The sequence below is a fragment of the Tachypleus tridentatus genome, chromosome 13 (genome assembly GCF_004210375.1).
Source record: "Tachypleus tridentatus isolate NWPU-2018 chromosome 13, ASM421037v1, whole genome shotgun sequence".
NCBI classification, from domain to species: Eukaryota; Metazoa; Arthropoda; class Merostomata; order Xiphosura; family Limulidae; genus Tachypleus; species Tachypleus tridentatus.
Genome location: NC_134837.1, coordinates 246,308,504 through 246,596,861, shown reverse-complemented (window position 1 = coordinate 246,596,861; position 288,358 = coordinate 246,308,504). Strand labels below are relative to the sequence as shown.

Here is a 288,358-nt window from a genome sequence, read left to right as displayed (position 1 = left end):
GATGGAAGGCAGCTAATTAACATCACCATTGCCAACATTTTGGCTACTCTTTACTACTGAATAGTTGAATTGACTAATACACTATAACGCTTTCACCGGTGATAGGTCAATAATATTCTGTGACGGGGTTTAGTCGCGTATCATATATACTGTGAGTCAAGCGTCCTTACCAGTAGGCCCTACTATGTCCCCAGTTAGTTACATATTGTACTTTGTTATATCCATCACGGATATCTAAACTTTATTTTTAGTGTTATAAGCCTTCAGACTTACTGCTGAGCCAATGGGGGAAATAAAATAAAATACCCATCAAATTACAATTTCGAGTTTTATGATATTTAACTATTATCTATGAATAATAGTCAGTTAATGCCGTATTTTTATTACTGAGTGGGTACGTACAGAAGAGTAAACAGTATGAGTATCAAAATTAAATATAATTTCAGTGAGATATAGTGAATGCTTAAAATAACCTATACATTAAAAATATAATAACCTGATGAAGAGTAAACTAAAAAAATTATAACATTTGTTTGTTTTTTTTAATTTCGCGCAAAGCTACTCAAGGGCTATCTGCGTTAGCATCCCTAATTTTGCAGTGTAAGACTAGAGGGAAGGCAGTTAGTCATCACCACCCACCGCCTCTTGGGGTACTCTTTTGCCAGCAAATAGTGGGATTGACTGTAACATTATAACGCTCTCACGGCTGGAAGGGTAAAAATGTTTGAATAGAAGGGGATTCGAACACGCTACCCTCAGATTACGAGTCGGGTGTCTTAACCATCTGGCCATGCCGAGCCCAAATTATAACGTACATATTAAATTTAACAGATTTATTTTCTAACAGTATCACAAACTAACCATTTAAACGACATAATGCTGTATTTTATGTGTGTGTGTGTTTTATAGCAAAGCCACATCAAGTTATCTGCTCTGTTCACTGAAGGAAATTGAGTCCCTGATTTTAGCGTTGTAAATCCTTAGAATTACCGCTGTACTAGTGGGAGACATTTCTATATTATCATAATAGATTTGCTACTACACCTGAAACTGAGCAATATATTGATTGTGTTTGTTAATTTTCGTGCAAAGCTACCAGAGAACTATCTGCACTAGATATCCATAATTTACAAGTGATATATTACAGAAAAAGAAGCGAGTCAACAATACTCATCCCCAACTCTTGGACTATTCCTTAACAACAAGAAATTGGGTTGAATGTCACATTATAACGACTCCTTGTCAGAAAGAGTGAGCTTATTTTGTGACAAAATTCATATCCATGAATCGCAAGTCGTAAGGCGAACCAGCAGTTTCATGTTATGCCAGCAAGCTAATGTACTCTCTTGTAAAACATGTTTTGAATATAAGATGCAGAAAAACCTGCACAGAGAACCCTAAAAAGCCAACAATAATTTCTCAAACCAAATGTTTATGCAGCTTTTACTTTCTACGTTTTATTCCTCTGAAAATGTACAATAATTTTTAGCTTTATAATACTTTTTAGACAAATCGCTGTGATGTGAATGTAATTTAAATCTGATATTAATTTATAGTGCATATCATGCTACTTATTGCCACTGATATGATATTTAGATTTTCCGACATGTTTGATCATAGATACTTGTATAAAAACAGCAAGCACTCAGCTCACGTTCTGAGATTACCTGTTGAAAGATGGAACATGATAGGAGTTTGTCTTATTATAGCTTGTTCTCTGCACGAATAAATACACCATAGTTATTGTTTGTTTGTCAAATGACTTGTCGATTCCAATATTCAAAATTAATTTAGTTTAATTAATCTATTCATCTTTCTTCAGCTTAAGCAAGACTGATGGTTTTATTACAGGAAATTATCTCTATCTAGTATTGCTTCTTCAATGTAACACAAGTACTAATGGTGCCTTGTCTTCTTGTGGTGGCTGAGAGTTGGTTTCAGGCTATCTTTTTAAGCATCTGTTGATATTACTAGCATCTATGGAATGAGTATCTTCTGCCAAAAACTTCACTTGTTGAATGTGTTGTACTATTTGATTTATGACAAACATTTGTTTCATCCATAACTTTTAAGGCAATGAAAGATGGTTGCCATAATAATTTTTGGTACTTTCTGGGCATTGATATTTTGTTGTTTTTTTTTGTTGCTGGTTAAATGTCAGCTATACTAAAATTATGAACTATCACCATAGATCTAAATTGTTTGCATTAAGTCCATTGTTTTCATCTACTCTGGAAATAAAAGCGGCCCACTGGTTTAGCACGATGAACTGAGAAACTGATGTTCTGTGGTTCATGGTATGTTACCGTAAAAAAATAAAAATAAAAAATAAAATGAAATAGCAGTAGTTGCTGTCGACTAACTGTCTTCACTTTAGTTGAAAACTTCAAAATTAGGGATTGCTAGCAAATGTGGCCCATGTTTAAGACTTATTGCTGAGCACGTTGTAGGAAAATAAACAAAGACATCAATTTATAAAGAACGAAAAGAAGACATAATTATGTCGTATGTTTTAACAACAGGGTAAATAACCAACTTTTGAGAGGTTGCTGCTGTTTGAAGGAAGTGAAAGGTTTCTAAATAAAACTTTTAAATGTAAAATAAAATGATTAGTTTTTCTGGCATATTTCCAAACCTTTCGTGGGAAAGTTTTGCTCGTTAAGAGGTGTTCGTAAATCATAATAATTTCAATAACTCATGCGAGCATAATGATATTGCAATAAATCACAATACATTTAAAATTTTACTAAGATTATTAGTGGTATAACTTCACAATTAAATTTTCAAAATTCTCACTGTTTATTGCAAGATATTGTTGTGTTTTAATTAAGGACAAAGCTACACAATGGGTTATCTGTGTTCTCCCAATCACAGATATTGAACCCGGGTTTTAGCTTTCGAACTCTGCAAACATATCGTTGTGCCACCTGGGGAAGCTGGAATATGACATTTCACAAATACCTCGTAAGCAATACTCATATCACGTTAATGTAGCTTTCTGTAATTTAATATCATTTTAAATCTTAATTAACGGGCCTCATATGCAAGATATAAAATATATCATAATCTTACATGATTTTCTGGACGATTATAATTTCAGTTTCAATATATTTATTAATTTCAAAATCATAGGAATCGATACCAAAGGTTCAGTATTTACTTTAAAAGAAGTGGAAATACAATGGCTGAAGAAATCGACACCCATTTTTATGAACGTCATGAAATTTGTTTCCTCGATATTTCCCTCAAAATATTTAATTTTTGTTTTTTAAAAAATATTAATCTCAGACAAATAGGAACTGATGCCAAACATCAAACGATATATGAAAGAATTGTATCCATATCATCTATTGAGTGTTCATCAATTACTTTTTTGCTTTTATCTCATTGTTTATATTAAATATTATGTTCAGCTTAAATGTCATGCTTCTATCACGTATTGTATAAATCTTTTTGAAATCTCAAGTTTGTCCACCGGACTAAAAAAGATGTCTAACACAGAGACAGCCTGATACAGCAGAAAACCTTATTAACACGTACTTTTAACAAAATAACTCCTATTGAATTATTCATATAAAAATCAGAAAATAAAGAACATTAATTCTTTCGTTCATTATCCCCAAATTTATATCCATCAACATTACGTAAACACAGGTAAATTAATCATGGAATTGTTTACATTACACTATAAACATTCTAGTATTTACATTTAATAACAGATAAATTAAACATTCTTGCAGTGTATAAATGATATGATATTAAAAAACGCCAACATTCGCGGGTGAATTCAACATGGTTTCATCGTGCAATCCCAACCTGGCCAGTTTTGACACACACATAAAAAAATCAAACACTATCTACATCTCTGTTTGTGACCTACAAGAAGCCATCTTTGTACGAACTCCCATTTAAGTTGGTTGACATGCACATAAATAATTTACGAAAACCCCAAATTTTGCTTTCTTCGCTGAGAAAACTAGCAAAAGAGGTCCAACAAAGAGTATTTTACACTAAATATCATGTAAATTGATCAAAATAAGGATACATAATTGAGCAAAATCTCCAAAATTATGAGTTTATTTAACAGTTTAACTTCTAAAAGGACCAAAAATTGATATATGCCATATTTTTATACTTATATTTACGAAATCTGTGAAAAAGTATCTTTGTATCAAATCTCAAGTAAATGGGCCAAAATATGGTACTTGTCAAAAAAATCCGTAAAATTATGCTTTTCTTAGCATCTTATTCTTATACAATTACAAGTTTGTAAATCTATCTTAAGCCTGATTTCGAACGATTACAATTACTCAAAGTTGGAAGGCCACCATTTTTGTTTCTTGATGTACGGGTCTGTTCCGTGTACAGAGATATCACTATACACTAAAGTACTGAATACTTCTTCATCCACCAGTGACCCAGCAGTAAGTGTAATGGCTTATAATGCTAATTTCTAAATTTCCATATTCGTGATAGGAACAATATGGATTTGTGTAGTTTAATGTTCAATAACAAACAAAATGAGTATTCGCATTTCATTCTCTCTTTTTTTTTGCAAAACGTTGAACTACAAGGAATGTTTTCTTTCATATAACATTGTTTATGTTTCATGTACTTTGAGATTAAAAAGTATCATCAGTATAGTTTTGCCTTTAAAATAAATAAAAAATAAATTTTTTGATAAAATGTCGTTTATATTTACAGCAAAAGAAATAGTATTTTTTCAAAACATAATTAAATTTAAATAAGATTATAACATAAATTTATTGAGTGAGTGTTTTCTTATATCAATTATACCAAAACCATATCAGCTACCTGCTGAATCCACTGAGGGAAACCGAACCCTGTATTTTAGCCTTGTAAATCCTTACACTAACCGCTGTTGTATCGGGCGAAAATTTGGCGAATAGTAATTATCATTAATCTAGTGTTTCTAACGGAACAACTGACAAAATGTTGACTATTATTTAGATGAAAATTGTTAGTGTACAGCAGGGTCGTCAACCTACGATCCGCCAGGCGAAATCATTCGGCCATCAGTCCCCAAAAGAAATATCACATTTATCCGATCACGATGGTTCTAAAAAAGAATTCAAGTTTGTAAATCTATCTCAAGCCTGATTTCGAACGATTACAATTACTCGAAGTTGGAAGGCTAACTTTTGTTTGTTGATGTACGGGTCTTGTAAAAAAACTATCTTTGTATAAATCTAGAGTACATTGGTCAAAATATGGCCGAGTAATTGACCAGACGCCTCTAAACTGTACTTTTTGTGAGTTGTAACCTCCCTACAAAAATACTCAAAACGGGCAAATACAAATTATTTTAACTCAATGTATTTGGAGCATGAAAACCTATATTTGTGTTAATTTTTCTCTTGATTGATGTAAATATGACCTCAGAGTAGCCGCCCAAAATATACGTTTTCTTATTGTTTGATTTTTCACTTCATAAAATCCTTAAGATATAAATCAGATAAATAGAAAAGGCGTAAGGGAAAATTGAAGTCAATAGCGGTCATTTGAAAGGTGTTTGGAAAAAGTAAATTAAATAAAGAAGAAAAATGCAAAACAGTTGCCTCTCTGTGAAGAATAATAATTATATATAATTTTCATTTTTAACTTTTAATTTATTTAAGTATTTTTTTCAATTCCTTATTAACCTATAAGAATTTTAAAACATAAATTACTGGAATATTTTACATACTGAGGTCGGACTTCGAAGCCATTCAAACATCTGGTATGTCAAATTAGGATGCTGTTGGTTTTTAACAAAGCCATTTTCACGAAGATCAGATATGTTGCAACGTCTTATTACAGATACTGCATATGGAGCAAATGTTGATACAGAGTTGCAACATGGTAGGGTTACATCGAAAATCTGGCTCCTGATTTTCCTAACTACTCCCTATTTTCCTAAGTGAAGAACCTGAAAATATGATCATCGTAATCTCACCTTAGGTGACGAGAGACTCATTATTTCCTAAGACATCCGTCTTATGATAATTATGAGTAGTACTTTCAGAGACATTATTTGCTTGCTTTATTGCTACATCCCAATACAACCAAGGCTCTGTTAGTATGGTTACATGCAGTGTTTCATCTGATAACTTAAAAGACATTTTATACCATCCAATAGGTTTTCACAACTAACTCTTATAACACCTAGATTATATTTCATTTTGTTGTCTGTGATGTTAATCCACTAAACCTGAAACTTAGGCTTAGAACAATTTTCTTGCAAATACATAGTTTGTGCTGGCAAATCGTATCGTTTCACCTATTCATATGATTTAAATGTACAATGTTTGCTCTCTCAATTTCTGTCATTTTTGTACTTTTGCCATGGTATACCTTGAACCAGTTTGAACTCTAGAGGGCGGTCATTCTCATCATGATTGTAGCCAAACCTCGTGTCTGGTTCTTTCTTACCTGAATCTGCGCAAAATCGATATTTATGAGTTAGTTTCCTCGTCCACGTTGTTTTCTAATGTTTCCAAAACAATCATATCAATTTGATTTGTGATAACTATCACTAGGTTAATTTGTGTTACTTCTATCAACAAATTAATTTTGGTTACTGTTTAAGATAGAAATTAGATATATGTCCCCTACCAATAAAACCACCATTTACTTTATTATTTTCTGCAATATTTTCCAGAGGCAGAAGACATGACTCCATTTCCTTCGTTAATTACTTAAGCTGAACCCTAAGCTTTGTTCTTGTTATCATATCTGATCTTTCTATGTATGTAATTTTTTCATTTCATACTTTTCTTTAAATCCCCTTTATTATTGTGATTTATTTTTGTGACTTCAACAAATATTTGATTTTGTAAACGATGATTTTTTGTTTGCTTCACAATGAATCTATAGTGTTCGATGTTAAAAGAGTGAAATGCGTCTTAATTTATAACATTCTAGGAGAGTGCGTTGACATCATACTGGTTATGTCTGAAACACTGGGGTTATTCCATACATATAGTGCTGGGTCTTTATCAAATTATGTGTTTCTGTTGTAGTAAATACTAAAATAAAATTATGTAACTGAGTTAAGGTCATATAGTTGTTGTTGTTTTGAATTAAGCACAAAGCTACACAATGGGCTATTTATGCCTGCCCACCACGAGTATCGAAACCCGGTTTTTGGCGTGGTAAGTCCGCAGACATACCGCTGAGCCACTGAGGGGCGGGTCATATAGATACAAATTTATTGATCCACCTTCAGTCAAAGCTTAGCCATTTGGTTATTATAGTGACAAATGTATGTTAGGATAGCCATCGCTATAATATTGGTATTTGTATCCTTTTCTTTTTTCCAGTTCATTTAAATATAATTTTTCTGAACTCAAAGATCAGTAAAAATACGTTCTGTAGAACGACCGTAGATTTATCGGTAAGCATTAGCTAAGATTTCACTTTTGACCTGGGTACATAATCTATCTGTGCAAGGTATAAACTTACTGAAACGAAATAAAAAGTTTGTATTTGGTTTATTTTGCTCTCTTTGTTCCTTATGTGAACCGTAATACTTTTTGTGACACTGGAAATGAATATCTTGAAAGGTAGTAATAACAATTGATTTTAAAAGCTCTTGATGTTATCAACAGAACATTCTACATTGTTCTCACTTTCCTAATCATTTTTTTTTCTGTTGCCTGCTCATTTTCGAATCTTACTATTATCTTTCATTGTTTTCTTTTACTCTGTATCATGCATATGATCAACCAGTTATGACGCTATATTATCGGAAAGTCACAAAGTAAACAATACAATTTTAGGGATTTTTATATTGTTAAGACTATCCTACCAGAGTAGCAATAATGGATTTGATTATTTTAAACTAAAAGATTTTCTTGCTTTTGCAAAACTTAGTCCTTAGGTAATAAAGTCTGTTGTACTTAATGTTAATCCTAATGTCACTTCTGCCTTTATTATATCAAACATATAAGAACTTGACATTATTCTTGTGTTAACATTTCTTTACTACTCTAAATAAGACAATAAATTATTCATATATTAAAAATACTTGCCTGTATATTCAAAATAAACAAGGCTTTATATCAGCGTAGCGTAACTAACAGGTTCAGACACAAATGAAAAGGAGATTCATGAAAACAGATGCCATTGTATAATATCTTCGGATAAATTGATGATGTGATGTAAACGTTATTTTGACAGCAGACTAATTTTTAATATCTCAATGTTTAGTTCATTTATGATTACTTCATTGTGTCCAACTGTACCGTATGAAAAACTGAGCTAATTTCATATCATGCACATTTATAAAACTTAATTTTTTTCTACCTTCTTTTGAATATAAAAAAATCACCTATTCAGATTTGCTTTAGAGTGTGTTTGTGTGTGCAAAAGGTCTTTATTTTGAATTAAAACATTTACTCTCATAAATAAGCCGTTTTTCTTATTGAAATCTCTCATCAATCACAGAAATGGTGTTGAGATGTTACACAAGCCTAATGTTTGTATTCATGCTGCCACTTCCAGAACGAATCTATGTGCAAGCAGCAGTTTTTGAGACATTCATTTGTTTTTGAAAAGCAATATAACAGTGTTGACTTAATCACAAATCACTTGTGAAAATCAGTCACGCTTGAGATTTCTGTAATGTATTTTTTTCACATTCAACAAATCTTCTATTTTGTTTTATGTCTTGTAGTCTGAGGCAGTTTTCTCTGGTCAAATATTTTTATTATATATATATGTAAATAGCTGATAAAGCTGTGCACCTTAACAAACCATGCTTTTGCACTAATACAAGGGTACAATAAAGCATTAAGTGATGGTTCATTGTATTAGAATCATTTTGAGGCTTTATTTAATTTTCTTTCTTAAAAATAAAGGATTTTATAGTATTTTAAAAAACTGTTGATTTATGCTAGAAGTCGCTACTTTAATAGAACTTAATCGATCAATACTTCTATTGATCAATCGATTGCAAAGTGAAATTCTACCAAAAATAATCCTCACTAATAACCCTATGAATCTGGCAGGATTGGAGAAAATTTCGATTTATGAATCGGCCCCTGAACAAAGTGTGTTGCTCAAAGAAATTGTTTTTTGTAAGTTGAAACATGAATTCAAGATATATTTACCTTGATTCCTTAGGAAATAATTATAGTGTATGAATAGCTCCTCTGTTTTGTCTCATATACAAAAAAGATCAATCTAAGAAATAGATTTTTCTCTTGTTTCAAAAACATTTTACTGGACTTCTTTGATACAACTGTCTTCTCTTAACAAAACATTAGCTTAAGAAAGGAAATTCCTTAAATGGTGGTTAAACTGAAACATTAACTTCTTTGACTCCGATGTTGGTTCATGAAATATGCAAGAAATATTTTTATAATGTTTTAGACCATAGGAGATGACGAGCTAAATAGAACAGAGAATATAAGTAAGCCATATAAATTGAATCTCGCTTATTTCTGAGTTATCTAGTCCTACAGAAGTTTACCACCCTTCAGTCAGTATTAACAACCAATCAATAAAGTATATATTTAACTAAACGTAAGTTATTTCATAGATTATAGATTCTGTAGCAACGTTTACAACACAATAAAATACTGTAAAAAGTACTTAATTGCTAATATAACTAATCTACTTGCGTATTCAATTTCCATCAACTACTAAATAATAGATATATAAATTATCGTTCTTGATTAGATAATGGTTACGACAATTCTTAATTTTAAACTATTATTTAATATTTTTAACACCCAATAACAAAACAGCTATAAGTTCAGACTATTGAACCAGCATTTGTACACTTTGTCCTTTACACACATCTCTTTTCTAAACTTCACATTTCGTTTCCTTTTAAATATGTTTTGTTTTACTTTAGATAAATCAATTTTTATTTGTTTAATTTTCCTTCTATAAAAGATCTTCAATCTTCCCCTTTCTGTTTTGTTTTCAAACAATATTCCTGATATTCGTTGTATTATGTGCTCCTTCTGAACTTTGTTCTTAATACATTCAGTGTCGTCATTCATCTGTTGAACAAATTTTGATATTTTTAACGCCCCCGGCTCATGCCCCTAACATTGCCAAAGTCAATTTGAAGTTACAAAATCATTAAATTTTTTCGTTCTCAGTCAGTCTGTGTGTGTGTTTTTCTGATAGCACAGCCAAAACGGGCTATCTGTTGTGTCCACCGGAGGGATTCAAACCCATGATTTTAGCATTGTAAACCCGAAGACTTACCGCTCTCCCAGTGGGGGACCTCAAACAGTCAACTCATGCACCTAAACTAACTGCATGGGAATAAACAACTTACTAAAAGGTTTGATTAACTGTATTACTTTGACAGATCGTATCAAGTGTATGTTTTCTTGCAGCAAAGCCACATCGGACTCTCTGCTGAGTCCACCGATGGGAGATAGTGTCATTAACAAACACATCTAACGCAGAAATTGAATAACTTTAGAAGTAGAAACAATATATGTTGACGACTAATTGGAAATGGCAATATGGATTAGTGTAATACAAACCCATTTGAATAATTTAAAAGACTGTTACATTTTAGTATTGTACGTTTATTAGTCATTATCCTAATTTCCTTCTAGTCTGTGCTTAATTAAAAGAAAAGCTAATTATGTATCCTGCTATAAAGTACCAATTATAATTTCAAATATGAAACTTCTAATGTTAAAAGTTGGACTAATGGGTTGCATTAAGAGCAATCCACCTTGTGATGCTCATTTTTACTAATCTACACTGTATTTACACAACAATATAATCATAATTCTGAGTGAAACTTTGAAACAATAGTGATAAATAATAGTAATGATATTATTGTCTAATAATCTGTGTCATCATAAATTTACTCTAATTTTAAAACATTACTCTTAAATATTGCTATCAAGAAAATTCTTCTACACTCGAGATAATAAAACTTAGCTCAGCCCATTGTTTAGTAACAAAATAACTCATTCATTTTTGCCAATAACTAAGGTATTACCAGCACAAGAAAAAATACCCTTCATATTCCTATATACCAGTAAACTCTACTCCATATTCAACGACATACCTTCGTGCTCTGTTCTTTTCTTTATATTCTCGTAACTTATCTTGCCTCGTTCTCCATTCCCAAGAATAATATCACTTTATAATCATAAAATATTTTGCCGTTAAGCTAAGAATGCCAGCTCTTAACAGCATTTCCATTATATATTCAGTTGCGAAAATCTAAAGAAAAATAAACAAGATAGATTTTGCTCGTTTTATACAAAGTTCCAACGATGCAAAACATTGATAAAGAGACATACTTAGCAAGTAGTGATGTGGAAATTGTTTATTTTATTTTATTATTCTTATATATTTCAAATGTGTTTCCATCATATGATTTCTGGAAGTGAATATTCAAGGTCGCTGAACAATAATTTTCTTTTGTTCCTTGTTCCTTCTCGTAATCTCGTGGGCTTTAATATTTGAAACTGTTTTAATATACTGTTTATAAACCAGGATGACCAAACTGACATAAACATTTAGTTACCAGGGATGGTTTCCTGACTGAATTTTATTATTATTTACTGCACCTTGGGTTAGAAATAAAAGACATTTGGGATTAGATGAAAGTGGATCAGTAAATCGAGGAGTCTGAGAATCACGAAGTTCTATATGAACCCTCAACGAAACGTTGGTATGTTAGTATATATAATGTTGTTTTGGGAAAATGCGCCATCACTCTTTAAGTAGGGATGACAGGAGCGTCAGTATGTAAGCAATACAAAAATCACTGAGAATATCTTCACAAGAGGTTACTAGAAATTGAATATATTATGTGACTTAGTACAGTCGCTATTTCTCCAGTGTATATGTAGTTTTTACCTAGTCAGAACATCCGGAATTTGAAAAAAGGCAAATATTCAAAACGGAAATTTGTTCTTGTGTTGATCACCATCTTACTTCAACGAACCTGGCACCTACCTAGTTCTAGCAGTAACAGTATATCATTTTATACAATAAAACACTCTTCTATGCAATATTTATAGAAATTTTGAATACACTTTAAAACCTAATAACCTCTTAATAATCTATCTTGTAAAAAGTAAACAAACACCTATTAAGAAAACAAAAGTATCGCTAAATAAAATAAAGCCATGTCAAACTGACTATTGAACTTAAGGAACCAAAGAAGGTAGGAATAGAAGAGGACATATAACTTGATCGGCTAATGTCACATTGTAGACCAAGCCGTATTGACTTTACATGGAGAATAAACTTTTTATATTAATGGCTTTCTCACTGGTAACACAAATAGAAACAGAATTTCCATTCGTGAAATATTACTCTGCTGTAAAGTAGTCATAAAAGTAGTATTCTAAAGTTAACTAAAAGAAAAAAATATTGATAAAAATGGAGATTCAATTCAATCACCAAGCTTTCAACAGACGAAGTGGGGAAGTCAGTAATGTAATGGACAGCTTTTATAGACATCATGGTTACTATTATTTATAATATGCAATCTTTATAATAAGGCTGGCATTTCAAACTTTTTTTAATACTAATACACTATAGCTTCAAATATTAATTTTTACCAGTCAGTTTGAGTCTTATCCAATATATTAGGCCAAGAAAAGCTGGCTCGAAGAAACTGAGCTCGTCTCAGTTAACCCAATTTATACTTGAATAATTAAGATTAACCCCCCTCCCCCATTCCCACCTGCAAAGCGGTGTGTCTATGGACATACAACCATGTTTCGATACTCGTGGTGGAAAAAGCATATATAGCCCATTGTGTAGTTTGTGCTTAACTACAAATAAACAGTAATATTGATTTCATCAGAAGGTGTAGGATTAAAGATGTAAAACTAAATTTGTTGTTTCTGTTTTTTTTTAATATTTCTACTTGTGACTTCAAGAATAAAATAATTTGAATTATATTGAATGACTCCTAATTTTAGGTACAACTTATTTACTGTTGTAATCACAACCGCGTCCAAGTAATAAAATATGGGATTTGGGAACGTTTGGATCTCAGCACCAAAACCTTAGCCTTACTTGTTATATAAAAATTAAAAAATTATTATTCTTCAGGCGTTTTTGCTTACACCATTCCTCACAGATTGGATATTTCTAATGCATTTGAGAGCTATTATTGCAAACACTTTTTTTTTAAATAATAAAACTAAATAATAAAATTTAAAAAAAATATTTAAAAATTTAAATAATAAATATTTCGTACTTTATTACCGAAATGTATATTATTTCATTGTTTTAGATTTTCTTTGTTGTTTGCATAGCCGTTTTTATAAGCATAAACTTTAATAATGTACGTACACAAGGTCTCTTTAACGAGATATAATTGAATTTGAAAAAATACACTTTTTCAAAACCATTACCTCTTGTTGAGGTTCATTTACCGTTTTAATATTTCCCTAATTAAAATGTTTTATTACCTGAAAGTCTCTGTTTTCGCTGTTTTTGTCACCACTCTCCATATAATAATTTTAATCAGTCTATTTTTTTAAATATTCAGTTAAATCCTTTTGTTAAAAGCAGCTTTATATTTTTCTTTTTGTTCTTTTCCAATTATGAATTTTATTTACTTGGAATGTTGCTCATTCACTGATATAATTATTCCCAAGTAAGAAAAAAAACTGTTGCACTTAATCTATAGTTGTTGCTCGTCTACATAAATGTTCATCATTCCACTTTCATTTCTTGAAATATTTTTTTACTTTTGTATATCATTCAATTTCTTAATCACAGTTTGCAGTCCTTCTTCTGAAAAACTACAATGTTATCAGAAAACATGACTGTCTTGAGTTTCTTTCACCAATCTATACAGCATCTTTATCTTTTCCTATGTTTTCTACACTGTTGCCTTAGAATATATATATGTATAAAAGCAACAGTAATAAAGAGCAATCCTGTTCGACTTCTTTCCCTACTCTTCCTTTGAGTTTAACACTCGTACTCTGACTACAGTTGTCTGTTCCGTGTATAGAGATATCACTATACACTAAAGTACTGAATACTTCTCCATCCACCAGTGACCCAGCAGTAAGTGTAATGGCTTATAATGCTAATTTCTAGGTTTCCATATTCGTGGTAGGAACAACATGGATTGTGTAATTTAATGTTCAATAACAAACAAAATGAGTATTTGCATTTCGTTTGTATTTTTTTGCAAACGTTGAACTACAAGGAATGTTTTCTTTCATATAACATTATTTATGTTTCATGTACTTTGAGATTAAAAAGTATCATCAGTATGGTTTTGCCTTTAAAATAAATAAAAAATAAATTTTTTTATAAAATGTCGTTTATATTTACAGCAAAAGAAATAGTATTTTTTCAAAACATAATTAAATTTAAATAAGATTATAACATAAATTTATTGAGTGAGTGTTTTCTTATATCAATTATACCAAAACCATATCAGCTACCTGCTGAATCCACTGAGGGGAACCGAACCCTGTATTTTAGCCTTGTAAATCCTTACACTAACCGCTGTTGTATCGGGCGAAAATTTGGCGAATAGTAATTATCATTAATCTAGTGTTTCTAACGGAACAACTGACAAAATGTTGACTATTATTTAGATGAAAATTGTTAATTAGTGTACAGCAGGGTCGTCAACCTACGATCCGCCAGGCGAAATCATCCGGCCATCAGTCCCCAAAAGAAATATCACATTTATCCGATCACGATGGTTCTAAAAAATAATTCAAATAAATTCAAATTCAAAATAAATAAATTAAACATTATTCATAGTTCATTGTGTTTTATTATTATTGCCTTCATTTATTAGCTATAGAAATAAATGTGGCCCTTCATCCGCTCACAGACATGGCGTCTGGCACCTGTGCGAAAACTGGTTGCTGACCCCTGGTGTACAAATTAACTTGTACTATCGATACTCACATAGATGAATTACTTGCAGAGATTTAACAACCTTTAATATATTTTCAAATAAGAATTGTTCTATTACAAACAACGGTGCAATAAATTATTAGTTTCAACCTAGAAGTATGCGCATACTAGTAGAAGTAATTTCATCATATTAATAGGAATATTTTACTTCGTGTTGGAGACCACTGGGCTTTAGAGGTTTTATAGATGAATAGGTCACACTGGTTTTCAAAAAGGAAATTTGACAGCCCCCTTGTTTCCCATCCCCTATGAAAGAAATGATTAATGAGGACGTTTTTTCAAGCAGTGTTGTTCTGAACACTTGCAATAAACTCTGTGTGTGAAGCCATAACTGTATTTGGGTCACAAAATAACATGAATAGCTTTCACTTACTTAAAAATTTTGAACAATCTTTTTTAAAATCTTATATCTTAAAATGCTACCAACTGAATTTTTTTATTTTTTAAAACATTATTACAATACACATCATTTTAAATTTATATTCATTAATTAAGATAATACTTGACTTTCATTTTATTTTTTCAGCTACCATATATGGTAATGGTGTTTCTATGATGTGTTTTATTCATCTAAAATGGCCCGGCATGAACAGGTGGATAGGGCGCTCGACTCGTAATCAGAGGGTCGAGGGTTCGAATCAGAGTCTCGACGAACATGCTTGTCCTTTCAGCCGTGTGGGCCTTATAATGTGACGGTCAATCTCACTATTCATTGGTAAAAGAGTAGCCTGAAAGTTGGCAGTGGGTAGTGATGACTAGCTATCTCCCCTCTAGTCTTACACTGCTAGAGTAGGGACGGCTAGCGCAGATAACCCTTGAGTATATCTGCGCGAAATTCAAAACAAACAAACACATTGCAAAGAAACTTGTTATTTGACTGTCTCATTCGTGTTTCTTTGTTAGGTTAGTTTCTTATTTATTTAAGTGGCATTTTCACAAGAACCTGCCTTTCCAATGACACAGCGGTATGTCTGCGCACTTACAATACTATAAACCATATACTATATGGTTGGCATAGCACAGATAGTACAATGTGAATCTTTTTGTTTAACTTCAAACAAACAAACCAAAATCATAAAAACTAACCAATAACAAACATAAACTGATTCTTCGCAATTCTAATAATGTAAAATACATCTTTGTTTGTTAAACTTGAGGGTTAACTAGTAGAAACAGTAAGAATGAAGTTACTTTTATCGTTACGTGGTGTAAACTGCAAAGTATTTGCACCAAATTACTTAAAATAACTCGCCCAACGAAAACGCGACGATAAACATTACAATCGCACAAATAATGAAATATTATAAAAACTAATTGTTACCTACACATTTTTGAGTAATTTTGAAATGGTAAACTGGAGTGAAGACAGTTAGTCAACACTGCCCATCATCAACTCTTGAATTCCTCTTGAAAGACTAGTGAGATTTTGCTGTCTCATTTTTTATTCTAGCCGCAAGACATGTATATAGTATTAGAAGAACATTTCGACGTTTTTTAATACATGAAATAAAAGGTTTTATATCTTACTTTTGTATATGGTAAAAATACAATACGTGCAGAATATCACTGATGTGTGTTTCCACACCCCAGCAAGCATGCTGCATGAATTGGTAAAATATTTAGAATTGTTTATTATTATTTCAGAAGAATACATTGAATTTAAGATATTTCATTACAGTTTCCACTTAGATATTCTACGCAAATCAAACATGTCTGTTCATTTAATAATACATGGATAACTGAATGTTCTCATTGCGCTATGCTGTAATTTCGTTGCTTTAATTTAGATGTTAGCAACAGTCCGCTTAACATTAAGATTGAAAGGTTTATAAAAATAAGCGTTGAGATACTAAAAACATTCTAAACTTGAAGTCAAGGATTTAGTAACTTAAACAAATATTTAGAAGTGAGAAATTCTATATAAATACGAATAGACCAGTCAATTTGCACATCAGTTTTCAGTCAGTTCAATAGAGTGAACTATTTAATTATTTCGATTAGCGTTAGTTACTGATTCTTTGCCCGTGAAACTGTACAGGTGAGTTTATTTTTACGATAATCCTTACCATTAGCGAAATATTTTCGACTGAACATCTTAAGCCTACAATTTACGATAGCATTCAAACTAGTAGGTGTTGTTATTGTTTGTTATTAAGCACAAAGCCACACAAAGGGCTATCTGTTTTCTGCACACCATGGATATCGAAACCCTGTTTCTAGCACTATATATCCGCAGACATACCGCGGTGCCACTGGAGAAGCATAAACTAAAACAACGTTATAAAAAAAATAAACTCTTTGTTATTCATAAGTACACTAGACTACAAATTATTTTCACCAGATAACGTAAAAGAACCCGCCCAACGAAAAGAAAAGATAAATATAATCGCATAAATGATGAAATATGATGAAAATTATTTCTTACAATTGCATTAAGTTACTCTTTCAGTCCCTCGCTGAGAAAGAGGTAAGTCTTTGGATTTACAACATTAAAATCAGTGAAACAGCAACAGCCCGATGTGGCTTTGCCGTGAGAAAAAAAAAAAAAAAACACAGACATACTCTTTCACTAAATACCCACATCAGAACAAAGTATTTAAAAAATAAAATATCTTTATATTAAAAAATAATTCTTGGCTAATACTTCCAACTGCTGATGATATTTTTTATTATTATTATGTATTCACTAAACAAATCTTTTGTCGTAGTATATTTTCTATTCAAATATTTAAACTTCCCCAATGAAAATTCTCTAGAAGGTAAAGAAAAGGTGCATTCTATTTTTTACATGTTTATAATTATTTGGTTACCTTATTTTCACAGTTCACATTTTCAAATACAATATTCTGTATTTCATTTGTTGTTTCAATTCTTTATAAGAGAAATAGCATTTTTAAGATCGTCAATACAACTTAGTAATGGTTCGATCAGTAAAGCAGATCACAGGTGAAACAAGAACTGTAAAGCATGAACGGAACTAAAGGTCGTATTAGCTCTATTTCGCCCCGCGCTAGTACAGCGGTATGTCACCGGCTTTACAACGCTAAAATAAGGGGTTCGATTCCCCGCGGGCGGCTGAGCAGATAGCCCTTTGTGGCTTTGCTATACGAAAAACACACACACATTTTCTGTATTTAATATTCTTTTATGTGAGACATGTCATATGAAGTTATTCTACTAAATTTGGAATTCTTTAAAGTTAAGTTTGAAATATTGATCAACAGAGGATGGCATAAATATGCAGTGTAACTACAACTTCCTACATATTTTGATTCTTGTTAATCCATTGACATTAATATTACGTGAATAATATAATACGCAAAGAACAGATAAGATATGCTACACAATATCGTATAGAACACCATTATCGGTAATATGTTTCGTTCTTGCTGGAAGGAACAAAAAATATTTACACATATTTATTTCATGAAATTTTTTAAAGTAGCTGTTTAATTTATTAAGTTAATTAGTGTTAGTGTTTGGTTCTTGTAATCACCAGCCTTAGGTCATCATTTTATATATATATAATGGTTACCTCTCAATTTCATTCACAATATCAGTGCTTGGCAATGAATATTTAAGTGTATAGGAAACTTATTGATGTAATAATGAGTTAAAGAGGCCAACATTCACAGGCAAATGCAACGTCTCCGCCATGCAATCTCAAAATTGCCAATTTTATCACCAGAAAAATCATTAAAAACACAGAAAAATCGACAACTTTCTCTATCACTGCATGTAACATACAAGATATATTCGTACCCAATTCAATGTTCGTTGGCTGATATAGACATGAATAATTCACGAAACCGCAATATGTACTCTCCTCTCTGAAAATTGCGCAAAAGACAAAAATTCCAAATTGTTAATCTCTCAGTTTGGGATCAACAAATAGTATCTTTGTACCAAATGCCATGTAAGTTGTTCAATACAAATTATATTGCTCTAGCAATATGTTTTTCCAACATATTTTTGAAATGTTTTCATTTCAAGTTTAGCATTCTGTTGTACAAATTTCTCTAAAATATAAACGTTATGTTTACTCTAGGTAAGTAGATTAAGTTCAGTATTAATTGCATTGTTTTTGCTAGTTATTTTTTCTAAAATGTTAAAATTAACTAAAATTGCTAAGAATTCAAGATAAATACTTAACTATTTCGTTAACAAATTAAAATATAATCCTCTTCGACCAATTTTAATGTGTGTGGAGTATTTGCAAACAAAATACACAAGACGGACCAAGCTGTATTTAGTATTAATCTTGTTTAAAGAGCACCAGTAATTGTACTTTTTTTAATATTTTAAGATTAATAACTAAAATTACAAAAAAATCAACTCAGCCATTTAATGTATATTTGTCAACGGGATCTGAGCCCTCGATTTGCAGATTGCGAGTCAAATTCAGAAATAAATACTGACTTTGTAGTTTACATACGGAATCGACACATCTGCTTCTTGTTTTTCAGGCAACATTCCAAAACCTCCCATTACAGTTAAGTTTGAATCTATTTGGAGTTATAGTATAATTGAACTAAATTCTGGACGTTACTCACATAAACATTTACTCTAAACTGTGTGTATTATTATGCCGAAAGTGACAACACTTCTTCATAGAACTTCATCGAAGAAGACATTGTAGTTATCATATCGTTATTCATTTACTAGACATGCTTCCTCAGGGTCTCCTAAAATATTGTATATCAAAAGTAAGTCAAACCAAAGTTAGGTGTAACAAATATTTTATTTCGTGCCAATGAAGCTCATATGTCATGTTGTATTGTAGCTTCCAGAGTGCATAATCTTTCTCGTAATTCATGGCATGCCTCGTTTTACTGACGTCACGACAGAACAAACTGCCATGTTAAGCAGTTATGCGATGTCGTTTCACTGTATGCTGATTGATTGACAGACAACACAATACTGTATAGTGGTGAGAATGTTTGAAACATGTGACAGGTTCTTCATGGCTCTTACAGTAATACTATTCTAACATCATACTACTACCCTCAACATATTTCACGACTGGGCAATCCATACGTTTCAACGTTTCTCTCAAACGTAAGCTCATTCGCGTGAAGCAGGCAATGAGTAACTGTACATTTTTATTTCACAGAATTATTTTCAAACATTTTTTAATACTTAAAACAAAACGAAGATCTTGTATTAGTCTCTGGTAAATATTTAATGGAATGAAGCTCCTTGCACCTAGTAAAAGCTCTGAACTTCAATCTTAAGTTCTCATGAAAAACCATAGTTGATGGATTTAAGCACGCAGTATCATATCAAAACAATTATGTAAGTTCACATGAACCGACGAATGATTAACTATCAAAGTCCGTGCGAGTGATTTATGTTATCACGCAAAGTGCTTTTCTTTTTCTTCTGTGTATTAGGTAGATTAAATATTTCAACAACTTGTGTCTTAAAATTTTCAATAAATTAAAAATAATTATAGTGACGACAGTAATACCCATTGCATTACCCACAACAATATTTGTCCCCCGCTGATACAGCAGTAAATCTTCAGGTTTACCATATTAAATTCACGGGTGCGATTCCCCTTAGTGGACTCAGCAGATAGCCCTATGTGGCTTTTCTATAAGAAAACACACACACACATACAATAGCATTTTATGCTATCTTAACATTCCTGCATAAGAAAAAAGAACTATCCTTTTATACATTTTAAAATGTTGTTCAAATAGCCATAATTGTTGACTATATAATATATTTTAAAACACGTTATAGCTTAATGATTTTAATATTACAATTAAGCGCTCTCTATTAATTTTAGTAGTCATGGAGAACGTAATATTTTATAAAAGGAACAAACATTAACTTTGCCTTTTTTAGTGCTTGCTTATTAAAATACTAAAGTCATTGCAATAATAGTTGTAGTAATTTTATAAACTAATCACTTTCATGTTTTCAATTTTGTATTTATAAAAAGACCGATTCGTCAAAAAATTCAAAATCATTTTCCAGCGTCTTTAAAAGTGGAGCATGTATTAGGATGTAAGTTATTTTGAAAAATTAGTTCTGTTTTGCATTATAGAACTTAGAATCTGGTATGTAAAGGAAATCCGCTCAGTGACTGCAATCGTTAAAAAGAAACTGAAGACACCAGTAGAGTGAGCAAACTAAAGACGTCCGACAAATGTTTTTCCATAACATCAGAGCAAACATTCTCTCATTCCCTGATCATCACCCTCTCCTTAAATCCTTTCCCCACAAATGGTTTGGACATGAACCTTTCTTGCATCTGTACCACCAAATCAAGTAAGACAGCATTTCTTTTTTTCTCAACATCAAACTTGGCTTCTGAACACATCCATTAATACAGAATGTTTTATACACGTCTTTTTTTTTTTGTTTGTGTGGAAAAAAAACACTTTTTTCATGTAAGCAGAGTTCAGAACGGCTGTGGCCAAATTAACTCGGTGAAGTGTGAGTTTTCTTTCGTCTTTTGATAACGTCTAGGCTTTCTTCGTTCACAGTTGGTAAGTTGAAATATAAGTAATTTACTTGTCAAATGATCTATAAACGCGTATAACAAGATTCATTGTTACATTATAAGATTCAAATGTGGTACAACAATTAAACTCAACCATAACAACCTTAAAAGAGCAGAATATTTCGGGAACGGCGCTTTTAGATGTAGAGTTCTCAAACGAGCCTGAAGCTGTTTTAAAACTTATTTTCACTTTTTGTTGTTATGTGTTTTGTTTATTGAACTCATGCACAACTACCTTGGTTTACCGTATTTGTATTACATTACATTAAATTGTAAACCAAAAGATATTTTTGTTCAAGATTCGGGATATTTGTCATATTTTTTACCAAAGATACTGCCAAAGCACAGAAGGAAAATTTAGTTTAGACCAGATTTTATGTGTAAATAAACAAACAAAAAGAATCATCAACGTGTTTTGGCTTATAGTTTTAAATAATATTCAATCTTTTATTCTTACTGTAGTAGTAATAAAAATAATTTAGAATCGAATAGATGATACCCTTAGAAATGTTTTACGACATATTTGCATGCCAAAACGATTATAAATATACCTGTAGCTTCGTGATATATTTTTACAATAGTTCGGGATATCAGTCATTCAACAGTAGAATGCTATCGGACGATCACCAAACTTGTAATCATATTGATAACACTGTCTTTTACAAAGATAAGAAATCTTAAAAAAAATCATTTTCTACTGTGACGAGATGTTTGTGAGACATATATTCGTCCACTTTTGTTTGTTTTGGTTTTTGTGAATAAAAGGTATTGGTGTGGTAATTACGAAGCTCGCAACTATTCTTTCCATATAAGCCTTGTATAGCTTGGTGGTTAAGGTACTCAATTCGCAATCTGCGGGTCGAGGCTTCACATCTCCGTCATCAAACACGCTTGACCCCTCAGCCATGGGAGCGTTATAACGTGACAGTCAATTCACTATTCGTTGGTAAAAGAGATAGCAGTGGGTGGTGTTAATTAGTTTCTTTCCCTTTATTCTGTTACTGCTAAATAAGAGAAGAGACGGCTAGCATATCTGGCCATCGTATAGCTTTGCGCGCGATAAAAAACAAACAGATACTTCTATATGTTAATTCTGTGTCATTTTCCCAATTTCAGTTTTACACCAAGATTGACTCTTTCAAATTCTGCTTTCACTAGAGAGGTTGTAAAAGTGAGTGAATGCACTAAAATTGAAGAACTTCTATGGACTTTATTTATGTCAAGTAGTGGACTTTTAAACTACACAACTCTTGCTCGCACCGTTCAACTATAACTTTGTTACTCTGACGTCATAAACAATAAGTCTTTCAATGTTCGAACTTAAACAAGTGAAAATCACGAGCCTATGGTTCTTGAAAATGAAGAAAAATGTCTTACTTGATATGGAGAGAGGAGAGATTCCAGTTGAAGATTTTATCATTATTTTCAACAAAACTCTACTGTTACTTTTAGTTGGTTTTCTCTATATTAATTCTTAATCCTTCCCTAAATTTCGTAACAGAAATAAACCATTTAATTCCAGAATTTCTTGCATTTTTCACATACATTTTTGGTATTGTAACATTAAAATCGTATATTTCCACACTAAAGTCATAACTGCAATTCTTCCTTATTTCGCTGTTTTCTCTGATAGAAAGAAATACTTTCAAATATATTTTGTATTCGTATATTTTTTAACTGAATAATTCGTATCATGATCCGTGCCTCCTCTAGATTTAGAGCAGAATGTCTACGTACTAATACCGCTAGAAACCGGGTTTCGATAGCATTAGTGGGAAGAACCCAGATATCCCTTTGTGAAGGTTTGTGCTTAATAAATAAAAACAAATCATGATCTGCAGTCTCTTACATTATTCAATGCAGCAATTAAACTTTCCTTGGAAACGAGTGTTGATATTACGTATTGACTTTAGATCTCTTCTGTAATGTTTTATATTTTGTTTGTTTTGGAATTTCGCACAAAGCTACTCGAGGGTTATCTGTGCTAGCCGTCCCTAATTTAGCAGTGTAAGACCAGAGGGAAGGCAGCTAGTCAGCACCACCCACCGCCAACTCTTGGGCTACTCTTTTACCAACGAATAGTGGGATTGACCGTCACATTATAACGCCCCCACGGCTGGGAGGGCGAGCATGTTTAGCGCGACTCGGGCGCGAACCCGCGACCCTCAGATTACGAAGTGCACGCCTTAACGCGATAGGCCATGCCAGGCCTAATATTTTATATATATACACGTTTGTTAAAATACAAATGTACGCTATCATAATTAGATATAAGTTATCGCATTGGTCATATTGCTCCTTAAAAAAAATATTTGAAAAAAAACAATCAAAAGTCCTAATATTACATATAATACTATAGAATAATATTATTGATTTACGTCAGCAGGTATAAGCGTATGAAATGTTCAGAGTAGTGCTGTCACCTATTTCAATATCCAAGATAAATAATTTTGGAATATCAAGAGGTCATTTTTTTGTATATTCTTTATTCTATTTTAATACTTGAGCTAGTCGTATACTGATCCAGAAGGAGCACACACATTACCAAGTAGAGTATATTGTTCGAGTACATTTAGCAATATCATATGAATTTTAATACGTTCGGAACACCTAGTGAGAGATTGTGAAGTCTCCAAAATACTTCTAAATATAACCAAAGACAATGCTGTAATGCTAGGTAATGTATGAGTAAAAATCAAATGATACGATAAATTTGTAAAATAATAACAAATGTAAACGTTTGAAGGTTAAAAACCTAATATATCTTGCATCATTTTATTATCCAAATCTCAAATACAAAGTCAGTAAGCTATCGCCGAACTTTTTGTCGAACACTAAACTTTGACTCGTGAGACACTTATTTAACGTATGATAAAGAATAAATAGACACATCCAAATAAAAACGTTTTATTCAAACGTGTTTGAAAATTTGTTTATTATGTTTACAAGGTTGAGAACAAGAAGATACTCTAATAATATTTCTATGACACGTAGTAACATTTTATTGATATTATGTTTTCAATGTGAAGTGTATTCATCAAACCATTATTAGTGTTATTAGTGTTACTTCTGTTCATTATGATTGACATAATTTATGTTTTTTAAAATTAACTCTGTGGTTGCGGGTTCGAATCTCCATCATACCAAACTAGCTCGCCCTCTCAGCCGTGGGGGCGTTATTTAGTAACAATCAATCCCACTATTCGTTGGTAAAAGAGTCGCCCAAGAGTCGGCGATTGGTAGTGATGACTAGCTGTCTTTCCTCTAGTCCTACACTGCTAAATCGACCAGCGCAGATAGTTCTCGTCTAGCTTTACGCAAAATTCAAAAACAAACAAACTCAGTGGTCAGTAAGTGTAAGAAGATTTCGAGAGATTAAAGCGTTGACCACAGTAATGCACTTAAAATAAATACAAATTTCAACATATCAATCAATTCAATCTTTCTTATACCAATTTCGGAGGATTTTTCTCCTCACCAAACACAAATACCGTTTGTTTCGGGGGGTGGAGTAGGTATGTATGTAACTGTAGGGGTTAATTCCACCGAACATAAAAGAAACAAAATTACCCTTTTTATATTCGTGAAATGTGTGTTACACGTAGAATGTTTTAATTGCCTTTTAATCACTACAGAGTACCTATATTTTATTATTAAGAATTTAAAGTGTAAGCAGCATTGATTATAATAATCTATTACCTTGAAGTATCCGGCAGATACACTGTTTAAGATAATAAGTGGTGGTGATCTAAGTGATAAATTTGGCTCCATATTTATTTTTACTATCTTAAACAGCTGGATCAGAAGAATACGTTTGTAGCAGCAGCGCCATAGATAACTGAAATTGTGAATAGCGTCATATTAGATAAAGTGTTTTCATTTTATGTTGATAATAATATTATGGCCCATCAATGGAATACATTTCTGTTTCTAAAGTTTGGTTTAACCGGTAAACGATACCAGAATAAAACAGACTTGTATCCATTTGGTTATGATATGAAAGTCATTGGATCAATCTATAGAATGTGTCCCAAAACGCAACGCACGTGATTTCATTATACCACGTGTATAGTTTGGAGCTCTTGGATTCTCTCACTGGCTCCAGGATATAGTTGGTGGGAAACTCAGAATCACTAGCGAATTTAATTTAGTTCTTCGGTACTATTCATTAGAGAGTGAGTGATAACAGCCAATAGTGGAATAGCTTCGAGCTGAAGACAGATTGAATGAATGCATTAGACTTTAAATTTGTATTTCGTTGGGTATTGATAATCAATACCCTGGAAACCATGTATGTCAAGAACATATTTTCCGCGTCGTAATTTTGGGTTAATAATCTTGTGTAAGCTAATTAACTTTCTGAGCTGGCACTGATATTTTATTTATATATATTTGTTTGTTTATTTGTTTTGAATTTTCGCACAAAGCTACACGAGGGCTATCTGTGCTAGCTGATTTAGCAGTGTAAGACTAGAGGGAAGGCAACTAGTCGTCGCCACCCACCGCCAATACTTGGGCTACTCTTTTACCAAAGAATAATGGGATTGACCGTCATATTATAACGCCCTCACGGCTGAGTGTGTTTTTATTACAGCAAAGCCACATGGGGCTATCTGCTGAGCCCACCGCCCCCACGGCTGAAAGAGAGAGCATGTTTACTATTACGTGGATTCTAACCCTCTTACCTCGGATTACCAGTTGAGTGCCTGGCTTAACCACCTGACTATGGCGGGCCCATTTATATATTATTTTAATAACTACTCAAATATTATGCATAGAAAGTTAATTGCACTCTATAAAGTTATGTGTCACCACAATGAATAATGACACGTTTAGCATTTTTATATTAGGTTCAAAATGAGTTCCTCACAATTTGATAGATAAATGTTTCTACGAACAGACGTACACCGTGTTGCTGGATTAATATATCATATCCCTTTCCAAGGAAGATTGTTGTTTACCAAGACTGTTAAGCGATTTATAGATAAAATTTTGTTGGTTTGTTTTGAATTTGACGCAAAGCTACAAGAGCCGCGTCTAGTTTATCAGTGAAAGACTAGAGGAAAGATAGCTAAAACTAGGCATATCTTCTGATATAGCTAAGAAACAACAAGCAGATATTTCAATCTCACCATTCAGCAAACCTCACAAACTGCAATTCATACTTTAAAATTAAAGTGACAAAAATAATCTAGAACCATAAAGGTTTTTTTTCCACAACAGACCTATGCCTATCAAGGTCTCGATGAAGCTTCAATAGTATTTTGCATATTTGGGTTGCTTAAACGTTGTCCTTGAATTCGAAATTCGTATACGATGATATCTCAGTAGATGATTTATTAACATTTATAGAATAACAACGATCCTGACGTCCATCATATGATCTCGTTGTAATGGAAATTTCAGTAGAAAAATAATATTGTATTACAATGAACAAAATTAAGCATAATTTACAATGTAAGAAGTAGTGAACCACCTCGGATATGTTTATAAAGTGTGCTTAAACACAAACAAGAGTTTTTTTTTATGTTAGCACTCAAAAGGAATATTTTTTTACCATGAAGAATTCTCTTCCTTTAGTCATATATTTCTCGTAAATTATCGAAAACTAAAAAAACCCTATAATCACTTCATGATGATCAAAAGAAATATTTAGCTTACTACAGAAACTAAGTCCCTAAATAGAAGTATATTTACATGCACTGGCATTGTGAAAACTGTTTTATATGGCAAATGCTAAGGTTATTAAATTGGATATTTCAATTGTTTGCCTGCTTGCTTAAAATTAAGCACGAAGCTACACAATAAGCTATCTGTACTCTGACACCACGGGTCTTGAAACCCAGTTTTTAGTGGTGTGAGTCCGCAGACATATTGCTGTGACACTGGGGGAATAGTAGCAGGTATTTAGAAATGACTAATTTCCAACATCAAGTTATTTATTATAAATTTTCATCTTCTCATTTTTCCTTATCAACCAGTTTTCTATCACATAATTACATAAATGTAATTTTTACTGACCTTACAAAGAGTGAAGTGATATATATAAGTACAAATGTAACTCGAAATTAATAAACTTAACATCAGATCAAGTGTTAAATTTTGCTAAGGTTGCGCACTTGAAATCACTTTGAAACGGTTTTATCCCAGTTTATCTTCCAAAATGTACTTGTTTTCATGTGTCTCTTTTATCGGTGGTTATTTAGTTATTCCCATGCTTAACATACGCTATTTTTCATATTTTTATATTGTAGCTATACGCATCCATGTTAATTACATCAACATTTTTACTACAACATGTGTCATCAGAAATATATCTACGTTCATTTTCTTTAATATTGTGCTTGAAAGTATCGAAGAAGATGTTATGTTCCAAAGTGGTAGTAAAATACTCAATGTCTCTGAATATGGTGAACCATTGATATAATTATTGATATAAAACATTAAGCAAAAATTCATAAAAATATTTAACTGTCTTTAGAATTATCTACTCACTTTATGAGTCTCGCAATAAAAGAGTTTCACGTTACCAAGTGGTAAAACAAGATATCGTAATTTTCTCATCTCAGATAAACTTATACATATTTTTGATCTTTTCAACTGAGTGGTTCACTTAATATCTTTCTTGTCACAACAACATCGACTGCTTTCTTACATTTTAAAATAAATCAATATTTTGAAAAAAATATTTTTTTTGTAATTTGTACTATTTGTTTATGAATAAAGAGACATTATGAGTTCGCTTTATGTACATCAAAAGAATTATTATTTTATCAGTTTTCATAAACTTAATCTTTAATTCTACACAACTTGAGAAGTGAACGTAATTTTTTATTTATAGTTATGCAGTTGTTAAGCTCTAGAGAATTACCAACAGCTCTTTGTTTATATAATTAATTATTTCAAAATTACTATTAGTTATTGACAGCATGACCAGGTGGTTAACGTAGCCCAAGAGTAGGCAGTGAGTGATACTGACTAGCTGCCTTTCACTACTAAATTAGGAACAGCTAGTGCAGATAACCCTCATGTAGTTTTCCGCGAAATGCAAAACAAACCATTAGTGATAGAAGTTGAATGCTTATTTGAAGTTTGTCCTGAAGTGCTTGCGAAATGTTGACATTTCCGAGGGCTGATTTTTATATATATGTAAACAGCCACCTAGTGGTAGAGTCCATGAATTCCTTTCCATAAGCACTACAAGTAAATTTGTAGATGCCGAACATTTGTTATTCCAAAATATCAAATTTTTAACATAAAACAGATGCATATATATATATATATATATGTATATCACAATAGACTTGAATACACATCTAACCTGCTTTTGTATATTTTACCCAAGGTTAAAAATAGTACCTTCTTTCTACTGATTGTGCCTGACGTCATCATTATTATTGGCTTCATAGATGCATCATACTCTTGGGATTTGACGTAATTAGCACTTTACTTGCATTACTATCGATGAAATAAATTTCTTATTCATTACAATTAAAAATAATTTATTGTGATATATTTAATAATATGTAGCTGAAAATCTATTATTAAATCAATTCAGTAAATACTGCTCACAAACACTTTGACTAAATCACGTAAAATACTTTATCAACTATCCAAACGACCATAAAGTATTGAGAAAGTATAATCATTACACGAATTAAGGTAAAACTACCTTCTGTTGACTATGTGCTAAAATTTCTAACTGGATTTTTATTCAGATTGTGTAAACTATGTTATGAAAGTGTAGCACGTTCCTAACTAATGATGATTTTGTGATAGTTAGTCGAGCTAAAGATAATGAGTTTGCGAGCCTTACAGACCGAAAACATAGGTTAATACTAAATCAGCAGAATTTTGCAACTCTGTTTTTTCTAAAGATCTTTGTATGTATTTATTAAATAGTTACATTTACGCATTCACACTTAGTTTTTTCGAGCTAGTTGTTTGGCTTCATTTATATTTTCTGTAAAAACATTATGATATTGCATCTTGAAATGAAAGTATGGCTATAAATAAATATATTTCCCTTCATTACTTGTATTGTTGATTTTACCTTATCTTACTAATATACTTATTTTCTTGTTGTGTTTAATAAATAAACCTAATGAAACACTTATATTATAATTGAGTAAAATTCAAAAATTAAATAACAACAATCAAAGTACTTCACTGATATAAAATGTCAAATCGATGTCTATTGTCTTCAAGATTCATTAGCAGTTCACATCAGAGTTTGTTTAAATCAAAATAATGAAATAAAATACAAACATAGTATTTCCTGAAACTTCAGGTGGAATTTGTTATGTTTTCCACTGAGTTTGTGTGATTTTTTTTATTTGGCTGTTAGTTTATTGTATATCATGTCTGAACGTTTTTGCTTTTTCTGAAAATCGTCTCAGCTTTTTTGAATAAAATGTGAGAGGGAAATTTGATACAATCGACCCGCATGGTTAGATGGTTAAGGCACTCGACTCGTAATCTGAGGGTCGCGGGTTACGAATCCCAGTCACACCAAATATGCTCGTCCTTTCAGCCGTGGAGGCGTTATAATGTGAGGATCAATCCCACTATTCGTTGGTAAAAGAGTAGCCCAAGAGTTGGCGGTGGTTGGTAATGACTAGCCACCTTCCCTCTACTCTTACACTGGTAAATTAGGGATGGCTAGCGCAGATCGCCCTCGGGTAGCTTTGCGTGAAATTCAAATCAAACCAAACTAATTTATTGTCCGATCTTGATGATCAAATAATTCAACGCATTTAACTCATTTCCAACATTATCCGCTTTATATGATCCATATTTTTATTAGATTTCAGAGATGGAAAATTGTTTTAATTTTCTAGTGTTTTATCATTTGCATTGTTTAGTTAATATGTTTAAAATGTTTCACTTTAAAACACAGTGATCAACACATTTATAATAAGTATAGTTATATGGTTTCATTTGGATTCGTTTATATTTATATAATATATCAATAAATTACGCCAATTAAGATTCTCCAGTTATTTTGGTACTTCAATTAGAATACTTAAATAAATAAGTTAGCTTATGAACTAACATTCTAAGGAAAATGTAACATAAGGCAAGAAAAGTAACTTTAAATATTAAGATGTAAAACATCACTTTCCTTGTTTACAGTAATACTCATTTACTCAGTAATTTTATATTCATGGATATTCGAAATAAAGTCAATGATTTATTTTACTTTCTCAGGTGTGTTTGAAATAGTTTTCTGCAGTTTGCTAAATTTTTCTGAACAAACCAAGCCTATTTTTTTCTAATATATTAGAATAAGCTGACATTCCATTCGTTCAAATAGTTCTCGATAACTGGACTGAAAGCTATTTTACTTAATGCGACGTTCACTTTCACTGTTTCTACAGTATAGTAGTTATACTTAGGAGACCAATATTTAGATGTAGTAAATATTACATGTTATTATTTGAAAGAAAAGTCTACTACCAACAATTGAAATCATGAGTATTTCATTATTTATAAGATTGATGAATTTATTGTGCATTGTACTCTGTGAAACTTGTTAATCTGAAGAAATATCCTTAAAGTGTATGCAATATGAAACTCAGAGCTTTATAAACTTTACGTCCCTTTAAGTCTAAATTATTAAAATTTTCGTTTTCGCTAATTTACTTATAAGTAAAAGTTAAAGATATAATTTTATAGTAGATATTGTAAAAGATTTACTGTTGTACATTTATTTTAGTGCCTACGTTTGATTTAGTGTCGTTTCCTTTTTCCATGTGTCGAATATTCTTGACTATGTATTGCGCAACTCCTGCGTGTTCTCGAAATTTGTTGAAGAATTTTGAGCGTAAGAATCATTAATGTAATAAACGTATATATAATGCTAGTGATTGACAGTATTGTTGCCGAGAAAACATTGGTGAACGTTCTAGAATCTCGCGTGATTCATATAAAAAGCAGCCAGAGAGAAACACAATATTATTATAATTGGTCAACTACAGTCAGTACTCTATAGTCCTCGGAAGCTATAATTTTGATTAACGCTTATTAATCGAAAAACTACAAAATTGGACTACGAACGTTTTTAGATTTCGAACAATACAAACAGTTTAACTGCATTAATATAGCATCATACATACTATTTCTACGAGGATATCAGATATTGTCGTCGGCGAAAGCTTACTGACGCTTCAAACTTAGCCAGCCGTCAAAAGAAGTGTATAGGCGTATCAACAAAGAATTTCTTCCCTCTACGTGAACACTGATAACAGCCAATTGCAGACCAGGTATGATTCAGTACAGTGTGTAAGTTTGTAAAATTCTTGTATATAAGCCACCATTTGTAAGAACTGTTAGTAAAAACCGTCATTATAAATTGTATTGTATTTAAAAAATACTTGTGTTAAAAAACGAAAACTCTGTGTATCAATCTTGCTGGCAAATATCATAAATTTAATACATATTAACATTTAATTAACCACTAAATAAAAATTAAAATTTCCTGTTATTTGAAATAGTAATACGTGACATAATAAATTGGAATCTCATCCGAAATAAATAGTAAAACGTAGCAATACGTAGGTGAATTGAAATTTATGTTTCATTAATACTGTTTAAAATTAGAATTCCTGTATTTCGATACCAATGTAACGTATATGATATGAAATCATAAATCTCAAATTATGTGTCAAACTTTATACCATGACACCTACATAAAATAAATTTATCGTTCGTAGAGTTCGCACTAACAAGTTAAAAAACATATTTGGCCTACAATCTCAATATTTTTTGTTATATAAAACAATACATTTTGAATAATGTTCACCCTAATATCTATAATACCTGAATAGAATGTAAAAACAAAAATATTATTTAAAAACGATTATAAAATAAATATAATAATTCGTGCATTTTTCGAAAGTACACAATTCACTATGGCATAACACTAATAGCATCAAAATACAAAAGGACGAAATAAAACTTTTATTAGTGTGTATTAAAAAGGTGTTCTTGCACTGATCGATAACATATTTGATATATTTTATCAGCCATTAAACGTTTAATAAAGTAACCTGTTTACAGCAAAATAACTGAATTTAATTTCACGCACATGTGTACAAGTGCATAAACAAATTATGTATACCTATACCTACATATATAACACCAGCTGCCAAATACAGTTACGCATGTGTATCAGAAACAAAATTTTCAACTGCAATTTGAATGTTGGATAATAGCGTTCTGTATAGGAAACAAAAATGTAAATTCTGCTCCATCTATACCACTCCGCTGCTGGGACAGCGGTAAGTCTATGGTTTTACAACGCTAAAATCAGCTGTGCTATTGCCTTCAGTGAAGTCAACAGACAGCTCGATGTGGCTTTGCTATAAGAAAACACCCACGCATAAATTCATAACCACTTAAATTTAACATAGAAACTAAGAAACTGTAAAAAGCGTCCATTTTTAAATGCTTTCAAAGAAAACATAGCGAATAAGTCCGTGTATTAAATTAAATAAAAAAAAGAAGCATTTGTGTGGAAATATGTCAAACAATAAACCTTAAATTTTAGATTATATTAATAATTAAAAATGTATTTTCTCCAATAATCCTAAAGCATAATTAGTATGTTATTTGATGGTTTTATTAGAATGGTAATATATTATCAATAGAAAAATATCATGACAACAGAATAAGACTTTTGTGCATAAGATCTTAGTTTGAAGGTTATCCATAGTGAGTCGTATGGCGAAGTTATCAAATTAATTATATATTCTTTTTATCAGTGACATACATTTAACCAGTGATACCATATATATATAGATATATATATAGCAGTAGTCAATTTCATCCAAGAGCTATGTAAACTCACATACTTAAACGATTCACTTATAAAATATAAACAAGCCAGCAAACCACACCTGTTCTAAAGTCCAATGTTTAAGAATTGTATAATTTCCTATTAGTCGTCACTTAAATTGCCGCCATTATTACTATTCTTTGAATATGAATTTTAAACTATCAGATGTTTGTTTCGCACTTGAGGAAGCTTTAAAATCTCCAACTAAATTATAAATGATTATAACGTTTCATGATGATCATGTTTTGTTCCACGACAGAACTAGAGACAAGAGATACAATTTTTCATTTATTTGATTTTCTATTGACATACAGACAGTCATGAAAAGAAATTAGTACAAGAAATATGTCAATGTCCTTTTTTTGTAAACAGCCCCTGCTTTAAGAATACGCCTTAAACAAATGAATGTTAAACAATAATTATTTAGTTTTCAACAGAACTAAAAACATAACACAATTTATTATATTTTGTAAAACTTAGTGTTAAATAACATCCTCTGAGACGTCTCTACTTTACCACACTGACTGTTGTTCCTTTTGTTCCTTCTAAAAATAATTACTTTCTGACGACAACAATATTTTAACAAATAGTTCCATATTTAAATGTAATATTCTTGTAATTCTGAATACTTTGACATTTGTTTTCAATATAACTATATACACAAGATATTAAGTGACATACCTGCAATTGTAACATGAATATAGCTTCAACAGACACTTTATCTCTGTTCTAATACCTAGGAAACATTCTCCGAAAGAAATCTTAACAGGATATATGTTAATCCAACTATAGATTCTGAGCAACGTGTAGTAAGTAAGTAATTATTATTATTACATTAATCGTATAAGAACTTTTCAAACGTCATACAATAGAATGATAACTCATTAATATTTTAATACTAAACAGTTAAAAACAGCAAAGCTCTTCATGGCAAGAACTGAATTTTGGTAATTTTCAAAACACTAAACTTTTAAGTACTATAGTTGATCGTACTACAAATAACTCAGAACATCTCTTCTTCTTTTTTTTTTTTGTTACTCTTTCCCAAGTCTATTTAGGAGTTTTCACATTCTAAAGAACTCGGCACAATTTCTTTCCTTTATACCTTAGGTTGTGTTAAAACCTGAAATTACCCATGGGGTGCATATGGATTTCATCGGGTTTGTTTTTTGAACTAGGCTTTTCTAAGCTATTTACAAACCACGCCTCTTGTAAGCCCATGACATTTTGAGATACGGGATCCCTAATTGCACACAAACCACACTAAAATATATTCAAACTAAATAGGATTAATATTTCAGTTAATACCATTATAAATACAGATGGGATCTTTTACGTATTTTACATAAAAAAGCTGCTTACATATGTTAAACATTTCTTTAAAATAAGTACTGTAATAGACAAAAACGTAAACCTATCCAATTTGTGCTATACGTGGACCCAACTATTAGGGTGTAAAAGGGGGTCAGTAATTCGAGGATTAAGTTACATACTTTCCAAAGCGGTAACATCACGAAAAATTCATATAATCTAATCATCTACATAAAATATGTTGAATATAATTACAAACTGTCAAAGACAGTAAAGCACAAGCAAAGCGATATTTAGTAAGCATGCGAAAATCAACCTCAAGTTAGTGATTATTTATGATTAAATCGCTAACTATACAAACGATTATGAATTCTGTAAAATATTTATTTATATCCAATCAAACGATTTATGTGGCGAATCTATCAAGATAACTCCACTAATTCGTCAAATACACTAGAGTCCCTCTTTTATGCGGCCTGCTGCAGCATGGAAATCGATATAAAGGAAGGTTATTTTTGACCACAAAATGTTCATTTAAATGTATTATTTCAGAAGAATTCCAGTCTTTTTCGCGATAAATACTCTACAAATATCAAATTAACGCCAATAAAATTTATTACCAAATAAATATATAAATAACCTTTAATTACTGTAAATGATTGTTCTCACCTTGTTACTGGTATGATGTTTGTTTATTTGTGAATTAGTCCATTATATTCTCTTAATCTGATTCCACGTTGCGAAAGCGGTAAGTCTATGGATTTACGACGCTAAACTCAAGGGTACAATTCCCCTCGGTGGATACAAGAGATAGCCCGATGTGACTTTACTATAAGAAATCACAAAAAAAAACACACTTTATCTGTAATTCTGCATTGTAACGTAGTCTTGCGATATTAATCTCGGGGACCACGTTACAGTTGGAGCCCCAGTGTACTCATAAGTTACATGTTTGCTGTTAGTTTCTATACACTAGACTAGTTTGTAAGTTACGGTACTGAATGAAATACTTCATTGACTTGCAGAGGGCAAAGGATACACGTGATTTTTTTTGACAGACATTTGGTTTGATATCTCCAATTGATTTAACTAAAAGGAGTGTAAAGGACAAAAATCAGCGATCAAACGTAATTCTATTTACTTTTTATTAGGATTAAAGAAGGTGCTTGCTTCACCATCCTAGACACTTTATGTCATTGCAATACCAGAAGAGCTAATTTTTTAATTTATTTTTAAACCGTCCACCCGAAGAATGTACAACAATTATTTTCTGACATCATAATGTTGTTTTGCTAAATCTCTTGATTAAAAGCAATTATAGTAATTAGTAATTACTCATTTATTATTATGGATTTTTCTTTATTTTTTATAATTTTTTATCACGAAGCGAGAAAAGATATTGTATGAAAATATTTTGCAAAGTAGATTCTAAAATATGGAGATATTGGTCGATGACTTTAATAACACGATGTAAATAATTTTCTGGACCAGTTCTTATTTTGGTTGTGTCGTTTGAATGAATTTCATTTCTTCCTGTTCAAGATGAAACTGTACAACGATAAATCTATAGTTTTTAATAGAACAACGATACAATATTTTAACAGCTTATTTAAATATCTGAAATGTTATATTGTCATTATCTTCACAATCCTAAAATATAAAACTACTACTTTCTCATAAAGTGAATAAATCGAAAACAAAATATCAAATTTATTTTAATTCGCTATTTTTATATGTAACAAGGATAAAATTTAATCATATACTATTACCAATATCTTGCTTAGAATATTACAGACTTTTATCTGATTCAGGTTTACAAGCAGTATGAGTTGAAAGCATTTTGTTGTCAATTTACTAAATGAAAATTTATCTTTCCAAGTAGCTTTGATTAAAGATATGATACGTTTATTCATTAAAATAAATTGCGTTTTCCAGCACTTTAAATAAATATATATCGTTTGAATAGCTAATAATAGTTGACAATAATTTTTTCGGTATCGAATAAATGGTCAGAGAATAATCGTTAATTCTTGTTATCAGACACTATACCAAGTATCTCCTATAACCATAATTCAACGGATTTTGTGTAGTATTTAGTTATTTTGTATTTTCTTTATAGCAAACTTACAGCAGTGTTTATCTTAAGTGAACAACGAAAAATGTTGTTGCAGCATAATGTAAAGTATTTATAACGATATGAATAAATCTACTGATTTTTTTTCCATGATATAATTGTCCTAACAGTTTATAAAGTACTTTAAAATGATACTTTTTTGTCAAACTAATTATAAAAAAGAACAAATTTTATAACTTAATTTAGCAGCTTAGATCGTAATTTATACATGATGGAAGAAAGCTTAATTTGCTTGAGTATATACAATTAAGTTTCTTATGTACACCGTTGTTTTGTGAGGTTTATAACACCAAAACATGGAATACTATTATATATCTGTGTATGTTGTTAATGCTGTTTGTATCAGCTTCGTAAACTAAATATATCCATTTCGTTCTCTGTTTAAGTATACAATGAAAATAGTTATAGCTGACATTTAGAAACCTTCCTTAGCAAAATAAATAAAACAATACTTGAGAAATGTTGCTGTTATTTTGAATTATGCACAAAGCTGCACAATGCGCTAGTTGTACTCTGCTCACCACAGGTATTGACACCCGGTTTTCAGTGTTATACGTTCATAGACACACTCGTGTGCCACTGGGGGAAAGAAATGTTTTTATATTTATTTTATATATTTGAAATTAACCACAGAATACTCAATTTACTTTCCAAAACTTGTAAAGCGTATATTATATGTAAATCAAAATGAGAAATAACATGTATTTATTGAATTAATAGATTACAAAATTACGTATATTTAAAACTAATCGCAAATCCCAGAGAAAGTGTATCATATAAAGGAACAAAACTGGGCGCAAGTTATTTAGGCTGTCACAAACACGTACAAACCTTGTTTTTCACGATTGTTACTGCAAGAATGCTAGAAAAACACATCATTACAATTATTTTAGTATCCTGTATTCTATTAATATATTTAGTGTAAATATCCACAATAGGTTATTAGTACTACTCTACTGCAAGGAATCGAACTCTAGATTTAAACATTAAAAATCCGTAAATATTTTAATATTAAAATATAAATCTGCTCTCTTATTGTAATAGCACAACATACAACTATAAACTGCATACTAAAGGCATAATGACCTGGTGAGACGACCATTCTGATAATTAGTCTCAGCTTCATTCATGGGTGTTAATTTTATTTCTTAAAGAGAGAGCGCATCTTGATGAAATAAGAGTATACTGACGCATTAGACAACTAACTAGCCAAAATGCTCTAAACTGAATATCTCTCGAGTTTCATGCGTTCTGTCTAACAAATAAATCTCACTACTGTTCAAAAACTATATAGAACCGACTAGATTAGACCCATGAGCTGTGGACAACATTAAACATGCTGAGCAGAAAACATTAATGTCGCTAAAAATACAAGTGGTGTTTTCTGTAGCTACCTTTCAGTGTTTGTTTTGTCAAAAGCTAAATCGATAAAAACAATTAAATGTTTTGCATCTAGAAAGGATGACTTACCTGCTGAAAGAGTGATTTGTCTATTCGCTGTCACTATGTTTAGCTGGTCACTTTCCATCTAAAATAGACGTTAGTACGGTAATAAGGGTATAAAGATGCAAATCAGTTCGGTAAGAAGCGTTGTTGTTTCCACACAACATCGAAAGACAAACGCTTATAGGATCAGATGGATGATTTAATGGTACAAGAACTATGGGTCATCACATTGATTGAGATGACATAACCTGATAAAACAACCATAGTATATGCTTTCTTGAAGAATGAGGATGTTACCTTAACTAAAATCGATAAGATGTTGAAGTAAGAAATAATACAGAAATAGTATAGTCATCTTTTGTCGTTATTGCCAGAAATAACTATGGAAAACTAAGACTCGTTGTGGACCTTAGGTGGGTAACCATGGTAACATTCATTTATGTCATTCCTTTGCCACGTAAAAAAAAAAACAATTTTCTTGGTGTACTGGAGGATCTATATCAATTACTTTTCTACATCTCTCTGCTTGTCAATGGCAAGGGGATCTGCAGATTGAAAGTAGACCTAAGACTGTCTTCAGCATTTTAGAATGACTGTAGAAATTCTATTTCATTGCAATTATTTTTTGTTTTAAAAGTTTTACACAAGATCAGTCACCACACAGCTGATAAACATAATGGACCCATTATTTTATTGATATTGGTGATACAAAACACTTGGCATATTAGTGTATTTTGCAAATTATACATTGCAAGCCAAATTATAAATATACGGTCTCGAGAAATAAAAAAAACATAATATATCTATTTTCCCGAAGTACTTAAGATAAAGAAATATCTGGCCCGGCATGGCCAAGCGTGTTAAGGCGTGCGACTCGTAATCTGAGGGTCGCGAGTTCGCATCCCCGTCGCGCTAAACATGCTCGCCCTTTCAGCCGTGGGGGCGTTATAATGTTTCGGTCAATCCCACTATTCGTTGGTAAAAGAGTAGCCCAATAGTTGGCGGTGGGTGGTGATGACTAGCTGTCTTCTCTCTAGTCTTACACTGCTAAATTAGGGACGGCTAGCACAGATAGCTCTCGAGTAGCTTTGTGCGAAATTCAAAAAACAAACAAACAAACAAACAAACAAAAGAAATATCTGTAATTTATACTATCAAATTGAGTTTTAGGTTTTGGTTATTAATTAATGTTTGATCTGAAATTTATTTCTGAAGAAGGTAATTACTTGCTACATGTGTTAACTATGTTTATATACTGTGTGACAACATGATTTCTAATATAAGGGTGAATTTGTTTGCGAAATCATGTATGCCATATTTAGCTAGTGAAGTGCTGTAAATGGACAAGTTACGTAACGTTTAGGGTTAAAAGTTGTTTGTAAAGTAGTTTGTGTAATACTAATTGCTTCAAGTAACGGTTGGTTTTCAACTTGCCTCTAGGTGCTCTAGGTTAGTAACAATGTTGAGATAACTCACAAATATGTGATGTAATCTTACTCAGTGTCTTGTAAACCAGGAAGCAGTATAGTCATGAATTTTTCTAGAGTAGCCTTATATGCATTACCCCCTAGATACTGTGCAACTTAAACATTTACTGGTGCTTGGAATAATTTCATTATTGTAGTACATTTATATGTGCAATACGCAAGCTGAATAGAAATGTAGCATTAAAGAGCTGTAATATATATGTGAGTCGACGTGAAAAGAGTAACATTACAGATTCTACATGTCTGAATATTGTCTGAGCCAGTGAGTAAAAGTAATTTTGACACATCATACATTTATAAAACGAATAAATTTATGAACAATCGCCATGTTGTATTAAGACAATCTTTATGTCATTGCAGAGCCAAATATTTGAATTCTCACTTATACATAAACAGTCTATTATCTTATATTTGTAGAAAAGACATTTCCATTACATTTATTCCCTGCATTCAGCGAACGTAATTTTATCCAATATTACAAATAGAATCCCAGACATGTCCTGAAGTTTAATCGTAAGTCACAGTTTATGAGACTTCGATCATTTTTTCGCGCGCCTTACTTGCCAGTGTTAAAAGAGAAAATGGTTAGTTTTAGCCTTTATTTCTCAGTGTAGCTGTTATTAATAAGATACTCTTTACCTCTGGAATTTTGAAATCAAGGTATAGAATACGTTTATTTTAATAAATCTTCTAGTACACCTCAATTTAAAAATAGGTGCTTAATTTATGAATTGACGTATTGAAAACATTAAAATTTCAAGTCGCGGTTCCTGTAGTAGAACCAGTTAGCTAAAACTGGCTTCATCACTGAAAACTAATATTGTTATCTTATAAGGCTGTTGAAAGAGTCGTAGTGTCCTTTGTTATGATGTCGTCAGTATTTTAAGAACTCAATCATTATTCATGCATTCACCCCACGCGTATACACATCTCTGTGTTACATTATGGAGTGAAAATTATTATAAATAGTCAAATATATGATCTTTTACATGAATATTGATTACCTTTAAAGGATTTTGGTTTGTTGATAATGTATAAAGAGTAATTGAAATCGTTATTAATATTGAAATATTTTTACCTTTTTTTCCGTTTCTCTTGTTTTTCTGTGAACAATTGAAATGTAAGAAATATAGTTTACTGATGTTTTAAGTGTTAATTTGTTTTTGGTTGCATGTTTGTTTAAGCTACACTGTACATTACCTATGATGTATCTTCCTCAGAGGTCCAACCAATATTTGTAGCATTGTAAGTCTTGAAGATTACCACTGTTTAACTGGGGAATATGAACCTTTCAATGCAATAATTAACATAAATAATATAATGAAAACTTTATTGACCTTCAAGTGAAGTTGAAAGAGTAAAATTCGGAATTAGTTTCTCGTTACCTTTATAAGCAATCTTTGTTTTTCACCTTTATATAACAATACTATAATTTACAAACTCATGATTAATTTAATAACGTGTATAATAATCTACAGGAAAGTGGTATTTTGGTGGTTTAAGATAAAATTTAGGTGTATCTATTATTTAGAATAGTTTTGATATGATTGAAGTAATAATACGTTTCTCTATTATCATGTGGATGAAATGATGTGATATGATGTATATGTTATTTATAATGTAATTTATGTAACAGCACATTGAAAGATCAAACTGATTTAAATAATGCTTTCTTTAGTAACAGCGATAATAACTACGAAAGTCCTTTTCTTTGGGCCTGGCATGGCCAGATTGGTTAAGGCGTTCGACTAGTCATCTGAGGGTCGCAAGGTCGAATCCCAGCTCAACCAGACATGCTGCCCCTTTCAGCCGTGGGGGTGTTATAATGTGACTGTCAATCTTACTATTCATTAGTTAAAGAGTAGCCCAAGAGTTGACAGTGAGTGGTGATAACTAGTTGCCTTCTCTCTAGTCTTAAACAGTTAAATTAGGGACAGCTAGCGCAGATAACCCTCTTGTAGCTTTGCGAGAACTTCATAAACAAACAAACCTTTCCTTTGATTTATTTCACCCATACTTTGATATTTTTAGTCTTTTACCAGACTAGGGACGGACCACATGGCGACCGTATTTCCTACATTAGATTAATAGCATTATTTTTATAAAATATGAATGCTCTTTAAAATATTATTTAACATAAAAGAGAGATACTGTATTTTAACTATATTTTTCTGTTAATCAAAACTTGTAGATTATAGGTTAGGTTCATATGCTCATCTTAAAATTTATAATAGATATTATATTTATAATACAAGTCTACTGAGTTGTAATAGCCAATAAATATGATCTTTCAAGAGTGTCATTATTTATAAAAACTGAAAATTCATATTCACGCATTTCAAGAATAAGATACTATAAATCTTCTTGAACAATACAACACTTTAATATCTTACTCTACAGTGTCATTCGTCAATTAATTATTCGAAGCCAAATGTGTAATTTCATAAACAATGATCAAATTTTGAAATAAAACAGAAAGTGTAAACGTACAAAGTAATCAGAATAAACATATTCATTGCTATAAAAACAAATTAGTTGATATTTTTAAGTTATAATGGACGTGTTTATATCTTATAATATCAAATAAAATATGGTACTTGGAAGTTCGGTAGAAACCGAGGTTGATACATTTTTACTATAAATATATTATCATCTTTATAACTTTTTTATGAAGGGTAGAGGCTTAGAGTTTTGCTTTATATAATTTTTAAGGGGCAGGATTAATTTTACATTAAATTTATTTCAAAATATTAAAGTAACTGTCTTCCCATAGCTGGCTCCAAACAATAAAAGACAAATGGAATTGAGATATTGTGGATTCAACACTCAACTTCAAGCTCTTAACTGATTGTCCTCAGGTGCTGGCGAGGCTTACATTGGAGTTTGTAATTTGCTTGATAGATAGAATATCTCCAAAGCATTTGAGTGCTACAACAGGAGGCGTTACCCACGACAGCATTTTCAAAATATTTTAGATTTGGAATTCATTTGTATAGCCTAAGCTAATTAAAGCTTAAATATCCTAAAACCTATAAAATTACACACACTTTCAGGATAGATAGTTCGCAGTAAAAGGGCAAATAAAATCGGTTTTCAAATAGCAGGTGAAAAACTGGAAAGCAAAGATCAAATAGCTATTCCTATGATTTTACCATTTTTAAATAAATATACAAAATCCTACTTAGAAGAAATATTTGTGACAGATTTATATGTAGTATTGTTCATAGCTTACTAAAATGTTAATTCCTACACTCGATGTAACTGAAAAGAAAAGAGAAAAATCAAGTTTATTTACGACAACATTGCACAACATTATGCAACCAAAGCACATTAACTAATAAATAGAATAAACATAAACCATGCGAATTAAAATTTTTACATTTTATTTATTTCATATAATATTGACCTGTCTTTGTTAAATTTTTACTCGTTTATGATACACAAGCAAGTCACAATGTTAAAATTATGGACTAAATTCAAGCAAATAATGCCACTATGCTAACACGGTTTTTAAACTTTCATCTTGAGTTTAATTCATTACTATTAACAACATAAATCTCATATATTAATAAAATCAGTATCATCAAAAATGTTACTTTGTTTATTGTAACCAAAGCAATTTATAAACACATCGGTGCATTTGTATTTTCCAATATACTTTTTTCACCAATAAGTTTTGTCTATTTGTTGAATTTCGCGTAAAGCTACTCGAGAGCTGTCCTCGTTAATCGTCTCTAATTTTGGGCCGATAGACTGGAAAGAAGGCAGCTAGTCAAATTCAACCACTGTCTTGTCATGATATGCTCTTTTCTAATAAATTGCGAGACATAGTGTCACATCATAACACCCACATGACTGAGAGGGCGTGCATTTTCATTGACAGGAATCGATCCAACGACTCGTAGATTGTACGTTGTATATTCAAACAATTAGACCAAGTCAGACAAGACCCATTTCTCACAAACTAAATATTATTCTCTTTTCACTTTATACTACAATGTTCTCTTACACATACACGTAATTATGTTCACATTTATTTCATATTATTTCTTATTTGATGTTATAAATGAAATTAACCCAACATATCTTTGTGAAAAAATTACTAGTTAATAGCAAACCCTAATAAGATTACCATGTTTTACCTCCTAGACAAGTGATTTTCTCAGTGCTCATAAATTGTTAAGGAAATATTCAAACAAAGAGAGAAGAACGCAATAAGAATAAAAGTCTTTGGATATTCTGTTAAACGCCTCTGGAGATTTAAAGGCTTTTAGTATTTTAGTATGCTTTCTGGAACATTTAATTTGGTGAGCGAATAACGTACACTGCTTGGTGCAATGCGTGCTATTCTAGAATAAGAACCATTCTTCCTAGAAAAATATTATCAAGATCAATAATCTTAAGTTCAACGTAGAAATTTCTTGTATGATTCTTTGAAATCTACGTCTGTAAAACAGATTGAAATTCTTCGTATAGTGGTGCTTGTAACAGTGCTTAGATATAATACTTCAATTTATTAACAATGTAACAGCAAACTGTAAAGTGGTATTTTTGTTCATTATTGTTAATTTCGTGTATACGTGAATATATATATGTGTGTGTGTGTGTGTAAGTACATTCTAAAATCCACATACAAACAGAGAAAACTATAATTACAAAAAATTAAAAAATCGTACAGCGTTTATTTATACGATAAAACATATATTCTCTAAAATTTAATACGATAATATTAAAGTAGCTGTATTTCTTAATGTCAAAACTAAGCCTATAAGTAACAATAGATCAATATATGTCCGATGTGAAAGGATTTAAAAACTATAGCCAATAACTGAAAGTTAAAACGATTTATAAACTGACAAATTGCTGAATGTGAGAGTTTACTGGTGAAAGTTTTATTGCTTCTGACTTGAAATTACATTTATTTATTTTTGTATTAATGTCTTCATGTTGAACAAATATCTGAAAGAAACTGGTCGAGCTAGTATTTTCTTTGTTCCCAAAAATTATGTTTAAATAAACATGTATTACGTTTTTTACCTGTTTATTCATGAAACATTTAATTTTGTAAATAATACTGATAGCGAATATTATAGTTTGTTTTTGCATCTGTAAATAAATTTACTTTTATAATGACATTGACACACGTGAAACCACAGCTCTTTCAATGTGTCTGGGCCCGGCATGGACAGGTGGTTAAGGCACACAACCAGTAACCAGATGGTCGCGGGTTCGAATCCCCGTTACACCAAACATGCTTGCTCTTTCAGCCGTGAGAGCGTTATAATGTTACGTTCAATCCAAGTATTTGTTGGTGAAAGAGTAGTCCAAGAGTTGTGGATGGGTGATGATGACTAGCTGCCTTTCCTCTATCTAATCTTACACTGCTAAATTAGGAATTATTAGTTAAAGACAACTCTCGTGTTGCTTTGCGAGAAATTCAAAACAAACCAAACCAATCAGTGTGTCTGAACAACCAGTAATGTATAATAGAGAAGCGTAAAATAATTATCATGTGTTCAACATTATAACAATTTGTATTCCTTAACGTGTGACATCTGAAACATTTACCGGGCATAAAACAAGATTTCAAATGTTAGGTTATTTCTAAACTACAAATTGTTTTTATACTGATTTTTATATTTTATAAGACTTTTTTTTAACCATGCATAAAATTAGTTTATTTTATTCCTCATGTCAATGAGTCTCAGGTATGACTTTTCTACAATTATAAATTAAGAAAGGTACATTTCAATGGCCGAAAAACTAAAGTGTTATTAAATCAAAATTTAGTAAGTCTTCGGATTTTCAACGCTAGAATCAGGTTTCAATTCTCGTCGGTGGACTCAGCAGATAGCCCAATGTGGCTTTACAATAAGAAAACGTACATATATCAAAGCGGTATTCTATTCTTTGTATTCTTAGTGTCCTATTCTCAAACTTAAACGTCTCTTGTCAAGGAAAGTTTAAATTCTTGATTTTTTTTCCAAAATAAACTCCGTTTCTGAATCGAGGCAACACCTGAATATCTTCCACAAACAGTAATGATATAAATATTCGAAATGTGAAATATTTAAACATTCCAAGATTATTTTACAAACAACTTCAATATTTAGATTCCTGGTGTACTAGAACAAAACAACCTAACTGTATTTTCTCAAAATTATTTTCTAGTGATACCTTGATCTTATTTTATTGAAGCTTGAAATTATTCAGAATAATTAATTATACTGGAAAAAATTTAAAAAGTTTTAGGTAGCGAAATTTTTATTTATTGCTGACTAAAATAGATGAAATTGTTGCAATTATTAGTTTCAATGAAGATAAATTACCTTACAATATTTATTATTATGCTGAATCTACGTTTCTGGTTTTCAGTTATGCCACAGTAGCTTTGTACTCAATTTGAGAGCTTATACAATAAAGATGAGCAGATTGATGGGCAGATAGCCCCTTGTGTAGTTTTACGATTATACATCAATAAAAACGCACTTTCAGACTAAAGTCAGTCAAAAGAAGCTTAATATATTATATTTACAATAAAAACAATTTATAAATATCTTGAAACTTAAGAACTAATGATATTAGAATACAATTATTTATCTCTGTTGACATATTTCATAATTTTATATTAAAGACACGCTATTTTATGTTTATATTATTTTTAAAGTTCCTATACGCAAATATGCAAACATGTTACACTGAAAAAAAATTGTCGCGTGCCTTTTTTTAAACAATAGTACCCGAAGATAAGTATATGAATATTCGATACAATATTGTATTTTTATTATTCATGCTTAGAGTGAAAGTTTTGTCTTTATAAATCAAGAAACAAATAACTTTTTCGCTATTTTAATATTTATCCCTAGTAGCACAACGGTATGTATGCGGAACTTGCAGTCCTACAAACTAAGTTTTGATACCCTTGGATGGCAGAGCACTGATAGCCCAGAGGCATTCGACTCATAATCTGAGGGTAGCGAGTTCGAATCCCTGTCGCACCAAACATGCTAGCTATTTCAGCCGTGGGGCAATATAATGTGACGGTCAATCCCACTATTCGTTGGTAAAAGATTAACCCAAGAGTTGGGGTGGGTGGTGATAACTAGCTGCCTTCCATCTATTCTTACACTGCTAAATTAGATAGGACTAGCGCAGATAGCCCTCGTGAAACTTTGCAAAATTCCAAAACAAACAGAAAAATTGATAGCCCATAGTGTAGTTTTGTTTTACTATTATATTGACAGAAATAAAAATAAAATCTAAAATCATATGATATGAGATTTATACTTCTGTAAAACTAACAGTGGTGAATTTTAACACTGATACACTTATTTCGAATATAACAAGCTTGTTAAAGAGAAACGTCACATTCCGCGTAAAGTTATATTACACTATAGAATAATAAATATGTACATTCACCTGAAGTCATGGAAACCAGAATATTTGCTTTTGGTAAAGTTGTTATACAATGATCTTTTAAACGTTTTCTTGTAGACCAATTTAATTTGATTTTTACACATATTGGATTTCATTACGTTGCTAAATTTAAAACTTAATATAATATAAACGTTAACTTCAAAAAAAACACATATTGGATTTCATTACGTTGCTAAATTTAAAACTTAATATAATATAAACTTTAACTTCAAAAAAAAATCTACATCAATTTTTCAAAGCATCTTTATTGATGAAAAGTAATATGCGAAATCAAATTTTGTTTACATAAATACTTTTTAAGTCAATTGCTCAAAACATAAAATCTTTCTATATATTTATAATTAATGAAATCAAAGTTGTTTTTTATTTCTGTCCTTGAAACGAATGTGTTGATTACTATTTACCTGAAATTCTCGTTCTTTCAAAACACTGTTGATTCTTGGTATAAATGTCAATGTGAATTTTTTTAACAGTACAAAAAGTTAGTTTTATTTAATAGAAATATCACATTTATATTTGGTGTTAAGTGCTCAGATTACTCAAATTGTTACATGAGAGAAACAGACAATAAACCTCGCGTATGTTCATCTGAGCTTAACTGTCAACCTTCTCATATTATTCAGAAGAACTAAAATACTGGTTACAATATTTTAACTCGTTAGTTATCTGAAAAATAATACCAGGAAAAGATTAGATTAAAGAACATTTCCTAATAAGATGTAGACTCTACACGTTGTTGTTTAAATATATTTATTTCCGTAATACGCATACTCATATCTTCCACACATGTTTTTACTTATTTCTGGTTAGTGGTGCAGTTTACTTGTACTCCGGGATGGCAAATTAACTTGGAATTTTTTTACTTGTTTATACCTTTTCTCATTATTTTCAGTTTTATTTGCTTAATATTTACATATAATTTGCTTTTATTTGAGCACAACTGTCAATAAAAATTCACAATAGTAAAGGGCAAATAAAGTAAAAGCAAATGACATGCTGTTCACATCAGAACTTTGGATAAGTTTTGTGTGAAAGAGAGATCGAAAACTCTTTTACCGATTTCAAGGAATTAGTTTTAGTCTAAACAGAGTGTCACTATTGTTTTAGCTCAGCTCATAGCTACACAATAGGTTATCTGCGCTCTTTCCATCACATGGAATCTTACCCAGAATTTTCTTTAAGTGTTAAACTACTAGAAAACGCGAAATGAAAAAAAAACCTGTCAATATCTAATTATTAATAACGTTTCTACTTGTAATGACGAATGTCAATCAAATTAAAATAAGAAATCCTTTCAAATATTTCAATTTTCTGAACAAACGAAAATTTAGACTAAGTGGACTTTAACTCCATTTCTTCGAGTCTCAGTTTTTATCTCACCAGAAATAAAAGCCTACGTAGTTTAATCATTGTTTTGTATTAGCATCACTAAATAGCATATGTTTTTTTTTTGAGAGGATATTTATTTATTTAAACACAAGTATATACTACAATATTGATTACAAGTTCCAATATTCATTACATTGTTCTAAAAAGAAAAGAAAAAACAAATCGTATATTTTGCGCGTCCTACTAGATCTATTATATCCACTACAATTACATTTGTATTTTATATGAAACATTATGAAGTAAAAGTCTTCAAGCTTAAACAATAATATTTTTACTACTGAATAAAACAATTAAAAACCTAAAAAAAAACAATTTTTGATCCACTAGAAATTACAGTATTACAATATTACAGTATTGAAAACTAAAACAGTGCAACTATTTCTATACTAAAGTTGGAACCTTCAATGTTTACAAAAAATTGTGATTATTAAAATACTACGATTATTTATTTTAAACTTATGAAAATAAGACAGTTTCTATTCTCAAAAGTACAATAAAATATCAATAATTCAGCATGCAAGATTAAATTTGGTAAAAAAAACTGATGAGACTGGAAAACAATATTATACATTATACAAGGTTCAACGTTTATCAATGTGCCATACTCAAAAGTGTAATGCTTAGCAAGATTTAACCACTACTTATACAATTACCAAGAGACCAGTGTGCATTGTAGTGATGAAATTCATGCAGGGACTGTCTTTCCTTGATAAAAGACATGTAGTTGTCCAGGCAAAACCTATATAAAAGTGGCACCTACTCAAGGATTCCTGAAAAGGAATGCAGAATTAAAAGAGGAATGTTACGAATGACAGAGACTGAGTCAGCCTTAAAGAGATAGAAGAGGAAAAATCAGCACTCCCAAATTTTGATGGCTACAAAGGATGAGAAGTGAGTAATCAACTGAGTGTCTCAAGTGTAGGGTTGTCGGTTTCTTCGCCTGTTAACATCTCAGTTTGTTCGATATAAATGAAAATAGAACAAAACATCAGTATATCTATCTATCTTTTATTCTAACAAAATACGAGCTTTAATTAAAATAAGGTTATGCGTAGGTCTAAATTTTTATTGCTTTGCTAATCCCACTACAACAGACTAGGCTTCATCAATGGTACTTGGAAAAGCGAAGCAAGTAAATAAAAGTCCTCATACAATGTTGGAATGAAAACATTTTTTTTTTATTTAGACTTATTTAGTAACAAGAATAATATCGATTACATAAAGAAAACAGGAGTTTAGAAAAGCTCCTAAGTTCATACCATAAAGTAATTTTTTTGCAGTTAACATGACGATACGTACGAGTTGACATACGTTTTAAAAATTGTCTCTCATTTCATTAATGTGAAGTACATTGATGTTCCAAGCTATTTGTAGCTTGTTTATCAAGATATCTTCTTCCTGATAGACGTTGACTTTCTCTTTTCGTAACAAAAATTATTTTATAAAGTCATTCCTTTAATTTTTAAATAATTTCGTAATAAATTCGGCGTCATGGTCCTTATTGCAAAATCTTAATATATTTGAACCTGTAATATATTATGTTGAATATTTATTACTAGTATTAAAGACTTTTGTTTTTTTATAAAAAAGAGATTTTCTTGTAAATTTAAAAAATAACAATTTCCAGTTTTTTCACGCCTTCCAGTGACACCGCGATATGTCTGCGAACTCATACCACTAGAAACCGAGTTTCGATACCCGTAGTGGGTTTAGCACAAATAGCCCATTGTGTAGCCTTGTGCTTAATTCTAAACAAATCAATTTTTCATTCCATTCTGAAACCTTCGTTGTATTTCTACAAATAATATAAAAAGACGATTTGCCACATTAGGTGCCAATAATGTTACACTTATTATACATAAAAAATTATTCATTTGTTGTTAAGTACAAAGCTACATCATGGGCTATCTTTGATGTGCCCATCATGAATATAAAAAAAGAAAATAAGACTTATTGCGTGAGCCACAGGAAGGAAGGAAGAGGTTTACAAAAGACTGATATAAGTAGCATTCCAGCAGAAATTAGTTTCAATACACAAAGTTACAACAATTTCAAATTAATATATTTATACATTAAACACATTTCCCACTTAGAATATTAATTATTTCTAAATTTTATGAAATGTGACAACGTTTTAACCTACCCGTTAAACTTTATTTGAGTTTTTAATAAAAGTTAATATCTATATATAAGTTAATTAAAAATATCAGATATTGAATAGTTGCTCACACAAGCATGTATGTATAACTTTCATAAAAATACAGTTGTTATTCTTTCAAAACATGAACTTTTGTTAAGAATTGTGGAATAATCAATTATTTTAATTTTTGTTCACAGTTTCTCTTACTTTATATAGTGAAAAAGAAAACAAACATATCAAAGGAGCATGTGAATTGTTTTTGTTCCATAAAAAAATGTTATATTATAATGAAAATAGTAAAACAGCAAAAACTTTGATACAAAACCTCACGAATATAAAATTTAATCAACACGTATTACAAAAGCATCTATATTTCATAGGAAAGAGTGGTTTTGAGATATAAAGATTTTTCACCACAGTTTATTTCTCAAAAAATAAAAATTATAACTTTATCAATATGAAGAACAAGAAAAAGCCATTAAATACGCTATAGAACTTCAAAGCCATCGCGTACTTTACGTAAACACATTTCTAAAATCAACTTACTTAAATTTTGAGTGATTTTTATTTTTATCAAAACATTAAGCATTAATGTATGGTAAGAAATATTTAAATAAAACCGAGTAAAAATATCCAGAAGAATCTTCTTGGATCCTAATCCATTTGAAGTTTTCACTAACGACATCATTCATCAATTTTTTAAATCTTATTTATTTTAACTTTTTTGTTTGAATCAGAAAAAAATTAAAACTGTAAAATTTATGAGAATGTCATTACCACTTTTCTGGTGTTTAAATTGATTCACTCAGTCAGCATAGAATATTCCACAACATACAGGCCACACATCTATAAGTATTAATGCAGAATCCCACGTAAACTGTTTCACACCTTGAAATAATTGTCCTGCAATACATGTAATATTAATTAGTGACCATCGTTCTTATCATTATTAACAGTAACCTTTAAGGAAAAATAGGCAAGTGGTATATAGAAATCTAGCTTTTAACTTAAAATTCCTCCTTAGTGACACAGCAGTGTGTTTACGAAGTTACAACGCTAGAAACTGGGTTTCGATACCTATAATGAACAGAGCCCAAATAGCCCGTTGTGCTACTTTGAGCTTAGTTAAAGCAATCAAAAGCAAAACAAAAGTTGTTATATTAAAATTACGATAACTTGTAACTATCTCCTTTCTAGATATGTATATTTTCTTCGAGATATTGTTAACTTTAACAGCATTTATATGAATTGCTATATTAACTAATATAATGAAGGTCTTAGAGTTGTATAAAGTGATCGGCTTCCTAAATTATTTTTACATTATAATACGTTTCTACATTATATGTATGGGTAATTCATTAATTCTGCTCAGCCTTATTCTCATATAGCAAATGGGATAACATTTACGATAATATTTAAGCAGATGTGAAAATTCTCCAATTACAATTAAGATTAATTTAATTTTATCTACAAAATATATTTGTATTGCTATGAGTAGCATTAAACAGTGAAGAACATGAAATCAAAAAAATAATTCAGAGATAAATTTATATATAAATATTCATTTTAATAACTACACATTTTTAATACTTGCTCTTACATATGTATAACAAAGTAACATGTGTCTTCAACTTTTATTTCATCATGTCATAAGTAATGTAAATTTTTACCCTTGTTTGAAAGTTAGGTTTGGTTTGATATGTTTCGAAATTCGCGCAAAACTACTCAAGAGATATCTGCACTAGCAGCCCATACTTTAGCAGTGTAGGACTAAAGGGAAGGCAGCTAGTCATAGTCACCCACTATCAACTCTTGGGTTACTCTTTTACCAACAAATAATGGGATGGACCGTCACAATATAACGCCCCCACGACTGAAATGACGAGCATTTTTGGTGTTACGGTGATTTGAACCCGCGACCCTCAGTTTACGAATTGAGTACCTTAACCACCTGACCATAACGAGAAATTGAAAATTACGAAACAATGCATTGTTGCAACTTTAGTTAACAAATTAAACACACATACACTGCTGACCAAAATCTTAAGGCCAATGAACATAAAGAAAAAATATGCATTTTACGTTGTTAGACTCAATCACATATTTGAGTAGAGTTTTGAAAGATGAAAATAAGAAAATGGAAAATAAAAATAAAAAAACTTTTTTAGCATTTAATAGGGAAAAGGTGAACATTCTTCATATCCAATATCTTTTTCAATCTGCGATTCCATAATTATTGTAAAAAAAGCAAAAGCTGACCATAAAATAATGTTGTTCTTGTCTTTCTTTGGTTCTTATTCATTAAAAGTTTCCTTTTCGTTCTATTTAAATATCAACAGTTTTGTTATGATGCTTTTAATATTAAATTGGAAAAACAAAACACTTGTAATACTCGTAAATTGCGACGATAAAGTGATTCTATTTCATTTTCATATTTGAATAAACGTTCAGAAGTTATTTCCGTACGTTTCGCATGTTTCTTTATTTCCACGACATTTCATATAAATAAAACTTCTATTTATAGTTTGCATCCCTTAATAAATATGTTGTTGTTTTTAGCTATGGTGTACTGTGTCATGGTGCTTTATAAATATATAAACTTTCTTTCCACTTGACATTTAGTTCGTCTCACCTCTCTTGGTTCACAGTGGTGAATATTTCATATACTTAGGTAGTTAGTTAAATAATTTATTGAGTGTTTAAAGAACTATAAAATAACAAAGTGTTTAATTATCATTTTCAATTGAAATAAAGTAATTCATTATTGTACCCCTCTATGTAATTATGCTTTATTTTTATCATAATCAGCCGTCGTCTTTGTGTCTAATGATGATATATTTATTTCTGCTAGCTAGACTATTTAGAGACTGATAACTAAACATTCAGTTGAATGTTTGCTTTACTTAGAGTCTTAGACTGTAGAGAATTATAAGGAAACGTTTATCTATTTTAGCTATGGCGATTTGTTCTAAAGTTCTAAAGGTTTCTTTGAAGGAAACAATCTCAGTTGTGCATCATTAATTGATTGAAACTCATTTTATTCCTATACTTGTAATGTATTTAATTTTTAATAGTCATATTTCATTCATTTTGATGAAGTCGTCAGTGAGAGGACATGAGAATATTGAGTCAAGAGACTGAAATCTTCAAAAAATGTACAAGAACTTGACTGTAAAAGGAGTTGTGGACAGATGAGTACAAGCTTGAAATATTTGGTACAGTGGAAGAATAGTGAAAAATACCACAATGCATAGCACCTACCACGAAGTATGGAGAAGGTAGTGTGATGGTTTGGGATTGTATTTTTCCGGCGTAAGGAGATATTTCCAAACAGATGAAAAAATGGGCGAGAGCAAGTGCCATCAGATACTGATCCGTTCATATACTTAAGAAAATAGTTAAATAATGGTTTATGTATTATTGTTAAAGGATCTTACTATCAAGAAGATAATGACCCCAAATACTCCTTCAATCTATAGAAAATTACTTAGCAAAGATTAGTTTGCTTGTTATCAATTTCGCACAAAGCTACACGAGGGTTATCTACGCTAACTGTCTCTTAATTAGCAAAGACTAGAGAAAAGGCAGCGAGTTCTCATCATCCATTGCAAACTCTTGAGCTACTCTTTAACCAACGAATTGTGGGATTGACTATAATATTATAACGCCCACACTTACGAAAGAGCGAGCATATTTAGTGAGACAGCGATTCGAACCCGCAACCCTTAAACTGCAAGTCAAACATCTTAACCACATAGCCAAGCCACGAAGCTAACAAAAAACAACTGCTGGAGTCATTCAAATAAAGCAATGGCTCTACAGAGTCCCGATCTCAATCCAGTTGAACAGATCTGGGAAATGATAAATCAAAGCTACTTCCAAAGAAACTTTATGAGCGTGTAGTAGATACATTTGGAATAAAATCCCCAAAAGCACTTTCATTAAGAATGTTGCAACAATGTATGAAAAACTGTCTTAAGTTATGACTGGAAAATAATGCTCATAAAATAATAACTATTTACTGAACTCAAGCACGTCCACTGACTTTCTGTTGTATTAAACATGAAGATGAATTAAAATACTGATGTGTCACATGTGATTTACCTTCCATTATTCCAGGTAGCCTGGAATCTAATGCAGACAATGCTCAAACACTTTTACACATTAATACAACAAATTTAAATGTCTAACTACTGTCTTCAAGTATTGATAATACTTTCCTTTGTCTCTTGTTTTCACTAGAAATCTGCATACCTTTCGCACCACACTCTCAAAATAATGAAAGAAAATTTAAGTTCAATAGCTAAGAATAATAAAAACATGTTGCTGCACTGTAGTCTAACGAACCTTTTCAAATGGTTATACAAACATCAGATTTCAATCATTTCACTCCAATCACCCGTAAATTCTATTTGCACTTTTGTTTTGAAGTTAACTAAGTGCTCAAATTTATACTATTCTAAATCACGTAGATTTAGATTCATTTAAGCTCTCTACACTACACCAGTACTGAAAGTTTGAAAAGAATTACGCATTTATCTGATGTTTCCAGAATTTTTCATAAAATGTTTGTAAAAATTTCAAGTAATCCCGAAAGTAATAACTAGTATGATATAGGTGTTGTAGTTCGTCAAGTTCTTTGTTAGCTAAGTGGCCCGCCATAGTCGATTGGCGAGGGTGCTCAACTCGTAATCTGAGTGTCGCGGGTTCTAATCCCCGTTACACCAAACACGCTCATCCTTTCAGCCGTGGGGGCGTTATAAAATAGCAGTTAATCCCACTATTCGTTGATAAAAGAGTAGCTCAAGAGTTGGCGGTGGGTAGTGATGACTAGCTGCATTCCCTCTGCTCTTACACTTCTAAATTAGTGACTGCTAGCACAGATAACCCTCGTGAAGCTTTGCGCGAAATTCCAAACAAACATACTGTTAATAATTTAAGTTTGTAAAAGTCAAGTAGTTTAAGTGGATTCGAAAGGTTAAAAATTCTTATGCTACGTTCTCAGCGTGGAAACGAAATAATATTTGAGAAAATCGTAAATACAAAAATGCGTTGATGTAAGCAAACTAGAGGTTTGTTTTATTTCATTCTTATCTCCAAATCACTTTTTAATTTTATGTATTTGTCATAAAATCAAACCATATCAAACCATAGAAGCAGAATGTCATTGTTTTCAAAAATGTCATTATTGTGCGAAACGTTTGTGTTGTAACAAAACGTCAAATGTTTGTTTTTGTAGACGTCTTAGCTACTATTCTATGTAATGTTTCTTATTACCATAATAATTTCGGTTGATTACACAAAATAAAGCAGAAAACTGCATTTAAGCTCATCCGTAGTATGCAGATATTATTCTCACCTCATCTTTGCTCATTGATCCATGCATCGGAGTATAATCGATGACCTGAGCACCATTGTGAAAAGAAGGTGGACTTGTGAGATCGTGATCTATATGCTATTCTGGAGCTATATTACTGATGCTTTGTGTGAACAACACTTCACCAGTCTTGCTTCTGGATTACACAAGCAATACCACTCTCGTAACGATGGTTCATCCTCACTATCATATTAAGTCCACAGAGAGATAGAGAGAGACTACACTTTATAAGAAATATATCAGAACTGAACTTTACAGGGAAAACAAGAAGGAATCCTCAATAGCAGCACAAGAAACTCGTTTAAACAAGATCAGAGTAATCTATGAGAACCTTTTTTCTTTCTTTTTTTCCTTTTATATTTGCTATATTTTTGTGCATCGGCAATACCGATGGCAGGCCTACCGAAAACCCTAATCGATTTTATTATTCATTAAGTTATCTATCAGCCTACCCTCAAATTGAAATTATATCAGGCAGGACTAGAGCAAAATATATATCGTCTGAAATGTTTGACCTAATGAGGCCAAAACTGTAACTATATCTCAAATCAGTCAAGAAATAACAAGGATATGAGCGAAAATATTCTACTTGTAAAAAAAGAAACAAGAAAAACTTAAAACATTTAATTAATTATTGATTCATATATCATACAGTCCAAATAGATGTTGTGAAGGTAGTGTGATGGTTTAGAGGTGTTATTCTGCTGAGATGACAAACGACATTTGCAAAATATATGGAATAATGGACCAGCGCAAGTACTATCAGATAACGATCCGTCATTTTATACCTAGTGGTTTGCGTATTATTGATAAAGAAATCTACTACCAAGATGATAATGACCTCAGACACCAAAACAAAAACTTATATAGAAACTACTTACCTAAAAAAGAATCTGTTCTAGACATTAAAATGATGCAATGACCCTCAAAAGGCCCAATCTAAAACCAGTTGAGCAGATTTGGGATTTAGTAAACAAAAGTTACTTGCAAAGAATCTATATAGGAGTGTATTAGAGACATATGGAATATAATCCCAAAGGACAATTTGATTAAATATGTTACAGTAATGCCGAAATACCGTCTGTTATTATTAAAGAAAGAGGAGGAAAAAAAACAAAATATTAACTTTTTACTGAAAAAATACACTTCTACTGAGTTTCTGTTGTACCAAATGTGAAGATTAATAACATTTTCGTGTTTCCCTGTGATTTGCCTTCCACTGTTTCTAAACTAGCCTAAAATATAATTTTTGACTTTGTCCTAACACTTTTACACAGTATTGTACACGCTTGCAGAAAACAAGAATAGTAAAGAGAATTTTTTTCATTATACAAACACTTTTGGAGTTTACACATAAAAGCCAGTATATTATGGCCATTGCCAAAGTATAAACAGAATTTTGTTCTATATAACAGTTATGAAATTTAAAGATAAAAGCTCTATATGTATATTTTACACGTGTGTCATAAAATTGAGACTTGAATAGCCCTGTTATATTAAAGTGTTGACGATCATTAACATGTCAAACCTATAAAAGTTTACTCTACCTGAAATTACTGCTGCTCAATATGGTAAATATCGTTTGGCACAAGCTGTGTGGAAAAAAATGCCTGTTCAGTCACTTTCGCTGTGCCAGTTGTCAGGTAGTATAACAATACAATGCATGGAATATACTTTAGTTCGTTCCTAAAATAATACCATTCTCACCATTAGCGTTATCATCTAAAGAAAACGTTAGTTTTTAGCATTCGAACTATGAAAAACAACATTTGCACCCAGTGACTTTTCATATTCACTTGGAAGTTTAGATATAACACATTTAAATAAGAGCAATATGATGGAACATATTACAAACTCTTCAGCATACACATACACTGCCGGCCAAAATCTTAAGGCCAAAGAACATAAAGAAAAAATACGCATTTTGCATTGTTAGACTCAACCACATATTTGAGTAGAGCTTCGAAAGATGAAAATAAGAAAAGGAAAAATAAAAATAAAAAAGTTTTTAGCATTTAATAGGCAAAATGTGAACACTATGAAATTAGCCTAAATACTAGCTGGTCAAAAGTTTAAGACTATACTAAAACGAAGAGTTAATCGGTAACAGGTAACGAAATTTAGTCATTTGTGTTCAAGCATTAGCGTTCTGAACATCTCCCACTGATATCTCGTGTGTTATATTGGGTAAAACATGGCAAAGACTAAAATGTTGACAGAGTTTAAACGTGTCAGAATTGTCGAACTGCAAAAGCAAGGTCTCACTCAACGTGCCATCGCTGATGAGATTGGGCGTAGTATATCTCCTGTTGCAAATTTCGTAAAAGACCCTGTGGGAAACAGAACAAGAATTTCGAGTGGTCGACCCAAGGAAATTTCGCCAGCGTTGAGCAGAATGATTCGACGGGTTGTCTGGCAAGACATCAGCCGATTGTCGAACCAGATTAAGGCCCTTACGGACGCAGAATGCAGCTCAAGAACAATAAGACAGCATCTACAAGAGAAAGGCTTTAAAAACTGTAAAGGTCTTCAAAGGCCACGCATCCTTCCACATCACGAAACAGTTCGGATAAACATTGCTGAGAAGCACCAAACATGGGATGTAGAAAAGTGGACGAAGGTTTTGTTCCCTGATGAGAAACAATTTAACCTGGATGGTTCACATGGCTTCCAACGTTACTGGCATGATAAGAATATCCCACTTGAAACATTTTCACACAACACAGTGGAGGAGGTTTCATCATCATCTGAGGTGCTTTCTCCTTCTGTAAAACGATGGAGCTTCAGGTTATACAGGGACGTCAAACAGTAGCTGGCTATATTGACATGTTGGAGAGAGCATCCTTACTGACTGAAGGCCCTCGCTTGTGTAAAAATGACTGGATCTTTAAGTAGTACAATGCTGCAATACATAATGCCAGAAAGACAAAGGACTTTTTCATGGCGAATGACGTGATTCTTTTGGATCATCCAGCGTGTTCACCCGAACTGATCCCCATTGAAAATGTTTGGGGTGGATGGCTAGGGAAGTCTATAGAAATGGACGTCAATTCCAAATAGTGCATGATCTGGGTGAAGCCATCTTCACCACTTGGAATAACATTCCAGCCAGCCTTCTGCAAACACTTATATCGACCATGACAAAGCAAATGTTTGAAGTTATTCGCAATGACGGCCGTGCAACTGACTACTGAGACCTCTTGTTGGGAATTTCTTACCCTGTTTAGGACTTCTTTTTGTATGGTCTTAAACTTTTGACCAGCTAGTATTTAGGCTAATTTCGTAATGTCCACATTTTTCCTATTAAATGCTAAAAGAAGATTTTGATTTTGATTTTTATTTTCCCTTTTCTTATTTTCATCTTTTGAAGCTCTACTCAAATAAGTGATTGAGTCTAAAAACGCAAAATGCATATTTTTTTCTTTATGTTGTTTGGCCTTAAGATTTTGGCCGGAAGTGTATTTAATAAATAAGACTGTTAAGAGAAACTATTGCCGAGAAAGGCATTGTGTATGGCCCTAGTTCCCCAAGTTGAGCCACATTTCTTTGTTTCATTAACTACAAATACAAATGTTATCCTCCTTCTTGGAATTTTTAAATCTCCGATATGAGCACGTTTTTCATAATCTGACTGCTGTAATATTTTGCGTTGGAAATAAGTGTTACATACTTTTCTCAAAAGCGATAAATATTATACTGCATCGCAATATCTATTTCGAGTGTCATGATTATTCTAATAACGGAGGCCTGCGATGATTTACACATTCTACAATAATTGTTGTACGTGGAATTATAAAATTATATCCATTTTTTTCTCCATTACGTACAATTATTTTACAAAACGTTATATCTACCTTTACATAAGTGAAGTATTTTCATTGAAATCGGATCACATGTTATTATTCTTAAAATACTGACATCTGGTTATAGATTTCTCCATACCAATCGCGACCGGAGAGCCTTATCGATCGTTCTATAATTTAAATGTAATAATAAAAAAACATTCATTGTGGTAAACAAAATAATAATTGGTTTTTGAAAAATCGTTACGTGATAACAAATTGAAATATGCGTTACTGAATTATAGAAAATTCGTAATTAAAATCAAACAACTTTTAAGGGTAACCGGTTCCGGTTTGCTTTCACATTGCCATCTATAATTTTTTTTTCCTGACAAGTAATCGAAACTTTGTTTCTTATTTTATTTTTTACGTATTTTTATTTATACCGTCAAACTGATCACGAGTGGAATTGCGATTGGAAGAAATTTTAGGATATTAAATGTTTTACAGAACACAAAAAAAACATAAACAGATAATGTACAAGGACATACTTCCTGTCTGATTCTTAATATAAGAATCAAGGCCATAATACCAATATCCCTCAGTTTGAGTAATTTTCATGCATTTTGTTCTGAATTTTTTTAATTTTGCCCAAAGCTACACAAGGGCTATCTTCGCTAGCTCTCCCTAATTTAGCAGTGTAAGACTAGAGGGAAGGCAGCTAGTCATCACCACCCACCGTCAACTCTTGAGCTATTCTTTTACCAACGAATAGTGAGATTGACCGTCACATTATAACGCCCACACGGCTGAAGTGGCGAGCATATTTGATGCGACGGGGATTCGAACCCGCGACTCTCAGATTACGAGTCAAACGCTTTATCCCACCTGGCCATGCCGGGTCCCGAAAACATATTTAAAAATAATATAAATAAACTAGCCTTTCTTTGTAAAAGATATGGATAAAAATAGCACAAAATTAAATTTATTTTACTTAGAAAATTATAAAAAAAATTAGTTTATATTTTGAATTCGTGCAAATCTACACGGAGTTATCTGTTTTAGACGTCGCTAATTTAACAGTGTAAGACTTGACGGAAGTCAGCTATTCATCACCACCCACCACTAACTTTTCAGCTACTCTTTTGCTAATGGACCCGGCATGGCCAAACGTGTTAAAGCGTGCGACTCGTAATCTGAGGGTCGCGAGTTCGCATCCTCATCGCGCCAAACATGCTCGCCCTTTCAGCCGTGGGGGCGTTATAATGTGACGGTCAATCCCACTATTCGTCGGTAAAAGAGTAGCCCAAGAGTTGGCTGTGAATGGTGATGACTAGCTGCCTTATCTCTAGTCTTACACTGCTAAAATAGGGACGGCTAGCACAGATAGCCATCGAGTAGCTTTGTGCGAAATTCAAAAGACAAACAAACCAACAGACTTTTGCTAATGAGTAAGACTGTAATTCATACCCTCGACCCTCTGATCACTAGTCGAGCACCCTATTCACATGACCATCCGGGGTCCTTTTGGACAGAAAATCAGTGATGTCGAGAAAACCCACTTGTAGAGAAATATATATGTAAAAACTGCTCGTTTTTATTTATATATTTTTTTAAACAGATAAATTACATCATGAAAACACTATTGCCATATATGGTAGCTGAGAAAAAAGAATAAATTTCAAGTATTATGATCATTAATTAATACAAATTTAAAATCATGAGTCCGAGATGAGGAGTAAACTCACTTGTAGAGAAAAAATGTTTTTTACATATACAATTTTAAAATCATGAGTATTGTAATAATGTTTTAGAAATTAAAACTTTTGGTTGGTACGATTTTAAGATAGAAGATTTTAAAAATAATGTTGAAAACTTTTGTTTAAGTAAAACGGAAGTCGCTTCAAGTGAAAACTATTTATGCTATTTTGCAACCCAAATACAGTTGTGGCTTCACACACAGTTTATTAGAAGTATTCAGAACAATGCTGCTTGAACGAATATCTTCATTAATCATTTCTTTCATAGATGTATGGGACACAAGGCGAATGTCAAATTTCCTTTTTGAAAACCAGTGTGACCTATTCATCTATAAAACCTCTAAATCCTAGTGTTCTCTAACACCAAGTAAAGTATTCCTATTAATATGATGAAATTACTTCTACTACTATGGGCATACTTATGGGATGAAACTTATAATTTATTGCAGTGTTGTTTGTAATGGAAGAAATCTTATTTGAAAATGTTTTCAGGGTTGTTAAATGCCTATATACAATTCATGGATGAAAGGATCGATAGTACAAGTTGACATGTACACTAATTAACAACTTTTATCAAAACAATAATCAACGTTCTTTCAGTTGTTCCACTAGAAGCAAAGATTAAGGATAATTACCGCTCAATTAATTTTGCTTTAAACAAAATTGTAGCATAAATTATTGAATAATAATTATACTTAATCTATTGTTTCTAAGGTTTTGTCCTGAAATAAAAAAATAGATTGATGATACTTTGAAATCTCAGAATACATGAAACATAAACAATTTTGTGTGAAAGAAACTTTCCCTGTAGTTCATCGTTTTGCCAAAAAAAAAAGAATAAAATACAAGTACTCATTTTGTTTGTTATTGAACACAAAACTACACAATCTATCTTGTGCCCACCACAAGTGTGGAAACCAAGAATTTAGCATTATAAACTGTCAGACTTACTGCTGGGTCACTGGTGGATGGAGAAGTATTCAGTACCTTAGTGTATAGTGATATTTCTGTATACGGAACAGACAGTTATAATCAGAATACCTGTGTTACACTCAAAGGAAGAGTAGAGAAAGAAGTCGAACAGGATTGCTCTTTATTACTGTTGCTTTTATACATATATATATTCTAAGGCAACAGTGTAGAAAATATAGGAAAAGATAAAGATGCTGTAAAGATTGGTGAAAGAAACTCAAGACAGTCATGTTTTCTGATAACATTGTAGTTTTTCAGAAGAAGGACTGCAAACTGTGATTAAGAAATTGAATGATATACAAAAGTAAAAAAATATTTCAAGAAATGAAAGTGGAATGATGAACATTTATGTAGACGAGCAACAACTATAGATTAAGTGCAACAGTTTTTTTTCTTACTTGGACATAATTATATCAGTGAATGAGCCACATTCCAAGAATATAAAATTCATAATTGGAAAAGAACAAAAAGACAAATATAAAGCTGCTTTTAACAAATGGATTTAACTGAATATTTAAAAAAATAGACTGATTAAAATTATTATATGGAGAGTAGTGACACAAACAGCGAAAACAGGCTTTAAGGTAATAAAATATTTTAATTAGGGAAATATTAAAACAGTAAATGAACCTCAACAAGAGGTAATGGTTTTCACAAGCTGTTTTTTTTTTTTTCATTTCAAGTTCAGTTATATCTCATTAAAGATACTTCGTGTACGTGCCTGAAGAAACAAGATATTTTTGATATACCAAATAAGGCTAAGGTTTTGGTGCTGAGATCCAAACGTTCCCAAATCCCATATCTCATCGCTTGGACTCGGTTGTGATCACAACAGTAAATTAGTTATACCTAAAATTAGCTGTCATTCCATATAATTCAAATTATTTTATTCATAAAGTCACAAGTAGAAATATTTAAAAGCAAATAACAAATTTAGTTTTACATCTTTAAATCACAAAACTACACAATGGGCTACATATGCTTTTATCCACCACGAGTATCGAAACATGGTTGTAAGTCCATAGACACACCGCTTTGCCAGTGGGAATGGGGAAGGGGGATTAATCTTGATTATTCAAGTATAAATTTGGTTAACTGAGACGAGCTCAGTTTCTTCAAGCCAGCTTTTATTGGTCTAATATAGTAGATAAGACTCAAATTGACTAGTAAAAATTAATATTTGAAGCTATAATGCATTAGTATTCAAACAAGTTTAAAATGCTAGCCTTATTATAAAGATTGCATATTATAAATAATAGTAACCATGATGTCTATAAAAGCTGTCCACTACGTTACTGACTTCCCCACTTCGTCTGTTGAAAGCTTGGTGATTGAATTGAATCTCCATTTTTATCAATATTTTTTCCTTTAGTTAACTTTAGAATACTACTTTTATGACTACTTTACAGTAGATTAATATTTCACGAATGGAAATTCTGATGCTATTTGTGTTACTAGTGAGAAAGCCATTAATATAAAAAGTTTATTCTCCATGTAAAATCAATACGGCTTGGTCTACAATGTGACATTAGCCGATCAAGTTATATGTCCTCTTCTATTCCTTGCCTTCTTTGGTTCCTTAAGTTCAATAGTCAGTTTGACATGGCTTCATTTTATTTAGCGATACTTTTGTTTTCTTAATAGGTGTTTGTTTATTTTTTACAAGATGGGTTATTCATTGGTTTTAAAGTGTATTCTAAATTTCTATAAATATTGCATAGAAGACTGTTTTACTGTATAAAATTATGGTAATATTACAGTTACAGCTAGGACTAGGTAGGTGTCAGGTTCGTTGAGGTAAGATGGTGATGAACACAAATACGAAATTTCGGTTTTGGCTATTTGCCTTTTATCAGCTTCCACGGCTGAAATGGTGAGTCTGTTTGGTGTGACGTGGATTCGATACTGCGACTCTCAGATTACGAGTCGAAAGCCTTCGCCAATTAGCCATGCCAGGCCTGCAAAAAAAAATATTATTATAAGAAATTTATAATAACAACATATAGAGATTTACTGAGATCACTTTCTGTATAATTAAGTTATTAATACTGAATCACTAGAAACCTTCGGAAAAACAAAGAAAATGTTTTTCGTTGCGCAAGTGTTAAATGTATTTAATAGAATCTCTATACTTTCTTTCATCATCAATCTTAAAACATTAAAACATATATTGCTCCTCATTTTTATGTATAAAAATATATCTGGAGCTCTTTATGATCATAACTGATAAGCTGACCAAGCATGGGTTGATGGGTAAAGTGTTTGACTCGCAGTCTGTATGTGGTGGGTTCGAATGTCGTCTACGTTATGCTCACCATTTCAGAGGTACATAAAAGCGGTAGAACGTATAGCTCTATCCCACTGTTCATTGGCAAAGGATAACCCAGCAATTCATGATGGATGATATTGACTATATGCCTTCCCTCTCTCCTATCATCACATCAACATTAGAGGCGACAAGACCTCAAGCAGGTTTACGCGAAATTCAACAAAACAGGCAAAAACAAAACATTAACATGTATAACGTATTAACTGCTAATTACTAGTGCTCTGTTTATTTTAAGGATATATGTAGTGTGAAATTTCAGCGCTATAAGCTCTCAAATTTACCATTGAACCATAGGGGAAGTGGAGGGAATACTATATATGCAAAAGTTCTGTATGTAAGTCAGTGGTGACCGTTAAAAACATATTACTATTTTAAAATATAGTTAATTACTAGCTTATCAGTAAAACTAATTTTAGTATTAGCCTTGCGCTACGCCTTTAACAAAGCCTAACCATCTTCCAGCTGTAATTATTCGTAATCAAAATGACACTTAATGGTCTTTCCTAAACGTTATCATTGATTTTGTCAATCTAAAGATAAAATGTCATTATACATATAGCGGCATAATTACTTATATTTTATTGTGAATGACAACTAGAACGATCAGAAATGTCACTAATAGCGAGGATATCCAAAGTAATGATGAACATATTTTTAGCTATACTCTAAGAAATGTTCATGAAAACAGTCATTTTTGAAATAACTGAAAAATACTGCACGTGACATATTTCGTAATGCAAGTATTATTAAGTAAACTCATACGAACTATGTGATATAGTAAAGTATTGATTTAAACAATACTAATCAGCATTAAATATTGTGACCTTTATGTTCTTAAACCTGCTTTCATTTTTTTCTTTTTGATAAAATGAAAAAAGGAATAAAGTAGCTCAAATAAATGTGTTAATAGGCGTTCTATGTTTATGTTCGCTAGAATTTCTATTTTAAACCTTAATCTATGTAAATTTTTTATTATACATCATTTTGTAAATAGTTACATTAAGTGTTTTTTTTATAAAACTATCCTATGATAAGCTAAACATTTTAATAGTGTGCTTTAGGTTTTTGGTGTAATGTTCAGCTGTTTAGTTTTAGAAAAGAAAACAGAGCCATTCACATTTTAAAAAATCTGTCCTTTTGTATTTTTATAATTATAATTTTACAAAATAACGTGTAAGCTCATTATAAAGTAAATAGCAGAAAATTACCTAACATTCAGAATAATTTATAGCCTAAGTATGTTTTCTTCATTTGTGCTATGATTTGTTGAGGCAGTCACTAACAGTTTCAGATAGGCTGAAATGAATCACCAAACAAGTCGGTAACAACACACTCGATTTATCGTATTGCACTATTTTCAAAAAGGCTATCAGCATTAGTAGTGTTAGAAAGAAAAAGTAAAATTGGCAAGCGACAAAACTTCTTGACCGATAAAGCTTAAGAGGTGATATATCATATGACGCTTGACAGCCAAACAATCTCGAAGTCAATAACATCTCTGGCACTGTATATATATATTCGGAAAGAATTCCACTAAACAACAAAAATATATTTCCCTTTTTATCAGAACAAACATGAAATTAAGTGTAACTTGACGAATGCATTCCTCAAGATGTTTTTCCATATTTTATATTTTCACATCTTGTCAGTAAAAGTAGTAAAGACAGCTTCTTATAAAACATATTTTAATAATAAAAACATGTTACTGAAAATTCTAATTACTGTGACTTAAAACGACAAAAATATTGTCATCACTTGTGATTAATTTAAAACTAGTAACAAACTGCATTTTTGTGACATGTAGTGTATACAAACATTGCACTTTTGTTTATGCAAAAATGTTGCAAAACTTCTGTATAAATAATAATTTAGATTTGTCTGGGTTTTATTAATTTATTTGACATCCCAGTAGCCCAGTAGCATGTCTGCGGACTTATAACGCTAGAAACCGAATTTCGACACAATCAATTTAATTAATGATAGATGAAAAATAATTTATTCTGATAATTGCAAACGCTTCAAATATATTATTTTCATATATCTATTAAAGTAATTCAAGATAGTTTTAAATTTTCAAACTATTTGATATCGTACAATAATTTCAAGTTAAAGTTCATTTTAAATGATAAATTGAAAACGTGAATGCATTTTAATGTTTAACAGTTAAATGTTCGATATCTCAGCAAAATATTGTTTGCATTAAGTCCTATGACTGTTGTTCAACATTAACGTCATTTATAAAATACACAAAATTCGTTTAATATTGCAGTTAAAAAAAGCTAAGATTCTTATGTCTCGCAGAAAACATACTGTTTTCGGTTGTATTTGGTACAAAGATACTTTCTTTTAAATTCGAAGCAATAATATAGAGAGATTCTAGAGTCACAATTGGCTATGGTTGGATTGCAAGGCGGAGATATGTTGCATTGACACACGAATATCGGCCTCTTTAATTTGTATTATTCTTGAATTTTCTTTCATTATATATTTACATCTTTTCTAACTATTACATCACTATTTCCTATTTTTGTTAATTTAAGTATCAGACAGGAAAGCTAAACGTTTGATGATACATTTAAGCATCAGTAATTCCATATTATTTTGTTCTTTGCACTGTTTACTGTTACTCGCTATTCTTGAGAATGATATTTGCATTCTAACTTTCCTTGGAACTATAAACTATTGGCATTTATACTCATTCTGAAGAAAATGATTATGCCTGATATTTCACTTACTGTTACAATTATCTTTTGCTCAGTTCGACGAAAACACTCCTTGATCAATATCTTGTGAAGTTTTCACTTGTGAAACATTGTCAAGTTCTATTAATTATTATTATATTCTTAGTCGTTCCAGGAGATATGCTAAGTATCATTTGAATGTAAGTTTTTTCTTACTGAGGGTTTTTTGTAACCATAGCCTTCACTTTTCAGATTAGGATATTGCTGGTATTGGTTTTTCGATGTGCTTCCGAAACTTTTACCAGATAACTTTGAAGGCTATATTTTTTTGAAATGTATAGTTCCTTGGCTTCACGTCGTTTACAAATACTGATAAACAAATATCATTCTTCAGAAAGATATCTATAAATAATTATCTAGACTGTTGAATGGTTAGCAACTCATTGTGAAACAGATGTAAAGCTGTTAAGCATGCTATCTGTAGAACTACGACTCACACAGTCATGTGAAAAATATAACTAAACAATAAAAACTGAAGAAAAGACTTTTCAAGATCTTCTGTAAATGTAATTCGACAAAAATGCATATTCTAACTGAGTTAAAAGTTAGGACACCCCATATTTATTTCCACTTAAAATGGCTCAACTCACACATAGGTGTATCACACCAGGTGCACATGATTAGAAGATCGTTACTCAGCATTTTGAATAAAGCTTGCTCTATTTACACCTCAGATATTTAGTTTGGTGTGCTCCTGACTGTGGAAGTGAGAGTGAGAACCATGGTGAGAGCAAAAGAGCTGTCTGAGGCCCTCAGAAAGAAAATTGTAGCAGCTTATAAGTCTGGTAAGAGATTTAAAAAGATTCCAAAAGATTTTGAAATCAGTCATTTCACTATCCGAAAAATAGTGAACAAGTGGAAGGCTTTCAGAACAACTGCCAACATGCCCAGGTTTGGTCGTCCAAGCAAGTGCACCCCGAGAGCAGACCGCAAGATGCTAAAAGAGGTCTCCAAACACCCTAACATGTCATCATGGGACCTACAGCAGGCTCTGGCTACTGTTGATGTGAAAGTGCATGCCTCTACAATTAGAAAGAGACTGTACAAGTTTAACTTGCATGGGAGGTGTGCAAGAAGGAAACCTTTGCTCTCTAAGAGAAACATCAAGGCCAGACTCAAGTTTGCCAGAGAGAATGTAGACAAAGACCAGGACTTCTGGAATAATGTTCTTTGTACAGATGAGTCCAAAATTGAATTATTTGAACACCAGAACAGAGGACATGTTTGGCGTAAACCAAATACAGCGTTAACCTAATTTCCTCTTCCTAGATGAATTTAAAATTTAATTGAGGTTACAACGAGCATAGGATTTTCTTAATTGCTTGTTTTTAATTTTGCGCAAAGCTACACGATGGCTATCTGCGCTTGCCGTCCCTAATTTTGTAACATAAGGCTAAAGCGAAGGCAGTTGGTTATTACCATCTACTGCCAACTTTTAGGATACTCTTTTACCAACGAATAGTGAGATTGGCCCTCACATTATTACGCCTACGGCTGAAAAGGCAAACGTGTTTGATGTGACTAGGATTCGAATCCGCGACCCTCTGATTACGAGTCGAGTGCCTTAACCACCTGGACATGCCATATTTATATTTTTAATGGACTTCTCCATTATGTAATTTGTGCTCCACTTTTATAAGCATTCTAACAAAGATTAATTTGTAAGATGGACGACACTATATATTTCACTACTGGGAAGTGGGAATAATAAGCAGCTGAGCTTCTCTAACTCTGTCTTCCCTTTGTCTTCTTTAAACTTGCTTCTTATTTTTTCCACTTTTCAGTTTGCTATCTAGTTGTAAAGAATGTTACATACACTATGTAACGAAATGTTTACTTTTTCTTGTTCCTGGGCAGAAAGTGTTATTTCCCAATTGCTTATACCTAACGTAAATGGAAAAGACCTATTTTTCTCTTCAAACTTTGCTTTGGTGACCTGAGAGCTTATAACGAAAACATGATGAGAGACTATATTTGGGGGCTCATACGTGAAAGTGATTTACATTACAGTCACAAATCTCGAACAACTACTAACTTCTAAACATTTTTGTATAACTTTAGTATAAATACATGTAAATCTTGATCCATATGTTGTTTTATTCAGACCTTATATAAATGAAAGTGTGCAAATTTGCCCGTTTTTACATAGAAAATAGGTTAATTTCTAAATTTCATTATCCAGGTCACTAAAACTAAGTTTAAAGGGAATAATGGTTATTTCCTGTACTTTTCAACATAAGCAATTAAGAAATAACACATGTTAACCAGGAACAAAAATTTTTTGTATATAGTGATATGTTATGTATTACGATGTCAAATAGGATGAACATGTATTAAACCGTAATTTAAATTTAGAAATTAATTAAATGTCCGTATGTATCAAATTTATTATGTTTGCCAAGAAAATTGATATACATGCAGTTTTCTTTCTTAATACAAATAACTTTATTTAATATTTTATCACACAGACAGTAATACAATTTATAATAACAGTTATCACAAATAATGATTTATATACACGAATTTTACAAACTTACAAACGATATTGAATCTTCTATCCGATCCGCAATTTCCTTTATTTTGTCAAGGGTTCACGATGAGCGAAGTAATTTTGAGTTGGTATCGGCACACTTTACTTAACAGGGAGCTTAATAGCTCTTTGCTGATCACACGTGAGTTTTCACAACTGAAGTTAAATGGCTTGTAATTTTCGAAAACTATAAATGTTCCTGGTCAAATATATGTTACCCGAATAATAAGAGTTAATCACACTTATAGCTTCCGAAGTTTATGACATACCAACAGCAACAAAACTACACTCTTGTGCAAATTAATTGAAACAAGACGGAAAATTACGAGTTTTTCAATTTTTTGCGTTTTATTTCTGAGAATCCAAAAATTACTCACAAATTAATACATGATATGACCACCTTTATTTTTCAGAAGATCATTAATCCGCTTTGGAATCGAGTACACGAGTTGACTGCAATCTTTACTAATTTTTGGATCGAGGTACCACACCTCAATTATGGCCTCAATTAGCTTATCTTTCGTTGTGCAGTTTTTCTCCGAAGTCTTTCTTTACAAATCGCCTGGTCTGGCATGGCCAAGCGCGTAAGGCGTGCGACTCGTAATCTGAGGGTCGCGGGTTCGCGCCCGCATCGCGCTAAACATGATCGCCCTCCCAGCCGTGGGGGTTTATAATGTTACGGTCAATCCCACTATTCGTTGGTAAAAGAGTAGCCCAAGAGTTTGCGGTGGGTGGTGATGACTAGCTGCCTTCCCTCTAGTCTTACACTTCTAAATTAGGGACGGCTAGCACAGATAGCCCTCGAGTAGCTTTGTGCGAAATTCCAAAATAAACAAAAAAAATACAAATCGCCAAAGATTTTCAATAGGATTAAAGTCCTGAGAGTTTCCAGGCCATTCCAGCACCTTTATTCGCGTTGTAGTCATAAAATTCTATCACAAGTTTCGATGTGTGGAACGGAGCCAGATCCTGCTGAAAAATGCCAGATCCATCTGAAAATCTGTTTTTCAATTCTGGAACGACTCTTCTCTGCAAACCTTCGATGTACTGTAGTCCTCGCTTCATACCTTCTACGATATATAAGTCTCTGACGTCATAGTAGCTGAAAAAGCCCCAAAACATCTTCTTCAGGAGATGTTTTATGAACTGATTGATGTGAGATTCTTGAAGTTTCTCACCTGGAGATCTGCGAACATGCAGACTTCTTTGACCCTGTACAAAGAAATAAGTCTCGTCACTGAATAACACCTTTCTCTATTGTTCTTGCGTCCAGTTCTTGTATTTCAAACCTCATTGATACCGTTTTTTCTTCATTGAGTTGGTAAGAAGTTGTTTTTGGACTGGTCTCCTTGCCCTTCTAACGCAATTTCGAATGACGTAATATTCCTCAAAATTTCGTCATATATCCCAAAAATAGATCGACAGTACTGCAAAATACAGGTAACGACGCCGTCTGTGTGAAAAAAATACTATTAAAGGAAATCAGCAGGTCCAGCAAGCCTATACCAGCCGCCATGCTGAAAATATTGAAAAATGACCATTTGTTTCAATTAATTTGCACAAGGGTGTAACAATATATACTGTTTTTTGGTAAGTCATGTTGATTAATATTATAAGCTTGATAGTAGAGGTTTTAGAAATTTCAGTTTGCCCAACAATAATGACGATACATTTGTACTTTTCATAAAACATACATTATTGATTCTTACACTCAAGAAAATTTTACACACTTAGTGAATATGTGAGAATCTCACAAGATACATTTAAGAGTAAAATTACATGCATTTCTAAATATATATATCTATATTAAAATAAATATATATTAGAAAATATGCCAGATAGGTCAAATCATCTAATGAGCATTAAACGCCAACACAAATTGCAGAACATAAAATGAGAAACCGAAATTTGTCAGTATCTACCACTAGATCCAATAAACGTTCAAACCAAATTTGGTGAAGATTTGTCCACCAAAGTAGTGCACAAAGTAGGGTGAAGTAGTAGTAATAAAATTCAAAAACTCCTATAAAAACCATAAAAAACAAAATTAAAAACCGAAAATTCGTGTTTATCTATCCCTAGATCCATTGAATTTTCGAACCAATTTTGGTGGAGTTTCATTTACATTCTACAAAGTAGCTTTATGTACATACAACAGACAACAGACAATGTTGTTATATTTATATAAATAAATTAACTAGTGTGAAATTTAAACGTTTAAAGAATGTATCTGGCTCACTCTCTAATGTTAGAAACGTTAAAACAACATTAACAAATATATCTATGCCATCTTTTTGCATTTAGTTAAAGAAACTCTCCCTCATATAATGTCCACTTTACAATTTTCAAATGTATTAAGAAATATTACGTAAAACACGATTAATGTAATCTAAACGAAACCATTTCTTTCACATTAATATATATTTGAGGAGTTTTAAGTCATAACATGTTGTTGCCATATTTATATATATATGTGTGTGTGTATGTATACATGTATTAGTATTATTTCTTTGTCGGATATCTCCAAAAAACTAAAGGGGTGATTTGCCATAGACTCACCTGCTTTTGAAATAACAGAATAGAAGAAAGGCAACTAGTCAACACTAACTCTTGAGGTTCTCCTGTCAGAATGAATTGTTGAGTGTCACCGCCACACTCAAAGAGTGGCTTTAAAGTTTAGAGTGTGTTTTTTGGTTTGCTGATACTGAACCATAGAACAACAGCTCCAAATTCTACATACTAATCATTGTACCGCGTTCGAAGTATTAGTTACTCTATAAACTAGCAGAACTATTGAACAAAGTCAGTAAGTGTACTTGAAATATGTTTTTGTTTGTTTGTTTTACATTTATAAAACTGGCTTCTCTATTAGTTTGAGAAATCTTTCATGTTGGTGCCGCATGACACGATATCTCTATGTAATTGTATGAGTTCTTTTCATTGTGGTCAAACAATATTTACAAGAAATTCTTCGATAAACAATGTATTGTGGTTCTAACTTTTCAACTCTAAAATGAAAAAAAAATGAACGTTTGCATAATAATACTTTTATCAACATAAATAAATTCTTAGAATATTCCAATAATTTAACTAGAATCAAATAATTCACTTCTACCCCATCAATGAGTGGACCCTACCTCGTATACTGTTGTGAAAGATATGTGATACTATGCGCCTCTAAGAACGCCAATCAGTTTTCACAACGGTACCGAAGAGATCGTTCAATTCCATGTGTGGCGTGCTCACCGCTCCATTCCCTGATAATGAATATCAGAACTCTAAGTTATTGTGACACAGAAAATCTATCAGAGCTGGTCAGTTGTTACTAGTATCTTTATGAAAGCGTTGATATTACTATAAACGTTATGCCACTGATACCGGTGAAGTTATTGAGAAGGTTTCTTGCATTGAACAAGCTTTGGCTCGAGGTCTTTATTTGCTATGTACTTCTTCCTCCAGTTTTAAGTGAGTTAAACATTTTTATATGATATTCTCTACCGAAACGTTTTCATACAATTTCGTGTTTAGAGAGATTGAGTAATATGATTATTAACGTATGAAACCATTACAATAAATGAAAAATTTCTTTAGCTATTAGACGAAGATATTGACTCTAAGTTACTGATCTGGCTAAACATGTAATAAAGCTTCCCGACCCTAAGTCACAGTAAAGTAGGTATAATGTTTACAATTGACTCAGAATGATGTTTTATACTGTCCCTCGTTTCGATTTCGACGTTTCATCTTGCTTAATGTTATATTTTTAATAGCTTGTGCATAGTATAGATATATGATTAATTTATTTTTTTGAAAATAAGGTGTCACTCAATGTATTACGTGTTTGTCCAAATGAGTTTTAAAAAAAAACCTTTTTCTCAGAGGAATAAGTTTTAAAAATACTTGTCAGTTTTTCAGACAAATATATTAACAATATTGATTTTTATGTTATTGGTTGTCTCTATAAAAGATGTTTTTATTAATGGTAAATCTATCCTGATTTGTTCTAACTTTAAGTATCTTGTTTTTGAATGAGAGGAAAATGCAGAGCAAAATAAATATTTGTAAAAAAAGCATTCAAGTTAAATAATCCAACCTTAGACTCCAATCGATGACAGTTTCATGCATTTAACTAAAGGATTGTTAACTCGACCTCAAACTATAAATTATTTAATTTTTCGCTAATGGTAGTCATTACTGAAACTTCTTTCCTTTCTGAGCACCTTCCATATCTGCAGATAAGTAGTAATATACAATCATAAGATCAATATTACCAAGGTTTGTCTTTACCTTACAATCAATCATGTTTTTGCAAAATTTTATTATTATATTAGAAAACATTGTTTGATCTCTGTGTTTTATGTCATGCATAATTTTATAATCTTTGAATGCTGTCTTGTATCTCATATATATATATGTATCATTTACTATTCTTACTTCAAGATATAAATTAAAGGATAACTTTAAGTAATAATTTCAGGATAGTTTTGAGATATAATATGATATTTTATGGAATAGGCTACTTTCATGAATGCGTATATCTTAAATTGTTTAATTTGTCTGAAATAAAACTTCAGAGCACTGTTTTAGAAACATATGAAAATTTACAGCTTTTTTGGATTAAACTACATAAATGCCATAAAGAACAAGAAGAAAAACCTTCAGACAAGCATACATATTATTTGTTAGCAACACATTGGAAGCAATTAAATTCTGTATAACCGGAAGATGGAAAATTGTAATAAAGTTTAGAAAACTATTAATGCATTATCTTATGCTTATGGACATTTTACCAATTAAATTGCACTTCGCTGGTACAGCTGTAAACCTACGGATTTATAACACAAAATCAGGTCTTCAATTCCTTTCGATGGGCTCAGCAGATAGCCCATAAGAAAACACACACACAAATTAAATTATTCAACAGATATTTTGAATATTGTCAAATAATCAACATAAATAATTATTTTATTTACAAATAAGATTTAGAAAAGAGATTTTTTTTCATGTAACAAAAGAGGTCCTGTCAGAACATAAATACATACATTTTTGATTTAGTAAATCTCGTTCTCAATGAAAAACTTATTCCTTAAACAAACAGTTAAACATGTGATGGTGGTACAGATTAAATATACATATAGTGTGGCTACTGGCGTTTAAGTTAAGTTCCCATTATGAGCTTCCTTAAAACAATGATATTTTGTAAGACATTTTGCTAGAATAACAGTACACATTCATTTTATTAACCGTAATTTAAGTATGCTATTATACCTCTCAGTGGCATACCTTTAAGTCATAAATGGTTGTATATTAAAGGATTGACCAAATAATTAAAAATTATAATTTTAATGTACATTGCTTATGTTTATATAATGATTCTTCTTGAAGTTATTAGTATTTTATGTGTATTTCTGTGCGAACTATGAGTAGCAACATACAGAATTGCAGCTTCGCTCTTGGCGTTGTTTGGTATAAATAAATTTTCAGAGTTTAAAGCTCGATATTCTTTAATGAATTAAATTTTATTTAATATTGAGTTTTATAAATTTTGTGTTATTTTGTTCGTTGTTAAACGCAAAGCAACACAATGAATTGCTTGTGATGTATCTAAAGCGAGTATCGAATCCTGATTTCGAGCGTTATAACTAAAAAAAAATCACAATAATTGCATGTGATCACAATGATGTTACCTTTGAAATTTTTAAGATAATACAAATAATGATTAATCCCGTCACTATTTACCAAATATATTAAATGGATTTAGATGATTGAGGCGCTCGCTGTGAATACCGTATGTCAACTAAAACTAAACAGGCTTTGTAATTGAACGAGATTGATTGCATCCAGTGGACACTACCAAGCGCTAATTCTTGTGTTACCTTACCAGTCCGAATAGCGAGGTTTAACCGTCACTCACATAGCTCGTACACGTGCCTAAATTTAAAAATGTGTTTTTGTTTATTTTTGTTGTTATTTTTATCGGTAACAAATACGACATACGAGACCTATAATCCACAGTTCACCACCCTGGCCACTTGGCCATGGTATTATAAAGAAATTAACATTCCTATAAATATACAACACAGTAAGATTGTGAGTGACATAAATGATACGTTTCGATTATTATAGCGTTAGAACTATGAACTTTCTAAAGATAGTTAATGAACTGTTAATTGCGATACGCAAGAAACGTGAGGTAAAGGTGTTACACACACACATATTTACGCACATAACGATTTAATGAAGAAAACAATCTCAAACAAAAACACTATTAAATGCAAAAAAACGCTGAATAATTTAATAGGATCAACAAGGTGTACACTACAATGTGGCATATAAAATATGCCCTGGATTTTGGAGGTGACTTCGAAAGTAGGATCCACAATGCAGTAGGGATATACCATTTTTTGTCTTATCATCAGTTCGCCAAATTGACATGAAAGAATTAAGAAAAAATAAAATAAACTATTCAAAAGAAATTAAAGATAGGACAACTTCGTGTATATAGATCATTTTTGACTGCCTGCAAACAGTTATGTGACTCCTCGAGGTTTACCTCTTTTGGGATCTGAATATTCACCCATATAATTGCTCTATGTGGTGACCCGCGAAGAGAAGAAAAGGATTCTGTAGGTTGAAGTGTGTCAGTAGCATTTTATACACTAATACGTTGCAAACACCAATTGAAATCAAAAGCCATTGGGAACATATCTATTGAGGGTGCTCCCCATGCTACTTTGAACTTCTCACGACTGTTCTTTCACGTGTGCTCATTGACTTCTATGAGTGTTAAACGGACCTTCAATTCGTCAATTGAAGAAGTTTCCACCGATCTTACTTTCGACCTTGCCAAAAAATTGTGGATAACAGAGGTACAACATTTACTTAGGGTCAATAATATTTTTTACCTCGACGCTCAGAATTATGAGACTGCACTCTGTTCCTCTGCTACGGTGGGAGTGCAAAAATATATTTTTGTGCCTCCAACAGAGTCTTTTTCAAACTATTTGAAATGTATTTTGCATCTTTTAGATGCTAGAGTTGACATGTCTACTCCTGTCTCTATCCCCACCATTGTTTCCAGTGTCTAATCAGGTCCATCCCGTTTGATCTTGAAATGCAGAACTAATATATGTTCGTACCCCTAGTCAATGGAATCTACTTCTCTGACAGAGATCTGCACTATTGACCAAGGGCAGTAACCATGGAGGTCAACAAACATCTATCTTCAAAAGAATACCGTTGTGAACGCAAGGAAAAGGGTACTCTTTCCAGTTCCAGTCAAAATTGAATTTCTATCTCACAGTAAAGTGTATTCTTAAAACCGCAAGTATACAAATAAGTGGCACGAGTTTGTCCACACATCGCACAAGTATTTGCACTGTAACTTTAATACAGCGTGCGTATCTTTACAAAACCTAGTTGACTTTCAGCTAAGATTACAAATATTTTTTACACAATAAAATCAGATTTATAATTAAATGTTTTAATAATGATTTGTTTGAAAAATATCGAGTACTTTGCATAAAAAAATCAAATTTTAATGAAATATTTCACTAAATGTTTGTTAGTGAAATAAACGAGTCTGTTTTCCTACTAGTCTGAGTGCAAAGTGATTTCATGTTCTGATTTTTTAAAAAAGCATTGTTCTTCGTCCTCAAAATCTCAAATATTATTTCCGTATTCTCTATGACCTCCTAATTACTGTTCAAATGTTTGTTATTAGTAAGACTTTATATTTTATGTTATTTTCTATACTTTAACTATGTAAAATCTATCATTTGACCAACCTCGTATCCATCATAAAAAAAAGGAAGTAAATATAAATTATGCTTCTTTCGTGGTAGAATGACTACATATTATAATATGAAAATACAAATGTTTAGTGTAAGTAGATTAAGTCTCATAACACTATATATATACATATTATACTGACCTTCAAGACATGTCTAGCTAACATTACATAACTAGCATTGACACGGTGCACATGCATTCATGTTAAGTATCCAATACTATAAAACTGAACTTTAGTCTCTCCTGTCGTGGCTGTGTTTCGTAAAACTAGTATTTTGTAATATACAGTCACATTTCAGTTATTATACATTATATATGTATATAGATTATTACTATTTAAAAATAAATTATTAATCTTATTTTTCTTAAAATATAGAAAAATAAATAAAAAAGAAAAGCAAATAATTATATTTTCTCTCTACGATCTTTGAATTCGTGAAGGATATCAAACAAAACATTTTTAGGTTTTATATGTACAGTTGAATAACCAAAGAAATCATAGAAAACTATACTAATGCCATAAAATTCCACCTTAATTTATTAAACATAGTAAGTAAGACGTATTTACATTATTAAAAAAATATGAAACTTTGAGTAGACTAAAGACACAATTTACCTTCCTGCAATCTTGGTTCGAAAGAGCATTGTAGCCTTTTCACAGATTAAAATGGCAGAGATAACCACTAGGACACATTCTAAACTGTCGACTGATTATTAATTAACATGTCATATGTTGATGTAAATGTATTATATGGGACCGTTTTCAAAATGGAAGGAGGTAAATGGGACCACTTTGATTTAATACGTAAGCCATGTATCAGCGAAATGAAGAAATATAAGGTCATTATTTTACATTCTCTCCTCTTAATGTTAGTAATATGAGTTCCTAGTTTGTACGAAACTATAGCCTTAGTATTTTGTAATCACAAACTTCTAATTTTAAAGAGTACTGTATTCAACACATCACGTGGCTCATTAAAATCTATATTTAGGTGCGTTCCTTTAATATTTACTTTTAAATTAATAACATAATTCACATATAATAGTAAAGTTTGAATTATAATGTACTATTTCATTCCAAATTTACTGACATAAATTCATAAAGTACTAATTCAATGAAATTTTGAGTGCAGGTCCACAAACGTGATGACATGGCCTTCGACCGGTGACCCATCGCGAAATGGATAATATTCACAACTATTATTATGTGGTTTCGATACGTATTAACAATCCATAAAATATTCTTAATTGAATTGTTGCTCTTCCATCAAGGTAAATTTAAAATACCTTACATTATTTAAAAATAACATAATATGTAGAGACAACAAAGGATTTGTTGGTCCATCTTGACTGTTCCATCCTCCAAACTAAACTATTATGAATTTACAAACTCTTAAAGCCAGCTCTTATCATTCACATACATATCAAGCTTTATGCTAAACGTACTTAAACTTACTGCCTTCATAACATCGGCTTGAATGGTTACAGAAACTTATAACCATTACATCAAGATCCATTTCTTTTATTACACTGTTAAGGTTATTTCCATCCAAATTATAATTAACATTTAAACTATGATAAATCGCATATACTATCTTGCATTATTATAAATAAAACCCAGCTGCCACTTAATTTCTCAACTCTCTAAATGATCTATCTTCTTTTGTAAAGCAGCAACATCCTCTTTCCAGCTAGAAACACCCGAGGCCTTAATATCATCAGCAAATTTAAGTAATTTATTAACCATTTATTCATCTCTGTCATTTGTGTAAATCAAAAAGAGTGAATCTCCTAAAACTGACCCCTGAAGTACTCTATTTGTGACGATAATCTAGACTGACTAAACTCCATTCATAAAATTCCCCTGTTTTCTCCAGTCCAGCCTCTCTTCTATCCAATTATCTAAGTTATCTGTAACATTTACAGAGATATTTTTTATGATCCTTTTATGTGGTACTTTCTCAAGTGCGTTTTAAAAACCCAAATACGTCAAATCTACACTCGTACATAAACAGTAACCTTTTCAAAGAATAGAAAAAAAAACATTTGTAAAGCAATATTTTCCCTCAGTAAAATAATTTTCACTAGCAAATAAAATTTTAAACTTTGTTTAAAGCATATTTTCCAGACTTTCGAAAGCTTTTCACAAACTTGATTTAAATCTAATAGTCTTATATTCACTGGGACTACTTTTATTACTGTCCTTGAAAAGAGAACTTGCAATCCTTTGGCAACAGCGCACTATTAAAGGACTTACAAAAATAATAGTAAGTGGTCCACATCATCTACTTCTTAACCGTCTTAAAAATCCTCGAGGAAATATTATCTAGCCCAGTTGGCTTATCGTTTGTTTTTAAACTTTCTAATATTTTTCTTAACAACTCAGAATTAATATGAACGTTTTCTTTCATCTCGTTTCCATCTATCAACTGTTCAAGAAGAGGAATATTGCTTAAATCTTCACCAGTAAACACTGAAAAAAAAACAGAATTTAATGACTTAATCATCTCCTAATCATCAGATATGAGTCTTCTATTGTTATCTCTTAAAAGTTCTACTCCATCTTAACGTTTTATTTATTCTTAAAATATTTAAAGAAATTTACTTTTAATCTTTACAATTTTAGCCAATCTTTCTCCAAACCTCATTTCTACAATCCGAATTACCTGTTTCACCAATATTCTTTATCTTATATAATCTTTTAAATCTCCAGTCATACTAATCAATACAAATGTCTTAAATTCGTGACACCTTTCTTCAATTTTATCCAGTCGCACCTCTCTTTATGTGTTTATTTTGAATATTTAGAAATTTTCCATATTTTATCAATGTATCCAAACAACTCAACTGCCCAATTCACAACATACAAGTCTTGTAGCATCTCTTATGAATTTGTTTTTTGAAATTTGTAAAAAAAATCCCAGTTTCCACCCTTTCAATAAGTTCTGTGTTAGAAGTTAACAATATCTTCGACCAATCAAATATCATTTCTGCTTGTTATGAATTCAGTAATATGAGGAACCAATATAAAGTTATAATACTGGCCATTATAGTATTTGGAAACTTCAACTGAAAAATTAGAGAACTTATGATAGTTAGAACTTCCCTTCATCACCTTCGTTGAAAATACGCTTGAGTTATCGCGTGTCCGTCAGTACAGTGGTACTGAATAGCAAGGCTCACGATGAAATAAAATGGCGGCCATAAACATTGCCTGTTTAAAGTCATATTTAGAAGTCAGAATATTAAAAATGATTATTTTACAGTGTAGGCTGAGTAAACCTGAAGCTTATTGTACTTATAAAGCCGTCGTTATAATTTTTAAAGAATTTTCATTTAACTATGTAAGTGACTTTTCCAGAAAAATGACGAATCTTATCGTTTTACTTCTTTCACAGAACTCTTCCGTTTGCGGTTCCAGTGATTCTTTATTATACCGAAAAGGATACTACTGTATATAAAACGGACAATTCCCTACTTTGGGCATATAAATAGACTTCAGAGTAGGTTGATAGAGATTTTCATAAGTAATAAAATCGAATTTTGTATACGGTGCATCCCACGCTTGGTGTTGCCGGCGCACAAACATATACCCAACAAAAAGGAAATAAACAAGTGTAATAAAAAAAATTAAATTTTATGAAGACAAGTACGAATTGATATATACGTAACCAACTAATTAAAGTAATATAAAAAGTTTTATTGCTACAAGAAGTACTGAAGAAGTCAAACTACAAAACATTGAGTCACTTAACGTTAAAATAAATTCAGTACTCGATGAAATCACTGCAACTATGTTAACACGGGTTTGACTCTGGTTTAAATTTTTATTTCATGTTGTTATTTTCTTCTTTTAAGTCCGGTGATGGGACAGTAGCAAACATTCGGATTTACAACGCTAAGATCAGGAATTTGATTACTCTCAGTGGACACAGCAGATAGCCAGATGTGGCTTTGCTATAACAACGCGCACACTTATTGTTTCAATACCTTTTATAGCAGTAAAACTCTCTATATATTACGATAACTTTTACTTATCATTTAACTGCTTTAAAATTCTATATCCTTATAAATACTATGAAGTTAAAAAGTCTATACCGTTTAAATCATGATTGATAATATTTTACGTTAATGATGTTTTAACAGCTTGAGGTCTTATATTGCTAAAAATACAGCTTTTATTCCCGTGTGAACATTAAGCAGATAGCACAATGTTTAATTTTGCTTAAGTAACTTATCACAACGTAACGTTTTACCAACTTCGTGAGCCTAACACAACAGAACATATAACATCAAAACATGAGACACATAAAAGGTAAACTGTAGACAAAAGTCAAATACAATAATCGTCATTTAGTTCAGTTTTTTCTCTTACGTAAAGCAAAATGTTTGATTTTCTTTTACGTGAACCGAAAAAAAAGAGTACATGTGAACTTATGAATAAGCGGCCGTGCTTGAGACTGGGTGTTTCTGTACGTGTGTAAATGTTAAAGGCCTATATACCACTTTAAGCTCTTTTACAAAGAACAAACACCACACAGTTACTGAGAACAATTCCAGATCACTGGTACAGAGGGTAAGCCTCATAAAAATTGTATTCTTACATGTGTTTCTGTACTTATCATTTTTATGTACGTAAATGAAAGTTTTATAATAATTGCAATTGAAGTATTTATTCATGCATATTGTGTAAAACGTTTTTAGATAATTATACATTCAAGGAAGATACCCATACATGTTTAAACAATATTTTCAGAAATTTTAGAGAGTCACTTGGGATAAGAATTATGTGTCCTTGCCAAACTTGTCTGTATCAGTGTACTTAATTGGTCATCTCTTTTTATCCTTGGCTTGAAATAAATGTCCACTTGTTTGGTAAAAATTAGGTTATTCCATCTTCACTTTCTGATGTAGCTGCCACAAGCACTGTAACAAACGCTCAACTTAATAAATTTTCAGTTTTGTTTTCGGCCACAACTCACATAATCACTAAGTAGGTGCCACAGAGAGAAAGTAGAGAGTGCTGATTTTACATAAACTAGGTTGCTGTTTTTTATTTGATGTGTCAATGACATTGTTTCAAGAAATACATTAAATAAAAACCGCCATATTCCTCGTTGCAAATGTTTACCTTTAAAATAACCACACTCGTGTACTGACTTTCTAGTTTTCTGAAGCTGGGAGAGTATAAGAACAGTTTTAATTTCCAATGGCCTAAATACTTATGTGTATATTAAACCATTAGTGAAAGAAAAGTTCGCATTCTGTATTTTACGATTTTATATCATCTGTTTCAGAAGTCACTTCCAATATAAATACACTTTATACCATACTAACATGTGCAAGCTTTCTACCATTTCCTTATTTAGTGAAGTGAAAACAAATAAATATGCCAAGCAAGTGTTTATTCTATTAGGTGAAATTTATTAAAGTTTACCAATATCCTCATCCACTTAACAAGGATGTCAGCGAAGTATATCAAACCTGTACGACAATTCCTGAGAAGTATATTCCTACATGTCCGAATAAATTTATATTATAAGTAGTAGAAGGAAAACACAGCATGAAGAAACGATACTTTAAAATGCAAATCATTGAAAAGTATTTAATCTTGAGGTAAAGTGTGTTTTAGTAGTTGTTTAATAATATGTTGTTGATACGAAACTGTTTACTTGTAACATACGCACACATACATATATATATATATATATATATATACATACCTCATTCAAAAAAAGAGAAAAAGCTAACAGTATATTAAGGGCACAGTTCTGACATACTACTTGTTACTGTTAAGTACTTTTGTATACTTTTATCGATACCTTCTTTTTCATCTCAAAATATTTCGTGTTCTGTAAAGCATTATAAAATCACTATCATTTAAATACACGTTTTTGTAAGTTTGCCTATACTAATGGATTTATTATAGTTGCTTGAAGAATTCCTATTTATGTTTGTAATTTTTATAGAATAAATAAACTAATATGAGTACAGTTTATGAGCGACTCTCAGTAGACAAAAGAACAAACTATACTGTACATTTTCTTCAATTAGTATAACTCAAAACAATTGATTAAATTATACAATAGAAACCAACACCATTCTCTACAATCTTTAACCAATATAAATATATTTACGCTCTACAAAAAAGTTTATTATAAAGAAACTAATCCTATTATCGTTAGGCATGTTCTAATTACTCGAACTCTAGAAAAAGGCATAACGCAAACTCAACAAATAGACTGCCAATAAAAACATTCTATTGTACTTCAGACGACGAACGTGTAATAAGTAACGTAGCGCAGACCAAACGAAAAGTGGATTAAGCATTCATTGAAATCGAAGGGACGTAAAAAAATGACACGGATGATTGATTAGAATATAAGATAAGAAGTAACGGCTTATAAGAATAGTAGAAATGAATTACACTGATAACCTACGGCACACAAACTTCATATACCTTTATGGTCTTTTCTCGTTGCTATAAACTCATCTTGTCATCAACTAGCTGTATTTTTGGCACTTATCATATTTTCAATGTGAGTGGATACAGAACATCACATTTACCACTCGACAAATTTCACAGAACAAATCACAAAGCTACACATCAGATCCCAGAATATTCTGGTTAGTTTTGACTCACAGACTACTTACTAATGCTCCAACATCAGAAACCCTTCATATCACCACATAACCACTGCAATATGACAACTCTTTGCAACACAGAACTGATATGAAGATAGAAGCTGTTATGGAACTAAGAACTGTTTGTCTACAATCAACTTATTTCCAATACAGTTAGGAATTACAAGAACAAATCCACGCCATGAGATCACCACTCTTTTCAATCTTAGCAGACATTTCCATAGAAGACTTTGAAAGAGAGAGCCTATTCATCGATACTTATGAAACGAAGTTTATACAGAAGTTTTGTTGACGAAACCCTCCTTATATGGCTCCACAGTCATGAAAACATAACAGCTTTCCTAGAACATCATAAATTCTATATACAAAATAATTCACTTATTCATGGATATAGAACAACAATATAGACTACCATTTATGGACATACATATCAGCAGACAAAAGAGAAACATTACCACAACCGTATACAGAACAATCACATACTTAAATATATATAAACATTTATCGCACAAACTCGATAAGAAGTGGCAAAATTTAATGTCTAATCAATAACAGAAAACTTCTGCGGTAAGACATCCATCAAAACAGATGGTAGAGTGTTGAAAACAAAAAATCCCCTGAACAACTGAGAGAAACCATAAAATAAACACTACCACTACAACTAATTTCCTCCTCTACCTGCAAAGTTTCAGTGAAACATTCAAATACATAGCCAAAAATTTCAACATAGATGTCCGATGGAAATCTTGCAAGACATTAAGATTCATACAGGTGAAGAATAATTAGAAACCCATCAAAGAGAAACCCAAAAATGTCATTTATAAAATTTCATGTTCCTGCAACAAAATATACATTGTAAGAAAAGGGAAGAAGACTCGTGACAAGAATCAAATAACTCAAGAAAACAAAAACTTCAGACATTGCAGAACACTCCATATGAACTGGACACAAAATAAACTAAAAGAAAATACTAAAATCATCAATATTGATAAATGCTAAAAGCCAAGAGAAACTAAAGAATCAGTTAACATTAACACAATAAAATCTTCATTAAATAAATACTTTGGATTAGTGATGAGCTACATGTGGCTACCATTGGGTTGAATCTACAGAATCAATCAGAAAAATGGTTATGCAAACTAAATATAACACGCTTTCTACAATGTACCAATATAATATAAATACAGTCTATTCCATACTACACTGAGCTGATGTCGAATGAAGGAACACTTTCGAAATGGCGTCCTCTTAACTTATTTCTACAACAGGCATTTCCGTCTGTTCATCTTAATTTCATCATGAATGCTCTGCCGAAACAATTTATGAAAAATCACCTAAAAAGGTATTATGGATCAGTCTCTATCAAGAAGATCAACAACTACAACAAAACTCTCACTAAGCTTGCACACTGCTCTAATCACTTGATCTTTCTACTACGCTACAGAGATTCGAACATCATCCGGAACTTTTTGCTACTCAAAAAAACTGCTTTTGCCACAATTACAAAGATTAAAAAAAGGTTCTTGACAACAAAAGTGAACACTTCCTAAAATTACATATAGAAGAATAGAGATAAAAGAATCATCATCTACGCAAGGCAACTGGAATACTAAACAGGGACATCTTAAATCATTCCACTAAACGCTTTTCATCAAACCTAGAATGCATCAAGAGAAAAGAAGTAAAAAAAAATCAATTAATTTAAATTAATAATTCATACAGAAAACAGGATTTGCAACCTACATCTAAAATTTGTCATACAACCTGGCACAGTCCCGACTGTTTACACAGCTGCAACCTCAGAATGAGTTCCACAAACCTTGTCAAAATCTATGGCTGCACAATTCTAATATCATGATCACATCATCTTCAGGAAGGCCAGGAAAACAAAATGGAACATCACTAAACGGTGTATTGAACCTCCTAAGATGAAACATCACTATCACTATTACACCAGCAGATAAAAAAAACATTATAAACACCCTACGAGGGCTGTTCAAAAAATACGCGGACTGACGTCATAAAACAAAATATACTTTATTTAGAAGTTACAGGTCTGGGACCCCTTCAAAGTACTTTCTTCCCCAACGCACACACTTATCCCAACGGTGTTTCCACTTGTTGAAACAGTCCTGGTACGCTTCTTTTGTAATGTCCTCAAGCTCCATCTTCACATTTGCCTTAATCTCGGGAATCGTCTCAAATCTTCTTCCTTTCAAGAGTCTTTTGAGTTAGGGGAACAAGAAAAAATCGCAAGGAGCAAGGTCAGGTGAGTAGGGGGGTGGGGAAGAACAGTGATCGAGTGTTTGGCCAAAAACTCAAGAGTTCTGAGGCCCAAATTTCGCAGCAACGCGGTGCATCTTCAATTTTTCGGTCAAAATCTCGTAACAAGATCCAACTGATATCCCAAACTCTTCAGCAAGCTTCCTGACAGTCAGACGTCGATTTGCCCGCACCAGGGTGTTGATTTTGTCGACGTGTGGGTCGTCAGTTGACGTGTAGGACGTCCAGGACGCTCATCATCTTCAATGGACTGTCGACCATCCTTAAAATGTTCATGCCACTTGAAACATTCCATACGCTTCATAGCAACATCACCGTAAGCCGTGTTAAGCATAGCAAAAGTTTCAGTCGCAGATTTTCCAAGTTTAATACAAACTTTCACAGCAAATCGTTGCTCCTTCAGGTCATTCATTCTGAAATCCGCCAAAAGAAAAAATCGCACTTCACTTAAAACCGCGTAGATAATACACAAATGAAAATATCTGCAATCGGGAAATGGCGTCGTAATCAGCTGATCTGTGCAAACCTAGCGACACCAAGCGGATTCCTTTGGAACCAACTTGAGCCGCGCAATTCAAAAAGTCCGCGTATTTTTTAAACAAACCTCGTATATGTCAACGATTATGATACAGATATCAAGTACTTACAAAAAAAAACACTAATAACGAAAGATCAACAATAACCCTACAGTAAAGACGGAAAAAATCATGAATAGAACACTGCAAAAACTTAAAATATAATAGACCAAAAGCTCACCAAAGATTTAAGAACGAACTAAACCTTGTCCTTTTAATTTAACGAACAACCTGAGGTGCACAAACCTAATATACAGTCATGTGAAAAAATTAGGACACCCTATGAAAGCCTGTGTATATTTGTAATAATTTTGGATAAATGGATATTTAATCTCAATTGTAACAATACTGAGAGATTAAAGTAGTATATCTAAACAATTAAAACTGAAGAAAAGACTTTTCAATATCTTCTGTAAAATGTAATTCTACAATAAAATGAATATTCCAACTAAAGAAAAAGTTAGAACACCTCCACATTTATACCCACTTAAAATGGCTCAACTCACACACAGATGTATCACATCAGGTAACGTGATAAGAAGATCGTTCTCAGCATTGTGAACGAGGCTTGCCCTATTTAAACCTCAGACATTTAGTTTGGTGTGCTCCTGACTGTTGAAGTGAGAGTGAGCACCATGGTGAAAGCAAAAGAACTGTCTGAGACCTTCAGAAGGAAAATTGTAGCAGCTTATGAGTCTGGTAAGGGATTTAAAAGGATCCCAAAAGATTTTGAAATCAGCCATTCCACTGTCTGGAAAATAGGCAACAAGCGGAGGGCTTTCAAAACAACTGACAACATGCCCAAGCAAGTTCACCCCGAGAGCAGACCGCAAGATGCTAAAAGAGGTCTCCAAACACCCTAACATGTCATCACGGGACCTACAGCAGGCTCTGGCTACTGTTGATGTGAAAGTGAGTGCCTCTACAATCAGAAAGAGACTGCACAAGTTTAACTTGCATGGGAGGTGTGCAAGAAGGAAACCTTTGCTCTCTAAGAGAAACATCAAGGCCAGACTCAAGTTTGCCAGAGAGAATGTAGACAAAGACCAGGACTTCTGGAATAATGTTCTTTGCACAGATGAGTCCAAAATTTAATTATTTCAACACCAGAACAGAGGACATGTTTGGCGTAAACCAAATACAACGTTATCCTATTTTCATCTTCCTAGATGAAATTAAAATTAAGGTTACAACGAGCATAAAATATTCTTAATTGCTTGTTTTTAATTTCGCGCAAAGCTACACGATGGCTATCTGCGCTTGCCGTCCCTAATTTTGTAACATAAGGCTAAAGCACAGGCAGTTGGTTATTACCATCCACTGCCAACTTTTAGGATACTCTTTTACCAACGAATAGTGAGATTGACCCTCACATTATAACGCCTACGGCTGAAAAGGCAAACATGTTTGATATGACTAGGATTCGAATCCGCGACCCTCTGATTACGAGTCGAGTGCCTTAACCACATGGACATGCCATATTTATCTTTTTAATGCATTTCTCCATAATGTAATTTGTGCTCCACTTTCATAAGCATTCTAACAAAGATTAATTTGTAAGATGGACGACACTATACATTTCATTACTGGGAAGAGGGAATAATAAGCAGCTGAACTTGTCTAACTTTGTCTTCCCTTCGTCTTCCTTTAAACTTACTTTTATTTTTTTCCACTTTTCAGTTTGCTATCTAGTTTTAAAGAATGTTATATCTCTTTCGCGGTATTTTGATTATGCACTATGTAACGAAATGTTTACTTTTTCTTGTTCCTGGGCAGAAAGTGTTATTTCCCAATTGCTTATGCCTAAATTAAATGGAAAAGACCTATTTTTCTCTTCAAACTTTGCTTTGGTGACCTGAGAGCTTATAACGAAAACATGATGAGAGACTATATTTGGGGGCTCATACGTGAAAGTGATTTACATTACAGTCACAAATCTCGAAAAACTACTAACTTCTAAACATTTTTGTATAACTTTAGTATAAATACATGTAAATCTTGATTCATATGTTGTTTTATTCAGACCTTATATAAATGAAAGTGTGCAAATTTGCCCGTTTTTATATAGAAAATAGGTTATCAGTGATGTCGAGAAACCCACTTGTTGAGAAATTTATATGCAAAAACGGTACGTTTGGGTTAAGAAAATATTTTACATAGAAGAGCGAACAACGTTTCGACCTTCTTCGGTCATCGTCAGGTTCACAAAGAAAGAGGTAACTGACCGGAAGCTGACCACATGTTTGAAAGGGGTTGTGTAACTGTGTGTCGAAATGTAGAGGGCGGTATTAGATGTTTGAATATATAATTTTATTTATTTTATTATATTAATATAGGTATAAAGGCGTTCCTTTATATTGGTTTATTTTGGGTTTAAGTTGTTGTATAAGTAAGGCTTCTTTAATTTTGCGTTTGTTTATGTTTGTTTCTTTATTTAGTATTTGAGTGTTTTCTATGGTTATGTTGTGTTTATTTGACTTGCAGTGTTCGAAAACGTGTGAAGGTGACTTTTTATGTTCTTTGAATCTGGTTTCCATTTTCTACTTGTTTCTCAATATAGAAGTCGTGGCAGTTATCACATTGTATTTTATAAATAATGTTGGTGTGGTGTTTGTCAGTGTAGTTTTTACATAGTATAGACCTCAGTTTTGTGCCGGGTTTTTGAATAAATTTGCTATTAACTGGAATGTCATATTTTGTTACTAATTTTTGCAAAATGTGGGTTATTTGTTTGCTGATGTCAGGAATATATGGTATACAGCAGTATATGGTTTCGTGGTTTTTTGATTCGTGAGCTGTATTTACTTTAGTTGGTTGATTTTGCTTTCTGTGTAGGTGTGTGCTTATAATGTTTTCTACGGTTTGTGGAGGAAACTTATTGATGTTGATGAAGTATTCTTTTATTTTGTCTAATTCATCGTTAATTTTATCTGGTGAGCATAGTTTTATGGCTGTGTTTATTTGGTTTCTTAGTATGTTGAGTTTTTGTTTTGTTTCATGTGCTGAGTCCCAAGGAATGTATAGTCCAGTATGGGTGATTTTTCGGTGGATTTCTGTTTTGAATTGTGTGTCAGTTCTTGTAATTTTGAGGTTAAGAAATGATATTTGATTGCTTTCTTCCTGTTCACATGTGAAGTTAATGTTGGGATGTATAGAGTTAATGTGATTGAAAAAATTAAGTATGTGTTCTGTAGATTTGAATCCCGCAACCGTGTCATCTGCATATCTGTACCAGTATAGTGGTGGATGTAATGCTGTGTTAACTGCTTGTGTTTCAACTTGTGTCATAAAAATATTGGCTAGGACTGGTGATACTGGGTTGCCCATGCTTAGGCCATTTGTTTGTATATAGTTTTGTTTGTTGAACATGAAGTTTGTCTTTATCGTGGTGAATTCTATGAGGGTTGCTAACTGGTTACTGGGAATTTCTATAGTTGGGTTAGGGTCTCGGATATAGAGTTCCAAGGCTATCTTGCAGGCTTCAGTGGTTGGAACTTCTGTAAAGAGAGATATAACATCGAAACTGGCCATTAAGGCTTTATGATTAAGTTGATTTAGATTAGACTTGAAATTAAAAGAGTCTTTGATGAATGAGCTGGCTGATGTTACATATTTGGAGAATGCCCATGCTATGTATTTACCAAGATTGTAATTAAACGATTCATATGTGGACATTATTGGTCGTAATGGACAATCTGGTTTATGAGGTTTGGGGATACCGTATATTTGCGGTGTGCGTGAGTCGGTTTTACGTAGGTAGGAATAAAGTGTTTGTGAAATTGTGTTGGCTTTTTTCATATGTAGTAGTAATTTGTTCAGTTGTGTCTCGTGTGTCTTTGTTGGATTTGTGTTTATTTGTTTAAATTTGTTCGTGTCTGATAGGATGTTATTCATTTTTTGGATGTATTCATTCGTGTTCATTATGACTATAGCGTTACCTTTATCTGCTTTTAGAATTTTTATGTTTTTGTCTTGTTTTAGGTTTTTAATGGAATTAATGTCTCTTTTTGTAAGGTTGTTTTTTAGTTTTCTGTTTTGTGAAATTATGTTGATGGTTTTGTGAGAAAATTCTTTGAAAAAATCGTTTAAGATGTTGTTTTTAGGTGTTTCTGGAAAATATAAATTTGTAATTTTACCTGGGAAGTTTAGCTGTTGGATGTCAATAAAATTATCCAAGGTGGCTTCTTTCTGTTGGTTGTGTTTGGTTGTTTCCTTGTTTTTCTTCTCTGTAGAAAGTATCACAAGTCTCCTGGCTAGGTCTTCTAAACATGTTTTGATTTCTATGGTTGGAATGTACCTAGGTGCTATTGCGAAGTTGAGTCCTTTGTTAAGTAGTTGTTTCTCGTCTGTGTTTAATTGACGGTCGGATTTGTTAATTATGAGGTTAGTCAACGGTTTGTCGTTTTGGTGTCTTTTCTGTTGTTTGCATCTTAGTTTTTCTAGTTTTTTGTTGTGGAAGATCTTTTTTGTCTCTGTCGTTCTTAGTATTGATTTGGTTTATGTTTCGTTGTATAAGTCCGTAAATCTCTGGTTTAATGCAGCATGCCAGTTGATGGTCTAGGTTAATTTTTTGTTTTTGTAAGTCCTGTAGTTCTTTGTATTTTGTGTTCAACATGGCTTTAAGTCGTTTTTTCTGTAAATTTTGGATAATGTTTGTGTATGTATTAAAATTTTTTGAAAGTTTTGCCTTTACAAAATTTGGGGTTAGTTGTTCTTTTCTACATTGTCATAATGAACACGAATGAATACATCCAAAAAATGAATAACATCCTATCAGACACGAACAAATTTAAACAAATAAACACAAATCCAACAAAGACACACGAGACACAACTGAACAAATTACTACTACATATGAAAAAAGCCAACACAATTTCACAAACACTTTATTCCTACCTACGTAAAACCGACTCACGCACACCGCAAATATACGGTATCCCCAAACCTCATAAACCAGATTGTCCATTACGACCAATAATGTCCACATATGAATCGTTTAATTACAATCTTGGTAAATACATAGCATGGGCATTCTCCAAATATGTAACATCAGCCAGCTCATTCATCAAAGACTCTTTTAATTTCAAGTCTAATCTAAATCAACTTAATCATAAAGCCTTAATGGCCAGTTTCGATGTTATATCCCTCTTTACAGAAGTTCCAACCACTGAAGCCTGCAAGATAGCCTTAGAACTCTATATCCGAGACCCTAACCCAACTATAGAAATTCCCAGTAACCAGTTAGCAACCCTCATAGAATTCACCACGATAAAGACAAACTTCATGTTCAACAACCAAAACTATATACAAACAAATGGCCTAAGCATGGGCAACCCAGTATCACCAGTCCTAGCCAATATTTTTATGACACAAGTTGAAACACAAGCAGTTAACACAGCATTACATCCACCACTATACTGGTACAGATATGTAGATGACACGGTTGTGGATTCAAATCTACAGAACACATACTTAATTTTTTCAATCACATTAACTCTATACATCCCAACATTAACTTCACATGTGAACAGGAAGAAAGCAATCAAATATCATTTCTTAACCTCAAAATTACAAGAACTAACACACAATTCAAAACAGAAATGCACCGAAAAATCACCCATACTGGACTATACTTTCCTTGGGACTCAGCACATGAAACAAAACAAAAACTCAACATACTAAGAAACCAAATAAACACAGCCATAAAACTATGCTCACCAGATAAAATTAACGATGAATTAGACAAAATAAAACAATAATTCATCAACATCAATAAATTTCCTCCACAAACCGTAGAAAACATTATAAGCACACACCTACACAGAAAGCAAAATCAACCAACTAAAGTAAATACAGCTCACGAATCAAAAAACCACGAAACCATATACTGCTGTATACCATATACTCCTGACATCAGCAAACAAATAACCAACATTTGGCAAAAATTAGTAACAAAATATGACATTCCAGTTAATACCAAATTTATTCAAAAACCAGGCACAAAACTGAGGTCTATACTATGTAAAAACTACACTGACAAACACCACACCAACATTATTTATAAAATACAATGTGATAACTGCCACGACTTCTATATTGGAGAAACAAGTAGAAAAATGGAAACCAAATTCAAAGAACATAAAAAGTCACCTTCACACGTTTTCGAACACTGCAAGTCAAATAAACACAACATAACCATAGAAAACACTCAAATACTAAATAAAGAAACAAACATAAACAAACGCAAAATTAAAGAAGCTTTACTTATACAACAACTTAAACCCAAAATAAACCAATATAAAGGAACGCCTTTATACCTATATTAATATAATAAAATTATATATTCAAACATCTAATACCGCCCTCTACATTTCGACACACAGTTACACAACCCCTTTCAAACATGTGGTCAGCTTCCGGTCAGTTACCTCTTTCTTTGTGAACCTGACGATGACCGAAGAAGGTCGAAACGTTGTTCGCTCTTCTATGTAAAATATTTTCTCAACCCAAACGAGCCGTTTTTGCATAGAAAATAGGTTAATTTCTAAATTTCATCAACCAGGTCACAAAAACTAAGTTTAAAGGGAATAATAGTTATTTCCTGTATTTTTACAATATAAGCAATTAAGAAATAACACATGTTAACCAGGAACAAAATTTGTTTTATATAGTGATATGTTATGTATTACGATGTCAAATAGGATGAACATGTATTAAACCGTAATTTAAATTTAGAAATTAATTAAATGTCAGTATGTATCAAATTTATTATGTTTGCCAAGAAAATTGATATACATGCAGTTTTCTTTCTTAATACAAATAACTTTATTTAATATTTTATCACACAGACAGTAATACAATTTATAATAACAGTTATCACAAATAATGATTTATATACACGAATTTTACAAACTTACAAACGATATTGAATCTTCTATTCGATCCGCAATTTCCTTTATTTTGTCAAGGGTTCACGATGAGCGAAGTAATTTTGAGTTGGTATAGGTACACTTTACTTAACAGGGAGCTTAATAGCTCTTTGCTTATCACACGTGAGTTTTCACAACTGAAGTTAAATAGCTTGTTATTTTCGAAAACTATAAATGTTCCTGGTCAAATATATGTTACCCGAATAATAAGAGTTTATCACACTTATAGCTTCCGAAGTTTATAACATACCAACAGCAATAAAACTACACCCTTGTGCAAATTAATTGAAACAAGTAAAATATTATTTTACTAAACTCTCTCTTTTTCCAATGAAGTAGAATACTGTAACTGGTAATTACTAATTTAAAAGACTTCCGCAGGATGGCGATTTTAGTTATAATATGTAAAAAAAGTAATAGATTTTGCATATTAGGAACATTCGGTGGACTTACTTATATTTATAACTGGTCAAAGTATCGAGCTTCGCTAGGGTTATTAGGCTGATTGTTATATATGCTGAATCCATTTTAGCGTGAAATTAGGGACGCTAGAACAGATAGCCCTTGAGTAGCTTTGTGCGAAACTCCAAAAACAAACAAACAAATTTCAGCTTGGAAGTATGGATAATTGAATTTCATGCTAATAGATATTTCATTTTGTAATCAAAAATTAAATAAAGCAGTTTCTAAACTAATGGCTTCAATGCATGTCAAAGAAAAAATATTTCATGTATGAATTCCAATAATTGTGGTGCGTTTCAGGTTTTTAGGTTCTTTGCTTTTTAAGCTATATAAATCACCTATACTTTTCTTGGCTTACCGCTGCTTTCTCTTTCTACGAGGCAAGCTAGCCACTCAGTTATTACAGCTTGTCTTATGTATATTTCAAGAAGAATGCGATGTTTTTCATTATTTTAAACAGCGTTTACATTTAACAATCTGCTGAAATAGATTTTATTGAAATATGTTACAACGATTAATTTTGCAGAAGTTTGTGAAAGTTAAGATGTTTTGACAAAAGTATCACTAACTTTGATCCATAGTGGAGTAGAATTTAAAATTGTTTGCTATTTGATAACGTAAATATTGTACTAAACAAAACCGGGTTTTATTCCTTATTAATTTCAAAAGTGTAAAGGAACGTCAGGTTTATTTGGTATATGAAAAAGACACATAAAATTTAATATTAAACCGGTATCACAGATTCTTTGCACATTAAAATCACTTGTAAGTGAAAATTAGTGAAAATATCTCAATAGGAATTTGTTTATGAAATATTCGTATTATGATATTTTATGTTATAAAAATGTTTGCTAGTTCATAAGTTGTCTTGGCTTTCAAAAGCTATAAGTCGTGATTTGACCATTTCACGATTGCCAGTGACGCTGAAACTAGTTACATACAGATAGAATTAGGCTAAAACTCTAAATCTGAAAATATTTCTTTGAAAACTGCTTATAATTTACTGAATGACCACATTTCGAAGGATATTAACTGCTGCTTTCAACTAGTTTTAAATTTAATTTTAACTAATTTTATGTCATATGCTTATATAAGTTTTTAATTACAATTTACAACTCATTTATTTAAGATAAAAGTTTCATGATTTTTATGTATGTTAAGGTATTATAGACATGCTTCACCAATGACTAAGTAATGAAAATATTAATTTTATTTTAAAAAAGACAGTGAGAAAGATTTAATTTTAGCAAAGTATAAAACACAGTATTCAAACTTTAACAATTTTTTGAAAAAAATAAAATTCTATTATTTCAAATTTACTTTATATTTTGAGTTTAAAAAGTGTAGATACTGAGATAACGAGAAAAACTAAGGATGTAGGAATTAGGGCTCTTTACTTTCTTTAAAAAATCCATACACGATAATTATATAAAATTCCACAAAAGATAAGGACTTTTGTGTTTCTCGAATTTTTTGGAATGCCATTTATTCGCTTATACTAACGAGCTATTTTATATGACATAGCGATCAGTAAGAAACAGACTTTAATCGTGGATGAAATTCTATTCACCTTATTATTATCTGTTTTCATTATTATCAGAATTAAGCGAAGATCTTACATGTTCAGCACTGAGCAAAAGTGTTAAAACAAGAGAATATTTTTTTATTTTGTCCATTTTATGCGGCTGATTTTTCCATGCCATTACAGAATGCAAATTTCAACGGTATGGTACAGTTTCACTGATCTCTGTTGACAACTGCATTCGCCAGGGTGAGAATGCTTATCATGCTTTACAATTCCAATGCACTTGTATCAAGAGCATGTCATAATAATTCTGCTTGTATGTACGAACATACTTATCAAAGTTATGGACTGAAATAATTATGCAGTCTTACTATATAGAAAGAAGTGAACTTATAGTACCGATATATGCTAGGAGAAATCAATTTAATGTTTCTGTGTTAAAAGTTAAACACAAGCTTGCTCAAAGAGTCTTTTGTGCTCTACCCACCCCGGGTATCGAAACCTGATTTTTAATGTAGTAAGTACGTAAACATACCGCACTAGTACTGTTGGGAAGAGGCACTCTACAAAAAGATATTGATAAAAACAGCATGTAACACTATGGATTAAGTTTTGTTGTCGTGTCACAATATAAAAAGCTTAGAGAATTGTCAATAGTGTATATAGTCTGTGTAAAAGATTTACATGATGCTGATTGGACTCTTCGACAAATTGCTACATACTTGAAATGGTCCGAAAACACTGTCAAATACACTATAAATCTATAAATCAAATTTACCTGTCCCCTGAGACCGGGACAGGTAAATTTGAAAATAGAAAAAAAAGAGGCAGACCGCCTAAACCCAATGATAAAACTCTTAAGTATTTTTGTTTATGCAACCTTCGGGTCAAAAGAAAGACTGCCACTGATCTCAAACAAGAGATAAACAACTATGAACCAAATGGCAGTAAAGTGTCCAGACGTACAATGTCAAGAAGACTCAATGAACTAAAATAGCTAATGGTATAGCAGCTATTTTTTAAACCTTGATTTCCAAATATTGCCAATAGCCTGAAATATGCTAAAGAGTACAAAAACTGGAATGTTGATGATTGGAGAAGGATGCATGAGCAGATGGGAACAGGTTTGACATATTTGGTTCAGTAGTTTGTGTATCCAGCGGAAGAATTGTGAAAGATACTTACTTCAATGCATAATACCTACAATGAAGCATGGGGGAGGTAATGTGATGGTTTTGGATAAGAGAGGTGATTTTCTGCTGAGGTTACAGGAGATATTTGTGAAAGAGAAGGAATAATGTGCCAATGCAAGTAGCATACTGATCCATTATGGTATACCCAGTATTTTACGTATTATTGATGAAACATTCTACTACCAGGAAGATAATGGCCCCAGACATTCACCAAAGCTGCACAAAAATTAGTTAGCTAAGAAAGAAGCATCTGGAATAATTCAAATGATGCAGTGTACCCCCTCCAGAGCCTCCGATCTCGACCCATTTGAGTAGATCTAGGATTTGATAGCTCAAAAACATGAAAAATCAAAGGTTACTTCAAATTAAACTTTATTAGAATATGGTAGAGACATTTGGGGTAAAATCCCAAAGAACACTTTTGATAAATGTGTCACAATAATAGCTGAAAGATTGTACAAAAAGCAAAAAGAGGACACAAAAAATATTAACTGTTTGCTGAACTCAAGCACTTCCTCTGAAATTCTGTTGCACTAAATATGAGAATTAATAAAATTATAATGTTTTATCTGTTATTCACTTCAATTCTTCTTTGAAATTAGCTTAAAATATATTTTGAACTTTGTCTTAACGCTTTTGCACAGTAATGTATGTACCTTTCGCTTTTCTTCACCATTCTTTCCCAAACTTCTGACATTTCATGCACGTGCATTGTATGAAAGAATTAAAATGTTCATCTAGACACATGCCTGCGTATGTTAGTTCTGATGTACTCTCACTGTATTGGATTCCAGTCTTTACAAAAGTGATATTTCGTAACGTCGATATGTTGACTCGAAATTTCAAACCTCCTCTTGACATGTTATTCAGCTCTATGTATATTTAAGTTATCAATATAGCCACTTCTTTTCCCTACCATTTATTCCATGGAAAAACTATGTTGGGATGAGTCTCTGTACAGTTATTGGAAACGATGTTTCATCGGCTGTGTGGTAATATACAATTAAGTTACGGCACACACATAATAATTAGTATGAATCATCCAATGTGATAGCATATCACTACTAGTTAAGTGAAATATATCAAAGAGTTTTCGACAGTTGTTTTCTTTTTGACTATGTACTTTGGTACAAGTTTATATCGTTTTTGTTTGTTTACTTAGTGCCATCTACATAAAGTTTGTCCCTAATTTTGAAGTAATAAATGAGAGGAAATACAATTGATTAACACCATCCACCACCAACTCTTCGGCTACTCTTATAACAACGAATAGTGGGATTGATCGAAACTTATAAAGCCATCATAGCTGAAAGAGCGAGCATGTTTGGTGAGAAGGGGATTCGACCCACAATCCACAGATTGCGAGTCAAGCGCCCTATCCGCCTGACCATGCCGGGCCACATTTCAAAGGAAGAATTAAAAACCATTATTTTATTAGAGGTGCCTGAGTGTTAAGGTTTATATGCTCATTTTGTCATATCAATATCGTGCTATCCATATGAGAAAAAAAAAAAAGAGAAAATATTTTTTGCTCATAGAAACATATATATAATCTTGCTGCAGAGATGAAAAATGACTTATAATTCACCTTTCACGAAAAACCAAGACAATGAAAATTATCGATAACTTACTTTGGTCTATTACATTAAAATATTTGAATACTTTAGCACGGAAACATGATTTTTTGTATTGAAACCCATTGTCCGAATGAAATTTCTAATACAGTATATCTGATTTGTCCATTTATCTAAACCATCTTTATCCTGTACCTATGTTAAACTTTCAAAGTTATCAAAGTTTATCCGTTTTTTTATATATCATGCACATTGAGTGATACTAAAGGTATATTTTAGCATAATATCTTATACTACATGGTATAACTACGATATTTATGTGTATTTCTTACCCAGCCACTGAAACTAAAGTTTTGGACAAATTTGAAGCACAACTTTAAATAATAACCATTGAATTATTTTGCTTAGGTTACACACATATACGTACAAATGTCAGTTAAGTGTAATTTTTTTACTATTAAGTTAGAATTAAAAGATTTCTCACTTTATAGAATTTTTGCAGCTTTTCCTTAATCATAAATTCTGTACTTTATTAAATTTGGTATTTCATTTTAAGGAGAGACCTAACACATTTGTTTCAACTTTTCCGAGGAAACATCATACATCCGTCAGACAGAATATTTTTGCTCCCGGATGGGACAGCGCTAGGTTTACGGACTTAAAGTACTAAAATGTAGGAGTTCGATTATCTTCGGTGAACACAGCAGATATTCCACTGTGTCTTTGTGCGAAAACAATAAATCAGAATGTATCACCAAACTGCTCTTATGTCGGGTCTCATACAAGATAACTATGTTCAAAATGTAAACTGATTCAGAAATTTGAAATATAATCGTGTAGAAATATAAGACGTCTCACCAAATAAATAACGTTAGAATGTTAGATTGGTATGCAAATAATTTCAATAATTCGAAAGTTTCAGTTGGACTTTTCAAGCAATATGGATTCATAATAGATTTCTTACATTCGAAAATGACATGGCCGTTTTTGTTCTCAAACAAACGTATTAAAATTATTATAGATCTACAACATTTATTTTCTGATGTTAATCAATGTATAAAAATTTATACATTTAACAAAAAATAAAAATACATGTATTTATATTAATAGGTTTTTATCAATACCACAATTAAAAACATATTCTCTACAAAAGAGCATTTAATTAAAATTACATTAGAAGCTTTATTTCTCCATTCCCGAAAACCATTTATTTTCTACTGTGAATGTTATGTTAATATTCCACATGATTATAAAATAATTTATGAGTAAATATACAAAGTATAGCTAACTTAAGCTCTCGCCTATGATTTTTTAACATTTCTGTCCAATAAAGTTAGATTCTTCAGTGAATATATTTTACCAGCAGACGATGGAGATGTGTACCTAGTTTGTTTGCTTTTTCCTGCAATATACTACTTGCCATAAGTTAACACATGGTCTCTGTAAATAGCCTTTAAGATATTGAGTCGATATTCGATCTCAAACCATCTGTTGCAAGTATTTGGAACGTCAAAGTAACTATTACATCGGCAATCCATAGTGTTCTTAAACCAGTCAACTTTGTCCAGTAGGCGATACGTTTCATATAATTTTCAACGGAAAAGTAAGTATTAGTGAAGTCTGGCGACTTGTCAGGAGATCAGACCAACTACGTGTCTGTGTTGTATAAAAAAACTTCCTGACTCTCGAATCTGTCGATATCACTTTTTGACTGAATCTTTGAATGGTTGAATACATTTTTCACAAGCTCAAATAATATAAAATTTAAAAGTTTAGCATACGAATACAAATAATATTTATGACTAATATTTGAAATAAAAAAATAGTATAAAACACTAATACTCTCTAATGACTGGGCCAGATAAGTTAAAGTGTTTGACTCGTAATCCGAGGGTGGCGGGTTCGAATCCCCGTCGCACCAAACATGCTCGCCCTTTCAGCCGTGAGTGCGTTATAATGTTACGTTCAATCCCACTATTTGTTGGTAAAAGAATAGCCAAAAAGATGGCTGTGAGTGGTGATGAGTAGCTGCTTTCCCTCTAGTTTTACACAGCTAAATTAGAGACGGCTAGCGCAGATAGCCCTCGTATAGTTTAGAGCGAAATTACAAACAAAAAAACTCTAATGACTGACAAGATAAGATATTATTTTTGAGAATTCGAGAATCATTTTAGTGTGCTGAAAAATGAGATTTGTATAGTTGTGAAAATTAAAGCTAGTTTTATATGTTTACACTAAACATTTACAAGTATTATTTAATATAGAATTCACAAACAGGATAAACCAATTGTATTGTACTATTTTCAAAAACATTAAATGAAATCACACTTTACCATATAAAATCTTTATCATAATTATTAGCGTGTTTTATTCATTCAGTAAAATAAAACATATTAAATGTAATAAATATGTAATTAGTGATTTTATGTTAAACTCTGTTTCATAGTATTTCTAAAACTCATGAGCAAAAGCGAAGAATAATATGTAACAATATAGTGTCTGCACTATATTTCACTGTTAAGATATATTTAGCACCATGCTTGGTTTTTTTTACATTGAGTTATTTATTTCTCTTTTAGCAAAACCTTCCGCACCTGGCGGCCCGGTATGGCTAAGAGCGTTAAGGCGTTCGACTGGTAATCCGAGGGTTGCGGGTTCGAATCCCGGTAACACCAAACATGCTCACCCTTTCAGCCGTGGTGGCGTTATAATGTTACGGTCAATCCCACTATTCGTTGGTAAAAGAGTAGCCCAAGAGTTGGTGGTGGGAGGTGATGACTAGCTGCCTTCCCTCTAGCCTTACACTGCTAAATTAGAGACAGCTAGCGCAGATAACCCTCGAGTAGCTTAAATTCAAATCAAACAGACAAACAATCCGCATCTGGCATATTGCCGTTGTGCTCACTTATATGTAAAATATAATAAGTTCATTAAAAAGCTTCCTCATTTATAATAATTCGAATTTGTTCTTTATTTAACCTTATTTGCAGTATTTCATTTCTTTGTTTTGTCATAGCTGAAGTGATTCGGAATGTAGTCTTGCGTACGATTATGTTACACGATATGAAATAAAGCACATGAAAATCGGGACGTAGGTTAATAAAGCTAAAATGATATTGTCGTTTTTATTAAGCTTTGTTTAGTTCACTACACTTCACAAGCCGTTGCACCAACTGGAGTAAGGAATTTAATTATCTGTTCCTGAGAGTAGGTTTCAAAGAAAATAATGTTAACAGTAGTTGCCCTTATTAAAACTATAGTACAAGTAAACAAATATCTTAACTAAGAGAAGCGTACACGATTTTTAAAAAAAAATGTAAGTATGAAACTTTATGATAGCAATCAATAAATATGATTATTGACAAGTAACAACTTTTAAAGTTTTTGCTAAAATTTAGCACTTTAATGAGGTGATATTTGTATAAATTTCTGCTTAATGTTATTTAGAGTATGCAAAAACTTATTTATATTTCGTTGAACTCTAGAGAAAACAATGTCAGATGTTTATTTTGTTACTATTTCTGTTGAACCATAGCTGTAAATAAATACATAGAACTAATAAATCAAGGTATGTTAAAGTTTATTTATTAAATTAAAGATAAAATGGAAAATGATTTACTGTTTGGATAATGTTACCTCGAAAAAGCAAAAACTGGTAAAAATAGTTCATTAATTTATATTTTTGAAGATTTATTTTAATATTGAAAAGTGATTTGGTTTCTTCAAATTAAAATCTGAGCTGTTCACAATCAAGGCTTGCTTAATATGCAATTAGTTTGTTACTTAATGAAATTTTATTATATTATTTTGATGTGTTTAAAATGCCCACAGTAGCACAGCGGTATGTCTGAGAACTATTTCCGCAAGAAACCGGGTTTCGATATCCATGACGACTGGAGCATAGGTAGTCCATTGTGTAGCTTTGTGCTTAATTTCAAACAAACAAATTGTACAAAATACTAACTAAATATTTCTCAATTTTCATCAGTTTTTGTTTGTTTCTAAATACAAATCTATACAATAAGATTTCTTTCTATAATCTATAGCTGGTATCAGAACTTGAGTTTCAGCTTTATAAATACTCAAACTTATCACTGAACCATCGGGGTAGAGGCTTCTCATTAACAAAATGACAATTGTAAAACTTAAGATTAAACTAAACTAAAACTGACTACCAGACGTTTAGAAGAAAATGAAAATTTATTTCATTTATTTAAATACTACAGTGTTCTGTTTTTAAAGTGGGGTGATTTTACGTGCCATTTACACGTACAATGTGAATTGGGAAACAGATCTCTGTGACTAAACGCCACATATTTGTATGGATATTGAGGTGTCTTGATGTCCAACATTGAGTCTTAAATTCTATGGATAAAAGAATGGCCAAAGAAAAGCGAATATTTTTTTTTAAAAAATGAACAGTACATAAAATGAGTGGGACAAAGGTATACATAAAACGATCAGTAAATAACGTTTATTTGTTCTTCACACAAATAGATGTAGAACACCAATATTTCAACTGACTAGATGCTCTGTAACGCTTACACTTTGACTGTACTAAGTTAGGATCAGATATTTACCAAACAAAACTACGATGACTGTGTTACGCCAAGCTTTCGGTGAGGTAAATATGTATTATGCGACAAACCGTATTTGTGTCACATATCCACTTGCAATACATCAAAAGGAAAATAATTTAATTACGTATGCAGTTCAATAAAGAGTAATATGCCACTTACATCATGTCAACTGAATTAATACAGTAATATGCGCAAGCGCATATCAAAATGTATAAATAAACTCTTGCTTGTGTGCTAATCGAGGAGGATATTAGTTCAAAGTATAACTGGCTACATCTCAATTAACATGTACTAACCAAATAAAATATTATCTACATTAAATGCTCGAAACAATCACTGGTACATACCTGACTGAATATAAAGTAATATTTTAATCATGGAAGGTTGAATACTGGTATTTTAAAAGCCTTACTTCAAAATCTATGGCTGTCAGAAATGTAAAAATTATGTTTTTATTCATAATCTTAGCCTAAAGTGTTGTAAACATAATTAGTAAAACGGTAACTTATGTCCAACGTCAATTAGGGTAGCAAACTTCTTGTGATGGAAACTTCAGAATAGAAATACAAGTAGTGAAATGAAATTACGACATTATGGCAAATATATTATAAAAGCAACAATTTGTAAACATATGACTTGTGTCGCTTTTCCAGACTACGATCCTTCTTTGTTTTATTACTTACTGTTTCCGGGAAAGTAAACAGTTTTTACTGAATTTTGTGTTAGTAGATCCTCACCTGTCACAAGACGTCGTAATGCGCTTACCATTGTTCAGGTAGGACTTCTTGCAGATCTCTTTCTCGATGGCCCTGGTATCCCAAGTTGATGTGTGTTTTTTTTTCTAATGCCGTTATGTGAAATGGGTATCCTTCTCTTATAATTTCAAAATCGTAAATCTGAACAATTATTTGCGGTTTAGTTGAAAGAATATTTGGCAATGGAAAAGGTTTTTATGCATACTTCTCAAAAGCAGTCTCTTTTTTGTGTCATCACCTAAAACACCAGACAATATCAAAATTTAGTTTTAATTCATGCCGTTTGTCGCGGCTTTCTTTATATTGACTGTGATTGTTAGCCAACTTACTGATATGCATATTTAAAATAATTTTAATATGATGTAATTAACTTTCTATTTATATATATATCAAGCTGTTTATTTAAAACCACCAATTCTACGGGGTTAGGTTAACAAGAAACTGGAAACAATGAATACAGCCAACTACAAACAAAATTGAATGATATCTCAACCGTTAAATATATATTTACGTGTTTGTTAAATTTTTTTTCATTTTTCGCTAAAATATACTTGAATCATTCTATTTTCATTACACTTGTTGAAAAACAAAATACAGAGAACTGATAATTTAAGAACTAGCATAGGTGCTAATACTTAAAGCAATTAACTTTACACAACCCCCTTGAAACATGTGGTCAGCTATCGGTCAGTTACCTCTTTCTTTCTTTGTGAACCTGACAATGACCGAAGAAAATCGAAACATTGTTTGCTCCTCTACATAATCATTTTTTCAGTCCAAACCAACAATTTTTACATACATATAATTAACTTTATAGTTTTAATAACATCCCTTTCCTCCAAAAAATTAAATTTCCTAGTCCTGAAACTTAAGCCAGGCATGGCCAGGTGTTTAGGACACTTGACTCATAATCTGAAGGTCACGGGTTCAAATCTTCGTCACACCAAACATGCTCGCCCTTTAAGCTGTAAGGGCATTATAAAGATAGAGTCAATCCCATTATTCGTTGGTAAAAGAGTAGCCCAAAACTTGGCGGTGGGTGTTGATGACTAGCTGCCTTTCCTTTAGTCATTCACTCCTAAATTAGAAATGGCTAGCGCAGATAGCCCTCGTGTAACTTTGCCTAAAATTCAAAACAAAACAAACCTAAAGCCTAACGATCTAATATTTAAAATTGATTTCAGATAAATTACCTTATCCTTTGCCTAAAGAATGTGCTTATTGTTAACAGGATACGAGCTCTTCTTTTTCCTATCACAGACGAGGAGTTGCTCTTAGCCCAAAAGTTAATTAGTTAATTAGGTGGCCCGACAATGTCTGAGGTAAAGACTGAGGTATATTGAATCACCGTATTCGTACGTTAGGCAAATAAACTTCGTACTTCAGCTAAAATATATTTACTGAACTGTACTTGTAGTGTCACAAGTCACAAAATGAAAAATATTCAACATTATTTTACTAAGAAGTTTGCACCGCACTTAGATGGACGTATCCAAAATAATCGATAATGTATTCTTAACATTAAATATTCAAGAGTTATGGATCAATATTCATTGTTCGATCTTTCTCAAAACTGCAATAAGGTGAATTCTATATGCCATATAGTTTCAAATTTAATCACTCACAGGTTGCACAGAATGCATAAACAAGTACTTATGCCGTAATAGCAATTTAATACTATTTTTAAAATTTCCCAGTATTTCAGCAATAAGTCTGTGGATTTACTCGTTAAAACCTGCGGTGAATACAGCACAAATTGCCCTTTGTGTAACATTGTGCTTAACTACAAACAAATAAATGGATGAATACGTTACATATGAGTATTTTGAAAAAAACAAATCAAAGCCTTGATTAACATCTTTTACCTAAAGAAAAAATATACAAAACGTTTTTAAAATAAATATTCTAACAACGTGAAAATATGTTCACCAACGATTATCAGTACCTATAATTTTGATTGCAGTATGTCATGTATATGTGGGATAAAAATCTAAGTTTAAGAACATACAACGCTAAAATCCGGGATTAGTTACCCGCTGTAGATATGACAGATATGGATATGGCTTTGTTTGGTTTGTGTTGAATATTGCGCATGCGGGCCAGTGATTAGGATGCTTCGATCGCAATTTGAGGGTTACTGGTTCTAATTCCCAACATGTCATCTCTTTCGCTTGTGGTGATGTTACTTAGACACGATGAATCCCAGTTTTCGCTAACTCTTGGGTGGTGTTGACTAGCTGTTTTCCCTTTGGTCTATCACTGCTAAATTAAGGACAGCTAGCGCAGATATCCCTTGTAGAGTTTTGCACGAAATTCAAAACAAACATCACTTTAACTCCCTGATGTTAATGGTAAGTTTATGGGCTCACAAATCTAAAATTCGGGGTTCAATGGATTTCGATCCCTCGTGGTGGACAGAATGAATATTGTCCTCTGTGTAATTGTTTCAAAAATAAACTGTTTTTCATCATTTTATTATATTTAATGAACAAAACTACTAAGTTTACATATGCTTATTTGTATAGTGTATACACATTCAAATATTTAAAGCAGTTTGAAGTATAATTTGACATTTACGAAAAAGTAGGTTCCAAACTTTGGAATATCTGTTTTTTCAACATTTTTCAATTTTTAACTTTATTAAAATTAATTTTTCAAGAAGTTGAACAAAACTAAAAATACACTGATCTAAAATAATAACTAAACCTTTATTTTCTACTAACGCAAAATTATTAAGATCAGAGACACACTCATCAACAGCCATTTATAATGTCATTAAAGTTATGGATATACAGAGTTTTTGATCTGAAATTAAATCAAAACTATAAGGTCAAGTAGTTGTTCTAATGTTTGTTAGTTGTTTGAGAAAATGTTCAAACATTTGTTTGGAGTCCGATATTAAAGATGTTTTATCTACTCTCATAAATATGTAGTAATTATAGTAAGAATGTGCAATACAAATTATAATCTCAAACGTACTGCAAACAGAATGTAAACGAAACTTTACGAAATATAAGCACTTCACGTAGCAAACAAACTAATTGTAGAGTAGAAAGCCGTTAAAGCACTTTATAAAGTCGTTAGGTAGCAAAACTTCACAAAACCACAAATTTGTCAATCTGACTAACTGATTAACGTTGTTGATAAGGCATAGTTTTCTCCTGAGTTTATGCAAATCTAAATGTACATGATTGAATTACGTTACCTTGCCTTATATTTTACTCACAACCTCTGTAATATCAGTTGATAACAATAACCATTTTACAACACTAATAATGAGATAACAATACACAAGAAGCCATATTCTACGATTATGACCATGCTCTATGAGTTATCAAGTAGCAACCCGCCCTCATATCAAATTCGGGTGCACGATTCCTTATGCACACATGCTTAAAGGTCAACCTGAAGCTTTATCAACGAGATAAAATAAAGGTGGACTACTTAGATTCTCCAGACCTAGGTTCTTACTACGATCAAACCTTTCAAAGCGAAGTTTTTAGTTCTATGTATCTGACCCGAGGGATTTTTTGTTGTACAAATACTTTTTATAATACCAGTCGGTGCTTCAGTCTGATCTGTTTGAGCACTCTAGACTGAAAACAACTATGATAAGTTGTATAGTTTACCTATGAATTTTTCAAACTATTGACATCTATGGTCGTACTTTAAACAGCACGATATTTAAAAGAATGAGACAAAAGAAGAAAACATTATGTTGATAACCTTGAAAAGTCTTTGTTCTAGCGAATACAGCATTACTGTTAGAATCAGTAATGCTGAATTTGCAAAACAAGCCTTAGACATTACTTCAGCCAAAGAAAAGACTGTCATCCTGGATAGATGGAATGAAAACTGTAGCATAGATATTCGCAAAAACAGAAAAGGCAAGAGAATAATAGACCTATAGCCTAGTCACTATCGAGACGTAATACCAATAAAAAATGTTATGGGACAAATGGAAAAAATTGTAAGCAAACTAATTAAGAACCAGGAATGGGAACAACCAAAAATAAGGAATCAAAGTAGGAATGGGCGGGTTAACGCCATTTGGTGAAACCTCAAAGTGTGTGTAGTCATCATTCAACCCATTCATACTTCGTGTTCGACTTTGAACATTCATCCAATTATAAATTTAAATTAAACCTTATCAGTAGCTACAGCTAAATATCGGACATTTCACAATTTGAAGAATCAGCGGTTTCAGAACCGTTCTTTTGACCCACCCCTTACCAATCAGAAAGCTATAATGTCTACCATAAGCAAAGTTTGACAATTGGAGCTTCCTGTCTGAATTTCAAAATCAAACACAATTCCTATAATATCATATATTTTATTACGGTTACAAAATTTGATTACATGCACGTATTTGTACTCGTTTGCTAAAACAAAGTTCACAAGAAGAGTTTGTTTTGAAGTTAAGCACAAAGCTACAAAATGAACTACCTGTGATCCACGCACCAATGGTATCGAAATCCGAATTTTAGCGTGGAAAGTTCGCAGACATACTGCTATGTTACTGGGGGAATTACAAAAGAGAAATTAACCATATATATACATTTCATTTAGTTTGAACAAGTACCGAGTTACAAAACGCGCACTTACTGGCAATTGTACAGGCTACATCATCCAAGTGTTTTATTGATTGATCATAAAAGCATATTGCAAAAATGAAAATAAAAGCAAACTATCAAAGCATCCAAATAACCTAATACAGTTTGGTTTCGTATAGACACTGACCATAAATCAGCGATACTCATTGTCATTAAGTTATTTGAGTACCACAATTTTGAATTATGTTTCTTATGTTCTATAGTAACTTAATGTCAGGATTCGAACTATTCACATATCATAAAAATCATTTAATTACTTTTGCACCTTTATAATTAAAAAAATACAAAAGTGTCATGTAAGTGTTATCTATAGTTTATTTTTGGAAACAATTTTGAACTGATAGATTAAAAGGCGACAAAACAACTATACAAAAGCATTCTCCGCCAACCCTTGACCTATTCTTCTTCTAACAAAATACTAGGATTCGTATTAACTTGATTTAGGCAGTCCGCCAGCTATTAAACAAAGTTGAAATCCATCATGTTTTACAACTTGCTGTTCCAAAAAATAACTAATAATTATATTATCATCCAAATAATCTAATTTTATTTTAATGATGAATGAATTAACAAAAAAATTAAATGTATTTCAATAACCAGCTCATAAAAGAAAAGAAAAATGTCTCACAATTGTAAACGGTAATTCGTTTTGTAATAGCATTTATGTATTTGCTGTGTACAACTGTATTTATGCAGTATTTATGTATTTGCTGTGTACAACTGTATTTATGCAGTATCCAGTATTAAAAATCACCATCAAAGAGAATGGGGTTCAGTATGAAACGCAATCGAAAGTTTCTGTGATTGTTAGTCTGAAACAGGATCTTATTCCACAAAATTCGATTCACTCTCTTTCCTTGGAGTTGATTTAAAAAAAAATCATTTTAATTGATATAAAACAAAGCTAACAATATTTTATTACTTTGTTTGTTTTGAATTTCGCGCAAACCTATTCGAGGGCTATCTGCACTAGCCGTCCCTACTTTTGCAGTGTAAGACTAAAGGGAAAGCAGCTAGTCATCACCACCCACTGCTAAGTCTTGGACCACACTTTTACCAACGAATAATGAAATTAAATGTCATATTATAATGTTCCCACGACTGAAAGGCGAAAGCATGACTTCAAAAATACTACTGAATGGTCCGTAGTTTTTTCGTGTGTTTGTATGTATATTGTGTTTTCTTAAAGCAAAGCCACATCAGGCTATTTAATGATTCCACCGAGGAAAATCAAGCCCCTGATTTTTGCGTTGTAAATCATAGACTAGCAATGGACCAGTTTCTTCGTTTTCACCTGAGGTCTCGTTATAAAAGTAACAGTCAATCGCGTTGTTCAGTAAAAATTAGCCATATAAGTGGTGGGTGCATCTATTTACCTATTTAAAACATTAATAATACTATAAAATTTCACATTTAAGATAAAATAGAAATAGAAGTTAGCCTTTTACTTCCCAAAAACATAATAAATCTATGTCATCATGGACTGAATTTTGTGAACTGGTGAGTGAGTTTGTTTAATTATAAATTAGTAAACTATCCACTAGCCTCTAATTATTAAAACATTGACAAACTACTTTATTTTATATAAACATAAATCATTATTCACAAGATAAGTAAAAACGTAAAATCTTTAATTAAACAATTTATTAGTTCTCTCTCAAAGAACTCCAGCAGTTCAACAATCAGTACAAGCGAGTTTGTTTTTTTTTTTACGAGTGTGTGCTTTTAACGCAAAATATTATAAAACTACTAATGATTGTATTTTCAACTAGGAAAGTTCCAATAAGATACAGTTTTACCCTAAAACATGTTAAGATGTTTATTGATCATACGTTTTTTCAGATTCAAAGTAAAATATGAAAGGCATTATCGAGCAAATTTTGGACCTCAAAAGAGCACTTTTTTATTCAATTCTTGTAATGTTAAATATGTCTTGGAAGCATGATATATTGATAATTGAACATCTGCCAAGTAACGTAAGATATTCACCCGCTGGGATGTCATGGTAGGCGATAAAGGAGTATTAAAGTATAAATTAGCTCGTAATATCAGGTGGATGGTTTGTTAGAGTTTTTATGCAAAGCTATACAACGATTATTGAACACTGCTGACCATAATTTTGAGCTAATATACATAAAGGAAAAAAGTAGTCAACAGCACCTAGTAACAAGGAAATAAACTATTCAATCAGGCTGGAGTAGCCCACAAAATGAGTTATTCATGCTGTGTCCACTGCAAGTGTTCAAACACAAGTTTTAGCGATATAAATCTTCATACTTACTATTAAACCACTTAGGGGAGAAGATCGAGAAACAGGACTTGACTACCACAATTATAGTGAGTACATGCTCCAAATTGCCAAACGCATTTTGTGTGTGTGATAACAGACCACGAATCAGAAACTCTTGGTTTAGCAGTCCTAGCATGCTAACTACTAGGACACGCTGGGCCATTATATATGAAACAAATAATATAATTAGGATTCTACTAAACTACGAAATTCTAAGTTATTGGATTTCAAAAGACAAAAATCCATGTACTTAATTGGAAAATACCATCATATCGCATATACATTCATACTGGATGGTATAGTGATTTTGTTAAACCACGTGGAGATAGTTTTTTTTCTGTAAAGAAAATACCTGTCTTTATGATACTGTATACGGAGGTTCAAATAGTAATAAGTATGCAATGTGAATTACAAAGATTTAAATTGAAACTTTTTTCCAGTAATATATGAAATATATCCAACCAGACGACAACTCTGCACAGGTCTCTTAAATTTTGCATCTTAGTGGATTGTACTATGAAATACTCTTTGGGTAAATGCAGAGTTCTATTTCTTGGATTCAAAATTTATGTGACGCAGTTATTTTTCGCTTCTTCTTCGTGGTTAGAATTTTGCTAATAAAACTTGCTTAATAATCTGGAATGACACATTTAATTCACCGTAACAGCCGTTTCCTCAAACATGCTAAAACATGTGTCTTATGAAATGTCCCATTCCTACAAGCTGTGTCAAATAAAGTTTAGAGAATATGTCGAGGTTTAATATATACACACATTATGAAATTTAAAATATGCATGTAATCATGCCTATAGAAAAACAAAATTATATCTAGTAACAGAGAACTGATTTTCGTCTTAACTAGTGATTAAGCTCCTAATAACCAAAAATAACATTTCTATTAAATTAAAATGTAAATGTCGTCCTATCACGTGTTTTCAAAATAAAATAGATTTGTTTAAACATCTGACTCTTGCTTTATCATTAATGAAGCCATTAACTACATTGGTTTTCAACTGTGGTAACCCTAGCCTTCTAACCTGTACTTTTGTTTCTACAATTTCCAAAATTAATAAATGATTTTCATACTTTAGTTGTCTTTGATATTTTCTGTCTGGAATTACTCATTCAATGGCTTTCTCTGTTATACGCATGGTTTAGTTTCGCTCCACTAAAATAGGATGTTCCTGAAATATCAGCTCGACTTTCCTGTAAGAATATAGAATAATTATATACTCTTCAAAACAAAAAACGCAAAAGAAATATTTTTTTTTATTTTAAATAGAAATATATGTAATAACGTTACAAGCTCAGAGTATGTGATGTTACACGTGTTAAGGCACTGATTGTCAAACCAAAATGACAATAAAAGTTGTGCACTTTGAAAACGGAGGAAAACATCGGATTTTTCGCCAAAACGCATGCGTATCCAATAAATTTGTTTGAGAGATCTGCATGTTCTGCAAGTGCAACATGTGCAAAATCCCTATAAAAGTGACGGGTTCTCGGTTTCCATAGCTCACTGTTAAGCCACCGACACGCAATACAGTTACGCCAAGACTGACTGAAACACAAAGATGTTGCCAGAGCTGTGAATGTCCACCCAAGCACTATCACAAGGCTATGGAATCGTCACCAACAACATGGATCAACTCGTGACCGTCCACGATCTGGCAGACCTCGTGTGACCACGCCCGCACAAGATCGCTGCATCCGGTTACGTCACCTTCGGGATAGGACCACCACTGCGACGTCTTCTGCCTCAACTATACCAGGGCTGCGTAGGATTTCCAATCAGACCGTACGCAACCATGTACGAGATACAGGAATCCGACCTCGACGTCCAATCAGAGGCGTCATCCTCACCCAGCAACATCGTCAAGCACGGCTGCAGTGGACTCGGACACATCGGGTATGGCTTCATCGACGATGGAGGCATGTTTGGTTCAGCGATGAATCACGTTTTATGCTTCGTAGGCAGGATGGAAAGATCCGTGTTTACCGTCGCCGAGGTGAAAGTTTTGCACCAAACTGTGTGCAGGATGTTGACAGATATGGTGGTGGCAGCGTCATGATGTGGGCTGCCATCGCCTACAATGCCAGAACAGACCTCTTGCACATTCGAGGAAATCGTACGGCTCAACGATACGTCGACGAGATTCTTAGGCCCCATGTGCAACCCATCATGATGAACGTCAACGACGTTTTTCAACATGACAACGCCCGTCCTCACACAGCCCGACTCACCACTGTCTTCTTGATACACCACAACATCAACGTTCTTTCCTGGCCCTACAGATCACCAGATTTAAACCCCATCGAACATCTTTGGGACGAGTTGGACCGACGTCTGCGACGGCGACAATCTCAACCGCAGACTCTACCTCAGCTTGCAGCAGCTTTGCAGGCTGAGTAGACAGCCATTCCACAGGATGTGATTCGTCATCTCATCGCTTCCATGGGCAGGAGATGCCAAGCAGTTATTGATGCTCACGGGGGGCATGCTCGTTATTGACGTTAAGTGACGTTAAACTTCAACTAGTGAGCGTGGACTTCGCCTTTGCAGACTTTGGATGTTCAGCAGTGAATGTGCAAAGTTTCACACATGTCATACAGAACTACCCGGAATAAACTTGTTAACAATTTGTCTCACATTTTGCCTTTTGCGTTTCTTTTTTTGAAGAGTATATTACACTGTTTCATATTATTAGTCTTAATCAGAAAAATGTTTATTTTTCTATAATCCCTGTACCTTGATTTTGTTTCTGTCACAGTCTTACTCTATTAAAGTTTTTTCTCGGTCTTATGATAGCCTTTCTTGGCGTACAGTTTAATGATAGTCTCATTTGTCATGTAAACCTCTGTGGTCAAGTTTTATGATTTAAACAAGCATATTACAACATTACAGTAAAGTGTCTGTTTAAATGATGGAGAATTAGAAAATTAAGATAATATATAAAAATATTTTATCAATTTCAAATCTGAGCAGCGCAGTACAGTTTATTTTCGTTATGCTTTTTGGTCATAATGTTTTGTTTAGGTCCATCTTCTTGCCACGATACAGTCAGCTAGATCCAAGTGTCTCTGATACGAATACCCAACATTTTAACAGAGAAATAACAGGTATATATACATAAATATATACACTTTCAAACTCTTAAAGACCCTCGCTAGTACAAAGTTATGTCTACGGATTTACAACACCACGGTAGGCTCAGCACGTAACCCGTTGTGGCTAAATTTCAAAGTTTTTTTTTTTTTTTTGTTGCAAACCAGAACCTGCGCACATTTACAAGGTCTTGCAGATATTACATCCTAACAAAGGAATGACGTCAAAGTTTGCTGCCAATATTTCTAAAGAAAGAATTATTTTTATTGAAAGACACAAGTTTCAATGGATTTTATTTAAATTTTGGATAAATCTTCACATCGAGAATGTACTTCATCCATATTATAAAACATGGAATGTTCTATAAATGTACGTTCGATCACAAACTTCGGTACTATTTAGCTTTGTTTGCTGCGTCAAGTCATATTTCTTACGACAAGCACTGTGTGTGTTGCTAGTACATCAGAAAAACTCCTTTTTTATAACGAATATTAGTAGCACGTATGACATTTGTTCCTTTGATGATGTCGCTAATTTTCTTGTCTAATGTTCTCGAGACGCTCGTATGTAACGAAACGTACACTTAATCTTTAGATTTCATCCAATAAATCAACACACTCATCTTTGACGACTTTACTGCCTTTAGGAACAAGATCAATACTATATTGATAATGTTGAAGTGCACTCTAGTAGACACAGATAGTATTAATTTCTACCCATGGCAATACAAACCTCAAAGAAAAACTGAATGCGGAGTTGCAATCGAGATTTTATAGAAAACTTGATATATAATTGTGCGTCATTAGATAGATAATTGTCTCTGTGCCTCGGATACATTTGTGTCACTTCAAAGTTTTATTTATTTATATTTATTGCTCCAGACACGATATTATTGCTGTAGTTATCTAAGTTCAAGGTACTTATATATACCTGCTTGATGATAACCTCTGGTAGTGGGCGAAAGGTCTCATCAGCAGCTGCGCACAACAGACAAATGTTACCTTATTTCAAAATGCCCTGCAAGTAGTAAAACATAATAAAATGTTAATTATTATCAATATTTGTGTGAAATAGTATCATAAAATTATAATGCACTAAATGTTGTTCTCTAACCGTATAGACATTTTATTTAACCACCTTTCATGTGGGTATGCATTTCTGCAGAAAGTGAGAAAACTCATGATTCTCTACAATACGATGAGTATATTTAGTTTGTTTTGAATTTTGCACAAAGCTATACGAGAGCTATCTGCGCTAGTTGTCCATAATTTAGCAGTGATAGACAAGAGGGAAGGCAGCTAGTCAACGCTACACACAGCCAACTTTAGGGCTACTCTTTTATAAACGCCTCCAAAACTAAAAGGGCGATCATGTTAGGTGACTGGAATTGAAACCAGAGGCCGTCGGATTGCAAGTCGAACGCCGTGATCACCACACTGTACCAGGCCAATATGATAAGAAATAGTTATCAGTTGTAACGTAAAACAGCCTACCTACTTATTATACATACATATAGAAAACTATGTGAAACAGTACACTACATACAACTTATATGTATATATAACCTTAGTGCAATACATTAAGCATCATTATAAGATAATTCATATTTAATTTGTGTACGCACAGCTTCAAAATAAACGATAAACATATATAACGGATATACATTTCGTATATACCAGTTAAAACACTTTGTAATAATAATAACAATGACCAATTTCGGTGGGTCATTCCGTGGTTTGGGCGATAGTGATGCTTTAACACATCAATTAAGCTCTAAATTGTGATTTTGCCTTAGTCAATCAGAATTGTGACCAGTTTCCATTTCTTTCAGGCTAATTTCTTTCTCGGCTTTGATACGAGCTTGTTCGACCTCGAGATGTTTACGTTTTCTTTCAGTGTCAATAACACTTTGTTCTTTGTCGGATTCTAAGCAAGCTTGATTTTTACAGCTTTGACACGAGCCTACTCTTTCTCGGCTAAGATACGAATTTGTTCGGCCTCGAAGCGTTTATTTTCTTTTTCAGCTTCGATACGAGCTTTTAAAAGCTCATTTTATTTTAGTTTTAAATAGATTTATAAATTATCTTTAACAGTCAACTCCTATTGTCCAGTAGAGATAGTAGAATATTCCATTAATGCTTTCTTAGACTTGTTTGTTTGTTTGAAGATAAGCACAAAGCCACACAATGGACTATCTATACTCTGCCCACCACAGGTATTGACACCCGGTTTCCAGTGTTGTAAGTCTGTAGAAAATTTCCTTATTAATATGTTAACTTCCAAATCTAAAACTTTGGCAATTCCGAGTAATTTACTTTTTTTACCTTTTTGTTTCTTCAAGGGAGTGTGATTCAAGATAATCTTGATAAATAGTCATGATCAAACCTTGTGGGCACAAGCAAATATCAATTGAATTTAAGATTTGAATTTCAATTTGAATCAAAGTTTGTATCTGATTCAGATATCAGAGATCAGCTTCAAATATGTTATGTTATGTATTATAATTTTAAATAGCCTGAAACTGAGTTAAGTTATAATCTAAATTTAGAATTTCGACGTGTATCAAATTTACAACATTTGCCAAAAAGGATACATCAGGTTTTCTTTTCTAATACAAATAATATTTTAATATACAAACAATATTAGAATTTGCAGTGACGGTTATTTCAAATAATGGTTTATGTACAAAAGGTTTATAAACTTACAAATAATGTCGAGTTTTCTTCCTGGTCTGGAACTGCCGTGGTGTCTTGGCCAAGTGATTAAGGCGCTCGACTCGTAATCCTACGGTCGAATCCCCGTCACACCAAACATGCTTGCTCTTTCAGCTGTAGAGGCGTGATAATGTGACGATCATTCTTACTATTCGTTGGTAAAAGAAGTAGCTCAAGAGTTGTCGGTGGGTGGTAATGACTCTCTGTCTCCCTCTAGTCTTAAATTTGATAAATTAAGGGCGGCTAGCACAGATAATCCTCGAGTAGCTTTCCGAAAAATTTACAAGAAACCACACATTTGTGTCTTATCGAGTTTTCACGATGAGTTAATTATTTTCGAGTAGATATTGGTCCAATTCATTAACGGGAGTTAACTAGGTTTTTCCTTATCACAGTTTTTCACAGTTGAAGTTATATAATGTATTTATGAAAATACTAACGTCCAATATTAATCTGCTGGAGTTAAATTTTTTGTAATGTTCGCAATCTGTGAATAGTCCTGGTCAGTATCTAAAGTACCCGATTAGTGAGCGTTAATCACAGTTATAGCTTCTGAGGTTTATAGAATTCCATTGTAGCAAACCAATAGTACGTACTTTATATGTAAAGCGGCTTCACTTTACATAGAAGGTCGAAACGTTGTTCGCTCTTCTATGTTGTTTTCTCAGCCCAAACGAGCCGTTTATACATATAAATTCTCAACAAGTGGGTTTCTCGTCATCACTGAATAGTACGTACTGTTTCTAGGCACGTCGTTTGTTTACATTTATAAGCGCTGGGAGAGTTTCTAGAAGTTTTAGTCTGCACAACAATATTGTTTATACAGTAGCGTTTACGAACACATATATTCTTGATTTTCACACTTAGGAATCTTCTAAAGCTTTAGTGAATATGAAGGCATTCCGCAATACACATTAAACAGTATAAGTTATGTACATTTCAAAATGTAAATTTAACTTAAACAAACGTCGATATTAAATATATAATTGTAAATTCTTCACATCTATTAACACATGCTGATGAGTTACCTAATATATATACATATATATTAGTTAAAATTAATACATTTTGATAAAGTTAAGTAAACAAAATCGCGAGGAAGGACTGTGTTAAAAACTATAAATCCAAACTTCTGACTAATTATATTAGTTTGTTATTACTTAAAAACAAGCCGAAAGAAAAATAAATTAAACAAAAGCTCTGCACTATTTGAAAAGATCCCAGAGTGTAAGTTGAAATGTTATACGTTATAACAAACTGATATATACATATATGGTAAATAATTTATTTATAATATTATATTATTTATTTATTTACGAAATACTTTTATTTTATATATATTGTAGAAACAGTTTCTTCTACTTTGATCACATGTTGTCTTTTTGTTGTTTTCAGTTAGATAAATAATATTTAAATACAGATCGTAGTTTGAAATTTAGAATGCAAAACTTTTCACCAATGACCACCTAATATAAAAAAGAATCTTCTTTGCAAAACAAAACTCGTATAGGTAACACATTAGTATAAGATAATTTATGATTCACACATATAATGCCAAAACCCTTTTTGATTTGATTTTCATTTCAAACTTTCAACGAATAAAGCTTGTTCATACATTTCTTGTTTAAAATATTTTTAAGTAGTAGCTAGAATTTTACGTTGAACCAGTTTATTGGTTCAAATTACTGATTGTGGTTAGTGTAGAAGTTTTCTCAAAAAGAAAGACCCACCTTTCAAAATCATAATAGTAATACACTAATTTATAATGGTTTTTCTCTTATATCAGGTGAATATTTAAAATTATACCTAATGGTTAAATTAAGCAAAAATTAAGGAGAACAAAATATATCTTATTTAAGAAAACTCATTTAGAGGGTCAGTAAATTAAAACATTATAAGATAATAATATCACATGAAGAACCGGACAAAAGCGAAAACGAAAACGTGGAATAATTATTTCAAAATAAATAAAATCGAATAGAAGAAGAAACATATAAAGGAAGGTCGAATGATCAGAAACCAGGTGAAGACACAATAAAAGTTAGTATAATTGCAGTAAGGTAGAATAAACAAAATTAAAAGTCAAATTAATCACAGCTATGATATGCCTAAAAACATTAAACGAAATAATGTCAGCTAATGTTATGCAAAATTAAATATGGCTGAAAATGTTACATGATAAAAGCAAAAGTAAAAATAGGAAGTTCCTAACATTGATAATATCTAGTGAATAAAAATACAACTTATGAATTTCGAAATATATCTGAACTAAAGATAATATTGTAAAAGGTACATTGTAACAAATTGAAATTTATATAACCCTAGGGCAAAAGAAAACACATATGACAAAATATTGAACAGTTAAGCATATCAAAATATTGAATAAATCAAAAGTACTCATCATAGTGAAATTAAACAACCAAACTACATAATACCTATATAATATAAAACTAAACTAAACAGGATGCAGGATGAAATTAATACACTACATGTACCAAATAAAATATATATTGTAAACTATCTAAAATTGCATTTCTTCAAAATGGTAAAAACTCAGTTTAAAAAATCTCGATACAAAAACAATATTGAGCTCAAAATAAAATTCACATAGTACAAAGATCTTAAAATTAGATAGTCTAAACAACAAGGAATAAAACTGATTGAAAAACACTCAAGAAAAAGAAAAAGAAAATCAGAAAGGAAATATATCTTTACATACGGTTCACATATCACGAAAAAGCAATAACATACTACGTAGGACCACATTTCAAGGAAAGGTTCTGAAACCTCTCTTTCACCTCCTGAATATCACTTTCTACAACTAAGATACCTTGTAAGTGACTGATCTACTACTTTTCCTGTTTTGTGTCCCGGGCCCGGCATGGCCTAGCGCGTTAAGGCGTGTGCTTCGTAATCTGAGGATCGCGGGTTCGCGCCCGAGTCGCGCCAAACATGCTCGCCCTCCCAACCGTGAGGGCGTTATAATGCAACAGTCAATACCACTATTCGTTGGTAAAAGAGTAGCCTAAGAGTTGGCGGTGGGTGGTGATGACTAGCTGCCTTCCCTCTAGTCTTACACTGCTAAATTAGGGACGGCTAGCACAGGTAGCCCTCGAGTAGCTTTGTGCGAAATTCCAATTTTTGTGTCCCCGATACTCATTCAGTTCTCAAAACTCAGACAATTAAAATGTTTGAAGTAATTGTATTGGTCTCATCTTGAATGCTGCAGTTGTTAAATTAGCACACACTAGTTTCATTCCCTTATAGTGATAGCACATTTTTCTTATTTCATTTTTCCGTCTAGTTTGAAACATTTTCTCATATTTCGGCATGTAACTGTCCAACGAAAGTGGTTGGTGATCTATTACTTTTTTGGCTGAAAACACATTCTAATTAGTTCATTTACGGCTCCATATCTTAGAAAGTACCTGCATTGTCTGTTCAGCTAAACTGTCAGACTTGATATTACACTGTGAAGTGCCAATTCTATGTATTCAACACTTCACACAACTCTACAACACCTGTTTGTTGAAATTTGTGTCTTGTTCTATATGGATCTTCTCTGGTGGCACTGAAGTTTTACCCATAATTTAACCACCAGATCAGTCTCTAACTACGCTAAAGTATCAATCATCAGCCACTCTGATGAAGCAATTAGTAATGACTGGCACATATTAATTACTTTTGCAGTTTGAAGCAGAGAATGGCTATTTGTAAGTATGATCTCCTAGAAAGTAAAAACTGTAACTTTCTGCTGTAGTTCTCTCTGTCATAGACAGTTTTTATTCGATAGTAGATATGTCACAATCTCCTCGCCATTTTTCAATATCATGTGGCCACAGTAAATGTTTTTATACGTTTGTGACACCCTCTGGTGCCCTTCAGAATTATGAAATGTTAGAAATATTTCCTGCCTTGGACCTCTGATTACAACTAGCGAAGATTGGTACCATATTTTGATTACTTATAATGACAGCACAATATGTCATCTTGCACATACAGCTGACTATACAAATGGTGTGTGTTTTGTGCATCAATACCAAATAGAAAGTAGTACCCATGCGATGTGTAGGTTGTTTAGTTTCTCTTACTAAAATTCTTGACTGTTAGTCACAGTGTCTTTAAAAAAGTAGAATTGCCACTGCCTCTGAAATAGATTTAATCTTTAGTTGTGTCTAACATCCAGAAGTCCAAGAAACAGACACGTTCTCATAGATTGGTAAAATAATCAAGCAATATTTCCATGTTTGTCTTTTTTCAACTAGAGATCTAACCATAATTTTTTTCCTATCATAGAATCATTTTTGAAACTCACTGGCCATTTAATGATACATTCAAATATTAAATTTCATGTAGTACGAAGAACAATAGTAATATTTGACAAGTTCTACAAGAACAATAGTAATGTTTGACAAGTTCTACAAGAACAAGCAGTTTTTATTTCTTTTTTATACAGTATATGTGCTCAGGAGCTGTTAGCAAACAACTCACGTAATGATTCCATGCGCCATAGCATTCCGTACTGCTCTCATATCGCCATTAATATCATTAATACCTCTCGTGAATGGACAATTTTGAGAAGAATAACTAAACATTAGTGTTTTTATCAAAGCATTATTAAAACCACACATAGCTACCAACTTCTACAGTTTCAACAAGTTGCAAATTAACATTACTAAGCCCAGACAGTAGTGTGATTAACTTGGATAAATTAAGCCAAAATATTAATAGTTTAACGCAAAATAAAAATAAACTGGAGAACTCTTGTTTAACTTCAGTCTAGGTTGAGACCTTTACAAATGTAATATCTCGATAATCAGTGGATTTTCCATACTCGCCTTCTGTATGACCAATAAACCACACATTTGTGTATATTTAATGAACATTTTCTTGATTTCAATTTAATTTAAAACCTGCATCTCTATTACAATGATATACCATTCACAGGTTTTCATTGACAGTAAAAACACATGCAACTCAGGTGTCATCTACACAGATGTGACATCTCCCCATAACAGCTTTCTAGGTGTGAGCTCTATCGTCCCATCAAAAGGTTTGCTGCAAAGACTGAATTATGTAATAAAGGATTAATATTGTCAGATGTTTTGCAAAGTCTTAAGTCTAATTTTACTCTTTACTTGGACTGGCAAATTAAAGAAAGCCACTAATAATGTATTGAACCAATTGGTACCTATCAGTATTTCGAGATATTTCTGATATCTGTTCCTATGTTTGTCAAACTATGATTCATATATAATTTTTGTATTCCTTGATTCTTCTTCAATAAGCTGCTAAAAATGACAAAGCTCCTTCTCTAAATGTTCTATCAGTCCGTCATTCAACATCCATCTGACTTCAGAGCTGTAAACATTTCTCGTGCTCCTAGGTTCCCATTAAGTTTTACAGAAAGCTGCAGAAGAAATTTTGTAGTATAGCATGGGTTTTAAGATATTATTTCCAGCAAAACGTTGTTTTTGTGCTCGTACAGTTTGAAGTGATCACACAGAGCAACACGTCGAAATAAGTCGTAGACTGAGACTATTAGGCTTTTCCCATTGAGTTAATGAAAATAGCATGGCATCTAGTGACTTAGTAGAGTTGTATATTTTACAAACTGTCAGTCAGTGAAGCTTTAAAAGTTTCATTTTATTAATGTCATATTCATAGAGAGTGAAAAGTTTATAATTATATATTTTAGTTACTTGTTTTAAAATATATAACAACAACAACAATTACATAAAAATCAAGAATTTGTAAAACTCTGTAACACTTGAAGCAGTTTCGCATTAATGTAACTTGTTATCCAAACGATAAGAAAATTCCTTTACTGTTACAAGCAGTAAAGCTTATCAACAGATACCAAACAATTTTTATGTGTATTTGTGTGTGTTTTCTTATGGCAAAGCCACATCGGGTTATCTGCTTAGTCTACCAAGCAGAATCGAACTCCTGACTGTAGCGTTGTAAATCCGTAGACTTACCGCTGCACCAGCGGAGTACAGCAACTTTCATCAGGTAGAGTCTATTGCAATCAAAACTGAACAAGGCGTCTTAAAATTAATTTAGAAAAGACTCTGCTCTTTCAGTTGGTAAAAAATAAAATCTTGTAAGTTTCGGTAGCAAAAAATCTTTAAAGACAGAGAGTGAGAGAAAAGGACTTCTCTGGCGGGTTTCACAAAGTTATTGTTATTTCAACAAACCAAAAAGAAAAATGCTCGAAATTTATAATTTTGCTGATAATTATGTAAAATGTGTTTTGCTTAGTTAATGTGGTCAAATCTGGTTATTTCTTAAATTGAGAATTTAGAGCTGGGATCAATCTTCATTTCTTGATCATTTTTTGAATAATTTTAAATTAACAAACTATACTTAACTAATATAAAATTTGGTTTATAAACTATGTTTTGGTACCACATCTAATGATAACAAACATTCATTCATTGATAACAAACATGTTAATGAAATGTGAATGTAAAACTAGTAAATTCAATGATATGTTTTCATCAATCACAGAAAAAAAAAATGTAATGTATCTTGAAATTCATAGCAAAATCTTCAAAAAGTAGCCTCAAAAGCCCATGAAATTTAGCACCAATTTTTATATGTTATATGCCTATCAAAGGACAAGTTACATGGTTCAACTGAATCGTTTCTGTTTAGACTACAATCAGGGTTGCATTTAAACTAGAAGATAAATAGCCAAATATCTATTGGCATAACTTAGCTTTAGTATAGTGTCAGTACTGAGAGTAATATCTGTTTGAGCAAGAGCAGTGTTTTCCATAGACAAAATTCAGCGTTTTATGGATCAGTACTATCATCACAGAAAACAGTGACAAAGGCTACGTCTTTAAGACATTATGTAGTACACTGGTCTCGGACCCAATATAATGGACATTATATTTTTTCATAAAAATATAGCTCACTTGTTGCATAAACGACTTGACTATATATTTCTCAACATGTTTCTCATATTTGAGCAAAATTGAGTAACAGATGCTTCCATTACGTGAGTTCAATACCAGGCCAAAAGTAAAGATGTGCCTCTATTCTCTTATCTGTTTTGCTAATAATTTGATGGAACAAAGTTTGCTATAACAGTCTTAGGCAAAGTTCTTTTTGTACAACAAGACTGGTTAATGTCCTTGTTGCTTTAATATCCACTAGAATATTAATCTTAAATCCATGGTTTATTATAATTACACACTAATTATTGATAAGCTCATAATTAACCAAACTAGCTACAACTTCTGTGAGTGTTAGTTAGCGGCTGCTTCTGCATTAAATGACAGTTAGACCCAATTTGATAAAGTAGCTAAAGCTATAGATTAGCGTTCACCCTTTAGCATTTGGTGCTGAGTGACTGAAATGGAATAATCTTACAAACAATGGCTTAGTAATACTCAGTTCAAAGTGAGGTTTCACCTTTCATGCTCTAAGCGTTTTCTCGAAGTCACTTTTGACATGTACTGACTCTAAAAAGTCACATTCTTTTACAGAAACAGAGCGGCTGTATCATCCCATACTATATGACCTAATACGTTGGAACTGTTAATAAATGCTACTGTCACGCCTCTGACGTTGTTTTTCTATCTGCTGTTGTATGATTCTACTCGACTACGTCACATAAAAACAGCCTTATTCAACAAATAATGATACCAAAACCCATATGTTGCGTTATGATTTTACTTTGCTGCTTTCTATAAAGCTGGAAGAGAACTTTATCATGATTAAGAGGTTACATGATCAGGAAACCTTCCTATCCAGTCCATTCGTGTTCTTGCATATCTGAGAAGCTCTCGTAAATAGCAAATATGCTTTTGACCTTTCACCTTTGCCTTATTAAATCTTATCCACATTTTGATATGTATGTTTGCAAAAAAAAATATTTTTTTTTAATTTCTTCTTATGTAACAATGATGTTTATATCAGTATCTGAACATTTATTAATGTTATTCTCATAAATATTAATTCATAATAATGAAGATAGAAATTATTTATTTTTCTGTATGTATAGTTACAAGACCATCAATTTGCTTAATTAGGTTGTTAAGTGTGCATATGAGAACTTTTATTCATTAGCATTGAAAAGGCACTAGCAATAAAAACCCCCACATGATGTTCTCTCACATTAAGTTAATACTAATGATGAAACAGATAACAGCACTAATCATTGGCCATAAGGAAGGTAAGCTTGATCTCTGCTGTTAGAGAATCTACTACATTTTTTACTTCACAACCAACAATATATGTAAATGTAGACTTTGTTTCAGACCAGCGTATAAAAATGCTTAAAAACCTATTTTCGAACTTTCAGAAACATCATTGCAAAGTTAGTTAGAATTGTATATCTAAGTCAATAATTATTAAATATTTCATGAAATTATGAAATAAAATAATTAACATTTCATCAAAAAGTTAAATTTGTTCTGAAGATATATAATTTAGAAATTATAGTAATTTATATAAATATAGAATCACAATATATGGTAAGAAAAGTAGCACACCGTAGTATTTAAACCTAAGAAACCAACTCTCTAAAGATTTTGTAATTCTAAATGATTTTACACCTAGGAAAAGAGAATAAAAATAATAATAGTTCTATTGAAAAATCGAAAAGTTATTCTCATCCAAAATACTCACAGGTGAAATTTGACATGTTGAATTATTATTACTAAGTAAAGAGCTTCTCCCCTACTAAGTCAGCGACAAGTATGAAAAATTATAACGCCAAGAACCGGGTTTTAATACCTGTGACAAGTACAGCACAGATGGATTATTGTGTAGCTTTGTACTTAACAAAAGTAAAGAAAATGTAAAGAGATAAGATTATTTATTGCTATTAAATTTAGAACAAAAGTTTAATGTTTCTTCATATTTTTCATTATTATTCTAGAGAATCTTATGTTTTATTTGTTGTGTCAGTCGCCTAGGGAGATGAAAATTTTAAGGTCTGGAATGACAATTTCAAGAGAAGTTTTTGTTTAATCCAACCCTTTTGTCTGGTTAAATAAATGTGCTCATCATTTGCTATATTTCTTTATAAACCTTTATTTCATTCTTGTAAGACACATCTTACTTTTCAAATTGTAATTTATACTTTCATTTTACTTGGCTTCCTTTCTTTGTAACATTTCGTTTAGATGGCTATAATGTTCTTTATTTAATGTCAAATCTAATACTTATACAAAATATTTCAAGATCCTTTTATAAAATGACTAATAAAAGTAGGTTTACATGTTGTGAAATTTTGAAAATTTACGAAATCTATCACTACATCTGCATACATGAACAAGACTTGATGGCCTGTTAAACATAATTTAAAAAAAAAATTTTTATAAGTCTTATCATTCGAACGTGCAAAACATACAAGTATTTTGCTAATAAAACTTTTTTTATGAATAAGATGAACAACTGGTAGATGTATCAGGGAAGTTCTACGTTTGATTTTACAGTCTTTGATAAGTTATTAAACATAGTTTAGATGAATTCAACAACTTCAGAATTTAATAATACAATAAGGCCACCGATTTCAAATTCCCAAGCTACTACATCACTCACAGAAATATATACAAAGGGAAATAGATTAGTATTTGAGTCAGCATTTTTTAATGATCGATGTAAAAGGAAAAGCGTACTGCAGAGAAACGTTCGGTGGAGTAGAAATGCTCAAAAAAATTGCTGTCTAAGCAAACCACCATTGTATCTAGCAAGGATAAAAACTCTTCAATGTGAGGATTAGTAACAGCTAATAAGATCGTCACGTGCAATAAAGCCAAATGTGTTGGATTGTTTCCTTGATGTTTTTATAGTTATTGAGAAATTTATTCCATTTTCACATTATTAATGCTATTGACTATATGTGAATTTCTTAATATCATTTCATTAAACTTCAGGAAAAACCTGTTGTTTTCTTAATTTCTAGCATAAAAAGCCAAAGAACTACAGAAAAATAAGCTTTTTGTACTTGATTTTTCACAATTTTTGTCTAGAGAATTCAACGTAGGGAAGCAGCATTATTCACTTTCTGAAAAATTAAATCTAAGAGAAACATATATCTGATTTATTTTAAATGCGCTTTATACATTCATACACTTATATGCAAATATGTAAACATATTCAACTTTACACTTTAAAAAATCATTGCGTTTTACAACCAAAGTAGTTTTAAAATTATTTAGAGTATTTACGTTTCAGCGGTAGTCTTTATGTATTGGCATAGGCTTTAATCTAAAATACGTATTTAATATAAGAAGTGTCACCACATTCACAATGCTATAAAATTTATATAATATTGTTTAATTGATAATATACATAAATAATTGTTGTAACTGTAAAATTATTTGCTGTTTCTTTTAAAAGAATAGAAAAATTCTATCACAATGAAAGTTAATGCAGAATTAAATTTTCCTATAATTATCAGCGTTTATTCTTATTACATGTTGTGCTAATATTCGTAAATGGATATGTGGATACGTTTTTAATTCTACAAAAATATTAGATCATATATTTTACATGAGTACAAACAGGCTAACAGAAATTACCTGCCTCGAGTGAACATGTTATTATATAGATACACATTTTACGAGACAATATTACTTTGTTTTTATCATGATAAATTGTTCAGATTACTACAAGAAACACCTAGATAGAATGTCAAGATGAAAAGTTTTGAATTTCTTATGACATTTTTCATCCATATCGTTCATTATTTTACATTCTGTTCGTGTAATTTTTATTATATTAAATGAAATAATAAAACAAATCAATAAGTAGCAGAGTTACCCATTATATTTGCGTATATACTCTCCAAGTAATTTTTTCTTATTCTTGAGGGATTACTCATTTGCACATATAGTGGGAAATTCACACATTTTACCTTAAGACAAATATTTCATTTGCAAATATAATTAAGCAAGTTAGTCAATCTTCTGTTTTTGTTTAATAATGGCCAAGTAACTAAACTACATGCTATATATGTACATGTTTATTTTATTTTGAACGTTTTTGTTACTTCGTTATTTTTAACTGAAAGGTGTTCTCTATAAATTTATATTTTGTCTATTGCAGATTTATATGTGAACAAAAATATTTATACATTGTGCTTAATATTTGTATATGCTTTAGGCAATAATTTTAGTACAAGCAAGTGTATTAACTTCAGTTTGATCACATTCTCAAGCACTTGAATTTATTCATCTCATACAAAATCTGTGGTTCTAAAGATGAAATGCTATGTACTCATACTTTATATCATTTAATAAATGTCGATCAGCAAATGTTATATCTAGCAAAACTTTATTTTAATTAATATGGCAGTTTTATTATTTCTAAAACAAATTAAAGAAGCTCCCTAGTTCATAATTCACCAATAAGTTACGACTGAAATATTTATAAGGGATTTAATTTTTAATAAGCATTTATAAGTCCTATAGAGCTGCACACTTTCTTGATAATCATGAGCAAGAATATTATAGCTATTTCTGGTATTTTTTGTATTATCTCTTAAGCTAATTACTTTTCTTTTATATTGTCTCTTTTATTTTTTTAATTTCGCGAAAAGCTACTCGAGGGCTATCTGCGCTAGCCGTCCCTAATTTAGCAATGTAAGACTAGAGGGAAGACAGCTAGTCTTCGCCATCCACCATCAACACATGGGCTACTCTTTTAATAACGAACAGTGGGATTCACCGTAACATTATATCATTCTCACCGCTGAAATGGCGAGCATGTTTGGTGCGACCGAGATTTGAACCCGCGACTCTCAGATTACGAGTCGAACGCCTTAACACGCTTGACCATGCCGGGCCGTATTGTCTCTTAAACTAATTACTTTCGGTATATCACAGCTATTTGATATAATCACGTTAAAATGAACATCTTATCAAGGTTAATATATGATTTTCATTTAAAAGTGTTTTTACTGCATAAATATATGGATTTATACATATTGTAAAATTCAACATGACTTAAATGACGAAACGTCAAACTTAACCGTGTAATATTAAGTATTACAGTTTCCATTCATACTCTTCTATCTTCAGCTTATCATTTTATGTTAATATGGTGAGAGGCACGTAATGTAAGAACAGCAGGGTAGGTATGCCCCTTCAATTGCGAAGAGGGGATGAATGAGCCAGAATCATAATTAGAGTTATAAGGAAAGAAATACAGGTGACCCAGTTACATTTCATGCAGAGGGTCGTATTTTGTACTTACGCCATTAGTGTCATTCTTCCAACTCTAAGCGTTCTTTGTATCTTACGAGTGATAACCTCATCTAGAATGTTCTGAAGGGGAAGAAAATGATAATAGCTTAAATTGGGTTGAAGAGGGGGTTACGTAAGAAAGTGCGCTCTTACAAGTTGTTAGATGGATTGAGGACTTGTACATTAAGATTAACTTCCATATTAATAATAAACTGTGCTGTTAATATTGAAAAGGCTATTGTGGACTATATAACCAAAGTAAAGTGCATAATATAAACATACATTGTTGGATCTAACTCTAAGAGAATTTTGCTGACTTCATACCTATAAAACAACGTGGTAATTATTCATGTGGCGTGAAAAGAAATGGCATAAGGATGTCGAACACAGTAATTTGCTTGTTCATCAGAAAAGAGTGTTTGTCTTCTGTGATTCATGACCATGTTCGTTTATTCTCTGCTGCTCCACAACAAACGGATAGCGTTTATTGATTAAGGTCAAGCTACAACTGTAATACGACCACCACACAGAGTAATCCCTGTACGAAGAGAAAAATTGCATGATGAGGTTCCTTATATGTTCAAAAATGGTTGAATCCTAGTCGGAATGAATGATGTTCCAAAAGTATTATTGTCCCGAAACCAGATAAAAACAATAGGGTTTCTACAAATTTCAGAAAGTGGATACTATACCCAGAACTGACAAATACCGTATCCCTAGAATAGATGAATATATGGATAAAAGTGAACAAACAAAATATGTTAGTAACTTTAATTTGTTAAAGGTTATTGGCAAGTTCCACACACTAAAAGAGCAAGGATTGTCAGCCTTTATACATCCAGATGGTTTGTGCAATACCTATAGCAATACCTATAGACATTAAGAACCTCTTACTATTTTCCAAAATGTCATGAATAATACTATTTATGAGTTGGACTGATGTGATGTTTATATTGATGAGATTATGGTCTACATTAAACTATATTTGCAATGTGTAAAACAAAGCAAAACTGACAGGTTGACAATAGCTAAACTTACGGTAAATCTTGTAAAGAAAGAATGTGGTATAGCACATAAATAAGAAACACTAGAATATAACTTAATGAGCATATTAATTTCGTAACAAGAGGATTCAAAACATAAATACAACAGTTCATGTAATTTAGATAGATTAATAAATAAATATCTGGCCAGTTGTAATTGTCCTCTATGAATGTTTTACAACTTACTTTAATCTGATGTTGTTATTATATTTTATTTTCTGGCTCTTCAAAATTTGTACAAAGTAAGTTTTCAATAAACGTTTATAACCTGTACACTGAACACTTCGTAACTGAATAAACGATGGAAACACATATTTCTTTCTCTTACTCAAATACATTTTCGTTGAATATAGCTTCAAGAAAAAGGTAAATCATGAAGACAACAACAGCACAAACAGGTCTGAAACTTTCAAATATACAGTAATAAGAAGCAAGATAATTATTCATTAATTTATATAATTGCCTAAACTGTTGTATTTGTTTTTCGAATCTCTACGTTTTTGTGTTTTTTTACTGGTTTGGTTGTTAGATATATCTATTCATAAAATGCAGTTCTCGTGTTTCTGACCTTTACCAGAACAGTTTAGTGTGCAAGTCTTATGTAATTGGACTACAAATTCCGTTCATTAGACGTTTAATGACCAAATTATTCAGATCAACTCCTGCTTTCTCAAGGCAAACTATGTTATTAAACAAACTATATACATGATATTACTAATGTATTGTCTCAAGTTGGATAAAACGGTAACAAAGTGATATTCGTAAAATCGATTTATATTCTATATTTTATGTTTACGATTGTAATAAATAATGTATATATATATGCAATTGCATTAAATTTACCTAAGTAGACGATGGCCGTAACTTTAACTGCTAGAGTATAATTTATTATAAGATATGATGGTCACAGTATCGAAAACATTGCATTAAAAGAGCTGTTTTGTAACTGTGTCGTATTTACTCTTATATATTTGTTTTAATATAGATGTACGTTTATGTTAAATTTATATTTAGAAATAAATATGACTTATATTGTTGAACCTGTATTATGAAATTCACGCAAAGTTGAAAAAGATTCTCGAATGTAAGAATCAACAATATATGTGTATATGTAAACACAAGTGTATTGTCTATATTGTTGTGCAGGCTGAAATTTTTATAAACTCTCCTCACGCTTAAAAATGTAACACGACAAGCGTAGAGATAGCACACAGTATTAATTAGCTGTAATTGGTGTACTGTAAACCTTGGAAGCTATAACTGTGATTAACGCTTATTAATCAGAAACTTCAGGTATTTCACAATAACTTCTTTTATAAATTTCGAACATTACAAACCAGTTAACTTCAGCGGATTCACATTGGACATTAGTTTTTTCACGAAAACATTATATAACCTCAGCGGTGAAAAACTCGACCTGTGATGCACGAAGAATACAGAGCTATAATCAACAAAGAGCGAGCTAGCTTACCGTTAAATGATTTGTATCTACATCAACTCAAGATTGATTCGTTCATCGTGAACTCTCGATAAAACATCAAGGAAGTTCCGTACTAGACAAACTATTCAATACTGTTTGTAAATTTCTTAAACTTTTGTACATACATCATTGTTTGTAATAACCGTTACTGTAAATTGTATTATTATTTGTATATTAAAATATATTTGTACTAATAAAGAAAACTTGGTGTATCAGTCTTGTTTACAAGTATCATAAACTAGATACATATCGACTTTTCTGTTTGACTTCTAAATCTAAATTACAATTTAACTCAGTTTCATGCTATTTTAAATTATAATAGGTAACACAGTTAATCGATTTTAAAAGACTAAGTTTTGATAAAATCTGAAAAAAAAATATTTACTTTGAGAACTAATTGCTTAGGTTACAATTGAAATAGGATTTGTTTCATGTTTCTCATTATTTTAGTAATCAACCTTCTAGGTCTGGGATCAACTGTGGAGGAGCTAAACATTCAGTTCAGGAACTGTAATATAATAATTCCTGGTAGAGATCGGTAAATATTGTCATTCATAGCTCTCAGGTCATGATAAAAAGACCACGAACAAAGAGCGGTCACTTTACAAATTGCATTATTTTAGAATGCCAAAACTGTCATTTTCTTTCAGAATATGTCATGTTCGGAACGGCTAATAGTTCAATAAATGTCTCACTATATCATGATATAACGAATAACTAAATAATTCCTGAATATCACGGTTTTATCTAACACTGACAACGTTGATGAGTTAGATGTCTCAGCATATTCTGTGTGGTACCACTGGTAAATAAAAAAACAATGCCGTGATGTGTTTTGTTTTATTTTTCTGTCGTGGAAACTTCTTTATGAAATCGTCTTATTTTGAAACTTTTACTTTTTCATTACAAGATCAAGTTTACAATGACTATACCATAAAAATTGGATCTCAGTTATTAAAATTATATTTTAATTACTTTGGAAGAAAATATCTTCCCTTGTCTAACACTAAATATGAATAAAAAGAATAAACCCAATTTTTTACCTGTTTAACCATTACGTTGTAAAGAGCTTGTAAAGGCAAAGAAAAGAAGACATTGTACTTTAAATGTGTTTTGTCTTTATTCCGTTATAACTGTTTCAATATTTTACAGTATTTCATGTTTAAAGCGTATTTTGAAAGATGTCCGAACTTACCTCGTTTCAAATTTCGTTAAATGGGAAAAATGATGGCAAGCCTTAAATACGATTTTTTTTGGATTATAGAAAACTTTTATTTGTTTACATATACTTATATGAGCGTGCATTTTCTCATAACCGCATTAAATGTTAATAATTAATGATATATACATGTTTATTTCCTTGGTTATTTTTTGCTGTATAGTGCAAATTATGCCAAGGTAGAAAAAAAAATGGTGTTTTTCTGTAGTTTCTCTTCCATATTTTTTGTTTTTTCTTCTTCCAAACACTGTTCAATCGAACACCATTCGTTCATTTATCAACACATTGGTAGGATTATGTCTTGGTACAATACGTTCAGACTTTTTTGTTTGTTTGTTTACTTTGTGAAATTAAAAAACAAACAAACTAAGCATTGTATGGGTGCAAAAATCAAACAACCTAAAAATGTATATTTTAAACTCATATACAATCATACTTACGGAACAAATATATACATTCAATTCCAAATTCATTGGCATATAAATCAAAGTTGGATTTGCCCATTTTAAGTTTTTATAGAGAGTGAGAGTTTACAAAAAACAACTTTTGGTTTTTTGGTTGATTACTTGGTCATATTTTGAGCAGTTTATACGGGTTTGACTTTGGTACAAAAATACTTTTCTACAGACTCCATGTCTTAACAAATTAAATTTCTTGTTTTATTGGTTATAGGAAAGTCTACTTACCAAAAAACATAGTTTTAGTATATGTTGTTGTTTTTTGACAATTAATTATCTGCATTTCGGAAAATTTATGTGAGATTTGGCACAAAGATATCTTTTTTGCAGGTTCCAAGCAATAATATCGATACTTTTTTATTTTTCTCTTTTCACGATATTATTTTGTCCTGTTGGCGCTGCGTGGATGAGAAATGGTACATTCGCTCGCAAATGTTGGCCTTCTTAATTAAAATGTAATACTCACATCCAATTAAAATATTTTGATCTGCGCTTTGTTAGTCAAGCTCTAGGCAGTTTTCTGAATTTATCAAATTAATGTAATTGCATTATAAGCAAAAGTCATATTTTAAGATCTGAGATAAACAACAAAGTAATTGAACACTTTAATTTTCAATTTTGTTTAAGCTTATATTTGCTGATAATTATTCACTATAGATAACCCAGCAACTACAAGCCGATTTTGTTAAAGTCAACAGTTCTAGGTTTGTATTAAAGTATGGTTACAAAGTGTACTCATTTGGATAAAGAATACCTGCCATTCACGTGTCATCTTTAGAAATATTTAGTTAAATACAAAACTTCGACGCTAAAATTACGAAACACTTTTTTATCAGTTCTTACATATTTCAATACATGAATAGATAGCAGATGAATAACAGAAACCCAAATCTTATGTTTTCTAGGTTTCGACAATAACTGAGAGAAATTCTGCTCGTTCTCACTCAAAATAAGAACTAGTCAAGGCGGCGACTTTTGAATAGTAAATCAGGTAGTCAATAAAATCGATGACTACCTAATATGGCTATTAAAGATTAGTCATTGTTACTATTGTGTAGTCAGATGATGTTGGCAGGGATAACTGGCAGGTAATAAATTTCACTGCTCTATGATGATCGTTATAATTTTTGTTAGGTAGTCATTCTGACCAATGCGGACTACCTGACAATAGTTTTATTGCCTACCTGGAAACCACTACAGAGTAGTCATGGCATAGTCTGTGTGACCCGATTCGTCCAAGAAGCGGTTGTCATTATGACCATCCATTAAAAATGAACTGTTGTCATTAAGACTATCCAACGACTATGGAAGATAAGTCATGTTGACCCGGTGAGGACCACCTCTGCAATGTCACTGTTAGGCAAAAAGACTATCTTCAGTTAGTTGTGGTCAGCAGAACCATCACTGAGCAGTTAACCCCGCAGCCACCTGATGATTCAACCTAAGTCCCAGTAACCTGCCACCATCCTGAAAAATATAAAATGCATTTTAGTAGCACCATTTTTATTCCAAACTGAATACAAGTGTATATCAATATACATGTACAAAATTAAAATTAAAAATGCAGCAACAATTTGAAAATAAACAACTGGATTTTTACACTCGGTTTTTGAAAATTCTCCTGGATCAAAATACACATGATAAATTACTGTTACCAGATCTAATATAACCTTATGGCTTTGAACACTTTCCTTTTCCTTTCCCTTTGGACGTTTTGACAGATTTCCCGCTGCTATGTTTTATGACATTCAAGAGATCAAGCAACTGAAGAACACATCTGTCTGCATTTTTTTCAGATTTGGTAATTTTCCTGGACTCAGCATAGAGCTTCAGAACAACTCTTTCAACAAAGTTGAAAGTTTTCTTGAGTTTTGTTGGAAATGCAAAGTTGAAGGTATAAAAACTCGCTATATACATAGTGAATGCTTCCACAAAATCTTCAGTGGCACAAGTATCAAAGTCATCAACATTTAGTTTGAATTCCTGATTACAAAACTGATAAATTGAACCACATTGAATGTATATACAACTCTCAGCAGGTTTCCTAACTTCAGTACCCACTATGATACTTTCACTTTCTTTTAGAAGAAAAGGAATATCAAGAATGGCAATACTAGATGTAACATCGGGCATGTGTGAGGACTGTTTCATAAGAAAGGCTAGCAATAGATTATTTTCTGGTGATATGTTTCTATCCTGCAGGTGACAATTTACCGAGTCCTTATATTGAGAAAATTGGACACTCCTTTTTCTGCATCATTTCCTCGCCGCTTAAATTCATTCAATAGCTGTGCTAGTGATGCTACAAGGAAAGGATAATGCTCTATAAGTTCACTGACAGGAGTGTTGTCAATTACCAGTTTTCTTCGATCATGCAGAGTTTTGTCCATAATCAAGTCCACTTTACAAAGATCACCCTTTTTCTGCAATGCAGACGAGTTTTCATCCATCCTTGTGTTTATCGGTGGAAGTTACATCCTCCCCAACTGGCTTTTCACACAAGTATTGCTTTAATCCATATAGCCTCTGTTCTGAGATGTGACTTGGATATGGGATTTCATCTGTTGCAGTTTTCGTCTTTTTCTTTCTTTTTTGGATTTAGGCAATGATGAATCCTTCTGCTTTCTATTATCCTGGAATTTCTGACGAAGCCTCATCCTCCACAGCTCCTGCAATTAGAATTGACAGAATTAGTTCTATTAAGAATGAATAACAAAACTGTCCTGGTATAACTATAATTATTTTAAACAATATTTCTTTTAAACCACTTTTGGCATTTTTCAGGTTTAATCTGAGAAACTGAAAGTCGTACACATACTGGTTAATAAATTAGTTGTACGAGTTCACCTTGGCAATGTATTATCTTTAGCGTCAAATTAGTTGAGTCATGTTACATCGTATACAAACAAAACAAATATTTCAAAGTATCAAAATAGTATTTTCCACAGCCCCTCCTTGGTAGATAGATGTACTTGGGTGTATTTTAAAAAAATATAACTTCCCACAAAATATTCACTTGTTTCTTCACTAATATTACGCAACACAAAAATGCCATTTAATTTATTTTGTAACTAATGGACATATTTATTGCAGAATACATTTACACCCTTATAAGCTGGTGATATGATCATTCCTGCTATGCACTTTAGGACGAATTTTATTGGGCTCATTGGCTTTTGGGCTCATAAAGTCAAATGTATAGATAAAAGAATATATTTATGATCAAAATATATTTCACAACAAACATAACATAATGCACATGTGGATAGTACTTACACGAACACCTTGGGGTGCTAGATTTGGGGCATCTAACAGCTGAGGGTAGCGCTTAAATATTTCATCCACTACTTGGTCATACTGCCTTGGAGTGGGATATCTGAAAAATAGAGGTTGGGCAGGCTATCAAGTACAGATGAAAACATCTGAAGAGATATAATTACACGCTTGTAATCAGAAATGGTACACATGGTATTCACTGCACAGCACTTACAAGGTATAGTTGGAAACCTCAGTGTAGACTGCATCCAGTAAATGGACGCGACCTTTTTTCTCAACAGGCTTTCTTTGCGACAACAGCAAAGCAGTAGATCTAGGCAGACTTGACAAATTTTCCAGCTTAAAGGGTACTGGCCAAGGCTTGAATGCCAAGATGCTGACCAAAGAAAATATCAAATAGTTCAAGACACTTACAAATTGGTGTTGACAGATTGCAATGGAATACTAACTAAGGCATAATTGTCTCAAGTGAAAGATGAAACTATTTCTCCAACAGATTGAAAGATCTGTTTGACATTCATTAGGACATATCCTACCATAATGATATGGACTGAATTTGTACTAACTAAGGCATAATTGTCTCAAGTGAAAGATGAAACTATTTCTCCAACAGATTGAAAGATCTGTTTGACATTCATTAGGACATATCCTACCATAATGATATGGACTGAATTTGTTCAGTACTGTGACCGGGTGAAGGTGCACTCTGCTTGCTTGAAGGCACTTCAGGGTTTGGTGGATTCTGGTCAAAAATAAAATTTTAACGGGTTTAAATTTGTAATAAAAAATTAACAACACTAATTGTGCTCTGTTGAATAATGTTTATTGAACAATTTTACCTCTTTTCTTTGGAATAAAAAGTTTTTGCAGAGTGATTATAGTCACTCAAATTTAAATGGGTTATGCATTCCTACAAACGACTTACCACAACAGCTATCTCTCCGTCAGAGGCCCCACCATTAGAAATGAGAGAAACGCGCAACTTTGCTCGTGGTTTTTGAATGTCAGACCTTTGAACATCCACCCAGTTCTGCCAGTCTTCCATGTACACTTGAGCTGACAAGTTGGTAGCATCTACATCCAGAGTTAGGTTGTCAGAAATCTTACTGGGCAACAATCCCAGATCATCCACTAGCACTACATTTTTTTTTAAAGTAGATAATGTGGTAGGATAAATCCATCTCTCTGGAATCTAAAAGTATTGTACTGATCAAAAATGATTTATATGTATACACATGCAGAAAAGTTGTCATTGAAGAACAACTACAAAAACACCAAAAAAGACATTAAATTTCTATAAAGTTACCATCAGCAGGACTGGTATAAATCAGCTAAATAAGTAATTTGGTTTCTTTTCCTAACAACTAGTAACCCTTTAAAGGTGAAAGCAAATATAAGTAGTCTGACCTCAATAGATGATGATGATAGTGGTGATTTTGGTGCAATTATGTATGATACATATTAATACCACACAAGTTCTTTCTGTTTGAAAATTTTGATAACATTTGTCACAAAAAGGCAGAAACAAATTTACATGAAATATGTCAAATCTTTTGATGAAATTTGTCACTGAAAGGTACACACCAAGTTACATAAAATAAGTTAAAATTTACCACTGATTACAGAGTTCTGTTTAAAATTTGTCATCATTCAGTCACCACGAATGTAGTGATGTAGGATGATCATATTTTCAACTTTGTTCACATAACAAGGCAATGATCATAAAGATCTGAAATGCTCAAGAACTCATAGCTTCTCATTGGCTCTATAATGTAAGCATGAAGATGTCTGTGATAATCAACAGTTTGGTTTCTTTGACAATACAAAAAAGGTTTTCCCTAAAGAACAAAGCAACAGATCACTGAAGAAAATTGAAAACTGTCGAACTCATAGCTACTGACAACAATTGTCCCTGTGTTGTATGTGAGGCAGTTGACTGTACAACCTGATGCTTTAATAAGAAAATCGCCTTCCCCAACAAATGCACTGACAAGGTTTCGCTCTTCTCCGAGTGAATTCACAAGTAATTCGACAGGATTAGTCAGGTCAAAGGCACCTATTCAAAAAAATCCATTGCTTTCCAAATGTGAACAAAAGTTTATACTGGTGTCTCATTGCCACTGTTTTGGCTAGATTCCTCCTGTTTTTGGTACATCTTGCAACATCAACAAAGAACTATGTTTGGCCTCAAATCTCATAGTCCACACATTCTTCAGTGGACCAAATCTGCGGGACATCTCTGGGTAATGCAAAGTAAAATATCTCTTTGACTTGACAGTTCTATTTGGAAATTCTTTTTCATAAAGAGAATGGAACTGTTGTATCATATCACTTAAGAATTCAGTGCTTGCACCTGACATTGATGGACACATTATCAATTCTACCATATTCAGCAGAGCCAACAGAACTTAACATTTGCTGTTTCCTTCTGGCACTGCATCACCCACCAGTAACAGAAATAACCATAAGAGACACCAAACTTGCACAGCTTTTTGCTTAATGTGTACAGACCCTCTCAAAATAACAAGCTCAGGCCTATTGATTTTATCAGTTCCTTTGTAGTCGAACTCCTTCACTCTGCCTGTAAGGTACTGAAGGCTGAAGTATCCAGACAAGACATACTGATCTATGAGTGAGTAAAACTAAAATTTCTGACACCAAACTAGATTAAAAAAAGTCATGTAATATATCAGGTGGTAGAGCATTTGCCACATGAAATTGCTGCAGAACGTTCAGGGTCGATCTTTTTTAACCCCATATGTACTTGAGAAAGTCGGTTCAGTTTCGACCATTGCAACTTGGTAATTGTAGGATGCAATAGATCTCTCTGGACATTTTAAAATATCAGTCAACTTTCTTAAATCATCCCAAGTTACCATGCAGAATCTACATGATTTGAGAGCATAAAATGATTCAAGAAACCCTCCAATAGCATGGCTTTCCAAATTATCTGCAATAACAACAAGAGGTGCATCTCTGAATTTCAATGTTCTCTCTGGTTTGACAATGTCAATATGGATGTTTTCAAAAAAAATAGTTCTTCAATCAAAGGTCTCATCACTGTATTTAGCCCATGTTTTTGGGTTTTTTTACATTTTCACTCTTCACCAAGATTACTAAGAATATACAATGAAGCTGAGATCTCAAAGCATGTTCAATATTGCCTAACTGATAGTAAAAAGCAGCATATTTGTAAGCAGGAGCTCGAATTACAGCATGGTTCACAGCTGTAAACTCGTCAAAATAGAGAATGATTTGAAAAGCAAGGGAAGTTTCTTGCCAGAATGGATGTTTTTTGAAATGTTCACAATCAACGACATCTCTAAGACAATCATCAGCTGACTGGCGAAGATAAACAACCTGGCTAAAAATATCATTTTCAAGCAAACACTTCAGAGTATTTAATAAAGAAACATACTGCATTGTGTCATGTTTCCCATCACCAACAATTCCCAGGTCATACTCAACAGGTTTTACAAATGCCAAATTATCTTCAGTGTAAGACTGGAAATTATTGTGGTCAGTGAAATTTTCAATCGTGCAATGAAAGTCAAGACTTTCTTTCTTGCAAGCTTCCATCACTGCAACTATAGTATTTCTAGGAACCCCCTCACTGATCAATGTTATTTTTATGGTTTGGAAAATTTGTTCATCTTTGGCAGCCATAATATAACAGGACAAATTTAAAAAATGACTTGTAGTTTTGTAAGTAATTTTTCATTTTCACGCAGCTGCAAAATTGTTTTAACTAAGATTCTTCGCTTGTCTGCGACAACCATTTCCTTATTACCATCAACTGCCTTATCACTGTCAGAGTTATTATACCTCTGTTCCATAAAGTACTCAGCACATTCACCAGCAGCTTCATTATCATGTATACTGGTAGTAGCAAACCATCCCTGCCTTTTATTTATATGTCTTTTCAAACATTTGATGCTTTTAAATGGTCTTTCACATCCATTAACACCACATGGGACAACAAATCCAGGCTCATGCTCATGAACCAAAGAAATATGAGAAAAAAACTTTGCTAAAATGCCTAACCTTATAATTACATTTAATACAAGGGAAAATATTGAAAACTTCTGACTGTTCTGCCATGTTTAACTTCAAAGTTTACCACACTTTACAGTGTCTATTAATAAATATCATGCAAGACATGCATCCAAATGTCACGGGTTTTCATTCTGGAACGTAAAATGTATCATTTATTTAACTAAATTTAATGATAAATTTCAAAAATAACAACTAACAAATGTCGGTCGCCCGCGAATCGACGGTGTATCCTCGAACTTGCTCTCAATCTAGCGAATAAAAACGTACTTCAAAATGCAAATTCTTGCCACAAACCCCCCCCCCGGTGGCCAAAAACATTCATTGGCCAGACCTCAACCTAACTAACATATTCACCAAATTGGACAGAAATTCGAAAGGAATTGTGGACTGTAGAGTGAATACAAAGAAATATCTGCCGACGCATGCGCACCTGATCCACAGTATCCTCCGATTTTTGTACGGATATACAATATTTATTATTTCAACTACACAACTCGGTTGACTCGATGCAATATCCCGCGGGTCCTACATTTCTCTCACCGGTATGGATGTGGTATGGATTATGGGAGGGACCCAAAGTCTGAGAAAATTCTCTGGAAGCAAAGAAGGGAGAGGGGTTGGGGTAACATTTTGCAGGATCACAGGCCTTCTATTCATAGTGTACAGCCTGGCGCTGGCTCCTATCTCGCACCGTTCGATTTCAAAGTATATAGTTTAAAAATTTAAATACATTTTGTACCTAAAGAGATTTCTAGATAGTTTGTAATATTAAATTAAAGAAACACACATTAAACACATTATATATGTTTCACTTTTTCGCTGTTTTCAAATGATTTGACCTACCGTCCCCATTTGTAACTCCATTGTTGACTGTGTCAGTGGATCCCGCCATAATACACACGTCGCATAAAGTGTGCACGCTTTAATATTTGTAGCTCTGCTGATTTATTAAAAATAAGGATTTATTATTTACGTATTATCGTATGTCATCTTCCTTTATCAAATGTTTATAAAATAATAACATACGAGGTCCGTTTTAATGAGTATAGAACTTTCATCTGAGTAGCGGTGGCCGTAACAAATCTTTTTAGCAGTGATGTACTTGGCGCTAAATTTAACAGAGCAGCAACATGGATCATTGCGGGCTTTTGATTTTACCACAGGACATGCATTCAAGATACCAAATATGTGCATTTGTGATGTCAAGACTGGGGAATGTTTTCAATTTCATACTTGCTTCAAAGCATTACCTAAATATAAATATTCCTACTCTACTACAACTAGACTACAGTAGTACAGACCTACACAATGTAACGGGCAACTATCCTTGTTTACACATAACGAGTTGTACAAAAAAATACGGATGGATTCACTTCCGCTAATCTAGAAAGTTAAACATTCGTATTCTTATATTGTTGATTGAAATACGACATAAATGATTAATATTTACCTGGATTTCTTCTTTCCGTCATCTGCGCGGTCGTATGGTAATTGGGTAATGACAGTACAAGTTTCGGTTATTATAAATTCTATAAACGTCATATGTATTTCTCCAATGTGCGACAAAATACAAAATATTGCTGTGTGTGATTTCTCCCCTCCCCAGCCTCCCTTTCGGTTTATAGTGTCATTCCTACCTTCGGCTGCCGCTAAGGAGTGGACCGTGCCGTCTTCACTCCCCCCCGTGTATGTATTGTTGTATGTGAGCCCCTAGATCCCCTCTCGACCACCTTGAGAAATGATCAACCTCTGTCCTCAAATAACACTTACAGCTCTCCTTGCACAAGGAACTCCCGCCTTCAGATAAACCTGACCTGGTACACCCCTCTGGAAATGAGCTAATGTAGCTGCTTTCCAGTTGTACTCGACGAATCGGATGCATTTCCTGGACGTGTAGTGTCAGCGCGAGTGTTGCCCACGTGGGGAAAGCTTATTTCAGTCATAACTTAAATCTTTGTGGATTGTAATAATAAATACATTGATTATTGGATTTTATATTTGTAACACAATTGTAAAATAAAACAGTGAAGAAATAGTAGTGGTCAATAAATAAGATTTATTTAGGTAGGATTTATTTTGTGTGAAAAAAATTTATTCTCCCCAAAAATAAAAGTAAATAAATAAATAAATTCTTGCAAAGTTTAGCCCTGGTCACGTTTTAACTGTTCTATTTATGGAACAAAATATGTGTGTTTATGACTATAATGCTACATATTTATACAACTAATCATTTGATTTTCGTTTTTAAATTAATATTTTACCTTCCCATATATTTATAATTGTTATAGTGTCATAAAACATTAGTATTAAACGGGCTTGTTAAGAACGTACACATTATAACAATATACTTATTGGTATTGCAATCTTATTGTTGGTAAAGAGTGCGAATATTGAAGGATAGAGTAAAACAATGAGGAAATGAAGATGTTACACTGTATATATTGTTTGTTTCTAATTGTTAAAAATGTCCCATGAAACATTTTTCATGCTTTATTGTTTTAAGCATAATATTTACAGTCTTTAAAACTGCTGTTAAACGATCTTTTAATCTGTTTTTGTTTTTGTAGCATTTTGAGATATCCTTTTTTGAATTTCTTAGGAATCACATTAAATAACTTTTTCTATTATATATATATAATTGTGTTCCATGTCGTGTAGAAAACTAATTTAAGTACAAAGTTAAAAATATTATTTCTTAATGTCGTAAGTTGCCGTGTGAACGTTGAAGATGGAGATGCATTTGAAACCAATAGACTTAACGATTTTCATAAAACTCACATTAAACTCTAGATGTTTTACTCACATTTTTCTTTACTTTTCTAGTATTGATTTCAACTCAGAAATGTTTAAAAATTAAGATCTCAGGTTCTCTAGCAGACAAAAGACATATCTGAAATAGTATTTTTTACTCTTATCAGATTTGAAATCCATAATGGAGAAATTAGAAAAGTAAGCGGCAACAAGAATAAGAACTTGCTGTCTAATACTAAATCATTGTGGACAAATGAATTTATTTGATTACAGAACATTACTCGCTTTACAATATAATTTTATCCAAACTCTAATATGTTTGAAGATTGACTTCTACTGTTACAAAAATATATTTAATTATCAAAACTCTTGACACATGCTTAGTACTTATTTACTCATAATGAAAATGGGACTTGCAATTGTATTGTAAGTTTAAGTCAAATACAAACGCTAACTAGCAAGACATATCTTTCATTTAGATAAGATTAATCGGCCATGTCGTTATTAATATAAATTCAAATATTCTTTCACATGTTTATGTCCATTTGTATCGAATACATTCTTTCGAAATCTGCGTACAGTAAGTAAAGATTTATTATCACATTACATATAAATTCATCTTCGTTATTTGCCTTTGTAAGGATTACAAATTATAATCTATTTATATGTTCATTGACCTCTTTTTGTACAGGATTCTTAATGCTGAAAAACGATGAAGGTTCTATATTTGTATGTTCTTGTGAGCGAACTTGTAACGACATAGAGGTGGATTCGAAAAATCCTAAAGAAAGAACAATTAAAACATTGATATTCATATACCGCAGTTGAAATTTCAAATATAAGGAACTGATCATTAAACCTGAAAAATGCTATAACCTGCACTCAAGCTAAACCTGTATCAAAGCACGATGAGATAACTTATGCAATTTATTTCCGAAAACAATACATGCTGGATATGCAACATCAATAATAATAAAAAAAAACTTCTGCTTAGAAATTTTCCACTCTGATTGTGTGAGAAAATTGCCAATAAAGTTACAAAAACATGACCTGTAGTCTCCAGATATTAACGAAAGATATTTTATTTCAGTCAAGTTTCAGGACTGCAGCTTCATCAAGATGAGTATATTAAAACTATTTAATACGAAAATATGCGTCACAGATGATATAATTTATAATGCCGATGACTTAATGCTTTACCCGCATTTTTCTCACAACAAACTTGTATAAGGCTATCAATGTTGAAATACAAAGTAGAGAATGTCTTCTTATGAAATGTTTCATATTCAAATTTACCATTTTTATTTTGAATAAGTATGTGTAAGAACTGAAAGCGATTGTTTTGTTGATTTTCAATTGCAACCTAAATATTACTATATATACATTGCTGGCCAAAATCTTAAGGCCAATGAACATAAAAAAAAAATATAAATTTTAAGTTGTTAGACTCAACCACTCATTTGAGTAGATCTTCGAAATATGAAAATAAGGAAAGGAAAAATAAAAATAAAACCTTTTTTGGCATTTAATATGGAAAATGTAAACACTATGAAATTAGACTAAATACTAGCTGATCAAAAGTTTAAAACCATACCAAAAAGAAGTCCTAACCAGGATAGGAAATGCCCAACAAGAGGTCTCAGTAGTGAGTTGCACGGCCGTCATTGCGAATAACTTCAAATATTCTCTTTGGCATGGTCGATAAAAGCGTTTGCATAAGGCTGGCTGAAATGTTATTCCAAGTGGTGAAGGTGGCTTCACGAATATCATGTACTGTTTGGAATTGACGTCCATTTCTATGCACTTTCCTTGCCATCAACCCCCAAACATTTTCAGTGGGGTTCAGTTCGGGCGAACATGCTGGATGGTCCAAAAGAATCACGTTATTCGCCATGAAAAAGTACTTTGTCCTGCAGGCATTGTGGATTGCAGCGTTGTCTTGCTGAAAGATTCAGTCATTTCTGCACAAGCGAGGGCCTTCAGTTAATAAGGATGCTCTCTTCAACATGCCAATGTAGCCAGCTGCTGTTTCACGCCCCTGTATAACCTAAAGCTCCATTGTTCCATGGAAGGAAAAAGCACCCCAGATCGTGATGGAACCTCCTACACTGTGTCGTGTAGAAAATGTCTCTGGTGGGATATGCTTATCGTGCCAGTAACGTTGGAGGCCATCTGGACCATCCAGGTTATTTTTTTTTCTCATCTTCCACTTTTCTATGTCCCATGTTTGGTGCTTTTCAGCAAAGTTTAACCATGCTGTTTCGTTTTTTTTAGAAGGAAGGGTGGCCTTTGAAGACGTTTACGGTTTTTAAAGCCTTTCTCTCGTAGGTGCCGCCTTATTGTTCTTGAGCTGCATTCTGCGTCGGTAAGAGCCTTAATCTGGTTCGACAATCGGTTGGTGTCTTGCCGGACACACCGTCGAATCCTTCTGTTCAACACCGACGAAATTTTCTTGGGCCGACCACTTGAAATTCTTGTTCCGTATCCCTCAGTGTCTTTCAAGAAATTTGCAACAGCAGTTTTACTACGCCCAATCTCACCGGCGATGGCACGTTGAAAGAAACCTTGCTTTTGCAGCTCGACAATTCTACCACGTACAAACTCTGTCAACCTTTTAGCCTATGTCATGTTTTAACCGAACGTAACACAGGAGATGTCAGTGGAAAATGTTGACAACGCAAATCCTTGAACACAAATGACTAAATTTCGTTACGTGTTTACCGATTAACGCTTCGTTTCAGTACGGTCTTAAACATTTTTTATACTTCGGAATTTGTTGTATTAATATAAATATAATAAATTGTATTTAAATCATATTGCATTCGCTACTAAGTTGTTAAAAGTTCACACACAAGAACATAGAAATTCAAAATATACGTCGTTTCCAGTATTAAGAACCATTCGGTGGAGAAGTGTAAGGACCCCTGAAAGGGGTCAATTTATAACACTGCACAACAAAGTTTTTGCTTCTTAAATACTGTTGGGTGTTCCTTATAGATTTTTGGCTGCTTATCACGAAAATCACATCCAAATTTGCCCATCACGTACTATTTCATCAAAATATTCAGTTTCACCAGAACATTGTTACAATGGAAAAACGATATCAGGGCAACTGGAATCCGTCAATGTTTCCTGACTACTGTTGGACACTGCAACGTGATGCACCGGACATTGATTACAAACGAAAATCAGAAGCAAAACACTTTTAATTATGTTAAACTTAATAACGTATTAGAAACATAAACGCAATTAAATACGTTACTGCCGGTGAACAGTTTCTTAGAGTTCCTACGTGATGAAGCAAAACCAAAACTATATTTGTGCATACCCACCAGGTACTTGTCACATTCAGCAAAAACTTTTCAGGAAGCAAAACTTTTCAAAAACATTGTTGTGCAGTGTATATAATCATCGTAAATGTAAACAATAAACGAAACAGCGAAAAGAACGAACGTATATTGGCTAATACTCTGTAACTAAGTTTAAAAGAACAGAACAATGGAATTAGATTATGTATTTTTTCCTTCTAAATCATTCATTCACACAAAGAAAGCACAAGACAGAAATATAAATTTTTGTTCTTTTATGATAAAAACAGTCGAGTAATTATGTTTTTCGAAAGTTATTACATGTTTTAATACATTTATTACTGATAAGAATTAAACGTGTTGTGAAATAAAATATATCCCTCTTTGCTACCTTACTACAACATTTACATTCAGTTATTTAACAACAAATTTGCTTCATGAACCTTAGTGAGTTTATTTGTGGCACGACACCAACTCTATTTACTTTACTTACATTTACTTGTCAAGGCCTATCTTCATTGATACCTCGGTAATTTAAATCATTTGGGACTTGCTCTTTGTGTTTAATTACATTTAATTAATCATCCTATATTACCACATTAATTAAACATGCAACACACGTTTTGGTAACAGTGATGTATTGAAATGGTGTCATTTTTAAACCAGAAATTCGTAAGTCGATTATACACGTAATGCCATGTTTCAGTGGAAAGTTTGGATAAAATAACATTCTCTGAAACATGATCTCATATAAAACATTTAATAATATTAGAAATCGATATCAGGCTTTAAAACACTTATAAAAAATACTAAAATGCTTTAAGTATTCCCAAAGCAAGACTACTTTTGCTCAAAATCATTCCTTCTTGACCATGATTTCTCTGTAATAATGTTTTTCAACGTACTGTTAAACAATCTGCGTATTTAGTAGAACTTAATAAATGTTCTGCAGCTGTTTTCTTTAGACCTTCTTTGGTTGATATCTGATCTAAAACGATGAAATTATTACTGTGAGAATAACAAATAATATTATCAGGTTAAGAAGTTAGCAGGCAGAATAACATACATAAATTGTAGTAGTTTCAAAACGAGGCCCAAACTCGATCGCTTTCGAATAGTTGATTATTATTCTTAAGGAAAATAAACGGAGAACTAGTCGAAAGCGCTCAAGTTTTGGGCCTCATTTGAAGAAACCAAAGAATATTATCTTTACTATTCTTCTTCCTTGTAGAACTCTTGAACTTTTGTGATTGGATACCAAAGCTTTTAATGACTTTTCGCAATTGTTAGTTTAATTTCAGTAGATATAAAATTTTTGAATCATACAAACATCACACATCCTGACCTTAAACTTACACCGAACATGTTCGCCCTTTCAGCAGTGGAGGTGCTATAGCGATACAGTGAATTCCACTATTCTTTGGTAAAATAGTAGGCCAAGAATTGTTGACTAACCGCCTTCTCTCTAGACTATCCCTGCTAAATTAGGGATAATTACTGCAAATAGTCTTCGTGTAGTTTTGCAAAAATTCTCATCAAACAAACATTTTTACAACACATATTAGAGTAAACATGACTTTCATATATCTTCAAAGTGTGTATTAACTAGTTTATTACTGAATATAGCTTCTGTACGTAATATAATTTATAAAAAGTAACAGTCTCTTACCCAAATCTTGGCAAAACTTGGAGGGGAGAGAAAATAATTTGCAAATAAAGATTTTTTGGCAAGAAGAGAGCTCATTGACACAGAAGTTGTACTATTTGAAAAACACTAATAATGAGATTGTTCAAACACAGCTTTACTGATTCTTGATGTCTTATAAGTATTATGGTGACCAAACTGATATTAATTTCTGTGAGAACGAATTCCATTTTCAAGTCTTAAAATTATTAAATTTTCATTGAATGTAGTTACCTACCACTACATTGATTAAATTTGTATTAAATTAATGTCATCTTAAGTTGGTTAAATATCTTAAATCTGTACCACAAACGAAAACAGCCAAACCTTATGCAATAATATTTCTTGCAAAAAGTGATATCAAAGGTGTTATCCTGGGTTTCGTAGTAAATAACACATACAGGACGTTTAAGTATGATTAATGTGATGTAGTATAAAGTTACATTAACATTAATGAGTAATTAGATATTTCATGAAGAAATTAATTTACCATCAACATTAAACGTAAGTTCAAAAAGAAGTAAATATACATTAACTTTTTAGCCGCGGCATAGCAGCTTATAGAATGGCTCTGAGTTTTTCAAATAAAGATGTTTAGATCTAAAAATCGATCAAAATATGTCAGACTTTAGATCTAATTATAGTTTTGCCTTAAGGAGGTCAAACCCTTTCGGTTAATGGATTTGACTACGCACAAGGTCTCGTAGATTAATTTACTCTGATCCTGCCTAAAAGAATTTCAAGTATAGCGTAGGCTGATAAAGATCATAATGAGCAATAAAATCGAGCTCTACACTTGGTATCGCTGGCGTACGAAAATGCATCTAATAAAAAAATAAATAAATAAAATAATATCATAGATTATTTCACTTTAATCCCGCCTAAAAGAATTACATTTGCCGAGGCTATTGAGGATAATTAGGTAGTATTGGAGGTAAAGTAAAACAATAAGTTGCTTCAGGTTTTAGGTGGTACTTGAGAAAAGTTCATGTTGCATATATATTTTGGCATTAAAGTTTGGAAAGAATTTAACTTAATTCAATTTTAGATACTGCATAAGGTATTGTTTTATGTACTGTTATGAGGTGTAATAAAAGTGCAACAAGTTACATACAGAACAGATGATTTGAGCATTGTTGTGCTGAAGGTGGTGTATTTCAATAACTTATGATTGACTTCTGATTAGATGCATTTCTCTGTGATAAGTAATTCAAAATTTGGGATGCATAAACTAAATCATTAGGGCCCTGACCTAGTCTTAAAGCTCACTTACTCATAAAGTACCATTCATCTTTAAATAAATATGGCTGCATAATATGTCATGAATTTACTGTTATTATAATGTTTATTTGAATGTATTATAATATGTTGAATCTAATTAAACCCTTCAAAAGATTTTAAGAATAATAATATTCTGAACTTAAATAAAATCTTATCATATTGAATAAGTATAAAATATTACTTAACTTTCAACATTTATATTGTACCTTAAATTAACACTAATAAGACATTCTATTTTACGATAAATCAAATACAAAGTAACTTTTTATTAACAAACAACTCCTATTTTGGTGCGAAATTAAGTTCCAGAACAAATCATGTGTAAAAAACTTCACTCAATTTATACGTAAGCAGCTTTTTATGTATCAATATTCTATTTCATGCTAGGTTGTTGGTTAATAATGATATGAAACGCAGCAATTAGGAATAATCAACAGTAAACAAATTCATTTAGGTTTTAAACTCATTGACATTAAAATATGTTTCCCTGTTTCGTCGTTGTTTAGCTCACAGGAAAATGTCATCAAGAACTGAAAACAAAGCTTTATAACTGTGTTTCAATTCCTTAGGTTGTGAGGTTAGAAAAAATATAAACTTATGTATTTTTGCCTGAAAACTACATTAGTGTTATTTACTTATGACTATGTGTCATATTAAGTGCTAAAACACATTAATTCATAAATTAAAGTCAATCATCACTTTTTGATGTGTTCCCATAATTCTATTGAGAAAATAGTAATGTCTTTAAAAGTTAATGTAAATTAAGTTTCAAAACTCTTGTCGCATAATAACAAATAATAGATCTACATTTAATATGTTACATGCTGGTGGTATCATTTTCTTGTTTTCTAGACGATATTCACAAATTAGTGGATATTTTGGTAATTATTTATATTCGTGATGAATCTTCAAGGAAACGTGCTAAAAATAATTATCATCACGTATATATGATAGAGAAATAAAAATTCATTACAAATTATAAAACTCGAACACTTCCTTTTCTACCAAATTGTTATTTACTTATCAAGCACTTCTTTATTTAATTAACCAGTTTCGTAATACAACAACTACAGGGTGTTCGGAAAGTCACTGTACACTTATATATTTATTAACAGACATATTTCAATATAGAATACAGGAGGTAAATATGAATGACAATTATAAACAATGTTGAAAGTGACCCCGGTTGGCATCAATACAGGCCTGGATCTTCTTTTATATTGTTTCTAAATACCGCTATCAGTTACTGGCTTGAAATAGACTGAATGAATGCTGTTATCGCTGCTTTCAAAACTGCATAGTGACTTTCCGAACACCCTGTAGAAAAACTAGAAAACAACATTTTTGAAAAGTAATGCATTTAAGATTAAAATTGATATAAGCTATTTAAATTGTATTTCATAAACTATTAATATTATATTTTAGAAAGTTTTATATTTTTAAAAAGTTGGGCTATAAAAAAGTATTATCTCATAACTAACATTTCAAATCAAGATGTAATTAAAAATTATTTAAATTAACATCAACATTAAAGTGCTTTAAGCGTTAAACGATAAAACTGCTATAACATCTTACTCAAATTCTACAAATTACAGATACTTACAAAAATACTTTGCTTTCTTTATCTTGAATAACATTAAAACTTCTTTGAAAGTTATCCACTGTATACTTAATGAACTTTAAAAAAAAAAAATTTGGATCCTTTATATTTAACACCTCCCCTCCTAATGGCTTTCAATTAGTATTTAAAGAATAGCTTAAAAAGTTAATAAAATATTTTTCAATTGTTACTATTTTTTATATACTGGTAAAATGAACGGAATCGTAAAACTACGAGGTAGATAGCTTGTTAAATTTAGCATTTATTAAGATTATTCTTTATTATAAACCACGTTCACTATGGGATTTTTTTGTAAAGGGCGAATAGTGGTTTCTCTTCTATACATTTTTTTTTTCCAACAGGTACTGAGTATGCACTATGTCAGGGGTGGCCAAACCGCTGCTCGCGAGCCACATGCAGCTCTTTGACATATAATGCGCAGCTCGCGAAAATATGTTGCCTGAGTTCTCTTTTGCATCACAATTAATATAAAGGGAAAATAAAAATAAATTAAAGCTTTATAATGATTTACAGGGTATACACTGAGAGTCTACTGCATTGAAATGTAAGTTTAATATTCATGGTGAGTAAATATATTTTAGAATTTAAATCCTAATTTTAATGCTAGTTTTGAGTCAGGAAACAAAGAAATTTCTGATCAGCAAGAATTACAGAAGAATTGTGCTGGCGAATCAGTAATCGTACAAACCGATACTGACAATGTTAGTTTTAGTGGGCCTGGCTTAATAAGACTAAAATTTTGTAATGCGGTATCTCATTAGAATATCTCTAATTTTATTGTTTTACATATTTTCCTCCATGTTTTGACCAGATATTTACTAAGACAAATAAATATCATTAAAAATATCTGTTTTTACCTCCTTTATTTTTATTTTTGGCAGTCTCATTTAATGTTAATAAAATGCAAATTTACATATTTTCTTATATATTTCCCTAGATTATTACTGTATTAAAAACGCTCAATATATTTAAAACAATAATCAGCCAGGAGTTTGAAAGCATTTAGTATATATCTGTGTACTTTATGATTATTTAGACCAATACAAATTTATAGTTTAAAAACTACAAACATGAATAAATATTAATACGTACATGTATTTCACAATATTTATATCAAATTTATATAACAAAATGTGCATATAACAATAAAAACGTGTGTGTAATATTTGTTAATGTCTTGCGGCTATCAAACATCTGAAGCTTATCGTATGTGGCTCTTACGTTAAACAAGATTGGCCACTCCTGGACTATATATATATATATATATAAGAGAGAGAGAATGTGTGTGAAATCGTAAAACTAAGCTTATCAGATTTAACTTTGGTAAAATTTTTTTGTTTTATAACCCAAGTTCGCTATATGGATTTTTCGTAAACCATGACGTTAACTTTCAGTAAAGTATTTAGACACTGCAAAATCTAATTTATTCTAATTAATGGAGAAAGCATTACAACGGATAAACGATTTTAGATAGTGATTTCAATTGATGTACTAATATATTAAATGCTATCCAACAGCTCAGTATTAATATAGAGTTTTTATAACGCTATAATTTGGAGTTTGGTTCCCCAAGCAGACACTACGCAGGTAATTCACGTCGCAACTTTGAGCAACATAAAACAAAATATATTAACGTATCATAGATGAGTGCGTTATTATCTTGAAAACTATATTCAGCCAAGAAATAACACTCAACTTGTGTACGTTCCATGAGTTTCTACTGTACTCAGTCACTAATATAATTTCAAAATGTAAAATATCGACAACATTCATCATAGGTTTACTCCTTCTGTCATTTGGTTTTTCTTGAATATTAAATATCTAACCAAGAAATAACATACTTCAAATTATATACTTCCTGTGAGTTTCTGTTATACCTAATGATTACATTCTGCGAGTTTCTGGTATACCAAGACATTAATGTACCTTCGAGCCATTTAAAACACCCGCGGTTTTCATCAATGAGTTACTCTTTTCGTCATTTGGTTTTGTCGTTATCCAAGTGTCAAAACATTCAATCTAACAAACGCTTCCAAGTCCAAAGATTTATTTGCTGTGAAGAAATAATCACTGATAGTTTTATCTAGTCTGAATGAGACGAGCTATCAAATTTGCATATTTTTTGTTTTTAGATTTGTTCAACAAAACCACACGCAGTGTTTCTTTTGTTTCCTACAAATAAACATTTTCTTCTCGTACAGTGCAGGGTTATACGATATTTAAAATCTTATAAATATGATTTCAAAACAGATGGATCAACTTAACAACCCATGACTATAAAATTCATAAGAACGCTACTGTACATCAACATAAGTATGTTTAAAGTATACATTTCATTTTTTGAAAATAATAGTATTTGCATTTAATAACTGTACTTGTTTTTTTCAAACAAAGCTTATAACAATCCTTGACAGGCAAAGTGTAAGAATACGACTCATAACTTGTCACAAGACAAAATTATGATCATTTTGTAGTGTACTTTTATGCAATTGTGTATTACGAATTTGTCTCCATCAATGATGCTTATTTCAGAGAAATATTCAAAAACAAAAATTGCACAGATTGCAACATAAAAGCTAACTATCACAAGATCCGTCATTAGATTACTTCAGAACGATTCTCTTTTAGATTATTACAAGTATATCCTGATGGATTGATTTTAACTACTGAGGGCAAAACATCCTCACGTTTTAAGAACAAAGTACAACTTAGGAAGCGGCATCATTGTTTTAAGAAATCCAATGAATATCCAACAAGATTTCCAAATTTCAGAAATGCTGTTACAGTTTTATATAAATGTTTGAATAAATATTTATTCAACTTGATCTTAGTGCATTATATAGGCAATAGAGTGATAATGGCGTTTGTCAGTTTTTAACCGGATTGACTAATAGTTTCATAATATTTCTTAAGTCAGTGATAGTATTCAAAAATAACAAAATTGAACTAAAGATTTAAATACTTGTACAATGTATAAAATCATATACAGTTAGTTGCATTGAAGATAAGTCGTTTGATTCTAAGTCATTAATATAGTAAACTATTCTAACACAAATTTATTTTAGGTAATTGCAAGCCTAATCAGTTCAGCGATGACCTACTTCGTCAAGTATAATTCGATCACCTATAGGCCTATCTTATAATTCAAAATTTCTTAAAATAAAATATGTACCTATTGTACGCCATTAGTTTTGAAACTCTGTAATTATGTTATCTTTTGGCTAAATAATGATTTTGGAGATTATTATAATAATTTTACGGTAATTGACGTAAAGTGGCATCTGTTCATTATGCAATAATATCAGTTTATGTAATGACCTTTAAATAAGTATTTAATATCCATGTGTAATAATCGTAAAAAATTAAATACCCAGCTTCTGATTTCTGAATTAAGTAATTTACAGTATTTTTAAGCTATATATTTGTATGCTAAAGACACATATTTACGCAAAGATGCATCGTTATTCGTGTTACTTTTACAATGTTTCTTATGATTATACGGCACGAATATACTTTAATTTTCTTTGAAATTCTAAGTAGCCTCTGAGAAGCTATCTCTTTATTATACTTATAATATCATTTCTGTGTTAATGACAACCTACAATATGCTATTTGTGAAACACGAATTCAAGTTTATTCACGACTAAATCTTATGTTGAAAATTATATACGCGTCAATTAGGGTTAAGAGATAGTTTAAACACTTAGCATCGTTTATTAAATTTTTCCTATGTCTTATACCATTCTTTAGCAGGTATTAAAATATTGTTACCAACATATATTTAAATTATAAAAGCGTAAGAGTTACCTTGTATTAAACATAATAAATAATTTTAGTGTTGTAAATTAAATACAAAATTAATATATTTGTTGATAATATAATACTGACTGTTATAAATCTACATAGAGAAAATATAAATTAACATTAATCATGAATGACGAAAACAATATTTCGTTTTTCAATTTCAAATTATATTTCTGTAAACGAAAATATGTACGATAGCGTGTGCAAATAAATTTAAAAAAAAACATAAATGCAGATCTGGAGAGTTTGTTTGATGTTAAGCAAAAAGATGCACAATGGGGTCTTTGTGCGACTACTGGTATGTAAACCCAGTTTATAGCACTGTAAGTTCAAAGACATACTGCTGCCGCTGGGGGGTCATGTTGAGGGAAACGAATGTTGAAACTATGAAATAATTTGGACTACTAATATAAATTAATTTAATTTGGAAATAGTAAGTAATTTTTCAATAGATAAAGTTCAATTTATGTTTCATAATATGTGTTTCTTAGAAAATGGCAAAGATTTAAAAATAATGTATCCATGATAAATAAAAATTCGTAATTAGTTTTACAGTACATAATTGTGAGTGGCAGTGCATATCTTTTGACATTAGAACAAATAATTTGTTCGGATATAATATTACAAGAAAATGAAAGGGTTGTGAGTAAATGTATTTTCATCAGTTGTTTTACTTGATAAATTTGTATATTTGTAACTCAAAGTCTAAACATTATAGTTATCTGAATAGAAAAAATATTAAAGTATTAATATCATATGATTAAAAAACACACAATGCTGACATATTATTATTATATACTTCAAAACCTTGTTAATGGAATGCCAGTAATTCTATGAAATTAAAATGAAATAAATAAGTTTAAATTTTTTCTGTAAGCATATTTATACAACTCTGAGGAAATAGCAAACTAATTTATAAGAGTGAATAACTAATTATATTATTTATGAAATAAGATAGTTAAAATTACAAAAGATATTAATTACATTACTACAGTCTTAATGCTTTGCTGTTTTTGGATTAATTATATTTTATATTAATTGTATTTTTTTGTGAAATGAAATGTTTGTTGTGAGATACTAATTAATAATCCGCACATATATATATACATATATATTTTAAAGAGTTTATTTATTACTAGCTATTTATTTTTCCTAGGAAGAAAGAGTTTATTAAATCGAATAGGAACATATTATTTTGTTTTAAATACAAATGTGAGAAATGATTGATTTCCATTGTGTATGCATACATTTCGCGGATTTGAAAAACAAAACGTCATAGTTCTAGTGAAAAACACATCTTTGCATAAGAAAGAGAAGGTTTGTAACTAAGCTGTAGTTAAATATGAGTGTATAAAAATTATTTTAATATTTTCCAGTACAGCTGACAAGCAGCTGCTTATTTATTTTTTCCTTTATCTTATATACACTTTCTGTTATATATTTATTTCTAAATGCTGGTTTTGGAATATAATAATGACTACTATTATATTAGAAGTGATTCATTTAAGCTAACTAATCTTAACAAAATCCATAAAGACACCACTTTCTTTTTGAATATACAGTAGGTAGTTAAATATAACAAGAAGATCTACTGATATAAACTTGAAGATGTCAACATATAAGTAAAACATCAAGTAGTTCATTGATTAAAGGATCTTTACTTAACAACAAAGTGTTTCTTCCTTTTATATTTATCCATTTTGTTTCGTCCTTTCACATTATCGCAAGGATAGAATAAACATGAAAACAATTTAAAATGATGAAAAATGGAGAAGGAACTATTCTCGTAGCATAATCCCATTTTAATAGTTCCGCTTGTGTAGTTTGTTAAACAACAATTGTTATTCTTCATTATTTTAAAAAAAATCAGAAAATAACAGTAAAGAACTACTAATGTATCGAAGTAATTCTATAAACGTCATTATTACAACAAATAAGAGACTCGTAACGATCGATCTTGTTATTAAATGTTTATGGAAAGCTTTGAGTGATTAGACATTGTAGCTTTTCAATGAAAACAAACTGGTTTCTAAAGAACGTAAAGTCTAATAACATTATAATGCTCTGGTCATAGAAATTGATATTTCTTAATTTAATAAACTGTAATCTTGTAGAAACATGACATAGAGTAAATGACGATTTAGTATAAACAATTTAAGAAAGTAAATATAGTTGAAAAGGCAATGCGTGATTCAAAAGGTACTTTTCGATGTTCTACTAGCATCTATATAGAATCTTTGTAAACTTGTTGAGTGCAAAAAGACTCTCAGTACAATAATTGTCACTCACTGGATATAAAAATTCCATCAAAAGACGTTTTATTCTTAGACTAGCATTCAATGCTTTGTTAGTCTTCCTCGTACTTATAGTACCTCTAAAAGATAATGTAGCACGCTATCAATGAAAGTATCGATGCAATCCACCGTGGTTTCATCCCATCTTGTTACTAAAGAGCCCTGGTTACTAATTTCCTAAGTCAGTTTTGTTCAACAAAATGGAATTACAAACTTAAAGCTTTCCTGGCCATTGCAATATTGTAACGCCCTCCTAGTCGAGATAATCATGTAAAATGTGTGCACTTGGTGCAGTGTTATTATCATTCTGAAACATGAATCTTGATCTACAATATGGCAGAATTATCATTTCCTTGTGCCTTCAGAAGGCGTTATTTGCCTAGTTCTGGAGGATGTGAAGGATAATTTTCCACCATGATGAATAGCTGCCTAAACATATACTACACCACCTCCGATGGGAAGGACAGTCTTTTCTCATTTATTCTTCAGGCAAATGACAAACACGAATCTTACCATTAGCTCTAACAAACCATAAACAGAACTTTACTTTAAAGCTAACATATCTTTAGTGCTTGTTGGTTTGCAGTTAAGCACAAAACTCACAACGGATTATCTGTACTCTCTTCACCACGGGTATAAAAACCCGGTTTCTAGAGTTATAATCCACAAACATTTCGATGGTTGCTGTCTGTGTCTTAACTGTAGGTTGAAATGCTGTCTTTCTAAAATAACATGGTATTAGTGATTAATTAATTCTTGTAAAAATCGGTTTTCAAACTGCCCTTCTTGCAAAATAATATTGTTTGGTTAGTCTTCTATTTACTGTTCTTTTGGATATCCTGGAATATTCGAATATAGTCATGTTATTCCTGTCGTAAGATGTTGCAAGACTTCTCTCGGCTTTGACATGTTAATCTGATAAAAGCACAATTATGACTTTGCAATATGTTTTCGACAGTAGATCTTCCTGAAACAAAGTTTATTGTAGTCCAACAACTTTCGTGCTTTTGATATCATTTTGTTCGAAAAAAATAAACGCTTGATGTAGGGTTATGCATCAGGTGTCTGAAGTTATAGGTTATTAAATTATTCGAACAAAATTATATCAAGAACACAACCTTTTGTACAAAACAAGTGTTTATGTGTGTTTTGACAAAAAACGCTCAAAACAGCTTAAACAGACAAGAAAATTAACTCGTACATATGTCTGATCGTACGTTATCTTCTATGTTACTACTCGGGCATTAACCCAATAGCTAACTACTCCATGAATGTAAACAATGACATCAGTATAGAAAAGTATGCAAACATTTTGGCCAAGGCTGTTTGAGGAATTTTGAATCAGGAAGCATTAATGCACATGCAAAGAATAATGGTATTATAAAATAATAGGCTAAAAACAAATGAATAGAGTGTATTTATTAGAAAAATCAAAACGGCTAAAAAGCGAGAAGCATCTTTAAAAGAAATACATAATCAATTTTATTTGTTTCTTTCAGCGCAAATCTATACAGTGTGGTATCTATTATCTGCCTACTGCGTAGATGCTGACCGAGGATTTTAGCGTTGTAAGTCATAAACTTACCTCTGACAAACCAGGATACGATATAATAGACAAGGAAACGAGTTTTTTTTAAACTATAAGCACTAGTAAAAAGTATTAAAGGGTAAAGAAATGAGTTTGGTATTTTAGAGAAAAACCCTTGTAAAGAAAAACGAATAAACTTTAGTATCAATAAAGATAAAATACACTTTTTTTTCAAAATGGAATGCTGAGAAGTAAATGATAAAACCAAATGATACCAGATCTTACATATCAGGCCCGCAATAATGCTATAGTTTTTCATTGTACTATTATCGTTTTATTTCACAAATATTTACTAATTATTCAACTACTTGGAAATAATAAAGGCAGTGCCACCCACTTCTTATTTCTATTTTATTCATGTAACTTATGTTAATTTTGCTAGTTACAACACAAACTATTGGAATTTATTTATCTGTGAAGATAAATTAAGTGTCAGCATAAAATATTTTACAAAGTCCATATTGTTAAACAAGAAAAATTATTACAGTTCTTTAATTATAAAATATTTGAATAATTGTGTCAAGATCCTAGTGTTTCTTAGAAATTACAAGGAATAAAATTCCCATAAGTGTGTTTACTACCGTATCTTTTGTAGATGTATAAGAATATTATTATGCCTAATTCTATTTTTAAACGTTCAAAATATTAAAAATAAGATAAAAATAGCCCGTCTTTAATTTCACTGCAGTTTTTGGTAAAGTCACTGATGCATATAAACACTATAAAGAGAAAATAACATTTTGCATCAAAACTCTTTTTAAAATGTTCATTAAACCTACCTCATCAACTCGAAACAAAAGTATCACTTGTGTAGATAAGCTAAAAGTGGTGTATTAATAGCTCTGGAAGCAAACTTGTTTTAAAGATAGTTTTGACAAAATAGGTTGAGTCTTCAACGAATTATATCTTCAAGAGTTTAATAATAGATTATTTTTCTGTTTCTATGATATTTCTGAGAACTTAAAGTTAAAAGGCTCAACATAGAGATCGGAAAGTACTCCATCACAGAACACCAAACAGATACAACCTATTGAAAATTCAATAATTTTACTAAACGCAAAACATTAAAACGAATGTACAAGAAATGTTTGTGTTAGGTATATGTACGTCTTGTAGTCCGTATTTTCTCAAAAAGAAGAAATTGTAAAGATTTTACTCAGATATTCCACTCATCAAAACGAACAGCACATGCTGAGCTTTACAACACATATAGCAGAACTAATAGGATATGGACTCCAATGTATTCATGTGTCATAACAGATCACTTTAATGTACAACTCAATCGTCATATTACTGTATAACTTAAGCACACTTTTGACTCATTATGGTCACCACTCTGCTATAGATTACATGGTGATCTTAAAGAACAAAACATACACTGTAATGGAAATAATTATAAATAAAAAGGGGTTTATAATGCAAATATTATGGGATTGTTCCTCCTGTATTATACGAAAATGAACTTAGCAGAGTAAATTCATGTCTTTATAGTTAACATTGTTACTGACTGTCATAAAACCCATGACACAGTTCCACATCAATATAACGAGCATTAACTATAATACAGCTGATACACTAGTCCTAGTAGTAGTATGAGAAATGTAACTTTTGCAAATTATTCCAAGCAACAGATTGAACCAAATCTTATGTTACAATAGTAAATGTATAAAAATTACTAGAAAGGAATACAAAACTATTATCGTTAATAATATAAGTAATAAAGGTAAAAATCTTATTCGCTTTAAAGAGGTATTAGCAGTGATATAGTTGTATCTAAATGTATATATTTTGACAAAATTCAAAGATAGTTTTTTGATAAAAGAAAAAAGAATCGTGCCACAGTTAACATATAATATGTACAATAAGAAAGGAAACCAATATCGTGCCCACTGCATCTCAGTCAATGGTACTGTAGATAAACACAACGTTGATGGCACGTTTTTCTACTGACAGAATCTTATACATCGTATCATTCCTTAATAAAAACAACATATCGGACAGCGAATTATCTTCCAGTTGAACAGTGATCCTGCTAATAGATTACCATTTGTGAAACAATACATGGCAACAAATACATGCCGTTGTAACACTGACAACTATGAGTCTGCATGTCAAGGGTCTTAGTATAAATATTATTAAGACTGTATGGGCTTATATAGAAACTAAGAATACGAAACGGCAAAACAGTAGTCAACTTGACCGGTCTGTTGGGGTAATAAATGCATTTGGAAAGATTTTTCCCACTTATATAATGATAAAATAATAGTAACATAAAAAACAGAGATACACTGTACTATATAAAGCAATATAAAATATTAGTGCATTGTACAACTTATTCTTTTTTTCATTTTACTCTGTGTAATAATTTATTATGCTAATAATGAATTGGCGATTCAGTTTCAATTATTCTCTGATTGTGTATTTCCAAAATTTCTTCCAATTCTGTTTATCAAAAGCTTTTTTCTGAAAGTGCACAAATCTTATAAACATTTTCCTTAGACAAATATCAAAACCTATAGGTACGTATTAATAACCTTCGAATGTTAATTGTCTCTTTTTAACCTATTAGTTTAAACAACATCTACAGATATATAAAAATTGAATCATTTCTCTGCTTATCAATTTTAGTCAAACTAAGCATCGCACAGTGTATACCATGTTTTAAGTAAATATACATAGTGAACTTTAGAGCAAATATATATTGGTGAAATAATTATAAATAAACTGTGTTATAGTTATGGTTTTTGTGTTATTTATCATAATATTTATCTCTACATTTTTTTAAAGTTCATAACCCAGGAAAGGATGAGTACCTCAGCTTGTATAGTTATAAAGTGAAACAATAAGCTTGTATGTTAAATTATTTAAAGACTTAAAAATATATATTTTATCAAGAACAATCTGTCCTTTCCAAGGATAACTGTAAAAATGTATGTTATGAAAAATAAATGCAGAATCAAAAACTATACAACTAATGAATTAGCAAAGCGTTTAATGGATAATTGAAAAATGGGTTACGCAATTTTTTTTGCCTCTTTAAAATAATCGATAAATTAAAATAATATGCGTGATAATAACCTAGCATATGTAATACACAATGTTGAAATAGTTGTCTCGTTAAAATAAAGGTTTTATTTTCAGGGCGTTAATTAAATAAATCAAAACTACAATTGTGATGACGTAATTACATGGTGAGACACGTTGAAACATCCAAGTAATACCATCTGCCTACAGAACCTCAGTGACACAATCCACCAAGAAATCCCATCTGCCTTCATGAAACACGTTATACAAGTAAATGTTAAAATGAAAACTATAAACATCACTTGAGAGAAGTTTAAGCCTATACGTTATCTTACAGAAGTATAATAACCCTGTCTGCCTACAGAAACACCGTCACAAAATGCCTAGTAAGACCATCTTCCTATATAAACACTACTCTTAATAACATAATCAACTAATAGAACCTTTATAACACTACATGCACATAATATCTTGGTAACTGCATCTGCCTATAGCAACAGGCCATTTGGTATTTAACTGTTATGACATTCTTCTCTCCAGACAGCAGTGCATTCTGGTACTAATTGTGTAGTTGTTATGTAACTCTAAAGCAGAATTCTTTTACAAGTATGTACAAATTGTGTGTTTCCAGTCAGCGGCATAATTTGCATATAACGTAATAGTTATCTAACATAACAGTTCCATAACCCCAAGTAGCCGCACCCTTTTGACAATGAATAGTCCGAACAACTGCTAATATATCATAACTTACTTAGGAAGCAAAGAAACACTGGCTGTTGGCTTGAACTACTGTCATGGAATTCTTTTTCCTTAAAAAACGTAGTATCAAAATAAAATACCTGATTTTTCTCCTACTATTCCTAACCTTCCGTTTAACCAATGGTTAATTGACATAAGTCAACTAAATAAAAATTTAGTATTTGCCAGTACGTCACCAGTATATATACTCTTCAAAAAAAGAAAAGCAAAAGGGATATTTTTGTTATTTTAAAGAGAAATATATGTAATAACGTTACAAGCTCAGAGTATGTGATGTTACACGTGTTAAGGCACTGATTGTCAGACCAAAATTACAATAAAAGTTGTGCACTTTGAAAACGGAGGAAAACATCGGATTTTTCGCCAAAACGCATGCGTATCCAATAAATTTGTTTGAGAGATCTGCATGTTATGCAAGTGCAACATGTGCAAAATCCCTATAAAAGTGACGGGTTCTCGGTTTCCATAGCTCAGTATTAAGCCACCGACACGCAATACAGTTACGCCAAGACTGACTGAAGCACAACGCAACAATGCCATTGGTCGCTTGGAAGCAGGCGAATCTCGATCAGATGTTGCCAGAGCTGTGAATGTCCACCCAAGCACTATCACAAGGCTATGGAATCGTCACCAACAACATGGATCAACTCGTGACCGTCCACGATCCAGACCTCGTGTGACCACGCCCGCACAGGATCACTACATCCGGTTACGTCACCTTCGGGATAGGACCACCACTGCGACGTCTACTGCTTCAACAGACCTTTTGCACATTCGAGGAAATCGTACGGCTCAACGATACGTCGACGAGATTCTAAGACCCCATGTGCAACCCATCATGGTGAACGTCAATGACGTTTTTCAACATGACAACGCCCGTCCTCACACATCCCGACTCACCACTGTCTTCTTGAGACACCACAACATCAACGTTCTTCCCTGGCCATCCAGATCACCAGATTTAAGCCCCATCAAACATCTTTGGGACGAGTTGGACCGACGTCTGCGACGGCGACAACCTCAACCACAGACTCTACCTCAGCTTGCAGCAGCTTTGCAGGCTGAGTGGACAGCCATTCCACTGGATGTGATTCGTCATCTCATTGCTTCCATGGGCAGGAGATGCCAAGCAGTTATTGATGCTCACGGGGGGCATATTCGTTATTGACGTTGAGTGAGGTTAAACTTCAACTAGTGAGCGTGGACTTCGCCTTTGCAGACTTTGGATGTTCTGCAGTGAATGTGCAAAGTTTCACACATGTCATACAGAACTACCCGGAATAAACTTGTTAACAATTTGTCTCACATTTTGCCTTTTGCGTTTCTTTTTTTGAAGACTATAGTTTAGATTGTTTAAATCGCGCTACAAAAATTGCATTGCAAAGTAGTCAAGTATAAAGGAGTGGATTCAATACGTATTTTAAAACATCATAGTGCACTGCTTTGAGAAAGACTCTCAGTGACTTAGTACTAAGCTTGTCAACCCACTGTGGGCACAATGCAGACACTCCATTTTGTAGCCTTGAACTTAAACACGAACAAACTAATAACACAGACTTCTGTGGGATATTAAATATTAACATATTACCTTTAAAATAATTTGATCAGAAAACAATAAATTTTTTATTAATAGTTAATTTTCTTTTTATTCAACCCATTGCTAAAGTATTTTACAATTTTGTATGAATATATGGTCACCCTATAAAATGTTATTTAAAACTGACTTTTCAGAAAGTCAAATTTGTTTCATTTTTCACACCAACTAGCTTGAAATTTATGTCACGAAACACAGTGCACATCATAATTATTTTGTACAATATTAAAGTAAACTACTTGAAAATAGTTACATAAATAGCTAGACATATTACCTTTAAAATAATTTGATCAGAAAACAATAAAATTTTTATTAATAGATAATTTTCTTTCTATTCAACCCATTGCTAAAGTATTTTACAATTTTGTATGAACATATGTTCACCCTATAAAATGTTATTTAAAACTGACTTTTCAGAAAGTCAAATTTGTTTCAGTTTTCACACCAACTAGCTTGAAATTTATGTCACGAAACACAGTGCACATCATAATTATTTTGTACAATATTAAAGTAAACTACTTGAAAATAGTAACATAAATAGCTAGATGTACCTTAAGCATATATTCAATCGCAAACTATATTAGACGTAAATCGCAAATAAGCATTATCTTTTTTAATAAGTAGGTTCGAGAGTCTATAAACACATCTGTCATGTAGATGTAGTCTCTGACGTCACGTTCTACATTCTCTGTGAGCGAGGAAGCCGCAGGTTTCCTCTGGCATTTGCTCTGATCTTTTGGTTTTGACCATTAAACTAAGTTTGACCTCTGACACTATATCCACCAAAATGATGGTGTACTCTTATTGGATGACGTCATCCATATATCACAACTCTTTATTAAGTACCGTCTGTTAATGTTTATTAATTTCGTTACTTATATTTCATAATTACTTACATTTACGTTAATTACTTACCCTCTGCCGCTAGATATCTTCTAGAAGTCGGAATAATGAATTGTTGTACACTAAGGAAATAAATTATGTTTGATTAATTATTATGAAATTCCCGCTTACTTCCTAAATTTGTAGGAGATTCTCGAGAGTAAGAATTAACAATGTAAGATGTTTGTATGAAAATACTAATGATTGCCAATACTGTTGCCAACTGAAATTTGGAGAACCTCGCCTAATTATTAGAAAAGGTAACCATCGCAACACGCGAAGAGACAGTAGATATTGGTGGTTTGCTGTAGTTAGTGTACTCTAAATCTCAAAAATTATAACTGTGATAAACATTTACTAAATGCGAAACTACAGATATTTGATCAAACATATTTATAGAATTCGAACATTACCAACAGCTTAATTTCAGTGAATTAACTTCGGACGTAAGTATTTCTACAAGGACCTTACATATCTTCGTCAATAAAAAAACTCATATATGCTCAGTGAAAAACAACTCGCTATTTTCCCGTTAAGTGAAGTGTACCTGTCTCGACAAAAACAAATTCATTCATTCATCGTGAACCGTCGATAAAATATTCTGTTCTATACCAGGTAGAAGACTCTGTATTGTTTGTAACTTGAAAAACTTTTACATGTAGATCATTATTTATTTACTCTTAAGATGAGTTAAGAAGGTCGAAACGTTGTTCTGCACTTTATTTTAATTAAAGTGCTAATGTCCATACCAGTCGTCTTAAGAATATATTTTTACTTCAAGTGGGTTTCTTGTCATCACGAGTTAAATCATTATTTGCCCCTCGAGGCACAGCGGTATGACTGCGAACTTACAACATTAGGAACGAGGTTTCCATACCCATTGTGGGCGGAGCACAGGGAACTAATTATGTTGCTGTGTGCTTAACTACAAGCAAACAAACGAAACAATTGTTTGTAATACCCATTGTTGTGTTGTCGTTTGTTTATTAAAATATATTTGTTATAATATAATACTGTGTGTATCACTCTTGTTGTCAAATATCATAAATTTGATACACATCGACATTTAACTAAATTTTAAATTCAAATTTAAATTTAACTCAGTTTCAGGCTATTTGATCTCATATTATGTAACAACAGTAAATCATAATACGTAACACTCACTTGGTAATAATCAATGTATATATAGTTTCTTCCTGACTCATTGAAACTGCAAACACAGTCAATTGGTAAATTCACCTCTACTGCTGAAAGAGTTTAATATTAAAACCATATAAGTTCTATTTCAAGACACTATCTTTCTGTATGATCATCAGTTCTTTTTGTATTATCTTTTAATAAGTAGACAGTGATCACAAAATAACAAAAGCAAATTGACCTCACAGAGGAATTTATAAGGTGGTTGTATACACTAGGTCTTACGTTTATCAGCTCTCGTTCTTATCTAAAGTGTTTAGAACCTGTAATGCGTATATTTTTATATTAAAATAAGTATTTATATGCTTATTTTACTCAGTACTGAATAAGTGGTTCATCATTAACCAAACGTTTGCTCCAGCAGACGATTCAGCAGACATTTTGTTTTTCCTTCATAATTACTTGAAAACTACTCATTATATTCATACATATCAATTATAGTTTACTTTATGTTTCTAAACAGTATCGTGTTCAACTTGCTGATAGTATATTCATATTTTAAACATTTTTCTCTAAACGTTCTTCATAAATTACGTTTATAGTTTAATTTAGTTTATATAACTTTTATATCAATTTATATTCTTGCTTATGTTCCAATATAACCAGCTAGGAACTGTAGCTAATCCTAAGAAACAAGAAATGTCTTTTAACTCACAAAATGCAATTGATATGATAATAAAGTGTTCGGTGCTAAATCCAATTAATCACCATGGCATTAGTGAATATGAGTAGCTCAATTACTCATGCTTAATACAACTACATTAAATATATTTATGTGTTATGATCTGCTTATGATTATTATTAGTTATTTACAAAATATAATAAAGTGTTATTGTTTTCCTAAGAACAACAACTACGTATCATGGGATATATGCTCACTAACAAATACTAATTAATCAAAGCTAAATAATATACTATTCAATATTTCAAAGTTAAAACCATCATTTTTGACTAACAGAAGAGCCAGAAGATAATTAATAAATATGAAAAATATATTAAGTCTTCCAATACAACTGCACCTTATGAAATGACATCTTCGTAATGACGAAAAAACCAGTTGAAGCAAAAATGTAACTCAGCCGTCTTGAAAAATGCCGTCTTACTCTCTAATGTGATTTTATAATTCAACAGGATGTCATGTTTGAGGCCAAAGTCAAACCTATTGTCTAGATCAAAAGGAAAATGTCTGCATATACAGGTAATGGCCATGCTTTATGTAGGGGAGTCAAGTGATCTCAGATTTCAGATTGAATTGTAAAATATTTTGTTAGTCGTTGAGGAAAACTACTACAATCTATTCAAAATTAAGTAATATTGTAAAAAAAAAACTAATTATAATAACAAAATAGTGTATAGTACCTACAATTATATATTATAAAAACAACGCCCGACATGATCAGGTTGTTAAGGCACTCGACTTGTAATGTGAAAGTCACGACTTCAAACCCCCATCACACCAAACATGCTCGCCCTTTCAGCAATGGCAACGTTATAATGTCATAGTCAATCACACTATTCGTTGGTAAAAGAGTGGCCCAAGAGTTGGCGGTGGGTGATAATATTTAACTGCCTTCCCTCTAATCTTATACTGCTAAATTAGGGACGGCTAACGAAAATAGCTCTCGTGTAGCTTTGCGTGAAATTCAAAACAAGGAAATATTAAAACAAGAGAAATTAATTTTTTTCTAGTATGCATTTATATATGTTTTACGTGTTTTCTAAATATTATACATATAAGTACATCATCTTATTTCACATTTAAGAGTAATTTCATGTTTATAATCATAATAAGGAATTTAAATAATTCTTTCAAAAATGAAAGAAAAACTGATACTGAATTAAATCAAATAACAAATTTATTTGATTATGCACTTTCAATGTTGACTGTTGTCTGATATCATAACACGGATTGATTTCTCTTCAGAGGGTTCATGCTTCCTTGCTGGACAAAAATATTTAAACTCTTATAGATGTCAAAATGACAACAAGTAGGTTGAAAACAGTAAATATTGTGCTATTCGTAGGTACACTGATTTCCCTTGTAGTAAATTGATAGGGCTTATCTACTGTCGCACCAAGCATGCTAGTCCTTTCAGCAGTGGGGGCGTTACAATGTTACGACCAATCCCAATATTCTTTGGTAAAAGAGTAACCTAAGAGTTCTCGGTAACTGGTGATGATTAGCTGCTTTCCTATAGTCTTACACTGCTAAATTAGGGACGGCTAGCGCAAATAGCAGTCGTGTAGCGTTGCGCGAAATTCAAAACAAACTAAACCAAATTTATCTATTTAAACAGAAATCCAAAGATACCAAATAATGGTGTGAAGATTTATCTTTACCCGACTTTGACTGAGCCTTTTATAAAAAGATTGATCATAGATTTATACGGATGACAATAATTTATTCATGAAATACAAATCGAAACTAGAATTAAAATGAAACAAGCATTTGTAGTGCATCTTTTAAATGGAGAGAGAGAGAGAAATTCCTCAAAGAATAAGGGTTAAATTTTCACTATAATCAAAGTTTTTTCAAGGTTAAAGTTAATTTCAAGTTGAAGGAACATAAATCTCATTTTGTATCAGTTTGTTGAAAGTGTCGAAGAACTGAAAAAGCAATCTTTATATTCATATTTCAGCTAAGTCTGACTTTCAAACAAAATATAACACAATCTGTCAGATTGAAATATTTCCACAAAACAAAGAAAATCTAGTTAAATCTTAAAATATAATTTGGTAAACAAAGAACTAATCTAAAACAAAGAAAACATAACATTATATAAGAACTTTCTTTCTATCCAAGAACATATGCTATCCACTCGACAGAAAGTCACTCCCAGGTAAATAACACTGGTTTACAAAAAAATATTTTTTGTCTGAAGCAAGAATGTGAATAGGTGTTTTTTACTAATTTGGGTGTGCTGAATTCAAATTTATAAACAGTTTTGCTCTATCGCCTCTAGGTTTCTGGCTTTTAAATAGTCTCATTTTAGTATATACAGAGTAAAAACGTGCTTATTTCAACAGTTTCAGCAGCTTATTACAGATAAAACAGGATAGATAAAGAACATTGACGGAATAAATATACTTGGATGACACAATGTACACAATTCATAGTACCGCAGACAGTTAGAAGTGTGTTTTCTTAGATGATCTGGTGTATTTTGCCTCCGGGATGTCACGCAAGAGTATCCAGCAGAAGTCTCCCATCATCCTGGGGTTCCACTTGCCTTGGTAGTTGCTCTCCATCTTCGTAATGTCTTGGTGGAATCTTTCTCCGTGCTCATCACTCACTGCTCCAAGGTTTGGAGGGAAGAAGTTGAGGTGGGAATGGAGAAAATGAAATTTGAGTGACATTCGGCATCCCATATCCTCATAAGTCTTTAGCAACTTCTCAATACAGTCTTGGTAATTTGGTACGCGTGTGTTACCAAGGAAGCCACTACAGACTGACTTAAATGCTTCCCATGCTCTCAGTTCCTTTAAGGTAAGAAGCTCCTCAAAATCAGTATCCTTCAGCACTTCTCGGATTTGAGGTCCGACAAAGATGCCCTCTTTGAGCTTAGCAGCACTGAGACCTGGGAACACAGTAGACAAGTGTTGGAAGGCAGCACTATTTTTGTCCATGGCCTTCACGAAATTCTTCATCAAACCAAGCTTGATGTGAAGAGGAGGAAGAAGCACCTTCTTCATGTCAACCAGAGGATTCTCCTTGACGCTGTGTTTGCCAAGAACGAAAGTGCTTCTAGACCCCTAGTCTTTCTGCTTGTAATGCTGGGATACAGCTCGACTATCCCAGAGACAGAGAAAGCAACAGTACTTTGTGAAGCCCGCTTGCATACCCATAAGAAGACCAATGACCTTGAGGTCCCCACACAGACTCCACTGGTACTGGTTGTACTTAACAGCTTCTAAAAGAAGCTCCATATTGTCATAGGACTCCTTTAGATGGACAGAGTGTGCAGTGGGAATGCTGGGATATTTATTCCCATTGTGCAGAAGCACAGCCTTGAGACTTCGCTTGGAAGAGTCTATGAAAAGACGCCAGTCTGAAGGATTATGTGGCAAACCAAGGAAAGTGAACAAGCCAGGTACATTTGTGCAGTAGCACAACTTGTTTTCCATGTCGAGAAATGAAGCAAGGTCTTTGTTCCGATTCCTGAAACTGGTGATCCTTACATCTTCCTGGACTAGGTTCCACTGTTTAAGCCGAGAAGCCAAGAGCTCTGACTGCTGTTTTGACAGATACAAATCACGAGCAAGGTCATTCAGGTCTTCTTGCGTGATCCAGTGTGGCTCGTTGCCACTTGTTCCTGAATAAGGAGAGTCAATATCTTCGGAAGAGATTGACTTGGCAGAATCTTCCCTTGGAGGTATTTCTTCATCTGATGAGGAAAGAAGATCCTTATTTACTGGAGGTGTTGGGACAGGAAGATCATCTGAATGGGGAACGGGTCTCATAGCAGATGGAAGGTTGGGATATTTGATCTTTTTTCTAGAAGATGCATTGAAACCAGTTATGTTTGTTAGACAAAGATAACAATCATCTGCATGGCTTCGTGGCTCTCTCCAAACCATCGGGACTGCAAAGTTGAAAGCCGCTTTTTTGCCATTAAACCAAGCAGTTAGTCCATTGTAGCAGGGTTTACAACAGATGTGTGGAGCCCAAGATTTGTCCTGATCACCAATTTTACAGTCAAAATAATGAAAGTAGGCAGTTCTGAGGAGGGAAGTGATGGTTCGACGCTGTGCAACTGTCGTGAAGTCCCCACACACGTAGCAAAAAGAATTGGCCTTGTTGATGCATCCTCGGTGTTTTGACGAGCTTGAAGCCATTGGAGAATCTGAAAAAAAAACAAAGTAAAATTAAATCATATGTAAGGCAATAATAAATTTGTGCGTCGTTGGAAATTCTAATACAAATATATACCCAAAAGATTGTGTAACACAATTGTCGAGGAACACCAACCTCCTGCGCTGACTGCCAGTGCACTACTGGCTGTTGATTGAGACGTGTTGGCTACGCTTAACTGCCAAAATCCGTCTTGATATATAGCTATATATATATATAATGTAATGCTATCACTTACATTTATTGCATAATAACTAAAAAAGAAGACATAAGTCACACAATATTAGAAATTAACCCTGAATGCATATACGCCTTTATGTACAGTATGTGTACAAAATGTACAGCATGCATATCTAAAAAACTAGAGGTGATGAGTAAAAACGGATTTCAAATCTGAATTCAGCACCCCCAAATTAGGTTAAAACAGCTATTTTTGTGCTTGCCTCAATTTCTTTGTAAACCAGTGTAATCTGTGTTATTTTCAAATGGTTTTATTCTGGTTAGCACAAGAAATTTTCTCTGTCAGTATCTTTAACATATTTTGCATTAAAGTAATGATTTCTTTGTAACTCAGCCAGTCCCATGAGTTTGACCAAAGGTGAGAAGAAAGTATTTGCTCTTAACAATTCGCTTGATCAATGTGCTAAAGTAAAAATAACAAAAGCACTCTGAAATGTAGAATATTTTACATATTAACTGAAGGTGTAAAAAAATGGTAATTTACATACCATCATGTGTTCATTAATATAACAAATTCATATCCCGTTTCACAAAACTTTTACTTTATTATAATCTCACCTTGTATAATAATAGACCACTTTCAACACAGAAAAAGCCTAGCTTCATTGCGGCTTCTACTAAACAAGGGTTTTGGAAGATTGTAGCTTATTCATTGAAGATTACAGGTCCTAATTCACCAGAGAATTACGAATATTTAATATCCACGTTCACCTTAAAATTGGTCAATCGGATTGAGATGTATTGTGTTTGTTGGCAAAGAACGAGTTTTAAATTTTATCAAATGAATATTGGACAGTATTAACATGGTAAATTATTATATTATTATTTTGGAAGGTGGAGGTAATAGCAATAATTTGAATTATAATATTGATATCATTTACACATTCAAAATACAAACCTCATGTTACGCGAACGTTCACTACACCAGATTATAATTAAAGATAAAATTATATTTTATCATACATGTGAAATACAGAAAATTATTGCTCTCACACAAGAATTGGCCAAATAATCTGAAGAGAAAAACACTTGTGGCTTAAACTGTCCCTGGCTGACACTGTAATGTTCCTTACTTAAGAACAGAGTCAAGTGAGAAATGTCTTTGATCAGATTCCAAAACTAATCGTTTCTTATAACAGCAGTGTTACACAAGCATCAAATATAACGCTCGTGTGAATCGAAACGTTTATTAATGTGATCAGTTTTCTTACAAACTTGAAATAACTTGACCATCTCTCCATACTTACTAAGTTCAAAAAGCAATCTGATACACCACATTATCTATTTGGTTCTCTTGTGCATATAAATGAGTGCTCTACAGAATTATGAAAGGTCACGCAAGGTGATTGGTTTAGAACACACTTTAAAATTCACCCTGCTCTGACCTTAATATTAGTATATATATGTGAACATTTGTGTTAATAAACATCTATGTAGGTTGTTTTGAGCTTCTACTTAAATAACTACGGGTTTTAAACTTAAGCATATTGCCAAGTATCCTGAAATGAGGACTATATTATGTACAATGCTTAATACATTGTTCAATTAAAACAATGCAAATAATAGTTTACACTCAAAACCATTTAATATTTTTTGTTACATAAGATGTCTTAATATACGTATTTATCATAAATGGTAACAGTCTTACTTTATTGCAGGTGACTTATCACCTTTTCGTGTATATTTGAATAAATAGACGATAATGAATTTTTACTAACCTCATTTTCCCAGACAAAATTTACTGTTAGTTTATAGCCAGAAAGAGCATATTCTAATTAGATCGACCCTTATAGCTGCTTGGTAGCAATATAGTTTACAATACACATCTCTGAATAATTTTTTTCCTCTTTTTCTGTTCCCTGAAAAATCAGCGGTAAACTCAAGAGTTTATAGCTCTATAAATAAGGGTTCATTATCCAATGTAAGCAAATCACATATAGCCCATTGTGCAGCTTTGCATTTTTAAACAAATATATTTTGCTTTTCTACGTATAAAATACTTAAAATTGGGCCTTGAATTTCTTACAAAAATTAGCATTTAGCTTAAAAACTTTAGACGCTCATATAGTAACAGGTGAGTTTAAATAAATAATTCTAAATATCTATATACATTTATAGATTCAAAGCGAGATCACCTGTAATCTATTCTATTGAATGAACATCTTATGGACATAAATAAATTTCGTATGAAATTATAAATGCTTGATACAATATTAGAGAAAAGCATTCCCTGAGACTATGCACACATTTAGGTAGATATAAATTTCAACGTCTATATAATTTTGTTGGGTATGCCTTCATTTTCTTTTTAAGCAACCTTCAGTTATTAACTGGTATTTAGTATTCGTATGACATAACTATTTAGAGCAAATTTCAATAAGCTTTTCATTACTTTACAGGTAATGTTGTTGTTGAAAGTGTGACAGGAGGACACGCTGAATTACCTTGTAACTTCTCTTCCTTAAATGAGGAAAAAGTATCAATTATATTATGGTACAAAGATAACTCTACAAAACCCATTTATATCTTAGACGCTAGAAACGGAATCACCAATACACCTAAGCACATTCCAGGTGGAACCTTAAACAACAGGTCCTATTATAATGTCTCCGCCTACCCGTCCATCCTTCAAGTTTGGGGCATTAAAGAAGAAGATATGGGAAGGTATAAGTGTAGAGTTGATTACAAGCATGAACCAACGGAGTATTTCTTTGCCTTTCTTCAAGTTTTTGGTAAGTTTCTAAGAAAATATTTTGTATAGAATCATTAATGTTTCAAGTCCATACTTTTTTCGATATTATCATTAACTTAACCTCTATTCAGACAACATATATAAATGTTAGATGAGAATACCATACACAATAACGATTGAAACCTTAAATAAGTGTTAACTATTATAATTTATTTCGGACGAGTCTCCAATTTATTATATTAGGTAATTTAGTGTATAACTATTTCAAACAACCGGAAATTTCAATTTCAATTCAGTAGTTAATTAACTGTTACTATGTATCAACTTTATATTACTTGCCAACAAGATTGATACACACAATCTCCTTTTTTAACACAAATATATTTTAATACACAAACAAATAAATATACAATTTATAATGACGGTTATTAATAATAGTTATTACAAATTATACTTTATACACAAGAGTTTTACAAGCCTAGAAACAGCTCTAAGTCTTATATTTAGTCTAAAACTAAATATTTTATCGACGATCCAGGTCCACAACGAACAAATCAATTCTGAGTTGATATTGTTACAATTCGCTTAAGCTAACGACGTCTTTCTTGGTTAGCCTCACACCAGTTAAACTTTCACTTCTTACTGAAGAAAATATTTAATGTCCTCGTAGAAACAATAACGTCCGAAGTAATTTACTGAAGTTAAACACTTTGTAATATTCGAAATCTATAACGTTCTTGGTCAAGCTCTGTAGTTTTACGATTAATTGACGTTAATCACAATTATAGCTTCCTAAGTCTATAGTGTACAACTGTAGCTGTCCAATAATATTCTCCTCCGTCTCACGACGAGCCGCTTTTTATAAGGCTCACACTATTTTCTTGACACTTCAACAATCTTGTAGCGCGTTTTCGTAAACAAATGTTGTTGATACTCATTTTCAAAATGTTTCACAATTTCGGAGAAAAGGTGAGACTTGCGCAATATACAGCCTAAAATATATGACAATGCAAAAAAAGAAAATTGTACAGAAACAAATTTGTGGAACTAAAATGAATGTATAATAGTATATCTGTTACAGCAGAAAGTAGAGTGTTTCACTCAAAATTGTATTATTATACACTTTTTACCATTAATTCGTTGCTGGAGACAACGTCAAGTACTTAATATGTCTTTTGGCCTTAAAAGCTGCTCCAACGAAGTAGATGATATCAAATTACTAACTACATTCGTCAAAACTGTATGTATCTCTATTTGTTGGTGCATTAGCATTATCTTATACATGTATTAAATGTTCTTTAAATCTTTATTTGTTAGTTTATTATTCTATGGACCATGTAACAGAAAACTGATACTCTTACTACTTTGTGTGCATCATTATATTGAAGTGCATGTTTAATGCACACAAAGTGACGCTCCTTTAAGAATAAGTATCCTGAGCAGAGATTTGATATCCATACCTTACTAAATCTTTTTTTTTATTTTAATAATTTTCCTTGCTATTATTTAAAATAAAATGGAAATGTACGTAAGCTATATCTTGCAGTTTTCAATAAGCATCTTGTATTACAATAAATTAATCTTTTACAGAACTGAAATGATACTTGTCCTAAATAACGAAACGCATGGACAACAATGTACCTAAAAATTGACCTAAAATAAGACAAAAAGTCATAAATAAGAAAAATCCTCACATAAAATATTGAAACAAATTACAACAGATAATTATAGAGAATTGCGATTTCTCCAAATCAAAGAGCACAATTTCTTAACAAACTTACCCACATTACATCTCAATGACATTATAACACCCATTCAACTATAATACAAGTAATAAAAATTAATAATGCTGTACGGATGAAAATAACAAAAAGTACAGAAACAAGTTAAGGATGAATACACAAAGCCATACAAAAATCCTTACATAAGTAGCAATATATTTTCAAGAATAATTTTTACAAACAACTAAATGTCAAATTTCTGTCACTTGCATGAATTCAGATTTCAATAAAAGCATTTAAACTGAGTAATGTTACAGTCTTACAATGGCTAATACCCATAAGCTTGCAACATTCACTCAGTAGCTACTTATGTAGGGATTCTGTATGGTTTTGTTTTATACGGAAAGAACATCAAACATTGGTGATCTAACTCTACTGACGCCAGAACCAGAATAATCAGTAGAGCATTTAGCTCTTATGCTACTCGCTGATTCTCTACTATAGCGATATTTTAAGGCTAAACTGAAGGTCTTAATGTATTCGCAAGACAGCTTGTATGGGTATTGAAACTTTCATTAAAATGAAGTACAGAACAACGTTTCGACCTTTTTTAGGTCATCTTAAGATTAACCTGAAGTGGGTTTCTCACCATCATGAAAGTCTTAGTTTCTCAAAACTTCATAACTCTGAGATAGGTAAATATCTATGATCAATTTTTGTGTATTGTTTGAGATTTAATAAATAATTAAATTCACATCTTATACTCACACAAATTTAAAAAACTTTATTAAAACTATCAACTGCTTCCACTTTAGAAGCACACTGTACTTATATATGTTTTGACATTCTCTGCGTCGTCTTCAGAAGTAACTTACAAGATACAATTTCTACATTTTTCCCCTGTCATGTGATATTACATTACATTGTTATAAACATAATTCGCTAGTCAACCTTTATAGTACATTACGTCAAATACACTACATAACATTTTTTTTTGAAAATTTTGCTTCCTGAAAAGTTTTTGCTGATTGTGACACGTACCTGGTGGGTATGCACAAACATAGTTTTGATTTTGCTTCATCACGTAGGAACTCTGAGAAATAGACAGTTAACTGTTTACCGGCAATAACGTATTTAATTACGTTTATGTTTCTAATACGTTATTAAATTCAACATAATTAAAAGTGTTTTGCTCCTGATTTTCATTTGTATTCAATGTCCGGTGCATCACGCTGCAATGTCCAACAGTAGTCAGCAAGCATAGACGGATTCCAGTTGCCCTGATATCGTTTTTCCATTGTAGCAATGTCTAGGTGAAACTTAAGATTTCGATGAAACGATACGTGATGGGCAAATTTGGATGTGATTTTCGTGATCAGCAGCCAAAAATCTACAAGGAACAACAGTGTTCAAGAAGCAAAAACTTTGTTATGCAGTGTTATCAACGTACTGACTTCCTGTCCCTTTAACCCTGTTTAAATCATTTTTTACTGTTTTAATTCGATTTTTTATGATGATTCTCTGAATTTGAAACACAGCATATTGCAAGTTTGAGCTAAAATTGTAGTTGGTTTTTCACAAAATTGTGTTGTACTTTTTACGTCTTCAGCTTCAGCTGAGTTTTCTATTTTCTTATTTCTTACGTAATATTTATTTTCCTGTAATCTGTATTTTCTAATTCAGTTTGACCATTGTAAATACTCCCATATTCACATTATATTTTATAAATCCTAGTTTTATCTTCTAATTCCATTATATCTTTACCATTTTCTAAAAATTTATTTAATCATATTTATAAGTTTAAAAATAAAACAAAAGTTTTGCTGTTTTAAAAAAACTTTAAATAAGTGACCAATTAGTCCTGAAATAGGAAGAAAACTCAAAGTTTCTTTTTTGGTATTTTCATGAACAGATTTTATAGTAGTATTTTTCAATAACATTGAACCTGGCCCGGCATGGCCAGACAGTTAAGGCATTCGACTCGTAATCTCAGAGTCGCGGGTTTGAATTCCCGTCACACCAAACATGCTCGCCCTTTCAGCCGTGTAAGCGTTATAATGTCACGGCAAATCACACTATTCGTTGGTAAAAGAGTAGCCCAACAGTTGGCAGTGGGTGGTGCTGACTAACTGCCTTCCCTCTAGTCTTACACTGTAAAATTAGGGACGGCTAGCACAGATAGCCCTCGAGTAGCTTTGTGCGAAATTCCAAAACAAACAAACAATCGTTTCTATAATCTTCCTGTCTTGAACATATTTTTAAAGCTCTGTAAAAATATTAACTAAATACAGAGTTTTTTGTGTTTTTCATGATATGGTTCCTTGTGTGGTGGTATGATAAGAGTAAGAATTTTCTATAAACTGATATTCTCAAAGTTACCACATATTACTTTTTAATTAGTACGTCTAGAAGACGTAAGCTATTATTTTTTTCAATTCTACTGAGGACTACTGTGTTTAGTGATAACAATATATTCCTTAAACGTCTTGCAATCAATCGAACTTTTCATAAACAGATAGTAAAACTTCGGTGATCCTATGAATGAAAATAACTTTAATCTAATTCTATAAAAAATAGTAAGATACACCTCCCGATTGTTCAGTTCTCGGCCCGGCATGGCCAAGCGTGTTAAGGCGTGCGACTCGTAATCTGAGAGTCGCGGGTTCGCATCCCGGTCGCGCCAAACATGCTCGCCCTTTCAGCCGTGGGGGCGTTATAATGTGACGGTCAATCCCACTATTCGTTTGTTTGTAAAAGAGTAGTCCAAGAGTTGGTGTTGGGTGGTGATGACTAGCTGCCTTCCCTCTAGTCTTACACTGCTAAATTAGGGACGGCTAGCACAGATAGCTCTCAAGTAGTTTTGTGCGAAATTCAAAACAAACAAACAAACAAACAAATCTTCAGTTCTCCGAATTTCAAACTGTGGTTTTGAACAAAGATGATAATTTTGCAGTTACTAAATTTACCATATCTATTTTAAAATTAAAATTAAGCTTTGAAGACAAAAGCTAAATAATAAAATGCATTACAAATTTAATCAACCAAAGTAAGTTTCAGAAATAAAATAAGAAACCTCGCCTAATTCACCCGAAGTCAAGAAAAGGATGAATTTCCTAAATGTTTCTAAATTACAAAAAAATAATATTTTACGAGGCAATTACGCATTAAACAAAAATAGATTTACTAAGATATGGTTCAGATTAATTTAGTAAAAAGTTCCAGATTATTAAAAATCAGGAATCCTATATAACAGAATATGACCACAACAGAAAGAAAAAGCTCAAAACATGATGGGAAAACAAAAAAAAAAAACACATTACGTGGATTTAGAAAGCTATTAAAGGAACTTCTATTGTAAAAAACAACAACAACTGAACAATATCATTCCTTAATGCTAAGTCCTTCAGCTGTATGTCTGTGAACTTACACCATTAGAAATCAGTTTTTGATACCCGTGGTGGGCAGAGCACACATAGCCCATTGTATAGCTATATGCTTAATTACAAATAACCCTTAATGTTAAATACCTCAAATCAAAAACCTAAATTTACCCAATCAAATATTTAGTAAACCCTACCTATAATAAGTTTGTTTTTCGCACAAAGCTACGCGAGGGCTATCTGTTCTAGGTGTCCCTAATTTAGCAGTGTAAGACTAGAGAGAAGGCAGCTAGTCATCAATACCCATCGCCATCTCTTAGGCTACTCTTTTACCAACGAATAGTGGGATTGATCATACACATTATAACTTCTCCACGGCTGAAAGGGCGAGCATGATTGGCGCGATTGGGGTGCGAACCCGCGACCCTCGGATTACGAGTCGCACGCCTTACGCGATCGGCCATGCCGGGCCTACCTATAATGAGAAATTAAATAGATACTATTAAAAGAATTACTATAATATATGGTCTGCTTAAAGTCCGTAAGAATCACATATTCTTTCGCGCACAATTAGTAAATACTTCAAATTTTCTTTATAAATAGGAAAAAAACTGTAGTTTTAAAGGAATGAAAAAATCGCTGGTTATTCATAGAATTACTACAAGAAATATCCAAAACAAAATAAATGCTGCAATAAAAAGTACACAAACAAGTAAAACGATAGAAGTTGGATCGGTTTTTAGACTGTTTCATTTAGCTATACGGATCATAATGCCATCCAAAGTAGGGTTTTAAAATTACTTTAAAATATATCCAACTGGCATCATATTACTTTATTGTGTACATTTTATTACAGCATTTATTTTGCTTTGAATATTTCTTCGTAGCAATTCTCGAATAACCAACGATCCTCACTTTCCGTTAAAACTTTATTTTTCCTGTTTGTTTATTCAGTTTTTATAGTTCCATGAAATGGAAACAACAGCAACAACCTCTCAGTACAGACCGTCATATTCCTGATAGCTGTAACTTCCCGAGAATTAAAACCACAATCCCAAATTTATAAAACTTAATACATATTTGGTCTACAATGGTATAAAACTGCCAAAGTAGGGAATAAAGTTTATATATTTCTAATTGTAGTCTTAATTCTTGTTTCATTGCTTTTCAACGAGGTCCCTATTTCATTTCAAAATTTATAATTTTATTTGTTCGTTTACTGTTTAATGTTTTATTTGTATTGTATACTTTACCTTCAGAAATTGTCGCGTATGTAGTCATTCAATATGTGGCATCATTCGTTCGGCTGAATTAGATTGAAAAGATGCTACAAACTAACATAATGTATACATTATGCATATATAAATATATGGATTTTTTATGGAAATATCAAAAGCGAATACCCACTCATCAATCAACTAACCTGGAGAAATTTTGTAGCGATAGTCTGAGCTGTCTACCTGCTAGCCTCGTGGAAGTGATCGACTACGTTGGTAGTAGGCAAAAACGTTGATGTTTTAGAAAGTTTTGAATTGTTTTACTGGAAACGTTAACGATCTTTTTTAGCGAATTATTGGAAAATATGCGCATTATATATCGTAACCTATAATATGAATGGTCATCTTTTAACTTAGGAATTCGATAGAGTGGTTTGTCGGCGCGTGAATTATTTGGTATCTTTGTCGATTCCCACTATTAGGTACTACCGTACTTAAAATATTTACAAGTGTGCACTGGGAGAAAGTAATTCAGTATTGAACTAAACTCAAAAGATTGACTAATCACTAAAATCTAATTTTTTTATTTCTGTAAGGTTTGGTTTGGTTTGTTTTAAATTTTGCGCAAAGCTACACGAGGACTATCTGCGCTAGCCATCCCTAATTTGGCAGCGTAAGACTAAAGGGAAGGCAGCTAGTCATCACCACCCACCGCCAACTCTTGAGCTACTCTTTTACCAACGCATAGTGGGATTGATCGTAACATTATAACGCTCCCACGGCTGAAAGGGCGAGCATGTTTGGTGTGAAGTCTATAAGGAGTTTTTTGTAAAAGATAATTAAGCAAGATTCTTTGAGCTAATATTTTTGTTTTTTTATTTGCAATGAATAAATATTAAACATTCCAACTGTTTATGTAAAAAATTCTAATTTTACAATTCTTGAACAAACGTCTTACTGTTTTTATTCACTTCAAAAATTTATCATTATGAAACTGTGTTTTCCTTCCCAAATTACATAGGTTTTGTATTTGTTAAATATGAAATAATTTAGTTGTAGTATCTTTTTTCTTGCCCTCAGCTAGTACAGCGGTAAGTCTAAAAACTTACAACTCTAAAATCAGGGGCTCGAATCCCCTCGGTGGTGTCAGCAGATAGCCCGATTTGCTATAAGAAAACACGCAGACACACTCTCTTCTTCTAGCTTTCTCTAAAATACTAGATAGTGTGTGGTACAAGGCATAACCTGACACCAACGAATAGAAAATTCTAGCTTTTTTATTAAATACCTTACAGTAATCACACTGCCACTCAAAATTTAATAATCCAATTGATTATGTATTTGATTTCTCAGGGACTGAACGAAGCTTTGTTACTAGAGTTTCGTACTGTAGATCTGATGTTCCCTGGATCGTTCCCCTTTGCCGAGAAAAAAATATAAATTGCGTTTTTGGAGTTATGAGTGAGTTATAAGAGTGACAGTCAAATTCCACCATTCTATTAGAGTAGCCCAGCAACGAGCTGACGGTTGGTGTTGTTGACTAGCTGCCTTCTCTGTTAGTCTTTGTGCAAAATTTAACAAACAACTATTGTTGTTGTTGTTTTGAATTAAGCACAAAGCTACACAATGGGCTATCTGTCCTCTGACTACCACGGATATCGAAACCTGGTTTCTAGCGTTGTAAGTCCACAGACATACCGCTGAGCCACACAACAGCAATTCGTCATATCAGCAATTGCTTTTAGAGCACAAAAAATGTTCAAAATAATTAAAATTAATCATGTGCATTGGACTTCAGAAATACTGACAAAATTTCTTCAGTCATTACGATACAGCTGGTTATCTGGTAGAACATTAAAGGATGCAACCTTATAAATAACATTTGCCGGTCTACACGTGAAATAAACAACGTATTTCGTATAAGCTATATTCAAGATTACGTGTGATCTAACACAAACACTAAAGAGAGAGTTGTAACATTGTTTTCCCTTCCCATAAGTTGGTAGATAAAAGTATTGCAAATGTTTATAACCATGTATTGAGAGAAGTCGACGTATTTTAACAGTTATTATAACACGGCTTCATTTTACCTTCAACGTTCACCGAAGAATATCTTGTTATATAGTCCCCAGCTGGTACAGCGGTAAGTCTTCGAATTTACAACGCTAAAATCAGGGGTTCGATTCCCCTCGATGGACTCAGCAGATAGCCTTATCTGGCTTTGCTATAAAAAGCACACACAAACTCTTGTTATATTAGGTATTAATACGTCTTTATGAGACGTTTAAAAAAAAACCAATAAGAAGTGATATGTATAAAAAGTTACATCGATCAAAAAAGTTACAGCAAATTACAAACGAACAGTTAAATAACATTAAATATCTCCGGTTAAAGACTCTAGGTGTACGTTAATATATACATTAATTTGTTCTTAGTGATTCTTCTCGAACAGATATACACTTCTAGCACGCTTAAGATATATGATCTTATCTTCCAGGTATCTCCTACTTGTATCCTGTTAAATTCTTATCAAATGTTCATGAAGGTAAAACACAGCACGTGCCAAATAATACATTATCCAGAATTTTACCAGAGCGAGTGCCCAGAATTATCCAATATTTATCAACAGAATATCTTCTCGACCACTCTGTCTCAATTTTGTGGTGTTATATACCCATTTATTTTCATTTACTATATATATATATATATAATAAGATATTATTTATTCCACATCATATCTTACATTGAACCACGTTCTTTTGTTTTGTTTTTATACATTAGTGACGAGGTTGTTGAACATTAGTAATAACTCAAGATCATTTATTATTGAAATACTTTTTTGTTTTGTTTTTTGTTGAAGATCATATTGAAATTACCTGGTAAAACTACATAATAGGCATAAACTGAACGTCTGTTGATAGAAAAAATCTATCAATCAGTACGACACATATATGCTTCAAATTCTTCAAAGTTGAAAGATTTAACCGTATATTTAATCGTAATAATAATTTGGTAGTAATCAGATATTTAATGATGATTTCTTTGCAATTTCAACCCATTATAAGATCAGATAAATCCACAGCATTTCCTTAACCTTATTATTTACATTATTAGTTGCACAACTTTATCCTTTTAGTTAACGTTGCGCTTTTGTAATTATTTTCTAATAACTGGCTATCTTATATTGATAAAATACCTTCAAGGATTATTTACATTGTTGTATTTTATGTTGTTTACTGTGTATGTATAAAGAGAGTTCAGTACGTTATAATGAAAAATTTTGAAGGCTTACCACTTCGTTACAGTCTTTGTCGTCACGTCCAGTCATTCTCTATTTGACGACTGTACATTTTGAAAATAATAGTGAGTTTCATTTCTTCATGAGTTAAAGTGTTTTGCTACCGGAAGTTATTTATTTCATTTGATTTTTGATTTCTGGTTATTATAACGTTTGTTTGTTTGTTTGTTTTGAAATTCGCGCCAAGCTACACGAGGACTATCAGCACTAGCTGTCCCTAATTTAGCAGTGTAAGACTAGAGAGAAGGCAGATAGTCGTCACCACCCACCGCCAAATCTTGAGCTACTCTTTTACCAACGAATAATGGGATTAACAGTACCATTATAACGCCCCCACGGCTGAAAGGACGAGTATGTTTGGTGCGATAGGGATTCGATATTAATTTTCGTACAATTGTTTTAGTTTGGACTACTTATTGGAAATTGGGTTAGATAAATAACGTTTCTAGCAGAGTAGGTTTAGTGATTTTAAACTGTTTTTGATTGTCTTTATAGGAAAATTTGTTCGTTTCCTACACAAACTTAAAGGCTTGACATCTCTTGATATTGCAAGGATTTGTTTGTTTGTTTTTTAATTTCGCACAAAGCTACTCGAGAGCTATCTGTGCTAGCCGTCCCTAATTTAGCAGTGTAAGACTAGAGGGAAGGCAGCTAGTCATCACCACCCACTACCAATTCTAGGGCTACTCTTTTACCAACGAATAGTAGGATTGACCGTCACTTCATAACACCCCCACGGCTGAAAGGACAAACATGTTCGATGCGACGTGGATGCGAACCCGCGACCCTCAGATTACGAGTCGCACGCCTTAACACGCTTGACCATGCCAGGCTTTATTGCAAGGATGAGTTTCACCTGTAGTTGGCTTGAAGTTGACTTTAGCGCGAACTAAGTAAAAATGTAAAGTTTTATTATTTTCTGAAAGAAACAACGGTAACTTCTGTAAAAATTGGATTTTAGTCAATCATTAAGTTAAAGTACATGAAAGTGTGTGTTTTATTTAGTATTCGGGGTGGACATTTTAGTTTAGGTGACAGTTAATAACCAGTCGATTTTGAATTATTGTACAAAGCATAGGTCTACAGAGGAATCTTTATCTATTATTCAACTTGATTCTGTCTCATCTTTCCATTATCACTGATGTTTTTGATCAAGGACCAATTCCTTGTTGAATCTTGTCATTTAAGTACTTGTTATATACATTTTACAGAGCCCTTCCAAATATTGCATTAATTTTATCATTTTCTAAAATTATTTTGATATATGGGGTCTGAGGGATCAAACTGCCTACAGAGAATTTTCCACATTGTTTGTATACTATTCTCTTTTTCTGTCTTTGTTTTCGCTGAAATTGTAAGGTTGTATTATTGAATTTAGTTTTCTCCTGTCTGTTCTTATTTTTTCCCTTATTAGATGACACTTGATCGTGTTGGTAGCTTGTCACGGGCCATAGTCCATTAAAATTCTATTTAAGATTCTTTTTTGCTTGATTTTTCGTCCTTGTTTACTTTTTGAACTTGATATTATTTCACATTTTATAGTGTTTTACTTTTGACATTTTTATCTGTTGTTTGGCATAAATATCCTATTTGCTTTGTGCTAAAATACGCCAACCAACCAAACAATTAATATTCACTTTTACACTCTTCGGATCTTCGTATGGCCCGATAGTTAATGTACTCAGCTTGCAGTTTGTATATTTTTGGATCGAAAGTCATCCCTAAACATCATCGCACATTCAACCGTGAGGGTCTTTTAATGTCATGGTCAATCTCACTGTTCTGTTCTTAAAAGTAACTCAAAAGTTAGCAGAAGGTGGTGTTGACTAACTACCTTTCCTCTCGTCAATCACTTCAGATGTTTGTTCTAATTCTCATGATTAAAAAAAAAGTTCATTTGTTCTTCTTCTGTTATAATGCCACATGAGAAATTTAAACAGACTTAGATATGTTTCTTACTAGCGATTTTCAGGATGGCTGCTAGAGTCTCTGTATTTATATAATCAGGCACTTCACAACACTAAATATTGACATTTACAAGGAAGAGAAGTCCTGTTTTTGTTTTTTTTCAATTTAAATGATTAAAAAGACTTGGCAAATATCATTTCTTCTCTTGCAATTTTACTTATTACATCATTGCACAACTGTTATTATTCAATACCTCTCCTATGGTCATTTTGTGGCTACTAGTGCTTTAAGATAATATCTGAACATATATATATTCATCTTTACCCTTTTACTCTCCTTCTTGTTTTTCTCTATTCTTCTCCTTCTGTTTCGTGAAGCGTGTTTGTTATTGCTTAGTCATAACTGTGATGACTTATAGTTTAAAGCACATACTACTATTAATGGATCTGTCCAAAGAAAGCTAAAAATCTTACTGTACAGTTGTTAAAAGAAACAGTAGTTTAAATACATAATTTGTAAGATATTAGTCTGTCTTTGTGACAGTTTATTTCTTTAGATGGTGAAATCTTCGAACAATACAAAAGCGTGATTTAAGATGTTGTTTATATGACCCCAACTATATTTGACAAACATAGATAGTTCGACCATATACATTATTTCCTATTTTAATAGCAAGTTTTCTTGTCTGTGAATAACTAAGCATTAAGAGGCTTTTAATTTTGGTTGAGGTTTGTTGCTAAGCTCAAAGATAAGCGGTGGGATATTTTTGGTATGCTCACCATGGGTATTAGCATAAAAAGCTCTAAGACTTATCGCTGAGCCAATGGAGTATAGTTGAATTTTTTCTTTCATTTGTCATTTTCCAGGCTGGCTTATTCAATTATATAATTTCTGGCTTAAGATTTTTTTGTACATTTGGCTCTGGTTAACTGTTTCGCATTCAACTCAAAAGTTCATAAAGGATTAAAGATTATTTTAAAACTGTATCTTAATGTATCCATAGATAAAACTACTTTTATTTTTAGATTTTTTTTAAATAAAGAGCTTCGTTTTTCATACTGAGTGTCATCACGTCGCATGAGATTAGTTTTAAGTTTTGTTTTGGAGCTTAAAAGACGTTAATAAGAAGTGGAAGTCAATGTAAAGAACATAATTCATTTCATTTCGAAATATCTTTTCACTGAATATGCACATGCTAGGAACCTTATGAGTCGTATTTATTCACTTCAGCAGAATTTCTCAAAATCAAATAAATCCTTTTAGACTCAATGTTCATTGCAAGTTATCCAACAATAAAGAAATTTAACCTTGAAACATGCACTATTTGTGAAAGACGCATATAGAACGAAAAAAAAAAGAAATGAGGCCTAGGAAATATGCAAAAAAGAATTGAATGATTGAATGTATCATTTGTTAAAATATACTTGTTAAAACCTAAAATGTGTTAAAACATTCTTAAATTATAAACTCATTGACGACAAATGATTCATAACATTTCAATAAACAGAGCCTGATGTTATCCTGCCTTAAACAGCATTAGTGAATCGAATATTATTTATGCCAGAAATATTTTTTACAGAAACAATAACAATAAAAAACTATTCGATGGAACACGACATATCGTTCACAAGTTTTCGTAGATTTCGACATTTGCTCCTTAAATAAAGCTGGTTCTGTACAAACATTTTATTTCAAACTCCTTCCTAGTGAAGGTGTAATATTTAAAACTATTACGTTAAGGAGGTTATGGAGATGAACATCAAGAAATGGTTTCACCATGATTAAATCTAAACAGTAATGTAAGCATTTAAAAACTAAGTTGTATCAGTGAGGAAGAGAGAAAATAAGTTTTTTATAATGGATAATCAAATGCATTTAGTTAGCTTAAGCATTCCCAAAGACAATGGAAATTATATTGACGGATTAATTTAATTCTATGAAATAGCGACCACAATTGATAAAATAATAGTGTTTCAATTAGACAATATTTATTAATAGAAAAATAACAATAATTCAAAATTGCGATGAAATATTTTATTTGATTGCAGCTGTTTGGTAATATTACGTTTTACCATTGTGTCTCTATGATTAGTATAACAGTCTGTGAGTCTATTTGGGCAACGAAACCGAACATATGAGCTCCAGCAACATGTACTAAATACAGTTTGACCCATGAATCGTTTTTAAAATTAAGTAAAGCTTGAGATTTCACAACTGACTATAAACTATGATAAATGGGTCGGTGAATTAATGTAAAGCTGGTTAGTGTCGTTATTCTTAAAATGTTTGATAAGTTCTACCATTCATATTTTATACAGTTCTTCCTAGAGAAACCATTATAATGGATACATATGGACAAACACTTAAAGACTTGATTGGACCCTACAGGGAAGATACGTCGTTACTACTGATTTGTGAGGCTGATGGAGGTGAGCTGTTTTTCCAAGAAAACGTTCCACAATAAAAGTTTTCTAGTAAACTGACACTTTTTTCTTTTCATTTTGCTTGTTTGATTGTTTATTTAGAAACCTATTTGATGGAACACAACATATTGTTCACAAATTTTCGTAGATCTCGACGTTTGCTCCACTTGCTATCTTCTGTATCCACCGCGATGAACCGAACTTTGGATGTTAGCTTTATTACATTTGTGAATTTATCGCTGTCCCATAGAGGGATTCTTTTCTTTCAGTAAATATAAAAGTTTTTATCTCAATTAAAATCTGTCCACTCAGTTTAAACTAGCCAAGAAAAAAGAACAATAAGTTTTATATTTAAAATTGTGATATACCAACATTTAATTAATTATACATTAGATTTATGTTCAAATAATATTCAGATCCATTTTTGCTAAAATTGTCTTAGTAATATGTCTAAGGTTTATTCACTATTAGAATATTAAGTAATATACTATTCAATGCATCCTTCAGAAATGCAAAACATTATTATTTATAGATGTTTTTATACATTTATTTTCATGTTTTATTAAAACAATTAATAAGCGTATAATTTTCTGTTATATTTCTCTACATATATATCTAGTTATAAAACAGCAGTTAATTTGTATTTAATGCTATAACGAAAATAAGAAATTCATGAACATCGCCTTTTCTTAAAAGTAAAGATGTCTTTAATAAACACGTTTAAGATAGGTACATTGCATAAAGTTTGAATATAAAACCTATATGGGTGCATGTAATATGGAAAGACGACTGATTAATTAAATCTGAAGGTTCCACGGTTTGATAAATCCTTCTCCTCTACCAGGCATTCTTTATGCATTACCCGTCTGACACTGAAAGAACAAATATTGTATATAATAGAAGACTGAGAAGATGAAAACACAATAAACATATGTTGATTAAAAGTGTTAATCACCAGTTTAGTGACGTAGTTTGTATTATCATTTCATTTACAAAATATGTTGTGCTCATCACACTTAACTACTTACAACTGAAATATTTTTTCTATACATGTTTTAAATTTGTACATCTTGCTTGTGTCAAAATGAGTCGCACTTGATAAAGTTCTCAGTTATCTCGTTTAAAAGTATAACTATTATTAGATATATAGACATTAAATCCAAGGTAAAGTGTTTACGTAATAGACTTTTTGATATAGATTTCATGCAATAAAAAATATTTAAAAGTTGTTTATTTATACTTCATTATTTTCCTATTCTTAAAACGCTACTGAGATGAACCCCTCTCAAAATAAAACGTCAATCATTTATTAACTAAATGGTATCTTTCGCTCTTAACAAAGAATTTGTGCCCTTCATGGTCAAGTGGTCAGGGCACTGGACTCGTAATCTGAGGATTACGGCTTCAAATCCCCTTCACACCAAATATGCTCGCACTTTCAGCCGTGAGGCCGTTATAATATGATGGTTAATATCACTATTTGTTGGTAAAAGAGTAGCCCAAGATTTGTCTTAAATTTCTCAATTAGAGACTGTTAACGCAGATAGCCCTCGTGTAGTTTTGCCCGAACTTCAAAGCAAACAAAGAATTTCGTTTTCCCATCTTTGAATTTCTGTCACTGTTTTCTTCAAGTAAAAGTCATAATATATTAATATTAAAAGTTCATTTATTTTTATGAAAAAGTCGACTAGCCTTTTTATTTGAAATGAAAATAAAATTATGAACTTAGTCATTATGCTTAGTTTGATTATAAAATCAGTTTTTAACATGGTATGACCTATAAAATTTCCATGTATTCCGTACGTCATCCGTAATGAGTAGAACAGTTAAGTTCAACAGCTCAAAAGCTAAACAGCACGTTTTCTTCTTAAACTAAATTTGAAACCATTTTTTTTATTAATTAATAACTAAATATCTACTTTTGAAATCAAATACTGTAGTAGAGTCAAGTTCACAATACTCCTATTTTAATGTGTTTGTTTTTTCTTTTGTTTTTGTAGTAGTTCATGAGTTTAATATTTGTGTGTGTGTGTGTGTGTGTGTACAAACACGATACGTAATTGCTAGTGTTATTACTGCCTTTCCTATTTAGGAAATATATCATATATACTACTACAGTTGTTAATTATGTCGTTGGGAATTTCGTTAAATAATTTTGTGTTCCTTGATTGAGATCTGATATCCAGTTCAGACCCATTTCGTTTCTTACCAGCTTATTTTCCATCTACTTTTCTGCAATATAATTAAATTATCCTTAGATAGAAAAAGTTCTTTCTTATTCTTAGGAATTCCTCCTCCTGCTTTAACCTGGTGGAAAGGAGATTGCCTGTTCCAGTCCAACTATACCCTAACGCCACAAGGATTTCCAAGAAATGAGATCCTATTGCATCAGCTTCGCCGTGAAGATCTCCTCACATCTCTAACTTGTAAAGCTTCCAATACTAATCTCACTTCTCCAATATCGAGTTCAGTGACTGTGGATCTCTACTGTGAGTCTTACCTTTGTGATATGAATATAACATTACCTGTGATTATCGCTGCTGGTAAAAACTATACAAGCTTATGATCGTTTGAATAAAGTTATATCGCAAGCTTACTTTTCGAATAAACAAGATTTAAAAAGAATGCTCTTTTAATAAAGTCATTTAGCATCTAAAATTTATTTCTAAAAATAAATGCCTTCCCTAATAAATAACTTTAAAATCATGTTTAATACAAACGTGGAAGCAGTATATTCTCCTCTATATCTTTTTTTGCTTTGTTGATGCAAGGTGTGTAATTAAGTACCAGAATGTGGTAATGTGGTGGATTGTACATAAAACAGAAAAATCGGGATAGAAATATAATTTTTTAAACAGGAAGCAAAGAAAGAAATACATTACCCCATTATAACATTTAAAAATTCTTATTGGTAGCTGCTAAGCGCATTTTCTAGTGTGGTTGGTTGCTTGCTTTTGTTCTTTAATAAACCACATATTTCAAGCACGTTCTAGAACCTCATCAGCAAGTTCAATAGCCCAAGTAGACGAATCGAACTCTGGCACATACACCAAAATGTATTTAAATGTACCTACCACATTCTAGATACACGCTGTTTCCCTTTCATCGTGATGGATGGTTGAATGAAATATTTTGGCAATGCCAAATGAGAGTAGAATGTGACCGGAAAACCTTAAGTTTATATGGTAAATACACATCGTAACATGAGGAAAAGGTGGTTCTATAAAATAGTATCTGAATGATCTGATCTTCATGTGTATAAACTTAAGTACTGCCTTATGACATCTTTTTATGATAAGTCTCACGTTTCTGCTAATAGTATATGTACATTGATGATAATCTCATTTGATGTATCAATATAACTATGATAGTATTGTCACTCATATGTCCAGGGTGTGAGTGTGTCTTCACCAGAACTGGTATGGAAATTCAGTAGATCCATACGGAGATACACACAAACGTTCAGTTTTATGTCTTGCAGTTTTTATTGGCGTTTCTTTTGGGTTTTTTTTAACCGCTACTTCACCCCCTTTTGATGGATCTTCACCAAATATGGCATAATCGTTTGTACAAACTTTAGGTTTCACATTTTGTGCTTTGCAATACTTATTGACGCTTTGTATGTTTTATTTTTAACAACTGCATATAAGGGAAGCAAATTTTCATGTCTTAATATAACTTTTCATTAATCACAAATTTACATCACTTCCGCTCAGGGAATGAGTACTCCAGCTAGTCAAGAATATTTCAATAACTCGTGAAGACAGATAAATGTTTACACATATCTGTTGGATTACTTATTTGAATTACTAACTCTTTACAGCATTGAAATAACTTTATATGGACAAATCTAGAGTAATCATCTTTTATTTTGTTTAGTGAAGCCCTTAGACGTCAGAATCAGCACTATTCCCAAACCTTTAACAGCAAACAGGCCATCAGAACTCGTGTGTGAAACATGGGGAGCTAAACCACCAGCTCAAGTAACTTGGTGGAAGGGAAGAACACGCCTTACCGCTGTAACAGACGTTGTGTCTGCTGATGGGAACCATACAGTTAGTACTGTAAACTTCATTCCTAAAATCGAAGATAACGGAAAAAACATAACCTGTAGAGCTGAAAACCTTCTTCTGAAAGAAAGCGCCATATTGGATACATGGGAACTTTTGGTTTACTGTAAGTCTGCAGAAACAAAATATATGTATTAAAAATAGTTTGAACTAGAATTTTCTTTCTCATTTCATTTTCACTGACGAACAAATCACACACACAATATACTATGTACAACTCTCACTAAGTCTAATAAAAGTAAAAATATATTGTATATTGGACAGCTTTATACTTTTTCATAACATAAATTAAAATCAATACTTAGAACTGATTAACCTTCACGAAATGTTACACAAATTACAGTGTGAGTTCAAGCAAATCGTAATAATTTGAAAAAAAAACGACTCCTTGTAGCTATACGTGTTGTATTTGTACGTAATTTTTACTGTAGTTTCATAAATTATCTGCTCCCCAGTGGCACAGCAGTATGTTTGCAGACTCACACCGCTAGAAATCGGGTTTCGATATTTGTGATGAGTAGAGCGCAGATAATTCATTGTGAAGCTTTGTGCTTAATTTCAAATATAAACACACGTGATTTATCTAAACTTTATTTTAATTCTTGATAAACACTGTTATTTTCTAAAGCAATCGCGTGTTTCAAGAACAAAATATTTACTCAAAGAAAAATAATGAAATATCTCATTACATTTAAATTATAACAAAGTTGTAAAACATACAAACCACAACGTTTTACACTTTCTAGTTCTATTCTTCAGGTTAAAAATAAATAAATTTATGATCACGTAAGAAAGATGACGTCACATCAAAGTAAGACATTTCAATATTTTAAATTGATTGGTTTGCTTTACCTATAGGCCTATCATGGTTAGGTGGTTAGGGCGCGAGACTCACGATATGAGGATCGCCGTTTCCAATCCCATCCCACCAAATATGCTCTACATTTCAGTCATGGGGCGTTTTTATTTGACGGTTAATCCCATTATTAGTTGGTTAAAGATTAGCTCAAGAGTTGGTGGTAGGTGGTGATAGCTAGCTGTCTTCCTTCTAGTCTTTCACCGTTAAATTAAAATTGGTTAGCGCAGATAGCCCTTGCTTAGCTTTGCGTAAAATAGAAAACAAACAAACAAGCTGTTTTCCTTAAACATTTAGCTATTGTTACTCATAAAGTTATGAACGTATCTAATATTACTTACAAGAATAATGTTAACTCATATAATTTCCAACATATGACAGTATTATATGATATATTTCTACAGATACTCCACAAGTGTGGATTAAATTTCGATCTCAGCGTAACGAAAACATTGTAGCGGAAGGAGATGACGTTTACTTTGATTGTTTTGTGGAAGCTAATCCACCCGTAGTTAACGTGTGGTGGCGTTTTAATGGTACCACGCCATCATCAGACCTGAAAACTGGCATCACTGTAAATAATCAATCACTTGTGGTCAGAAATGTCCAACGTTATCACAGTGGAAAATACCAATGTGGAGCCGCAAATCAGGAAGGAGAACATTGGAGTGAAAAAAACTGCTTGTTGTTTATTGTATTTATCCATTCCTGTGTCATTCTATTCAATTACTGACTGAGTTTTAAAGGGTGCTATTTATTTTTAAGTTATGTTAAAATATCGCAACATTAAATTACTCTGCTTAACATCATTAGTTAAACTGAGAGAAGTATTTTTATTATGCAATTAAAAATGATATAAAACGTGTTAAAGACTGAGTATGATACGTTTCAGCAGTCAGCTTGTCGGACTATGAATTTGAAAATTCACGTTTCGTGTCACAATGCCCTAAATTAAGCGTTCTGCAATACTAAGCTTCTTTACGATAAGGAATTCATATTTTAGTTAACAAATAGTATTTATGTTTTTAAGATAATGTTTTGAATAATCTATTTTAATTTTTATATCAAATATAAATAATGTTACGCGACTGTATTTTACACAATAACAAAAGTGTTTCATCTGAGAAGTAACTTATTATGATCACCCGCATGGAGTAGAATTTCTTTCTTACTTAAGCGTTCTACCTGCAAAAATGAACTTTTTTATGTAGGTGGATATTTATATTTCATAGACTTTCATATACCAAGCAGGATAGTATTTTAGCTCTAGATAAATGACAATATTAAAAGAATAAGCTTATCCAACTTTATTAGAACATATGAGCAGTAAAGAAACACATTTCTAATCTTAGTATATGCTTCACATGCGCAATATTAAAAGTATGTAGTAAACTTCGAAAATTCACTTCCATCAGATCTACCAACATGCAAGGAACCTTATGTGAAAAGGATTGCAGTATTACCCGGTTCACAAACGAATGTTACGTGTGATGTGAATGCAACACCACAGGATCTCAAATTTCACTGGATCCTCAATAATACACTGGGTATGAGGTCCATGAAAACCTCTGTAAGTCACCACACGACCAGGTTTCTCACTCTATCGTTCCGGGAAAATAAAGAATATGGAATGCTTTTTTGTTGGGCAGAAAATCAGGTTGGACGTCAAAAAATACCATGCAAGTACAAAATCTCTCCTGGAGGTAAATTGTTTTTCGTTTATAATACATTGTAATTTACATTTATAACTAATATACAAAAATAATATTACACTGTATTCCATTGATATAAACTAATTAATTAGCACTGCCTGTAGTTCATTATTCTAAATATCTATTTATTATTTTATAAATTTGTTGTTTATTAAGATCACATTCTGAAATTGATAATCTGACTGACCATTGTTTTTATTTCCTATTGTTTAGTACACTTTATTAATACATTACATGGTACAGATTATTTGAAATGTTAATTAAAAAGCAACTTCTACTTTAAATGCTTGTATATACAGCCTTTGAACTGTTAAGAACTGCGAAACGATGTCGCAGAGAAACATATGATTGATATTAAATGGCATTTTAAAATGCATGTATTGTGTGAATGTATTTGTTATTTTTTTATCTTCGCAACACACTATATCTTCGAGTTATCTTTTCTGTTCACTTCAATAAATGATATATGCCTCTCATTGTAAATATAAAATTCGTTTAATTTGTTAAGTATAGTCCCTTTCAAGCCACTTATATATATATATACACGATTTGATACTACGAACTAGCTTACAAACAAATTAATACTTTATTAAAGAAAGAAAAAAAGAAAGAAAAACATACTGTTCATTTGAAGCCCTTATTACCCTTACATACTCCCATGGTAAGATTTTTGAAAGTCTCTGAATTTACAACGCTAAAATCAGTGTTACGATTCCCCTCTGTGAACACAAGAGTTAGCTTGATGTGCCTATGCTATAGAAAACATGCACAAACTTTTATGCTACAGCAATTGATGTTCGCACACTATAATTAAGCACATCTTTATTGTTATTATTTAACAAAAGAATTACAAGAATAAATAAAATGTTAATAAAATCCAGAAAATGGGTGATTATTATATGTGTTTATCTTACAGCAAAGCCACACCGGGTTATCTGCCGAGCCCACCCAAGGGAATCGAACCGCTGATTTCAGCATTGTAAATCCGTAGACTTACCACTGTACTAGCAGTGGACGTTTATTATGATATTATATTAATTTCATAATATCAATGAATAACATATATTCCAAAACAAACAATAGTGAGAGCAAATGGTAATCCTTTCTCTTAATAGAAGAATATAGATAATTTCATTACAACTTACAGCTTTTACGGTTAGTAAGATTATTCTTTAGGACATGTACGACGTTTCGGTCAGTGTTGTGATCACTTCCATGTACATGTGTTAACTGTAAAGGAAGTTTTAACATTAACTTTTAGAATCGAACGTGGTTACTTATGCAAGTGCATATAAATCCCTGTGAATTAAACTTTCTTCGGCTTTGTATTTTTGTACGAATACTATGAAAGATGGTATCCAGTTAATCAATTTTACAATTAAAGTATATTATCAATTAAGTTACAGAACAAACGTATTTGTATTTTATTTCAAGGTCTTCCAGAGTCGCTCACTAACTGTACCATCACAAATAAAACAAAAGAAACTCTTGCTGTTCGTTGCTTGGAAGGATTTGATGGAGGATTGGCACAGCACTTTCGAATTGAAGTATTCACCGAAGAAAAAGGACGACTTGTAGCAAATATTTCTTCTACAGATGTTCCTTTCTTCTTCATTACTTCACTGCCTTCAGGGTCAACATTTATTCTCGTCATTTATGCCATAAATTCTCTAGGGAGAAGCCCATTAGTTACTCTTCGAGCTACTACTCTAGGTGAAGAACCGACATTAAAAGAAAAAGGTAGGTTTCTGTTTTTATTGCCTTGTGATAACATTTACTGCGCTATAAAAACATACTCTGTCACATTTTTTTATGAATCAATATTAACAGCATGGTGCAATAAATCAAATAAGCCTTATTTTTTATGCATTGAACAACAAATGACAATGAAACATTTGAATATATATATGTATAATTTAGGAATTGTTTGTTAGAAGCTCAAATATTTCAATACATTTTTATAAGTACAGTTTTATACGAAAAGTAATAGTTAGTGTATTTTTTTGTTAAAACACTTTTGTCTTGGTGTTACGTATTACGATTTATCCTGGATGTACCCCAAATTTATTGTGTTACGCATTACAATTTGAAATAGCCTGACACTGAGTTATATTGTAATTTAAATTCAGAAGTTAATTAAATGTCGAAATCATCAAATTTATGATATTTGCCAACAAGATTGATACATACAATTTTATTTATTAATACAAATATATTTAATATACAAACAATAATACAATAATAGTTATTACAAATCATAATTTATATTCAAAAGTTTTACAAACTTACAATCAATACTGAGTCTTCTATTTGATCGGGAACTTCCTTTATATCCTATCGATGGCTCACAATGAGTGAATTAATTTCGAGTTAATATCGATACAATTCAATTAAAGGGTAGCTAGCTAGTTCTTTACACGTAAAATTTCATACAATGTCTTAGTAAAAATACTAACGTTCGAAGTTCATCCATTAATTTTAAACGGTTTATAATGTTCAAAATCTATAAATGTTCCAGATCAAATATCTGAAGTTCCCGATTAATAAGCGTTTATCACAGTTATAGCTTCCGAGTCTTACAGTATACCAACTGTAACAAACTAATAATATATATTGTCTCTTGGTACGTTGCGTTGGTTATCTTTTAAAAGGTTAGGTGAGATTATAGAAATTTAAGCTAAAAGAATAATATTAGCATTTACATACACACATATATTGTTGATTCCACACTCGAGAATGTATAACTTTAGTGAGTAGGTGAGAATTTTGCAATACAGATTTAATAATATAAGGTACATGCATTTCTAAATACATAATTAACTAAACTAAACATCGATATTAAAATAAATATATCATAATAAATTTGTAACAATTGACCATATAAATATCTACGGTGTTCTGCCAGTGCTGGAGCGAACCATAGTCTGATTTATTAACCTACTTCAATACAATTCTGTTTTAACTTTAATTTATAGTATGTGGTTTTGTGCTGAACGTTTGTATACGTGTTTTTTCTTTAAAAGTTACCTTCTCGAGAAGTTATCTTAATGTAGAGTGTTTTAACGCTCTAATGGTTTAATCGCTAGACATAGGCTTGATAGCCCATTGTACAGTTTTACTCGTAAAAACAAATGAAAATGTTCTCTTTTAAAACTGTTCTGTCACTTGCAAATATTCAGCCAATGGTCTAAGACTGATATATGAAATTAACCTACGTTTTCCAATGTTAAAAAATGTATATTAAAATACGGTTAAATCTTTAAAATAAAAATAAAGTAAAAATACTATAAAAATAAATAAATATCGTAATTTCAATCAAATTATTCGCAAGGATTTTAATTCGTATAACTCACTTTCAAACACCACAAATCCAGTGAAATCCAATTTGAAATCGTTTAAAAATAATTTGACACCAAAAAGATAGTATTTCTTTAAATTAACATGAAATATTATAATTAAACCTTTAATTTTATACACAATTACATTTCGCTAGTAATGGTCAGTGTTCTGACCATTACTATTTAGCTGACCTTGTCTGAATTTATTAGACATGTGTAAGTTATTTTATTGTTTGTTTGTTTGGGAATTTCGCACAAAGCTACTCGAGGGCTATCTGTGCTAGCCGTCCCTAATTTAGCAGTGTAAGACTAGAGAGAAGGCAGCTAGTCATCACCACCCACCGCCAACTCTTGGGCTACTCTTTTACCAACAAATAATGGGATTGACCGTCACATTATTCACCCCCACGGATGGGAGGGCGAGCATGTCTTTAGCGCGACGCGGGCGCAAACCCCGGATTACGAGTCGCACGCCTTACGCGCTAGGCCATGCCGGGCCCCAAGTTATTTTATATGGATTAATAATAATGTGTTTTGTGTCAAATTTAAAAAAGAAAACCTTAAAATAAATAATAGAAACATTATTGTACTGGGTTAAATATTATTTTTAAAAAGTTCTTTGTAAATTGACTGTGAAAAAACATAAAGTTTTTGCATAAAAACATATTTTGTATGGATTAAACATTAATGTAAAAGCATTTCTTGATGAGATGACAGAAAGAAATGCTTTGAAATACTTGATGAAACAGTTATATACATAAAACCGTTAATTTCCTTATACAATACGCACAAAGCGCAGACTCAAACAACTATTTTAGAGTAAATTGCAATAGCACTTAACAATGAATTTTTTTTCTGTAAATTTAACAGAAAACACCATAAATTAGTTTAAGATTTTGAACTTATTTTTACAGTAAAAGGTCTAACAACTCACAACTCTTTTTGCAATGTATAGAGTAGGTAATAACACTTCTTGTGGATAATTTCTTTAAAAAGTTTCGTTTCTTTTAACTTAAAAAATGCAATAGATGTCAACGTAAAAAATGCGATAATAAACGAAATAACTAGAGATTAATTTAGTTTAGCACTAGATTTATATGTGATATAAATAAATATAACCAAAAAAAAATAAGCATCAAAGTCAGAAGATATGACACAGAAAATTCGCATAAAGAGTTAAAAGAACAAAAAACAGTAATGAGTTGCAACTAATGCCATAGAATGTGTAATTACAAGCAAGCTTAAAACACAACAGTAAACGTAAAGGCTAAATATATACAAGTCTTTCACACATATTGATCAACATGTTATATGTAAAACATAATACTACAATTACCAATCAGATATGATTGTATTTGTGTATTTATATTATTTTATTTTTTCATGTTTTATTTTCTGACGACGTGTGGTAATATATACGACTTTACATAGAAGTTTTAAAATAAAAGTAAAAGGTATTTCTTTTTTTAGCTACGGAAATGCCAACAGTCCAACTTCCTCTAATAATGGGCCTTATATTCGGAGTTTTGATTGTTCTAATCGTCCTTATTCTTACTAAAGTCCTTCTGAAACATTATCGTTCTCAACGATTAGAATATCGAGGTAAGTTTTCTTTTAAAGCATAACATATTTCAAAATTGGCATTCCTTTATTTGGATAACGCTTACCTTTGAACTATGTCTCAGCAAAATCTTTCGAAACAATTTCAGTGTTATAGCACACAAATTTTACATGATTAAAACATAAAATATAGCTTTCAGTTCTACCTAATATTGCAATTAACTATTTCAAGCTTTCTTAATCGCCTTTATGCATAGAGTATACAGTAATTAACATTTCGAAAACAACTGCATCGTTACTACATTATATAGTTTTTTTTAATTACCATTAATACAGCTTTTAACTTCTGTTTCTAACACATTTTGTAGCCTCTCCCACTACATTTCTTCAGAATATTTCAGCCATTGTAATATTTTTTCACAGTCGTTAGTTTGAAAATGAATAATTATAATTACCTTTAAACATTTCCATAATTAATGCCATCTGCTTATTTAATATATTTCTCAACATGATAATTTATATAGCTATTACTGTAATCCATTTTAGTTTAACATTTAAAATTATTTAATAACTTTACTAATAAGTTTACATCTGCTCAGACATTATATGTATGTTGTGGCTCAAATGTTAGTTAACTCACTTAAATCCCATCTATATAGATGTCACTTAAAATATATACAAATTAGTCCTTCATCAGTCTTTATAACACATTGTTTACACACACAACCAGAGCTCTACATGTGCAGTAGCCTGAAACAGACGAAAATTAAAAAAGAACTAGCATACTGCTCTACCATTTTTTGTTATTTCTATAGTATAACCTATCTATAACTACGTTTGCTTAAAATAAAGAAATTGTAAAAATATTTGAAATATACTTGGTGTATTTCATTGTATTGGAATTATTTATAATGTTATTCTTTGTACAGCATGTAAGTTCTATAAATTACTTATTATATACATAGAGTATAAGAAAGCTTACGATATTTTTGCGTACAAATTCAGCAGAAAAAATCATTTGGTTTTGAAAGTCAACATGAAGAAAGTAAACTGGTGAAAGATGTTAAAGTACACAAAATGAATATATTTTTTCTATATTAGTGAGAGCGACAAAGATATATCGTTGTTCAAACATTTTTAAACCTTATTTCAAAATTGTATCATTTACAATACGTGCTGTATTGGCTAAAGAATGTTACCGATGAGATCTATTCTTAATAGCAAAGCTCATTGTAATAGTTAGGTAACAATAACGAAAACTTTATCTAAACTACTTATATTCAAAAAAAGACATCATGTTGTATAGCAAAAACAGAAATATTATACCCACTTAACTATAAATGGTGTAAGCGTAATTAAAATATCCAACTAAAAGAATATGATAGATTACTATTGTGAGATAGCTTTTCCAAAAATTCCTCTGACGTCTAGGTTCTCATTCACAAAGTTATTGATATACAAGCTGAAGTACTCGTCTCCTGGACGGAAGTTATGTAAATTCACGATTAATGTAACGTTATCTTAGTGATGAAAAGCTGCTTCCCTTCTACAAATTTACAAAAAAAGTCCTTAAAAACTACAAAACAAAAGTGTGAAACCAGAAATTTGCATGTATCTCCGCATAAACTCAACAAATCTTCTAGCAAACGTTTGTAAAGAATCATCACCAGGGGCGCAGTAGTGGTAAAAAAAAAACGTCCATTAAAACGGCAAAACGCAAAACTGAAAATTTGTATCTATCTCCCTATAGATTATTGAACGTCCATACCACATTTGGTGAAGATCCGTTTACAGGGGCAAAGTAATGATAAAACATGCAAACATGCTCATAAAAACAAAAAAGGCAAAATACAAAACTGGAAAGTTGTATATATGTCCCCATGGACCCAATTATTCTCCATATTAGATATGGTGAAGATCCACCTGTTGAGGGTGAAGTTGTCATAAAAACGCAAAATTGCCCATAAAAGTAAAAAAAAAAACGAAAAAAAACAAAATACGAAATTGGAAAGTAGTATGTACTTCCACATTATACTAATGAGCCTCCATACCAATTCTGGGGAAGATCCATCTCCATCCTGCAAAGTAGTTGCATTAACATACAATAAACAACAGACATTACTATTATATTTATGAAGATCCTTGTCATAACCTATTTCTTTAAAGCACATCAAACTACATTTCTCGATGTGTCTCAATACAAATGTGATTATTCGTGATCTTAAGCCTAAAAATATACAGCATATATACTCCTTTATCCACATTATTATTATTACTGTTTCTAAATCTGAAGTCTTAATATCGATTTTAATTAAATATAATTATAATTTCTGTCAATCTGGCTCTCCACTTGAGAACTTAGATTTTGGCTTTATTTATAATCTAAATGAACGTTATAGTAATATCTTGATTTTTTTATCCTTATTAGTAAGTATATTGTAATTATATTTATTTCATATTCTTGTTATTAATGTAACATAAAAATATGTGTCCCAATGCCATCATTATTTAGCCAAACCGGTTACTTTTGAAAGTTTCATGTTTTAATCTATTTTCGTTTAGTTAATTTATCACTTATTTGTGAATATTTCTAGTTTATCAAATACTCAGTTTCTAATGTCTGTTTTTCAACTTAACCCTGCCAGCAATTTTTTGAGTAGGAAGTAGTTGTTTTATTTACTTATTTCCTATGATATCTGAAAAGAAAAGCTCAAGCAGACGTATAGTCTGAGGTTTTGTGAAACATATTAATCTATTTGACAGCTAAAACTAATGAAATTTGTCATAGTATGGTTGTAGTTTCAATTATGTTTACCTTAGCTGAAAAAATGACTTATCATTTTACAGACGTCAAAGGAAAGGAGAGGACACAAAAGTAAGAATGTATTTGAAACCTTTTATTCATAATTAACCAATTTAAATTTATATTCTACTTCGTTTACTTGTTGACTGAAATTCAAATTTTTTTCTATTTTACGTGTAAGCATTAAGCTTGATACAAATTTAGACGTCTAACGCATAGGACAGAAGGAGAACGTGCCCGTCCGTCCCGAACTTTTTTGAATTAGTAAACATATAACATTAATAACAATTATTGCAAAATACTTAGTTTTTTCCTGCCCCGTCAAACTTTTCAACAAAATTTGGCAGTCATGGTCTACAAAATAATTATTTTTGATTATCTTTATTAAAAAAAGAAACTAAGAAATTACAAACAACCAAAAAATACGATTATTCAATTCAAAACCTAGTTTGAAACTTAATAAATTGTTAAAAGGCATAAATATTTGGCAAATATTTAATTACCGGGTTCACTCAAATACTAAGAATACATTGTGTGTGTTTTTCTTGTAGCAAAGTCACATCTGGCGATGTGTCAAGTCCATCAAGGGGCAATAAACTCCTGATTGTAAATCCTAGTCTAACCGCTGTACTAGCGGGAGACGAGATTATAGTTCTGACAACTGTCTGTGCTTTGGTTTTATTGTCGTTTTATATCATTAATAATTGTTTTATAATCCTATATTTAAGAAAACTTTCAAATATTTAACATGACACATTTTCACTTGCCTATTGGCCAACAAGTGGCACATTGTTATGTCTGTGGACTCCCACTACTAGAAACCGGGTTTTGACATCCATGGCGGGCAGAGCACAAATAGCCCATTGTGTGGCTTTGTGCTTAATTCCAGACACTTATATGCACTTGGCATTTGAGCTAATTGTAAACTATTTAGAAAAAAATGTAAGCTATGTATGTAAATTTCAATTTTTTTTAACTTGTAGTCTGATATTATGTTTACTTATTTCAAAGGTTCACATTTGAACAGGCTTGGCATGGCCAGGTGGTTAAGGTACTCGACTCTTAATCTCAGAGTCACGGGTTCGAATCCCCGTTGCACCAAACGTGCTCGCTCTTTCAGTAGTGGTGGCCGTATAAAGTGAGGGTAAATCCCACTAGTTGTTGGTAAAAGAGTAGTCCTAGAGTTGGTGGTGGGTAGTGATGACCAGCTGCCTTCCCTCTAGTCTTACACTGCTAAATTAGGTACAGCCAGTGCAGATAGCTCTCGTGTAGCTTTGTGCGAAATTCAAAAACAAACAAACACCTTTAAATATCTTTCTCACAATATTTTTCGTTTTTATAGGTGTGTTATTTAGGTCCACAGATATTTCGTATTACTAAAATTGTTATTTTCATGAGAACACGACATTTCTAGTTCGTCTAAAACATCTTACATAAAACTTTTACTTGAATTACTTAATAAAAAAGGAACTACTAATGATACAATAATATTTATCGCCTTAAAGAATGTTTCTTTGGGTTTCCTCAATATTAACTTGGTACACTGGTACCAAGTGACTCTAAGGTCACTTTATAATGTCATTGTTGTTGTCCAACTCTCTGCTGCGAAACAGTGACCACTTTTAACTCCAATAAATACATCCATAGCTTTTATAAAACTACGACATTGCATATTTAATATATATATATACATAATGTGTTTTACGGGTATAGACTTAACCCTGACGGTGTGTTTAAGGTATATTGCTCATTTTAGTTTCCGTCTTTTTATTCCTGACTTTTAACTTCACTAAAACGTCGGTCTTAAATTGAAAATCAGAACAAATGTGAGTGAAGCTATTATCAATTAGCATAATAAAGTATGAAATAACCAATTAGTAATCATGCGTATATCATCTTTTTAGTTTAAGAGTAGTCGTTTTTATAAATACCTGCACAGACTGTACACATCCCGAACTTTATTCTCGTATTATAAACACATAAGTGCAGAATAAGATATACTTTAGTTATTTATCTGCCTATACATCCTAATCGAATTAGGAAATTAGACTGACTCGGCTCTCAGATCTTATGTAAACGTTTAAACTAGATTAAACTCGCCACAAGGCTTAAACGCGTGGATGCTTTTACTTGTCCAAACAACTTCGAAGTTTCAAAAATAAGTGTCATATTGTAAGGTGCGTTGCTCAAAGATTTGTGCACTCTGCTGATGAACAGACTGGTTTTAAGTCTGTTAGACTTAAGATATAGTCGATTTTGAGCTGCAATTTATGTCGCTTGTAAAAACTTCATCATCTCTCTATTTACTGGCAATATTCAATATGAATAAATATATATTACCAAAAAGAATTATACATCATAACAAAATGGTTTGTCGCAATGTTATTAAATCGAGTGTATGTTAAGCAGATTTTACTCAGCGCTGGTTATTTGTCCAGTGAAATAACTAAAATGTTCTGATATTTAGTTCTCATACAAATCCGAATGTTTAAGTTATTAGATGTTTCAAAAAAAATGGAAAGTGATATTGATGTTTCTTTTTTTAACTTCATCATATGATAACAACAGAATAGCGTGTTAATCTTTACGGATCCTAACCATTGTATTGTTCACTAAGAAGACCCAATTTAAAATGAAAAACGATTATATCTTTATTTATAGTTTTGTTCTAGTTTTTAAAAACGGCAGAACTGCAGTTTCCTATTAAGAATAGTGCTAAAGAACATTTCGTACAATTTAATCATTATTTTTATTAGAAACATTACATTTTCTTCTTCAGAAAGTATATTGCAAGTAACCCAAACATACAAAAAACACTTGGGTATAGCTTCAAACAACTTTCTTATTTTCACAGAAGTATTTGTATTTAGTATTTAAGCTAGTAAGGCTACCTGCTGCTGTCCCTTATTTTGAATTGCTAAACAACATTAAAGATATTCAGTCAGAAATTTCCTACCAGCACCATCCATACACTCACAGATTAAACTGGGGAAAAATTTTGTGGTACTGCACGGGTTTTAGCCCAGTTCGCCGGCAATGTTACGAAGTTTGCTGAAAGAATCAGTAGGGTTTGTGAGACGCTTTCTTTTTAACTGGCAGTTTTTTTTCTTCTCTCTCGCAGTTTTAGCGTGGCATGACTAGGTGATTAAGATGCTCGATTAGCACTTTGAGGGAAGGGGGTTCAAATCCTCGTCCCACTACACTCTTTTAGCGATGAAAGTGTTATAATGCTACTTTCAATTCAACTTTTCGTTGGTGAAAGAGTAGACCAAGAGTTAGCGGTGAGTGGTAACGACTAGCTGCCTTCCCTCTAGTCTTTCTCTGTTAAATTATGGACGCCTAGGACACATAGCCCCCGTGCAGCTATGCGCAAAATTCAAAAACAGCTTTTTAGTTGTTATTTTTTCTCTCATACAAATTCTTGTCTCTTAAATTCTTGCCTTTTATACTTATTTCTTAAAATCACGTCACTGAGTCCTTTTCTGTGTTATCTTGTGTAACTAGTTTTAGTTATTAGGAATACAATACTTATAATTAGAGAAAAACCACAGTAAAAGCTAAGTGAATTTTTCACTAATTGCAATACATGATATTGTGTTCTTTTATCATTAATGGCTAAAATCGTAAAGAGCTCCCGTAATCTCCGCAGCAGATAAATAAGAAAGCTAGTCAACCCTCCAATAATTTTCTAGTGGTTTAGTGCTCTAATTCCCTAATCCATTAGGGCAAAAAACAGGAGTCAACCTACTCCTGAAAAAAAAGAGAGAAATCAAGATTTCCGTCACACTGCCATGCCATTGTTAAATAATGCAAACTAATTAACTCTTTCGAATGTGTAATAACAAAGAAGTTTTAATGTCAAAAAAATTACTCTATTTACTAAAATACTATATTTACTATCATTTTATGTATTTATTTGTGTTTCACACACACCAATATGTTTCAAATTTACTTTTTACAAAATTATTATTACCAGTACAGGTAAATTGTTTTTTTAAAGAACCATTCTCTTTGTTACAATAAACATAAACTTAACTTCTTAATTATCTTACTTGGCTAAATCACACAAACCACTGTGGCTAAAAAATAGCTTTTTGTAATCGCTAATAATATTAAGTCACATAAACATACAAGTTTAGCTGTTGTTGCCACATAATATCAAGTCGTTATATTAACAGAACCAATACGTTTGATATTTAGATAGATAATAAATCCCGTTGTGGGTCAGCTGCAAGTGTAAGAACTTTCATTGCTAAGATTCATTGTTCGATTACACATTACTTACAGAAGTTTGTAAAACAAATTGCATCGCTTTCCCCTTAAACAACGTCAACATTAATCATCATAATCATTCACAATGTGAAAACACATAAAACAACATCTTTAGAATTAATGCTGGCATGACCGTAACAAAGTATAGAAACTATAGTTTTTGAAGATCCGTTTCAACGTAATTATTGATAAAGTTTTTCACGCGTTTCTTCTGGTTGTTATTTATGCTTCAGAAGTAAATTACGTTTTTGTTACTCGTTTTCAAAAATAATAAAAGCAAGCGATTCCAAATACCGTGTATTTTTTCAGGAAACTTCATTCTCTGATAGACGACGAATCTCCTAAACATGATGCCCAGTTTCTTGATCTTATTTCAACAAAACATGACTTTTCAGGTAAATAGGTGAAGTGGCATTAAACAGGTAGATATATTTATATTAATATTCACAATATATTTCATTTTCCACTGACCGAAAACTAAATGATTTTAACATGTAGGCTCTTTTTATTAAATAAAACAAATATAGAATAGTGTCTCAAATAAAATACGTGTACAAGTATCTATTGTGACCATGAAAGAAATACGTATCTTCGTGTTTCTTTCAAATGTAACCGTTAGTTATTCTTATGTAACACTGATAAATATCGCAGTGGATGCAATATCGTGATCTGATGGCAGCCGTTGATGTTTATCGAATTATTTCTTTTGGTAAAAAGTATAAACTTCATATTGGTAAACTGTAGCATTAGGACAATATTTTACACTTTTTTGAAAATTGTGTTAACGATCTAAGTTGAAATTATGCTTTTTCACCATCTCCAGGACCTCCCGATGTTACACACATAAGTTCAAGTTGGACACGCTCCTTAGTTGTGGAATTTCATCCCAAGAACTTTTCAGATGAGGTTATACTAAGGATGGATAGGAAACCGCTTTTCACCCCATCAGGGACTATTCGAGTAGTTAATTCAAATTATTTATTTATTTATGAACACTAACTTGAAAAGCCGAAGGAGATGTTTTCATAATTTTATTACGTATGAATTCTCAGAAAACATATTTTTGTTACTGAATAAACAAGGAGTTAATTAAGTTACAAGTAATAAAGAAGTAATAAATCATACCGTGACAACCAGTTTCCGTAAAGAACAGAACTCCTACACAAACTGTCAAACGTTATTTCATTCACTCATTCTATGCCACTTCAAATACAAAAGTGAATGCACTGGGTCATCAACACTGTTTATATTTAATCCATTTTGCGCACTCTGATATCTTAAAGCTCGTCCAATATTTGATATTATCTTCCTATTCCATTCTTTCTTATCTTTTTGCTCCTGTTTCTTCCGCTTTTCCTTCTAGCATTTAACTAGAAAAGGACTTACTTTTTTTTTGTTTCCTAGTTTCGCAATAACCAACCTAAAATATTCACCAATCATTCCAAAAACGCGGATATAGGTGCCAATATCTTCTTTCTTCCTTATTTAATCTTAAATGTTAACCTAACTGGCTACAGTTATAACGAAATGGTCAACTCTTACTTTTAAGCTACATTCAGCAAACGTTAGATGCTTGCTTTGAGGTGAACACCTAATATTTATACCACATTTGATCAATATCAGATGAAAACTCTATGAGTTATATTATCCGAACAAACCAGACTGAGAACAAAATATTCACCACCATAGGATGGGAGTAATAATACTTTTTTCACAGAACAATACTGACTACAGGCTTACTATTAATTAATATCGCTTAATAAATGTAATTATGATGAATTCACAGAAAGAACCTATTTTATTTATCGTTCTCATCTTATGGTCGTTTTATCTTCTTGGTACCTCATAAGGGTGCACGGTAAGAAAGCCGTCATAGAGTTTAGTTGATTATACTAATCTTACATCATTCACTTCCTTTTAGTGGAGGGAAGACGAAAGACTGAGAAATGAGGGGGTAAGTGATGAAGGTGTGGCATCAACTTTTGCACTTACAGAAAACTCTGACTTCCTGAATGAAAAGTGTGATCTGAAGGAAGTTGAGATGTCATCTCTACCAAAGGTTAAAGATGATGGAAATGGAACTACAATAGAAACGTCTCTGAAAAGTGACCTTCAAAAAACAGATCAAGTAAGTTGCAGTCACCTTATCAAATGGTTCATGTTTTATATGCATAAAGTGTCACATTAACGTTTAGATATGAGAGTAAAACGTGAATTCTACTTGAAACATATTTTGTCTACAGTTAAAACTGTATATTTTCTTAACAAACAAATTCATTACTGGAATATGTTTATATACATGTTTATTTTAAAATAACAAATATAGTAACCTAATAATAAAGTAGTTGTTAAAAATACTTAAGTATTGATTAATATTGATTACATATGATATTAATTTTATAAATATTAGTTTTCCTTAACACTTCTATATGTTTATTAAACGTAATATCTTATCGTTAGGTCGTACGACACGATGTATGAATTAATCATAATAAAACCCAGTTATAACGAATTTTTAAAATTTAATTTTAAATTAGTTCAGTAATAAACCTACTTCACTTTATTTAAAAAATTAAGAACATAAATATTTATACTTTGTAAAAATACTCACTGAAAACCCATAATTGTTACATCAAACAAAAATCAATATAAAAACGATTGAACACGTAAAAATTATACTACTACTATGAAAACACATATTTCCCGTAAAATGTTACTACAGTTTACTGTATCTTACAGTTAGAGGTTAATTTTAAACCAAATTAATTAATTCCATCTCGAAGCTAAAAAGTAGATAAGATAAATTTTAAGTATCATATCATGCCACACAAAAATAAAATAAACTGCAAAAAACGAATTTTGCAGCTCACACAATTCATAAAATTCTCACAGAGAAAGGAAATTTAATTTTCCCTGATTTTAGGCATAGTAGTCCGAAACGTTGCAGTGTTGTAGTGTCCGAATTGCTTCTACGTTTCTCTCTCTTCAAGCTGTCTACTGCTTACACTCAAATAAAGTCCTCGACAGTTTGCCTTCTAAAAATACTGTCATTCAGTCATTATTTACTCAAATAATCAAATGTAGTTTTTATGTTAACCAACGTTAATTTGTTTAATTAAATGAGTTTTAAATTAATACCTGTAACCGAATTTGATAATGCTTTTGTTGTAAAACATTGTCCTTTGACTTTACAAACTTGGATTTCCTCCTTTTTTCCACAAGCAGCTTTACAAATGTTTTCAAAATGTACCCAAATTCTGTCTCGTCCTCAATAAGAAACAAAAACATGTATTAGGTTATGTTTGTTCGTTTGCGTTTATTTACAAATTCGTGTGACTCAAACATTATCTGAGAAATGCTTATCATACAGAACGAGTATAAAGTATGAGCTATTCTGATATCACGACTTTATTTTTCTTTGTTTATTATGAGCAAATATCTGGTTTCTTTATTGTTAATTTAATTGTTAAAATGTAAATAACTAATTACAGTAGCATGAAACATGCTTGGGTTGTAGTCCATTACTCACAATTTAAAAGTGACTTAATGTTTGTTTGTTTGTTTTTTAATTTCGCGCCAAGCTACACGAAAGCTATCTGCTCTAGCCGTCCATAATTTAGCAATGTAAGACTAGAGGGAAGGCAGCTAGACATCACCACCCACCGCCAACTCTTCGGCTACTCTTTTACCAACGAATAGTGGAACTTACCGAATATTATAACATCCCCACGGCTGAAAGGGCGAGCATTTGTGGTGCGACGGGGATTACAACCCGCGACCCTCAGATTACGAGTCAAGCGCCATAGCCACTTGGCCATGACAGGCCGTGACTTAATGGGTCAACCGTTTTGTATCATTTCAGACTTAGTATATTATTTATCTTATGCTAATTGTACAGCACTAAATAATCATAAAACACAAACATGTTCATAATTTAAGGTAATCAACTCAGATGCATGTGTACGTTAAAGGGAGAAATAAAATCATATTTTCCTAAAACTCCTCCAAACAAAAATTATTTGACGTTTTTAATTACTTTTCAGAGGCCAAAGCAGTCTTCAGTGGAACATCATATTCTCTCCACTGCTGTATGAGACACAACTTCTTTTGTGTTCAATTGTTTCATGCACGAACTGCGTTGAAGAAAAATGAACTAGTGCCTTTAGAATATGTACAAAGTAAAGAAAACGTCTATTTGGTGGTACTTTCAGAATTGTATGGCTATTTAGTGTTATAGCCTCAGGATACAAGACATCAGAATTATAGCATGCTACGTCATATGTCCTGGTGTACATATTAGGTGTTGTTTTTACAAGATTTTTCTTCAGATAGAATATGGTAACAGCATGAATAAAACATAATCGTAATAGCTGTGAAAGTCAAAAATGAGTTGTGCTTGTTTCTTTCTTATGAGAATATCGTTAAAAATACAATTGTACATTAGGCATGTTCTAGTAATTCAATAAATGAATATGATTGTTTAAACATAGGTAAAGAAATAGATTTACCAAATATCAATGTTCAAGGAGCATCTACGTCTTAACGTTTAACATGTAATAAACAAAAGCATGCTCACAGAGCCAACCTTGAAGTCAGACAAGCAAAGCCTAGGACGCCACGTCCTGGTAAGTCAGAAGAGATATTTTTATGAATAATTTCTACATGTGAAGTTGTGAAACCTCAACTCCATAGTTTGATAAAGTAACCAACGTACCGTGTACAACGTTCAGTGCAGTTGTATAATTTCCACCATTAAAAGTGATTCCATGCATCAATAAACTCGTTAAAAATGTATTATGTAAAGGTGTTTTGAGCTTTTTATAAACAATGTATGCCTATAGTATATATAAATAAAGTAATAATATAACATCCATTAACCTCTTCGTTTGTCTTAACATTCAGGTGAAAGGTGAGATCGTAGACTTGTGGTTTTCAGGTGAATGTTGAGATCGTAGACTTGTGGTTTTCAGGTGAAAGGTGAAATAGTAGACTTGTGGTTTTCAATAAATTAAAGAAACAAGTTCATAGTTTTTAATATTATTCAATTTCCAACGACGCATTAAAGAGGTACTTTTATGTATAATTATTATTTTTATTCATTTTCACATTTCTTTAATGATAAATGCAATTAGAGATGTCTTACAGATTCTATCGCATTGAGTAATATGTTATGAACAAGTTTTCTGCTCCTAACATTCCTGGATATCCTTGTAAATTGTAGTTTCTGCAAGACAGACAATTTGTTTTTGCGCTTCACTGAGTAGATCTTGGCCTAAATTAAATATCTTAAACAAATCGAACCACATGGCATATGTTGTTTTTGTAGCGCTAAGATACACAATGGACTATCTGTGGTCTATCCATCCTTGCATATCAAATCCTAGATTGTAAGTCCAAAAATTTACCACTGACCTCTCAAGAGATCTACATGAAATATTATAGTGATTACGATAGAAAATATCTATAAAACAATAATAATCAACTGATTATCCAATGAAATCTAGTCATCAAAAAATTCAGTAGTACTATCTGGCTTAGAACATAGATAATACTGCCGTCGTTATGTAACTTTTCATCTATAATACTTCAGTCTTTGTTTCTATGTTATAACATTTATTATACACTAAATTTGACGTAAGATTATTAATTAGTACTATGAAAGTATCTTTCTTAATATTTCATTTTAAAGAATTTTAGTTTTATTTGCGATATTGTTTTACATATAAGCAAGAATTACTGAAAATAAATTAACTGTGACTCCAACTACTTGTAATAACAAAAACTATTTTTATTGTTTGAAACTAGCATGCCACTATAACTTACAAATCTCTCAACAATATACATGTAAAACGGTTGTTTGGGTTGAGAAAATTTTTATGTAGAGGAGCGAACAACGTTTCGACCTTCTTCGGTCATCGTCAGATTCACGAAGGTCAAAACGTTGTTCGCTCCTCCACATAAAAATTTTTTCAACCCAAACCAGCCGTTTACATATATATTTTTCTCTACAAGTGGGTTTTCTCGTCATCACTGACTATCAATCAACAATACTTCTCTTGGGACACACTAGATGTTTGAGTAGTTCGTTTTTAATACCACTAGACTCCGACTAGTTTTCATACGATATATTCACTATAGATAATAACGAAAATCCAAGTAGTAGTATGTATAACTATACTGAATTAAAAATGTTTAAGGTTTGTTTGTTTTGAATTTAGTGCAAAAGTACGAGAACTATCAGTGCTGGTCATCTCTAATTTATCAGCGACAGATAACAGGTAAAATAGTTCGTCATTACAACTCCTCACTAACTAATAGTGGAATTGATTGTCAAAGTGTAACGTCCCACGACTGAAATAGCAAGCACGAGGCAGGGATTCAAGTCCGCAACCAATAAAATTGCAAGTCAATCAACTTAACCACCTGGCCATGTCATAACTTTTTACGAGGAAAAAATAAACTGTTTTGCTGTGAGGGCGGGCACTACCTAGTGATTATATAGCTGGGAAATTGAATTCAAGGATTCAATTTTCCCGCCACTTTGTCTGGAAAAAGGGTTCCGTAATTTGAAACCACTACAGACATGTCATGCAAATTCTACTTTTCAAAGAGGCTAGATTTGTCGAAGAGTTGGCTACCTACCATTCCTGCAGTCTATCACTTCAAATTAGGAACAGTTATGCACAAAAAGCAATGATTAGCTTTGCATAAAAATTATTAAAATGATTTACTATTCATGGCTTCATTTGGTGTATACCAAATCTATAGCTTTAAATATGCACCAAAATAAGTGTAAAATCATTCCCCACTCATCATTGATATGGAGAAAAGAAAGAACAAACAACTGTTTTCAGATTACCATAATGGTTTATAATCACAAAAATCGCGATTCGTTTTATTTGTTTAAAACATACACAAAGCTGAAACACTGAGTTCTTGCCCTGCCGCATATCATTTCCTCAGATTAAGAAGTTAATAATAAGCACTAGTTCAGAGAGGCATATGTGTGCACGTTCTAAACATCTTCAAAAGGAAACTACATCCATTATAAACTATATATGTATTGAAAGATAATGTTAAGCACAAAACAACATAATGTGCAATTTGTTCTGTGCCAACCCCTTTATAAACCTTCCGACTAGCCGCTGACCCACTCCTAAGGAGCAACAGCAATAACAAATAAGTATTCACCCTTCATTTCAAAGAATCAGTAAAATTTATCAAAAGTATGTTATTGCCAAATGCACGAACGATGTTCTCGAGATTTATTAATAAATCACGTTTATTAAACGTAGTGCACAGTGAAATAAACCGACAGACCACATAGCGATCGTTTGTTTTATACACATTTCATATTTTGCTTCATAAAACTTTATGCTCAGTGCCCTTTGTCACAAAGCGATTTTCATAAATCGCATTTCTGACACGTAGAACTGTGAAGAGAACTTTGAAAGCAAAATACCATATATACTTAAAACGCAATGAAATTATTTTTTGCAGTTTAATAGTCTAACATAACGCTACTATGTTAAAAGCAATCCAATATAATATAAAAGAAAACACTTAAGTAAAGGCACTAGCTGTAAATATTTTATCTTACTACATTTTGTTTTCACTAAAATTGCCTTCTGCAATAACTGTCCCTTATTTTGGGGTAGAGATAAGGTTATCGTTCAACGCTAACCACCGTCACTCTTTACCAACGAAAAGGGAGATTTACGATCTCATTATAACATCTCAATAGCTGAAAGGGCGAAGATGTTCAGATACTTGTTTAGATCCCACAACCCACAGATTGTGAAGCAAGCATCCTAACCACGAGACCAATCCAAGCTCATTTAAGTGGAGACACTTCCAAAGGTTCGCCGATCAGAATAAAAAATGCTTAAAACAGCTTTGATTTGAACATCTATTTCAAAATGTACCCTAGAGTACAATGTATATTTCAAGAAGAAATTCAAGACACGCACATTTCCTACTAAGAAAATCACTTTCATAAGGGTATTTATGTATCATGTCCAAATTCTATGCAGGTCAACGTATGAAAATGCATTATTTTAAACTGTTGACATTATAATTTTGTAAATAAAAGAATAAGGAAATAGAAAGCTAACAATGCAATATAATTTTGCAACTGTTATATATATAGTGTAAATAAATGCAGAGGCTTGTAAATTACATATTGCTCTTTCCATCGTAAATATTTTAAATTGTGATGTAATAAATATATTAAGAGAATTTCGCTTAATAAGCGCATAATCATTAGATATAACCTTAATTATTATAAAATTTAATAAGTTGAAGATGTTGTAATTTAGTTATTTGCGTAAAAATTATTTAAAGCTATTTATGTTTACTTGTGAATGATTATAATTCAAATAAATGTAAAAAGTATTATGAAAACAATAAATTATTGGAATTTCTATTGATAACTATGAGTAGGTAAAAGCCATTGTTGTGAAATACTGGCAAAGTATGTGTATTCTTATAGCAAAGCTACATCGGGCTATCTGCTGAGCCAAGCGAGGTGAATCGAACCGCTGATTTTAGCGCTGTAGACTTACCGTTGTACTAGCGGGTGGCACTGGTAGCAATCCATTATTTTCATTGATATGTAAAACATGTAAACTAAAATGCAAATGACTGGTCTTTAGAATATGTCATAAATATGCACACAAATATTATTTGATTTGCCATTTTAAAATCTAAAATAAACTTTCAGACGTTTTATGAAGAATCAGTAGAACACTGAAAATCATCCAGTCAAAGCAGGCTTTCGCATATTAACTATGTGTTTTAAAACATCATTAATATAATGTAAAACTGCTTTAAGATCACTTATTCAATCGCTTGGACAATCGCACAATAAATACCAACTCATAAACACAAGCATACTAATGGCATTTGTTGATTATAGCTGACCGTTACCGTATGCTCCCTGTTTGGAGGTTGATTCAGACGTTCCCAGTTAAATATTAGCAAGCTGAAAGTAAAAATGGTTTTAAACAAAATTTACAGTACTGACCTATATTCAGGATGAAAGGAGCATTCCGTTCAGAGAAACATTCCAACAACTTACCCGTAATGATTCCAAGAATATGTGTACTCGACCAACGACAAATGAAATAATCTTCATTTTACAGCCTGTCATTACAAAAGTTGGCGCCATAATGAATTTCGTTCTGACCCCGTCGCGAAATATCGTGCACAATCTAAATTATAATATTTTTGCAATATATCGAAGGCCAATCTTCCACATTGTAATTCCATTTTAGTATTTAATAAAAAATATTAAAATGTTAATGTTTTATGTTTAGTAAAGAATTGTTTTCATTAATTTAATATATGCACAAACATTCAAGTTCTATACACACACACATATAATATATACAACCTAAATATATCACACTAATAAAACATAAAATTTTATTTCCAAATGAAAATTGATCTTTATAAATTTATCTGGTGTGGCTTTTTTAAATTGTACTCAATATCCACGAGGCTGTTTTATAACATGCTACCTTCTTCTGTAGAACATTTCGGCCCGGCATGGCCAAGCGCGTTAAAGCGTGCAACTCGTAATCTGAGGGTCGCGGGTTCGCATCCCCGTCGCGTCGAACATGTTCGCTCTTTCAGCCGTGGGGGCGTTATGATGTTACGGTCAATCCCACTATTCGTTGGTAAAAGAGTATCCCAAGAGTTGGCAGTGGGTGGTGATGACTAGCTGCCTTCCCTCTAGTCTTACACTGCTAAATTAGGGACGGAAAGCACAGATAGCCCTCGAGTAGCTTTGTGCGAAATTCCAAACAAACAAACAGAACATTTCGATTAAATTTTTAAATACAAACACGAAACACTTGTTGAAACATCTAGCCAGCATAACATTTTGTGTTAAGTTTGTTTGTTTGCTTTCCAATTTCTATTTTGTGTGATCTTAGTGAAACATTATTAAACTTTCTGTATACTATATGAAGTATTTTATGCAAACTTCGTTCAATGATATGAAAGTTGTTAACATGAGAAATATAACTTCAAGCGTTTTCAAAATAGATTTCTCAGCCTATAAATGTTCTTTTATATAAAACAAATTAAGTAAAATAAATTGATTAATTCATTTTTCATTTTATCAAATGTGATCGAATAAAGTATAGTCTAAATGCATAAACACTGTATGATTCTACGTAAGAAAAAAGTCCAGTCACAAAGTAGTGTATTAAAACAATTTTCTTCTAATATATAAACTAAAAAAGAACATACAGCGATTATAATTTTATATTTCAATAAAAGTTAATATATGATTGACTATCACACCTACTTTCATAACATGCTACCTTCTTCTGTAGAACATTTCGATTAAATTTTTAAATACAAACACAAAACACTTGTTGAGACATCTAGCCAGTATAACATTTTGTGTTAAGTTTGTTAGTTTGTTTTTGAATTTCGCGAAAAGCTAGCCGTCCCTCATTTAACAGTGTAAGACTAGAGGGAAGGCAGCTAGTCATCACCACCCACCGTCAACTGTTCAACTACTCTTTTACCAACAAATTGTTGGATTTACCGTCACATCATAACGCCCCCACGGCTAAAAGAGCGATAATGTTTGGTGCAACGGGGATTCAATCCCACAACCCTTGAATTACAAATCAAGCACCTTAACCACCTGGCCATGCTGAGGCTTTTGTGTTAAGATAAAACTCCGTAGTTTTCTAATAGAATCTTTCTGGTATAAAACAATTACAAAAGCTTAAAATCACTTACACATAGAAACAATACTATTTTTTTTTATGTCACACACTGATACAGAAATTTAAAAGTATTCTACAATCGAATTATTTGCCGTAGACATTTCTTGAGAGTAAAATCAACAATAGTTGTTTTACTAAAACACTGGCATTTTCGCACTTCGGTGAATGTTCTAGAATGTCGCGCAATTCATATAAAAACTGAGAGATAGTAATAGAAAAAAATTATTGTTGGTCAACTACGGTCAGTGTGCTATAATTGTGATTAACGCCTATTAGTCAGAAAAACTACAGAATTTGACCAAGAACGTTTACAGATTTCCAACATTACAAACTGTTTAACTGTTACTGTAAATTGTATTATTTTCTGTTTGTATACTAATATATATTTGTGTTAAAAAAGAAAATTGTGTGTGTCAATCTTGCAGACAGTTACCATAAAGTTGGTACATGTTAATAATTAATTAACATCTATATTCAAATTCAAATTTCCGGTTATTTGAAATAGTGATACTTCAAAATACGTAACGCAATAAATCGGAGATTTGTCCGAAATAAATTATAATACGTAATAATGTATATTCTCAGTTTTTGTTATTCTTCAATAAATGTAGGTTTTAAGATATCATTTATACATGTTTCACTTTCGTTTGAATTTCCACTTCGTTCAGAAATATTAAACACCTTTCTACGCATTTTGAAATTACAAAAATTTCAACAGGTATTTAATATGATTCAAGGAGATTATTTGCCTTATTTAAGACAAAATCCGCCCCTTTAATGTTACTTCACGTGTGTAAAAATCTTATAATCTATAATTTAAAAAATTAATGCTCACCCACATAGTTGACAAAACTCTCGTTTGTTAAGATGATCAGTTATTACCTTGTTTAAACTGACTGAAGTTACCTTAATACAACAATTTTATTTCTATACGTAATTTGCATATGGCAGTTATATTCGTTGCTTGTAAATTATACAGCCTAGAAACAATTATTATAGTATTTGTACTTCAAGCAAATGTATTACGGTAAGGTTAACGCAGTGATTTTGAGAAAACGTTATTTTATTATGCTAAATATTTTACACACTATGGGTTAAACACGGATACTACATCAAACTTGTAAGACAAAGGATCTGAATTATTGTAAAATATCATACAATCTGAGCTTAAATTATAAAAACAAGCATAGGTTCAGTGCACAAACTTTATATTTGTATATTGCTTTTAATGTAATTAATCTATTACTTCAAAACATGTTTTATGACAAAAAGAAATTAACTTCACCAAACATTAAGAATTAAGCTTAGCTCAAACTTATATAACCATATAAGCAAACATTCGAAATAATTAAATTTATTATAACCCGCTATAACATCAGGCTGTACAATTCTTACAACTTCAACAATAACAGAAAATAGAATTTGGATTTTGCTGAAACTTTATTTTCATTTCTAAACTCTAAACTTACTAATCTTAATATTTGTCCCTTCTTATAGTACTATCATGCTTCACTAACATAAATTATATGAACTTAATATCTAAATTGCAAACAACTCGAAATGAAGTTTTCTTTAATCTTCTAATCACATCTCAAACTGCTTTAATTTTATACCATCTCAGTTAAACATTGTGAATGTTTGTATGAAAAATTACAGACTTTGAGTTCTTACTTCATACACTGAAACACTTGTATAGAATACAATACCTAACGTTTTAAGATAATTAATTAAGTTACTAAATCAATATAATTAGCCATTTATAGTAAACTTTAAAGACCAGAATATTGGAAAACATCCACATCAACAAGCTGGGAAAGAAAAACAGATAGTTTTATAATTAACTAGAAATTTTAACATTGGTTGTTACAAATATCAACAACGATGGTACTGATAAATGATAAAACATTTCTTTTATAGTTCAGACCTTAAAATCTACAACTGAATTATCAGTTAATTCTATAAAAAATGGATACCGAAATGAAATTATGTAAAATTAACAAATATTATATTACTGAAAGCATGTAGTGTCTGAAATTTTGCAACTGGGATCAAAACAAAGATCACTAGTAGATAAATTTTTATATTCACGGTTTAAACTAGTATTTACGAATTAAATAAATCATCCTTTTATAATTTAATTAATCTCTATTTTATTTTTAAATTAAAAACTGGCGATATATTTTATTTGATTATACTGTTATACTTAAATAACACAACAGAAAACGTAACTCAACACATGTAAATAGCATAATCACAAGTAAAATCAATCTTATAATGAAAATACATTATTATCCATTTCGAACAATATGACGTAATCGCCTCGTTATATTATCCGTCACTCGAGTGAACCTGATATGAAGTATGTGCACTCTATAAAACAAAGGTATAGGACGTCACACGGTCTCTTTTGTTCCAAAGACTTTCCATTGGAACGGTTTCTTTAGACAAAGGGGGCACCATAACTACTGTAACGTTGCTCAAGCTTTTTGTCCAAATATAATTTGAAAAACTTTGTCAAAATTACAACTCAGTGAAGCTACCAATCTTTTGCTAATCTTGACAGTACAGGTATAAATGTCATATTCGTCACTTTTCATAAAGAAACAAACTTATTTTCTGTGTTAAGTAACTAAAATCAATTGTTTGTTTGTTTTGAATTTCGCAAAAAGCTACTCGATGGCTATCTGTGTTAGCCGTCCCTAATTTAGCAGTGTAAGACTAGAGAAAAGGCAGCTAGTCATCACCACCCACCGCCAACTCTTGGGCTACTATTTTACCAACGAATAGTGGGATTGACCGTCACATTATAACGCCCCCACGGCTGGGAGAGCCAGCATATTTGGCGCGACGGGGATGCGAACCCGCGACCCTCAGATTACGAGTCGCACGCCTTAACACGCTTGGCCATGCCGGGCCCAACTACAATCAAGTATTGATAATAAGCATTGGTGAATCGAATCATGAAACTCATTTATAGAGCCATGTAAACTTTGACATATTTATTGAAATATTATGGTAAAGATGCAATAAACACTCACATATATAGATAAAATAAATACTCACATATATGTTTTAGTTTGTTTTTCTTTGGTTTTTATTTTTGGCATGGCATGCTTTGAAAAAATCAATACGCCCATACATAGCGCGCATATCATTTCCATTAACTGATCGGATTTTATGTAGTAATTAGTGTACTGATCCATTGATTAATAATTGTATGTACGTGTGTAAGTGAATATAATTGTCAACTACTTGATCATACTACTTAATGAACAAACAAAAGTTGAACTTCTAATCACCTGTAAGTTTTGTATGCGTGTTTTTAAACAATGGTCTGTACCCATAGCAGAGCAACTACGAGTCAATGTAAATATATTGTAGCATAAGAAAGAAAAACTATTTTACAACCCAACGCAAAAAGTTCCTAAAATTTACAAAGTTGTATCTAATTATATTTTGAAAGATCATTGTTAGTAACTTCCAGCACATTAACCGTGGAATTTCTTACAGCTGACAAAATAGATCCGTTATAAAAATAAGATATAAATGTCAGGGGTTCAACCTTTTCTTTATTGCTTTGCGTTGTGGTTCATTTTTTTTCCATAATTCAACAGCAAAAATAACAATGATTACGTCAGAAGATAAGATGCATTTTAGGCGACTTTGTATTGAAAATGTCACGTGAAAAATGCCGGATGAGCAATGTTCCCTCTATGGTGCGTACTTCAAATTTGAACCCAAAAAGTTTGGAAAGGTGCACCCTATAAACGAGTAGTTATTATAACTAAAGCTTTTCACTGTAATACCACAGCCATTACATTACTGCAATTCAGACTGCAATGAACCACCTATTAATTTCATTTCAAAAATGTTTTTTGGCCTATTTGTAAAAGAATCTCACAATTATCACTTCAAAACCACAAAAAATACAATAGAAATATATTTTCAATAAGGAAATCAGAAACAAAATACCTACAACATATAACCTGATACTTTCAATCCTTATGAGAAAAATGGGTTAAGTGACCATCCGTAGAAAACGTCAAGATTCAAACATAACCGTTCTTTATTTATTGACTGTTACGGTTATAATGCCTCCAAAACAGAAACATTGGGCATTCCGTAATCTTGTCCAAGAAGATAACCATTTAGCCACGTTTGGTCCAAAAGGTACAACTTAAGATTTTTTTTCTGTATTGAAGAATAAGCATATTTAAGCTCATTATAAAAGATAAGATCTAAACATAAGGAAAAACTAAACACTTAACACCCTATCCAACATGTTTAACTTAGATGTCTGTGACATAATGTCCACCTGAAATTTGATTATTAAAATTTTGGGTAACCGCCGCCAATTTCAATTTTTTATTCGCCCTCTTTTTAGTGTATGAAGAGTACTTTTAAAGTGGCATAATACAATATTATATTGTTATGTACATACATCTAACCAATCACTTGTTGAAGAGACAGCGTGATATAGGCTGCATAAGAAGATGTATATATCATTTACTGTTCTAAGCCTGAACAGCCCCATTTAGCTAAGACAAGACAAACAACAGCCGATTTGTATTCCTTTTGTAATTCAAAGAATCGAGATCCGATAAAAAAAAAAGTGGTTAATAGCCGGTTTGTAAGCTGAGATTAGATAAATTCCTCTAAGTTATTTCAGAACAATTCAATTCACTGCACGTTTAAGCAAAAATTATTCTTCAAAATTCACTGTTCCTTTTATTTGTAACAACTAAATATTATGTTTTGTATGCGCGAAATGTTGTACACACGTAAAATAAATAGCATGCTAAACGTGTTTCGAATTTCATAACAACATCAAAATATAGGAAATATTTCCTAATACACATGTATTTTGTAATTCCGTACAGTTTGTTGTGAAGAAGATGAAGAAAATCAGAATAATTTTGGCATTGCAATTCTCCGTTTTAGCCACACTGATTTTTTTCTTTTAAAATGTAAAATCAATTAGCAAATGTTGTTTGTTATTAAGCACAACGATATACAATGAGCTATCTGTGCTCTGTCTACCACGGGTATCGAAACCATGACTCTATCGACGTAAGTCCACAAATATACCGCTGTGCCACTGAGGGATGATTCCAGTCAATCACACGCTGTGTTCTGTGGATCTCTAGTTCAACTGGCCACACGACACATTACTCTGTGTCTTGATATAAAAATAAAAAAGAGAAATTGTACATTATAAAATTATAATATACATTTCAACTTTATACAAATATTTACATTTACCTCAGTACAAAGTGAAAACTAAATAATAATGGTAACTTAAACTGATATTTTTGCCTAAAAAATTCCACATAACAAACACTCCAACCCGTAGAAGTTAACTTCATTAACTAACACGTGTATTAGTGAGTAATATTACAAAACCCTATAATGCAAAGACTTTTTTTTCTTATTAAAGTCGTATATTTTGTCAGATATAAAAAATATATTTTATAGAAGTAGATATTTTTCTGTTGTTTTTTTTTTTTCTAAATTGGCTCCATCTCAACTTCTCAATGGAATTAACCCAAAGAAAGCTTTCCAAAATCAAAACGCATGATGCATGTTATTGTAATTCAAACTCATTTCTTTTGTCTGCTCTTTCCTATAATACTGAATCGATAAGTAGACTAGTTAATTTAAAATAATCCCGCATACATGCTGCTTTTAGTTTTCTAGCTGTAGTGCATGTTTGTTTAAAATTGCACGAGGGTTGCATATTATTATCATTATATTTGCAAACGAGATTTTATTTGTTACCATTACCTAAAACTAAAATATCAAGATTTGATGAATAATACGTCATGTTTGCTGCAGCTTCTCGTGAAACGTCAACACATTTTAAAATCAATTAAATTGTTTGTATTAAGCACAGAGCTACAGAAGGGGCTATCTGTGCTCTCTCACCAAAAGTATCAAAACTCGGGTTTAGCGTTGAATATACCTCTGTGCCATGAGGGTCTGATATCAATTAGAGTTGCCTTAGTTTCAAATTTGGATACTTCAGCTTGGTTTTACATTAAATAAACCACTTGTCAGTGTCTGATAGCAAAATGTTAATATTTGTCCTCATAATTTTAATATTCTCTATCTAAGTGGGTAATTTCTGTAATTCTCTGATATTGATAGGTACTTTAAATAGAATAATTAAATCGTTGTATTGTTTTTTTCTGATCGTCAAATATCATCTTATGTCTTTATAAATAAATCGTAGTTTAGTTTTTGTCCTTAAACAGTATTTCAAGTGCTATTTTATACGCAAATTAATTAAGTGCACAGCATTAGTAGATATTCATTTGTAAAACTACTATAGAGCAAGGATATGCGTGAACAATACGTTTTGTCGAATGTCAGTGTGAATAATTTTTTACAAAATTATCAATTATTTGGTACAAACTTAGATCACTCGGAAGGTGTACTTGTAAACACATTCATTGTTTGTTTATTTACTATCTGTTTTAACGCAAAGTTACTCGATAGACTACCTGCGCTCTATCGCCCATGAATAAACCATTCCTGGATTTTTGTTTTGTAAGTCCGTAAGCTTACAGCTGACCCATTGACACACTAAATAAAGTCAGTACAGGTCAATAGTTTTAATGAATCACACTTATTACAAAGTGAAACTCTTAAAAACCTTATATGTACATTAACCCATAGTGATAACAAATGATTTTTATCTACTCGAGGTGTTCTGTATTACCAATGAAAAGTGGAAACCGTAAAACGTTTTTTAAGCTTATGATAGGAGTAAGTTAACTAATTACTGTTAAACACGAAGCTATGATCATAGACTATCTATACTCTACCCAAAACCGATATCAAAAACCTGAAATTCAGCATTATTAGCCTTCATACTTACCGGTGAACTACCAGAAGATATGATAAAAAGAAAAAGAGTTATAAGAATAGCCGTCATTAACTAACACGATAATGATTCATTAAATTATTACATTTAGCCCTCATATCCAACCAACAATGATGTATTACAATGCACAGTTAAATTAGTGAGCAGAAGAACTTATAGTGATGCCAAATGTACTCCCTAATTTTTTTTAAAAGTCCGAATGGATGTAAAACAACATACAATGGTGTAAATGTATTTTTAACACGTTATGAAACAACATAAAGTTACTAAAGTTTTAAATTCGAATCACTCAAAAACATTACTTAGCGAAATTGGACGATTTACCTCAATTAAGATGGTAAATAGTGAAATATCAAAGTTATTTTGTGTTATTCGATAGACATCATCGCAAGTTTTTATAGTTGTGTACGTGATTTTAGCACTATTTTTAATTATAAACATTTTCGATTTTATACACTTTTTGGCTTTAAACCTTCAATTTGTTTCATTTTTCATGGTTTCTCTTTAACTCTCTATTAACGTCTATGCATTCAGCTTTTCACTACTAAAACGTGTTCCTTTAAAACGACCGTGCAAGGTGTTTTGTTTGCGTTATAGAGGATATTTAGCATAAACATTTCATGGTGATCATTAAATGGGTTAGTAGAGAAAAATGCATTTGTTTAATATACTGGTATATATATTTCTTTATATTTTTTTATAACTTCTAAACTGCTAGTTATGGATAGAGACATTATATTGCTATTTGTATAAAATAGTCATTTCAATAAAAGTGTGTTACAAAAAACATCAGCTTCTTCATTTTTTAATTTTGTACACTATACACAATCATGTGAAAAAGTTAGGACACCCTATGAAAGCCTGTGTATTTTGTAACATTTTTGGATATATAGATATTTAATTTCAATTTTAACAGTACTGAGAGATAATGGGAATATAACTACACAATTAAAACTGAAGAAAAGACTTTTCAAGATCTTCTGCAAATGTAATTCTACAATAAAATGCATATTCTAACTGAGGAAAAAAAAAGATAAGACACCCCTACATTTATTCCCACTTAAAATGGCTCAACTCACACACAGGTGTATCACACCAGGTGATGATAGAAAATCATTACTCAGCATATTGAATGATGCTTGCCCTATTTAAACCTCAGACATTTAGTTTGGCGTACTCCTGACTGTTGAAGTGAGAGTGAGCACCATGGTGAGAGCATAAGAGCTGTCTGAGGCCTTCAGAAAGAAAATTGTAGCAGCTTATGAGTCTGGTAAGGTATTTAAAAAGATCCCAAAATATTTTTAAATCAGCCATTCCACTGTCCGGAAAATAGTCAACAAGTGGAGGGCTTTCAAAACAACTTCCAACATTCCCAGGTCTGGTCGTCCAAGCAAGTTCACCCCGAGAGCAGACCGCAAGATGCTAAAAGAGGTCTCCAAACACCCTAACATGTCATCACGGGACCTACAGCAGGCTTTGGCTACTGTTGATGTAAAAGTGCATGCCTCTACAATCAGAAAGATACTGCAAAAGTTTAACTTGCATGGGAGGTTGGCAAGAGAAGCATCAAGGCCAGACTGAAGTTTGCCAGAGAGAATGTAGACAAAGACCAGGTCTTCTGGAATAATGTTTTTTGGACAGATGAGTCCAAAATTGAATTATTTGGACACCAGAACAGAGGAGATGTTTGGAATGTTTTACAGCATTCCAGAAAAAGAATCTCATACCAACTGTGAAGCATGGAGGTGGAAGTGTCATTGTTTGGGGCTGCTTTGCTGCAGCAGAATCTAGACAGCTCACAATCATAGAATCCACTATGCATTCTACTGTGTATCAGAGGGTGCTTGAGGAACATGTGAGACCATCTGTAAGAAAATTAAAACTGAAGCGGAACCGGACCCTGCAACACGACAATGACCCAAAACATACCAGTAAATTCACCAATAACTGGCTGAAAACTAGGAAATGGATAGTCCTGGAATGGCCGAGTCAAAGCCCAGATCTTAATCCCATTGAGATGCTGTGGGGTGACTTGAAACGGGCTGTACATGCAAGACACCCCTCAATCTTCTCACAGCTGAAAGAATTCTGCATTGAGGAGTGGGACAAACTTTCTTCAGACCGATGTCAGAGACTGCTAGATGGCTACAAAAGCGTCTCACTGCAGTTATTTCAGCCAAAGAGGGTAACACTAGTTGTTAGGGGGTAGGGTGTCCTAACTTTTTCCTCAGTTAGAATAAGTATTTGTGTAGAATTACATTTACAGAAGATCTTAAAAAGTCTTTTCTTCAGTTTCAATTGTTCAGTTATATTCATATAATCTCTCAGTATTGTTAAAATTGAGATTAAATATCTATGTATCCAAACATGTTACAAAAATACACAGGCTTTTATAGGGTGTCTTAACTTTTTCACATGACTGTATATATGCCAATAAACTAGTAACAACATAAACTATTAGTTATAGTTAAGAACAAACCACTGGTAATATTGTTGTTGGTATAGAAAAAGATGAAGATAAACCACGCTCTTAGATTAATTAGATATTTTCATATATAAATATAATATTAACATGATTTTGTAAAAATACATCCGAATGATTTGAATATCAAATTTTACTGTTTGTACCTTAAATATTTGCTAAACACCAGACAAATATACAAAACTTTATCGCTACTAGCGATACCAGTCCCTAAACCCAAGAACATCTTACGCGGTTGAGTCTGCTTAACAAAATTACTGAATACTAAAAGAAAATGAAAAAAAAAATACCAATTATATTAATTAGGTGTTCTGTACTGATTCAACGATTTACAGTGATAAACGACTGACACAGTATAGCTGATAAGAGTGAAAGTTAATTGCTTTGGTTTGTATTGGAATAAATACGTCCATGATGAAAACAGTTATTTATATTTGGTAATGACCATGATAATTATGCAATTTATACTGATTATCTGTTTTCAATTTCGCGCAAAGCTACACGAGGACTATGTGCGCTTGCCTTCTGTAATTTAGTAGTGTGAGACTAGGATGAAGGTAAATAGTCATCATCACCCACCACCAACTCTTGGAAAACACTTTTACCGACGAATAGTTGGATTAACTGCCACTATATAACGCCCTTACAGCTGAAAGGGCAAGCATGTTTGGCATGACAAGGATTCGAACCCGTGACCTTCAGGTCACTAGTCAAGTGTCCTAACCCCCTGGCCATGCCAGGTAAACTTTATACTGAATTAACTACAACACATTATTATGTATTATCTTTTGACATAAAACCTGTGTCCATTTAATCTTTCATGTAACATTGATCAGTTTCCCTTACATATTACATCTTATACTACCTATGGTTAAGTAAACCACGTTTTTATTTCACAATACAGTGTTCGTATATTGTGGTTTTAGATATATATATCCGTAAAGCGCAGCAACACTCTCAAAGTGGAGAGTACATTTCTTCGACAACGAGGCCCAGACCATAAGTCTTTCGATTTACATTCCAGCACACTAGCCACTAAGTCACACCCTGCACGTCACCGACAAAAATTATCTTGGAATACGAATAATTCAGAAATTTGTTGCTTTTGTTATTTTTGATTTAGTTCGTAGCTACTCAATGGATTTGTGTTAGGCTTGGAATCGAACTCCATGTTTCAGATCTGTGAGTTTGTAAACATACCGCTGGTCCATCGATGTACAAAACTAGGGTTATACAAGTGAAAGGATGAATGTACGATTTTTCTTCTCATGATGATACATTACATTTTTATTGATATGTATGCCAATTTTTTATTGAATATTTACTTTATTTTAGTATGTACGTATGGTCTTGCCAAATTAGTATTTGCATAGGAGGGTTTCATTGTCTTGAAATTTTTATATGATCTTTAGTAATTCCTGTACGTTGCATCAAAAAATGATATCTATTGTTCTCCATCACGTACAAAGTTTTCTCGAATTATGTGTACTTTTACATAAGTGAATCATTTTCATTGAAAACGAGTAACATTTTGTTGTTTAAACTGTTGGCAACAACTGACTATATATTTCTCTTTATTAATCGTGACGTGAAAGTCTCATTAATTGTTCTATAACTCACGAGAAGCACACTACTAGTGTATAAACGGTTTACAGGCCACATAGCATGCCATTTCTAGATAGTATTTGTCTATGTATGAACTTAGAAATTATTCTGTTCTTTTCAATACTATTTATTCGTCGCTATGGCAACAATAAGTCGTGTAAATGACCCAAACACATTCTGTTACATTTGTGGTAAATTTGGTGTAAAAAAAAAAATGAGAAACGTTACAGAAGTTGTCAAAATAACCTATTACACGTATTTTGGAATAAATCTTGAAAAATCAAGACAAATCACGGGTTCCGCACGAAGTTTGTGCCGTGTGCATCGAAGAGTCGAGACAATGGACAAAAGGTAATAAAAAGTCTGAACCTAGAAACGACGTAGATAACTGCTATGTTTGCTTATGTAACGTGTAAGGCTACAAAACACTCGATATAAAAAAGAAATTTCCTATCCAAACCTTTAATCTGCTATAAGACCCATTGCTCATGGGCCTGATGTATTTGTACCGGAAACTCTTGATACAGTTTCGTCTGATTCTGAATATGATTTCCATAGAAATGATGACATGAATTCTTTTCAATATGAAGCACCTGGTTAACCACAACGTTTTATTCAAAAAGGGAACTTTGTTGGTCCACAGGCTCGAAAATTGATTTCGGATGAATTGTTCACAAGGAAAGTGAGAAAATGTTTTTTTTTAAAAGCGTAAATTATGTTTAAAAATGTTATTGACAATTTTTTAAGAAACAGCAAAGAACCGAAATTACGAAAACAATTGTCTATAACATGATCGATAAATTCAAAGAGTTGTTTGTAGTCTAAACTTGAAAATTCATTTATTACACTTACATATTGACTATTTCTTTAAAACTCCCATTTTCGTCAGCGGAGAATAACGAGAAAGATTTCATCACGACAATAGGGAAATGGAGACGAGGTATCAAAGAAAGTAGAACATGACTGATTACTGCCGGTCATTGACCCAAGATACTCATCATAGTTAAAATTCTTTGAATAAAATGTATTTTCTAAGAGCCATTCTTTCCTCTCTCTTCAATATACCAACACTACTCCTATAATGATATGGTCAAGACTGAATAAAAAGTGCTACAAAAATTAACCATAGTCTTAGATTATTGAAATTAAAAATATTAAAAAAGATAACTGTAGGCTCAACCTAGAATCTAGTGAGGACCTATCTTGTTAGCATGTTTTGATAAAAATGAATAGGACACTAGTTATTTGTATGTGATGTTTAAATTATTCTTTTATATATATTTACACACTGTGACCTATATGTTTTCGTATCACCATTCACCCAAAACGATCTGAATTATTTCAAGCTTTTTCTCGAAATGAAATAATAACAAGTAGCTGTGTATTTCTAACAACTAAATGAGGAAAACAATACTATTAACGTGTAGTATTGTACATAGTGTTGTAGCGGGCTGATGCTGTATCTCTATTCGTTGATTACAAAACTAACCAATAAAAGTTAATTTGTATCGACTGGATTTTAATGGGTTTTTTTTCTATTACGTAAACCTGTGATGTTATTTAAGGGGCAAAATAAGGGTAAGAGGTTAAAATCAGGTATGGTATATTAATTTTCAATTTTAGAATGTTTCTGGTTTATATGTTAATACGATGATAATTGAGGGTATTAGAATCGTATAGGAAGACTTGTCAATCGGATCACTGATTGACTAACGTAGCGTTAAGCAAAGACGACGTTATAAGTCACAGTGCGATTGTTCTCATCCATCAAACAATTCAATGAACTATCTGTATTCATTTTAGATAATTTGAAAGACGTAATTTCAAGAAAAAATCGGAATACAAGTTATGTGAATGCATAAAAAAATCTCTATTCTTATACATTTTTTTTAGTTAGATGTACTTTAGAATTGTTAATATGGCATCACTTAGAAGTTTGTGATGATAAAAAAGAAAAGCATGCCATTAATCGCTTATGCCATTAACCCTCTGTAGTACATATTATGAAAGTACGGTGAAAAATATTTTCTTTGTATTTCTTACTTAAATATATCTATAATATACCAAAAACGTTATTTCTGTTAGATATATTTTGGTAAGTCATGTATACATAGGTACGTTATCTATAAGTAACATTGTTCAATTAGGGAAGCAACAAAGATAGTACTATGATTTATTTCGGCTGTTACCTGGAAGAGAGTGCACGAAAGTACGAACTTGAAGCTTTTGTCAGTGATGACGAGAAAACCCACTTGTAGAGAAAATTAAATATTTAAAAACGGCTAGTATGGATAAAGAAAGCACTAATAGTTGTTCGCTCCTCTATTGGTACTTTCTCTATCTATACCACCCGTTTTTAAATATATAATTGAAACTTTTGTATTAAGTAACAAAGATGGATTTGTTATATGTACGTTACAATGTGAAATAGAATATTTAAATTATTAATAACCTAAACTGTATGCCACAAAAAAACATTGTTTTCCATATCAATGGTCTTAACATGTTCAGGTTTCAGTAATTAATCACAATCAAGAAAAATACAGCTAATGTTAGTATGAGAACTATAGCAAAGTGTATGAAATTAAATCAAGGTCCCAACAAATGTAGAGAAAAGAAATTATGTGAGTACCTACATACATGTTAACATTCATATTACGGAATTAAACATGTCATTATCCAACACTTTTTTTACATATATATTCGCAAAGTAGATAAAGAACTTTGAAAACAAATCATCACTACTTTATGATTTTTATATATATTTGTAAAACAAATAAACTATGTAGGACAACATTTATTTTTTTACATAGTCCTCACGTGTTCAGTTAATATAGAAAGGAGTACTTCTCTATTTCCATGTAAAGTATATTGATATTAATATTTCTTTACAAGAGACAATCAAATTAGTTAAATAAGCAAAAGAACTATTGAATCAAACTAGCTTCTTCTAGGATTAATGTTTGCTCTTTAATAGTAAACTAGTAGCACTGTATCATTATATTATCGTTAATATTTTTGCGAAGTTAAAATTTTGAATACGAGTTTTTACTTTCTATCCTATTTCAACTATAAACAGAACCCTAATTATACGGTAGAACATCACCAACACATGGAACTTTCTACTATAATTTTAAATAATAATGATAAATTTAAATACAAGTCTCTAATAGGAAGATAAACGTTCTCAAAATATCTTTCTTCCTATTTTCGATTATTTTTGATCTAGTGTTTATAGTAAAAATGAGATTACGAAATTATCATTCTTGCCTGTAAACGGACAAGCAAATATCAATATTTACAAAAATAACTTGATTGTATGGATAATGTATAGGGCAAACTACAGTTTATACACAGGTATAATGAATACCAATACGTGAAATTACACTTAGTAGGCGAAACATAATTTAAAAAACTAAAATGTATGTAAAACTGTAATAATACTAAAAAAAATTTGTAAATACTGAACATTTTTAATAAAAAGTGCAAATGATATAGGCTTGCTACAACTAGAGTGATAAAAATAAAAAATACTGTACAGTTAAGAATGATTTATAATATTTTTAGCTGATTAACGAATGGCTCTGCTTATAATTTCTAATATCTTCATAAATTTAATGTATTTTTCTTGCTCATAGAGTTACACTAATTCTACCACAAATATCTCCTGATTCATGGTAGAGAACATTGATTAAGACAGCAATAAATTCGAGTGTATTGAAGAATGAAGTTAAGAAACTGTGTTCTGTCAATATCCTACATAATTATGTATAAAACGATTCATATCACTAAATCTTGAGTGATTGTCAGTTAATATCGATCATTTACGTATTTGTTTGCAAACTGAATGGAAAACTATAGTTTATCTGATAAGTAGGCATTTTAGCGTAAATGTTGTATATCGGTGTTCTTTTTCTTACAAAGTTAAGTATATACATGAATAAAAACAAATGTATCATAAATAATATATGTAATTGTAATGAATAAATACGTTAGTTTCAGTGTTCTAAATGCAATATTGATACGCTTAGCCGTCTCATAAACACATTCCGGCAAAATCCTTTAATCTCAGCCAAACCTCTACGAAAAGTAAAAAAAACATAGCAGGATATTGAATACTGCCTTTTATCCCCATAGAACATGTCTCAATTAAGTACGATGTAGTGGTTTGGTCAACTTGTTTTAAGATTATATCCGTTGCTTGTGACACTAATGTATTCTGCGATTAAAGAAATAAATTTGTCATTGTATTAAATTAGTTTACTATTCATCAAAGGTTTGCTAAAATACATTATTATTTTCTGAATGTTTTACGTCTATACTTGCTTAGATAAAAATACAGATTTAATTTTCACCATTAAATGTTAGTGTTCACAACTCATCCCACCTAAGTAAATACCCAGGTTATCTGAAGGAAATTAATAACTTACTGTCTTTTCGCCACTCACGTATTACGCTAATGACAGTATAGGAAAGAATAATCTGCATTAAGAAACAAAACACATCACTTTGTTCAAAGTTTGAGTAATTAATCACATGAGCTTGTTACTTAAAACATTTAATATTAAACATCTTGAGTATCTCAACTAATATACCGTTTTCACATAATAATTAAACATGTTGTAAGATCATAAATATGATTATATTTTGTGAAATACTTTACGGAGTGTTTCTGTTAAGATATATCAAACATATTCCACGAAGTACAAAATTTGATTTAAAATATATTAAGTCTACTATTGAAAATCAGGAATATGCATATTGACTACATTTACTTTAATTCTTTTCACTGCTTTCATTGTTTGTTTGTATAAGTATCATAATGATAAACCAGATCTAAATAAAAGGTTTCTGAGAACTTCCATTAAACCTGCAATATATCTTGTCCTTTTTCCATAATTCTCTTCATATGTTACAATTCAAGTCAACTAACTGCACCCTAGCCTTTGGTGTTAAAGTTTTATTTTAGTAATATTGTCACGTAGAAACATTAAGACAGGTCTATTTCGTTGGTAAAGACTTCTAATGTTCTCTTTAACCTTTCGATCTAGAATATTTTTAAATAATTATTGTTATGTTTCTAAATAAAAACACTTACCTCCTAAAAAGGGCCATAAGACAAAAACGACTCCAAATGTCGTCGGAAATCATAAATCTCTTTTGATTTAAACCCGTTATTCGTCAGAAATTCCTGTATTTGTACGAGTCAGCTTGTCAAATTTGATTTTGCACATAAAACTCTAGAAACAAAAAAATGTATTCAAGCAAATCAATCTACAATTATAGTTCACCAAATAAACGCTTAATAATATCTTATATTTTCTATAATATCAATCGAAAACTAACTGGAAAATGTTCTATATATTTTTTACAACAGCACTAGTATTGATAACACAATGTCAAAGTGAATAAAGTATTAAGCTTTCGGTTTGTTTTGAATTCCGCGAAAAGTTACACGACAGCTATCTCTGATAGCAGTTCATAATTTAACAGTGAAAGACTAAAGGGAAGTCAGTTAGTCATCACCACCCATCGCCAACTCTTGGACTACCAATGAATAGTGGGATTGGTCACGTGTTATAGTGCTCCCACGACTGAAAGGATGAGTATATTTGGTGGACGGTAATCCGAACCCATTACTCTTTTAGAGTTGAAGACAAACTACAAATATAAAGTGTTAATAAGAAGCGTAAAAACGATTCACGATTTAAAAATAACATTTTATATTATATAAATAACACTATTTGTGTTAAGACTTTTTTCATTAAAACTTCCTTGAATGTACGAATTTGTTTTATAAATTTAAACCATGTAATATTTCAATATATGTGTACTAAATTTCAGTAGTGAAAATAGACAAAATTTTAAAGGTAGAAAGTATATCAAGTGTTTTGTAGAATTTAAATTGTATTGCAATGGTCAACACATTTTAAATCATGAAATAACCTTTACTGTCTTAAATAATTTAACACAAAACTTATAAAGTTTCTTAATACTTACAATTGTAAAGCTGACATATCCGCTAAATGAAAACGGGAGGAAGACAGGCGGACCGCAGGTTTCATATCCCGTTGGTAGTAGATACACTGCAGGACAAAATCTTAAGACCAATGAACATAAAGAAAAATATGCATTTTGCGTTGTTAGACTCAACAACTTATTTGATTAGAGCTTCGAAAGATGAAAATAAGAAAAGGGAAAATAAAAATAAAAAACGTTTTAGCATTTAATAGGAAAAATATGAACACTATGAAATGAGCCTAAATACTAGCTGGTTAAAAGTTTAAAACCATACTGAAACAAAGAGTTAATCGGTAAACACATAAGGAAATTTAGTCATTTGTGTTCAAGCATAAGCGTTTCAACATTTCCCACTGAAATCTCCTGTGTTACATTGGGTAAAAACATGGCAAAGGCTAAAAAGGTGACAGAGTTTGAACGTGGCAGAATTATCGAGCTGCAAAAGCAAGGTCTCCCTCAACCTGCCATTGGGCGTAGTAAAACTGCTGAAAAATATGAAACGAGAATTTCAAGTGGTCGGCCCAAGAAAATTTCGCCGACGTTGAGCAGGAGGATTCGACGGGTTGTCCGGCAAGACATCAGCCGATCGTCGAACCAGATTAAAACCCTTACGGACGCAGAATGCAGCTCAAGAACAATATGACGGCATCTACGAGAGAAAGACTTTAAAAACCGTAAACGTCTTCAAAGGCCACCCTTCCTTCCACACCACGAAACAGCTTGGTTAAACATTGTTGAGAAACACCAAACATGGGACGTAGAAAAGTGGAAGAAGATTTTGTTCTTTGATGAGAAAAAAATTAACTTGGATGGTCCAGATGGCTTCCAACGTTAGTGGCACGATAAGGACATCCACCGGAGACATTTTATACACAACACAGTGGAGGAGGTTTCATCATCATCTGGGGTGCTTTCTCCTTCAGTGGAACGATGGAGCTTTAGGTTATACAGGGGCGTCAAACAGTAGCTGGCTATATTGACATGTTGGAGAGAGCATCCTTACTGACTGAAGGCTCTCGCTTGTGTGGAAATGACTGGATCTTTAAGCAGTACAACGCTGCAATCCATAATGCCAGAAGGACAAAGGATTTTTTCATGGCGAATAACGTGATTCTTTTGGACCATCCAGCGTGTTCGCCCGAACTGAACCACATTGAAAATGTTTGGGGGTTGATGGCAAGGGAAGTCTATAGAAATGGACGTCAATTCCAAACAGTGCATGGTCTTCGTGAATAACATTCCAGCCAGCCTTCTGCAAACGCTTATATCGACCACGCTAAAGCGAATGTTTGAAGTTATTCGCAATGATGGCCGTGCTAATCACTACTAAGACCTCTTGTTGGGCATTTCCTACCCTATTTAGGACTTCTTTTTGGTATGTTCTTAAACTTTTGACCAGCTAGTATTTAAGTTAATTTCATAGGGTTCACATTTTCTGTATTAAATCCTAAAAAACTTGTTTTTTTATTTTCCTTTTTCTTATTCTCATCTTTCAAAGTACTACCCCAATAATGGTCGAGTCTAACAACGCAAATGTATATTTTTTCTTTATGTTCATTGGCCTTAATATTTTGGCCAGAAGTGTATGAGTAACAAGCTCCATTACTCCATTTCCACTCATCAGAGGGCTGTAATAACAAATTGATGTTTAATATGTTGAAGATTTTCTTTTTTTTAGGGTATTATTATTATTAACCAATGAAAAATACGTTTTCACCGAAAACTACTCTCTTTATCAGAAATAATTAGTAATAGATTAATAAATAGACTTATATTTGTAACCATATTGTGAAAATCAGTTACTTTATTCTTAATTTAACGCTTCCTAAAGAGGACGATCAACAGGGAATGATTTCGGAAAACGGTAATTTTGATTTGTTTCAATAGATCAACTTTCTCAATATGTTGGAAATATTTATCAACTTTATTTGTGTTCAATAGTGGTACATAACATGACTATTAAGTTCAAAGTTGAAGTTCAAAGTTGTTATTTCTGCCTTGGTCGATAGAACTTGAATGTAATTTTCATTTATTTCAGCCTAATTACGTTATCGATTTCAATGTGAACTTATTCTTTCTCTGCTTCGATAGGAGCTTGTTAGGCCTCGAGAGCTTTATTTTCTATTTCAGTTTCGATACGAGATTGTTCAAGCTTGATTTGTTTGAGTTTTAGCTGGAACAACCCCTATTGGCTAGTGGGGACACTAAAGTATTCTTCCAATGTTTCCTCAGAAAACATATCATCATATACTATTATTTAAATAATAAGTTTTTACTTCACTTCTTCTTATTGAATTTCTAACCTCTATTTCTAACACTTTCTTAATTTATAGCAATTCACTTTCGTTTTATGTTTTTAGTTGTTCGAGGAATGTTGATCCTAAAAACCTTGATAATAAAACATAATCGAATCTTATTGGCACTAATAAATATAAATTGGACTGTGATTTGCATTTTAATTTAGAATAAATTTTATCTCTGATTCAATCTCGCACACGAGCTCCCAATTTCTTATGTTACACATTACAATTTCAAATGGTCTGAACCTGAGTCAAATTTTTAAATTTTAAAGTTAAATAAATGTCGATACATGTCAAATTTATGATATCTGCACACGGTATCTTTCATCATACAAATGTATTTTAATATAGAAACAATAACAAAATTTGCAATAACAATATTTACAAATAACGATCTATCTACAAAAGTGTTACAAACTTACAAAAAATAGTCTTCCATCTACTCCTTAACTTTCTTGATATATTATCCAGAGCTCATGATGAACGATTTAATTTTGAGATGATATTACAAGTCATCCCTTAATTAATGTCCCATTTTAGGTTCAGAAAAAGAGAAAAAAATTCAAACTCTTTTAATGATATTTAATCAATAATGTACGTTCCATTATTATTAATTACTTAATTAGACATAGGGTTTATGTGCTCATGCTCAGTTAACAAAGGGCCAATGGTTTATTGTAAGGCAAATCCTATCACCTACATTCAGTCTTGAATGCAAATGTATACCGTTATGAGCTTTAAGCTATTTAAGATAATCAATTATATCAGGTCATCCCTTAAGTAATGTATGATATTAGGTTCAGAAAAAGAGAAAGGATTTCAAATGTTTTAATGTTATTTAATCAATAATGCGTGTTTCATTATTATTAATTACTTCCTGCCAATGATTCACAAGCTTCTGAATGTCACTTCTATAAAATTCTTGGGATTTGGAGGAAAAGAATGTAGAGAGGTTAGTTTGACATCTTCATGTGTTCCAAGCTCTTTTCCATCAAGATAATTCTGCAAACTTCGGAACAGATGATAACCAGATTGGGCAAGATCTAGAGAATAAGAAAGATGTGGAAGTTTTTCCCAGTCTAGCTCTTCAATCTCTGGAGATGTCATTCTTGCTATATGGGGCCGTGCATTATTCTTGTGTAACACAACACCTCTATGATTGATCAAAGCAGACTTCTTTTCTTTCAGTGTAACATTCAAGCGTTCTAACTCTTGACAATAGAAATCCGATGTAATCGTTACATTGAGTGGCAGCAACTCAAAGTGGATCACACCAACAATATCCCACCAAACGTTTAACAAGACTGTCCCAGGGTGGAGGTCCATTTTCGGCTATGCTTTAGCCAATTTGCTTGCAGTGCTTAACATTATTATGAAATATCCATTTTTCATCTCCAGTCATTATTCGCCTGTCCAAAAAAGGTGAATTACGTTCATGAGAGTGCAGATGTCTACTCTTGTTCTAAGGTTGGAGATGACGGTGAACTGTTGAATGGGTTAAATTAAGCATCTGTGCTAGTTTTTTAACTGTTATAACACACTCTTACTCAAGTGCAACCAGCAGAAAATTATCATTAAGCTCAACGTGGCACATCACTTAAGTTGAAGGCACCTGTTCTGAACTTCTGAAACCACCTTCGACATTTTCTTTCATTGAGAGACTCAGCACCATAAACTCCTTGAATGTTTCGTGTAGTCTCTGCCGCACTTTTGCCTTTTTTAAATTAATAAAGCATTATATGCTTAATGTGCCCTTCAAACACATCCATTTTCATAAGGGTTTATTTGATTAATGATCTGAAAGAGTGGAGTTGAGTTAATTTATTTATATGTCATTCTACACATTTTAGTCATTAAAGCCTTCTACAAAAATAGAAACGATGATGCACTTTCTGTAATAAATTGTCGGACATTACTTATAGGATGACCTCATAGAGACAATTCACATAACTGGAAGCTAGCTAAGTCTGACTCAAATTTCCCACCGGTGATGTTGTATAATGTTTTCGTGAAAATACTAATCTTCGATATGAATCTACTGAAGTTAAATGGTTTGTAATTTTCGAAATCTATTAAATGTTCCTGGCAAAAAAATCTCAAGTACCCGAGTGATAAGCATAAATCACAGTTAAAAGCTTCCAAGATCTAAAGTATACTAACTGTAACAAGTCAAAAATATATATTGTCTTGTAGCTTAGCTACATTCTAGCCCTTAACACCAATGTCTTAAATTAGTTACTTCAGCATTTATTAAATAGTTTATAATCAAGACTGCAAATTAAACAAACGGAGATAATCGACTTTCAGTTTCTAAGTTCTTTGAGTCCGTGATAGTTCAATTATAGCACAAGTTGTACGAATGATAATTTTGCTTCCTGAATTCTGGTTACAACATAGAAATTGTCGAATAGTATCCACAAAATAGGAAAAAGCTTAAACGATTCGGTTAAAATAAATCAAATGGTTAAGGTAATAAAGTATACACATAAAACTAAAAACGTTTGAATCGTGCTGAAGTGAGGGTGATTACTCTTCTTTGTGGATGTAACATCCTGTAAACATATACAAGAACGAACTCACGTGAGGCTCTATGGCAGAGGAAAGACATGCTTCTTGTTTTCAGAAAACAGACGTCTCACAAGGTGAGAATTGACGTTCCTCAGTTCACATATGCATAATCAAACTGTAAACCAGCGCTCCTATAGTAAGTGACTGTCAATTTTTAATATCACATATTATCGATTGAAGTCTGTTGCCTTTGCGGCAATCACAACGACCCCAATTAGTTATATAAACGGCTATATATGAGTTTTAACTATTATATAACAAACATTCTATTCTATATTATATTTTATTTTCATCGAAGGTTTTATTTTTTAACTTCGCACAAATCTACACGAGGTTTATCTACGTTAGCCGTTCCTGATTTAGCAGTGTAAGACTAGAGGGAAGGCAGCTAGTCATCATCACCAACCGCCAACTCTTGGGATACTCTTTTGCCAACAAATAGTGGGACTGATCGTCACATTATAATGTCCCCACGGCTGAAAGGACGAGCATGTTTGGTGTGACGAGGATTCGAACCCGCGACCCTCGGAGTACGGGCCTTCTTCGACGAAATCAGGTACATCACTTATATTATCACCACAAAAATCTTTCCTTTCTAAGCTTTTACTGGTTTGAGCCCTCAACTCTTAATATGAGGGTCGCTGGTTCGAATTTCAGTCACACTAAACATGCTCGCTCTTTCAGCTGTGGGGTCAATATAATGTAACGGTCAATCTCACTATTACTTGATAAAAGAGTTGACCAAGAGTTGACGGTGGGTGGTGGTGACTAGCTGCCTTCCCTCTAGTCATTCACTGCTAAATTAGAAACAACTAGTGAAGATAGCCCTCGTGTAGCTTTGTACGAAATTAAAGTCAAACAAACTAACTAACTAAGCTTTTACTTCATACATAAAATTCATAAAACAAACAATAGCAGAATAAGAAGTTAAAAATCCACACTGTATCTCATTTCAGTGAAATTTTCAGTATGATAAGTAAATACTCTACCAAATCACAGAGGGAAAAGTTACAAATCTCAAAGGTGATGGTTGTACAAGCGTATACTTGATTAAGTTTCTTATTGCGTTTAAACAACATGCCGTAGTTTAACATCTTCAATCATTTCTCTGTCACACTCTGCTTCTCCATGTACCTCTATAAATTTGACGGTAGATTATATCTGGCAAACCTAATATGGGAGAAATGTACTAAAAGTATACAGAATAAAAACTTACAGCTAAAACTGAAATTTTTTTATAAATGTTTTGAATTTATTTGTCAATTCTCATTAGTTTGTAACACATTGTTCCCTTAGTGATTTTTTTTTACTTTTCTTCATAAAAGTTATCGTATTTTCAAAAAAGCATCTCTATAAAAGAATACAGAATATAGAAGAAATATGAAAATCTTATTTAAAGCAAGCGCATGAACTATATCTAGTAGGCAATACCAATACTATAACTTATGTTTTCCAATACAGTAGGGCGCTATGGAGTATCCATTTTAAAAGATAATAAGCGTGATATAAAAATATAAAGTAAATAAATGTCTGAAATTTATAAGTATAAAATGTAAGCAAAACGCACATAACTAAGGTCAAAACTGTGTATGCTGAAGAACAAAATGAGTTTAGATTATTTACAGTTAAGCACAAAACTACACAACGGGTTATCAATTTCTAGTGTTGTAAGTTCGCAAAATATTAAGGTGTCATGTAGGTTAGAATGACAAACATAAGATAAGTATTAGGTATCAATAAAGTTAAGGAAATATATTAAATATATCAAAGAAACTTTCGATTCAAAAAGTTATTTTTAGGTTACTAAATAGTTTGTTTGTGTTTCAATTTCACGCAAAGCTACTTGAGGGCTATCTGCGCTAGCCGTCCCTAATTTAGCAGTGTAAGACTAGAGGGAAGGTAGCTATTCATCACCATTCACCGCCGACTCTTGCGGTACTCTTTTGCCAACGAATAGTGAAATTGACCGTCACATTATAACGCCCCCAAGGTTGAAAGGGTGAACATGTCTGGTGCGACGGGAATTCGAACCCACGGATTACGAGTCGAGTGCCTTAACCACCTGGCAATGCCTGGACGTAACTAAACAGAAGGCAAAGGTCAAGGGAATTTCAATAAAGGAAAATATAAGATGGATTTAAATTATGAGCAGACGTATCTTCTAATTAAATTACCCAGAGAAAATTTGTAGAGCTTACTATAAGTTGCGTATGTAAACAACTAACCAAAAGCCTAAGCCACATGTCAGGTCGAGAAACAGACAGTTTAATACAGTAAACAAACAATATTAAATCGCAACAGCTATAGCCAAAGGATGTGATGTAAATATAATAAATATATACATTTCTAGATTGAGAAGCTTGATTAATAACAATAAAGTACCAACAGTGGTAAACAGAAAAGCAGTTTAACCATTCGCTAATGTAACTAAATTAAAAACATCGTACTGTATTCTATTGTGCAGCGCTATACAGAAGTCGAATATGCTATATTAAAACGATTTTGGAGCCTTGCCACGTCCTTAAATGCACGTCGCTAACTCCAATCATGCTCTATCTGTCTGGGTAGAACACAAATTGCTATTTGAAATTTATTTTAAACATTTATTAATATATATGGTATACTTGTCATAAAAGTTTAAAAGTAATAATTTCTCTGGCTCTCTTTAAGCACACGTTTATGTTCAAAATGACGTACTCCGTAGTTACATTGGAAGCATTACATAAAATTCATTTAGTTTCAGTTCAGAATGGCACACTTTTAGACATGTAATTTACTGTATGTTTAAAACACATTTCAAGTGTAAAATATAATTTTTGTGAAGAAACGTTTAATTTTAAGTGAAATAATAAATGTAGTGTAATATTTCTGTTTAGTTTTCTTTTATATCATTACATCTAATCTGAAGAATAAGAAATGAAGAAAGTTCTGATGTCATTTGTATTCCAGGTATCTAGTCTGTATGCACAATAGGATAGTTCACATTATTTAACAATAAAAAAACAATTTTTATTGAAGGAACCTTAGCATTTTAATTTTGTTAATTTTAATGAAAACACCCACAATAAAAAGTTTTGGTTCAATGAAATAAACTTTAGGGGGTGACCCCAACTTTTTTCTCCTATGCTATTTTAACAACTTCTAAATTCAGACCGTTAGAGTTAGAGAAACACAAATAAACAAACTTTATTTTAAACTTCTTACAAAATGTAGGCAGATGTATTTTATAAAATGTTTGTTTGAAGGTAAGCACAAAATACACAATGGGATATCTATGTTCTGCTTACGACGGCTATTGAAACCCTCTCTGTAGCGCCGTAAGTCCGTATACATGCCCCTGTGACTCTAAGGATATTTACAAAATGTTCAGATTCATCACTTCGCTCTCGTATTTTTCTCGGTATTTCTTGATGATATTGTTTTTGTTTCTCATCATTTCACAGAATCATGTTTACTCTTCTATTAATGCTACTCCTCATTTATCAGTAACATTTACGACCTTCATACACTGAACACTACGTTTAACACTTTTGCATCTTCCTCAATAAATAGTAGCTTCTTTTTAGTAATTTCAAAACATTAGTGCTTGTTATAGGTAACAAATTCTTCTAAATTTTTATCTTTAGTCAGATCAAAAATTCTAACTTTGCAGGTTCGTTGAATACTTATTTCGCTAGTCATTTACCCCCAATGTCACGCTGTAAATTGGGTTTCGTTACCCTTAGTAGTCAGAACACAGATAGTCACTTTTGCCCATTGTGTATCTTTGTCCTTAGCTTCAAACAAACAAAAACCTTTCTTTATTAAAGGCTCAACCCTTTTAAACTTAAGACTCAACAACGTCTTCAAAGAATAAAAGTGCAATGAGCTCTTCCAAAAGACACAACAAGTGATCCAAAAATTTCTTTAACACATTCCTTTCCTTATAACTCTCAATAGTTGGAAATCTTGCCCAAGAGTAGAAACTACGGTAGCTGCTGTAAGCCATGCCTGTACGTACAATCGAACAAAAAATAATCCAAATACCATTCAGTTATTCCTTCCATTTGCTGTTTAATTTAATTTGACTCTTGAACACCAATATTATGAAGGGGAAAAATTACTTTGGCCATTCATCTGATACGATGAAGACCTCCTGTAGCTTTGAATGATATTTCCCTGACAAGTGTTTATCCAAGAAATATAATTGTAGGCTCTAATAATTTGTGATAACCATTCCGAGATTTAAACTTTAATGTCAGCACTTTCATGCAAAACAAATTCATCATTTATTGTTCTATGGTAGCTTTAGTAAAATGTAGCTCCTAAACATGTTGTTCGAATAAATTTTAACTGGAAAAGCAGGAAATATAACCTACCTCAATAATGGAGTGGAAGAAAATCACCCTCATTCGACAAAAGCTGTCACTTTACTGCCTTAGCTATAAATATTTTTATAATAGCAGCATTTAAATGTGATTTAAATTCAGTGAAATTTTACTCAAAATACTTTTTTAAAGAAAAACAAATTGACTGGGTGCCGCTCTGAAAAATCGAGATTTGAAATATTAGAATTACCCTAATGCACACGTAACATATTTGCCGAATATAAACATTAAGAAATATCACCTAGAAACAAAAATCAAAATAAAGTAGAAACTGACGTACTTGGCCACTAGAATTGGCGTGATATATTAAAGATATCTGCACAGGAATGATGGATAAATTTAATTCGAAAACGGCAGATGATATTGAAGTGTTTAAAGTCAAGATATAAATAAAATAAAAGTATTGTAAAATTAGTTATTTATGGAAAAGTACACATTAGATATATACTATTTTCGGATTGTATTTAAACTTTTATCGAATAGTACCTGTCATACTTAAGAAATATTACATTTCGTACAGTTACAGACATGACACGTATTCAAGTATATGTATGTAATAAAGTGATAAATAATACTTCGTATATTCTGCATATTAAAAATAACCTAGGAAACACATATTTCTATAGCCGACCTAATTACATTCTAACTAACATAAATGTAATAAAAGAAAGCATTTAAACGGAGTAAAGACGTGTGACAAGTGATACTTAACATAAAACGTTTGCTTAAATAAAGCAAGTTTAAAAGACTGTGCCAACATAACAAGAGAAGTTAAAATAAGGTTTTATCTTTTGACAAAGAATGTTTGGGAATTAAGATAGTCAATTAACTCATAATAAAACGTTAGGGAAACAAATTGTTTAAACCAGAAATAGAAAGCTACGTGCGTAGGCTAATACGTGTCAAATAACTAAACGGTCTTCGAGAAAATAATTTAAAATGTTCAACCCTTTACAAATCTCCGTTTTTATAACAGTCTTACGACATGGAAAAATTTTATAACTTCATTTAATATCAGAATCTTGAATCATTATCAAAATACTTAAAAAGTAGTTAAGTAAATTAGATATAGAAAATAAGATAACATTAAACGCTGATGGACAAACGTGACTGAAGAAATGGTGTGCTCTTAAAAAAAAAAAGGAAATAATGGTTCACAAAGGATTTCTACTGGCTTTGAGAACATCGCGTGTAACATTTCTTTTACAAGCAGAAAGTCCAAACTTTCGACAATGTACAAAAAAAAAGAGTGAATACTCTGTATCTGGACCAGTTTTTATTCAATATGAAGAGGAAACTTTTCTGCAATCTTGGCGTAAATTCGATGCTCTCATAACACATATTCGTTTCTTGTAACATGAAAAGAGCCATTTATCCTTTGAACGAATGCTACTTAACACGAATGCCATTTTCTATATTTTATGACAAAACATCCAAGTCTGTGAACTATCAATGTTTCATAACCATATGGCACTTTAAATACTTGATGTTACAAGTATGTTCAGTGCTTAAAATACATTTTATACATGCTGGCATATTAATTTAGATTTTCATATAATACTAATAGTATTTATAGCATCTATTGGAGCATTAAAGGTATTTTTAAGTTTAATTTTTTTTGTTACACTTGTGACCGATTGAATGTTACATATTTATTACAATATCAATGCTAGCGTAAGTTAAATTTATATTTTAGAATGTAAGTAACTTACACTATTAAATCTGTATTGCGAAATTTTGGCCCATTCACTAGACTTGCAGAAACTTCTTGAGTGTAAGAATCAACAGTACATATATGTGTATGTAAACACCAGTATAATTGGGGGTTACTTTTTATAATTTATCGCGGACAAACTCCCATTTAATTAACTTCTAAATTTAGATTAAAATTTAACTCAGTTTTAGGCTATTTATATCTTAATACGTAACATAATAAATGTTACGTATCTATCGCACATGCCAAATGTATTTTAATGTATAAATAACAATACAATTTATAATATCGGTTATCATAAATAGTTATTACAAATAATGATATGCATACCATAGTCTTACAAACTTACAAACAATATTGAAGCTTCTATCTAGTATGGAACTGAATATTTTATCGAAGGTTTACAATGAGTGAATTAATTTCTGGTTGATATCAGTAGTGTTCACTTAACAGGTAGCTAGCTAGCTCTTCACACCTGAGTTTTTTTTATAATGTTCGAAATTTATAAACATTCGTCCCTCACTAGTAAAGCGGTAAGTCTACGGATTTACAACGCTAAAATCAGGAGTTCGTTCCCTTCGGTGGACTCAGCAGGTAGCCTGATGTGGTTTTGCTATAAGAAAGCACACACACTATAAACGTTCCTTGTCAAATATCTATAGTTTCCCGATTAATAAGCTTTTACCACAGTCATAGCTTCTAAGGTTTACAGAATACGAATTGTAGCAAACTAGCAATACATATTGTCTCTTAGCCAGTTAGTTTCTAAACGTAAAGACGGGGTTCTAAAATATCAATTGGCCCAACAATATAAAAGCTACATTAGTGCTTCCAAAAAAAAACATATATTATTGATTCTTACACTCGAGAATCTTCCACAGATTTAATGAATAAGCGCAAATTTAGCAATACACATTTAACAGTATAAGTTATATTTCTAAATATATACTTAACTGAAACAAACATCGATATTAAAATAAATATATCACAATAAATTTATTCCACCTCTCTCCTGAGATAATTGAAAATTGTCTAATGCCAATTTTTAACTAATATATATATTAACTAAGAATTATACAACTTTAATAATCATGTAATTATATAACACAATCAATGCAAGTAACTTCGCTCATAAAATTACATAACAGGTAAAAGTGCAACAAAAATGTTACCTTTTTGGTAATGACCTAACACCATCAGCAATCACACGACTGAACTGTTTTTCGAAAGTTAGGATACGTTTTAAAAGAGGAACATGAATTTTCTGGTTAGATTTGCCAACCAATTGGCAAGTATGACAAATAATATAAAACTGAGATATATTTTAGCAAAATAAATGTATCATAATTTTGTTATTATTTTGTTGACACCTAAGTGAAATTTCATGAGGTGTTTCTAGGCAACTTTCAATATCTTAGAACGATATGCTTTCACAACTACAATGTGCTAAGTCCTCTGAATCTGGTATATCTGGTGGTCTTCATTTCTTCATAAGCACACCATTCTTTTGAAAAAAAATAGCCATTTGAAAGTTTCTCTAGTTCATTTTTGGGAGTTCATACATAAATAATGAAGAGATATGAGGATTCGTTTCTTCTCCAGCGGTCACTTTACTTCTAGGAAACGAAGCGTCATGAAGTGAATCATATTTCTCATGTCCATCATTGTCACTCACCAAGGAATTGTCATTAGGATAATTATTCACATGATCCCCGTCGAATAAAAAAAAGCCTTATTAATTATTTGTAGAACAAATTTTTAGTTGTGGGTGTGTGGAATTGTTAAGTCCAATGAAATTTCTAATTAACACGTGGATTTTGAAATTTATAAATCTTGAAATAATAAAACTTACAGAAACCTAATCACTTTCATTTACTTTGAAAATAGTGTAGCAATCATAGAACTTGGAAACTGCACGTTGATTATCGTATCTTTAAGATCAAATATTTACAAAATATTTTCACTATTTGTTATTTGCATGTAAACTTTATGTATTTTATTATATTATACATGAACTTTTTTATATTGTATATTGACTTTAGTTATCTCAATGTGACATAATTTCATCGCACAACTGAACAATACTTTATAGAAATCAGAACTTTTCTGTCACAGGAAAATATAAAAACACACACGAACAACAAAAAAACATTCATTTAACCGCAAAGCTTCCTTCATAAATTTCTTTGTTGTCTGGTAGATCAGTAGTAAATTTTCGGATTTAACAACGCTAAAATCCAGAATTTGATTCCTCACGGTAGACACTTCAGATAGATCATGATGGCTTTACACTGAAATACTTAAAAAAAAGAAAGCAAACAAATTATTTGTGCTATTGCAAATATATGCACTCAAGATTAAAAAGATCTTTCAACGATTTGCAACATAAAGCTAATAATTTCTAGAGTTAGCCTTATTAGTCTAATAACTAGTACAAAGATGTCCACAGTATAGAAAGAAAGACAAAGTTTAGCTATTATATATGGCTAACGGAAATACTTAAGAGTGAATATTTCAAATAAATATGGATTAAACAAAATTTAATGTGATAATTATATCCGTGTAACTTTGAATGTATTTAATCATAGTTACTATTAGTTAAGTCATCGTGGTTGATTTCGTCTTGTGTCATTCAAAATATTTGGCAATCGTTTCACAGATTACCATAAACATACTTGAAAAGTCAGAGTAAGTGAAAGCGAATACAGCTATATCTTAAAATACAAACTATACAAACTGATCCTTATTCACACGAGAAAATAAAATACTGAACATTTCTCCAAAGACTTTTGGAAGCTGTACCTTTCTTCTTCAGTTTGCCCCTGAAAAAGAGATGTCCATCTTTCGTAGACGCTGAGGTTGCAGGGTATTTATTCGTTTCTATTAAGGATTCTTGAACCTTCGCGTTTTTTTCTAATATCGCGAATATTTCACTAAACAATCAACATAATACTTGGCGTTCAGAATTGAAAAAAAAAACACATATATTTGCAGATTCATTTTTACGTATATTGTCATTCAAAATAGTCTTTAAACTAAGTGTGGATAAATTTATTCTTCGACACGCACCTGTAAAATTTCGAATAGCCTAACAAATTTTATTGTGCCTCTCGGTCTAGGAGATTTGTAATAATTGTTAAAAAGTTAAATTACAGTTACAATATAAAAAAGAATTACATATTACCTTTTCAAGTCACTAAAATATCGAATATAGTGAAAAAAATGTTAGTTTCTAGGATTATGCATTTAATTTATATAATTATTTTGAGTGTTTTTCTTATAGGAAAACCACATCGGGCTATCTACGGAACCCACCGAGGGGAATCGAACCACTACTTTTAGCGTTCTAAATCTGTAGACTTACCGCTGTACTAGCGTTGTGCAACTAATTATTAAACACATTACAAATTAACGTCTTAAAGACAGGAAGAGAAGAGAAAAAAGAACTTTTCGACGAAAATGTGTTCATCATGTTCTGACAAAGTTCAATCTATATTCCTTTACATGGGGCACGCCTTGTTGTGGTACAATATCACATTTCCTTACAGTCAAATCAGTTTGATCTTCCATAATGTATCAACATTTCCAAATGAACATCATGGAATTTGTCAGAATTCTTTCGAACCTCTCAATCCTGTAAATCTGTTTCGTCTAAAAACACACTTAATAAACCAGAAATAGTATGGTATTTTTATTTCCTTGCAAACTTGCATTCATAGGTCTCGTTGATCTAACATAATACTGTAACAGTCCACTCACGACAATATATCAACAATGCCGTATATTTGTGTCTTTATGGAGCACTACAATGTCTTTGTCAGTTTTGGTATTTAAATAACGATAAAAATGTTTAATGAAAAGCCGCTGTTTGAGCTTTACACAATACAATATATAAACTGAGACTGTCCCAAGTCACAAAATACAATTAAAATATAATAATACTTAATAATTTACTGTGTAAAATAGCTAGAGACTGGAAACGTTCTCATATATCCTCGATGTTTGAGCATCTTACTTCATAATCTTGTAAGAGTTAAGACCTATGCATACTTTCTCTAAAACATACTTGTACAAATTTACACACAGTTTGAATTCAAAGAGTTTTACACCAATTATTCCAACAATTCCTCCTAGTCCTTCTTTGTTGTTTCAATACTTTGAAATTATATTTATCACATTTGACTATATCAATGTATTCGTGGATATTATTACGATCAACGCTTTCAGGTTGTGTCAAAATAACAGTAGTTTATTCCATTTAATCGCGTGTTTATTCTTTTAATACGTTCAGTTTCGTATATTCCTATTTTTCCATTAAATTTATTTGTCTTAAGTTGTACCAAAAATCTTATTAACTTTATTCATCGGTCTATATATATGTCAGAAAGTTATTTTGTTGTTTTATATATTGTTGAGTTATAATAACATGTAATAAAAAGTAGCTTTCAAATATTATATTACGATGAAGGTCAACACGTTTCTAAAGCATGAATTTCAATACCTTCCATGCAGTTTTTGCTAAAATGCTGGAAATTGGAAAACCCATATTAGTTCCGTATAGTTGTTAAGTGCAAAACTTTTATTTAATATCGCAACAAAATTTCTCGGTTTTAAAATTAATCACATTTTGAATAAAACATTTGTCGATTCAAATGTTCACGTCACTAAATGCGTAATTCATCATGTGACTTTTCTTACGTAATACTTTATATTAATAATACCTAGTTGGCGTGTTTCTAAGGGTAGAGAATTATTTATTTATTCTTTTACTTATTTAGAAGTTTCATACTAAGCTACATGATGGCTGTCTACACCCAGTCACCTGTACTTCTCAATCGGTAGGTTAAAAGGAAAACAGCTAGTCAAAAGTATTCACTACCAGATCTTGAACTTTTCTTAACGAATAGCCAGTGGAACTGAACTCTTACAATGCACTCACGGCCACACAGCGAATTTTTGTACCAACGGCGTCGAACTAAAAACCCTTAAAAACCTCTATAAAAATAGTACTTATCTCTAATAATTTCATATTTTAGTTTAACAGCTCTCAGATTTTAGTTTCAGTTTTTTTACCCAAAACTTGAGTATTGTGATATTTGTTGCTGTTGTTTTTATTTAAAAATTGTTCTTAATGTTTACTACTGATCATAATGAGTTACTTAGATAAAAATTACTCAACCTGATAATCAGTGCAACATATTAATTACATCCTTCTTTCTTTCTTACTTATAAAGAACAGAAATCATTGTTTCGACTGGAGTGCGTACCCTCGCTTTTAGCAAATTTTGTAACATAAAACCTAATACAAGCCCATGAGACATGGTCACTTTAGGAAATTTAAGTTAGTCCTAAAACCTACACATGAAATTAATAATGCGAAATACTTTATATAATAATAATAAAAATAGGTATATTAAACATTGTAACAAATTCTCTTAATAAAAATAGTATTCTATAAATAACAGAGTATGCGTTACAGAACAGAACATTATATTATAGGTGTCAGCTTCAAATTTTGTAGTGGATTTATCGTTCGTTGAAGAACTTAGCATCCCTGTAGCCGTGTATAAACAGCTTACGTATCAACTTTTGCTGCAGGTCCTTTTCATGTTCCAACTGCTGATATATGCACAATATAGACACTTCAGTTATATTCCTACAAACGGAACGCAAGTTGATGTCATGTGAACTCGGACTATTGAAATTTTGATATCTGCTTGTCGATCACGTTCAAATTTAAACTCCACAATGATTCATTCATACACTCAAAGATCTAAAAAAAGGATATTACATGATGATTTACTTATTTTTCTTTCAAGTAAAAGTAACGTAACTGTAAAAGGAAACAAAAGCACTTCGTTCAAAGTATATTTGAAACTTTCCAAAGTTTTTTTAAAAAAACGTTTTAAAGATATTTTCTGGAATCCTGATACGCTGTGTAAGATCAAATTTATTTTAATATGTGAGTGAGTAATATCAAGCGATGTCACATACCAATACAAAAGAGCATAAAATGAGGAATATAACTTATTCCAATGCATTTGTCTTTATAAAAGACTTTGTTTCCTAGTAAGATCAATAATTACTTAATTTTAATAGATTCCACTAGTGTTCTTTCTCCTAACCTAAAAGGCCTGGCATGGCCAGGTGGTTAAGGCACTCGACTCGTAATCTGAGGGTTGCAGGTCCGAATCCCCGTCCCACCACACAGGCTCGACCTTTCAGCCGTGGGGACCTTATAATCTGATGGTCAATCCCACCATTCATTGGTAACAAACACACACCTAATCTAAAACCTGCCTCTAGAGATGCAAAGAGAAAGTACAAGGTTCACAAACTTCTAACAATCAAATCAACGTATATACTTAAGTTTGTTTGTTTTGAATTTCACGCAAAGCTACATGAGGGCTATCTGCACTAGCCGTCCCTAACTTTGCAGTTTAAGGCTAGAGGAAAGGCAGATGGTCATCACTACCCATCGCCTACTCTTGGGTTACTCTTTTACCAATGAATAATGGGATTTATCGCATATTATAACGCCCCTACGACTGAAAGGGTGAGCATGTTTAGTGTGACAAGGAATCAAACTCGCGACCCTCAGATTACAAATCGAACAGAAATTAATGTGCTGTAAATATTATTTCTTATCAGACCAGTGCTGGGACAACCGAATGACAGTCGACAAGCATGAAAATCTACACGTTATGATGACATGTATTTAATGATAAACTATGCATTTGTACATCAGAAAAAAAATCGAGATTGCAAAATATTAAGTCTTAGTGTAAGAGTGTAGTTTAATTTAGAATTCCAGAACAACAACAAGAAAATGTTCTTCAACAAAGTGACAAAGCTAATATGTAACATTAATAAAGCTTAATGTACAAACAGTAACCTGAAATGTAAGCCTTACATTCAGTTTTTTTTATTGTTTCATTATGTCAGCCTCTTTGTTTTTAGCTTCCTGGCACGAATTTGGAGGTTATTAATATGATTCCTCTAAAACTACTCCTACGGGCTTACAATGCTCTGAAAATTAGGCATGTAATAAAACAAACGCACGTTGCATATGTGGGACAACACTGCGTGCTGTCTAAACTTTGCAAAAGTACCTCATACATATATATATGTAGATACGTTCAATAACCGTTAGTGGATAGTGTTCAAAACAACGTGTACGACGAGAGAAAGAAACTAGATGATGATGTAAATATACATACATACATATATATATATATATATATATATATATCATTAGAAGTGTTAACACCTTTTTATCTTTTATTGTTTGAATAATAAGGATAACCGCTCAAAGCAGTTACTAGGTTTTACATATAATACTTCCATAATCTTATGGGAAAAGTAAAAGTATGGGATACTTATAATTTGATCTTTTATTATGAAGATAATGAATGATAGCAAAAAGTACTGCGCTGTCTATCAAAGAGATTTGGTGATTGTCTTGAATACAGTCGTTCTCATTAGTAACCCTTAAACCTCAGCACGTATTAACAAAACTTCTTGAAGTCAGTAAAAGCAAAAGCTATAATATTTTACGAGACGTGATTAAGACATTTTGTCTTTATTTAGTTATGAATTGAACGGCATTAAAAATATACCAAACTATTTTTCCATATTATGGATCGAATCCATTACCTCAGTAAAGCATAAGAAGCGATTGTAAGAAAGTTAATAGACATCACGAAATACAGTACCCTAGAGTCTTTTCTTATAAGCTATTATTAACCTGTGGTATACATACTTTGACTTTCTAGAAATATCTTTTAAGTGTTCCAGTCTCACTTTGTATATAATATTTTTCCTTGAGAATAGATAATGATTAAACAACATGTTATTGCTATTTAAAAATACCAAAACTGTACTTTTAAAGTCATGAATGCGTTAAGGTCTTTTACTGATGGAATTCCATTATAAACATTATAAATACATTAACTAATAAAACTATTAATTTGAAACAAATAAAACATTAGATAAACTTTATCAACTACCAAGTCCTCAGACAAATAACACTTTTGATTTGGACTTGATTTATAGTACTATACTTAACACTAATAACCTAAAATACTTCAGGTGTTAGTAATGAAGAAAATAATATATTAGAGGTATATGTCACCTTTTCATCACTGATATTCATATGTACTAATGTTTTAATCATCCCTATAATGTGATATCTAAGTTTTCAGGCTATGTTTTGAATTAAATGAAAAACGTAGTAAAAAGTAGTTTGAAGTTTGTAATTTATCTTTCAAACTGAAATTTGAAAATTATCTTTTGCCTTTTTAACAGTGATTATAGCATATTTCAAAACACTAACAAAAATGTTATGATATTAATGAACTAATTTTATAGTAATACAGATTAACGTAATAGAATAGTTTTGCCATATTATAATAATTACATGTCTGTGTATAAACCGTATAATTTTAATTAAGAAGAATTAGTAACAATAGGTTATCTCAATAATGATATCCTATAAAACTGATATTGTTGATTTTCTAAAAATAGACTTTATTTCTAAAGTTTTCTTTTAATAACATTGCAAAATTTAACATGTTAGAAAAAATCTTATATACATTTAAAAGAGAAAATTACACAATTATGTAGGAATCTAAGAAATGATACAGCCCGGCATGGTCAGGTGAGTTAAGGCGTTCGACTCGTAATCTGAGGGTGGCGGGTTCGAATCCCCGTCGCACCAAACGTGCTCACCCTTTCAGCTGTGGAGGCGTTATAAGGTCACCACCAATTCCATTATTCGTTGGTAAAATAGTAGCCCAAGAGCTGTCGGTAGGTGGTTGTGACTAGCTGCATTCCCTCCAGTCTTACACTCCTAAATTAGGGACGGCTAGCGCAGATAGCCCTCGTATAGCTTTGCACGAAATTCCCTAAACAAACAAACAAGATATAATACGTTATTGACACAAGAATAACATTTGTGGATTTTCTAAAATACCCACAAAAAGGTTGTTTAGTTAAACCCATAATTTCTAATATACACACGTACAGTATAAGTTGGCTATTTCTGAGATACATTTTCGGAACAATACACGCACAAGAGAGGTATCATTAGAAATAGTTTAAGATTTTCTACAGTAAGATGAGAATGTTTACTAAACATGTTGTGATGTGGAAACTTTTACACAAATAATATCTTATAAACGACATTACAATCAACCTTTGAAACGCTGTATCATTATCATATAATAATTTTTGCAAAGTTCGGTATCATTATCAGAATCTACTGATATTTACTACCGAAGAAACTTCATTTTTTATTTATCAACATGGTGTATATAGTACTAAGGTTAAAACAGGTACTTCCCTTTTTTTTGGCTTTTTATGTACTGTACAAATTTAAACATCCTAGATATGGTTGCAGACTTGTATATAAGTTAACAACTAAATGCTTAGTAATATGCTTAGTGAATAATAACAAACTGAGCATGAGAGATAAGGCACTGGACGATAGTAATTCTGTTATATACAAAATTGCGTTTAAAATTATCTCTAAAGGACATAATGACAGAAAACTACTTATTAAAGAGATATTGATCTTGATACTAGAACCGAAATAAATTACTTCACTAAAAATAACATTCAATAGTTAGTTAAATCACTAACATTGTTTGTCAATTTATACGTTTGTATTTGTACATTTTAATATATCCTCGATATTAACAGTTATCCATTTTCTCGTTTACTTACAATTATAAATATTGTCAAAAGCTGTAGTTTTCACTTATTTCCATATTGTTATTTTGGTTTTATTTGACCAAACCTGTAGGCATTTGACCTCAATATTACTCATTATTATACACGACTTCTAATGTAAAAGATACTTTTGAAAATTAATTAACCCTATAAAAAACTTTCTTGTAATAGTTATATTAATAAACATATGAGGTTGCTTTTTTCCCTTCTTTCAACGTTTTAGAGTTTAGTTATTTTAATAGAGCTACTGTAATGTTATTAGATTAACAATTGTTTCTCAGTTATTACAGTTTTATTTAAAGCTCTGATTTGAAGAATATTAACATTTATCTTTCCAAAGTCCTATAATAAAGTCACATTATAATGTGCCCAAAAGATATGTCACTTTTGATATAATTGTAAAACTTACAAGTGCATTTCCTCGTTTCACTAAAACGGCAGTGACAAATTGGTATATAACATGAAGTGTAATGTGGCGATTGGTCTATAAATGGTGTGTTTTATTGTTTCTTTTTTCAATTTTAATATTAAATATACATGTTCCACAAAACGTAAATATTACAAGTCTAATACATCATAGTTTCCATACTTTGATGGCTACAAGTCCTACTAAGAGTTTGGAAGCTTAAGTAAATTTACTTTAATCGGAAAAACTAACTCAATGAATTCACAACTTTATTACACGGTATATGATCACTATCGTATTTTACAGAACAGTGCAGAATTCTCTTAGTGAATTTAAATGCTACCGCTCAAAGCTTTCGGGCAAAAAAATCACAGATATTTTTACCAAACCATCACTTTGGCTACTACTACGTGCAAGTGCTTAATTAAAGACGTTGTTGGATGTTCCTGACAACTTCTAATTAATGTTGTTTGGCAGGTAGTGTCTAGTGAAACAGGTTTAAAAAGTGAAAAAGTTCTTCTCCTTTAAAAAGAGCATTATTCAGGATAGTAATTTTATGAAACGAAGTAACTACTTCATTTGGATAATGAGGAAAATTAAATTACAGTTATATGCATGTGTGTCTGATTATGTATATGTGTGTATATATATGTTATATTTACTTACTAAACAGGTTATTAGGGCCAGCATTCCACATACTATTTTAAGGCTACTTTATTTTTCAGTAGAGTTCCCTTGTGTCTAAGCAGTAAGTATAAGAACTACTAACGCTACAATTCAGGCTTCAATCCACATGGTAGTAAAAACACAGGTAATTATTTTGATGTTTTTAGCTTGGCAACAAACTAAAGTAAAAACAATTAGAAACATTATTTTTCTATTATAACTGTACACTTTTAACTGAACCGGATGTTTTTACAATGATGTAAGATATACAGAAGTGGAAAATTGTTAGAATAAAAACAATATTTTCTTCAGAAATATTATCTACAAAAAGTGTTTGTTGTGAAGAGCTACTTTCAGTCTATTTCTTATTCTCCTTTCACTACACGAATATTGTGTTGTTAAATGGTAGTGGATTAATGCTATTAAGCAACTTTAATTGTGTGTCCATAATAACATAAAAAAGACATTTTACATTTTGAACATTTAATTACAGATTAAATCATCACCGTTTGTTTGAAGTCTGACACTGTCTGGTGGTTAAGACAATAAAATTGTGATCTTTGAGTGTGGGATCTCTACCCCACTGAATGTATTTACTTTTTTTTTCTCACTCGTGTAGGTATTATAAAGTGAAACACAATATTAGCTCTTAAATATTAGCTCAAAGGCTGGGACTGAGCGATGCTAGTTGGATACCTGTAGGTAGATCAAAATTGTGAACACTTTAACTCGTTTGTTTCTTTTAATGAAAAGCCTGTTCGTGAGGATCGAACATTAAATTTTAAAGTTATAAACCATTAAGCTTTATCGCTGAGTGAACGGTAAACGCATTAAAGCAAGTTGGTGATTTAAATATTTTTTATATATCAGTCAACGTTTTTAAAAATCTTAGTTTTACAGATTTATGAATCACATGTGACCTACGATTGAAATTAGCAGATCATATACAACAAACATATCTAAGCCTTAGATTGATTATAAATTAAATGAGGAAAAACAGACAATTCTTGTTTAATAATCATTACAAACCTTTAAGTGCCTAGATTTTAAATAGCTGTTTAACACAGAAAATATTCTAAGGCCCTTCCCTGTATTATGAAATAAAATTGTAAGACCCCAGTGATTCAGTGGTAAGTCTGCAAGATTACGACGTTAAAATCAAGTTTGATATACCTGAGCACAAACAGCCCATTGTGTAGCTTTGCGCTGAATAACAACCAATGAGCATTAAAACCCTGGTTTTATTCTTTATTTGTTGGCACTTTTTATTAAATACGTATTGTTTAATTCTGTATTTTTAGTTAAAGAAGGATACTGTGTTCATTTCAACAGTATATAAACTATATTAAATAAAATCAATAAAATCGTTAGGTATTTATTCTTAGACATTAATTTTTCTTTCTACAAAGAGAAATTGTTTGCAGACAACTTTAACACGGTAACAAAGTAAGAGGTTTGTGAATGACTTTCTTAAAACCGTTACCTCAAAACCATTGGTTTTCTCATAGCATTAATAATGTGCTAGTTAAATGTGGATGTATCACTTCAAAAAATGGATAGAAATCGTAACATTACTGAATTAAGCTCATAACTGTATAAAGAAGGAAAATATATATATTTCTTGATATATAAAATATTTTGCAAAACAAACTACAGTATATTTATTTAAAATCGTACCATCTGGTAAAGTCTAACTCTAAAGTTTAAAGTATTTGGTAATCATAAATTGTTATTTCGTCTATCACCGAATTTCCAAATTCTGAGCTACCATGCAGAAATAGATGAAACTTCTCATATTCTATTACTCTAACGTTAAACGTGTGAAACATATAATTGTTTTGTATTTTGTATTTCCCATTTTGTTCGTCAATATATTTATGACTTGTTTTTCACAAAATGGTCGCTGTATGAATAAATGCACTGATTTAAGCGTAAGTCATTTTAAATAATAATTTGAAATAAAGGTTCTTGCTCTCTTTGGCCAAGTTATGTTTGTGCAGACTTGGGACTTAGTGAAAACTCTTCAGTAAACTCTGTATAGAAACGAAGCCACGTCACCCATAAAAAATCTTCCATTTTTAATATGTCTTAATAGAATTGCTTAAATTATTTCCTACAATAATTTTACGATAGTAATTAACTAAAGCTTCATGTATAGCACAGAATATATACTCTGAAGATTTACAAGTAGGCATTCTATAAATGCAGTTTTTCTTCTACTACCATTAATCTGGCCTGGTATGGCCAGATGGTTAGTCTGAGAATCGCCAGGGGGGTGACAATTATTAGCTGCTTTCTCTCTGTCTTATACCGCTAAATTAAAGACGGGTAGCATAAATAGCCCTAGTGTAGCTTTGCGCGAAATTCATAAAAAATATCATTAATCAGCATAAACGTGAAACGTACTAGCAAGATTCGATGACTGAATTTTTAAATAAAAAAGTGTGTATAACTTCTGTTACACACACATCTATTTTCCTCAAACCTTACGTTCTAATAACATTGTTTTATAATCAGATTTCTTGCATGCTAACCTTGTGTTGATGTTATTTTCTGAAGTTATTTTATCACTCACTACATATGAAACTGTTTTACGATCACAAGTAAAAATCAAATATTTTTTTTTTCTGTTTAACTGCACAACATGTGAGTTTCTTAGATCTTAAGTCATGAATAAAGTACATGATGGCTTACATCTGTGTCTACAAATAACTATAATTTTTTCACGTGTATAATCACAGGAAGCTCACATCCTGTTGTAAAAGCAAGGAAACTAACATGTCTGTCTTCTATAATTTAAGTTTAGAAAAATATTTGACACTATCTTATAAAATATTTACAAATACATCATATAAAATTAACCGTATATAAATAACTTAATTTAGGAGTTATAGACACTACTTTCTAGCATCTACTAAAATGAATGGTCACTTATTCTCTGCTTTTGACACCAGCGATTTTATCATCAATTTTATATTTCAGTACACTAAAAGTTCATATTGTTCTATGTGTTTTCATTCTTTAAAATATTCTAGACAAATCAAAATCTCAGTGAATCAGTTGTAAAATATACCCTTTACAACATCTCGAAATATATCACATATGACATACAAATCAAACTTCGTATTAAGAATAGCATGAAATCTACATACACAAGTTTTATAGGATCCAATCAATTCGTTTCATTTCTGACTTTGTTATTCTTAGTAAAAATTTATTACTTTCCTCCTTTAATCTACCAAGAAATATATTTTTTGCAGATACGCATAATAAATTAACCTTCTCACTCTTACACAAACCTGGAAACAGCACAAGATATCTGCTCATACGAATATGTCACGAAAAAAGAAATTCATGTAATTGTTAGGGACTAAAAAACACAGAATCACTCAGCTCCTGGTAGCTAACCGCTTGAAGTCTTTATACATTATACTGATCATTTCCTTCCAGTTGGTTAGAATACCAAAGGATGCAATCCACTGTAATTTACTTGTGCTTCTAAATTGCTGCGATTCTCAGACTCGTAAATCCGGTTATGGTTCATTTCCACATATTTCATCAAGCGTATCAAAATTGGAAAGGCTCTGAGGTTTTCTAATTCAGAATTCTTCAAAATGATTCAGAAATAGTAAACAGAAAAGTTATCTTCATATTTTACATTAAAATGCATCAAAACGTTACTAGAATATAACTGAATTTTAAAAAGTGTAAAGTATACCATACATATTTTATGTTTTATGACCAATAACTCCGTTTTATGAAAAAAGGTGATATAAAAAATAGAAAGTGACATGATTTGAGCTATATAAAAAATAATTCGTTCATCCATATGCTAAAAGTATTGTTGAAAACTATATGATGCAGTTGAAAAGTTTTGTTGTATGAAATATATCGACTTAAAAATAAGTGATAGCAATACACCATTAAACTCTATAAGAATGTACTAAAATGTCATAAATAGTTTGCTAAACACGATTTTGATTTTCAAAAGCACATAACTGAGGGTATAAACTATTGTTTATTGAAGTGTTAATACATAAAAGAGAAAACTAAAATAATAAATGTTTTGTTATGAATAATTTATAGGTAACATTCATAGATTTTCAGATGTTTTAATGGCGTTCCTTAAGATTAGATTTTATTCATCAAATATTGTCATTTATGACATAAGTTGATAGATGAATGAATTGACAATTACAATTTGAGCGTACTTATATTTTTTGAATAATATTAAAATATTCATGCAGTATACAGTTAAAAGTTAAGAGAAAAATCAGGGGATACCTCAATGTTTTGAAATAAACGTATAGAAAAACGTTGAGAATACTAATTTGAATAATAAAGTCTTACCCACAATAACTCTCATTTTTGCACATTCACCATTGAAATTAATCGGATAATTGCATAACATTTACATAGTGTAAACGGAAATAAACAATTCTAAACTGCGTAAATAGTGGCATTTTGCCACATACGTAATGTGAAATTTTTATACTGTGATAATTTGTCATTATGTACCAAACTCTCTTTACTCTAGAATGTGAATGTTGCTTAGAAATACACAGAAGTTCAGTTCAGGTACAGTGCAGAAGTTTGAGTAACAAGATTGGCAGAGAAGAGAAAACCAATAAATTTGATTCAGTATTAATTTTATAACACTTTTTTAATAGGGAATAGTAACTATGTTTCTTAAAAATATACCTTGGTAGCTCTGAGGCTGGAGCTGGAGAAGGGGAGACATATTCTTTACAGGCCTGGTATGGCCAGGTGGTTAAGGCATTCGACTCGTAACATTAAGGTCGCAGGTTCGAATTCCCATCCCACCAAACATGCTCGCCCTTTCAGCCGTGGCGGCGTTATAATGTGACGGTCAATCCCACTATTCATTGGTAAGAGAGTAGCCCAAGAGTTGGCGGTGAGTGATGATGACTAGCTGCCTTCCCTCTAGTTTTACACTAATAAATTAAAGACGGCTAGGGCAGATAGCCCTCTTGTAGCTTTGCGCAAAATTAAAGAACAAATATATTTCTTACAGAGTATGCCTAAACATAAAATGTATTTTTATACTCCTCCAGATGATCTATAGAATCCTCTTCCATTTGCTGATGAACAATCAAAACAGCAATCAGAAATATAATGCCTAGTTGATGGCATTTAAAGTCAGTAGATGCCTGTGGCCTTCACTTAAACACTGAAAATATGGGTGAATGTAAAAACCACATAGAGAAGCCTCTTTATGATGCGTGTGTCTGTGTCAAATATCTAGTTTATTCCAACCTCGTTTCTCTGCTAACGTGTTTGAATAATACTCTTTTAGCGGCACGTAAAAAAAAAAGACAGCTGCATATGTATGAGCTAAGTTGATGTTCACTGGTATATTTTCTTTAACAAAGCAGTTGCTTCAGTAAGATATATAACGAATAAGTTATAAAACTGTTTGCAAATACCTGTAAAATTGTTAACTACTCAAAATTAAAGATAGTATCTAAAGAAAAAATAATTGCATCTATCACTAATATTATTTCAATTTTATCACATCTAAAAATAAAGTGTGTTATTAACCAAGTTTTAGCTCATAACTCTCTTTCTAATAAAGACAATCAAAACTATATTTTTACCAGGGCATTCAGCATTACACTTCAAAATATTTACATTTTATCTTATTTATATAAAAATAATTCTGTACTCTCTTGACCATTTGACAGAACAATGCCCTCATTGGATAGCATGAAGTTTGAAACTACATTCTAAGGCAATCTGTTGCAGCAACAAGGATTTGAAGCTGACAGAAAGTTACAACCGAAAAGCTCATGAGCTTTAAAACATACTTTAAAATCAATATCAGTTTTCACGAAAAAGGTAGCAGAAGAAATAAAATAACAGCAATATCGTTTGATATGTCAAGATTTCCATTGTAGCCCCAATTGGTCTTTGTACTTTGCCTGTTTAAATGTGTTTTTAAAGCTTATGTCTGTGGACAGAGAAGAGTATGAAAAGTTTGCCAAGACGTATTACCTAATATTTATTTCGTAAATCTTTGCAGTAAGTTTAAGAATTAAAAATAAAAACTGCTGTCTAGGAAAATACACGTGTGATCATAAGCATAACTTGAAGACTGAGTGTAACGTAGTTTGGAAGCAGTAGTTCCTGATTAGAGAGATGAAGCAATAACTATATTTCTTCATTCGTCATTGAGATAGAAACAGTGAGAATGTGGTGTTTAATAAAATATGAGAAAGAGCCGTTTTCTTATGAAGTAAGTATAAATTCTTACACGTCAGAAAAATGCTTTGGTCTTAAGACAAAAATGTGAGTGAGCTGATGGTTAAATTTTTATATTTTTAAGCATTATTACGTCGATTTAGTAATAGAATAATTTATTTACATTTAGGAAAAGATAAGTTGGTTATTTAAAGTAATTCCCTTAAATAACTAAAGAAAGAACATGCAATATAAGGAGTCAATGTGCGTTCTGCACGGTATTTAGTACTATACTATTGTTTACATTCTCTTAAGACAAGACAACTTCGTGTTCCTCCTTTCCTGTTGCTCTTTTCGTGAATTACGTAAGTATTCTTTCATACTTTAAAAAGAAATGCTGTTGGTGTGTAAATGCGTCCTCAGAATTTTGACATAAAAGTTAATGAAGTGCTCTTGACAGCGTCTTCAAGATATAGGAAGTGCAATAAATTAAACTACAGCTGAAGGCATAAGTCAACGTAACTATTTAAAATAATCATTTGAAAAACGGTTATATGAATAATTATTATATACAATAATGGAATTATTTGCTTCAGGTTTGGAACGTGTATATACGTAATACAAATACAACAAGTGACAAGAAAGAAGATAGATGTTCCATAACGGCGTCAGTCATAAGTAATCAACATAGAGATCTTCGCTGACGCAAAGTAAAATCCATTGTCGTAGTCAACGCTGTGCTCAGCTTTTTTTGCTACCACATCTTATCGAAACTCAACACAGAACATTTTCACGTGTAAAGGATGCTATTTTATACAATATGCACACATTGTGATATTGATTTCTCGAAAGTGATGTATGAATTTTGATTCGCTGAATACATATCAAATAGGAACATATTTCATTTGTATGCTGTATGTCTTTTTGAACATATTAAGCTTCCCATGTCTCAAATCTTTTATTTGCAGTCTATTAAAATTCTTCGCTAATAATACCATATTCCTTTATTATAATTGCCATCATTTTAGACATTTAAGTTCCGTGATTATTGTTTGGAAATAAATTATAGGTTCACAATGAAAAATACTAAACATTTTATTTCAAAGTTAAATTTAATATTACACCTAAAAAGAATTTATTTACATCAAAAAAAGCATTCATTTTTGTTGTCAAAATCAACTAAGTATTTGAAAATAAACCCACCACATGCGTATGAAATATTATAAGAGGAATAACACTTGCTTTGTTAATTTAACTATGCAGATAAATAAACAAACGAAATAACGCTCAAGGCACTAACTGTAAATATGCACATATTACACAAGCCACAAAATTACCATTGAAGACAAAAACAATTACACCCATCCCTATAAACTTGCACAGAATGTATGTTCATCTCTGTTATACAGTAACTGTTATTGATCATTGTGTAAATGCGTAGAGCGTATACGTATAACAAGCATGACTAAAGCATAATATTATACTTCCATCTTTCTATGCCAATCCTCCTATAGTTTAGGCTTACATGAATATCTGAGTACTTCTATGTGCGTGCATAAAACATATAAAATTTTCGCTAACAATTTGTAGTTGCCGAATAAATCGGTACACATATCAAACTGTAAAGATTTTTCAATCTTATTTAGTCTCGCATATTTCAGTAGTAGTTTTCTAAGACTATATGTTTTACGAAATTTATAGTTATTAATAACATTGAACACAATAATGTAAAAATTATTCATGGACCACATCATAAGAAATATTTTCAGAAAACCCAAGACATTTTACTTATTTCTGAATGATCATTCAGACTTGCATATCTTGAGGTCGAATTCACACAGCTCATTTACCAACCTTGCTTTTGACTTTTTTCTTGATTTATTTATTTTCAGTAATAACCAGTATATTTTGTCATCTTCACAAAATTATATGTATTTTGTAAGGAACACCACCAACAAGCATTGATGAACAGAAGTAAAAAGTTATCAAAAACAAATGTGTCACACACGTGACAAGTATATATGTTTCTTCATGTATGTATTTGAGGTATGCACATACTGTATATTCGATGGTATTTTGACACAAATTTTCTGATCTACTTAACTTCTCTTGCACTTTTTTCTTGAATATGCAATAAATATTGAGAAATATGATAAATACGAATTACACGTTTGAATAACACTATTTGTAAACTGAAATTTATTTACAAATCAAGGTGGTTAAATGTTCTCAATTGTATAACAAATTTAACTTCTAAGCGGCCGTTTAAATGGTACATTGATGCGATATACAGTTTTGTAACCTTTTGTTGAGAATTGTATTTTGTTATTTTAATTTCATTTTGGATTTTCTGCACAGAAAACCAGTTTACTTTAACATCCAATCTACGTAAGCAATCGGCACTCTTCTGCGTAAATCTCATATCTACAATTCTAGAGCTTGAACTATCAAATATGTATTCGTAGTTAAAATGTGGAAAAGTAACAATAAAAGCTATTTGCAGAAAATGTATAATTTAGAAAAAAAAATTACGCTAGCAATCTATATAAGGAACAATGCTTGGCTGACCTTAAGCTTCAAGTAAATACACTGTAATTGTTATTCAGTTCAATTAAACTATTTCCTAGGCGTAAACCATTTAGTTCCAAAGTTAATGTTTTATATTCTCCAGACGGTATAACATAATAAATCTCCCATTGACAGTACGCAACTAATGGAATATTTCCTTTAAGCAAATATATAACCTTCTTAATCAAATTTAACTGTTTCTTATTACTGTTATCGGTGTCTTAAAAAATAAGCTTACATAGCAAAAAAAAAATATTTCAAATAGTATTTTGCAACGAAACTTGTTAGTGTTACACAGTTTTGTTGATATAAACAGCATGAAAATGTATCAAAGAATTTTGCAAAGGTACTACATTTACACACACACATTATAGAAAAGGTATAAAATATTTAAGTGCAAACTGTGTCTGTTTATTTGTTACTGTTGAACACAAAGTTATACAATTTGTTACTTATGCTGAGCCCACTGCGTGTATCGAAACCCAACTGTTATCGTTATACACCTTCAAACTTACCGTTGTATCAAAGGAGTCATATAAACGCCTACCCAGATTTTGGTATATAGCATTTAATAGACTGAATCTTTATTCGCAGCCCTCTCAATTCCCCAACTTGAAGAAAGATTAGGACTGAGTCAAAAGTTAGATTTCAGGCTCCTTTCAAAAACAATCACTGGAAGGTGAATCACAGATGAAACATCACAATTTTATTAATTCTCATATTTAGTGCAACAGAAATTCAGTGGAAATGCTTCAGTTCAGCAAACAGTTAATATTCTGTGTTTCCCCTTTTTGCTTTAATAACTGCAAACAGACTTTCAGGCATTGTTGCAACATATTTAATCAAACTATACTTTGGAATTTTACACCAAATGTCTCTAATACACTGCCATAAAGTTTCTTTGGAAGTAACGTTTTATTTGTCAAGTCTTTGATCTATCAACTCCCAGATCTGTTCAACTGGACTAAGGTCGGGATTCTTTGCAATAGAATTATTTACCATTAATACTCAAACCACTGAGTATACTATGAGGATCAGCATCTGAAGGTTGTTGCACTGGTCCATTATTCCATCTATTTTGCAAATATATCCTGTTACTTAAGCAGAAAAACATTCCCAAACATTACACTGCCTCTTCCTTGCTTCATGGTAGACACTACGCATTGATGTAAGTATCTTTCATTTTTCTCCTGCTGGACATACAACCTATGTTTTAAACCAGCAATTTGAAACTTGGACTCATCCGTACATAACACTCTTTTCCAATCATCAACAGCCTAGTTCTTCTACGTTTTAGCAAATTTCAGTCTATTGGCAATATTTGGAAATCAAAGAAAAATTATGTTTAGCTGTGTTTGTGTGTTTCTTATAGCAAAGCTACATCGGCTATTTATCTTGTCTACCGAGGGAAAACGATTTGATTTTTTTTAAGCTGATACACGACCAACCATTCCATTCGCGTTGAGTCTTCTTGATACTGTAGATCTGGACACTTTTCTGTAATCTGGTACATGGTCGTTTATCACATGCTTGAGATCAGTGGTAGTTTCCTTCTGTCCCAAAGTTTAAGTGCTCTGCTTATACGGTGTACTTAACAGTATTTAGGAAGTATTTCAAGTTTGCAGCAATTTTTTTTGGGAGTTCAACCAGCATCACGTAAAGCTTTTATGCGAACGCTCTGCTTTATTCACAATTTTCTACGCTTTTGGGGACATGGTATGACAACAAAACATAATATATAGTATTAAATATTGTATTTATAAAGGTTTATTTATGGGGTGCTATTAAATTGATTTCTTCTGGGATATACCGGTATGATATACTAGTTTCTTTCTATATAGCAAAGACACTATATGAGGTACAATGACATTTATTTCAGACCATAAATTTGATCAGTATTTCATTGGAACACAACCTCATGGTAAGTTTTTTGTACAATTTTACAGGAATTGTAAAGAATGATAAGTGTTCTCACCCTGTCTCATTCATTTGTCAACATGGATCACTGAGGAATAACCATAGTGTTAAAATTTACATTTTGCGATGGTATTGAAAATCATCCCCATAATATGTAAAGAATGAAAAAAATATTTTCTTATCCTAACACTTTTGCACAGTACTGTATGAAAAGATATTGATATAAATGGTGTCATTTTAATTTATAAAACTGTATTGTGTATTTTTGGAAGTTTAGCACAAAGCAACATAATAGATTATCTGTGCTTTGCCCACCACGATTGTTGAAACCAGGTTTCTATAAACGAAAGTCCACAGACACATCACTGTGTCACTTAAAGGCTGAAATTATAAGAGAAAAGTTGAGAAACCTAATAACTGATAAATCCTTCAATGACCAGACAACTTTTGTCCCAGAGTTTTAAAGGAACTTAAATATTTTATTTGTGAACAGCTAGCTAATATTTTTATAGGTTATTGAAAATCAAAGTCATCGCTTTTACAGATGGCATTAAGATTTTCGTGGTAGCTAACTGTATCAAAGATGCTGCAGAATTGCAGAGAGATTTAGATCATTTAATGCACTGGACTATTACTGGATAGATAGTGTTTAGCAACCCAAAATATGAAAAGATGCATTTATGTTTCACAATCAAATTGTTAAAATTTATATGGAAATACAGCAAATATAGTGGTTGAGGGAAAAGAACTTGGTGTTGTGATCGAAAAATCACTTGAGTCATCTAAATAGTGTAATGTAGCTAGCAATAGGACTAGTATAATTTTTGGTAGCATCTATAGAAATACTGCATACAGCACAAAGGATATTAAGGTTTCACTGTCTCGGCCTCATTTTCACTACTGTTGACAGTTTGGGTTTTTTTTTCCTCAAGAAAAAACATCGAATTGTTGGAGCATGTTCAAAAAAGATTCACTGGGATGATACTTGGAATGGTAATATTTTCCTATGAGGAAAGACTGAAATCTTTGAACTTGTTTTCTATGGAGAGCAGAAGGACCAGAAAGGGTTTGCTTGAGGTAATTAACTTTATTGAGGGTATTGATAATATAAATGCAAGACACTTTCTGCATTTAGAAATGAAAACAATAGGACAAGATGTCTTAAACTTAAATGTTGGTAGTGAAGAAGCATTCCAAAATTTAGACTATTACTTTTCAAAGAGGGTGGTTGGCTTTTGGAATGTGCTGCCTTCAAGAGTGATGGAGGCAGATACTATAAGAGAGTTCAAGAAAAGATTGTATAAGTACGAGAGTAGTAATAGTTTGCTTATACTGGGGTGCTGGAAGGAACATCCTTGATGGACTAATAAGTTCGTTTTTGTTCCTTTAAAGTTTTATCAAAGCACCAATATCAAAATTGATATAAGTTGCACGACCGTCATTCCGAATAACTTCAAACATTCGCTTTGCCATGGCCGATATAAGCGTTTGCAGAAGGCTGGCTAGAATGTTATTCCAAGTGGTGAAGATGGTTTCACGAAGATCATGCACTGTTTGGAATTGACGTCCATTTCTATAGACTTCCCTTGCCATCCACCCCAAAATATTTTCAATGGGGATGCGTTCGGGTAAATACGGTGGATGATCCAAAAGAATCACGTTTGAAAAAGCCGTTTGTCTTTCGGGCATTATGGATTGCAGCGTTGTCTTGCTGAAAGATCCAGTCATTTCCACACAAGCGAGGGCCTTCAATAAGTAAGATGCTCTCTCTAACATGCCAATGAAGCCAACTGCTGTTTGACGCCCCTGTATAACCTGAAGCTTCATTGTTCCACAGAAGGTGAAAGCACCTCAGATCATGATAGAACCTTCTCCACTGTGTCTTGTAGAAAATGTCTCCGGTGGGATATCCTTATCGTGCCAGTAACGTTGGAAGCCATCTGAACCATCCAGGTTAAATGTTTTCTCATCAGAGAACAAAACCTTTGTCCACTTTTCTACATCCCATGTTTGGTGCTTCTCAGCAAAGGTTATCCGAGCTGTTTCGTGGTTTTAAAAGCCTTTCTCTCGTAGATGCCGTCTTATTGTTCTTGAGCTGCATTCTGCGTCCGTAAGGGCCTTAATCTGATTCGATGATCGGCTGGTGTTTTGCCGGACAACCCGTTAAATCTTCCTGCTCAACGCTTTCGAAATTTTCATGAACCGACCACTTGAAATTCTCGTTCCGTATCCCTCAGGGTCTTTTAAGAAATTTACAACAGCAGTTTTACTACGCCCAATCTTACCAGTGATGGCAGGTTGAGAGCTCGACAATTCTGCCACGTTCAAACTCTGTCAACCTTTTAGCCTCTGCCATGTTTTTACCCAATGTAACACAGGAGATGTCATTGGGAAATGTTGACAACGCTAATGCTTAAACACAAATGACTAAATTTCGTTACGTGTTTACCGATCAACGCTTCGTTTCAGTATGGTCTTAAACTTTTGACCAGCTGGTATTTAGGCTAATTTCATAGTGTTCACATTTTCCCCATTAAATGCTAAAGTTTTTTATTCTTATTTTCCCTTTTCTTGTTTTCATCTTTCGAAGCTCTAATCAAATAAGTTGTTGAGTCTAACAACGCAAAATGCATATTTTTTTCTTTATGTTCATTGGCCTTAAGATTTTGGCCAGCAGTGTATATAAACTAAGCCTAATACTACCACAGCACCAGGAACTAAAATTTATGTCTAACTTTAATTAAACCTTCTGAAATCATCAATATTTTATTACATTGTAACATGTCTCCACGTTGAAGTAGGGTAACAAGAAGCTGTTTTTTTTTAAATTTCGCAAAAAGCTACAACAAGAACTGGTCAAGCAGTGAAGTATCAAGTACACCTATGATGATTTACAATTTTAGCTATGCCATTCCCAAAGGGTACTAATTAAAGATGAAATAGTAACAAATTATTAACAAACTTATTCTTCTATTTGTTTAGTATTACTAGCACCATAAGAAAAGAAAACCAAAAATACGATAGCCAAAACGTTTAACGGGTTCTAGTAGCATAATTTTAAGTTATCATAACCTCAGGCCAGTTGCCACTTAGATGTTTCCTCACCAGCGACACGGCGGTATGTCTGCGGACTTATAACACTAGAAACATGGTTTCGATATCCGTGGTGGCCAGACTACAGATAGCCCTTCATGTTACTTTGCATAATTACAAACAAACAAAAACTTAAGTGATTTTTCTTGCATGTTTCAAACAATTGTCAGATAAACTATTGATAAAAACAGGAATGGCTAAAAATAAATAAATGCTAAATTATAGTGAACTGAAAAAAAAATGTATTGTGCATGAAAACATATATTTGAATATACCCCTCAGTTACTGTACGTTAATTTTGGAATGTTATATATAGCGATACGATTGCATTATTGCCACAGTTTTAAATATTAGATCTAACCCCTCTCTATATCAAACTCTAAAGGTAATTCTTTACGTATTTTAATTATCTGTGATAATGTCTTATTGACAGCTTTCGCTACTTTCCTAGATATTGTGTCGTTTTCCTGCTAATTACAAAGTGTGGCTATATGTCTCTAAATTCTTACTCAATTATTTTGCTATAGCAACACAGAAGTTGACTTTCTTTGGTTGATGACCTAAATGCCACATGGGCTAAGAGAGTGATTATTTAAAACTCTCGCTGATATAGCTGCTGTAAAGTAGAAATATAATAGTTTTCGTTGTGCGTGTTTCAGTCATATTTGTTTGTTAGCAGAGAGGAGAGTAGGAAAAGTAAAGTATTTGTCAAACATCACTTTCTAGTAGTATTTTTATAGTTTTACCAAATGTAGGTAAGTGTAAGTTGTCAGTCGAGTCATATGTTTCCGCTTTCACCAATTGCTATTTAACAGAGCAGAAAAAAAGAGTACCATATTCAACTTTTACAATGCATATATTGACTACATATAGCACCTAAATAGTAAATTATACAGTACATAGCAGAACAATATAATTTATACATTTTTCTATTTTCTGCCTAGTGAATTCCTATCAAACAAGGAAACACTGAATACTTGCTTTAATGATTTTAGTTTGTTTGTACTCAATATAATATGTATAGTAGATGCTCGATTATGGATAACCAGAAAACAAGACTTCAAAAGAAGTTAGATAAACTGTTGTTTATGGTACTGTAAGCAGATCTGAATTCAAGCATGGCCAAATGATATGTAACGATGTAGGACCTTGAAACAATATCTAACATACTGTGCCAAGTAATATATGTGGATCGTAATTAGTTGACTGTTGACACTGGAGTTATAAAACACAGCATATCATAATGAACAAGACACTGCGAGCTACACCTTCCATAAAATCAATAATGACGAATTTCCTGCCCACCAATGAAGGTCAATCCAAGGTTTTGGTTAATTACTTTGGTTCGAGTATTAGTGTTCACACGACATATTTGCTGTGTCAATTAACTGCGAAATTTTATTGTAGAGCTATGATTCTGCTGTTTAGCACGAAATTCGTAAACGTCTGACCATTTTACGATAAGAAGCAGTAACTTGTAAGAATTTATTTGGACAAAAAGATACATCATTAATCTCTCAAGGAAGTTCAGGCATGGTCATTCCTTTTGTCCATTCATGTAGCCAATGTTAGAAGCACGTTGTTTTATAACAAAGCACAATTCAACACTTCGGGAGCTTCCGTTAAAAACATTACAGACACAATGTCAATTATGACAATGTCCTTATTGAACTTCTATTAGAACGATCAAAATGTTGTAAACTTTAGAGAGCTCTGAAACTTACTCACTTGTATTTTTGTTCTAGATGAACATCTGTGATGTGTCCCACTGAACAGCTTCTCGCAGGCTAATGTAGCCTACCCAAGATTTGCAAAGCACAAAAATCAAACGAACGCTGCAGAAGCGGATAATACAACTTTTTTAGAAAACATAGACTCTCTTTCTTGTGTACACTAGGGATATCGAAACATGGTTGTTTAGTATTATAAGCTTCAAGTTTACCATTGAGCAGTTGAGAAAAAGAAAGAAGGAAAACCAAATATCTGCATGAGTTTTAGGAGACTGTTACCTTACTTCTCTTTCATACAAACAAATGTCTGAAAATACTTTGAAGTTTACATTGATTCAGTTATTTGAGTAAATTGTTGAGTTACTGGAAGATTTAGTAGCATGTATAAGGCATCCTCAGACTGATGGTTAACAAAATTCAAATGTTGGCTAGTATACCTGTGTCTATTAAAGCTAAATGAAATTATTAAGTGACCTAGAACTGGAACACTGACTTAATGTGTACACACTGTTCTATTCTTTCAAACGATCTTTAAAATCACTCGTGAGAAAACCTCTTTCTATTTCAATTATGTGAAGTACATGCATAAGGCAAAACACTAAATAACCAGGTATTGATGTTTAGTGAGTTTGAATGATTTTTACACTAATTGGCAATGATGGAGCTAGAGCGAGTGCTGTTCAGATAACAGTGATAAAAAAATTGAAGCAGCCTACCTCCAATAATTAAGTGTGTAATTTGTTTGACTTGTATTTTATAGTCAACAATTTGTAGCTAACTTTACTCCAAACATTGTGAACCGTCATCAACATTTTAATGGAATATGTTGTAATTGGCCTATCTATAAATTGTCAGTTCCTATTGGGCACTGATATTATTATTTTGTTTCAGTCTCAACTGCAAAATAGTATAGGGTAGGTGGTTGCATTAACAAATGCTGAATAAGGCTCAATGTTATTAATCTGTAGTGAAGAAAGGAGTAATTTTTATTACTTACTTCAATAAAACATTGTGTTACTATTTTTATGATCCAGTTTATCGTACTTCCTTGAAGTATTTTACTAATTTTAAACAACCAGAGGGTATGACAGTATGCTGGATTATGCAACACAATTTTGATTTTTTTTTTATTTCCATAACTGTGGCAGTGGTTGTACAGTTTATGAAATACAAATTAAAGGCTATGGAAAATTATATGGCATTCTTAAGAAATATCCTAAAATTATTATACCCAATTATATTTATATCAAATTTAGCACATAGTGGAATGTATATTTCAGTTTAACAAATTGTATGATAATCAATAACTTTTTATGTGACATAATGAGCTTTGGGAATTCAGAATACAGATACATTTCTTAAACAGCATTTGTTGATAATGGTAACTTTAACTTTCAATCTCGCTTTTGTTTTAATAGTTTCTCTTACATTGGTTAGTTTCTGGACTTTCAGTTGTTTAGGACTTCCTTCTGGTTGAAGAAACATAACTGTTAAGTAAATCACTGTTAGTTTTTCAAAATAAAAAAAATATTATAATATTGCCTGGAATTAATGGTTGTTTTAACACACTTCATACACTAGTATCTTAAGACTGTAGCCTCCAAGTTTCACTTTGTGTGTGCTGTTCCAAAACTTTCTTTTCAGCAATTTTAAATAACTTTTTAGGCTGTAGTCGACGTATTAAATTATAAAGCTAATAAACTTCATATCCGTTTGTAAACAAATTGTTTAAAACCTCAGAGCATAAACTGTAAATGTAACTTCTAGACAGTTACTTTCTTGATACTGCCTTTGATATGGATATTATATTCTTGATATTACTTTATGCTGTATATGATTAGTGAGAATTTTAGTAATATACAATCATTATAGATAATGACAAGTAGTGTACAGTGTGTTAAAACTAAAATCAATATCAGCTAGATAGTCATATAATTACTTAAGGTAAATGGACTTATTTGTATTTATAGACCCTGAAGCTTGAAGTAAAATATGCATTTAGTTTTACACAGTGTGGGTTTCTTTGAAATATTTCTATGAATGCTGTCAGGTTGCTTCCTGTAGAAATTGTGTGATATAACAATGCTGTATTTCACACTAAAGCTTTCAAAATCAAAACACTTTATCTGTAAAAATTCGTATTTACTGCCAGTAATTTTCCTTTTATACTTGTTAATGTAATATGAAAATTCAATACAAAATAAATTTACTATATTACACTGCAATCGAATATAAGATTTATTTATTTTCATATTTTTTATTTAGCCCGTTGACTTTGCTACAATACTCTGCTAGTTCCAATGAAGCATGATTATCATTTGTTGAGTGATCTTTGTCATACATTAATATCTTAAAACTAACTTTAAAAACTATTATTCTGTTTATTCATAATAAAATCTTATATATACGCTCTATCAAACTGTATAATAACTGCTAGCGATGGTGTGATGGACTACGTACCAATGCATAATTTACATAGTACCTTTCAAGCCTCATTACATTAAATTTTAAGTTGAATGATATTTACACACCAACATTCACGTACCATAGTACAGTGGGTCAACATATTTCTCAAAACACTTTTCATGTGTTTTTTTTTTCTATATTTTTCATGTGAAAACATTTATCTTCGACCCTGATATACAGCCAGCTTTCAGTTGTTTTATTGTAAATCATTTCCGTATGCAAGTTTCCTAATGGGATTCTTTCACAAACCCTGTAGAGTAAGGACAAAAATAATAATAAAAAGAATTTCTGTGTTCGTTTACTCTACCTTCCGATGATGAGCTTGGAATCGTTCAAGCTTACCAGCAAAAGACAACAAAAAGTACATTATGCTGTAGTTTAAGTCAAAAAACATGAATGAAAAATCTGAGTAGCTTAATACGTACAGAACAAAGTGAAAATATGAGTCCTTTGACTCCAGATTTGAAGTGTAAGTTTATAATCTTACCGTTGACCCATATGAAACAGTAATTATTTAAATAGGGATAAAACAAATTTAAAAAGGACACCTTTTCGACAAAACAACTGTAATTTAAGTAGGATTATTTACTGTGTTTTGTTTTTCGTCTTCTTCATAAAAAGAGTATTAAGTATTAAGCTTTCTTTCGCAGAATAAGATAATTTTAATTATATCGCCATAGGAAAAGATAACTTTTTGCACACTTGTTAACCACTACACAAGTTGAACAGTTCTTCTCCAGCAAAAAGTTCTAAGCTCTCAAAGTCTACTGCTTTACACAACAACAAGATAATAAAACTTAATCAAGCCAGCTAAATGTGGGATCGATCACGCATATGCAAAGCTGAACACGTGTAATTTATGTTTGAATCCTAATGGAAACACGATAGATTACATAAAATAATTCGACAATAGCAAAATTTCCAACAAAATGAACTAATTCCGCTGCAACAAATGATCGAAATTAATATTTCACAGTACTCAGAGAATATAAATGGAAATAGCAAGATTGGTATAAGAAAATTATTTAAATTTCATGTAATTAAACAAAAATAATATATTTAATATTGTCGTTCACGTTTGGTTTAAGATGCTAAATGCAAAACTGGTATTGAGAACATGATAATAGCAAACATTGCGACGTATTTTGGCACGGCATGGACAGAAGGTTAAGGCACTCGACTTGTAATCTAAGGGTCGCAGGTTCGAATCCCCGTCCCACCAAACATGCTCGCCCTTTCAACTGTGGGGTCGTTATAATGTGATGGTCAATTCCACAATTCGTTGGTGAAAGAGTAGCCCAAGAGTCAGCGGCGGGTGGTGATGACTAGCTGCTTTCCTTCTAGTCTCAAACTGCTAAATTAAGAATAGCTAGTGCAGATAACCCTCGTGTAGCTTTCCGCGAAATTCAAAAACAGAACAAACCACACCGTCGTTAAGCTAACCAACAAAATAATATTTGTAAAACCAATCAAGATAAAAAGGTGGAACTCTCTATTCATTTCACTGTTATAATTGTAAGAAGAGTTAACGCTTTCTGTATATGTGATCCAAATCATATCAAGATAGTACAACATTTATATGGCCCTCTAATAAGGATACAGTTACCAAAAAGCTTTTCGTACGCCTACATCTGCCGTAAATCCGAAAGAGGAACTCAGAAATAAAATATTCAATTTGTATAAATAACAATTAACTGTAAAATTGCACACTTTACAGGTTATATTATGCCAATTCCTCCATCCTTCACCTCATGCCTGTCTTGAGGTTGATGTGAGTATAAAATAAAAAACTTGAATTAAACATTTCTAACCAAACCAGTTGTCTTCGTACAACTTCTATCTCAATCAAATGGACATCTGAAAATACTAACTTCACTAAGCACCAGTTGCTCTATACGGTGTAAAAACAATGTAAATACAAAGCTTACCAACGTGAAAAACAAACAAACAGAAAACATAATATAATACAACAATCTACTATACTACAAGGCCATACAGCATTGGTAACTTTTGAATAGGGAAGTATTTGACATTACATGCAGTCAGAATACTTTGGCAAACCAGTCACTTTTTATGGCGATGGATGAATTAAGACATCACTTTAGGAAGTTGAGCTTACACAGTCTTGTGCGTTGTCAGTTTATTAGTCTGAGGTTGTTTTCCATTCTTAATTAGTATAAATGATGGGCAAATTAAATATACTTCACATCAAACTATAAGTGGGTGTGATATCTGAAGTGTTATCTTTCGAAATTGTTTTAAATCCCTTCTACCCATTCTGGCTTGTTTCCCAGACTTAGAATTCCTTAGAACTCCTGCTGTTTCTTTATAGGGTTCTTCCTACGATGAATCTTCAAACAGGAACAAGAAAGTTCTTGAAACTTCTACGTCATCAAGGTAAATGTTGTTCTCATTACTGTCTAAATCTGTGGCTCCTTCGCTTTCAGAATTTTGATCCAGTCATTACTCTAGGAAAGAACAGAGTTCTAGATCAGAAAACTGTACTTACAGACATGGCTTTGCCAACTTATACGAGAGGGGAAACATTTCCATACGGCTCTCTAACATTTACTCACAGTGTTTACATTTTAGAGTATGCGTTATCAATGCCTATATGATGATGTGTTATATTTAATTCACATAAATGGTATGTAGATTCTACAGAAACTGAACCGATATCAGCTACTTTTACACTCATTCTGTAGTTGGTAATATTATTAGCATGTTGAAGTTGTGCCTCTATGCTCACTCATCGCTCATTTCTTTTCAACAATATAAATATATTATCCAAATAAACTATGTGTAGCTCAGTTGAAAGTTCCCTAAACATTCACATGCCAAGTAAAGTCTTGATTACTCTTATATTAACTAAAAACTCTACTTTGTATTCACGTATTAATACAGATTCTTTGCAGTACTGCTCTAGCCAGTTTATACTGTATGACCTACAAAGCTATAACTGTATATTTCGGATATTCGGCCTAAATTACTCAAACTCTATTTACACCAAAAGTCATTAATTGTTAGTTGGTACTCTAGAGAGAAGAGAATAGCTCACTAGTAAATCTTCGGGCTAATCGTCTTTTACCAAATGATAGGATTTAACCCTCTTCTACATATCTTACCTGTGTTCCCAAAGTGTGGAGTGTAGTTTTCTTTCTCTGCTCTGTAGCAATTTACGTTTATTGTTTGCTTATTTTCTACTTCTGCACTTCTTCAGACTGAAAGTTCAATCTTTTATGAGGTGATGGTAGTGTACTTCACTCCGATTCCCTTGTTATAAAGCGTAAAGACCATCCGCAATATGCATTATTGTCACTTGCCACACATCCTGTCATAAATAGAAGCCTTTCCGCAGTGAGGATAACGTCGAACATGTCTCCTGCTGAAATTTTATAACCACTTGATGTTCATAGCAATCCATCATTTTGTTTCATTCATGGAGGCAGTTTTTCTGCTTTCATTACCAGATAAATCGAACAATTGTAGCTGTATAATGCGTTTAGTCCAGTATTTTCAATACCTTACATCACTGAACACATTAATTAGTAGACTAGATTCTGTATTGAATTTCTTATCTTACTGAGGCAAATGAAATATTCAAGATATCATCATTTTAGTTTGTTATAAAATATTGATTTATTATATTCTAGTATGTCATGTGCATTTTTTCACAGTTAAAGTACTTTCTTTTTAGTTTCGTCCTCAGGGAGCAGTCACCATTATTTAAAGGACTTTCTCTGCAGTCTATGTCATTATATAAATAAACTATAAGTTTACTATATGTAAACAGTTAAGTAATTAAATGGTTTTGTGTTCATTTGATGGCGATTTTCCTTTAAGGCTTAACGTCTTTTTTCCAATCTGCTTAACAAATCAATCAAATCAACCCTTTGAGTATTTCTAGACTTCCATGAAAGACATGTTGGTGTTTCTATATGAAATGATAATCTCATAATTCTTGAATAGTGTCTTTGTTTAACCGCCACTTTAACGGATTCAAGTTTTATAGTCTATTGAGCACATTACCTTAAAGACCTTCAAAAATGTGCACCTACTTTGCTTTAGCCTGATAAGCATGTCCTCATCCAACATTGCATTTATAGTATTCATCATTACTTGTGGAGTAGCTGGAAAATTTAATCAAGCGTGTCTTAGCACATCTTCAGGAGGTTCTGTCAAGGTATTATCATTCCTCTTTGTTCTGCTCCTAAACTTTGCCTCAGGAACTTCTCTCTGATGTTAAACTCCAAATATGTTTGATATACCGCCACTAATGTTAGGTTCTTTTAGAGTTCTCTTTCGAAAGGTTTCTTATTGTTGACTTTTCACTGGGCCTTTTAAATCCGCAACTAGATTATTAGCTCGATTTTCACTATTTCACCCATTTTTTTTCGAAATTATTCCCAACTGTGCCTGATATGCATATTTTAGTATTTATCCATCACAATCCATTAATTGTTTTTTTATACTGGATGATAAACTATCCTATTAAATTCCATAAAGGATTCCTTTGGTACAAACAGATTTTGTATCTATATTGTGCTCTTCCACCTCAAAAAAATGTTCTTGCTTTCTATTTTTGTTAAGATATATCCGTTCTTTACTTCATAATCTCACCTAAGTTATAACATCAGTGTTTCAAGTTTTATTCATTAATCTAACATTCGCTTTGTAAATTTTATTAATTGATTTGTAAACTTCTTTTTATTTCATTTTTCATATTTTAAATCATTTTTCAGACTTCTGAGATGAACTTCTCTGTGTGTTAATAAATGAGAATGTTGAATATATGCTAACACTTCAGGAAAGAACATTACATATTTATAACTTCCTTTCTCGTTAAAAGCTATCTTATCTGGTTTTATTTTATTCTTTTTTCAAGTATCATTCCATCCTGGTTCTGCACTTCTGGCTATCACTCAGTTTGACTTCCTTTAACTCTCACACATATTACTTTTCTCAGTTTAAATCTCAATTTAAAGATCCTTTCAGGAATGAGATAATAAACATAACTCTAAATAATTTATCTGATTCGTAACTTCTGTGTTTAAGTAAAAAATGTGTTATTTGATTTTATATTCAGATAGCCAATTCCTATTGTACTTCACCTACCACATTTAATATGCATAAAATCCCCTCCAAAAAAAGAAAAGTATAGTAGACACATCCAGATCATGTACACAAGCTTATAACACCAATATCAAACATAGCTATTTCAAGACTTTAGATAAGAATAAAAATAAGCGATAAACTCTGTTTAGTTGAAAATCTTCAAAGCTTTTATCAAACACTACGTCTAAACTGACAAGAACCAATATTTTCAATATCTGTACAATTGTAAAAATCCAAAACATTTGGATACTGCGTTACATAGCTTAATATAATTGGAACTATTACCATTATTATACTTTCTATACACTATTTTATTTATTCTTAAACCAAAACGGCAGAATCAATATTCAGAATAGAATATTTATAAGGTAGGTAGACCTCTCCAGTAACTCAGCTGCAAATCTGCCGGCTTGCGGCATTAAAAATCGGATTTCGAAATCCAAAATAAAGAAAGAAAACATAGCCCCTTGTGTAGATTTGCATGTAACAACCAAACCAAGTACTCTGTTTTTCAATGATACATATGGTTAGTTAATATAATGTTTAAAATAATTTTGTCTTGAACGTGACCGTGTACTCAGTAAAACAAAACAAACACAAAACTGATATTATTGTTTTCTCAGAAACTGTTTAGAAATAATATATGTTGCATACATAGGTTAATCATGCACATCCCTTTACAAAAACAATAAGATTAAAATAATGTTAAATAATAAGTTATTACAATATCTTTTCTGATATGATATAGTGTATTTTACGTTTGACTACACAGGATAGGGAAGTTTTTACCAGCTCTACAATTAACTGTTAATACATATATATCTCCTTTTCAACGCCAGATTTTCAGCACATTATTCAAAATGTCCTAAAAGTAAATTTTCAACAAATTTAATAATTGCCTTAGAAACTGTACTTTGGTTGGGTATAATTCCTGTGCGGTTGCCATATTTTTAAACACTTTAGTTTTTGAGTCAAAAATGAAACAAAATATGCAGGTCCTCGAACTCAAGTTCCCCTCGATCGTTCGGCTGTTTCCCTGATGTTTTACAACTATGACGTAATAATTGCCAAACACGCTTTGTTGCGCGCCGACCATTTTCTTCCTTTCAGTGCTGGTGTTTTATATAAATTTATTTTTATTTTTGTCTTGATATTGCTACTTTATGTTTGTTTTATGATAACATGGTTTACTGCGTTGCTTATGGTTGTAAAACGGTTTGGCATCGAGCAAAAGTTTCTTTTCGTTTCCGTGCAAGGAGAAGGAACCGGCAAGGTGGCGACAGTGGGTGCGGATGGTCAATAGGAAGAACTGGACTCCTTCACACCATGCAAAGCTTTGTCAAGATCACTTTGAACGCTCATGTTTTGTGTCGGATCCCACTGTTTTGGATTCAGGCACGTTGAGACTGAAAAAAACCCATCGGCGGTAGACAGGATCGTCCCCACCATCTTTCCTCGTGTAGAGCTGAGGACTGATCTCAGCCTGCAGCGTACAGGATCCACCCCTCTAAAGCCATTCCTCGCCCTCATGAAAAGAACAAACTTAAAGGTATGTGTGCAGTATAAAGTGATAAACGATAACTGGTATAAAATAATAATTTAAAAAGTACAAGTTTTTGAAGAATGTAACTAGACATACACATTTCACATTTATGAGCGTGTTTTGCATTTGTGGCACCTGAAAGTCAGTGAAACCTTGATTTCCTAGTCTAGACAGTGAACAAATCTATCCCAAATAGAGTATATTATAAGTTTAAAAGCTGGTAGATCATTCTGTATATGTTTTTGTATCATGTTTACGTAAGGAAAAGTTTGAAGAATACCATTTTTCAAATTTAACATTTCAAGATAAATTGAAATAAGACTATGTCTTGAACATGTTAAAGTAATCAAGTACATGTTATGTATTTAAAAAAAAAAAACATTGTAAATAATCAAATATAAACTCCATAACATATTTCCATAGCTCATCACAATAAAATTAATCTTAACACAGTACTTTGACATTGTCATATTAAATGTAAATCTCATAAACCTCATAAAGCATATTGTATTAATATATAATCTTATTTCTTCAGTATCACTCACAGTTTCGCTACTCTCGCTCGTAGAACTGTCCTCATCACTAGAACTCGTCAGATCTGCGTCAAAAGCAACTGTTCTAGGTTCGTTCAGAGTAGGTTCGAATTGATATGGCGCTACTCGACACTCTTCAGAACACAAAGTCAAAACAGACTCCGCCTCTGTTTCTCCGTATGCACTGGCCATGTTTATTTACATTCAACGCGCTGGCGATGGCGGTTTGTTTGGCAACTATTACGTCACAGTACTTTTCCTAGCAGCAAACGTAAAAACTAAAACCTTTGGATTGCCGATTGGAAAGGGCTCTTTCTGCACCAAGTTCTATGTTTCATTTATTAGTACATATTTTTTATAAAAATGTGAACCTGCAAAATTAATCAGTATGAGTAGTTCTTTTGACTGCTAAGTTTTCATTTTTTTTGTAAAATTCACCTTTAATTTACAGACTCTTACCACTCAAATAAGAAGCACCAATTCACATTATTCACACTCTTGTTACGGTCTTGACAATATTTTGTCTTAAACAGATATTCAAAAATCAAATATTTTGACCTATAGTATCTCTTTATTAAAAATAAAATAACGTCAATCCTCTAAAATTAGCACATTTATTGAAGTATGTAGTTCCCGAGCAACTTTAGTATTTATACTTTTTGTCCTGAGGGTTTTTGAAAATATTTTGAATAAACGTATTATCCAATTTGAAAGCAAAACTTTGCAAAATACTGTATTTATAGGTTTATGAAAAGGGTGTGGTTATTCGTCTTGGTTTCATGAACTTATAGAACAAGCTTTTTTGCAACGTGACAGATTACGGTTTCCCATGAGCAAATCAATATATTAGCGCTACGAGATTTTCTTGCTGATTGGCAATTCGAAGTGCTTGTATATATGAACGTGGTGTTATATAGGTTTGATAATAAGCTATAAATCATCTATTAGTCATGAAAAAAATATTTAAATTATTTTAGATACTATAAACATGATAGAAACTTATCTAGTTATAGTTTCCATTAATGAGAGTTCAAAATTTGAAACAGTAGTGCACATCGGTAATAATTCCTTAGTAAGGCATAAATCGAGAAATATCATGATAAAGAGCAGGTGGATTAAACATGCAAACTACGATAATCAAAGCAAATAATTATATAAAACAAAACAGACCGTGCATACCTAATGTGTTCCAGTCTCTTTGTTGTTGTTGTTGTTGTTTTTCAAACTCTCAAACTGATTCTTCAAATTACGTAAATCCGAAAATATTATGTTTTTCAAACCACTACGATCACAGCTGCTTCACAGAAAACGACTGCTTATATCTAGTTGGAAATCCTTATGTTGATACCTAGATTGACAACCTCAATTACTAAAGTAGGGTTTGAGCGGAGTAATAAAAAAAAAATTCAAATAATATGTGCACCTCTTCCTGAACACATATATATATAAATCCACTGAACAGAATACTTAATCATTGGCTTAACTAACGTGATTAGCTGATGGAGTCTAAATGCCTTAAACTAATTGTAATATAATTTTCGTATGCAATATACAATGATTATTTCATGTGGTAACTTAATTTACCACCATTTCACAATATGCCAGATTCTAAAAATCGTGTTCTATAATTTATAGTTATCTTTTACCATGGTATTAAGCTTAAATAATATCTGTTTAAAATAAAACTAAACGTAATGCAAATATTTTAAAGACAAACTTACTACAATAGTTAGCGTACCCGTACTGCATATATGGTTCGTTTCTCGTTGCTGCAAAATGAACTCTGCAATTTGAGGTCGTAAGCATGTTCTACCAGTGAATGCAAAATCTCACTATTTGGTACGTTATGAGGCTGACGGTCAAGAGTTAGCGGTGGGTATTGTTGACTAACTACCTTTCTTATTTTTATTACATCAGTCCACCACTAGGACAGCTGTAAGTCTTCCGATTTACAGAGCGAAAATCAAGCGTTCGACTCCCGTCGATTCTCCATAGGAGATAGCATCATGTGGCTTTACTATAAGAAAACATACACTATTAGTTCAAACCGTTTTGTCTCCATGTGGTGCAGTGATTAGCTTGAGGGATAATTATGCAAATTAATAATTATTGTATGACCGCAACTGTAACAATGTCGATACTTCATTTTCTAATTTTTGCTTTAAACAAGAAACATTGGTTAAACCCCATATACCACTATGCGTAGGTAATTCTTATTTATGCCATGTGCGTGTAAATGTTTAAAAAATAAATAAGTAACTATTTGTTTGTAACTTAAAGATGAACACTAATTATATAGTCACAAAATGGTTTAGACATCATTCGCCTCATGTGAAATATAAAATATCTTGAATGTATAATTTGGGAAAATTAATGCTTTGGATTCACGTTGTGTGGAATATTTATGCAAGTTTATTTGGATTATTACGAAAAACTAAAATACATTAATCAATCTTCTTTAGAGGGCGTTTAACAAAAGAAAAAATATATTACGGGTGATGTTTTAGGATACTTTGTCTCAAATGTCATCTTAGAACACATATTCCTGAAGATATGTCGAATCTTCAGTCTATCAAACATTTGTTCACAACAGTCATCTATGTCAGTGAAGGCTAGCAACCTGTTTTACGTATTTGTTAAAACCTCCCTAGAATAACAACCTTTTATATCAATGGATACAACAGACATTTCTCACCCAAGGTTCAGATTATAAAGATGTGTTCACACTCTGCAGTTGTACTATCTTGCAGTTATTTTTCACCAAAAATACCTTTACATTGATATTACTAGCAACATGACAGAAGAACAGACGTATATGATATACAGTTGGAAAATCTGCTAGTCTTTTCACTTTGTTTCTCATCAAAATTATGCACACATTTATTCGAGGGATATTCTCACCAGCCGATCCTAATCTTGAAGTTATATAGTAGGTGTAAGACACTTACCTAACACCACCCACCGCCAGTTCTTGAGCTACCCTTTACCAACGAATAGTGAGATTAACGTCGCATTATGATGCATGTGCTCTTGGCTGAAGTGGTGAGATGTTGTCTTGTTTCACTCCTACGTCAAACAGTGCCCTATCAACCAGGCTATGCTAGACCCCATTTAAATCGATAGTTAGATAGATTATCACTCTATGATGTTTAAAAAACGTTACTGAGCCCATATACATTTAGAAGCCTCCGCTTACATATTCAACCGATATTTTACATAAAAGCGTTTAATCCAAATTTCACAATAAAACAGATTAATAGAATTTAATGAAGTTTGGTTTTTGTGTCTTTTTCAATTTCACGCAAAGTTACACGAGGACTGTCTGCGCTAGCCGTCCCTAATTTAGCAGTGCAAGACTCGTCATTACCACCCACCGTCATCTTGGGCTACTCTTTTACCAACGAACGGTGGGATTGACCGTAACATTATAACGCCACCATGACTGAAAGGGCGAGCATGTTTGGTGTGACAGGGATTCGAACTCGTGACCCTCGCATTACGAGTCGAATGTCTTAATCACCTGACCATGCTGGGCATTTAATTAAGTACTTTTTAAATTTCTACGTTGATAAGTATCAACAGTCTAACGCAATTAGATAATTAGTTAATCTGTGTATGCATTCCTTGTGTAATCTACGTGCATTGAATAAGGCTTGCTTTGTTTTGTGTTTTAGTTAGAAACCAAAATGCACATACTCAAATACGCACATACACATACAAAAATTAATGTAAACGTTTTAGTGAAATTGCAATACTTAAAACAATTCTTAAAATATATGTTTGTGTTTTTTCTTATAGCAAAGCCACAACAGGTTATCTGCTGACTCCACCGAGGGGAATCGAACCCCTGATTTTAGCGTTGTAAATCCGTACACTTACTTATAATATGTTCTTAATGTATGAATATTCACTATTAAACTCTCTTCTTGTAATAATATTGCAATATGATATATACACTACTCAAAATTTGTTATATATCCCTGTTTCTTAGTACTAATAATTATCCAATATTGACTATTTTTTTCTATTATTTTGACAGTATCGGAATTAATCGGTTTTAATATCAAGCAGTGAATTAATAGTCATCACTTTTGCTCATTTGTCGTTTACTATATCTCATGTATATTACGGACTCTTCCCATATAGGGTGTTTTGCGAAATGAGATGCTCGATAAAAAAAGTTTATTTTTGCGATGTTTCTAGTTTTGTGTTCTAACCCTTGCATTTTGCACCATTATGGCCCAAGCATGTGTCAGAAAGCTTTCTGGTAATACAAGTCCATCGAGACTTTTTTCCACACTGAACAGAAGCTCTATTGTGACGAAACCTAAAAAACGCATCTCGATGTCGTTTTTTAGCCATAATCTCATCTTAATAGACTCAAACACGCTGGTTCGTAATCACATAAAACATGTACTTAGCTATTTTCTTTGTAATATCCAAGACTGCGCACTAACGCTTTTCACAGATGAGTAAAGCACTGGTATTCATTTCCCAGACCATCATACATGCCCGAGTTTGGAGACAATCTTAGAAAAACTAACACAACACGAACATATCTAAGCACAACTGTTAGTATTATGTGGATACATCGAGATTTGCAGTGACATCAGCTTCAATGACAAAGATGATCTCGATTCTTCCCAGGATGACTTTTTGACAACTGTAAATAGGTTAAGATCCTTGATTTTGACATGACGTTGTACACTAGCGTCATTTTTCATGACTTTTAGGTAGGAACTTTCGCTCACACCAAGCTAAGGTTGTAGAAAAGCTCTTCTATAAGATATTATCCACATTTAATGGTAGTGTGATTTCCATACATGAATCCAGTCAAGCACATATGTTTCACTCCACCATGTTCAACCACGACTCTACATTTTGGAGGAATTGGACTGTCTTCAACAGATCATTATGAAGAGACTAATCAGAAGCATGCAGAATAAAGCTAATGCTTTTAAATGGTACACAAACCATTGTTTAGATATGTTTCCTTTTCTTTCGTTGTATTTTGACTAATGTAAAAACGGTACATATGCATAAAATGATCCAATGTAAGGGGCGTCCTTTTCTTCTGAGATGTAAAGACACTGTAGTAAAAAGTGGGTACAGTTTGTGTTCCGTGAAAATGTATAAAATAAACAAATTACGCAAATACTATTTAGTTACTAGTCTCCTGATATTTTCTATATTAATACGCATAAGTGATTCCAAACAGACGTATATATAAACACTACTCTGTCTTTATTTCTTATAGTTTTATAGAAATATATATGCATTGTAGTTTTAGTGGCTGTGTACAATTCTAAATATCTTTATTCAACATTTTATATACAAATTAATTTGTTCCATATATTTCAAATATGATAGTCTTTTGTTATTAATTTGAGAGGCATATAACATTAAACTATACTTGTCCCCCAGGTTATCAGCGGTACGTTTATAATGTTCCTAGATTTAGTTTTCTGCAATGAACAGAGCACAGATAGCCCTTCGTGTAGCTTTCTGCTAATAAAAAACACAAACACAATAACAACTTTATTTACTTATTGTTTGTTAAAGTGTATTGTTGCTATGAGTATTACTGGTGAGCTTAATTTATAACATGAGACATTAATTAATGTGTGGCATACCTATACTTCTAAAGAAGAATTTATGTTTCCTACATATTTTCATATTTACATTACCATGCCCACTTGCCACTGTTAAGCAGGTTATTTGAGCTATGATGCATAGACTTATATTCCTAACTCTCTCAAGTGTTTCCAATGTCAGCAGTTCAGACATTCTGAAGCATCTTGCCATGAATCTTTGATGTGTGCTCATTGTGATGGCAAAGATCATGATACCTACGAGTGTCAACTAGAACCCCACTGTGTCAGTTTCGTGGTTTCTACCCATTTTACTTTTAATCTTGTCTTAACTGGGTGGAGAAAAGAAACATAACTTTTACTTACTGCAGCTCAAAAGTTGTTGTAGGCTGTTCACTTCGAACATATTATGCTGTTCTCAAATTCTCTGCTACAGTTGCAGTTCAGTCAGATCGTTCCATGCCTCCATCAGAGTCTTTTTCATACCATGTAAAGTATTTTGCCCTCTGTAGATGCAGGAGTTGACAATTCTTTGGCTACGCTTGTCTCTGTCCTCACAAATGCTTCCAGTGACAACTCGGGTCCATCGCGTTTGGTTTCGAGAGAAGAACCATTATTTGGTTACGCCCTCAGTCTCTGTAGTCTCCATCCTTTGAAAATTATTCATCCAATCCAACCATAATGTTTCGTAGTGGTCGATAGACCTATTTCTTTAAAAGAAAAACATCATAATTGAAAACAGAAATGCTCTCTGCCTAGAACCCCTCTATCTAAATAACAGTACAAACTTTGATACAATGGAAATGTCCAAGTTTTTGTCTAATATGTATAACACTAAGGCCCTGATCAATTTCTATCATCCCATGTGTCTTTCCTTACAGAAAACATTTCTGAGTCCTGTCAGCCTGCAGTGGCACAGTGGTATGTCTCTAGGCTTACACTGTTAAAAACCTGGTTTCAATACCTGTAATAGGCAGCGCACATATAGCCCACTATGTAGTTTTGTGATTAATTACAAACAAACGAGTCCTCTCAATACTGTCACCTTTTAGCAGCTTTCATTACACTGGAATGATAGGTTGTATAATGGATGAGTTTACAGTGGTGTGGCG

At 32.0% G+C, this 288,358-nt stretch overlaps 3 protein-coding genes across 4 annotated transcripts; 2 read left to right on the top strand and 1 right to left on the bottom strand.

Annotated features, from left to right (window-relative positions):
- Positions 1-73,182: 73,182 nt before the first annotated feature.
- LOC143239578 (nephrin-like) lies at positions 73,183-194,883 on the top strand. Of its 2 annotated transcripts, XM_076480777.1 has the most exons (7): positions 73,183-73,554; positions 174,144-174,476; positions 188,279-188,389; positions 190,669-190,872; positions 192,263-192,559; positions 193,714-194,003; positions 194,725-194,883. In XM_076480777.1, exons 1-7 carry the CDS (start codon positions 73,455-73,457, stop codon positions 194,752-194,754), a joined length of 1,365 nt encoding a protein of 454 aa, XP_076336892.1. In that variant the 5' UTR covers positions 73,183-73,454; the 3' UTR covers positions 194,755-194,883. The 2 variants fall into 2 exon arrangements, with proteins under 2 accessions (XP_076336892.1, XP_076336891.1); XM_076480776.1 differs by lacking the exon at positions 194,725-194,883 and having other exon boundaries at positions 193,714-194,717.
- Positions 136,039-142,572, bottom strand: LOC143238807 (uncharacterized). The gene is made up of 3 exons (XM_076479354.1): positions 142,316-142,572; positions 136,810-136,909; positions 136,039-136,202 (listed from the first exon to the last, which is right to left on the bottom strand). The coding sequence occupies exons 1-3, from the start codon at positions 142,405-142,407 to the stop codon at positions 136,044-136,046; spliced, it is 351 nt and encodes a 116-aa protein (XP_076335469.1). The 5' UTR covers positions 142,408-142,572; the 3' UTR covers positions 136,039-136,043.
- On the top strand, positions 194,741-211,824 carry LOC143239579 (uncharacterized). Its single transcript, XM_076480778.1, has 8 exons — positions 194,741-195,012; positions 196,456-196,761; positions 199,830-199,961; positions 202,767-202,794; positions 207,304-207,389; positions 207,818-207,954; positions 208,916-209,122; positions 211,038-211,824. Exons 1-8 carry the CDS (start codon positions 194,859-194,861, stop codon positions 211,086-211,088), a joined length of 1,101 nt encoding a protein of 366 aa, XP_076336893.1. The 5' UTR covers positions 194,741-194,858; the 3' UTR covers positions 211,089-211,824.
- The last annotated feature ends 76,534 nt before the right edge of the window (positions 211,825-288,358 follow it).

Excerpts from the sequence above, each read along its gene's own strand:
- LOC143238807 (XM_076479354.1), bottom strand. The coding sequence starts at position 142,407 with ATGACGTTTATAGAATTTATAATAACCGAAACTTGTACTGTCATTACC. Across the intron at positions 136,910-142,315 it reads GACGGAAAGAAGAAATCCAG|ATATCCCACTCCAAGGCAGT; the intron begins GTAAATATTAAT and ends TCTATTTTTCAG. Across the intron at positions 136,203-136,809 it reads TAGCACCCCAAGGTGTTCGT|GAGCTGTGGAGGATGAGGCT; the intron begins GTAAGTACTATC and ends TTCTAATTGCAG.
- LOC143239579 (XM_076480778.1), top strand. The coding sequence starts at position 194,859 with ATGAGGTCCATGAAAACCTCTGTAAGTCACCACACGACCAGGTTTCTC. Across the intron at positions 207,390-207,817 it reads AACAAAACATGACTTTTCAG|GACCTCCCGATGTTACACAC; the intron begins GTAAATAGGTGA and ends CACCATCTCCAG. Across the intron at positions 207,955-208,915 it reads CCCCATCAGGGACTATTCGA|TGGAGGGAAGACGAAAGACT; the intron begins GTAGTTAATTCA and ends ACTTCCTTTTAG.
- LOC143239578 (XM_076480776.1), top strand. The coding sequence starts at position 73,455 with ATGCCACTGATACCGGTGAAGTTATTGAGAAGGTTTCTTGCATTGAAC. Across the intron at positions 73,555-174,143 it reads ACTTCTTCCTCCAGTTTTAA|GTAATGTTGTTGTTGAAAGT; the intron begins GTGAGTTAAACA and ends ATTACTTTACAG. Across the intron at positions 192,560-193,713 it reads ATGGGAACTTTTGGTTTACT|ATACTCCACAAGTGTGGATT; the intron begins GTAAGTCTGCAG and ends ATATTTCTACAG.